The sequence below is a fragment of the Aquarana catesbeiana genome, linkage group LG02 (assembly GCF_042186555.1).
Source record: "Aquarana catesbeiana isolate 2022-GZ linkage group LG02, ASM4218655v1, whole genome shotgun sequence".
In the NCBI taxonomy this organism is placed as follows: Eukaryota; Metazoa; Chordata; class Amphibia; order Anura; family Ranidae; genus Aquarana; species Aquarana catesbeiana.
The window spans coordinates 653,997,838-654,271,827 of NC_133325.1; the positions used below are offsets into that span (position 1 = coordinate 653,997,838).

Below are 273,990 nucleotides of genomic sequence, written 5' to 3' on the forward strand. Positions count from 1 at the left end.
CACACTTTTTTTTTTTTTTTAAGGTTATTAACCGATTAATCGATTAATCGAAACAATAATCGGCCAACTAATCGATTATGAAAATAATCGTTAGTTGCAGCCCTAGCTCTGAACTCTTCCCATCTAGTCCATATATTTAATGTTTGTTTTTTTAACCCTTCTTCTATTATCATTCTTTCCTCCAGGGTACGCATCTCCGTCATCTCACACTCCCATTCCATAACAGATGGCGCAAGTGTGTTTTTCCATTTTCTTGCTATAACCGTTCGTGCTGCTGTCAAAAAGTATTTCAAAATTCCCTTTTTTATGTTTTTTATTGATCCTGGAATCATGGATAATACTGCTACTTGTATTTCTGGGTATAGTTTGGTCCCAGTCAGAGCTCTAAAGATCTCCAATATTTTTTGCCAGAATGGTTGGATTTCTGAGCAATAGTACCAAATGTGTGACATTGTGCCCTGAGTTAAATGACACCTCCAGCAGATGTCTGTGTTATCCGGGTTCATTTTATGTAAGTCCACAGGGCATCTATACCATCTGGCTAAAATTTTGTAGTTTCTTTCCTGGTGTTTAGCCGATATTGAGAGTTTATGAGTCGCTATAATTGCCTTTCCCCACGTTTCTCTAGGAAATTCTATTCCAATCTCTAGTTCCCATTTTTTAACATATGGTAACGTCTGTCTATTGTTTTCTGAAATTAAATATTTATAAATCTTGGATAAGACATGGGTGGGTCTAGGTTCTTGCAAGAAATTTTTTTCTAAATTTGTCAAAGGCCTATCTATTATGGATTCTTTTGTTAGAGATTCTATGTACCGCTGGAGCAGACCATACTGCATCCATTTATTTTTGTGTTCTACCCCCAACTTTTCCAGTGGGAGGAGTTTATTCTCTTCCATCGTTTCTATTATCCTAGTGTCCCCACTTCTTTTCCATTTAAGAAATGTTTTAGCTTCAAGTGACAATGGAAACTCTGGATTGCTAAATAGTGGGGTCATTGGGCCTCTATAGGTTATTATATTATCCCAAGCTTTTAATGTTGATTCTACTAGGGAGGGCATCTCCCTCTCCGGTGGTCTTTGCGCTTTTTTAATCCAAGGAAGGGATTTTAACTTAAGAGCTGTAATATCCTCTTCGAGCTTCACCCACTGTTTATTGTCTCTGTTGTGGAACCAGTCTACTATTCTGGTTATCATTATTGCTCTGAGATACATATCTATATCTGGGAGAGCGAGGCCCCCATCTTCTTTTGTTTTATTTAACACCGTTCTTTTAATTCTGGGTGTTTTGCCTCCCCAGACAAATGTTCCTGTTGATCTATGCAATTTATCCAGAGTATTTGTTGAAGGAAAAATGGGTATTGCTTGAAGGACATATAATATTTTGGGCAGTATATCCATCTTTACTATACTTATTCTACCCATCCAGGAGAACATCCCCTTTTCATATTGTTGTAATGTTCTCATAGTTTTTTGCACCATTGGGATGTAATTATATTCCTGTAATTTGTCAAGATCAGTAGGGATATAGGTACCCAAGTATTTAATTGCGTTCTCTTGCCATTTGAATGAGAAATCTTTTTTAAGGAGTTCCACCATAGTGCTTGGTAAATTAATATTCAGAGCTACAGATTTACTATAGTTTACTTTGAAATTACTCAATATACCAAATCGATTAAATTCAGATATCAAGTTTGGTATTGATATCAATGGGTTTGTGATATATAATAGAATATCGTCTGCGTATACAGATATTTTATACTCCTTATCTCCTGCTTTAATTCCCTGTATATCCATGTTTATTCGGATCGCTATTAATAAATGCTCCATCACCAGTATGTATATACAGTATTGGGGATAGTGGGCAACCCTGACGGGTTCCGTTTGTTATGGGGACTATCTCCGATAGATCGCTATTCGCCCGTATCCTAGCTGTTGGATTCTTATATAAAGCCATTATTTTGTCCAAAAGTATAGAACCCAATCCCCACTGTACTAAGGTCTCTCTGAGGAAACTCCATCCCACCCTGTTGAATGCTTTCTCAGCATCAATCGCCAATAGGCAGGATGGGATGGAGCCCCTTTTTGCATGTTCCACTAATGTGAGTGTTTTTAGAGTGTTATCTCTTGCTTCTCTTCCCTCTATAAAACCCACTTGATCTAAGTGTATAAATACCGGCATTAATGGGGCAAGTCTATTGGCAATTATTTTAGCATACAGTCTCAGGTCGATGTTTGTTAGAGAGATAGGTCTATAGTTTCCACATAAAGTATGATCCTTCTCTGGTTTAGGTATAAGTGAAATATAGGCCTGCATACTTTGTGGGACAAAGGGCTGTGATGTGGATATTGCATTAAATGTCTGTTTCATAATGGGGACGAGTTCTTCTTTAAATATTTTATAGAATCTTGGGGTAAAGCCGTCAGGGCCTGGACTTTTCCCTGGTACTAATGCATCAATTACATTTTGTATTTCTATCTCTGAGAAGTCCTGATCTAGTTGTATCCCATCTATCGGAGCTAATACAGGAAGTGCTGTTTCTCTCACATAATGTTCTATATTTTGTTGGATTCCCTCTGGATCACTATTCATGACATAGTTAGGGATATTATACAGTTTCGTGTAAAAGGTCTGAAACTCTTTCAGTATCTCTTTTGGGTCGTACCTCATATCTCCTTTTTCTGTTTTGATCTTAACAATAGGCCGTGTATTGCCCCGATGGTGCAAAGCTCTTGCGAGAAGTTTACTTGGTTTATTACCCTGTTGATAGTATAGGGCACGGTTACTATCCCTTATACGTAAGGTTTGCTTGTTTATCAAAGTTTTTAGTTCTATTTTCTTTTCTGTTAACTCTATTAATATTTCACGCACTGGATTTTGTTTATGTTGAGCTTCTATTTTGGGTATTTCTTTTAATAGTTGAGTTATTTTGTTGCCTTTTAATTTTTTCAATCTAGCCCCGTGTTTTATAAAAGGGCCTCGGATTACACATTTTAATGTTTTCCACTTGATCGGCAGGGAAGTAGTATCCTCCCTGTGATCATATAAGAAGTCTGCTATTGCCCTCCTTATTTCTGTCTCATCATGAAGCAGATTATCATTAAGCTTCCAGTTCCCTTTATTATTGTTACCCTTAAGCAGGTCCAAAACCAAAAATACTGGTGCACGATCTGACCATAATGAACTACCTATTTCGGAAGATAAAGTTACCGCCATCCCCTTTTGGTTTATCAAAAAAAAATCTAATCTATGATATGTCTTATGTGCTATTGAGTGGAATGTAAAATCTTTTTCTGTTGGGTGTAGTACCCTCCAAATATCGATCAACTGATATTTTGCTATCATTTCTAAAAAAAAGTTTTTCTCCCCACCCATCTGTATTATTGAAGGTGCTGTAGTATCCATTTCCCTATCAAGGACAAAATTAATTATTATTATCCCCTCAGCTTTTTCCATAAGCTGTTTCAGCATTTGTGTTCCTACTTTATAATGTCCTTGATTAGGTAAATATATATTGATAAATGTGAACTTTTTGCCATATATAGTAAGTTTGAGTAGTATTGCTCTTCCATCCTTATTATGCCATTCTTCCAGCACCTGGTGAGGTATTGTTTTATGTATTGCTATAGAGACGCCTTTTGATTTTGAATATCCAAAGGAGTCACGATACCAAGTAGTGTAAAATCTATTTTGTAGATTTGGGACGTGGTCCGTACGGAAATGCGTCTCCTGGAAAAAGATTACCCCCACTTTTTGTTTATGAAGAGAATACAGAACCTGTGACCTTTTTGTTGCTGAGTTAAGACCTCTAATATTATAAGAACATATTTTCATATCTTAGGACCAATTGAGCCAATAAGAAGAGAGAAAAAAAAAAAAAAAGACCCGCACTCACGCTCACCTCACACCTAATCTATCTTATATCTATTGACTAAAAAAAAAAAAAGTCTTTCTTACTATCTAAGCAAGTTCCCTACTATGGGGGGTTTTGAGTCTGGTGACCAAGGGTCGCCTCTTGACCGCTGACCTCCTGCTGCGTTTTACCATTTCTTTTATCTTTCTCTTATTTTGGGTCTCTTTCGCCTCTATTTTCTTTAACTCTCTCTTTGTTTTCCTATCTTCTCTTTTCTTGGAGAGGGGTGTAAAAGGGGGGGGGGGGAATCACTATAATACTTCCCAGATATTTATCCTATTAACCTTATACATTTTTTGTCCGAGGGGAAATGTGCAAGTATAGTCTATGATAAAGTTATCTCCTTTTTAAAAAAAAAAAAAAAACCCCATCCTGTGCTACTGTTTACTGTATGCCAACTACGTACATAATTACCATTTCATATCACTTAGTGCATAAACTTATAAAAATTATTATCGATCTATCTAAAAATAATTACATCATAATACATTTTACAAATATCAATACCTCCAAGCACATTTCATATATCCCATTGTAATATAAACGTACATCTGAGTATTATCTTCTCTGTGCTGGAGAAAAAAAAAAAAAAAACCCATCCTGTGCTACTGTATGCCTACTACGTACATAATTACCATTTCATATCACTTAGTGCATAAACTTATAAAAATTATTATCTACCTGTGCGTACATAACATATCTCTTGGTGTAAACAACATAAAAAATATATATTATCTCCTTTGTGTTGTGTAAGGAGAGAAATTTACTATATACCTTCTGTGTTCTGGTTATCTTTTCATATTATTTGGTGCAAAAATTTATGAAGATCATTATCTACCTGTGTGTATATTACATATCTTTTAGTGCAAGCAACTACTTATATCATAAAAATAAATATTATCTCCTCTGTGTTGTGTAAGGCGAGAAAAAAAAAAACACAACCCCTACCCCCAAACCACAAAAAAATTTTCTCAAAGTTCCAAATTATCTCATTATTGTACTCTGCTTCCCCATCTTTTCATCTCGTCCCCTCTCCCCCTCAAGGGCCCCCTTATATTTTCTTAAATGTTTGCATATATTTTATGGGCCAATCCGGCAATGCTAGCTCTGAGATTCCTAGAACTGCTAAAAATTCCGGTAAGTCCTCCAGATCTCTGAATGAGATAGTCTGACCTTCCTTTTGAATTTGAAGCTGAAATGGAAATTTCCATCTATAATGAATATTATTTTTTATTAGTTGTTCCACCAGGGGCTTTAGCGCTCTTCTGCGATCCAATGTATATTTTGATATATCTTGAAAAAGCAGGAGAGGTTCTCCTTAAAATTGGATATTTTTACTTTGACAGGCTGCAAGCATTACTTTGTCCTTAATATGGGCATAATGCACTTTGCAAATAATATCCCGAGGTTTATTAATATCTGGCTTTCTTATTCCTGCTACCCGATGTGCTCATTCAATAATTAAATCTTTTATATCAATGTCCTGGGTAATTTCCTGGAATATTATTTGTAGTGTTGTTATAAGCTCTTTTGGGCCCACTGTCTCTTTTAACCACCTCAATACAGGGCACTTACACCCCCTTCCTGCCCAAGCCATTTTTCAGTTTTCAGCGCTGTCGCACTTTGAATGACAATTGCGCGGTCATGTTACACTGCACCTTAATTACATTTTTATCATTTTTTTCCCCACAAATAGAGCTTTCTTTTGGTGGTATTTGATCACCTCTGCGGTTTTTATTTATTGCGCTATAAACAAAAGAAGAGGGACAATTTTGAAAAAACACAATATTTTTTACTTTTTGCTATAATAAATATCCAATTTTTTTTTTTTTTTTTAACAAATTTTTTCCTCAGTTTAGGCCGATACGTATTCTTCTACATATTTTTGGTAAAAAAAAATTGCGATAAGCGTATATTGATTGGTTTGCGCAAAAGTTATAGCGTCTACAAAATAGGGGATAGATTTATAGCATTTTTATTATTTATTTATTTTTTACTAGTAATGGCGGCGATCTGCAATTTTTATTAAGACTACGATATTGCGGCGGACACATCGGACACTTTTGACACATTTTTGGGACCATTCACATTTATACAGCGATCAATGCTATAAAATTGCATTGATTACTGTGTAAATGTGACTGGCAGGGAAGGGGTTAACACTAGGGGGCGCTCGAGGGGTTAATGTATGACCTAAGGAGGTGATTCTAACTGTCGGGGGAGGGGACTGACTGGGGGAGGTGACCGATCGCTGTCCCTATGTACAAGGGACACGCCATCGGTCTCCTCTCCTCTCTGACAGGACGTGGATCTGTGTTTACATGCACAGATCCACGCTCCTGCTCTGTTACCCGGCAATCGCGGGTGCCCGGCGGACATCGCGGCCGCCGGGCACGCGCACCGGGTCCCGAGTGACGCAGCGGGCACGCGCGCGCGCCCTAGTGGCTCGGGAGGGCGAGGACGTCATATGACGTCCTCCCAGAACAACAGAAGCCTCGTCCAGCCGTCATATGACGGTGGGCGGTGGCTTAGCGGTTAAACCTCTGATTCTTATGTTGGATCTTCTGCTTCTATTCTCCTGTTCGTCTAAGTTGTTTATTATTTGCTTTAATTGGATTCCTTGCTTCTGCATTTTTTCTTTTGTCCTTAGCAGTTCCTGTTCCATTTTTAACACTCTCTTATCTAATGTGTCCGTCTTTTCTTGCATATTTTTTGTAGATATTTTAAGCTCTTGAATCTCTTCCTTATATGATTTTTCCAGCCTATGTACGTATTGATCCATATCTGCCCTAGTTGGAAGCGAACGGATGTAAGCTCTTATATCCCATTTTTCTTTATCTTCCTCTTTTTGTTCACTGGAAGACCCTGTTGTGTCCATTAATGAACTATTTCTGGGATGATTTAATTGCTCTTCTCCTGATGATCTAGATATTTCTATTGGTTCCGCTATATTTGACAGATCATGCGATGTTTGTAGCATCTGAGTTACCTGAGGGGAGTGTAGCTGTAACTGTAATTGTTGAAAAAATTCCTTAATGTCAGTTGTTTGTGTTGGTTGTACCCCTGTAGTGATTTTGTTAATACTTTCTGTTTTGTCCTTTTTACCTTTTTGAGGTTGTGGAGTCTTACTGCTCTTCTTAGGGGCCATGCTTCCTTCTTTCCCCTTCCTTCCTCTTCTTCTTTATCCCCTCTTCCCCTTTTTTCTTCTTAACCCCTTTGTCTTCACTCTCTTCTCGACTTTTTTTTTTTTTTTTAATTTTACCTCTTTATCACCTCTTTATAACTTCTTTCTTTTGGTGTTCTTTACTTTTACATTAGAAAAAATGAGGGAAAAGAGGAGGCAAAGGGGTATTTAAGGAGTCCCGTAGTTTGTTACCTGCTACTTGCTTTTGTGGTCCCTTTAATTCAGTAATTTATGTTTATGTACCACTAGTATATGTGTCAATCAGTATAAATGGCTGTAGAATTTTCTTTTCCTTTTCCCTTCCTTTTTTCTTCTTCCTTCTCTCTTCTCTTCTCCTTCCCCTTTCTTTTCTTTTCTCTCTTCCTTTCTATCTTTATGTATTTGGTTTATTTTCAAGAGCTATATCCTTTATGTCCTTAGTGTGTTGCAGGGATGTGTTACAAGGATTTCAAAACTGCCAAATATTTCAGGAGACGATACAGGAGACAGAGGAAACAGGGTTTTATACCCCTCCTGTGTCCTGCCTGCAGCTCCAGTCTCCGGTCTGTGTTCTGTGATTTCAGTGGGTTAGTAGCTTAGTAGTAGCTTAGCTTAATAGTAGTAAGGCGGCTGACCTTTATATTTTGGAGATCCCGGGTCTGTCTGCTCTCTGTCGTTCTTGGTACTCTGCCGGAGAGGACGCACTCAAGCGAGGACCACTGTCGTCCGCTTCCGCAGACCTACAGAGGTTCCCACCTCCCCGCATCCACTGTCTCCCGACTCTGTTCTCGAAGGAACCCCCGGCACTCCACAGGCTTGTCTCCCTTCGTGTCCCCCGCAGGTCTCCGCTCCATTTCTGCCCCTACGGCTCTCGCTGTCACCCCTGTACTGTTGCGATTTCAGCTGGGTAGGTAAGAGAGGATTACTCAGAAGGAAGCCGGTAGCATATCGAAAGCATGCACCGACTGTATAGACGTCAGACGCCCAATGTCTGCAGCATGTCAGTCCACGGTCTGCCTGAGCGGCCATCTTGGTCAGCAGCTCCTCCCCCCCGACCCTCTGCTGCTGCTGCCGTTGTATATAGTTCTGGAAGCTGGCTTCCTAGCATTAATCAGGGTAGAGATAAATGACCCAGAAAGCCCACGTTTCTTTAGAATGTGGGTTTCAATAGCCAAGCCGTTAAATTTAGAGACCATAAGAAAGGGTGGAATATCGGTCCCTGAGAGAGCAGATCTGGCCATAGTGGGAGTAACCATGGGCCCTCCACTGCTATCTTTACAATTTCTGCGTAACATGACCTTCTGGGCCATACTGGTGCAATTATCGGCTTTCTTTCCAGCTTGATCCTGCAAAGAAGTCAAGGCAGCAACTGAATAGGGAGGAATGCATAGATCAGTGAGAACTGATCCCATTGGGTCACTAACGCATCCGTTCCGCATGCGAATGGATCCCTTGTTCTGGCCACAAAGTTGACCAACTTCATGTTGAACCTGGATGCTAGAAGATCCACGTCCGGAGTCCCCCATCTTTGGCAAACAGCCCGAAATATGTCAGGATGAAGAGACCATTCCCCTGGGAATAACTGCTGGCGACTTAAGTAGTCCGCCTGCCAATTCTCTACTCCCGGAATGAAGACTGTAGAAAGGCATGGAACATGCCTTTCTGCTCAAGTTAGAATATGGTTCACCTCTCTCTGTGTTGAGAGACTTTTGGTGCCCCCTTGGTGATTGATATAGGCCACAGCTGTGACATTGTCGGACTGAATACTGACAGGGCAATCCCGTAACCTGAAAGTCCAGGCCTTTAGAGCCAGACGTACTGCCTGAATCTCTAAGATATTGATGGGCAAGATTCTTTCGGTTCTTGACCACTGTCCTTGGACAGTTGTCTTTTCTAGTACTGCTCCCCAGCCTGGAAGGCTGACATCTGTTGTTACCACTTTCCAGGTAACTGGTCTGAAGGATTTTCCTTTGAGCAGATTCTGGGTTAATGACCACCAAGTGAAGCCTTGGGCTACTCTTGGGTACAGCCGCATTGGTAAGTCTAAAGCTTGAATTGTTTTGTTCCAAGCAGACAGGATACTGTTTTGCAACAGTCTTGAATGGAACTGGGCATAGGGAACTGCTTCGAATGAAGCTACCATGGTTTCTAGCAACCTTATGCAGAGGTGAATGGAGGGATTGCCATTTGACCTGACCCTCCGCACCAGCTCTCTTATGGAACTGATTTTTGCTCAAGGCAAGAGCACCCTTTCCTGGGCTGTGTCTATGATCAGACCCAAGTACTCCAGCCTTTTTAGCGGTATTAAGGAAGATTTCTCTAGGTTGAGAATCCAACCCAAACTTTTCAGATAGTTGGTTGTAGTGTGTACGCTTTTCTCCAAACGAGTCACCGATTGATCTATAAGAAATAGATTGTCTAGGTACGCTACGACTGTTATGCCCTGTGCCCTTAACCTGGCTAGAGGTGGGGCCAGCACTTTGGTGAACACCCAAGGTGCTGTGGGTAGCCGAAAGGGCAGGGCTACAAATTGGAAATGCTGCTGTTCTAACTCGAACCGCAGAAACTTTTGATGAGCAGGAAATATGGGGACATGCAGATATGCATCCCTGATGTTGATTGATGCCAGAAGTTCTCTTCCTAGGATAGAGACTACAGACCTGATTGTCTCCATGCGAAAGGAGGGGATCTTCAGGAACTGATCTAGCTTTCTTAGATCTAGAATGGGTCTGACGTCTCCATTTGGTTTTGGTACCATGAAAAGATTTGAATAAAACCCCAGACCTTGCTCTTTTGTGGGTTTCTGTATGATCACCCCTTGAGATATTAATCGGTCTAGTGCCTGACACAGAGATTGTTTTTTCTCTGGATCTTTGGGAATGCTTGATCTCAGGAAACGAGATGGTGGAAAGTCCCGAAATTCCAGCTTGTACCCCAGCGTTACCGTGGGGGTGACCCACCTGTCCTGAATTTCCTTTTTCCAAAGTTCTGAAAATTTCAGAAGTCTTCCCCCCACCTTGGTGAGAGGAGTTGTCTCTTCATGATGAGGCTTTAGGATTCTGTTTTGCAGATTCTTTTGAGCCTGGGTCTGACCCTGAGGTTTTCCTCTAGAGTCTGATAGCGGAGGCCGTCGCCACTGCCTAGAGGCGGAAGCCTCTGGCACAGGGGAAAGAGCCTGTTTAAATGAAGGGCGTTTTTTTTTTTATATTTTCTTTTGACTGGTAAAAAAGTACTTTTCCCAGCAGAAATTGTCTTGATATATTTATCCAAGTCTTCTCCAAACAGTCGCTCCCCACAAAAGGGGAACCCAGTTAGAAGGTTTTTACATGGTGTTTTAGCTGACCAATTTTTCAAGCACAGGATTCTGCACATATGTACAAGCATAAGCGTAAGGCGGGATGCCTGGTGAATAGAGTCTTTAATGGCATCTATGGCAAAACATAATGCCTTAGATAGTTCAGCCAAATCCAGAGCATTTTGTGTAGGAAGCTCTGTAAGGGCCTGTTTAAATTGATTCTTTAGGGATTGGCAGGCGCCTATCGCAGCGACTGCGGGCAGAGTGATGGCACCTGCTATGGAAAAAGCAGATTTTAGCAGGGATTCCAACTTCTTTTCTGTTGGATCTTTAAGCATCTGTGCATTGTCTACAGGACAAGTTAAGTTATTATTCACATTGGAAATCGCAGCATCAATTGCTGGTACTGTCCATCTTTTGGAGAATTTTTCCGTCAGAGGATAGAGAATTAAAAACCTCTTAGGAGGGAGAAAATGTTTATCTGGTTTATCCCTTTCCGCAAAAATAAGCTGTTCAAGTAATGCATGTGCAAGAAACGCATGCAAAGGATGGAAAGGTTTTAAAGAACCTAAGGAAGAAGCCAAGTTTTCATGAGACTCTGTTAGAGGCAGCACTGTTCCCCTTGCAAAGCTGAAGCGGGGGAGTGGGACCTAGTACACTTTCTATCCATTTGAATGGAGGATGTGATTAAAGCCGCTAATCTTCTTCTAGACCCTGAAGGAAGGAGGAAAGGGCATCTTTAGTCACGTATACAGGTGCTGAGATGTGTGAGGCAGCTGCACCATCAGTTTGCTCCAATGGCTCACCCTGAATTGCCATAATTGGTAATTCAGGCGAGGATGACAGCATGGAAATACAGCTGGAAATCCCAATCCCTGGGGGTGAAACCTTTACTCTTTTAGCTTTTGTGGTGTCTTTTTTGGCAGGCATAGTTCTAAGTACAAAAACAGAGGCACTATACACATTGCACTAAATCGCTGAAAATAGTCATGACTTTTAAAGCTGCCATAAAGTTCAGCTTAGTGCTGGAAAAAAAGTGTCCTGCCTGTATCAGGAATGCCAGTTTTGCAACCCATACATGTCCCACAGCTCGTATGTCCCTGTGCAGGCAGCTTGTTTCCTCATCAGCAGAGGAGAGACTAACACAGCTGTATTTATCTGCTATTAGCCTGCCGTGCGTCTTTGTGGACGTTTCACAGCACCTGCAATAGGCCCTGCCCCCTCCGAAAAAATTCCGCCCCCTTTTTTATTTAAAATGTTTCCAGCGCTTGCGCGCTTTATTTTTCGGGTCCTATACCCAACACGAGGGGTGGAAGAGCCTCCTGCAGTGAGGCACAGACATGTGTAAAAATACAGCCACAGTAGCAAACTTTAGCGGTAAAATAGCGGGACCTTCCGCATCCCCCACGGTGGGGGGGGGGGTAATGTAAGGGGGGTGCAGCGCTGCTGTCCTCCTAACCCATCAGGGGAAGACAAAAAACATTTTTTGCAGAATCTTTTTACCTTGCAAAATCTCCTGCCACACGCTGTGCAGCCAGACACGGAACTGAGCAAACAGTGAGACAACAGAGTAAGGTATGTGCATAGACTCCATCTAGTGGAGATTTTAAGGCATGACAACATTTTTGCCTTAAATGAAAGAAAATTAATAGATGTTTTTAATATCTAAGTTTTCTTCCCTTACCTTGTCCTCACCGCAGGATTTTGCTGAATTAATAGAAAATCCAACTTTCACCCATCACAACGGGCTAGGTTTAGCAAACCTTCAAGGACTGGGTCCGTAAAAACAGGGTCCAACTGCCTTGGGCCTTGTATAAGCACCCCATCAGGAAGCTTGAGGTAATGTAACAAGACCTAAGCCCTGGGTTCCTGGGGTTCAGCCCTACAAAGAGAAGCATTACAGGCAAAACCTTGTGTTTTGGATACGAGGTCCCAGGTACCATTTTAGGCCTCAGTGGCACTACTGGATGGACCTGGCTTCTTTTTATGGAGGAATTTAAATCCAGCATGGATCCCTCCTGGAGCTCCTCTGAGCACTTCTTCACTCGTGACCAACACCTTAGATACTGGCGAAAAAACTGATGTACTCGTGGAAGGAGGAGGGTTATATAGGGGAGTAAACTTCCTTTCATTGGGTTTACCAGTGTCAACACCTGAAGGTGGCCTATAACCCATTAAGTAATTACTTAAGGCTCTGTGTTCCATGATATACGATAAAGAAAAAAAGGTTTTAGAGTTGTCCCTAGAACAAAAAGGGTAACAGGAAAACTTTAAAGAGGGACACCTATACGCAACAGGTATATCAGGAGGCACCTCTAAACATAATTTCCTGGCTCTCTACACACAGCCTTTGGGTGTCATTAGGCATGTGAGAGATGCCGGTCCTTTTTTGTTGTCAGGACATCCATTTTTGTTACTGGCCCATCCATGTATTCCCAAGACAAAATTGATGGTGTCAAACCAGCAGATTACAACTGAGGTTAAATGATATAAAACAATGTTTTATAGACTGGGTTTAAATCTCTAAACAAGGGAGCGCAATAGCCCCCCCCCCCCCCCCCCCCTTACTAAAACTCTGGAATTTTGACTTTCAGGCTCCCCACATTACCTCCAAAACGTTGAATGAAATTTCACATTTTGTTAAGCAAACACTTGACTATTCTATTATCTTTAAAATACCATGAGAGGGTTTGTTACACTTGGCTTAGACACATGATATGGATATGAGATCTGTTATAAAAGCAATACTTTCCTTCTAGGTAGAATGTGATCCCTTTCTTGTAGTAATTTAATTATTTTCTGTTTATTTCCACTTTAAGGACAGGAACAATGAGGGGAAAGTAGGTATATTCGATGCCAGGCAGATTTCACTTTTCCACATCCACACACAATACAACATTTTTCACCACAAAACACTATGTATATGGAATTGCAAAGACAGCAGACAACTGGTATAACTATCTTTATTTTGAAGTGTTTCACCTTCACAGCACATGTCATGTTGTACACATAATATTTTACAGAGATGTATTCTGACAACATAATGTTTGCTTGACCCATAAATCCAAAAAGTTTGATCTATGGAGCGACCCTGTTGGAACAATCCTCTTCCCAAACACTCAGCTTCAGGGAACGAGGGTAACATACATAATGCGTTTTTCCACAGAACACACAAGTATGGAATATTTCCACATCACAATAAAATATCCTCCTGGGAAGGGAATGTGGCTTGTGTTATTGAAAAGAGGCAGCTAGGACAGAAATACCTTCACTACTTGCATCTTTACACCAGTAATGAAAAGTGATTGTTGTTGGAAGCTTTGATTGGTGTTGCCACTTGATTTAAATCGGTTTTCTCCTTAAAGCAAAACTCCAGTTTTTTTTTTTTTTTTTAAGACCTGAGATGGGTTTGATAGTAATAGGTTTTTTTTGCTGTGTGTCTTTAATTTCCTCTCACTTTTTCTTTCTGGAAAGAGGCAGGACAAGAAATCATCTCCCTTTCCCAACAGGGACCAGACAAAAATAAAAAAAATAACAGAGGTTCCAACCCATCCAACTCTTATAGAAATATTGTTTTATTGTGGTGTGTCATTTTTTATTTTTTATTTAAGACTTTCACCTTCTTGTTCTGTTTGATACCCTTCAAATAGAAGTAAGGAGAAACCTTCCTATTGAGGCAATTAAAGTTTAATTCTTTCTGGGTCTATAGAATTTTTGACTAGAGTTTAATTTTAAATGAAAACCTAAGTGCTAAACTGCATAGGAGATTTTCTGTAATTTTACCTGCTTAACGGAAGATGAACGCTGCCCAGAATAGACCACAGTAGGTTACCCTATAGAGTGCCATTAGGTTATATGCGGGTCAATTTTTGTGTTGTGGTACGAGCAGCTGAAAATTTAGTTTAGTCCTAAAAAAGGTAGTGACTTAGCTCATATGTAATGTGCAAAATATTTGGCTATGCTTACCTCTGTGCCACCAGTCTAGTGGCAGAATGTGCAAAATATTTGGCGATGCTCATTTCTGTGCCTCCATTCTACTGCCTGAAAATTCTGACACCCACTAATTTGCACCTTCAACTACCTCTACTCCTTAGTGGATCCAGGAAAGTCAAACACCCAGGGAGGTCAAGGTGTGGACCCAACAGGTCACATGGTAATTTAAACATTTTTTTAGTGGTTCAAGACATTTCACTCCTTGTACAACTGCCTACCAAAGCTTCACTGATGTATTAGTGGAGCTAGCCTTAAACTGGCCCTATTGTCTAGCCTGGACAGTGGTTGAATCCACTTTGCCAAATGAGAATGCAGTCAGTACAAATCAGACAATAGCATCAATATTCAAGAAGTAAAGGAATAATGTGCAAAGTGCTGTAACCAAGAGAAATGGTCACTTGTCTGACTTCATTAAGCTACAAAAAGCTAAAAATCGGATCGGCTGTTAGTGGTTAACCACACTCTAATACATAACTAACAAAGCCCAAACTATCCAAGTAATATCATTGGCATAAATAGACGGACTGGCAGCATTCCCTACAAAGCAGCAGTTTGTAACATTCACACATACAAAACAGTCATGAGTATAAAAAGGTCCTGTTTATACAGAACTGAAAGTTTGACAATGCAATACATTTTCTGAGTAGAGATCAAACATTTGTTGTGTGTCATGGGCCATTTTAGGCTTAGAAAAGCCTCCCATGTTCTTCAATAAGAAAGGAAAATCAGCTGAGCACAGCCTGATACTCCAACAATTTATCATTCAGTTCTGATTACCTTTAAGAAAAACATGGGTGTGGGTAAGTGAATGTTAAAAACAGCTCCTTTATATAGTAAAGTGTTGCATTTTACCATCATTGGTCCTTTGTCACAGAGCACAGCAGCTGTGTACTTCGGCTGTGATGGAAGCAGTCATTCTCTGATCTCTGCCATATACTAGTACTGTGGCAGCAACACTGTTCACTGAAGCACTGCTTTGCAACTGGTGTACAGCCACTAGAGAGACAGGGAATGGCTTCTTCCATCAAAGTGTAATCTCACGTGTCTTGTTTCAGTATCTTCAACATGGGCTCTGCCAAGAAACTGGGTGGTCAAATTATAAATCCTCTGGTCAAACATTCATGGCAGAACTAGTTTGAACACAATGTTGCCATGTGTGTACTAGTGACTGTATGACAGCGTTCTACTTTAAAGTTCTTTGACATCGTAGCTTATGTAAAAATGGGAATGCTCTACAACCATCTGAAACAAAGACAGTGATGTCAACTATAGATTTAAATGGATGAAGCCATATTAAAACCAGCATACCTCTTTCAATGGATAACACTGCCAGCATTCTCCTCTCTACTCCCAGGAAGCAGTCATGCAAATCAGGTGAGAAGATATTTTCTAACAGACAGTCTACTACACTGAACCATAATGTACCAAAATTGTAAAGCAGATGGGTAAAATAAGTGCTGCATAGACATATTTTATCCAAGTTGGTTCTGGAATAATCTCTTAATCCAGAGTCACTTTAAGAAGACGGCATATAGTGTTCATCTAGACTACTTCCTTTACAATGATTCCACAGACAGCAACCAACTGTTACATCGTTGCCTGGCTTTTTCCCAAGCAGAGAGCAGTTTCTCGCCTTGTTTAGAGACAATCTGACTGCAGTGTGGTACCGGACTTTAAGATTTGAAAGCCGGTGAGTTAATATTTACAAAAAAATGCTCAAGCAATAAATGACACATCATGGCTAATTGTGTAGCAAAGTGGCACTTTACAGATCAATAGTAAAACAAAGTCGATTAACCTAGCATCACAAAACCTTTTGGTATCAACATTTCGTCCCTTCTCTGGGTTACATTGGTTAAGTGCACAAAAATTCAAATAGCAGCATTTAATATGAAGCCCCTCGACAAACACAGGAACAGCCAAGACCTAAAAGTTCAACGGGACACTTTTGTTAACCAATCACTAATCAAGTTTTAAGGATCCAACCCAAGTATAGTCAAATAAGAGACATATGTGAGACAAAACATAAAAAAGATAAACATTATAACACAGAAATGTAGAAGAAGGGGTAGGGGTTGTATTTAAAGCCTCAGAGCTTGAGGCAAATAAGTGGAGAAAAGACTTATACACAAACCCTTTGCAATAAAAAAGGACTCACTACATTTAGCAGCAAGCTCTTCTAAGCAATAAGGGTTAATATTCACAGTTTTGTAGCTACCTGTTACCCTTTTATTTACACATAAATCTTGCATATCAAATGCAAAATCAATTTAACCAGATTTTTGATTTATCTATGAATACGAGATCAAAAGCAGCAGGAGACACAGCTTGACCAGGAGACAGATTTAGGACAAAATAAACATATGGCTAAGACCACCATAACCAGATCTCAATTTAAAAAAAAAAAAGGAAAAAGAAAACCCCTTTAACAAGGACAATGCAGCTTGAATTCTTGTCACCTTTCTTCTCTTGGCTCCTGTTAGGCCACCCGATTGTCTGACCACTTTCCTTTTTAAACCTTCAACAAAAGGAGCTTAATCCTAGCTACGGCAAGAGATATCTGAAACCAAAATCTAAAACCCGAGCTGTCCTTCACAAATCCTACACTTTTGTGTTGGGAACAATCCTGCCAATGTGTAGAAATATAATGCTAAGGTAAGCCGGTGTGTTGCTTACTACCGAAGTATGTGTTCACCGGCATGCAACCATATATTAGTAGTCACGCCATCCCCTCAAAACTTCATCTTGGCTGCAAAGAACTAAAGAAGGAGCTTGAAGCCAGGTCTGTTTTCTTGGTTGGCACTCAGCTTGATGCTGCAGCTAAGGGCTTCTTCAGTTGCTGGGACATTAGCTCCCTAGCACGTGTGACTTGGATATGGTCATAGCAGGTATTGCAAACTAAGACTGGGTCATAGAGCTGTTGGTCAGGAATTGGGAGCTTTAAGTGACAGCAGTCGGCGCAGAAAACATTTCCACAGTTCCTAGAGGAAAGATTAGAGAGGATTAGAACATAGTACACAATTTTATGATTGTTTCACCTTTAATATATACCTTCAAACAATTAAAAAAACTAAACAAAAAGCAATGTCCAAGTAGCTCCTTATGCCATCCTGCTCAAAGTCCAGAAGCTTTCATCTTGAAATCAATACGGTGTTACAGTTCAGGGCTCCCCTATAGAGACTCGTATACCATATATAAATGTTTCTCTCAGTTTTAAAGTGGCCTACAGCCTGATCTGTGTTGCAGCCAAAACTTCCAGGATTGTAAATACAGCCTTATTTCTCCCAAACTCCCAAATTCAACCCAAAAGTTGTTCAAGTTAAAGTTTTGATTTTATGAAAATTTTCACAACTGCTGCAGGAAACACTTAACGACTGCGGAGTGGAAAAACCAAGTTAACATTGTTATTGCCCAAGAAAAGCTCATATAAAAGCATAGGAACTGTACCTGAAAAGATTGATTATGGAACACCTCGCTGGCAGTGCCTGGTTTGGCCATTCCACCTAAATTCAAACAGGCTACTTTCCATTTGAGTTTGGAGGCACTAAATGCACTTAGTCTAGATATTACTTCCTCGAAGAGGTCTCATTGTAACGCAAGTCATATGTAATCGATCAGTACTCTGGCTAAACCTACTCCTGCCCCCATTCTAAGAATATTCTATCTACCCTGTGAAAGAAAAGATGTGTATACTTACCCATTCTGAAGCCGCTCCAGTCCCATCACATGATTAGGTCCCAGCACCAGCTTCAGAGGAAAGGCAGCGACAACAGCTGCAGAACCTGGGCAATGACGCCACCCATAAGCTTAGTATGGGGCAGCTGTTGGCTGTCCCTCCTCTAGACTGAAGCTGGCCTGGAATATAATCATGTGACTGGACTGGAGCGGCTTCAGAATAGGCAAGTATAGGCATCTTTTCTTTTACAGAGTATATAGAATAGTATTAGAATAGGGGGTGGGAGTAGGTTTAGCCTTCGTTAGAATATGACTGGAATTACACTATACTGTACCTGACTTGTTAGACCCATTCACATGTATGCTACATTCAGGTGACTGGATACTGGCAAACTGTTGGACAAGCCCCCAACTTGGGGATACCTCTATAACCCTACACCACTGCATTTGACCTCAGTTTCTTAGCATGTAATGCAGTATTAGCAGTATTACACAGGGACAGAGGGGATGGTGGCCTGTGTCTTGTACGTCAACATATGGAATATACAGGCAAGTCAAAATTCCATTTCTTTTTAACTTAATCATAATCATACAGTACAGGACACGGCTGTATATTTATTAGACCCTGGGACACCCCCCAAGCAGTAAATCAGAAGGATGGACAACAAGGCAAACAGAACCATGCCAGCAGGCCCAACAAAACAGCAAGGGATCAAAGACTCCGAGTGCTGCTGAAAGAACATTATGGCCAAAAGCTGAATGTGAAGAGGCCTGGAAAACATGTGCTATAACTTGGTAAGGAAGCTGAGCAACAGATGCCCGATGGTGTAATACCCAGGGGTACTGGAGGTACCATGGCTTTTACAGAATTATTATAGAGGACTCCCACCCCCCCCCCCACCCAGCAGGTCATCGCGGCCTGCACTAGCTCCTCTTTCTTTTCTTCTGAGGCGGAGCCTGCCGGCTGCTGCTAGGTTGGTTTACAATGTGATTGGCCAGGACACGGGCAGAGGGTGTGGTCAGCGTCTATTTGCATGCACCCAGCCCGATCAGGTGCATTCAGCTACATACCAGAGAGCAGCCTGGAGGGTAAGTCACAACAATTTAGTGTGCTGCTGTGCCACCTGTATATTTGGACTTTAATATCCTTCTCCTTGGATGGGACACAGGTGGGCCAAGGCTAACAAGCTGGCATGATTGAGATGCATTGTGGAAAATGGATGAGGATGACTCTGGGTGGAGAAGAGAGTTACATTGTGGGGATGTAACTCTCATCCCACCCAGAGTCATCCTCATCCATTTTCACAATGCAACTCAATCATCTTCATCTCCACCCAGCATCTACTCCATCCCTCTCTCCACAATGAATCCCCATCCACGCCCGGAACCATCCCTCCAGTCTCCACAATGCATCACCATCCACGCCCAGCACCGTCCCTCCAGTCTCCACAATGCATCCCCATCCACACCCATCACCATCCCTGCAGTCTCCACAATGCATCCCCATCCATGCCCAGCAACATCCCTCCCTCCAGTCTCCACAATGAATCCCCATCCATGCCCAGCATCACCCCTCCCTCCAGTCTCCACAATGCATCCCCACCCATGCCCAGCACCATCCCTCCCCTCCAGTCTCCACAATGCATCCCCATCCACGCCCATCACCATCCCTCCAGTCTCCACAATGCATCCCCATCCATGCCCAGCACCATCCCTCCCTCCAGTCTCCACAATGAATCCCCATCCATGCCCAGCATCAACCCTCCCCTCCAGTCTCCACAATGAATCCCCATCCACGCCCAACACCATCCCTTCCTCCAATCTCCACAATGCATCCCCATCCAGGCCCAGCACCATCCCTCCAGTCTCCACAATGCATCCCCATCCACATCCAGCACCATCCCTCCAGTCTCCACAATGCATTCCCATCCATGCCCAGCACCATCCCTCCATCCAGTCTCCACAATGCATCCACGCCCAGCATCACCCCTTCCTCCAGTCTCCACAATGCATCCCCATCCACGCCCAGCAGCATCCCTCCAGTCTCCACAATGCATCCCTATCCACGCCCAGCACCATCCCTCCCACCCGTCTCCACAATGCATCTCCATCCACGCCCAGCACCATCCCTCCAGTCTCCACAATGCATCCCCATCCACACCCAGCACCATCCCTCCAGTCTCCACAATGCATCCCCATCCACGCCCAGTACCATCCCACCAGTCTCCACAATGCATCCCCATCCACGCCCAGCACCATCCCTCCCTCCAGTCTCCACAATGCATCCCCATCCACGCCCAGCACCACCCCTCCCTCCAGTCTCCACAATGCATCCCTATCCACGCCCAGCACCATCCCTCCCTCCAGTCTCCACAATGCATCCCCATCCATGCCCAGCACGATCCCTCCCTCGTCTCCACAATGCATCCCCATCCATGCCCACCACCATCCCTCCCTTGTCTCCACAATGCATCCCCATCTATGCCCACCACCATCCCTCCCTGCAGTCTCCACAATCCATCCCCATCCATGCCCACCACCATCCCTCCAGTCTCCACAATGCATCCCCATCCACACCCAGCACCATCCCTCCCTCCAGTCTCCACAATGCATCCCCATCCATGCCCAGCACCATTCCTCCCTCCAGTCTCCACAATGCATCCCCATCCACGCCCAGCACCATTCCTCCCTCCAGTCTCCACAATGCATCCCCATCCACGCCCAGCACCATTCCTCCCTCCAGTCTCCACAATGCATCCCCATTTATCCATCCCTCCAGTCTCCACAATGCATCCCCATCCATGCCCAGCACGATCCCTCCCTCGTCTCCACAATGCATCCCCATCCATGCCCACCACCATCCCTCCCTTGTCTCCACAATGCATCCCCATCTATGCCCACCACCATCCCTCCCTGCAGTCTCCACAATCCATCCCCATCCATGCCCACCACCATCCCTCCAGTCTCCACAATGCATCCCCATCCACACCCAGCACCATCCCTCCCTCCAGTCTCCACAATGCATCCCCATCCATGCCCAGCACCATTCCTCCCTCCAGTCTCCACAATTCATCCCCATCCACGCCCAGCACCATTCCTCCCTCCAGTCTCCACAATGCATCCCCATCCACGCCCAGCACCATTCCTCCCTCCAGTCTCCACAATGCATCCCCATTTATCCATCCCTCCAGTCTCCAAAATGCATCTCCATTCACGCCCAGCACCATCCCTCCCTCCAGTCTCCACAATGCATCCCCATCCATGCCCACCACTATCCCGCCCTCCAGTCTTCACAATCCACGCCCACCACCATCCCTCCAGTCTCCACAATGCATCCCCATCCATGCCCAGCACCATCCCTCCCTCCAGTCTCCACAATGCATCCCCATCCACGCCCAGCACCATTCCTCCCTCCAGTCTCCACAGTGCATCCCCATCCATCCATCCCTACAGTCTCCACAATGCATCCCCATCCATGCCCAGCACCATCCCTCCCTCCAGTCTCCACAATGCATCCCCATCCATGCCCACCACCATCCCCCCTCCAGTCTCCACAATGCATCCCCATCCACACCCAGCACCATCCATCCCTCCAATCTATATCAAGTTGTAAGAGTGTTAAAATAAAAGTGGGTGCATCAAAGGACTCAGTGGGATGGCCAGAGGGCGAATTCAGTGGGACGGCCAATGGGTGGGCCCTGAGGAATGTTGGTGGTCAGGCCGCGGGGGGCCCAGGCCTAAAGGGGTGTAAGGGGCCCCAAAATTTCTGAAGGCTGCCCTGCTGAGTGGTTTGTAAGGTCTGACAGCAGCATTCATGATGGACTGAAGGGAGGATAGTCTATTTAAAAGGTAAGCTAATGAGGGGGGTGTTGCAGTAGTCAAGGTGAGACATAACCAGGGAGTGGATTAGGAGCTTTGTGGTGTCATTGGTTAGGAAGGGGCATATTCTGGAGATGTGGAGGTTGAGGAGGCAAGCTTTGGAAAGTGATTGGAAGAGTTCAGAGTCCAGGAAAACACCTAGAACCCTGGCATGCCACCCTACAGAGAATAGTTTTGGGTGCAAGACCACTTTGTCCTTGAAAAGAATTAGAAAGTGCTCATTACACTACAAGCAACAGTGTGGTGCTGCTCCTTCAATGTCCAATCACAGACTGGGGGAGGGATGTAATCAAGGTTCATTTAAAAAGCAGTGGGGGGAAAAAAAAGTCAAATTTGGCTATGTGGCAAGGGTGTGTAAATCTGAGGACTGGAAGGAAAGAAATAAAAATCCATTGGCAGGTCAAACAGCTCCAATTAGGTTTTCAACTGTGTATTTAGCAGTTTGTGTGGGAGTTCAACTTAACACATCTGCCTGCTAGTGGAGAAAATATGAAAAGGAATTACAATGTTAAAAAAACATCTTGTCAGCATTGGGGTGGAACTGTGACCTGTGCGTAGCTATCAAACAGCAGAAGGTGCAAGAAAAGGTAAGAATATATCTAACCCTGAAGCAAGTGTGCAGAAAAAAAAACTCCTAAAAACAAGAACAGAAAAGCTTTCAGCTTTGCATAAACATTTGGAGGGAAAGAATGTGTTACAATGTACAAACAGACAGAACTGCAGAGGTTTTGCATGTGTAAACATTCCAGGTTGTATTATTCCTAGTTTATTAGAGTTATCAAATGTACTAAAGTCGTGTATTAAAATTAGCATAAACAGGTCATGTTTAACTTTGTTCCCTGCGCAGGTTGTGTTAACACAACATGGAATTTGACCAGGGATGCTGAACTTTCACATAGGATAATGTTTACCGAGGAAAGCCATGATGGAGGATCTGTGCAAGTACCTGGCACAGCAAGCCCAGTAGTGAAATAAAGGGGCAAAAGTAAGCCAGTTCCTGCACATAAACAGCCCTGAGGAATATTGGTGGTCAGGCCACGGGGGGCCCAGGCCTAAAGGGGTGAAGTGAGGATCAACACAAAGTATAAAGCCGACCATACATGGATCGTCCGAATTTTCAATTAATTTATGGGCAGCAAGGTTGTACAGAAGTTGATCCAACTATCGACTTCCGTACAACCGCTGTCGGATTTTCCCCACTTGATCTGTGCTGCAGGCTTTAGCCTACAATCTTATCAGTGTATTCTGGCAGCAAGGGAAGTCTTCCTGTTGTCAGAAAATAGCTCGGGGGGGGGATTCCCCCATCCTCAATTTTTCCCATTCAACCTGCTGGTTAAATGGGGGGAACAAAAAAAAACAAAAGAAAAAAACAACTTATCGATGGCCAACTTTACAAAAAACACATTATGCGGTCCAATATGAGTATAGCAGCATAGTGTGGTAAACATACCTACCTGCCAGGGCTCTCTTTCTGTTTAAACAATGAAGTCCACAGCCACATGGTTCCATCCTGAGTTATTGTAGGAGAGAGTATACACTGCACTATGCGGCCCAAAAGACCAAAACAGCACTCCCTCTTGTGCCACTAGGCACTGTTTAAGATCTTTGGGACCAGCACCCCCTAGTGCCACAGGAGGGAACTGGTCCAAACAGTCATAAGACACTGCTTCCTAATACAGGCAGCTTTCCTCTAAGCCAGTGAAACATTACATATTAACTGCATTTTTGTATGAATTTAAATAGGGTCAGGGGTGAGCAGCAAAACATTTCATAATCTTTGTACTGGGTACACAAACACAAATCACTCCCAAGGATTATAGAATAAGACACTCTAGCATAAAACAAACATTTACTTGGACTCCATTGGACATGGAATTTCTATACATCAGAAAATTCAAACAATTATCTACCTGCAGTGATGTCTTCTCTTAGCCAACCAAAATTCACAGTCACAGTTGAAACAATGTGAAGCCATGTGATCAGGTACCCATCTTGTAACCTTTATGTAGAGAAATAGATTTCAGTCCACCTACCATCACTGGAAAGATTTATACAAAACTACTGCAAATATTATAATAAATGTTATATTTGTAGTTGAAGACCTAACGGCACTAACATTAAAGTGATTGTAAAGGACCGTTTTTTTTTTTAAGTAACAAACATGTCATACTTACCTCCACTGTGCAGCTCGTTTTGCACAGAGTGGTCCCGATCCTCGACTTCAGTGGTTCCCCCGGCGTCTCTCATGGCTCCTCCCCGCATCAGATAACCCCCTAGGAGAAGCGCTCTCCTGAGGGGGTTACCTTGCGGGCGCGTTCCCAAGACCAGTATTTGTGCCAACAGACACCAATGCCGGACTCGGCCCCACCCCCCACGTAAATGGATTTTATTGACAGCATCGGGAGCCAGTGGCTGCGCTGCTATCAATCTTTCCAATCAAGAGCCGGGACCCCATTTAGAGAGGGACAGCGCATTCCCGCCGAACAGATGAACGGGCTCAGGTAAGTAAAACGGGACAGAAGTGACAGAAGTTTTTTCACCTTGATGCATAATATGCATTAAGGTGAAAAAACACAAGGGTTTACAACCCCTTTAAAGCAATTTCCTTTGCACTTTTTCATATCCAGATACACTATATTACCAAAAGTATTGGGACACCTGCCTTTACACGCACATGAACATCTAATGGCATCTCAGTCTAATGCCCCGTACACACGGTCGGATTTTCCGACGGAAAATGTGTGATAGGACCTTGTTGTCGGAAATTCTGACCGTGTGTAGGCTCCATCACACATTTTCCATCGGACTTTCCGACACACAAAGTTTGAGAGCAGGCTATAAAATTTTCCGACAACAAAATCTGTTGTCAGAATTTCCGATCGTGTGTACACAAATCCGACGGACAAAGTGCCACGCATGCTCAGAATAAAGAGATGAAAGCTATTGGCTACTGCCCCGTTTAGAGTCCCGACATATGTGTTTTACGTCACAGCGTTCAGAACGATCGGATTTTCCGACAACTTTGTGTGACCGTGTGTATGCAAGACAAGTTTGAGCCAACATCCGTCGGAAAAAATCCTAGGATTTTGTTGTCGGAATGTCCGATCAATGTCCGACCGTGTGTACGGGGCATTAGTCCGTAGGGTTCAAAATTGAGTTGGACCACCCTTTGCAGCTATAACAGCTTCATCTCTTCTGGGAAGAGTGTCCACAAGGTTTAGGTGTGTGCCTATGATAATGTTGACCAGTCTTCCAGAAGCACGTTTGTGAGGTCAGGCACTGATGTTGGACGAGAAGGCCTGGGTCGTAGTCTCCGCTCTAATTCATCCCAAAGGTGTTCGATCAGGTTGAGGTCAGGACTCTGTACAGGCCAGTCAAGTTCCTCCACCCGAAACTCGCTCATCCATGTCTTTATGGACCTTGCTTTGTGCACTGGTCCAAATCATTTGGTGGAGGGGGATTATGGTGTGGGGTTGTTTTTCAGGGATTGGGCTTGGCCCCTTAGTTCCAGTGAAGGGAAATCTAAAGGCGACAGCATACCAAGACATTCTGGACAATTTCATGCTCCCAACTTTGTGGGAACAGTTTGGGGATGGCCTCTTCCTGTTCCAACATGGCTGTGCACCAGTGTGCAAAGCAAGGTTCATAAAGACATGGATGAGCGAGTTTGGGGTGGACCTCAACCTCAACCCAATAGAACACCTTTGGCATGGATTAGAGCGGAGACTGCAAGTCAGGCCTTCTCGTCCACATCAGTGCCTGACCTCACAAATGCACTTCTGGAAGAATGGTCAAACATTCTCATAGACACACTCCTAAACCTTGTGGACAGCCTTCTCAGAAGAGTTGAAGCTGTTATTGCTGCAAAGGGTGGGCCAACTCAATATTGAACCCCACTGACCAAGACTGGGATGCCATTTAAGTTCATGTGCGTGTAAAGGCAGGCGGCCCAATACTCTTGGTAATATAGTGTATATTAGTTCACACAAAGAAAAACATTAAACATTTGTTTTCCGATTCAGAGGTCTGCATTAAAAAAGGTCCCCCTAAATGACTTCTTACCTCAGTTTCTTTCTTATCCACTGGCTCCCAGCTGGCCTCTGAAAGTCTGTCCTCGCTTTTATCAGAGTACAGGTCATCCATATCGCTACCATCTGATTCTTTTACACAGGTCTGTTAACACACAAAGACAGATGAATGTGTAAAATGTGTTAACATTAAACCATCATACAAAACGTACTGCCACTAGATGGGTCATTTAAAATGTGGCTTCCAAAACAACTTTAATGCCCTACTCCAGGCTAAAACTATTTTCTTCACTAACCCTCATTTCCAACCCATGGCACCAATACTTTTTTCCTCCTTGCCTTGTGAAAGAAGTTGCCTTCACGCCACTAGTTCTGGGAGGTTGGGGCACTGATCTAGTCCTGAGTGCCCCCCCTCCCGATATTGCTGGTCCTCTGATTATATCATCCTCTTCTGAATCCTATAAGAACCCGACCACTGCACATCCATAATGCAGGTACTGATGTGGAAACTCAAAGGAGGACCCTTCCAGGAAGTAAAGAAAAGAGGAAAAGGGCTCTGGGCTGGATCATCCCATCAGGATGATCCAGCCCAGAGAGGGGAGGAAGGTTGGGGGATTGAGACCGATCGCAGAGTGGGGCTTTATTGAAAAAGCCTGATTGTAATTCCAAAAACACAGTATGCAAATTGTGCTGCTCAGTTTTTAACTACAACAAAACAACGTAAAGATGGTGGATTTATAAAAAAGGTTCATAGCTCACACCTAGGCATTCAATTCAAACAGACTAAACTACATTAGACTTTGCTTTTCAGTGTTTCCAATTTCACGATCAGCTTACAGAATCATTACTGCACTGAAAGCAATTTTAAATTAGACTGGGTCTTAAAGTAAACCTGTGGCCAGGCTATGGTTATTTATGTATTTGCACATTCTTACTAAGCAGTGAACAAACTAAATGACAAGCCCTAACTGACCTGTGTAGCTGCAGACACTTGAGAAACATATCCTCAAATTTAACAACAGATTAGGGAAGGGTTGGTTTTGGATACAGTAGGGAAGGTTGAGAACCCCGGTCAGGTTTTCTTTAGTTGTCTTAGTACCTGCTTGGGAGATTCCCCCTTTTGAATTGTCTTGGTGACCATTTAACACTAATAGGAAGTGATGGCAAATCCAGAATTCTGCTATTGTTGCTGGAACAAATTTCAATGGGGGCACCCACTGTGGTACTACTACCTAAAACAGGTTTTTTTCTTAATTTAGAGAGATCTTCTCTCACTTACTGTTGTGTTAACAGGACAGGGAATGGAGGAAAACTACCCTAGTAGGCACAAATGGAAAAAAAAAAAAAACTGACATCGGTTCTAAACATATTGAACTGACAAATATGACTTCACTCGTAGTAAGTCTTTGAGCCAGCACAAGCACACTGAGCATCCCCACCTACAAACTGCCCCATTTCACACTTACAGGCTTAGCCGTAAAGATGGGGTTCTAACTATTTGCTAAGATCTACAAAACCAAAAACGTTTTGGCTTTAGATATACTTTAAAGTAGATGTAAACCCTCTCCTATACCCAGTGAAGTGAACAGTCTCCAATGATACACAGAGGTGAAACAAATCATCCTACATACGTTTTACCTGTATATCTGCTGCCTTTCCCTTTCTACACCCTTTAGAAAGTGCACATGGTGTTACAAATCTTTCTTCCTGTTTCAGCAGTGGGTGTGGAGTCTGAGAATACACTGTGTGAAAGCTGATTGGAGGAAAGGCACACACACACACACACACACACACACACACACACACACACACACACACACACACACACACACACACACACACGTAGAGGAACAAAGAAACTTGCTGAGCTACAGTCTGAATAGACAAGCTTTCTTCTTATCGATCTCTAAGTTCCCTCCCCAACACAAAATTTCCAGCTGCTTTTTATCTCCTGTGTTGGGGAACTTTTCAGAAGTTATCATGCTGATAACAGAGGAGCTGAGCAGCAGAAAGACACAGGACTTAGAGCTTTGGAGAGAGATAAGTAAACCCTACAGATAGATGTGCCCAGGTCGGATTTCATGAATGGGGTTAACAACCACTTTAAGGGCTCAAGTAGTCAGGAATGAGTCACATAAGTGAGTCAGATGCAGTATATTTTCAGATGCTTCTAAATTGCCTTGATGTTGCACAAGCAGTTGCTTTCAGCTTTTTGTGCATGCACACAGACTTATGGAGACGAACTGCAGGTCAGTCTGCAGCATAAGCCTCAAGTGAACAGTAAGGAAGCGGCCTAGATCTAAGAATGTGGTCATAACTGATATGATCTCTCCTTTAAACAGCTACTAAACCCAGGACCCTGCATTCACTATATCTGGTCTCCCACAGTACACAGAACATGGAAATGCAATTATTTTAGTAAATATAAACTACTAAATAACAAGACTGCTGATGAGAAAACGTATTTCTATCAGTGTCTGGCTGAGCACTGGTTAAAGCTTGTTGGATGAGTTGTAATTCTAATCTGATTGTCCTATGAGGCTGCATGACCCCTGACCGTGTGTCTGGACAGTGCCGATTGGCCCTGAGCTAATCACATGCACCCTCCCAAGGAGAAAAAAAAAACCTCTAGCAATACACACCAAACTGAACATGTGCAGAGTGACTTGGTCTTATCAGGAGATGGATTGGGGACTGTCGAAGAAGGGGAGGGTCAGAGAAGCCCTTAGGTTCAACAGTGAGTATAACAAGCATGCTTTACTGCATATACAGACTGATTTTACTGTTGTGTGTTTAGTAACACTAAGTCATATTTTGATATTACCAGCAGCTGATTTACATGAGGAAATAAAACAAATGTCATTTGGGCAGCCAAGGTAAATGTCAGAGAATGATAAATCTGAGAGGATAAATAATGTAAAGATACATAGAAAGGTGTGTGGCTGGATGAATGGGTGTCATGATTGTGATGGCTAATCGTTTAGTTATCAAAAGTTGACATGTGGAAATGCCCGGTTTGCATGCATTTAAATTCATAGAAAAGAACTTACAAAGTCATCTTCATAGTCAGTTTCTGGTTCAGGTGGTGGAGCACAATACTGCCGAATTTCCAGCTGTAATTGCAGTTCCCACACCTGCCTTCGGAGCAGGTCAACTTCTTGTTTGTAGCTAGCCTCCATTTGCCGCAACCGCTGTTGTACTACATCATTCGGAATAGGCAAACCATCATCATCTTGGTACATGAGAGGTGCAGGTGAAGGACAAGCCAAAGGAAAGAATCGTCCGGTATGAAATGGCCTAGGGTGACATGTCACAGACCCTCTACAGCTTCTTACAGAGGGGCCAGAACAGTGCAAAGAGGGACGGAAATGGTAGGAAACCTTTGCAGCATCTCTGGAACTGTATGAGCCAGCAGTATGTCTCCCATGTTTGCTATGGAGACTCCTTGTGGAATAGTCATATGACAAAGGATGATGAAGTACAGTCTCACCAATGGGTACTGACTTCATCATTCCTTTTAAACTGTCCCAATTTGATGCCAACAAAGAAATGTCACTTCTTGGAATTTGGCAGATCGCTTTTTTGTCAGTCCTACATGTGTCCTTTGTTAGTTTCCCAGGCTTGTTCTCTTTACATGAAGAGTTATTGGTAGACACGTCACCCTCTGACCTCTGACAGGGAAGATGTGTCAAGTTGGGGCTTGTGTGTTGATCCTGATCGGTAACCGTATTTGTATTTTGTTCCAGTATGTCAGTTTTATTTTCTAGTGCAGGATTATCACTGTCACATTCTGAGTTGGTTGACTTGGTTTCTGTATCCGATGAAGTATCATATCCGTTCAGCTGAACATTCTCTTTACTTTCTTTAAATTCTTTGTTCTCCTCTTCGTTCTGGTTGTCTTTATGGAGCTCTTGATCTACCTCTTCTTCCTTTCTTTCACCATCCTTCTGCTGCAGAACACCCAGACTTCCCGCTTCACCCTCTTCAGCATTATTGCAATGAGAGTCTAAGCTAGATTGATGTTTATTTAGGTTTGGGTCACTTGAAGTACGTGTCAGTATTCCTCCGCTATCACATACAGTTGCAAGATTCTCCATTGAACGAGTTTTAGGTAATCTAAAAGGGAGTACATAAAAATTCAGTACTGAAGGACCATTAAACATAAAATTATAATACATTTTGTATAAAGTAAGGCTCTTAACACCAATAAATAGGATTGTAAATGTAACTTGCTTATCAAAATACTAAAGAGAGAGTCCAATACAAAAGTTCCAACACTGTGGAAACAAAAAAATAGAAACAGTCAATTCTTCCACAATTCCTCTTGGACTGTGCACCCGACCATCACCACGTACAAAATGTGCACTCACCTCAATACCATAAAAATACTGGATGAACCCTCTTGCACACTACTATACCCTTTCTAGCAAACTTTGTGATAAAAAATAAATAAATAAAATTGGGATATTTAGTTCACACATATTGCAATACGGGTTCAAGCTGGCCAACTGCCTCAAAGTAATCCTTATGGCCAGTCCTACTGTGCTACTGTGGACACAATGCAAACAGACAGAAAATGGGGAGAGCTACAAGGTTTAGCTATTGGGATCTGAGCACAGGTATGTCTTGTGTCACCTTAATGCCATGACGTCTAAGCAAAGGTCATACCCTGCTTGTTTAACAGATGGAAGATGTCATTCAGAGAGCACGTAGTCCCCAATGGCAAATGGTCATTCCCCGCAGTGTCTTACCACAGCTCCATAGTCAGCCACACATGCCAAAGAGAATGCTTCATAGTGTAGTATTTTATTGAATCTAAATTTAAAAGAATCCATTAAATCTATTGCTTAAAACCTCATAAGATGCAAATACTCACCACATGTTCAAGTACCCTGGATCGGCACTAGTATGTACAGCTTGCTTTATAGAAGCGCTCCTCCACGCCTCACTGGAGTCAGGCGTGCGTTTCATGAAACTGGAAGTTCAGGCCTGGATGTGACGTCAATAAAAGGACCGGAAGTGACGGCAATGGTCCCGCGTTTCACTGTCGTGGCCAAATTCGGTTTTATGCAATGGATTCATAAACACTATGCTATAAAAGAATTCTCGTTGGCGTGTGTGACTATGGAGAGGTGGTAAGGCACTGTGGGAAAGAATCATTTGCCATTGGGGACTACGTACTCTGAATGACATCTTCCACCTGTTAAACAAGGTGAGTTCGCATTTTTTATGTAGCCATGGTTGGGTGCACAAACCAAGAAGAATTGTGAAGGAAATTATTGTTTTTTTTTGTCTACACAATGTTGGGACTTTAGGTTGGGTATTTTTTTTAGCCAGTTACATTTACAATCCTATTTATTGGTGTTTTAGCCTTACTTTAATGTATACTTATAGGTGTTCTGATACACTAAAGGGGCAGCTTCATATATTTTGGATTTTTTTTAGTTATTAATTTAAAAAAAAAAAAATTCAATTAAGGTAGGCGCCTTTAACGTCGTTCGACATTTTGGATAAAGCTTTATGTGGGCCGCAAGTGACCAACTGGTTAGCACCTCCACCCAGAAGCACTAGGGTTGCCTGTTTGGATCCCAACCCTGACACTACCTGCCTGGAGTTTGCATGTTCTCCCTGTACCTGTTTGCGTTTCCTCCAGGTACTCTGGTTTCCTCTCACACTCCAAAGACGTGATGGTAGGTCAATTGACTCCTGTCTAAATTGGCCCTAGTATGTGTGCGATATGAATGTGGGTTAGGGAGCTTAGACTGTTAGCTCCTTGAAGGCAGGGACTGATATGAATGTATAATATATACACAGTATGTGAAGTGCTGAGTAAAATGACAGTGCTATATAAGTACCTATAATGAATAAAAATAAATATAAAATATGACATTTTATGATATTAAAGATGAATATGAAAATATTTTGAGAGATCAATAGATTTAAGGCGGAAAAATATGGCAAATTTGTTTTAAACAAATTTATCTGGCCGTTCAAGACCAAAACTACTTTGGTGTTCTGCGTTTTGGCCAAGGCCTGGTGTAATGCCCTGTACACACGATCGGACATTCTGACATCAAAATCCATCGGATTTTTTCCAACAGATGTTGGCTCAAACTTGTATACACACGGTCACACAAAGTTGGTCGGAAATTCCGAACGTCAAGAACGCGTGACGTACAACACGTACGACAAGCCAAGAAAAATGAAATTCAATAACCAGTGCTGCTCTTATGCTTGATTCCGAGCATGCATGGCACTTTGTGCGTTGGAATTGTGTACACACGATCGGAATTTCCGACAACGGATTTAGTTGTCGAAAATTTTATAGCCAGCTCTCAAATTTTGTGTGTCGGAAATTCCTATGGAAAATGTGTGATGGAGCCTATACACGGTCGGAATTTCCGACAACAAGGTCCTATCACACATTTTCCATCGGAAAATCCTATCGTTTTTTCCGGGCATATATGAGTGATTTACGTGTGTTTTACACGTGTTCCTAGCCGTGTTGCCAATGACTTCTATTAGGTTGTGCGTTTTTGCTTGAGTTTTCTTAAAGTACATCAAGATTTGGCATGCAGGACTTTTGGTGCGCTTTCAGAAAACTCGGCAGAAAAGCGCAAACTAAAACAGAAGTCAATGGGACCGTGGATAAAAGAAAAAAAAAAAAAACAAAGTGTGGAAAAACACACATTAATCACTCATACACCCATGCTGCAGTCAGAATGCAGCACACCAGTGTGAACCTGGCCTTAGGTTTGCTTCACACAGGCTTCAGCTTGGATGACAGAAGCCTATCCTGCTTCTAACACTGTTTTACTTCCTCCGTCAGCTCATGCCCCACAGCTATTACCTTTTGCATCAATTGACCCTTCCTTTTTAGATTGTAAGCTCTAATGAGCAGGGCCCTCTAATTCCTCTTGTACCAAATTGTAATGTAACTGTAATGTCTGCCTTTATTTTGTTAAGCTCTGCGCAAACTGTTGGCGCTATATAAAACCTGTATAATAATAATAACAGCAGTGTGATAAGCAAGCTTTTTTAACGCATAAGCAGAACTTTCAGCAAGCTTTATGAAGCCTTTAAAATATATATATACACACACACACACACAATGGATTAAAAAAAAGGTCTACGCACCCCTGTTACAATGTCAGGTTTCTGTGATGTAAAAAAAAAACCTATAAACTGTACAACTCAATGGAAAAACAAACTGAAATCTTTTAGGCGGGAGAGGGAGTAAAAATAAAAAACAAAAATAATGTGGTTGCATAAGTGTGCACACCCTCTTATAATTGGCGATGTAGCTGTGTTCAAAATTAAGCAATCACATTCAAACTCATGTTAAATAGGAGTCAGTATACACCCACCATCATTTAAAGTGCCTCTGATTAACTCTAAATAAAGTTCAGCTGTTCTAGTAGGTCTTTCCTGACTTTGTCTTAGTCACATCCTACAGCAAAAGCCATGGTCCGCAGAGTTTCCAAAGCATCAGAAGGATCTTATTGTTAAAATGTATCAGTCAGGAGAAGGGTACAAAAGAATTTCCAAGGCATTAGATATACCATGGAACACAGTGAAGACAGTCATCAAGTGGAGAAAATATGGCACAACAGTGAAATTACTTAGAATTGGACGTCCCTCCAAAATTGATGAGAAGACGAGAAGAAAACTGGTCAGGGAGGCTGCCAAGAGGCCCTACAGCAACATTAAAGGAGCTGCAGGAATATCTGGCAAGTATTGGCTGTGTGGTACATGTGACAACAATCTCCTGTATTCTTCATATGTCTGGGCTATGGGGTAGAATGGCAAAACAGAAGCATTTTCTTACCAAGAAAAAAATCCAAGCCCAGCTAAATTTTGCAAAAACACATCTGAAGTCTCCCAAAAGCATGTGGGAAAATGTGTTATGATCTGATGAAACCAAGGTAAACTTTATTCCAAAAGATATGTTTGGCACAAAAACACTGCACATCAGCAAAAGAACACCATACCCACAGTGAAGCATGGTGGTGGCATCATCATGCTTTGGGTTGGTTTTTCTTCAGCTGGAACAGGGGCCTTAAGGTAGAGGGAATTATTAACAGTTCCAAATACCAGTCAATATTGGCATAAAACCTTCAGACTTGTACTAGTAAGCTGAACATGAAGAGGAACTTCATCTTTCAGCATGACAAAGACCCAAAACATACATCCAAATCAAGGAATGGCTTGACCAGAAGATTAAAGTTTTGGAATGGCCCACCCAGAGCCCAGACCTGAAGCCGATTGAAAATCTGTGGGGTGATCTGAAGAGGGCTGTGCACAGGAGATGCCCTCACAATCTGACAGATTTGGAGTGTTTTTGCAAAGAAGAGTGGGCAAATATTGCCAAGTCAAGATGTGCCATGCTGATACTCATACCCAAAAAGACAGTGCTGTAATAAAATGAAAAAGGTGCTTCAACAAAGTATTAGTTTAACCACTTGCCGACAGCTGAACGTCCATGGACGTCCTGGGCTTTATGGTGGTATATCTGAATGATGCCTGAAGCTACAGGCATCATTCAGATATTGGCGTTTTCAGCCAGCGATTTCCTACACCATAAGAACGATCATAGCGGCTGGTCAACCGCTAGATCATTTTTAAGTGCGGCGAGAGGGGACGTCCCCCCACCTCCTGCTGCCCTCTGATGCTTCTATCGACTCACCTCTGCGATCGGTGAGTCGGAGAATGGATCTGCCGACCCCGGATGTCCACCATAGAGATTTCCGGCGGACCAGATGGTCGCGGGAGCCTCTATGATCGGAGGTCGGGCGCGATGTTATGACGTCACGCCCGGCATCTGCATTCAAAAAAACGGCGCTGCCTCGGCTGGGAAGCTGTGATCGTTTTTCTTTTTATTATTTTAGGCTTCCCAGCCTAGAGGTGAGATGTGGGGTCTTAATGACCCCATATCTCACTGTAAAGAGGTCCTGTCATGCCATATTCCTATTACAAGGGATTCCTTGTATCAGGAATAAAAGTGATCTTCCCCAATGCTCTAAAACATGTACTGGTCACCCCCATACTTAAAAAGCCACCCTTGGACCCTACCAATCTTAACAACCTACGCCCGATCTCCTTGCTCCCCTTTTCCTCTAAACAACCAACTGAGTGACCACCTCATTAAGAATAACCTTCTTGATCCCTTTCAATCTGGATTTTGCCCTCAACACTCCACAGAAACTGCTCTTTTAAAACTCACAAATAACCTACTAACTGCAAAAACCAACAGACACTATTCTGTACTCCTACTTCTGGACCTTTCAGCTGCTTTTGACACGGTTGACCACCCCCTCCTCCTCAAAAAACTTTACTCCCTCGGTCTCTGTGACTGTGCTCTTCAGTGGCTCTCATCCTACCTATCCCAACGCACCTTCAGTGTCACTTAAAAGTCTACTTCCTCCTTCCCTTCTCCATCGGGGTCCCCCAAGGTTCTGTTCTTGGACTTCTTTTATTTTCAGTCTACACCTCTTCCCTGGGTCAGCCTCTCAGGGCTTTCAATATCATTCCTACGCTGACGACACACAAATCTATCTCTCCACCCCTCAACTCACTCCATCAGTCTCCTCACGCATCAGTAATTTACTGACAGACATATCTGTATGGATGTCACACCACTTCCTCAAACTCAACTTGTCCAAAACCGAGCTTATATTTCCTCCCCCACGTGCCTCTTCCCCTGACTTATCTTTAAAGAGCAATGGCACAACCATCCACCCATCCCCACATGTCAGCGTGCTAGGTGTTATCCTGGACTCTGAACTCTCCTTTCGGCCCCACATCCAATCACTCTCCAAAGCTTGCCGCCTCAACCTCCGCAACATCTCTAAACTACGTCCCTTTCTAAAAAATACAAAATAAGTGCAGCGCTAAAACTAAATGAATTAATAAAACATGCTAGAAAGAATCATACAAAAGTGATTGATCCACCAAGCAGTATATTAAAAAACACAACAGGTCTCCTATAAAGGATAGAGACAAATGTCTCAACATATGTCATATGTGAAAAAATTATTATAAAGCATAAAAAAGTGATAAAGTAAGTCCCAAAATTGTTGCAGAAAAAAAGTCCATAAGTGAAGTAAGTGGATGGTCAAAATGAATATATTCAGGAGAAATGTGACACAGGTGAATCCAACATCCAAAGTGACTTGCACCCAAGTGAGGTATGAGGCTCCTTACCAGCTCAGGATGACCACCATGACAGTGGTCCCACCAGGCATTTGGGAAATTAACAGGTCACCCACAAACCTATGCCGACCTTTCCAGTATGTAGAACCATGTATTGAATAGTGGCTGCTTAACAGAGCGGTCCCTTCCTAGCGAAGCACTCCCTCACTGTGCTTCGCTAGGAAGGGACCGCTCTGTTAAGCAGCCACTATTCAATACATGGTTCTACATACTGGAAAGGTCGGCATAGGTTTGTGGGTGACCTGTTAATTTCCCAAATGCCTGGTGGGACCACTGTCATGGTGGTCATCCTGAGCTGGTAAGGAGCCTCATACCTCACTTGGGTGCAAGTCACTTTGGATGTTGGATTCACCTGTGTCACATTTCTCCTGAATATATTCATTTTGACCATCCACTTACTTCACTTATGGACTTTTTTTCTGCAACAATTTTGGGACTTACTTTATCACTTTTTTATGCTTTATAATAATTTTTTCACATATGACATATGTTGAGACATTTGTCTCTATCCTTTATAGGAGACCTGTTGTGTTTTTTAATATACTGCTTGGTGGATCAATCACTTTTGTATGATTCTTTCTAGCATGTTTTATTAATTCATTTAGTTTTAGCGCTGCACTTATTTTGTATTTTTTGGTGTATGGAGTTTAGTATTGGACTTTTTTAGTGCTGGCAGCTTTTACACTTCACATATCATTTTACACTGTTCTAGCGCAGCGTTAACCCTCTCCTTGGGTTTTTTTTGATCTTACGTCCCTTTCTAACCAATGAAACCACAAAGCTCCTGATTCACTCCCTGGTTATCTCTCGCCTTGACTACTGCAACTCCCTTCTCATTGGCTTACCTTTAACCACTTCCCACCCGGCCCATAGCAGTTGACGGCCGGGCGGTGGTTCAGTTATCCTGAATGGGCATCATATGACGTCCAGCAGGATAACATGGGGGCGCGCATCGCCACCGATCTTGGTAAAGAGCCTCCGGCAGAGGCTCTTTACCACGTGATCAGCCGTGTCCAATCACGGCTGATCACGATGTCAATAGGAAGAGCCGTTGATCGGCTTTTCCTCAATCGCGTCTGACAGACGCGAGTAGAGGAGAGCCGATCGGCGGCTCTCCTGACAGGGGGAGTCAGCGCAGCCCCCCCTCAGATCACCACACTGGACCACCAGGGATCATCACTAGGACCACAAGGGAAGGGGCAACATGTGGATGGCCAGGTATGTACCCCATGGCCATCCACATGTGCCCAATCTGTACCAATCAGTTCCCACAAATGGGCACTGATTGGCACCAACATGTTTCAGGTCTGCCCAGCAATGCCACCAGTTTATTCAGTGCCACCAATCAGTGCCACCTGTCAGTGCCCATCAGTGCCACCTGTCAGTGCCCATCTGTGCCCACCTATCAGTGCCACCTATCAGTGCCACGATAAGTACCCATCAGTGCCACCCATAAGTACCAATCAATGGCACCTACGAGTGCCCATCAGTGCCGCCTATGAGTGCCCATCGGTGCCACCTATGAGTGCCCATCAGTGCCGCATACCAGTGCCACCTATCAGTGCCCATCAGTGCCGCCTATCAGTGCCCATCATCAGTGCCCGTCAGTGCCACCCCATCAGTGCCACCTCATCGGTGCCCATCAGTGCCGCCATATCAGTGCCCGTCAGTGCAGCCATATCAGTGACCGTCATTGAAGAAGAAAACGTACTTATTTACAAAAAAATTTAACAGAAACAAAGAAAAACTTGTTTTTTTCCAAAATTTTCAGTCTTTTTTTATTTGTTGCGCAAAAAATAACCGCAGAGGTGATCAAATACCACCAAAAGAAAGCTCTATTTGTGGGAACAAAATGATAAAAAGTTTGTTTGGGTACAGTGTTGTATGACTGCGCAATTGTCATTCAAATTGCAACAGCGCTGAAAGCTGAAAATTGGCCTGGACGGGAAGGTGTCTAAGTGCCTGGTATTGAAGTGGTTAAATAGACTATCCCCCCTTCAGTCAATCATGAATGCTGCTGCCAGACTCATCCACCTTACAAACTGCTCAGTGTCTGCTACCCCTCTCTGCCAATCCCTCCATTGGCTGCCACTCGCCCAACGAATTAAATTCAAAATACTAACAATAAGTTACAAAGCCATCCACAACTCTGCCCCCAGCTACATCACTAGCCTAGTCTCAAAATACCAATCTAATCGCCCTCTTCGTTCCTCCCATGACCTCCTGCTCTCTAGCTCCCTCATCACCTCCTCCCATATCCGCCTCCAGGTCTTCTCCTGAGCCTCGCCCATCCTCTGGAATTCCCTACCCCAATCTGTCAGACTGTCCCCAAACTTATCCACTTTTAGGCGATCCCTGAAAACTTTCCTCTTCAGAGAAGTCTATCCTGCCTCCATCTAACAACTGCACTATTTTCTCCATTAGCTCATCCCCCACAGCTATTACCCTTTTGTATAACCTGACCCTCCCTCCTAGATTGTAAGCTCTAACAAGCAGGGCTCTCTGATTCCTCCTGTATTGAACTGTATTGTAATTGTACTGTCTGCCCTAATGTTGTAAAGCGCTGCGCAAACTGTCAGTGCTATATAAATCCTGTATAATAATAATAATAATCAAAACATTTTTTTTTTTTTTAAAGCATCAAATTAGAAAATTTTAAGTAAAATTAACAATAAAAAAAAAAAAAAAATTTAAAGTGCCCCTGTCCCCGTATGCTCGCACGCAGAAGCAAACGCATACGCACATATGAAAAGTGTTGATACCACACATGTGAGGTGTCGCCGCGAACATTCGAGCGAGAGCAATAATTCTAGCCCTAGACCTCCTTTGTAACTCAAAACATGTAACCAGTAAAAAAATTTTAAAGTGTCACCTATGGGGATTTTTAAGTACCAAAGTTTGGCACCATTCCACGAGCGCGTGCAATTTTGAAGCGTGACATGTTAGGTATCTATTTACTCAGCGCAACTTCATCTTTCACATTATGCAAAAGAATTGGGCTAACTTTACGGTTTTGTTTTAAAGCATGAAACAGTTTTTTTCCACCCCAAAAAAAACGCGTTTTAAAAATAGCTCCGCAAATACCGTGCGAGATAAATAGTTGCAATGACCGCCATTGTATACTCTAGGGTCTCTGCTAAAAAACATATATAATGTTTGGGGGTTCTATGTAATTTTCTAGCAAAAAAATGATGATTTTTACATGTATCAGAGAAATGTCAGAATTGGCCTGGTGGGCAAGTGGTTAAGGGTGTGCACACTTATGCAACCATTTTTTTCCCTCCACCTAAAAGATTTCAGTTTGTTGTTCAACTGAGTTGTACAGTTTATAGCTCACACTGAAGATGGTAACAGTTCCGGGATGCTTTATCTTAGCCTCATTTTCTTACATCACAGAAACCTGACATTTTAACAGGGGTGTGTAGGCTATTTATATCCACTGTGTATGTACGTACATATATATATATATATATATAGCAATGTTGTATGTGTCCTTTAACTGAAATACAAGCAGTGTTACCTGTCCAGGGACCTGGAATTAAAGTCTGGGCCTTGAGAGGCTGGGGAAAGGTAAAGCTCCATGCCATCATCAATGGGTGTACAGGGTGAAGATGCGGGTAGATACACCGCTGTCCAGAGCTGAAGAGCCCGAACGTGACAAACTGGATGTAGAACCTAAAGAACAATGCGAGTGAAAACTTCGGTACAGAAACCAACTGTCAAATTATTAAAAAGCAGAGTTTATGTATACACTGTCTGTATGGTAGATTCATGCATAAGATGGAAATTTTTTTTCCTCAGTAGTTTATTCCACCTACCAGCTCTCCACCGGGCATGTAGAGCAAGTTGTGAAAGTTCTTGTTGCCTGTTCTCAGTAGGGACCACACTGAGCAGGTCCGCTTGAAGATATTGCGCTGTTCTCGCTCACATGGGTTGTTGGCGAGGAATGTTCCATAGAGGCAGGAGTATGTGTGTTGTACTAACTTCACCTATATGCCAGAAAAAGATGCTATTATCAGCATATGCTTGTAATACTGTGGAAAAAATCTCTGGTACTAATATCAGATTCATGAATGAACAATTTCTTGGAGAGTTGTTAATAGTGAGGTACATAAAAAAAATAGGATTTTTATAACAGCTTACATGTAAAATCCTTTTCTTTTGATGTACATCACAGGACACAGAGCCTCAGTAATTACTGATGGGTTATATAGGGTATCACTAGGTGAATGGACACTGGCACACCCTAAACAGGAAGTTCAGCCCCCTATATAATCCCTCCCCTTACAGGGATACCTCAGTTTTGTAGCAAAGCAATATAAGTATATTAGAAGAGGGGCGGGACCTCTGTGTCCTGTGATGTACATCAAAAGAAAAGGATTTTACAGGTAAGCTGTTATAAAAATCTTATTTTCTTTCTCGTACATCACGGGACACAGAGCCTCAGTAATTACTGATGGGATGTCCCAGAGCAATGCTATTTGAGGGGAGGGAACCACACAACGTAGGGTGTAATCAGACCTGAGGACCTCATACTGCTGCCTGCAGCACACTACGCCCAAAGGCGATATCCTCATGCCTTCCCACATCCACCTGATAAAATTTGGTGAATGTATGGACTGAAGACCAGGTTGCGGCCCTGCAGATTTGAGCCATAGAGGCCTAGTGATGCACCGCCCAAGAAGCACTAATAGCTCTTGTGGAGCGTGCCCTAATTTGAAAAGGTGGAATTTTCTGTTTCAAACCATAAGCTTGAATAATCATTTGTCAAATCCATTTTGAAATAGTAGACTTTGACGCAGCCTGTCCTCTATTGGGACCTTCTGGCAGTATGAACAAAACATCCGTTTTGCGAATTTGAGCAGTTGCTTTCAGATAAGCCTTGACTGCTCTTACTACATCCAAATAATGTAGTGACCTTTCTTCCCTAGAACAGGGATCTGGAATATAGGAAGGCAGAACAATATCTTGGTTTAGATGAAAACCTGAAACCACCTTCGGTAGAAAGCTAGGATGAGGGCGCAATACCACTCTATCCTTGTGTATGATTAAATAAGGCTCTTTACAGGAAAGAGCTGCTAATGGCTACCAGAAAAAATTAACTTTCTTGTCAATAAGACCAAAGGAATTTGACGTATTGGTTCAAAAGGCTGTTTCTGTAAAACTGACAGAACCAAGTTCAAGTCCCAAGGGTTTAGGGGCGCCTTAACCGGAGGATTAAGACGCGTTAACCCCTGCATAAAGTTTCGGACCAAAGAATGTGAAGCAAGTGGCCGTTGAAATAATACTGATAAGGCCGAGACCTGGCCCTTGATGGTACTCAAGGCCAGCTTTATTTCTAATCCCATTTGTAGAAAGTCAAAAATTCTACCTATTACATATTTTCTGGGATGCCAACCCCTGGATTCACACCAGGATATATAAGCTTTCCAGACTCTATGATAAATCACTCTGGAAGCTGGCTTCCTTGCATTGATCAAGGTAGAGATCACTGGACCTGAAAGCCCACGACTCTTCAGAATGTGGGTTTCAATAGCCAAGCCAAATTTAGCATTTGTAAGGCAGGATGGTACACTGGACCTTGAGATAACAGGTCTGGACGTGACGGTAGGGTCCACGGGGAACCTACTGTCATCCTTACTATTTCTGCATACCAAGCTCTCCTGGGCCAAGCTGGGGCCACTAGAAGTACCGACTTCCTTTCCTGCCTGATCCTGCGAAGGAGTCATGGCAGTAGCAGAATAGGAGGGAATGCATAAATCAGTGAGAACCGATGCCACGGAATCACCAACGCATCTGTCCTGTATGCAAGAGAATCCTTTGTTCTTGCCACAAACTTGTCGATCTTTTTGTTGAATCTGGATGCAAAGAGATCTACATCTGGAACCCCCCATCTTTGGCATATGTCCCAAAAGACGTCGGGGTGAAGAGACCATTCCCCTGGGACTAACCGCTGGTGACTCAAATAGTCCGCCTGCCAGTTCTCTATCCCCGGAATGAAAACTGCCGATATGCATGATACATGCTTTTCTGCCCAGACTAAAATCTGGTTCACTTCTCTCTGAGCTGCCCGACTCTTGGTGCCTCCTTGATGATTGATATAAGCCACTGCTGTGGCATTTTTCGGACTGGATCCTGACAGGGCAACCCTGCAGCCTGAGAGTCCAGGCCCTTAGGGCTAGATATGCCGCACGGATCTCCAGAATGTTGACGGGTAAGGTCCTCTCGAATTTGGACCATTCCCCTTGGACCGCAGACTGTTCCAGAACTGCTCCCCAACCCGAAAGACTGGCATCCGTTGTTATCACCGTCCAAGTAACCGGTAAAATGGATTGCCCCTTCTGCAGGCTTTCGGGTATTAACCACCAACTGAGGCTCTGACGCACTGCACGAGACAGGTGCATCGGAAAATCTAATGCCTGAACCCTCTTGTTCCAAGCAGACAGGATACTGTGTTGCAGCAGTCTTGAATGAAACTGAGCATAGGGAACTGCTGCGAATGAAGCCACCATCTTTCCCAGCAGCCTCATACAAAGACGGACAGAAGGACCCTTTTTGGTCCTGACTACCAGAATCAGCTCTCTTAAGGCAGTGATCTTTGCCTGAGGTAAAAATACCTTCTCTTGGCTTGTATCTATGATCAGGCCTAAATACTCTAGTCTTCTTACTTGTTTTAAGAAAGACTTTTCTAGGTTGAGAATCCAACCTAGGTGTTCCAGGTAGTTGACTGTGGTCATCAAGTTCCCGCTCAAACAGGCTCCCGACCGGTCTATCAAGAGCAGGTCGTCTAGGTATGCTATGACAGTTATACCCTGAGCCCTTAATCTGGCCAGAGGAGGAGCCAAGATCTTTGTAAACACCCGGGGTGCAGTGGCTAGTCCGAAAGGTAGGGCCACAAATGGAAAATGGCGTCCTTCTATTTCAAAGCGCAAGTACCTTTGATGAGCAGGAAAAATGGGTACATGCAGATACGCATCTCTGATGTCTATTGATGCCAGAAATTCTCCTCCCTGTAGGATGGAGACTACTGATCGGATTGATTCCATGCGAAAGGACCGAATCCTTAGGAATCGTTTTAGATCCTTTAGATCCAGGATGGGTCTGACATCTCCATTTGGTTTTTGAACCATAAAAAGGTTGGAATAAAATCCCAATCCTTGATCTTTCGTGGGAACCACCATGATGACTTTTTGCGATAATAGTCACTCTAATCGTAGAAGGAGCGAATGCTTTTTCTCTGGATCCCTGGGGATATTTGATCTGAGGAAACGAGGAGAGGGGAATTCTTGGAACTCCAGTTTGTAACCTAGAGTTACCGTGGAGATTACCCATCTGTCCTGGAAATCCTCCTGCCAGAGCTTTGAGAACCGTAGCAGTCTTCCCCCCACCCGAGCGAGCGGGGGCGCACCTTCATAAAGAGGCTTTAGCGTCTTGCCTAGCAGGCTTCCTCCCCCAAAACTTCTTTTGTCCCTGGGGTCGACTCTGAAATTTATTTATGGACCCTGACGGAGGAGGCCGTCGCGACTGCCTGGAGGCGGATGCCCCTGGCATTGGGGAAAGAGCCCGTTTGAAAGAGGGACGCTTACTCCTTTTTTTAACAGGTAAGAGAGTGCTTTTCCCACTAGAGATCTTTTGGATATAATTGTCCAAATCCTCTCCAAACAGCCTTGCACCACGAAATGGAAATCCAGCCAGAAGCTTCTTACATGGTGCTTCGGCTGACCAATTTTTCAAACATAAGGTTCTACGCATATTTACCAACCCAAGTGAAAGACGAGAGGTTTGGATGATAGAATCTCTGATGGCGTCAACAGCAAAACATAAGGCCGCTGGAAGATTAGCCAATTCCTGGGCCTGCTGTTCAGGTAGAACCTTGAGGACCTGCTTAACATGGTCTCTTAAGTATTGACAGACTCCGATTGCTGCCACTGCAGTTTGAGCTACTGAACCTGCTAAGGAGAAAATATCTTTCAACAGGGATTCCATTTTTCTATCAACCGGATCCCTGAGCATCTGAGCATTGTCTATAGGACAAGTCAGACTTTTATTTACGGAGGAAATGGCGGCGTCAAGGGCCGGTATCCCCCACATCTTTATAAACTTTTCTTCCATAGGATAAAGTGTTGAAAACTTTTTAGGCGGAAAAAAAGGTTTATCTGGGTGATCCCACTCAGAATAAATGAGCTTTTCTAGCAAATTATGAACAGGAAAAGCATGTGTTTGAAGAGGCTTCAGTGACCCCAAAGAAGAAGAGAATTCTTTAACTGACTCAGATGCAGGTAATTTAAATGTAGAGCGGACCAATCCAGCAAGGATCTGTACTAAGACCTTCTCATCTTGAGAAGCTGAAGAGGGCCCTTCTCCACTTGATTCCTCAGAGGAGGAATCATCAGTCCCATCCCGATCCTCTGAATAGGATTCTCCTCCTTTTGCCCCAGAGTTCCTCTGCCTTAGGGTCCTGGGTAACAGAGGAAGACCTAGTGCGTTTTCTTCCACTGAGTGAAGATGCGATTAAGGCCATTAATCTTTCCTCTAGTCCATTAATGGTTGAGGAAAAAACCTCCTGTGTAATATATACAGGGGCTGAAGTGCAAGAAGCAGATGCAGCCCCCGACCCCAACGGCTCTCCCTGGTTGGCCATCCCAGGTCCTTCAGGGGGGGAAGGCGCTGCAGAAGGGGGGTCCTCAGAGCCTGAGGGAGATCCCCTAGAGCCTCTGGCTTTTGGGGTATTTGTACCTCTTCTACCCATAGTGCAAAGCAAACAAGGTGGAGGTATCACACAAATGAAACACTGACTGCTGAGCGATGTAGTACAGCAACTGTCGCTGCTACCAATGCCCAGTCAAATGTTTCTTAGTAAATGCTGCCTAGGAGAATGCCTGTGTCCCACCTTACATGCGACCGTCAGCTCTGTGTCCCTCCATAGGCTGTGTGCACCTGAAAAGTGTGCTTCTTATAGCCTGTGCAGCCGGCGATGTGGGCGTCTAAGCACGCCGGACGTCACGCTGACGCTCCGCCCCCCCTCCTCTGACCACCCCCCCCGCCCACTCCTCGTCTCTTTCAAAAATGCGCGCTTTCAGGCGCGAGCCGACCCCACGGGACAAGCGTGGAGGGGAGGCTGGGGTGGAGGAGGAAGGAGAGAGGCCGGCAGATGATGGGGTCCGCCAAATAGTAATGGCGGCGGTGATAGTGCGGTATACTACCGCCTCTCAGACCACCGTGGCCCCTCCTAGTCTTGGGGGAATACCTTGAGGTAGAGCCCCCATCCCATCCTACCTGGAGCTCGGCTGGAGGAGCTGTGCAGCGTGAACACTGAGACAGATAATCAAGCATGTGAAGGTATGTGCTCTTGGCAGCCCCCGGTGGCAACAATAGGCATAGCATACATTTACTAAAAAGGAGAAACCTACTAGAATTAAAAAAATTCTGTGGAATCTCCCTTACCTTATCCAGATGCAGGGTTCTGTTATACAGACCCAATCTTCACCTCTCACGGTGGGCTCCGTTTGGAAAACCTTCAGAGACTGGGGCCCCCTATGGATAGGGGGATCCGCAGTTCTGGGCCTGTAAAGCACCCCGCCAAGAATAAGGCTAGAAAAAACAAATTCTGAAATGCGGGGTCCAGCTCTCTAAAAAGAGAAGCGTTACAGGCCTTTGGACACGAGGCCCGGGTACCATCCAATTCGGCCTAGAAAGGACACTTTGAAATGGATCCGGTTCGCCTGGCTTGCCCCAGTATAGGATATTCCCTTTGGAGCTCAGCACAGCACATCTTTACACATGACCAACACCTAAGACACTAGCGAAAAAACTGAGGTATCCCTGTAAGGGGAGGGATTATATAGGGGGTTGAACTTCCTGTTTAGGGTGTGCCAGTGTCCAATCACCTAGTGATACCCTATATAACCCATCAGTAATTACTGAGGCTCTGTGTCCCGTGATGTAAGAGAAAGAAAAAAAAGATAGGTCTCTGAACAGTCACAATTTTAGAGATACTGAACTCCACCACTGGTAGAGATTGTTTTCATTCAGGTAATAGCATAGAAATCTGTGTCTTGCAGAAATTGGCCCCTATTGTTTTTACTATAGTACAAAGATTCCAAACACTAATAATGATAAATACAAAATTTAAATATAAAATAAAATTGGGGGAAAAAAAGAAGGAAGCCAACAGCAGGTGTTCCAAATGCTAGCCTAATCTTCATTTATAGTCCTGTACATGCTTTGCAAACTAGCACATATTTAATGCCTCCATGTTGGCGATTGCTGGATTCTTCACACTAATCTAAGTAATTTTCTACAATGTGGGAAAAATGATTGCAATTAGGCTCTCATGGTCATTTCAAGGAAGGATGCAAATGTGCCATCTATTCCACACAAGAAGAGCACAGAAAAGAGTAAATTTTTGTCCTAATGACCTAAATATATACAACAAAAGTAATCATTTAATAGCTACATAAAAACAAATGCTTTACCAGGAAGGCATGGTTGAATTCAAAGAGACAAGGAAACTGGTGAAGTAACTGATGCACACAGTCCAGCCATTGTAAAAAGACTGGACACTGTTCATTTTGATCCTCAGCATTCTCCTGATGACCACAGCGATCACCAAACTTATGGCCATAGTCTAACCAGTCCGTCTCCACCAACACTTGGAATCCCTAGAAGTGAAAAAAGCACAGTTAAACAAAAAGCAATCAGTAACATAACCTTCTTCATATGGTGTAGGATACATACATACATATATATATATATATACACATACTTCCAAGGTCCGGTAATATGGATCCAGTAGGATTTTCGCCAGGGATACAATCTGTGGTGTTCGGTCCCAGCCATCTGAACAGTGAACCAGCACAGGGCGTTCCTCCCGATCCACAGCACTGGCCACAACAGTGCCAGCTTTCAACATGACAGAGAGGTGCTGAAGCCACTTGGTGCTTTCCAGTGCTGACAGCCAGCTATAAAGCACAAAGAATTTTACCACCTGACACAAGATCGTTATAGTGGTGTTAGTTCATGGAAATTAAAAAAATAGACATGCCAAGGCTTATGAGATGAAGAATAAATATCATAAATTATGCCGATAGTGTACTTGTATCAGATACACACAATAGGCAGCCAGATTTGGAGGGAATCAAACAGACCAGTCACTTATATAAAACAGCACATTAAAGGAAATCTACAACCTTATAAAAAATATTTTAGATATACATGTTTAGGTAACCAGTTAATATAAAAAACCCTTAGCAGTGTGTTAAAAAAATAAGAGCCAGGGATCAGTAACCCTCTGCCCTGGCACGCGGCCGCATTAAAGATGGCACACGAGTGAATTTTGGGACAGCCTCCCACACAACAAAGCAAGGAGCATGGTTGGTTCTTCCGACCTCCTTTCCTGTCGAACTCCATTCTCACTCACCTCACTCTGTGCCTGCATTGAGCAGACATTAAAAGCTAGTGTTGACATGGCCGGATCTAGTGGGTGCTGCCAGATGTAGGAGAGATTGTGTGGGCTACTCCTGTCTCGGTCTTGGCTGTCCCGTCCTCTGGTTGTCTTACCCACCGGGGGATCAGCGGAAAAGACAGCCAGGACAGACAGGAGTAGTCTACACAATATACCATATACAAGAGAACAGGGATACATGGGAAGGTGGAGTTATTTTAGGCTACATAGTACCATTCTAATTTTGAACTGGGAGTTATGCGTGCTCTCCCCGTCTGTTCCATTGTCTCCAAAGTATAGGTTGAGCCTTAAGCCTCGTACACACAGTTTGATTGTTGGAAGGGGATTGTCTGTTGACAGACTGCTGTCCTAAATTCTTACCGTTAGTACACTCCTTTAGACAATTGTTTTCCAATTTTTGGCCAACAAATGTTGGATGACAGGCTAGTACATTTTCGGCGGACAACGGCCAGTACAATGGTCAGTACACAAATCCGTCACACAAAAGTCAAAAGTACAAACACACATGCTCGGAATCAATGCTCACAAAACATGAAATTAGCAGAAGAGGCCCAAAGGGTGGCGATCAAGAGCTGAAATTCCTCGTAGTACGTCACTACGTTTGTGTTGTCGAACGACAATTTGCATACCGTTAGTATGCAAGACAAGATCCTGGCACACGCCCTTTTAACAAAAATCAGACGCTCGGTTGGCCATGTGTACGAGGCTTTAGCCTACTGCAACTCACTCCTCATTGGATTACCTTTACATACACTATCCCCCCTTCAGTCCATAATGAATGCTGCTGCAAGACTCATCCACCTTACCATCCGTTCAGTGTCCTCCACCCATCTCTGCTAATCCCTCCACTGGCTTCCACTCACCCAACGAATAAAATTCAAAGAACTAACCATAATTTACAAAGCCATCCACAACTCTGCCACCAGCTACATCACTAACCTAGTTTCAAAATACCAAACAAGCAGCTCTCTACGGTCCTCCCAAGACCTCCTGTTCTCTATCTCCCTTGTCACCTCCTCCCATGCTCGCCTCCAGGATTTCTCCAGAGCTTCTCCCATCCTTTGGAACTCCCTACCCCAATCTGTCCGACTGTCCCCTAATCTATCCATCTTTAGACGATCCCTGAAAACCCTTCTCTTTAAAGAAGCCCATCATGCTTCTAACTAATACACTGTTTTACTTTCTTCATCAACTCATCCCCCACAGCTATTACCTTTTGTATCAATTGACCCTCCCTCCTAGATTGTAAGCTCTAATGAGCAGGGTCCTCTGATTCCTCTTGTACCAAATTGTAATGTAACTAATGTCTGCCTTCATTTTGTTAAGCGCTGCCCAAACTGTTGGCACTATATAAATCCTGTATACTAATAATAATAATAATAAATAATAATAATAGTGACACTTCTCAGCTGATTTTATCGTTGCATGGTCTCTCCCTCCCCCTGCTGTGAGCTGACTACACCTAGCCCCCCTTACCCTGGATGTTGTGAACCAGATACTTTATGGCGCCAATGTTTTGATTGACATATAATACCAATAGGATCTCCTGAGGAAGCTTTTGGGGAAACGCATAGTAATTTCTATTGGTAAGAATACTCCGATTCCTACGTCTGGTCCTGCAGATGGGGTAAATATACCCACCTATATCCATATTACCATAAATACATAGTGGGCTGAATAGATGTAGGTTTACATATCTGGTCATTAACAATGGGAGACGATCAGTATATATATATATATATATATATATGTTTTTGTCACACTTTTATGAGATTTTAACATGTTGTTCAAATAAACTTTGTACATTTTTTTTTCTTTTTTATATTGGAGTATCCTTTCTTTCATACCTGGGATTACAAGTGGCAATCGATAAAGTCCTATTTTCTGCTCTTTTCATTTTTTCCACGTTTTACATGGATGTGGTACCACAATATACAGGCTAGGTCTCTAAATTCTACTTATCTTGACCGCATATTGTATTTCCGTCTGTTGGGCAATGTCACACTTGCAATTCTGTTGCTGGCAACAATTCCCCAATGACAGGTTCCCTATATAGAACAGAGAGACATTCTCCTGTTTCCACAGCACTGCCAGGGAGGGAGATTCTACATTGCTTCTGTCAGTGAAGGCATTGGAAACAGACAAGTAGTGCCCTTTCTAGCTATCATTTCACCAGCGACAGGATAGCAACGTGACATGATCCTTGGGGGATGTGGACTTCACAGATAAGGTTATCTTCACAGAATAGGTTAGAGCATTGTTGATTTTGTTAGGTGGCCAGTTGAATAATCGTTCTGTAATTAAAGTTGTCACTGTAGTGCACTCTCATTACAATGCTAGACTGCAGAAAACCAATAAAGTGTTCTTGATAATATATTCTGCTTCTAAAATGACTGCTTATACTGTGTACAGAGAACAGGTATGCACTACAGTCTAGGGTCGATGTCATATAATACTGTAATGGATCAAATATACCCCAACTGTACTTACTGTATACACAATTAGACACAAGGAGCACACTTACTTTCCAGGATCGGGCACTTGGTTACATACAGCTCGCAGGTATTGGAAGCTGTTCCGGATAGAGTGAATATTGGCCATTCCCATAAATACTACTTCACAATTTGGATAGTACTCTGGAAAAGTAAAAGCACAACACATTCCATTATCAATACTGGAAACTTGGTTCCCTCTAAATTCTGAGGAACTACCACTGGCTGGCAGAGCATTCTGAGACTTCTTACTTGAGCCCTAACAGGGCTGAGCACCAAAGGTGGTTTTAGGTGCACTGAAAGTGGTAGTAAACTTGCTTCATTTTTACCTACAGGTAAGCTTTTTAATAAGCTTACCTGTAGGTAAAAATAAATATCTCCTAAACGTGTACCGTTAAGGAGGTATTCTAGCAAACAGCAGCTGGTGACATCACCGGCAAGGAACGGCATACCCATGCCATGCCTTCAGAGCTGTGTGCTGTGGCTGAAAGTGCCATGATTGCGGCTTGGCCATTAAAAGAGGATTCAGCCCACGAACGCAGAGGGGAGATGGGGTGAAGATGGAAGGCTCTGCAACGGTGACTGCTGGAGGGCTTCATTTCAAAAGGGAAGTCTCTCATAATGTGCTAGTATGCAATGCATACTAGCACATGATCTAGCCTTGCAAGAAGAAACTGCACACATTCCCACACCCACATGCAGCTGCACATAAAAGGCGGTGCTTTAACAAAAATGTTATCTCTTAAATGACACCCCCACGCACTAAAAACATTTGGTTGGCTTGCCGCATGTGGAAACGCATGGCGAAAAAGCACATGTAATTTCTGTGCGACTGTGTTTAAAAAAACGTGCAGGGAACTTTTGCCTGCAGGGAATGCAGGCACAGCAACCCATTCAAATGAATGAGCTGCCTTGCCTGCGCAGACGATGCATGCAGAGCCGCATAGATGTGAACTGGGCCTAAAAATGCTTTAAACAAGCCCTCTTTGGGGAAACAGAATTTTCAAAGATAACTATAGAAGTCTTAGCTTTTTTGTATGCTGAGCAGACCCTGGCAGGCTGCTAAACCTAGAATATAAACACCCAGCAGGCGTTTTTAAGTCTTTAGGCTGACCATACACTGAACGAATTTCATATAGTTCCTGATAAATCAGCTGATATTTGCTCAGTAGGTGGCCCTCTCGACACATTCCAGCCAAGATCTTTTGCCGCGTACACACGATTGGACTTTACAGCATACTTGGTCCGGCGTACCGGATTTCGTCGAACAATTCGAAAGTTTGACGGACTTAGATCTGAAACATGTTTCAAATCTGTCCGACGGACTCGAGTCCAGTCCAAAAGTCAGCTCGTCTGTATGCTAGTCCGACGGACAAAAAACGTCGCTAGGGCAGCTATTGGCTACTGGCTATGAACTTCCTTGTTTTAGTCCGGTCGTACGCCATCACGTACAAATCCGTCAGACTTTGGTTGATTGTGTGTAGGCAAGTCCGTTCATTCAGAAACTCCGTCGTAAAGTCCGTCCAAAAACACGCCGGACAAAGTCTGCCGTAAAGTCCGCTCGTGTGTACGCGGCATTTGAATTAAAACTGTTGGCTGAACAGCAGTTATGCCCAGTCAGATGTGGTCACCATCTCTGTATCCTGACAGCCGCAGGCACTGGCTATGAGAATACAATAGTCGCTATGGGAGATTCGTCCATCCACACTGTACAGCGTTGATATGTTAATCTGTTTTGTTTTTTTATGGTTAGCCAATTCAAATTCCTTAAAAGGCAAAACAATGTAAAATAACAGCAGAATGGCTGAAATAAGTAAACATCATGGTTATTTTATTTGTCATGATTTGCATCCTAGGGAGATAGGAGGTCAGGCAGCTGACAGGGCAGAAATGACCCATAACACTAAAGCTGAAATGTCAGGCTCAAAAGAAGCTAAAGGATCAAATAAACTTTTTTTTTTCCATAAGCCCAACCATGATTAGTTATGTTTAAAGTGAACTTGTCAACAGATCAACGCATACAAATAAAGAGACAGCAGATACCATTTGTGAAAATTCTTCCCCAACATGCATTGGGAGCCCCTGAACCCAGGCTACAAGCAGTAAAAAAATGTGGCTCTGCTCTAGGATGGAACTTGGACATCTCCCCCACATCCATTAATGCAATGCATTACCAGTTATAAATAAATACATAAAAATTGGAATTAAACGTGGGTCCTGGGTTTTTTATTATAAAAGGTTGTATAGTTTAGACAGGTTAAAGTGGTTGTAAAGGCAGAAGGTCTTTTACCTTTGTGCATTCTATGCATGAACATAAAAAACATCTGTGTGTAGCAGCCCCCCCCCCCCCCCAATACTTACCTGAGCCTCATCTCTATCCAGCGATGTGCACAAATGCCTCGACCGTCCGGGACACTCCCGCCCAATTGGCTGAGACACAGCAGCGGCGCCATTGGCTTCCAATGCTGTCAAAGTCAGTCAGCCAATCAGGACAGAGAGGGGGCAGGACCAAACCACGTCTCGATGTCTGAATGGACACACAGAGCTGTGGCTCAGCTCTGGAGCCCCCATAGCAGGCTGCTTGCTGTGGGGCACTCAGCAGGAGGGAGCGGCCAGGAGCACCGAAGAGGGACCCGGGAAGAGGAGGATCCAAGCTGCTCTGTGCAAAACCACTGCACAGAGCAGGTAAGTATAACACTTTTTTTTTTAAATATCAGAGACTTTAGTATCAACTGTAACTTTAAACCAACACAGAAAAAAAAAAAAAAACACAACTTTAAGAATTTTTAAGAAAAAAAATCTGCAGTTAACTTCAGCACCAAGTAAGCCTTGCAAACATATTTGAATGTTCTCTACCTTCACATTCACAGCCTCCACCTTTCGCTCTGTTTGCCACAGCAGCAGTGTAGGATCGTGCATCCAGAATGAGGAGTTTCTGCGGTGGTGTGCTACCCTCCATGCCAGGACAGGCAGTCAGCGAAGAATCTATAAACCATGCCATTAAATGCAATTAACATAACTGAGAGGTAAATCTAATAAGACTGTTTGTAAATATATTGATAATTACAATTTATAGCTGCAGTACACGTGGCTTACCAAATTCATAATTAATAACTATAAAACATGCAACGTACCAAAATCAGTATCTGCATTCTCTGTCCCCTCACCAGTGCCTTTGTTATTCAAGCTGGTAGCAGCTGTGCGTCCTCCGGGGTTAAGTGCGCAGGCTTTTGCAATGGAAGTTACTAGATGCTCATCGTCGGCATTGCGCCATCCCCACCAGCTGATCTCTGGTTGGCTACAGCGAGCGATTACAGCCCCTGTTCGCGAATGTCTGCAAAAAAGAGTTGCTTACATTTTGCAGCCATATACAGCATGTACGTTTTATAATACAGCATGCCGGCTACAGTTGTCACTCTCAGCCTGCAGCTGGGGTCAAATGTTACAGGGCACACCATCTGCATGGAGCTTGAACGTGCTCCCCATTTCGTTTGACAATCCAAAAACATATTGGTAAGTTAATCAGAAGCTTAACCAAAATGGATCCTGTATGTTTAGGAGTTTTAGATTTTGAGCTCCTTTGGGAAACAAGGGCTGATGTACACTTGTGCTATAAACTGCTGTGTAATCTGTTAGGACTATATAGAGAAGAGAAACACAAAACTGCAAGCAAAGACAATTGGTTGTGTTTCCCCAACAGTAACTATTGGCTGGGTTCACATTGATGCGATACGTCACACTGCATGCGATTCACACAAGAGTCACACTGCATTCCTGTGCAAATCACATGCAATTCTGTGCGCTGCAATGTGAGCCCATCATTTAGCTTGAATCACACCGCATGAAAAAGGTGTGGCAGGCACCTTTTTTTTTTTTTGCCGCACTTTGCCGTTCTAGCAAACACACTACGTTCTGCGACCTGCTTTTGGGGTGCCAACTTTTAATTGACACCCGCAGATCACATAAACACGATTTCTATGCAGCGCGATGAGGGAAACTGTGCATTTCCCGCATCGCATCAGTGTGAACAGAGTCTCAAGCTAAAACAACTTGTAAAGTGGGACAATTCTGTTTTTTCCTTCACTCTATTTTTCACAAATCAGCCCTGATAAAAAAATGGATGGAAGCCATGTAGCTAAATGTAGCCAATTTTGCCCAGAAAATGGTATCACATCACCATCTGCTATTACCTGTACACAACAACAGGAATTCGTTTCCAAGATCTGAATGAGGCCACATTCTCAAGCTCTTTATCAGTAATCCACACTGGAACAAGCAGTTTTTGAGGGTAACTTGGACAAAGTCTGTGGTAGAAAGGAAAAAAAATACATACAATTAATGTTAAAGATTAGGAGCACCTGTTAAGCAGGATAGCAAAAACCTCCAATCAAAACCAAACTCTAGCCAGGACCTTTTCCTTTTTATCACATTTTGGATACAGCCTGGAAAGATTGGGGCCCTCTTAACTTCTTATTGCAGACTATGTCCAATTTTGGAATAAAGGCAACTTTCCTAGTAAAGTGTTATATTTATCCCCACTGGAGAGGTTTCCATTCACTTCCTGTCCAGGTGACTGGCATCACACAGAGAAGGAATTGAAGGGAAATCTCCTGAACAAGGACACAAAAACAGTATTTAAATACCGGGAAGGGGTACTAATCATTCACTAATCTATGCACTTCTATGTGGTCACTTACTCCCTACAAAAAGCCATAAAGTGGATCTGAACCCTAATTGGATGGCAATTTTTTTGCTAAATCACTGTGCATTATAAAGACAGTTTTCACTTTTTAACTGTTATTTGCATCTTCGTGCTGTCTATCTTCTCCATTCTCTTTCAGCTTCCCAATAACGACAATGGCGGACCAAGTCTGTGCAATGTGTTAGCACGGTCACTTATAGGGTCCCACCAGAAGCACATGTGACAGAATGACAATGTGGGAGAATTGAAAGACCATGTCATCCTTCATGGAAGTATCACTGTGTATTTTAGTAAAATCTGCAGAGGAAAAATGTTTAAACGCAGATTTTACAAATAAATTAAAGCTTACATGAGATTCAGTGATTGGGTTTAGATATACTTTTAGATTCTATCTTACCAATATTATTAATCAGGGTTTATCCCAAAACTTTCAAAAGGAATACCTTAAAGCAGAACTTCACCCAAAAGAGGAAGTTCCACTTCTTTGTATTTACCCCCCTGTCCTCTTTAAATTATTGGAAGTTTTTTGGGGGAGCGAGTACCTAGTTTTGACAGCGCAGCCCAAATTCTCCTCTTCTTGGGTCCCTCTTCTGTGCTCCTGGCCCCTTTCTCCTGTTGAGTGTCCCCACAGCAAGAAGCTCTCTCCTGATTGGCTGACTGACTGCCAATGGCATCGCTGCTGTGCCTCAGCCAACCAGGAGGGAGAGTCTCGGACGGCCGAGACACTCGTGCACATCACTGGGCAGAGATGGGGCTCATGTAAGTATTAGGGGGGTTGCTGCACACAGAAGGCTTTTTATTTTATTGCATAGAATGCATGAAGACTAAAAAACTTCTGACTTTACAACTTCTTTAAGATGCCAGCGCCTGGGTCTGAAACCAATTGAAGAATCAACTTGAGTGAGGACATCCCTGAATAACTGGGAGAGGTAAATGCCCGCAGCTACAGTATTTCTAGCTTCTGACTTGAAAAAAAAAATTGGGGTGAGAGTGGCGCTCCTTTAAAGTGGTTGTAAAGACTGAAGGTTATTTTACTCGCATGTATTCAATGCATGAAGGTAAAAAACCTGCTGCTCCCCCCACAGCCCCATTTTCCTCGGCTGTCCTGGGACTCCCTCTCCTCATTGGCTGATACAGCAGCAGGAGCAATTGCCTCCCAATGCTGTCAATCGCAGGCAGCGAGCCAATGAAGAGTGGGGGGAAGGGCTGAGTCACGGCTCTATGTGTCTTATGGATGCATAGAGCAGGGCTCAGGAGCGAACACGCACCAGTGCCCCCCTAGCAAATGGCTTGCTATTAGGGACATTGGTCAAGGGGGGTCAAGAGTGCCAGAGGGGGATTTGAGAAGAGGAGGATTAGGGCTGCTCTGTGCAAAGTGATTACACAGAGCAGGGAAGTAGAACAGGTTTGTTTTTTCTTTAGTTTTTTTTTAAAAAGCCTAACCTTTAATATCACTTTAAGAATCATACAGAATAAGTTTCAGGGACATTTATAGGTGCAATTTATCCAAATTGAAGAGAACTGGCACTGAGGGAGTACGAGGGCTGTCACTGATGACCTTGCTTTCGGAAAATGCTAGTTGCCTGGCTGTTATGCTGCATCAATGTTTTAATTGCATTCTGAGTCTCTGACCCAAAACAAGCATGCAGATTGGGAGTTCTGATGTCGCCCTGACTCTCCCAATCCTCATTTCTAAATGCAGGTTTGCTTTTTTTTTAAAATCAAAAATAAAGTTTAATGAGCATAAAAGTCAATACAGGATATCACATTCAAGATACAAGGTGCAACGGGCACCAACATAAATTAGTAGGATTTCACATAATTCTTGCTAGTATGAGTGATGGGGATGCTTGCTAAGCAGTCCTACTAGTAGGGTTAGAGGAGCAATCGGCATTAGTCAGTGCAGGTAGAGGAGTCATCCACCCATCTGTCCCAGATTTTATTAAACTTGCCGGGACATCCTTGGTGGGAGTAGAGGACTTTTTTGTAGGGAAGGAGGTTCACGGCCCTTTTCCACTGCTGGACGGTAGGGAAGGCGGGTCTAAGCCACAGCTGGGCTATCTGCATTCTGGCAGTGAAGAGGGTTTCCTGTGAGAATATCGTCAGCTACTTTTCCTCCTCTGAGATAGGGAGGAGGCTGAGTAAGCATTGATGTGGGCATAGTGATAGGGGATAGCCCATGTGATCATGGAGGAACTTGACAATCTGTGACTAGTATTACTAGATGGGTAGACAGGACCATATTAAGTGGTAAAAAGTGCTGTCAGTGTCGCCACATCTTGGGCAGGTTGGGTCGGCGTCTGGTTTACACCTGGATAGGTGGGAAGGGGTGAGGTAAGATCTATGGAGGATATATAGATGGGTAAGGCGGTCTGACAATTTAGGTAATACTTTTTTTTACAGGCTTCTAGTATTTCCCCCCATTGCTCTTCCTCTATCCCCTCCCAGGTCAGTCTCCCACTTAGTTTTCAACTGGTATGCATGTGCGGTGGCTGTGGGTAGAAGAAGGTGGTTGTACAGGAAGGAGATTCATTTCTTAGGGTCTTCACCAAGGACCATGTCCGCAAAGGTCATCGATTCCAACTTAGGGATGGAGGCACTAAATTGAGATTGAAGGGCATGACGGACCTGTAGGTAGCGGAAGAGCATGTGATTGGGAAGATCAAATTCTTCCTTGAGGGCCTGGAACGACTTGACAGCGCCTCCGGTGATGAGCTGGGATAAATATATGACTCTCCTGGCTACCCATAGCTTGTGGTTGGGAATAGTCATCATTTCAGGGAGATGAGGGTTGTCCCAGAGTGGCGTGTGAACATACGGGGGGGAGCCCCGGTGATGGTTTGTGCTAGCTTCCAAATTTTGCTGTGGTGTGATAGCATATGCCGCCTATCGCCTAGGCGAGAGAGGCCCCGGTGTTTGCAGAAAAGTATCTGGAAGGGGTGGGCTACTACGTCGGTGGCCGACGTGCATACCAGTGTGGAGTAGCGGAGCTTGTCATGTCTGTTAAAGCGGGGTTCCCATTTAAAAAAAAAAAAAAAATTAAAAGTCAGCAGCTACAAATACTGCAACTGACTTTTAATCGGACACTTGCCTGTCCCAGGGTCCAGCGATGAGGGGGATCGAAGCCCTGCTCATCCCCCCCCCCTCCGCTCGGCGGCACCGGCATTTTAACTGTGGGCGCCCGGCTGTGGCTTCACAGCTGGGCACCCACTGCGCATGCGCGAGCCGCGCGCCGTCACTGGCCCCGCAATCATCTGGGACCGGTCACGTGTCCCAGATGATTGACAAGAGGGAGGGTGGAGAGGCAGACTACAAGGGACCCCCTAGCAACAGGCATTTAGAGGTGAGTAAAAAAAAATTTTTCTCCAAATGTTTTTTTTTATTTTTTTTAAACACATTACTAATTTTTTTTTTTTTTGGGGTGGAACTCCACTTTGAGGTAGTAGAAACGGGATAATTGGGAGGCTATGTAATATAGTGCTAGGGCCCCAAACAAATGTGTTGAGTATGGACTCCCTGGATCTGAACACGTGGGCTGGAATGTATAGTGGGGCATGCCAGAAAAGGTAGAGTAATTTGAGGAGGAGAATCATCTTTACCAAATTGATACGACCCATGACTCCAAGAGGTTGTCTGGACCATATTTGGGTTTTGTTTTTGAGGAGATCATACATTGGTTCCAAGTTAAGACGTGTGTAGTCCGTAAGGGATCCGTAGCACTGTACACCTAAATATTTGAGCTTATTCGTTCTTGCTAGGGGGAGAGCCGCCTGTGCGGCTGTAGGGGCAGTGATATCTATGGGGAGGATTTGGGATTTGGACCAACTGATCTGCATTCCCGACAAAGTGCCAAACCGCTGGATAAGGTGCAAAGCCGCTGTCAATGAGGGGCCCACATCCTCCAAATAGAGAAGCATGTCATCCACATAGAGGCTGAGTACTTCAGTCACCTGCCCCATGCGGAGACCCCTTATGTCAGGGTGTGCCCTTATGGCGATTGGCAACGGCTCAACGGTCAATGCGTACAGCATAGGGGATATGGGGCATCCCTGGCGAGTTCCTCGGGACAGAGAAAATGGATCAGACTCCACCGAATCAAATACCTTGGTGGCATCAAGGTTAACCACGGCCCTTGAGCCAATGCTGTCATGTGTGGCCTGGAGGTTCATAAATAGTCTCCTCAGATTAAATGCAGTGTTTTTATTGGGCATGAAGCCCGTTTGGTCGGCATCAATAAGGCTAAGTATTACTTTGTTCAGTCTTAGGGCAAGAATTTTGGCGAGTATTTTGACATCTAATTGTAAGAGAGAGATGGGGCGAAAGGGTCTTTTCCTGGCTTCAGAGTAAGGACAATAATGCCGCGTACACACGGTCGGACTTTTCGTCTACAAAAGTCCGACAGCCTGTCCGACAGACTTCCGGCGGACTTTCGGCGGACTTGCAGCAGACTTTCTAACGAACGGACTTGCCTACACACGACCACACAAAAGTCCGACGGATTCGTACGTGATGACGTACACCGGACTAAAATAAGGAAGTTCATAGCCAGTAGCCAATAGCTGCCCTAGCATGGGTTTTTGTCCGTCGGACTAGCACACAGACGAGCGGATTTCGGGGTCCGTCGTAGTTACGACGTAAAGATTTGAAGCATGTTTCAAATCTAAAGTCCGTCGGATTTGAGGCTGAAAAAGTCTGCTGAAAGTCCGGAGAAGCCCACACACGATCGGATTACCAGCCAGCTTTAGTCCGTCGGCGTCCGTTGGACTTTTGTAGACGAAAAGTCCGACCGTGTGTACGCGGCATAAGGGTTTCACCCATGGTGTGCGGGAGTGTGCCAGACTCTTAGATATGTGAGTACAGTGCTTGCAATTTGGGGAGAAGAACCTCCTGGAATTGGGAATAAAATTCTAATGGAAGGCCATCAGAACCAGGGGCTTTTGATGCTGGTAAACTCGCTAACGCTTCCGCGATGCATTCCATGCAGGTTTGCTTTTATCATGTAAACAGGGACATAGTAATGCAAAATGAGAACCTTTGCAAAATATGACATCCATTGACTTAAGCAGATTTCCAATTAAAAAAAAAAAAAAATGAAAAGTCAGCAGCTACAAATACTGCAGCTGCTGACTTTTATTAAATCGAACACTTACCTGTCCTAGGGTCCAGCAATGCCAGGGAACGAAGCCCCGCTCGTCTCCCCCTCCTCTCTGCGGCGCCGGCATTGTCACTGTGGGCGCCCGGCTGTGGATTTACAGCCGGGCACGCGCTGCGCGCTGTGACTGGCCGGGCAATCATCTGGGACCTGTGACGTGTCCCAGATGATTGCCAAGAGGGAGGGGGGAGAGGTGATCTTCTTTCCGGCGCCACGGGAGGAAGTGGGAGCTAGAACCCTCTAAAAAGAGGGTTTCCGCTCCCCCCCCCCCAAAAAAATGACATGCCAAATGTGGCATGTGAGGGGATAACCTTCCCTTAAAGCAGAAGTTCCATTTTTAGGTGGAACTCCAATTTAAGGCTACAAAATGACGCTGTCTATTGACATTGGAGACAAAAAGGAATTCTAACTGAGCACAAACTATGAACTACAAAAAATGTGCTGCAACCACTAGTAATGTGATGGTAAAATCCCTTCAAAGAAATGATAGATGAACACTAGCAGGGCGTTGTACATAAATAATTCCAAATATGATGTAAAATCTGGTTCAATCATTTCTCCCAAAAAAGGATAATCAGCTCTGAATTCTGTGAATCTGAATGCCTCACTTGTAGTTGTTGTTGATTTCAGACACTCTCCAGGCATTCTGCATATCAAAGCCCATCCGTAGCAACTCCATCTGGAAGCGATCCTTCACGTGATCACCTAAAATAAACCCATTCATAGTTACATAATATTCAAGCACTCATGGCTGTCTGGAGAGACAGCAAAATTATGTTATCTGCTGCAGTTAATGCATAATCTATGACAGGGATTATAGATAGAGATAAAGATTTTATATAGTTAAATGTAATTTTCTTATTCAAACCTAATCCATTCCTTCTAAAAGTTACCCATGCCACTTTAGGGAAAATTGCATCTCTATACCATGCCACCTGGGTAAAACTTCTTCTATAGCTTTTTCTCCGACTACTTTAAACTCCATTAATTTGAACAGTTAGCAACACCCACAAAAGTCAAAACACAAAAAAGACACCCTATCCAGACAAAAATTGCCTTAGGTTCAATCAATCAATCAAAAGCTTTAGGGCTTGTTAACATCAGCAGCTACAATAAACTGCAACCGCTGGCGTGTGCTGCAAAGGAAGTGTTGCAGGTGTGTTGTAATTTTGTTCCCCCAACTTTATTGCCATGTCAGAAAATTACATTTCATTAATCTGTGTGCATCACGGTGCATTGTTTCACAACATGCTGCACTAAAGTAAAGCGTGTCCTAATTTTTTTTCAGCCCACACAACTGCAGCAGTGCTAAAAATATTGGTCTCAAGGCAAATTACCTCGTTAATGCATTGGGACTGCAAGGCTGGCCAACACATACAGAGTGAATATGCCCTTAAAGTTAAACTAAAGCAAAAACTTATTGTTCTTATTTTGGATAGAGTAAGGGAGGATTTAGAATTCCTGTCAATTTTTTTTTGTCATCTGTGTACTATTGGGGAGATTTACCCTTCACTTCCTGTCCCAAAACCACAACAGAAAGTGAGAGGAAATCCCTTCAAAGTGAGGGAAACCCTTCCCTGTCACCAGAACTAGTGTCTCCATTGGAAGATTCCGCTCAATTCTTGTTCTTTTCACAATTCAAAGTTTGGGGTTTTAACTTTCACTCTTGCTAAATAACAGTCATCAGGACAAATAGAGAGGGCGAATCTTCTTAACATGGGCATCTGACAGGTGTTCCAATCCCTCTTCACTCTAAAACAAGAAATATAGATTTGACAGCAGTTGCACTTTTACACAAGGATAAGGACCTTTATTTTAGCCATGCGGCTGCTTTTTAAATCTCACTGCACACAGCTGAAAGGTTTTTTTTTTTTTTTTTTTTCAAAAATGTAAAAGAAGGAACGTTATGCTGGTGTGTTAGCTTTGTGAACCAAGCCTTTTGTCCATCAATGATCACTTGCATAGATTGATCACATAAATAAGAATGTTTAGATTTAAAATTGTCACCAAAAAAGGATGGTCTTTTGGGGTACCGAACATAGTAAGAGTAGTAAAACGGTGTTATTACCGAACTACTTTTTCCAGGAATCTTCCAGGACCGCTTACAGAGAGATAGACTCCTCCTACTTAGCACAGGAAACACATGATCCACATTATAAAAGTACAACACATGCAATAGCCCCTCAGTATTAACAAATAACCGAAAGCTTCAAAATAATCAATCAATAAACCCTCTCATTAGCGTAGCTTTATTTTGTGCTTTACATTGCTAATCCACCAACAATGGGAGGGAACTGATGCTGTCCTGGAAAATTCCTGGAAAAAGTAGTTAACAGGTAATAACACTGTTTTTCCAAGTCAACTTCCAGGACGGCTTACAGAGAGGACAAAACAGGACAACCTGATCAGGGCGGGACCACAGCCTGCAGCACTTTCCTACCGAAAGACTGGTCTTGGCTGGTAAGCAGATCCAGTCTGTAATGCTTTACGAAAGTCTGGAACCTGGACCAAGTTGCAGCCTTGCAAATCTGGAGGGGAGACGCTCCTGCCCTTTCAGCCCAAGAAGTGGAAACCGCTCTTGTGGAATGAGCATTTATTCCTAACGGTGGTGTCAAGGATGCTGCTTTGTATGCCTCTGCGATGGCAGACTTCATCCACCTTGCGATGATATTTTTGGATGCCCTTTTACCCTTTTTTGAACCCGCAAACAAAACAAACTAGTGGAACATTGCCATTCCTTGGTGCGCTCTATGTAAGTGATCAAGCATCTGACATCTATTTTATTAAATCCAGCCTCCTTGTTATTTTTAGGATCTCAGAAAAATGAAGGTATCACAATCTCTTCCAATCTCTGGACGTTAGACGGTACTTTGGGGAGACATGCCAGGTCCAGAGAGAGGATAATTTTGTCTTTTGTCTAGTATCTCACTAAACCATCCTAGCGGAGACTAGGGCCACTAGAATCGCTGTTTTCAAGGTTAAGAGCTTTATGGGCAGTTCCTCTAGTGGCTCAAACGGTGTTTTACAAAGACTTTGCAACACTGTGGATAAGTCCCAGGAAGGGAACCTCCTTAACTTGGGGACCCGCTTACGGCTAATGGATGCAGGAAATCTCCTGACCAAGGGCTCTTCTGCCAGCCTTTGATTTAAAAAGCTAGACAGAGCTAATACCTGCACCTTGAGGGTATTGACCGCAAAAATTAGTTCTGCTCCAGCTTGGAGGAAATCTAGGACAGCTGGGATCATGGCTCCTGAGACTCTGTTGAGCATGCGCCAGGCCCCAAATTTCTTCCAGATTTTATTGTAAAATTGCGTTAGTAGACAGCTTCCAGCTGCTAAGGATTACTTACTGATTACTTTTGCTGATAACCCTCTCCGCTCTAACATCTCCCTCTCAGTAGCCAGGTTGTCAGAGAAAGAGAGCTCACTTCTGGATGATTCACCTCTCCCTGATATATGAGGTCTGTCTTGTAAGGCAGTCTCTAAGGCTCCATGATGCCGAGTCTTAGTAGTCCTGAGAACCAAGACTTCCTTGGCCAGAATGGTGCGATCAGGATAACCTTCATGCTCGACACGCTTATCTTCCGGATGATCTTTGGAATGAGGGCAAAAGGTGGAAACGCATACACCAGGCTTGCTTCCCAGGATTGGGATAGGGCATCTAGGCCCAGACTGAGATGGTCTCTCTGAAGGGAGAAAAATTGCTCCACCTGCCTGTTCTGCCTTGTAGCAAAAATGTCTGTTGGTGGGACACCCCACTTCTGCACTGTTCGAACACTGTTCGATTCAAGCACCATTCTGTCTGAGACAGAACCTCCCTGCTTAGGACATCCGCCAAAGTGTTTAATTCCCCTTTTAAGTGAATTGAAGACAGGGATAGAAGATTTGCCTCCGCCTATTGAAGGATTTCCTCTGCTATCCTCATAAGGCCTGCCACTCTCGTACCTCCCTGCTTGATGATGTAGCTTACGGTGGTAATATTGTCCGAAAGGACTTGCACGTGTCTTCCCCTCAGAGTGGGACCAAAGGCTACTAGAGCCTTTAGAACAGCTCTCAGCTCCCTTGCATTGGAGGAGAGGGTGGCTTCCTGCCAGCTCCAGACCCCTTGGGCCATCTGTGCGCATGAGTGGGCTCCCCACCCCTGACCGCTGGCATCTGTGGTAACCGTCAGAGGGTTGTGTTGGGCCCAAAGTCGAACTGCAGAGAGATTTGCAGGGATTAACCACCACTTGATTGAGAGTTTTACTTCCTGCGGGATCTCTGCCTCTGAAGAGACTCCTTCCTTCCATCCCAGAGAGAATGCATGAACGCCTGAAGTGCCAGAAAATGAAATTGGGCCCACTGGACTCCTGGGATGGCTGCTGTCATGAAACCAAGGACCCTCATTATACCTTGAATTGAGGTCTCTGTACATGCGCCGAGGCATCTTACCTCTGCAATTATTGTTGCTACTTTTTCTTTCATCAGAAAAAGTTTGGATGTAGTTGAGTCTATTAAGCATCCTAAGAATACTATACTTTGAATAGGTACTAACTATGACTTCCCCTGATTTACCAGCCACCCCAGCTGCTAAAGGTGTCTGATAGTTCTGCTCAGGTTCTGTTTCACTTCATCTGCTGAGTCTGCAAAGATCAGCAGGTCGTCCAGGTAGAGAATTATGTGAATCCCCTCCCCTCTCAGGGTCCACAGAGCTTCTGCCAGAATCTTCGTGAAGATGCGTGGTGCTGACGCCAATCCGAAGGGCAGAGCATTGAACTGAAAATAGAGGGTCTTGAACCCATTCTTCAATGCAAACCTGAAATATTGCTTGGACTCCTTTCGAATGGGGACATAAAGATAGGCGTCTAATAAGACCATGAAGACCTCAGGGGTTAACAAATCTCTGGTGGTATATATTGACTCCATTTTGAATCGTTTGTACTTTACAAACATGTTCACTTGCTTTAGGTTCAGAATGAGTCGCAATTTTCCTTTTTTATCAGAAAAACTTGAGAAAAAAAGCCCCATTTTCTTAGAGTTGGGGGGGGGGGGGTGAAGCTCATCACCTTCTCCTCCAGCATACTCTGTAGGAGGGAAGACATAGCTGTCGATTTCTCCACGTCTTTTGGGAAAATTGTTTGATGAAATTTTTGAGGGGGGCAACCCACTAGCTCTATCCTGTACCCAGACTTGATCAGATATAGGATAAAGCTGTTGCTGGAAATGGCCTGCCACTGTGGGAGGAATAACCCCAACCTTCCCCCCACATGGCCAACTGAGTCACTGGGAAGGGTCTTTAGGCTGGGAGGGTTTGAAAAGGAAGCCACCTCTGCCTGTTCCCCTCCTGTACGGCCACCCTCTTTTCTGGTCTTGCGTAGCTGCAAAACCCTTGTTACGCTGCAGTCTGCCCCCCCGATGGTTCCTTTCTCCTGACCTCTGGAAGGGACGAAAATTCCTTTTTTGTTGTTTTTTGGGAAAAGAAAACCCCTTCTTTTTATCGTCCGACCTCTCTAGATTAGATTCTAGCTCTTTACCAAAGAGCAAATCTCCAGAAAAGGGGAGGGAACAGAGCTTGGTTTTTGACACTGTCACCTCCCTAGGACTTCAGCCAGATAGCCCTCCTGGCTTCATTAATCAATGATGTAGACCTGGCCGAAAACTTTACAGACTCCGTGGACGCATCTGCTACATAGGCTACTGTCTTACTTAAAGTTGGCAAAGCATCCAAAATCTTTCCTGGGAGTGTCTGACTCCAGAAGAGTGCGGAGCTGTTTTAGCCACAAATCAAGCGGACGAGCCATGCATGTAGTGGCTAGAGTTGGTTTAAAGTTAGCAGAGCAGGCTTCCCATGCTTTCTTTAAATACCCTTCCGCCTTTCTATCCATTGGCTCCTTTAGGATGCCTGTGTCCTCAAAGGAGAGATCTGAACCTTTTGAAACTTTAGATAGGGAAGCGTCTCATCTGGGACGCTTTTCCCACAACTTTGTATCCTGCTCCTTGAAGGGAAACCTTCTTTTCAGATTCTTAGGGAAGAAGACTCCCTTCTCTGGATTCTTCCATTCTTGAAGTATTGTCCTTTAGGGACATATGCATCGGAAAGGTTCTGGTCTGCTTAGGCTGAAGGCTTGCATATAAAAAGGTCATGTACAGACAACTCCTGGTTCTTCCAGCTCCAGGGTGTCATATATAGCTCCTCTGAAGGAAAAAGAAATCTTTGGACTTTGCTGGGTTTTTCCTCATTAAGCTCCCCTTCCTCAGAATCTGAGGCCGACTCTGAGCTCTCTTCCAGCTCTTCCAGTACTCCCTGCTGGTGGGCTGCCCATGCCTGGGCAAGGACTATCGGCCTAGCACCGGTGCTGGTACCGGAAGTACAGGAGGTTCAGCAAGAGCTTCCTGCTCTCTGGGTTTAAAGGACTGTAAAGTTTCATCTCCTTCATTGAGTCCATAAAACCCTTGAGGACAGGTCCTGTCTCTCCCTTGATGAGTTTATCTATACAGTCCTGGCATGCACTTTTCTTCCAACCAGAAGGCATTTTCATGGTGCATATTGGGCACCTTTTTCTGGGTGTCTGTTTTGCTATCTTTTGGCTCATGGGCTTTGTCCTGCAATAAATCAAATGACAAACGCCAGCGCATTACTTCCACTGAAGTAAATACCAATTATCAAAACACCCAGTGGATAACACAATTCTAATCTAAGAATCTTTAAAGTACCCACCACTGGAGCCTATGCTAGTATGTGCGACACCTGTCCAGCAGAAGCATAAACAAAATAGGCTCTGGAAAAAAGACCCCTATGCCCCCACCACAGGAGGATAAGAAAAGGAGCAGCCTCCCCCCCATTTTCTTACCTTAGGGCCTGATTCAATCGATGACACCTCCAAACCTGCTTCCATGGACCCTGGCATCTCCATGCTGCTTCTGGAAGCCTTTGGCGCCATCTTCTTATCCAGGCCCCTATTAAAAGGAGGTGTGGAGAACCCAGGGCAGCGCTGTGGATCCGGCGCCGCCTTCCCGCACAGCACGCCTGTTATCTTTTAATTACCCTTGCTAGGGCTTCATTTCCCGGCATCTGGGTGTACCAAGATGGCCGCATCACTTCCTGCCACAAGCACTGGAAGTGACATCATTCCACGCCCCCAGCGCGGTCCACATGCTGAGGAAAGAGAAGCCCTGAAACATGGGGATCTCTGTAAACGAGCAGCGGAGAAGAGCACCTTGAACCACGCGGTGGGGTCGCACCTCCACCAGGACCCTGCTGTGCCATTCCGGATGGACCCCACTGGGCCACCACCTCCACTCCTAACAGGTACCTCACTGAGGCTACAACCACAAAGCGAGAGAAGGGGTCCCTTACATTCACTCCAGACCGCTTTTTCAGGTCTATGGGTGGCCCAAGCTGACACGTACCCCAGGAGTACTGCCCCTGTTACACTGGGTATGGACGCCGGGAGGCCCCTGCCACGTAGCATGAAGGCTGGACAAAAAAATAAAATAAACATTGTTTGGAGCTCCTGTCTGGCCGGAGGAAACAAATACTGAGGGGATATCGCATGTGTTGTACTTTTATAATGTGGCTCATGCGTTTCCTGTGCTAGGTGGGAGGAGCCCATCCCTCTGCAAGCCGTCCTGGAAGATGACAGAAAAATAGATTTACTTTCAACAGCAGAATCCGTATGCATGTATAATATATACACACATATACATAAAATATACACAAATATTATATATCTCTCTCTCTATATATATATATATATATATATATATATATATATATATATATATATATATATATATATATAAATATATATAGAGATATATATCTCCCAACCCATGCTCATTGGTTCAAGAAAGTGTCTGCATGTCTGATGTACACAATTGCAACTGCATGCATTCCAATATCAATTAATTCTTATAATGATACAGCAGATTAGGCTAAGAGGGTGAGACTTGACGCAACACATTTCCCCAGACCTAAATTCTGCTTCTTCAAGAGTGTGAATGAGGCCGATTGCTTTGTGTGTAGTTTGTAGAGGAGCATTGTTAAAATAACTGCCCGACCAAGCACAGGGGCATTACCCAGGGAAAAAAAACCCCAACATTCGGAAGCCACTACAGCTCACAAAGACCGGGTATCATGTTTAAAAATAGGATTTTTATAACAGCTTACCTGTAAAATCCTTTTCTTTTGAAGTACATCACGGGCCATAGAGCCATAGTAATTACTATGTGGGCTACAGTCCACCTTCAGGTGCTGGACACTGGCACACCCTAAACAGGAAGTTGCCTCCCTATATAACCCCTCCCATACAGGGAGCATCTCAGTTTTGTAGCAAAGCAATAAACGTGTATACTAGAAAGAAGGGCGAGACCTCAGTGTCCCGTGATGTACTTTAAAAGAAAAGGATTTCACAGGTAAGCTGTTATAAAATTCCTATTTTCTTTAATCGTACATCACGGGACACAGAGCCATAGTAATTACTATGTGGGATGTCCCAGAGCAATGCCAACTGAGGGGTGGGAGACACAACAGAATTAGGGCACCATGAGATCAGAGCACTTATACTGCTGCCTGCAGTACACTGCGCCCAAAGGCGACATCCTCATGTCTTTTTACATCCACCTGATAGAATCTGGTCAATGTATGGATTGAAGACCAAGTTGCGACCTTGCAAATCTGAGCCATGGAGGCTTGGTGATGCACTGCCCACGAAGCACTAACAGCCCTAGAGGAGTGCGTTTTGATTTGAGAGGGTAGAAACTACCTCTTTAAACCATAAGCTAGAGCGATTACTTGTCTAATCCATTTAAAATAGTAGATTTCCATGTTACCTGTCCTCTGTTAGGATCTTCAGGCAATACGAACAAAACATCAGTTTTACGAATCTGAGCAGTCATCTTTAAGTAGACTGCTCTCACCACATCAAGAGAATGTAGTGACTTTTCTTCCATAGAACAGGTTTCTGGAAAATAATGAAGATAGAATAATATCCTGGTTTAGATAAAAACCTGATACTACCTTTGGTAAAAAAATACCTATGGCGTCCTGGATAAGGACGCCATACTACCTTATCCTTGTGAACAATAATAATATGGCTCTTTACAAGAAAAAGCAGCCAATTCTGATACCCTTCTTGCAGCAGATGTGGTTACCAGAAAAAATAGTTTCCATGTCAAAAAAGGACTAAGGTATTATGTCGTATCGGTCCAAAAAAAGGCTGTTTTGTAATGCCGCCAAAAACTAAATTCAAGTCCCAAGGATTCAGTCGTGACCTAACCAGGGATTAAGCCGTGTTACCCCCTGAATAAAGTAACGAACCAAAGAAAGCGAAGCAAGTGGTCGTTGTAATAATACCATTAAGGCCGAGACCAGTCCTTAGAAAGGCCAGCTTTATTTCTCACCCCATCTGCAGAAAGTCAAGGATTCTACCTTTGACCTATTTCCTAGGGTGCAAACCCTGGTTTCACACCAGGAGACATATGCTTCCCAGACTTCATAATATATAATTATGGAGGCCGGCTCCCTAGCATTAATCAAGATACAAACCACTGAACCTGACAGCCCATGTTTCTTCAGAGTGTGGGTCTCAATAGCAAAACCGTTAAATTTAGCGTTTGTAAAGTAGGATGGAATACCGGACCTTGCGAAAGAAGGTCTGGCCATGGCGGTAGGGTCTATGGGTCCCCTACTGTCATCTTTACGGTCCCTGCATACCAAGATTTCCTGGGCCCTGCTGGAGGCAAGAAGAATCACCGAATTCCCTTCCTGCTTGATCCTGCGAAGAAGTCGTGGGCGCAGGCAGAATAGAAGGGAATGCATAAATTAGTGAGAACCAATTCCACGGGAATAGCAAGGAATCTGTTCCGCATGCTAGCGGATCCTTTATTTTTGACACAAAGTTGTTGATTTCTTTGTTGAACCTGGATGTAAACAGATCTATGTCTAGGATCCCCCATCTTTGACATATTGACAGGAAGATATTAGGGTGAAGGAACCATTTTCCCAGGAACAACTGCAGGCGACTCAAGTAGTCCACCTGCCAATTTTCTATTCCTAGAATGAAGACCGCCGATAGGCAAAGTACATTGTTTTCTGCCCAAGATAGGATATGATTCACCTTTCTCTGGGCCGCACAACTTCTTGTGCCCTCTTGGTGATTAATATAGGCCATTGCTGTGGCATAGTCGGATTGAATCCTGGCAGGAAAATACCGCAAAACTGAACGTTCAGGCCCTCAGAACCAAGTGCTCTGCCTGAATTTCTAGAATGATAATGGGCAAGGTCATTTCTGATCTGGGTTACTTCCATGGTAACTGAAGGAAGGATTTTCCCCTTTGCAGATTTTTGGATATTAACCATAAACTGAGGCTCCGGCGTACCCAGCCTACAGTACCTGGTATTTCCAGGTGGTCCATCGGGGTGCTAACCAGGCCCGACCCTGCTTAGCCTCCAAGATCAGACAAGATCGGGTGCTTTTAGGGTGATGTGGCCGCAGGCCTTGGAGTCAGACACACTGGGAATCTAGAGCTTGAACCTTTTGTTCCAAGCCGATAGGATAATGTTTTGCAGCAGTCTCTAATGAAACTGAGCATAAGGAACGGCCTTGAATGAAGCCACCATCTTTCCCAACAACCTCATGCAAAGTTGAATAGAAGAATTCATCTTGCTTCGACTACCTAAATCAGTTACTTTATGGCGCTGATCTTTTGCCTGGGGCAAGAATACCCTTTTCTGGGTGTACCTACGATCAGACCCAAGTATCTAAGCCCTTTTCATGGTTTTAATGAAGATTTCTCCTAGGCTGAGAACCCGACCTAGATATCCCAGGTAGTTGAATGTGGTGACTATACTTTGGTCTAAGCAGGCTACCGACTGGATTATGAAGAACAGATCGTCCAGGTAAACCATAATCGTTATACCTTGGGCCCTTATTCTGGCTAGAAGAGGGGCCAGAACCTTTGTAAACACTCAAGGTGCAGTAGCTAGACCGGAAAGCAGAGGTACACACTGAGAATTAAGATTTTCCACCTTGAAAATATATAGATATTACTAGTGAGCGAGGAAATAGGCATATGGAGGTATGCATCTTTGACGTCGATTGACGCCAGAAGTTCTCCTCCTTGTAGGATGGAGATAACAGGTTGGATTGACTCCATGCGAAAAAAGAGTGGTTATATTCAGGAATTGAATATAGATTTTTGAGATCCAGAATGTCCATTTGGATTCAACCAAACCCCAACCTCTGCTCTTACAACCATGCTCACTTTTTGCCAAAAGATGGTCCAATGCTTGGGAGAAAGACTTTTTTCTCTCGATCCTTAGGAACACTTGATCTGAGAAAACGAGGAGACGGGAACTCTTGGAACTCCAGTTTGTACCTTGGAACTATTGAGGAAGTCCCCCATTCGTCTTGACACTCTTCCTGCCAGATCCTTGAGAAATGCAGAAGAATTCCCCCTATTGAGCGAGCGGGGGCGCCTCCTCATAAGGAGGCTTCAGTATCTTGTAGTTTTCCTCCCCCAAGACCTCTTTTGTCCCTGGGGTTAACCCTAAGGATTACCTTTTGAACGTGACGGCAGAAGCCGTCGTGACTGCCTGGAGGCTGATGCCCCTGGCACAGAAGAAAGAGCTTTAAAAACGAAAATACATTTACTCCTTTTCTTAAATGGCAAACGGGGTACTTTTTCCACTAGAATTTCTTTGGATGTATTATCCAAAACATCCCCAAATAGCTGTTTCACTGCAAAAGGAAGACTAGCCAGGAGATTCTGCATGGTGCTTAAGGAAGGGCGCAAGGCCTGAAAGATAGAATCTCTCAAAGTAACTATTGCAAACATAAAGCTGCCAGATCCTGGGCCTGCTGAGCAGGATAACTTTGAACACCTGTTTAAACTGGTCTGGCAACGATCAAGCAATTACTGTCAGCGCAGCCTGAGACACTCAATCTGCCAGAGAAAAAAAAAGTGTTAATTTTTTTTTTTTTTTAATAGGAATGCCAACTTTTTATCCGTTGGATCCCTAAGCATTTAAACATTGTCTGTTGGATAAGTCAAACTCTTATTCACAGAGGATATAACAGCGTTGATTGCTGGTATACCCTACTTAGTGAATTTCCTCCACCATAGGATAGTGTGAAAACTTTTTAGGAGGGAAAATCTCGCTTATCTGGGTGATCCTCTCAGATACAAAAAAGCTTTTCCAACAATGAATGGACAGAAAAGGGCATGCACAGCTTGAGGAGGCTTTAGCGAACCCAAACACTCAGTTAAGGGTACATAAATGTGGAGCGGACCATTCAGCAAGAAATTGCACCATCAATCTTAAGATTGAAACAGCTAATTCTCCCGCATTTGACACCTCAGAAAAAGAGTCATCAGCCACACCACGGTCCCGAGGGAATTTGTCTTCTCCCGCCTAGTTCCTCCCTAGTTCCTTCTCCCCCCTAGTTCCTCAGTTTGAGGGTCCTGGGCAATGGAAGAGAACCTGTCGCATTTTGACCCATACTGGGATGCGATTAAAGTCACTAAACTTTTTTTTTTCTTTTTTTAAAAACCTATCATGGCTGAGGAAAAAAGATCTTTTTTAGTAAAATAAACAGGGGCTGCAGTGTTGAAAACAGATGCAAACATTTCATGGCCCTGATGCTCACTTTGACTAGCCCCCCTCTCTCAGGGGAGGATGCCATTTGTAGAAATTAGTAGGCTTTCCAGGGCTTGAGGGAGACCCTTATAGCTCTTTTTTTGGGGGTGTTTCAACCCCCCCCTTCTTAGCCCGATGCACAAAGCAGAGGTACTACCAGAAGAAATTGCATCCACTGCTTGAGCAATAGTCCAGCCACTGCCGCTGCTATTAATGCTCAGCCTGATGCAAATAGTAAATGTGTCAAATAGGAAATGCCTGGTGTTTCCCACCGCAGGGTTTTCTGTGGTAAAACCAACAGACCCAATCTTCAGCCTTCACGGTGGGTTCCGTTAACAAACCTTCAGGAACCGGGGACCCTCGGGGAACCCACAATCCTGGACCTGTAATAGCACCCCACCAGTAAAACTTTATGGCCTTAATACCAAAAGTACTGGATCCCGGAGTCCAGCTCTCTAAAAAGAGAAGCGTTTACAAGCAAAAACCTAGTTTCTTCGGACTTGAGGCCCGGGTACCATTCAATTTTGCCTAAAAGACACTTTGAATGGATCCGGCTGCATAGCTAGCCCCAGCAAGGATTGCTCCAGAGGAGCTCAGCACAGCACCTTAGACAAAGGCGCAAAAACGGAGATGCTCCCAGTATGGGAGGGATTATATAGGGAGGCAACTTCCTGTTTAGGGTGTGCCAGTGTCCAGCAACTGAAGGTGGACTATAACCCACATAGTAATTACTATGGCTCTGTGTCCCGTGATGTACGATTAAAGAAAAAGGAGCTTATATCAATTGGCCTTTCCAGAGATTTCAAAACGTCTTGATCCAGGATAGCACTTTATTATTAATGGTAACCAGCTGAGGTGCTGCTATGCTACATCACAGCTTTATATACATCCACAGCACACCCGTCTCAAATCTGGGTAATCCAAACTCAGCATGTGATGGGAACATTTGAAAAATGGAGAATAACTTCAGGGAAAACAGTCAGCGGATTACAAAATATAGGCAGCAGTACTTCAATATACAGTGGATATAAAAAGGTCTAAACACCCCTTTTAAAATGTCAGGTTTCTGTGATGAGACAAAGATAAATCATTTTAGATCTTTTTCCACCCTTAATGTGACATATAAACTTTACAACTCTGTTGAACAACAAACTGAAATCTCTTCGGTGGAGGGAAGTAAAAATAAAAAAAAAATAAATATGATTGAATAAGTGTGCACACCCTTAAACTAATACTTAGTTGAAGCACCTTTTGATTTTATTACAGCATTCAGTCTTTTTGGGTATGATGTCATAAGGGGCAGGGTCACCGGATGACATCACCAGGTGACCATGCCTCATGCCAATATAAGTCGTTGCGCACCACGCACCCGGCATTACAGCGGGAGAGAGCGTTGTGTCAACATCGGAAGAAGAAGAGCAGAGGGAAGACGACGGAGAAGATGGGGCAACCGCTAGCAAAAGAATGGGCAAAAGAGCAGAAGATAGCGGAGGAGCCCGGCAGGAAGACAACGGAGAGCGCAGAGAAGAGGCCAGAGAGCGCGAAGAAGAAGGAAGAGACCCCCGATGTCGGAAGAGACCCCCGGAGCTGCCTAATAAATTACTTTAAAAACCTGTCTAGTGTGTTTTATTTTTGACACTTTTTTCCAGGTGAATGGGTAGGGGTACGATGTACCCCATACTCATTCACATAGGGTGGGGGCCGGGATCTGGGGGCCCCCTTATTAAAGAGGGCTCCCAGATTCCGATAAGACCCTCGCCTGCAGACCCCGACAACCAAAGGCCAGGGTTGTCGGGAAGAGGCCCTTGTCCTAATCAACATGGGGACAAGGTGCTTTGGGGTGGGGGGCGCAGAGCCCCTCATGCCCTGAAGCACCTACCCCCATATTGAGGGCATGCGGCCTGGTAGGGGGGCACTCGCTCGTCCCCACCCACTTTCCTGACCGGCCGGGCTGCGTGCTCGGATAAGGGTTTGGTATGGATTTTGGGGGGACCCCCCACGCCGTTTTTTTGGCGAGGGGGGGTTCCCCTTAAAATCCATACCAGACCGAAGGGCCTGGTATTGTCAGAGGGGGAACCCCACACCAATTGCTTTTTCATTTTGGCGGGGCTTCCCCTTCATCCTCAGCACACAAGTCGCACCGCAAGTCGGATCATGATGATCCGACTTCTGGTGCGACTTCTATTCACATCAATAGGCTCCCATAGGGAACCATTGATTTTGAATAGAGGCAGAGAAACACTGCTAAAAGGTAGCGCTGCTGAATGCATTAACGGCAATGCAAAACGCTGCTAAAAATCACGTTTTTCAACCAGCGTTTTCTTCCAGCAATCTGGCACCCAGAAACAGCTTTTTTGAGCTTCAGTGTGCATGGAGCCTAATACCAATAAAACTTTGCAACAAAGTCCACATTCATATTCTGTAAAGCCATATTTTGGCTTTAAGTGGACAAAGATCTCTAAGGCAGTTTGTAGGGGCATGATATGACCATTGGGAGACATCTTTCTGTGGCTTCAGTGATGAGCATATTTGTGGCTATAAAGCAGGAAGGTGGGACTGCAGACAGACCCTGTGGCACAGGTATATTGTGTAAGAAACAAGACTGTTTGGTCAATGTATTCTAACCAGACAGTTTAAAGTGTATGTATAACCAAACTTTATTATTTTTATTTTAAGTTTTAGATAGTAGTAAAGAAAACCAGTCAGTTTTTTTTTTTTATTTATTTTTTTCCACATGTGTGCTCTTGGAGAGATTTCCCTTGCTTCCTATTATGGAGACAGAGCGTGAAAAAATCCCTCCTTTTATACATAGTGGTCATCAAAGCAGGTGGCCCCATTCCAAGATTTCCCCACACCTCTTCTGATGACAATTCTGGAATTCCCCTCACTCTCTTTCAGCACCAATGGTCACTAGGCTAAAAAGAGAGTGGCAAATCTCCCCAGTGAGGACACCCAACAGCAATAACTGTCTGCTCCTCCACTGTCCAATCAGCAGGCTGCATTGCTTTTTTGATAGTGTTGAAGCACCTGGCTGTGCATTCTAGTAGAGATGTCTGGATCACAAGTACTCCCACTGTTAAAATATATGGCTATTTCTTACCTGGACGACAGAGGTGGACATGGTGCTCCTCCTCATCAGAGCAGATCCCTTGGCACCATGCATGATAGGCAAATGCAAACAGATCTTCTTGCTTTGTGGGACGTACAGTAGCTCTGCTCAGCCGCTTCAACCACTCTTGGCACTGCTTAAATGTAGAAAAGTGGCATCTGCAAGTCAAAGAGGGAAGCATTATATTTTAGACTTGCATTAGAAAGGCTAAGGAATACAAGGCATTGGTGGGCAATGCAACTTAACAGTGTCTACCAAAAGAGGGGAAAAAACAAAAATCTATTTTGGGTTGACAAAATTACTACAATAAGATGTTTCGCTTAAAAGCTAAACAACATTTTTGATAACACAGAATAAATAAAATGTGATCTGTACTTAAATCAATTGCAGAGGCAGCTGAATTAAAGGCAGAATGTAGACAAATTCCTTACCAGAGGCTAGACCATTATTATACCTGAACTCAGCTTTACGCTTCAGTAAGAACGTGCAAAGTGAGCCATCAAATTAAACTGACTACTAGACCAAGGACCGTAAATGTTCTTGTCCTCTGGTGGCCAAGTAATGCAATGGAGAATCACTACAGATTTTCAGCTTTACTTTTAGATTTAGGCACTTTAAAACACAGCTTTTTTTGGTAGGGGACACAAATGATAAAAAATTATAAAAAACAAAAACAAAAAAAAAACAAACAAAGACCACACTCAGCAACTATATACCTTACTACTTTGGAGTCTTTGCAAATAATTTGTAGCTGGAACATGTCACGGCTCTCCACAGCTTCAATCATCCTTAAAGGCACCTGCAAAGATATCATCAAAATGCTTTAAAAAAAAAAAAACCCACACACAAAAAAAACAAAGATTCAGTAAATCGAAAGCAGTATATATAGAAGGATAACCAAAGGGACATCTAGATTTCTGAATGCATTGCGAATCCCCTTTAAATTGGGATCTGTTAATATAGGACAAATCTGGGATCAATTCACAAAGCCCTTCCCCTCCAGAAAGGTATAGTCACCATTCCATGCTCCTTTGCTGCTCTGATGGAACCCTCGCTCTGATTCTCCAACTCAGTGGGGCTTAGAAAGTGGGAGAGCATGCAACCTTCCTCTATGTAAACAGGCAAATCTCCAGACCTGATCACTATCATCTAAGAGGTCAGTGATGTCATGCACCCAGTAAGCTCTGATATCAAACCTTATGCAGAGTGGACAGCTGCAATAAGGAGGTGATGAGAGGATGTATGGCAGGTATACTTTGCTAGGGTTGGATTCTATCAGAAGAAACTGTCAGTTTGCCCTAAATTTGCTGGTGAGAGTCTCTTAATGGGCAGAAACCACCATCCATGGCAGAGCAATTTTTTAAATCAGTACAGGGAACCAACGTATGTGCAATCGGGCTGTTCGGATGCTTTATATGCCCCAATATGTCTTGGATTTCTCCCATTATGTAGAAATGTATGAAAGTACAGAGGTTAAAGTGGCAGTATAAAAAGCTACACTGCTTTCTTACCGGTTTCTTGGAACAGAAAAACAAACCAAAAAATTGCCCTTTGATTCATTAGGGGCATAAACCCAAAAGCAAACCTTTATTATATTGCACCTTACCAAATCTTAGATATGATGGTTAGTTTTCTTTCCCTTATTCTCACCTGGTGATCTGGCCAGCAAGTCTGTTTTTGAAAAGAAAAAGGTCTCTAGCAGATGCATCAATTGGAAGGATGATACAAACCACTTACCGCCGATGCGGTGCTTACAATGATCAGTCTTTATGTAAAACCTTTATCCCGGAAAAAAAAAAAAAAAAACACACTCACAACATACGGTTCCTGTAACTGCCTAAAAAGTGCGAGTTGGAGTTTGGCTTTAATGTGTTAGTGTATTTAAATCCGCTAGAACTTCTAACACTCCCCTCCTCCCCACAAACAATGCTGCTGTCCAAAAGGTGCTTTGTTGCCACTTCATCCAGAGTGTAGGTACTCTAATACAGGAGGGGTGTTACTGGCCAGATCACCAGGTGAAAGAGGGAAAAAGCCTCAAAAAATATACAAAAAGAAAAAAACGAATGCGACCACTGCATCTAAGGATTGGTAAGCTGTGATATGTTAAATTTTTGTCTTTGGGTTGAATACTGCTTTAAGGAAAGTCTGAAACAAGTGAAATGGTGATGGGCAGAGTCGAGACATGCATCACAGCAAATCAAAAATGTACCTACTCTGAAATCTAATGGTCATAAATGTGTGTACCCTATGGGGAACACTTATAAATTCTGTTGACAACCAAGGCAATGCTAAAACAGGCGCAGTGTCATATTTTGTGTGATAAAAATGTTACTCTGCATTCGTATTGGTTCTTGCCCGGTTTACTGAATATAGCCATCTATGTATAACCACAATTAGTATTTTGTATGTGCTTACATTAATGACGGAGTCCTTGAACTTGATGTGTAGTCTGTAATTGGATATCGCTATGACAGCATCATTTGCACTCCCTAAATACTCCACACTCTCTCCTGGCAGCACTTGGAATGGTACCTGCAAGAAAGCAAAAAAAAATAAAAAAATAAAAATAAAATAAATCTCACCAGGGAACATAATTGCATCCAAAAGGAAATCATTTAGATTGATTAATAATGCACTACCCCTTCTGCACACTTTAATTTTTGAAGTCCTTGTCTCCCTGTGTTCTCATTTGCATTAACCATATAACTTCCCCATGCCTCCATTCGGTGACAGATGGTAATGTATTATCTCTGCACAAACAGCCCATCTATAAAACAGGGATGCATTGCTAACCCTATAAAGTATTTCTAGACATGAGCATTTAATTTTGTAGGTAAATCACTGACAAGGCTGATCTTATAAATGATCAGTGAATTTGAATAGAATAACTGGCTTAAAATCATAAGCTCTGCATTTAAAGAACTGTTAAAAAAATAATAATAAAAAATAAAATTATTTTTTATTATTGTATTATTATTATTATTATTATTAATAACAATAAAATAATAATAATAATAATAATAATAAAACTTCATGGGGAGGCCAGCATTGGCAGCATGCATTTTACCAGTACATGTTAATAGTAACCTTAAACTCATAACTGCTCTAAATGCATATCTATAGTTCGACCCATAGACAAAAAGAAATGTTGTGGTCATCATGTACGTCACTACCGTTTGTACTACGCCCCAGCTCCTAAAAGCAGATCTTCACCCCCTTTCGCCCCATTTTTTAAAAAAATTCCCAGTTAAAGTGGATGTAAACCCTCACATATACCCAGTGCAGTGAACAGCCTCAGATTATACACAGGGATGAAACAAATCTAATTTACATGTATATCTGCTGTGTTCAGCTTTATATATATTCTTTAGAAAGTGAAGATTGTGTTACAGATTTTCTGTTCCTGTTCAGCACTGCAAGTGACGTCTGGGCATATAGCCAAGACAGCTTATTGGAGGAAAGGCAACTCCCCCCCCTCCCCACATAGGCCAAGACTTGCAGAGCTGTTTTGTGAATAGTTCAGCTCTCTGCTAATTTATAGCAACCTTCCACAACACAAAATTCTGCCTGCTTTTATCTGACAGAGAACTTGTCAGAAGTTATCATGCTGATAACAGAAGAACGGAGCAGGAGAAAGCCATGAAACGTAATGCTTTGAAGAGAGATAAGAAAACACTGCAGATATATGTGCCCAGCTCCATATTCATGAATCGGGCTTACAGCCACTTTAAGGCACTCATCCTCCCAGTGGATCCAGCATTGTCCTACTATGATCTGCTTCGCTTCGGCTGCCATCTTCTTGCATGACGTCATTGGGAAGCTGCCAGCTCTTCCGGGTTCAGCCGGCTACTCCCTTGATGACGCACCACTAGGCCTGCACCCTTCTTTTCTCAATGAAGGACTATGCCACCTGTGTTATGTGATGTACATATCCCAGGAGGCACAGTGGGCAAAGTCCACTTACTTTGCCTAGGCGAGTGATGTGCAAGGGGCCAGAGGTCTCTTGAAAAAAAAAAAATATATATAAAAAATAATAACTAAAATTTTTGGGGGTGGCCCTTAGTATCAACTTGTCCAGAAGTTTAGTCCATTTATGTAGATTTGGCCTGGAACCTACAGGCTCCACAGGGACCCATAACTACCATAACTGCCATAATTACCACTACTACTTCTAGACACCACAAAATGCTTCTGCTGTGGTGATATTAGCAGATTTGTAAGATTATGTTTCATGTGAGTTATGAGTGCACTTGGGAAAATATGATAATTAACATAGTTAAACAGTCATACCCTGAAAAAACAAAGCAAAAAAAAACAACCACCCTGTGTTGGCTCTTGTAAATCACTAGTTACAGTGCATCCAGAAAGTATTCACAGCGCTTCACGTTTTCCACATTTTGTTATGTTACAGTCTTATTCCAAAATGGACTAAATTCATTATTTTCCTCAAAATTCTACAAACAATACCCCATAATGACATTGTGAAAGAAGTTTGTTTGAAATCTTTGTAAATTTATTAAAAATAAAAAAACTAAAAAAAAAAAATAAATAAAAGTTAAAAAAAAAAAAAAAAATCACACGTACATAAGTATTCACAGCTTTGCCATGACACTCAAAATTGAGCTCAGGTGCATCCTGGTTCAACTGATCAATATTGAGATGTTACTACAGCTTGATAGGGGTCCACCTGTGGTGAACTCAGCTGATTGGACATGATTTGGAAAGGCACACACCTGTCTATATAAGGTCCCACAGGTAACAGTGCATGTCAGAGCACAAACCAAGCCATGAAGTCCAAGGAATTATCTGTAGACCCCCCAGACAGGGTTGTATCGAGGCACAGATTTGGGGAAGGGTACAGAAAAAGGTCTACAGCATTGGAGGTCCCAATGAGCACAGTGGCCTCCATCATCTGTAAATGGAAGAGGTTTGGAACCACCAGGACACTTCCTAGAGCGGGCCCCTGGGCCAAACTGAGCGATCAGGGGAGAAGGGCCTTAGTCAGGGAGGTGACCAAGACCCCTATGGTCACTCCGACAGAGCTCCAGCGTTTCTCTGTGGAGAGGGGAGAACCTTCCAGAACAACAACCATCTCTGCACCACTCTACCAATTCGGCCTGTATGGTAGAGTGGTCAGACGGAAGCCACTCCTCAGTAAAAGGCACATGACAGCCCCCCTGTAGTTTGCCAAAGGGCACCTGAAGGACTCGCAGACCATGAGAAAAAATTCCCTGGTCTGATGAAGCAAAGATTGAACTCTTTGGCCTGAATGGCAAGCATCATGCCTGGAGGAAACCAGGCACCGCTCATCACCTGGCCAATGCCATCCCTACATTAAAGCATTTTGGTGGCAGCATCATACTGTGGGGATGTTTTTCAGTGGCAGGAACTAGGAGACTAGTCAGAATAGAGGGAAAGACAAATGCAGCAATGTAAAGAGACATCTTTGATGAAAACCTGCTCCAGAGCGTTCTGGATTTCAGACTGGGGCGAAGTTTTGTCTTCCAACAGGACAACGACCCTAAGCACACAGCCAAGATAAAAAGGAGTGGCTATAGGACAACTCTGAATGTCCTTGAGTGGCCCAGCCAGAGCCCAGACTTGAACCCGATTGAACATCTTTGGAGAGATCTAAAAATGGCTGTGCACCGACGCTCCCCATCCAACCTGATGGAGCTTCAGAGGTCCTGCAAAGAAGAATGGGAGAAACTGGCCAAAAATAGGTGTGCCAAGCTTGTAGCATCATACTCAAAAAGACTTGAGGCTGTAATTGGTGCAAAAAGGTGCTTCAACAAATTATTAAGCAAAGGCTGTGAATACTTCTGTACATGTGATTGAAAGAGAGCGAAAGGCAAACCTATACTTAAAAGTGCCACATCCAGTATTCAAGACAAGAGAGAGGGTTCCCCTAAATTGACTTTTTAGGCAACTAATAGTATCATTTATGAAACTATACAAAAGTAATGTAGTAACAGTAAATTTTAGTAATGATTAAACATGATTAAAAATTAAAATGAAACATTGATTGTTCTGAACGCAGCCAGTTAATATCACCATAACAAAGGGGTATATGAAAAAACCTCCTTACACCCGACGCGTTTCGGGATACAGCTTTGGTCCTTCTTCAGGGCTAAAAGAAAGGAGGGATTTATATGGTATTGAATGGTGAAAAAATGTAGACAAACAGCACAAGATAAGTGTGCCAGTGGGGCTGCAATTTCAAGTCCAGAGGGGCATCAGGAAGATCTATAGGTACAGCTTAGTATTGCTCTCCTCAACGGAGAGGGGTCTCCCTGCATGCCAAGGCGGCAGAAAGGCCAGAAGAAAATAGTGGGGCCAGATAATGGAAAACCTAGTAATGGAAGTATAATGGTGAAGCCCACAGCCAGGCGTAGGGGAGAGCCAACTACAACAGCTGAGATGAAGAGAGATTATGAAAGCCAGCCGCACACCCCGACGTTCAGCAAACAAGTGCTAGGGCACTTGTACATGTGATTTTTGCAAACATTTCAAACAAACTTCTTTCACGTTGTCATTATGGGGTATTGTTTGTAGAATTTCGGAGTAAAATAATGAATTTCATCCATTTTGGAATAAGTTTGTAACATAAAATGTGGAAAAAGTGAAGCGCTGTGAATACTTTCCAGATGTACTGTACAGTATATCAATGCCCTGTTGTATCAGTAACCTAACTAAAATCTAAAATGTAACACATAAGCTAGAACTCAGGCGCTTAATGTCACCCTGTATAAAAGAGCTGGATGTTAGAGAAAATGTTCTGGTATCTTGAGATCTGTCATTGTTCAGCTCCAACAGTCATGGGAAACGGAAAGTAATCTGTTGTTTTTTGTAACACATCAGGAGTACAGAAGCTCTTGTGCTGGATGAGGATTATGGAAAAAGAACAATTTAATTATACTTCAGTAAGGAAAATATCGTCTGTCTTCCGGACTTAAAAAAAAAAATAGTGCAATTTCAGATGTGAAAGAGAAAACAAACGTGCGCTCATAATGAACATAATCTGTGTAAAAAATACATAATCTAAATCCCTGTAAGAAAATCAGAAATGTGCATCAAAAAATATTGATAATTAATAAATGGTAAAAAGCTGTGAAAAAATATGCTTAAAAAGTGTCATAATATTTCAAGAAAAGTTTTCACAACCCAAATGGATAAGGAACAGTTTTTAGATGAAATACTCCAAGGAGCGAAAGTTCTTATGATGAACAGTAGGAGAGGGAGTCCCATACATAAACAGTTACTTCACAGAAGCAGGAGGAAGCATCCACCTTCCGACCAATCAGACACTGCACATATATATGGAGAGGGAGTGAAATGAGGATAAGAGCTCTCATATAGTCCCACAGTATTAAAAGGTGGACCCTTACCCTCAATGATGGACCTCCTCTCTGGCGAGGTCTCACACGCAGGCAGACTTTGCCCTCTGCAGGGACTGTGGATGGATGATGTCTGGATCCAGCTCATACAGTGTGCGTCTCCAGCTTGGCTTCTACCAACTCGTCCACAGAATCAAGGATAAGAAGAGGCATAACATGGATGTATGAAGCAGGTGATCCGGCATCAGGAGGTCCCAGTGTATCACAGCTTTCCAGGGATAACGATATGAAGCAGCAGAAGGCCCCAGGATAACCAGCAGGTAAACACCCCTGGCTCTGGGAACAATGGTGAAGCAATCGCGTCGTCTGAGTCAGCATGGAGCATGAATCCCGGAAAAGATGACAGAGGGAGGGGACAACAACCAGCATGGACCGCAAGCAGGAAATATGTCATCAAAATGGGTCTACTGCGGTCCATGCTGGTTGTTGTCCCCTCTCTCTGACATCTTTTCCGGGATTCATGCTCCATGCTGACTCAGACGACGCGATTGCTTCACCAGTGTTCCCAGAGCCAGGGGTGTTTACCTGCTGGTTATCCTGGGGCCTTCTGCTGCTTCATATCGTTATCCCTGGAAAGCTGTGATACACTGGGACCTCCTGATGCCGGATCACCTGCTTCATACATCCATGTTATGCCTCTTCTTATCCTTGATTCTGTGGACGAGTTGGTAGAAGCCAAGCTGGAGACGCACACTGTATGAGCTGGATCCGGACATCATCCATCCACAGTCCCTGCAGAGGGCAAAGTCTGCCTGCGTGTGAGACCTCGCCAGAGAGGAGGTCCATGATTGAGGGTAAGGGTCCACCTTTTAATACTGTGGGACTATATGAGAGCTCTTATCCTCATTTCACTCCCTCTCCATATATATGTGCAGTGTCTGACTGGTCGGAAGGTGGATGCTTCCTCCTGCTTCTGTGAAGTAACTGTTTATGTATGGGACTCCCTCTCCTACTGTTCATCATAAGAACTTTCGCTCCTTGGAGTATTTCATCTAAGGACTGTTCCTTATCCATTTGGGTTGTGAAAACTTTTCTTGAAATATTATGACACTTTTTAAGCATATTTTTTTCACAGCTTTTTACCATTTATTAATTATCAATATTTTTTGATGCACATTTCTGATTTTCTTACAGGGATTTAGATTATGTATTTTTTACACAGATTATGTTCATTATGAGCGCACGTTTGTTTTCTCTTTTATTTTTATTGTACACAGGTATTGGTGTTTTATTCGTGCAGCTTTAAGTGTTTATATTATTTTTCAGCGCGTTTTTTTTTTCTTTTATTTATGAATTTCAGATGTGACTTGAGTCACACAGAATCACATGACAAAGAAAAACACATGGTTTTCAATGGGGTCTGTTCACATCAATGCCACTCAGCCTAGCAAGACTTTGGAGAAGGTTCCTGTACTACTCTGGTGCAATTTTAGTGCGATTTAAGCCCTATAGAATCCATAGAATATACAATCCGAAACCAAGTTGCACTACATAAATCGCACTCAAAGTTGGATCAAAATTGTATGGCAACAGTGTGAACCTAGCCCAAGAAGGAAAAAAAAAAAAAAAGCATACACCAACAGTGAATATAGAGTAAAAACAGTTTGTCCATTACTAATAGATGCTGACAAGCAATTTATCTTTCCTGCCCTCCTTCAACTCACTAAGGCAGGCCATATATGCGATTTTCTATCCTTAAACCATGGGTCGAAGGAAAGAAAATTGCTTGATTACCCGATCAACAATGTCAGAGTTGATGGGGGATTCCCTCCCGCAGAGCTATTGTATTTCAACGGAAGGTTTCCCAGCCATCAGAATACAATGATCGCTGCTTGCAATGATCACCAGCAGTGATCGAACTAAAAAATAAAAAAACAAAAATAAAAAAAATAAACTGAAGTAAATAGAGATATATATTCGGCTGGTTCCTGCTGTATCGACCGAATTTCAAACGATCTATGGCCAACTTTAAAATACAAATATGTAAACCGTGTTACCTTCAGAAGGATTTGTCGTCATTTATTCACCAGGTGTTGTGGTATGGGCCCACTTGTCAGTCAGCAGACTGTTCTAGGACCAACTCAAATTATGACTGGACAATGAAGGAGCAACAAATTGATGAGATCATCACTCTTCTGTCAGAAGTGTTCATTGTTAGATGCATTGTAAATGAGCCTACTGTCATGTAGGGAAATACATGGAGCCAATAATAAGATACAAGCTATGATACGTCTAAAATAACATTTACATTTTTAATAAATCCAGAAACAAATTAAAAAGCAACTTTTTATACCTGCTCACAGTTCAACTCAAATTAAAATAAACAGCAGCAATAGTGTGGGTTGTCTATGGAACCGTGTTAGAAAATGCTCATTTTTAAAAAATGTTTTATTCTTTTGTAGAACATCTACACCCCAAATGTGGATCATCCCACATCAGGTCATTATGGATCAGCAACTGGTAGACAGACCTGAATGGCACTGGAGTAGTCAACTCATGGAACATGCATGGCAGGATGACAATTAGGGTTGCACTGATACCAGTATCCGTGCCGATACTAGGCACTTTCGCGAGTATCGGTACTCGCGAAAATGCTCTAATACCCGAGACCAATACCAGAAGTGACCTTAGGGGCAAGACAGTGGCATCGCTAGGGGAGTGCGGGCAGCGCCGGGTGACACCCACCACCCGCATGTCCCAGGCAGCTGCTGTGGCTAGGCAGTTCCTCCCTGCCCCCCACCGATTAAATTAACTGCACGGCCTTCAGGGCCGTGGGGCAAAGACTAGGTCCTCTGACCATGACGAGGAGGAGCTGGAGAGGGGACCCCATTCACCACATCTAGGGATAGGTGTCCTGGGGCATCTTTCATCTGACATCCGGCGGCACCAGCAGCTCCCACAACCCAGCTCACCTGCCGTTCTTGACCTAGAGTACATGATGTGCCTGTTTTAACTGTTAAATTTTGAGTAGCCCTCTATTGGGGTAATTAAAATATTTACATGTATTTCTGCACTTATAGGAACTGCCCTTTTTTTGTCTTTGTCCTTCATGTATTTAGAGTCTGCTACAACTCTACAACAAGCTTGTCCTAGTGTTAGATCTGCTTGAATTATGGACTCACATACTATACTTTCATGAACGTTGTCCATATCAGATTAGGTATAGTGACCAAACCATTGTACCTATAACCTCTCCCTTTTTACTTGGCTGCATTGGAGGCCAGAGGAGAGATTTGGGGTCTAATAGACCCCAGATCTCTCCATAAAGAGGACCTTTCACAGCCCATGCTATTACATGGGATGTTGTCCATCCTTTTTAATAGCAACTAAGTTGATTAAAAAAATAATAATTTTTATATATATATATATATATATATATATATATATATATATATATATATATATATATATATATATATATATATATATATATATATATATATATATATATATATATATATATATATATATATATATATATATATATATATATACACACACACACATACACACACATATATATACATACGCGCACACACACACACACACACTATATTCCTAATCTTTATAGACAGCATATTGACAGGAATGGTACCGGCTGATTAGAGAAAAGACCATGTGGTAGCAATATTCCAAAAAGGGCGGAGATATATATTGGGAAACTACAGGCCAGTCAGCCTAACATCAATAGTATGTAAACTATTTGAGGGGATGATAAGGGACTGTATAAGACTATATAAGAATTTGCTTATGAAAACAGTATCAGCAGAAATCAGCATGGGTTTACGAAGGATCGTTCCTGCCAGATCAATCTGTTAACATTTTATGAGGAAGCGAGCTGCCATCTAGATAAGGGAAGGCTGGTGGATGTAGCATATCTGGATTTTGCAAAAGCATTCAAAACATTTCCCCATAAATGCTTAAGCTACAAACTGAGTGCAGGCATAAACCATTGAGTTTTTTCATGGATAGAAAACTGGTTAATGTATTCATAAATGATAAAGAGGTCGGTATAGATAGCCCAATCTCAGTTTTTGCGGATGACACAAAAATAAGCAGGGCAATAACTTCACATCAGGATATAGAAATTTTACAGAAAGACCAGAATAATATATATTATTATTATTATTATTATTATTATTAAAAATAAGTATTGGCGAGTACTTAAAGAAAGTATCGGTGCTCGTACTCGGTCCTAAAAAAATGGTATCAGAACATCCCTAATGAAACTAAGCTGTGCAGTGGAATAACGTCCTTACAGGATGTCTCCAATTTACAAGCCGACCTCAATGCACTGTCTAATTGGGCAACTAAGTGGCAAATGAGGTTTAATGTTGATAAATGTAAAGTTATGCACTTGTGGGATAAGAATAAGGATCTGGGGGTTTTGGTAGATCACAAGTTCAATAATAGCGTGCAATGCCAAGCTGCGGTTTCCAAAGAGAGCAAAGTCCTTTCTTGTATTAACCACTTCAGCACCGGAAGGATTTACCCCCTTCCTGACCAGAGCACTTTTTACAATTTGGCACTGCGTCGCTTTAACTGCTAATTGCGCGGTCATGCAATGCTGTACCCAAACAAAATTTGCATCCTTTTCTTCCCACAAACAGAGCTTTCTTTTGACGGTATTTGATCACCTCTGACGTTTTTATTTTTTGCGCTATAAAACGGAAAAAGACTGAAAATTTTGAAAAAAAAATGATATTTTCTACTTTTGGTTATAAAAAAAAAAATCCAATAAACTCAATTTTAGTCATACATTTAGGCCAAAATGTATTCGGCCACATGTCTTTGGTAAAAAAAATGTCAATAAGCGTATATTTATTGGTTTGCGCAAAAGTTATAGCGTCTACAAACTAGGGTACATTTTCTGGAATTTACACAGCTTTTAGTTTATGACTGCCTATGTCATTTCTTGAGGTGCTAAAATGGCAGGGCAGTACAACCCCCCCCCCCAAATGATCCCATTTTGGAAAGTAGACACCCCAAGGAAATTGCTGAGAGGCATGTTGAGCCCATTGAATATTAATTTTTTTTGTCCCAAGTGATTGAATAATGACAAAAAAAAAAAAAATTTACAAAAAGTTGTCACTAAATGATATATTGCTCACACAGGCCATGGGCATATGTGGAATTGCACCCCAAAATACATTCAGCTGCTTCTCCTAAGTACGGGGATACCACATGTGTGGGATTTTTTGGGAGCCTAGCCGCGTACGGGGCCCCGAAAACCAATCACCGCCTTCAGGATTTCTAAGGGCGTAAATTTTTGATTTCACTCTTCACTGCCTATCACAGGTTCGGAGGCCATCGAATGCCCAGGTGGCACCCCCCCCCCCAAATGACCCCATTTTGGAAAGTAGACACCCCAAGCTATTTGCTGAGAGGCATGGTGAGTATTTTGCCGTTCTCATTTGTTTTTGAAAATGAAGAAAGACAAGAAAAAAAAATGTTTTTTTTTTCTTTTTTCAGTTTTCAAAACTTTGTGACAAAAAGTGAGGTCTGCAAAATACTCACTATACCTCTCAGCAAATAGCTTGGGGTGTCTACTTTCCAAAATAGGGTCATTTGTGGGGGTTTTGTGCCACCTGGGCATTCCATGGCCTCCGAAACTTTGATAGGCAGTGAAGAGTGAAATAAAAAATTTACACCCTTAGAAAGCCTGAAGGCGGTGCTTGGTTTCGGGGTCTCGTACGCGGCTAGGCTCCCAAAAAGTCTCACACATGTGGTATCCCCATAATCAGGAGAAGCAACAATGTATTTTGGGGTGTAATTTCACATATTGCCATGGCATGTTTGAGCAATATATAATTTAGTGACAACTTTGTGCAAAAAAAAAAATTGTCTTTTTCCCGCAACTTGTGTCACAATATAGAATATTCCATGGACTCAACATGCCTCTCAGCAAATAGCTTGAGGTGTCTACTTTCCAAAATGGGGTCATTTGGGGGGGGGGGGGGGTTTGAACTAACTGTCCTGGCATTTTATGCACAACATTTAGAAGCTTATGTCACACATCACCCACTCTTCTAACCACTTGAAGACAAAGCCCTTTCTGACACTTTGTTTACATGAAAAAATTAATTATTTTTGCAAGAAAATTACTTTGAACCCCCAAACATTATATATTTTTTTAAAGCAAATGCCCTACAGATTAAAATGGTGGGTGTTTCATTTTTTTTTTCACACAGTATTTCCGCAGCAATTTTTTTCAAACGCATTTTTTTGGGAAAAAACACACTTTTTAAAATTTTAATGCACTAAAACACACTATATTGCCCAAATGTTTGATGAAATAAAAAAGATGATCTTAGGCCGAGTACATGGATACCAAACATGACATGCTTTAAAATTGCGCACAAACGTGCAGTGGCGACAAACTAAATACATTTTTAAAAGCCTTTACAGGTTACCACTTTAGATTTACAGATACCTCACATGCATGGTGCAATTGCTGTTTACATTTGACGCCAGACCGACGCTTGTGTTCGCCTTTGCGCGAGAGCAGGGGGGGACAGGGGTGCTTTTTTTTTTTCTTTATTATTTTTTTGCTTTTTTTATCTTATTTTTAAACTGTTCCTTTCATTTTTTTTTTTTTTAATCATTTTTATTGTTATCTCAGGGAATGTAAATATCCCCTATGATAGCAATAGGTAGTGACAGGTACTCTTTTTTTAAAAAATTGGGGTCTATTAGATCCTAGATCTCTCCTCTGCCCTCAAAGCATCTGACCACACCAAGATCGGTGTGATAAAATGCTTTCCCAATTTCCCAATGGAGCTGTTTACATCCGGCGAAATCTAAGTCATGAAATGCTCGTAGTTTCCGGTTTCTTAGGCCATAGAGATGTTTGGAGCCACTCTGGTCTCTGATCAGCTCTATGGTCAGCTGGCTGAATCACAAGCTGCATTCTCGGGTTCCCTGTTGGGACAGGATAGCCAGAGAAAAACATGGAAGACGGTGGGGGGGGCATTCCCTCGCACTGCTTGTAAAAGCAGTCTAGAGGCTAATTAGCCGCTAGGATTGCTTTTACATGGAAGCCAACCCCTGGCTGAAAAGAATGATACCAAGATGATACCTAAACCTGCAGGCATCATTCTGGTATAACCACTCAAAGTCCAGCAACATACCAGTATGTTGCTGGTCCTTGTTGGGCATATATTGTAATCTTTTTTTTTTCATTCTAATGATGGGAATACATGCACCATTTATATATGCCGAAGCATGGGGGCATCCTCCCGCAAAAGGTAGGAGCAAATCGCTCCTCCGCTCCTGCTGCCCTGCTTTATATATCGTGGGAGCAAACGCTGTTGCTGTCAAGATAAATAAATCCGCGCTGCAGCTGAATGGCGTACCTGAAGACAAAAAAAATGGTTAACAATAAAACACAGTAAACAGTAAAGTATAAAAAATTGCATACCTGAAAAGCAAACATGATAAAACATAATAACAATAAAACATTGCAGAATAGAATACAGTAAAAAACAGCAGAACAATAGAGAGAGAATAGAGAGAGAGAGAACAATAAAACGACAACTATTTTTTTTTGTTTTTGGTTTTTTTTTTTGTTTTTTTCTTACACTTTTTTTTGTAACTGTAACTTTTGTAACTGTAACCGGTTCCAGGTTCGGGTCTCTCAAAATGCGATGGCATCTTGGGAGACCCTGTGAAAGTGTGCCTAGTCTGTGCAATGCTGTACCCTACGCTAATACTCAACTAGTGTATGGTAGCGTTCAAAACATTCACCAATGGAAAGACCAGGATTATCAGGACAGGAGGGACAATAATAGCGGGTGTCACGCCTATATCAGCGCTTGCTGCAGACATCTTTTTTGGGGGGTTCGTTGGGTAGGGGTACTCGGGAGGACATAAAGAAAATGCCTCTCATGCAGCCGACTGCATTTGGTTGGGGATGTGAATGGGGGATGTACGGGTGCTGCAGAAGTGGTGGGTTAAGATTGGCGAATGCAGCAGGAAGGGCATTATGGGCACGACGGGCCTGTGTTTGTCTTCTTGGTGGCAGCGGGACACTACTTGTGCTTGCCACCTCACCAGCTTGAACTGCACTTATGGAACTCGCCACGTCACCAAGTGTTACTGCAGTGCTGGTTTGACTATGACCGGGGTTGTACTAGGCCGCTGGTGCTTGCCAGTTTACCAAAAAGCTACCAAAAAACTGTTAGCGATCGCAGTGATCAGGCCTGAATCTGCGAATGCTGCAGTTATGCGTTTAGTGTTTTGTAAGTGACAGTGATCGATCGATACTGCACTTGGGTGGGCTGGGCTGGCGGAGGGGCAAAACGCAGGTGCTAACAGGTATCTGGGCTGATCCCGCTAACACTGCATTTTTGGGAACCCTAAACTGCTGGGGACGCTAGTATAGATCTGATCAGATCAGATATTGATCCGTTCAGATACTATACCACTAAGGGAGGTGTACGGTGCATGCGTGGGTGTTAGCGGTACTGGCGCTAACCTGATGCCGGGGGCTGGTGCTTGCCAGTTCACCAAAACGCTACCAAAAAAACTGTTAGCGATCGCAGGGATCAGGCCTGACTCTGCGAACACTGCAGTTATGCGTTTAGTGTTTTGTAAGTGACAGTGATCAATCGATACTGCACTTGGGTGGGCTGGGCTGGGCGGAGGGGCAAAACGCAGGTGCTAGCAGGTATCTGGGCTGATCCTGCTAACACTGCGTTTTTGGGAACCCTAAACTGCTGGGGACGCTAGTATAGATCTGATCGGATCAGATATTGATCCGTTCAGATACTATACCACTAAGGGAAGTGTACGGTGCGTGCATGGGTGTTAGCGGTACTGACGCTAACCTGACACTGCCTGGGGCGACGCTAGAGCTGCACAATTAATCGTCAAGAATCGTTATCGTGATTAATCGTCAAGAATCGTTATCGCGATCTTGTCTAAAGTGTTTCACAATTCTTTCTATGCAAAGAATTCTCTCTGCTCTTCTGAAGCCACAACCATCAAAAGAAAGAAAGAAAAAAACCAGGCAGTCTGCCAAGAAACAAAACGTTCTTTATCAGTTGAACTTAAGTATAAACATTGTAACAATTTGTCAATGGAATAGACTTCCTGTCTAAGTGAAAAAAGTTTAACCACTTAAACACTAAACCTTTTTCTGACATTTGTTGGTTTCAAGTTAAAATCATTTTTTTTTTTTTGCTAAAAAAAATTACTTAGAACCCCCAAGCATATATATTTTTTTAGTAGACACCCTAGAGAATAAAATGGTGGTTGTTGCAATACTTTATGTCAAACTGTATTTGCGCAGTGGTCTTTCAAATGCAATTTTTTTGGAAAAAATTACTTTAATGAATTAAAAAAAAAAAATCTAACCAGTAAAGTTAGCCCCTTTTTTTTGTATAATGTGAAAGATTTTACGTAACAAGAATCGTGAGAGAATCGTGATCTTTTTATTCTAAGCAAAAAAATCGTGGTTCTCATTTTGGCCAGAATCATGCAGCTCTAGGCGACACAGACTCTATCTGACCCTAAAACCTAAGTTATATCACCGCCGGGCGATTAGGGAGCTAAACCTTTATTAGGTAATAAACGGCGGGTACCCTGACACTATAAAAAATAAACTAACTAACCAGCGTCACCCGTAACAGTTATACAGTGATCACTGGTGAAAGGGTTAACTAGGGGGCAATCAAGGGGTTAAAACCTTTATTAGGTAGTATATGGGGGTCCCTGATGCTATAAAACGCTGACGGTGAACCTATATATTTACCTCCCTAACTAGCGTCACCAGTGACACTAATACAGCAATCAGAAAAATGATCGCTTAGTGACACTGGCGACGGGGGGTGATCAAGGGGTTAAAACTTTATTAGGGGGGGGGGTTAGGAGGGTACCCTAGACCTAAAGGGGGCTAACACTAACTGCCCTACCACACTAACTGTCACAAACTGACACCAATGCTGTAATCAGAAAAAAAAAAAGTATGTTATTGCTAAGAATTACAGGCCTACAATATAAAACGCCAAATTTCTATGCAAAATAATTGTACCGCTCTAAGATGCAAAAATCTGAAATAATCATACCTGCAGGGAGGTTAAGAATGCCAGACGAACCCAGAGTAGCTTATTGGTGACACTATGATCATCACTGCTTTAAACCCGAATTTAGTCAAATAAAAAAAATAAATTATATAGCTTTTGAATGGAGGAAGTGGGCATTCTTGATGAGTGACTATGATGGGTCCCTCAGCTCGTAATAACTCTCGCAACCTGGAAGATTATAGCTGGTGGGGGTGGGATTGGTGACTTTGGACTTAAATTGCCTCCAGCATTCCCCCTATTTCTTCTTGCTGGAGGCTGCCATTTTGCTGAAGCCCAGAGCCTCTCCGCAGCAATAAATCTTTAGGCTCTCAGCAGATTGGCCTCTACATTTTCAGCACAGTGCCAAAAAGCAACTGAGCATGTGCAGAGCAGGGTGAGACAGTGTATTACTGGATTTGAAACTGTATAGGGCACTTATTTTTAAATGTTTTACATAGCTATACCTGCAAAAAAGGGGTCAGCCTGATGTGATCTAGCAGGACTTAAATTTTCTGACCCTTTCACACTGAGGTGTTTTTCAAGTGCTTTTGTGTATAAAAAAAAAAATAAATAAAAAAGAAGCAGCTGAAAAGCTCAAGAAAAATGCTTCCCTTTAAAATCAATTAATGTTATCACACTGGGGCAGGGCGCTTTTGTTGCGGTTAAAAAAATCCTGCTTGCAGCATGTTTGGGGAGCTAAAAAAAGCACACCAAAATGCTCCTCTCCATTGAAATGAATGGAAACTGCCTCAAAAACGCCCCCATTAAGCATTTTTGGTACAGCTGAGTCACATGTCCTTTACAAACTGCCAAAAAAAGCACTCCAATAATGCATAGACATTATACATGCAGTTTTGAAGCGAACCAGTGTGAAAGTGGCCCAAAGTTCCACTTTATGATCATACACCATCTATTGGCCTGTGGAGAAGCTACTTGCATACTGAGATAGATAGATAGATAGATAGATAGATAGATAGATAGATAACACATCTGTGCATCTCTATGGACCTGACACAGGAGCCAACAGGCGGGGGGGGGGGGGGGGGGGGGAGGACAGAGGAGAGACAGCAGGGCTGTGGATGACGGAGGCACGTAAAACTGACCACGGTGTCAGGGCTCAGCAGCCATGATACACTGTGGTCAGTTTACATAGGGTAGGGCAGAAACTGGCAGGATCAACCAGGTATTACAGGGGGCAAATGACACAGCACAAGCACTGTGCTGTAAAAAAAGCTTTAAAGTAGCAGGAGCCATATTTTTATTTTATTTTTTGGGTGGTTAATAAACGCTTAAGGACAAGCTGGTAATGTAAAAAGTGCTGACACACTTCATCAGTTTTTTCATTTGAAAAAAATGTGACTGAACTGATGAAATGGTCTGCATGTGTGAAAGGTGCCTAAAATATATTTCACATGGGGACAATGAAAAAACTGAGGACCGCTATACATAAAACAAGAAAATATTTTCCAGGGTATCAGAGCACATTAGCAATATAGAAAATTCTATTTTCTCATTCAATAAGACAGATCTTTGTTGTAGAGGAATGACTTCCAGCGTTTGTGAATGGGCGCAGCCATACAAGCCTGTGCAAGTGATCTTCCTCTAATGTGGGCCAGGTGTGTTTCTTATACAACACCTATTTACACACCAACAGGATGTAACAAGGTCTTTACATTTCTCACAGGCATATCCATCCAAACATTGCACACTAACTAAAGATGACAGAACAGAACGGAGCCACATGGAGCTGCACAGGCCTGGTTTTGCCTCGTTATACTGTCAACATCAAGACAGATGACAAAAGAAAAGGTTAAATTGCAAACTGTAGGCATCTTTATAGAGTTTTATGCCCATCACCTTGAACAGTATTTTATTCATGGACTTTGCAATGCTCAAAATTGGACTGCGTAGGCATAATACTGATACACTCTTAAAAAGGGAGCCTAGCTAGTTTCTCACCCTCATGGTCCCAACTAACCAAGCAAAAATCACCTTTACCCAATGCCAGTTTTAGGCTCACTTCTGGTTCTGGTATTGTTTCTGTCACTTGGCCCCAGCAACAGGGAGTGAGTGTAGAGCTGAGGATTGGGGAATGGCATCTGCAGGGCATGGTTAAAGTGGAACTCCAGTTTCCTAATTGCATTCATCCAGTTTTTACCAATGTATGTATGCATGCATGCATATCTCATACCAGAGAGTCCGCTGTGGAAGCTGGAATCTCAGTAGTAGTTGGCAGTACTACTATTAGTGTTGCCAACCATCAGTAAATTCACAGGCAGTTTGCAAAATCCATGACTTTTACATCTGCCCATCAACATCCATTACGGACATGTCCACAGTGGACATTCACAGATAGATGTTAAAATAACGGATTTTACAAACTGACCGTGAATTTACTGGCAGTTGCCAACCCTGACGCCGCTATCTTCTGGCTCCGGAGCCAAGCTGCTACTCCACTGCAACATTTTCATTACATCTCTGCAAATAATGCATATTTCCTTGTGTTTTATCTTTTAAAGACCCAACAAGTACAGAAATTGACCTTTTAGTCTTCATTTAGATTTGCAATTGGAAGCTGGCAAAAATGCGCACTTGAGCCACCAAAAGGTAGAGGATGGGGGCATTTACATGCCATAGTTGCAATGCTTTGTGCCTGCAGTAAAGTGTACTGAACATGTAGCGAGCCCGTCAAACACGTAGGCAAGCCCGCCGAACACGGCACATTCGTGCAAATGCCCCAATGCACACGGTTGTGGCACTTTGTTGGCAAAAACGGGATTAACACGAGCAGTGAGGAGGTATGGTTTTCTCATCGCCTGTCAGCAGCCTCTAAAGTGTGTTCCAAATGTGAATCAGAGCAAAGGTAGATTTAGACATGTTTAAATCTACCCCAAAGCTATCAGAAATCTGTCTCTATGTCCTGTTGTGGGCTGACAACACACAACATTTTTTTGGAATCAGTGGTGTCAGCCCTGCCCAATGTTTTTTCACTAGACTACTTAAACCATCCCTATTCTATTCTCTACAACACAGACAATCTTTCTGCAGTTTCAAGATAAGAACTAGAACTAATTATTCTCCTGAAGAATTCTGTACAATACAAAGGACAGCTCTGAATTTCTGCCATGAGCAATAGGTATTTGTTGCACTTATGAACAGAACAGATGTGACAAAATGCTTTCAGTGGTATTTTTACCAGACCAAAAGATAGTAAATAGAGGTTTGTTGTTAGGGTTTGCATACACTAACATTTTTCAATTCTGCAGTGTCTTATCTGCCTTGCCAGCAAGCATTTAGTTGTAATCTTAAAGTGGATGTAAACCCGATTCATGAAATTTGAGCTGAGCACATGGAACATGGAGCTGGGCACATGGAGCTGAAAAACATCTGCAGTGTTTTCTTATCTCTCTTCAAAGCCCTAAGTCCTGTGACTTTCCCCTGTGCCATTCTTCTGTTATCAGCATGAGAACTTCTGACAAGTTCTGACACATGTGATATAAAGAGATTAGACAGCTGATCAATTCACAGGACAGCTCTGCAAGTCTCTGCCTATGAGGAGAGGGGGTGTGTGCCTTTCCTCCAATCAGCTGTCTCACAGTATATGGCAAGACTCCCCTCCCCCTGCTTGAACAGGAAGGGAAAATTCTAACAGGACATACATTTTCTAAACAGTATATAAAGCAGAAGACAGCAGATATACATGTAAAACTTATGTAGGGAGATTTGTTTTATCTCTGTGTACCATCTGAGGCTGTTCACTTCACTGGGTATTTGTGAGGGTTTATATCCACTCTAAAATGGGTTGTAAACCCTCGTTTTTTTGTGCTTTTTTTTTAAACAAACATGTCATACTTACCTCCACTGTGCAGTAAGGCCCCTTTCACACTGAGGCGCTAAACTGCCAGTAAAACATTTGAGTGCTTTTGAAGAGCTTTTCAGGCGCTTTTGAATTTAATTTAAATGGAGAGCAGTGTTTTTTCACCGCCCTGCCAGCCCACTGCCCCAGTGTAAAAACATTCATTGATTTTAATAGAAATAGGTTTTCGTGAGCTTTTCAGGCACTTTTTTTTAGCGTGAAAGCACCTGAAAAGCCCCTCAGTGTGAAAGGGGTCTTAGTTTTGCCCAGAGTGGCCCTGGTCCTCCTCTTCTGGGGTCCTGCAGCGGCACTGGTGGTTCCTCCCCGCATCGAGTGCCCACGTTGGAGAAGGCTCTTCCTAAGGTGGACACCCGTTCGGGAGCGCTCCCGAGTCCTGCGTCTGTGTCCATTCGCACAGAATGCAGGACTTGGCCCCGTCCCCCGCGTCATTGGATTTGATTGACAGCAGTGGGAGCCAGTGGCTGTGCTGCTATTAATCTAGCCAATCAAGACACAAGACACAAGACACCAGCTTGAGCTGGTGTGCTCATTCCCGGCCAGAGAAAGATCGGGTTCAGGTGAGTAAAACGGGGGCACTGGGGCTGAAGCAATACAGAAGGTTTTTCACCTTGCATTAAGGTGAAAAACCATGAGGGTTTACAACCCCTTTAATCTTCCTGCAGATAAAACTGGGTGAAAACATAAGCCTACATTCACACCTGAGCAGAAGTTGATATTTCTGGTGAACTTGAAGTGTCTTACAAGCTTTGTGCAGGCATTTTTGCACATGTATCACACTTCAGGCATTCATTTCTTCGTCTGAGCAAGGGGAGGATAGCAGTTCTACATGCAGAAAAAAAGACGTGCAAAAAAATGCACGAGTCGCATTTACAGGTGATCCCACTGTAGTCTATGGGGAAAAAACACCTCATTATGCAAAAAAACACAACACAGTTCATGTAGTTTTTTGAGTGTACATGCAACCAAGCACAATTCTATTCTATGGGATTCTGCGCGTTGTGTAGTCAGGCGTAGAGAAACACTACAAAAGGCTCAGGTGTCAATGGTGACCAATATACCTACTAGCAGGGAGTTTTATCAGGAAGTGAAAAGTAACCTCTTATTCAAAAATGTAAGAAGCAAGACCGTATTTTCTTCTCAGCAGGTCAGTTAGTCACATTTTCTATACAGAAAATAAAAAAAATATATGTTCTTGATTGCTAGATGTTTGCCAAGTGGAAATCTTCTTTAACATTATGTCCATCACTCATAGGTGCACATTGCTCACTATTTCCAAAGCCCTTCCATCTCATCTGACATTTACTGGGCTCAAAACCTAATAATCTTGCCGCTGGCAATGTACAAAGTTACATAAAGGCAAAGAGGAAGGCTGCTTTAGCCATTTTAATCAAATGAGAACAGGCCCAAATGGTCGGCTAGAATTCTGCAAATTGTTGCCAATCAACTTTTAGTCCCTTTATATTGACTTTTGCAAAATGTAGCTGAAGTGGTCAAGAAAAACTAGAAACAAAATCATTTTTTATATTTTCTGCACCTGCCGGCCCTTACCCATAAGAGAGGTGTATTCATACTGTTAGCATCCCTTTAAGAAACCACATTTCTTAAAGGGGTTGTAAAGGTAAAAGTTTTTTCACCTTAATGCATTCTATGCATTAAGGTGAAAAAACTTCTGACAGAACCGCCGCCCCCAGCCCCCCCGTTTTACTTACCTGACGCCTCGAAAGTCAGCTTCGCGTTCCCGACATCTGTTCCTCCGCTCACCCTGGCCGCTGATTGGCTGCAGTGGATGGATTGAAAGCAGCGCAGCCATTGGCTCGCGCTGCTGTCAATCACATCCGATGACGCGGCGCGCCGGGGGGCGGGGCCGAGTGATACAGCGAGCGGCTATAGCCGCCGGCTGTATCACGGGAGCGCGCCCGCAAGCACTCACCACCGTGCGAGAGAGCTCGCATGAAGGTGGTAAATGCTTGCGGGGAGGAGCTGAGACAGCCGCCGAGGGACCCCAGAAGACCAGGTTCGGGGCCACTCTGTGCAGAACGAGCTGCACAGTGAAGGTAAGTATGACATGTTTGTTATTTTTAAAAAAAAAAAAAAACACCTTTACAACCCCTTTAATGGAAAATAATATAGCAGTATTTAATATGAACCTCTGTCACTTACATTGAAAGGAAAGGTTCCTGCTTTGTGTCTTAGGCTGGCCATACTTTATACAATTTTGCTTTAGATTTACCAAAACCATACAAAATGAAGTCAAAACTAATTCAATTTGTATCCAATCAGGCAGACTCTTGCACTACATAGCGGAAGGTAAATCTAAAGGAAATTGAATAATAAATTATATAATGTATGGCCAACTTAAAGCGTTTGTTACCCCAACATTTCATATTCCTGATATGTGTCTGCTGTACCGTGTACTTGTATGAGAAAGTCTCCTGTTCTTTGTATTGCTTCCTTTAAAAGGTGAAATCCCTGCTAGTCCCCCTGCTTTCCTATTAAAAACTGACCATACTAAGCAGGGGAGCACGCTGGTCAGTTCTCTAGCTATGTTGGGAACTCCAATGTTCTCTCCTCCAATGATCAGAGTTCTGACACACCCTCGCTGCACAGCCAGACCGTGTGACATAAAATATTGCAACGATCGCCACTTTATTCTCTAGGGTCTTTGCTAAAAAAAATATATATAATGTTTGGGGGTTCTAAGTAATTTTCTAGCAAAAAATATGCATTTTAACTTGTAAGCAACAAAAAGGTCAGAACTAGGTTTAGCCATGAAAGGGTTAAACTGAATGGGTTGTTTTACAAGGTGATCGTTTACAATCACTTTAATACTCTCACCTAGATACAAAACCACCAATGGGTATCATCCAATCAGAATGTTTTGCAAGGCTTTATATTTCACACATTTCTCTTGGTTTAGGACAATGCAAACTAACCAGCCATAATAAAGCATAGTTGGCAATTACTTCACAAATGTACAAGCACAGCAGAATACACTGGGGTTCGATGAATAATTAATAAGAATTGGCCAAGATCAAAAATATACTCTTGGCTGGGCATGGGTTAGAAGCACTCGTGTACATTAGAAACATTAAACTTCAAAACATAAAACTCTTAAATGTGTCCTCCCATAAACAGCTGTCAAAACGGCGGATAACGCAAATATACGAGGCCTTATAAAAAACACAATGCAGCCATGGCAGCAGCAATAGTAACACATGCCATGTTCTGTACAACACAGGTCTTTAGTGCCATTTTTGCTCTGAGATTCTACCAAGTCGAACCTCACAGGTTATTGATTCTGGTTGTGGTTATCGATTCAGTTTCCGTATTCGCCTACAATAGTACATTTAAAAAGACAAGTGTACTTATGATACAGGTTTTTCCCTAAAGCCTGGCACACACTACATTTTTTTTTCGTTCAACCCAGCAGGTTAAATGAAATAAAAAAAAAAACCTGACAGATCGCTGTACTAACACAAGCAATGTTAGTACAGCGATCTCTCCACTGTGCTATTGTGTTCAGACAGGGGGACCACCCTCCCCGTCAGATCTTTCCGGTCAGCGCTCACAGCCATTGGCTACAAGCTCTGATCGGATGCCAGTTGGCTGCCAATTTTCAAGCATGCTCATTCGTCAGAAGCTAGTCGTTCGATTGGCTTCTGTCGGCTAGGCAGTTGTATACACGGGCCGAAAGCTGGCTGGTTTCTACTGTAACAGCAGAATTCGGGCGATATTCAACCCATGTGTACCTGGCATAAGGCAAGTCCTCAATGCCAACCACTTAAACCAATGCTTACCTTTGTCCACATTCTAATGATCTTCCCTGTGCGTCCCTTCAGAACCACACAGCCTTTGTTCCAAAACAGTTTTTTTAATATGGAGAGCGCTTACTCTACGGGACCACTGAAGGCCATCATTAACAGGGTCACAAAGTGAAGATCGCTGATCGAGGACAGTGTTAAGTAATGGGCCAGGTGGGCTGTATTCAGGGGTGTGACCCTTGAACCAAAAGTACAGTTATCCCTTAAACAACGTCAGGAAGCAGCTCTGGTGAAGGCAAATAAAACATCTTAATTACACTTATCTCCATAGAATCGGTCATGAGATATGGCCCATTAAACCTAGCTCTTCCTGTTCATGCGTTCTGTCCATCATGCTTCTGGCCTTTGCGCCACTTTGCAGTACTTTGATTAGTCAGCATCTCTCTATGGCTTTTAATTAAAATAAGTGCACAGGGACCTGAAGCATGAGCACAGCTAGAGTACAGTGCCTTGAAAAAGTATTCATACCCCTTGAAATTTTCCACATTTTGTCATGTTACAACCAAAAAAATTTATTTTATTGGGATTTATTTTGATAGACCAACACAAAGTGGCACATAATTGTAAAGTGGAAGGAAAATGGTTTTCAGGTTTTTTTTTCAAATAAAGGTGTGATGTGCATTTGTATTTAGCCCCCCTGTAGAACCACCTTTCGCTGAATTTGCTTTGCACATCTAAGAGAATGAGATTTTTGCCCATTCTTTGCAAAATAGTGCAAGGCAGCTCTGTCAGATTAGATGAGAGCGTCTGTGAACAGCAATTTTCAAGTCTTGCCACAGATTCTCAAATGGATTTAGGTCTGGACTTTGATTGGGCCATTCTAACACATGAACATGCTTTGATCTAAACCAGGGGTCTCCAAACTTTTGAAAAAAAGGGCCAGTTTACTGCCCTTCAAACTTTAGGGGGGCCAGACTGTAGCCAGTGGGAGCAAAAAATGCAGTGGCATTGGTGGGAGTAAACAATGCCATAGGCGTTGTGGTCAGTGGGAGTAAAACAATTACATCATTGGCATCAGTGGGAGAATTTGTTCCCCAGATTTTCTTCTAAGATTGCCCTGCATTTGGTGCCATCCATCATCCCATCAACTCTGACCAGCTTCCCTGTCCCTGCTGAAGAAAAGCATCCCCACAACATGATGCTGTCACCACCATGTTTCACGGTGGGGAAGTTGTGTTTAGGGTGATGTGCAGAGTTAGTTTTCCGCCACACATAGCGTTTTGCTTTTAGGCCAAAAAGTTCAATTTTGGTCTCATATGACCAGAACATCTTCTACCACATATTTGCTGTGTCCCCCACATGGCTTCTCGCAAACTGCAAACAGGACATCTTATGGCTTTCTTTTAGCAATGGCTTTCTTCGTGCCACTCTTCCATAAAGGCCAAATTTGTGGCTTGCACGACTAATAGTTGTCCTGTGGACAGATTCTCCCACCTAAGCTGTGGATCTCTGCAGATCCTCCAGAGTTACCATGAGCCGCTTTGGCTGCTTCTCTGATTAATGCTCTCCTTGCCCGGCCTGTTTAAGTGAACAACCATGTCTTGGTAGGTTTGCAGGTGATTTAATACGTTTGTGAATCATAAAAGCACCTTAACCATCTCATATATGGTCGGATTAGTCACAAGTTGACGTGACTTTGTTTGATTCCGCTTCTATTTTTTCACATTATGGTAGAGATTTTTATTTTTCTTTGAACCACTATTATCACTCATCCCACTTAAATAGCGCCACACCCATACCCTCATTCCTCGGGTTTGCAGTTGTGCCATACTCTTTCCCTAGGTTCTCTAACAAACCTCTGAGGGCATCAGAGAACAGCTGTATTTCTACTGACATTAAAATTACACACAGGTGGACTCTATTTACTAATTAGGTGACTTCTGAAGGCAATTGGTTCCACTAGATTCTAGTTAGGGGTATCAAAGTAAAAGAGGGCTGATTACAAATGCACGCCACACTTTTCAGATGATATTTATTTGTAAGAAGTTTGAAAAACCACGTATAATTTTCCTTCCACTTCACAATTATGTGCCACTTTGTGTTGGTCCATCACATTAAATCCCAATAAAATACATTTACATTTTTGGTTGTAACATGGACAAAATGTGGAACATTTCAAGGGGTGTGAATACTTTTTCAAGGCACTGTACAAGGGAAGATCGAGATTTATAGTGCTATATCTTGAACAGGATGCTAGAGAGGCAAGTAAAACATACAAAATTACATGGAATATTTGAGAACTCCTCCTTTGTAAAGAGATGTCGAACAGAGAATGTCAAGTATAAAATACAGAAAATTGAAGATAAAGTGTTAACGGTTATTTAGCCCGCATGCACACCGCAGCGAAAAAAAAGCTGCTTCTTCAGGTGTTTGAGCTTTTTTTTCTCTGCCTGTAAAAAAAACCCCATAGTTACTACTGGAATGAATTTGGGTACAATCAGTACATGTCTAAAAAGAGAAAAAAGTCTGTATCAGATCATAATAGAACACATCGTATAGATCTATTTCCTGGGGAGCCAGATGTCCAGTCTGTAGTTATGGAGAATATTTCATGAAAATGTAAAACAGCTAACTAGTTTATTCAGAACATATGGCCTAGAGTGTATATTACCAGCACATCATCCGCTCCTACTTAGGTTTCTTTATAAGCCATAAGGATACAGCAATGGTTCAGAGCTCTTTCAGAGCTCTACATTAGCTGCTCCAAAAGGCAATGGTGACAATTCTAACAAAATCCAGTACTCCTTAAAGCAGAATTTTAACCAAAAGGGGTAAGTTCTGCTCTCCCCCCCCTTTAACTTTAATTTTTCTTTGGGGGGGGGGGGGGGACGACTTGCTTTTGACTGGTACCCTGCTCCCAAAAGGTAATCCAGGCAGAGGTTCCCCTCCCTGCCCGCAGCCTTCTGAAACATGTCACAGATCCCAGAAAACTGAGGGACCACTCTCAGGGCACAGTGGCCAGCCGGCTGCGAAGCCCAGAGGAGTCAAAGCCGGCTGCCCCTAGTTAATGTGACAGCACCGGGGACCTGAAGGCCAGTGAAGAAACCAGTTTGGGTGAGGACTGCACTAGATCTCTGGACAGGTGAGCATTTATTAAAAGTCAGCAGCTACAAAAACTGTAGGTGCTGGCTTTATAAACACTCACCTGTACAGGGATCTAGTGCTGTCTTCATAAGACTTTAATTTTTAAAGAGAGGACTTAAGAGTCTCTTAATTCGTGCAAATACCTACAAAACCAAGCCCATATAAAATGTAGCAAACTGGCAACAAAACAAACAACTTGCCAAATAAATGCTTACATACATTGACTAAACTAAGCCTTCTTAGGCTGGGTTTACACCCCTACGACTTAGGATCCAACTTGAGAGCTAAAGTCGTAGGACATGCGAAATGCCATGTATCTCTTTGAGAGCAATTCCGATTGACACTACTGAAGTCGCTGCAACTTCAGAAAAGGTTCCTGCACTACTTTGATGCGACTGATACGGCTTCAGTGCCGAGGGTGTAAAAGTCACAAAGTCATATAAAAGTCAAGTGACTTTGGCGTCAGCTAGTGGGAACCGAGCCTAAAGTTGCAAGGTACACAAGGGCAGAGTATCAAAACCCATGGTAACAAAAGGTTTCACATCCATGCAGATCAGCAAAATCCAAACATAGGAGCTTCAGTAGAACTTCTGCGCCAATAGTTTTGACAGCTAGATGCAATTCCAGTCACATGGCAAACACACACACACACACACCCCATCATCATCATCATCATCAAATCTGAGTGTGGGCAGCCCAAGAGCATGGTTGGTCCCACCCAAAGCAGTCCAAAACATGGCACACATCCAGCCACTTACAGCCCAGAAGGGGTTACTGATCGAAAGAATATTGAGGAGGAACAAAATGCGACTAGCACAAAATAACAGAAAGCCTCAAACATTTTCCATGTAACCTGAACGCTTTAGAAGAGGTTAGGAACTTGACCAAATGAGCCCTGCAAACTATGAGAGAATACATTAACTAAACAGAGGGAAAGAAAAACTAGAAATAATGAACAAGAAACCAAATACATACAAGGGGACAAATGTAGCCCATAGCATAGAAGGAAGGGAGATGCTCCTACAAAATAGTTCAGACAGAAGACACAAACAAAGCAAATCTAAATGTGTACCAAATAAAAGAAATCTTTACCATGAAGTAAAAGAGCAGGTGGCAAGCTCATAAAAGCATTTCAGCACAAAGAATAACACCTCCTAATCTAAGTGCCGGTTCACACTGGGGCGGCTTCAAAGTCGCTCAACTCTGAAGCCGCCCCGCACAGCGCGACTTCAGCAAGGCTTGCAAACTACTCCAAAGTTGCCCCCAAGTAGTACAGGAACCTTTTTCTAAGTCGGATTGACTTGAGTCGCTCCGATTAGAACGGTTCCATTGCACTGAATGTATTGCGACTTGTCAAGTGGCTAAGTCACCTGACAGGTCGCCCCACTCTGAACATAAAATAATAATAAAAATAACTGAGCCATATTGGGCCCTGCAGGAACTATGGTGTTCAATAAATGGGTCCAAACGGCTTCTCTACACAATAACGTCACAGTTACTTGATCTTGGGCCATACTTTATCACCTGACTCCCCTCATGGCCTTGTTATTAGGGTCTCCATTTCGTTGAGCTGCACTTAAAAGCTATATATACGGTATCCCAGAGAGCTGTACTGTCTGCAGGAGCCTGACATTACACCCGCTAAGCACAGACAGTAGGTGCAATGCTTTGCAGGCTCCAGTTTAAAAAAAAAAAAAAAAGACCTGCACATTTTTTACCTGCAAGATCATGTGCATTTATTTATTTAACTAAACGTGAACTTAGCCTTTATTAAATAGAAATGGATATTGACAGAGGCTGATAGAAATTAGCAAAGTGTCCATTTAAACCTTCATTACCAAAATAAAGCTACAATATTTCACTTATGAATCTATCAAAGTCCAAAAGGACTTCTCGGCCTACAGTTACATGTGGGCCGACTCAGCTGTTTAGCCAAGGCTTCTCAAACAGAGATATCTTTCTTGGAGAATACATTGGCTGGATATCCTCACTGAGATTTGCTAAAAATGTTGCCTTCTAAGGGCCAGCATAACACTTTCCTCTGTTCTGGCCTTTGAAGTCACTTCTGTATTTTATAGCCTGGAAAATCCATGAGAGGAGAATGCCATCTCTGTTTTTCTCAGTAATGGCTGTCAGGTAGAAAGAACTAGTTATTTTGGTAGGCTACCTCTAGGGTTGTCCCACTTTTTTAGGACCGAGTACAAGTACCGATACTTTTTTTCAAGTACTCGCCGATGCCGATTACCGATACTTTTTTTTAATGTCACGTTAGAGTGGGTTTTTTTTTTGGTTTTTTTTTTAACAGTGTTTTCTTTTTTTGGGGGGGGGGGGGGGAGTGAACGGTGTATGTGTGTGTGTTTTTGTTTTTTGTTTTTTTTTACAATAATATTTTTTTTTATTCTTTATATGGTTTTTTTTTTGTTTTTTTTTTTAATCAGCCCTGTTGGGGGGCTTTGGTGAGATATCAGGGGTCTTAACAGACCTCTGATATCTCCCCCTTGAGACAGAGAAAGAGACAGAGGATAGAGATTCCCCAGTCCCTTTCCCTGCAGCCTCAGCTGCACTGAGAATGAATGGAGAGAAGACAGCGGCTCCTCTCCATTCATAAACGGACACATCGTAATCACAGGAGATTACAATGTTTCAGTTATGTGAATGGACAGAGTCAGCTGACTCTGTCCATTCACACAGCGGAGAGAGACAGCAGAACGGAGGGGACAGAGAAGGAGAGGGGAACGGAGGGGACAGCGGAGAGGCACAGGGAAGGAGAGAGGAACGGTGGGGGACAGCGGAGAGACACAGCAGAACGGAGGGGACAGCGGAGGGGGACAGAAAAGGAGAGAGGAACGGAGGGGACAGCGGAGAGACAAAGCAGAACGGAGGGGACAGCGGAGGGGGACAGAAAAGGAGAGAGGAACAGAGGGGACAGCGGAGAGACACAGGGAAGGAGAGAGGAACGGAGGGGACAGCGGAGAGATACAGCAGAACGGAGGGGACAGCGGAGAGACACAGGGAAGGAGAGAGGAACAGAGGGGGACAGCGGAGGGGGACAGAAAAGGAGAGAGGAACGGAAGGGGACAGAGGAACGGAGGGGGCATGGAGGAGGATGCAGTGACAGTCAGCGGTGAGCGATCACCGCTGTATGTCACTAAAGCCGCTGAAAGCCGCTGGGGGAGAATCCCACACGCGCTGATCACAGCTGTCTTCCAGGTATCGGGGGAAACATCGGGAGCATTTGCCCGAGTACAAGTACTTGGGCAAATGCTCGGTATCGGTGCCGATACCAATACTAGTATCGGTATCGGGACAACCCTAGCTACCTCTAACCCCTATGAATTATTAGGAAGCCAGCAGCAATTCAACTTGCCAGTAACCATGCAAAATTAAATGGTGTTGGTTGGAGTTGGGCTCATAAAAATTCTAATTTCAATCCAAAGTAGAGGACCAAATATGACATACTAGGTTCCAATTTCATTAAACTGAACTTCCATGTTTATCTGAGAACCATCATTACAAAATATTGAGCAACTCTGCAGGGGACCAGATGCACTTGGCCCAATTTAAATATGTCCCATAGTTTCCAAGCAGCATGGTCAGAAAAAACTCAAGATGGCCCAAACGCACAGTGTTTGGGACCATGCTCCTGCATCCACATGGCTCACTGCTTGCACATAACACATATGCATCACCTTGTGTGCCAAACACAGCCCTCACACAGACATACGCTCAAGTGTGCCTGTGTGAATGAGGCCTTACTCATAATAAAATAGACTAAATGCAGGCAAGACAAGAGTTACCTCTGGATCAGTGTTGAGCTAACCTGTCCACACTAGACAAAGTCTTAGACACATCTTGAAAGGAAAGTCCAAAGATTTCATCTTAAAACAAGGAGCCAATGATGGGAAAATCCATGGATTTTATCTCCAAAGAAGAAGCCAATCAGTCCATGCTCCGACAAGAAACATGCCGATAGAAAAAGAAAGGAGGGTGGCAAAGAGATGAGCTGATCACAGTGCTGCTTCTCCTTTCACTGTCCTGTCATTGGCTGGGGGCAAGTCCAGGACAACTTGGGCACAGAGAAGTGGGCAGAATGATGCTTGACGTCAAACACAGGACATCAAAAAAGAATTACTATGGGGAGAGCTTTTGATTAAAAAGTGAATATTTCAGCAAATTGCTTTTTTCTTTTAATGGGCTATTTATTTTTCTTGTTATCTTTAGAATAAGTTTAAAGCGATTGTAAACATATAAAAATACAATATAAATCCCCCCCTTTTTTTTAGAAGTAATCACATTCCCTCTGTTCTCAGCTGCATAAAAGCTGGGGGGGGGGGGGAGAAGCAGCAGCACTCTGAGCTTTCCAGTGAATGGCTGTGCAGCAGGGGCATGTCAGGAGAAGTCTGATCATTAGAGGAGTGCACACTGTGTTCCCAGCATAGCTAGAGAATTAAATACACCGAGTTTCCAGCATAGCTAGAGAACTGACCACGATGCTTTCTCCTGCTTAGTGTGGTCAGTTTTTAATAGGAAAGCAGAGGGGCTGGGAGGAACACCAAGGATTTCACATAAAGGAAGCAATACAAAGAGACAGGATACTTTTTCATACAAGTACATGGTACAGCAGGCACAGGAATATGAAGTGTTGGGGTAACAAACGCACTAAGTATTATGTTAAAAGATGAAATTTCAACAACAACAAAAATAAAACCAAATCAGTCAGCTGCTAGTACATTTCAGCACACCCAGACCACCTTACAGGCTCCTAACATGGAGTGTATTACTTCCACATTGTTTGCTTCTTTCATGAAAATGATTGATGTATGTGGGGAACATCTTGGCATGGACTTTATGAACCAAAAACCTTCTACTTACTGACAGATATCAGGAACAAATCACCAGCAATGATTAATAAACTGTGTATAACTGGCACCCCTTTTATGAGCCGTGATTTAGTGTGTTGTGGTGACCACTAGAAATTATGCGCCAACCAGTGGCTGATGGATATAATAAACTAGATACTAAATGAGCAAGATGATCCGGCTATGCCATTACATTCCAGAAATATCAGAGCTGTACCTGCAACTTATCCTCCTCCTTCACCAGTTCCCTGGGTGGGAACAGATCCTTGGCTTGTATGTATTCCAGGCTGGGAGGCTCTTCACCCTGCAGAAAAACCAAACACAAAATAAAAAAAGTTTGCTTGATGCACAAAAGTTTTGGGTTACTTCAATATATGTTGGTTTACAGTATATGTTACTTCAATGTACCCAAAAAGTATAGGACCACTGACTTGATCCCAGGCAATAAGAGGATAGCCTCGGCTATCCAGCTGATGTAAAACTACAAGTCCTAGCATGCCAGACAAGAAGAGGACACCTCCGGCTATCCAGCTGATTTATTCCAGGTTTACGGACAGACAAAAAAAAAAAAGAGAGAATGGATACATGGTGTAACCCGGGGGACAGCAGAAAAAGAAAATAAAAAAAAAATAAAAAAAAAAAAAAAGGAAGGAGGGGAGGGATGCAGTACCATAGTGGACCGTATGTATTCACTTAACTAACCATAGATCTTAAACAAGGATTACAAACCTCCCAAGATGTCCTCATATCCCCTTCATTGGTCATCGACCAATACCACCAGTCCCAATAACAGGGGCTTACTGTAAATGTGTGAACAGGGGCTTACTGTAAATAAAACCGCAAAAACACAAACTTGCTACAACTAGTGACATTTTGTTTGCTGTATTTATTCAGTTTTCATATTGCAGTGATCCCTGTTTCAAATCTTTTTTTTTTTTTTTTTTATTATACAGAGATCAGGTTCCATAATCCCCCATCACTTGGTTCCCGTACCCCCAAAAAAGTTATGGATAACACTTTGTTAAAAAGATATAAAAAAAAAAAAAAAAAAAAAAACACAACCCCACACAACCACAAGACTTCAAATAACATACGTTATACTTACCTGCTCTGTGCAATGGTTTTGCACAGATCAGCTCCGATCCTCCTCTTTTCGGGTCCCTCGCAGGCACTCCTGGATCCTCCTCTTCTCGGGTCCGGTGCTCCTGGCCCCTACCTCTTGCAGAGTGCCCTCACAGCAAGCAGCAGGCTATGGGGCTCCCAAGCTGAGCCGCTGCTCTGTTAGTCCAGACACCAAGCCGTGGCTCGACCCCGCCCCCTCTCTCATTGTCTCACTGACTTTGATTGACAGCAGTGGAAGCCAATGGCACCCGCTGGTGTCTCAGCCAATGAGGGAGAGTCCCAGACAGCTGAGACACTCTTGCAACATTGCTGGTTTGAGATGGGGCTCAGGTTAGTAATAGGGGGCTGCTGCACACAGGTTTTTTTTATCTTAATGCACAGAGAATACATTAAGATTAAAAAAAAAAACTTCTGATTTTAAAACCACTTTAAGGATCCCTACCATAGGATGGGCATTTAAAAATGCATATATGTGCCCCTGTTATATCCAAACCACAATGTTGACACATTATTGCATTTGTTTCTGCATTTTTTGTTCATTCCAATATGCAAAGTAGAGGAAAAGCATTCAGCGGGGCATATTTATCAAATTTGTCACACAGGCAATGCTAAACAGGAGCAATGGGACAGATTTACTACAAGTATTAAGCTTGATTTATAAAATTCCTCCCTCTGCTACACTAAATTAGCACTGCAATATTATAAACCTTCCCCTGACCACTACTTAAAAAGTGACATGACTAAACAATATATTTTTTTTCCCCAAAAAATATTTCATACAAATACACAACTGAAAGTATAACCAAAACAAGACATGAGAAGCAAATCCCGGTTGTCACCAGAACTAGTGTACACATTGGAAGATGTTTCCCCCTATTCATGTTTCAGTGACAACCCAAAATTTACTGACCATGTCAAATCAGAGCAGTGGGCGTTATCAAGTAGGGCAGTAGATGGTGTGAGTAGTTTATTTTTTATTATTCTTTACAAAGTTTACTTTTTTTTTTATCAGCCCTGTTAGAGGAGTTGGTGAAATATCAGGGGTCTAAACAGACCCCTGATTTCTAATTTTGAGACAGAGAAAGGAGATTGAGGACAGTCCTCAACCTCCATCTCTACAGCCACAGTTACACAGAATTAATGGACAGGAATAGCTCTGTACAGAGCTTCCTGTTCATTTTCAAGCTGAAGTAAACACTAGGCTTCAGGAGAGCATACAGGGCGGGGGGCAGCAGAGAGGACCAGGTTCCCTTCTGGGTGTGAACACCCATGCGATCCGATCCAGTGCAGAAAAAAAAGGGTCCTGCACCATTTTAGTGCGAATACGATGCAATTTCAGCCAGTTTGTATGGCTGAATTCACATCGCACAGACATTGCATGTGGTCTGCATAGCATTGTGGTGCGAATCACATTCGTTGTCTGTGTTTGCACCAGTGTGAACCCAGCTTAAAGGGGATTCTGCGACGCTCTATTAACCACCTGCTGACCGCTCACAGCAAATATTCTGTGAGCGGGTGGCAGGTACAGGCATGATCACATACATGTACGTGACCGGCCTTCTTCCAGGTTTGATTGGACACAGCATGAAGTTGGCAACCATTTACAGCCAATGATTTTGACTGAATCAGCTGATCTGCTGTGTCCAATCACACAGAGTTCGGTGTTTACAAAAAAAAAAAAAAAAAAACACAGCGACCTGGCAGTTTCATCTCCAACAACCACATAGTACAGTAAAAGCAGCACATGTTACACATGGTTAGACACACAGTTAACTCCTTCCCAGGCAGTGCCATTAGTACAGTGTTAGTGTACAGTATTTTACTGATCACTGTATTAGTGTCACTAGCGATGTCAGTGACCCTCCCAGATAGTGTCTGTTAGCGCCAGATTACCCGCCACCCTAACACAGTCCCTCGCCGATCACAGCCATTACCGGAATAGCGTCAAAGCTGCACAAACTGCAGTACACACACCAGAGTTTGTAGACATTGCTAGACTTTCACACAAACCAATTCACATACACTTATTAGAAAAGACATGTAGCAGAACACATTTTGGCCTAAATTTATGAAGAAATTTGATTATTTGATATGTTCTATAACAAATTATAAAAGATCCTTTTCCCCCCCAAAATGTTTGGTCTTTTTTCATTTATATAATAAAAACCCCAGTGTTGATCAAATACCAAGAAAGCTCGATTTGTGTGAAAAAAAGATAACATTTTTCTTCAATTGTGTACAGCGTTTCATGACTAAGCAATTGGCAGTTAAAGTAGCACAGTGCTGAATAGATAAATTCTCTGGTCATGAAGGGGGTAAAACCTTCTGGAAGTCAAGTTGATAAAATCCTATCAGAAGCTCCCTGGACTAGAAGAGCAATCATACCCCCTCTTTCCAGTGGCCCATGTCTTCTATCTTTACCATCCAGCATTGTAGCCCTTGCCAGATTCTTCAGCAAGCAACACTTATGGGAAGTGTCAGTTACCCTCGCCATGCGCGGTGTCTCCATTCTTCAACCACCTAGGTCACCACTGTATCCATTAAAGATGTAAGGGGGGTGGGGGGGGGGGGGGGGGGTGTTGTACAGAAAGTCATTGGGACAGTTTTTCTGAATCTGAAGACTATCCATATTTCCCACCACAATGCGCTACCACATATCTGTGGTAACAGATCAGGGAATTGGTAAATTCAGCTGGCCAGTGGCCCCCCATTTACTGTCCAGCCCTGATTTAGCACTCTTTAACTTCCACTTGTTCGGTCCAATGAAGGACAGTCTTCACTGACAACTTGATGACACAAACAAGGTGAAAGTGACAACAGTGCACAACTGAATTTTTACAAAGCAGATTCGAGAGTTGGGTTCAATGATGTCACAAATGCATCAATTGTGATAGAGACCATGTTGAGTAGTACCTTTGTATAGAGGAAGCGTTGCTCTACCAACATGTGAAATTTAAATCCTATGCAAGTTAGTAAAAAAAAAAAAAAAGTTATGCCCACTTTTGCATTAATTTTCAGTATAGCCCTTGTGTATATAGAATCCACACTGCCTTACCAAGGCCGCTAAACGCCACCACCTCTAAATGCCTGTACAGGCCTATGTGTGTATGGACAGACAGGCTAACAAATGGGCATTTAGGGGCAGGACAAAAAAAAAAAAACCCACAATAAACAGCTGCAGTGTGCATGGGATCATAAAAGCAAGATACACTATGCATACAATTCTTTACATCATTTAAAAAGAATATCTTTATTAATTAGATAGAACAATAGATGAGCCACTAGAAAACTGTGGGTTCAAACTGCATATAAAAATTGGGCTCAAGATTATCAGTTATGCCGTTTATTCAGCAGCATTTTCAAAAGTCCGTTATTTATTTCCGGATCTGATAACAATGGCATATTGATAAATAAGTTCCCAGAAAAATCTTAAAATAAGGACTTGTGGTCCTGCAGTACTATTTTTTGCAGCACTATTTTTAGCCCAAAAGCGCCAGAAAAACACCCCAGTGTGAAAAGGGTCCAAGAGTGGCCCTATACTTGTAAACACCCTGTATTATCTCACAGAGCCCAATTAGCCCCCCCCCCCCCAGCTCCTATCCTGACAGTACAGCCTTTAGGGTGTGTAAAAGAGATTCGGGGAAAGTCTGAGTAGTTTAGCAAAAGATTACTGGGAGGGCTGACACCACTCAATCCACAAAAATGCAGTGTGTTGTCAGCCCACAACAGGACCTAGGAGCTGAGTCTATTCCGGGTACATCAGATATTTTTCTGTACTTGCATGTACTGCATGCGGTTTTTTTTTTGCCTTGGCATGCACTTGAACTCATGCTTAAACACGTGTGGTTCTCTAGCTTCCCATTTAACCAAAGCAGCATTAGACAGATCTGTGGCAGTTTCCTCTTAAAGCGGAACAAAAAATCTGCTGCACGTAACTCCTAGAACGACCTCTCCAGCGATGCAACATCCACATTCTCCCTCGATTGCCTCGCTGACATTTTTGCCTGTCTTCTTCTGGGTTCAGCATCTTTTACAAATCTTGACTGGCCGACCCAGGATGACGCAACTCCTGCATAGGTGTACAGAAGTCAGTTCATCCCAGCACCCAAAGCATGTCGAAACGGTACACTGAGCTGCGCATGCGTGGCACAGTATGAAGAAACTTGCTAGCAGGAAGGTAAAAAGCATTTTAGTTCTTATTGCTTACCTCCTAGATAGTTTTCTTTTCAGGTCTGCAGGTCTCATCAGCCCGAGGTAGGGAAATTGGCAAAGCAGGTAAATAAGGCACATTTAAATAATGTAGAGGTATATCAACGCATTTACAATTACTGAAGATACGGATTTTTGCAGACTTGGCTGGTTCTTTTTAAAAGATTTTTTTTTAATCTTTATTTTTTTTACAACTACTGTATACACAAAAGAATCACCCAGAAGTCTGTTGGAAAAAGTGCTTTTCATGGCTCCATCCTGTCTTGGTAGGATGAGCACCCACTAGCCCTACAGGAGCACCATCCCTTCTAAGAGATGATAAAGAAGTCCACTGCACATGTGTGACCCTCTGGAAAAGGATGGCGCTTCCTCCTGTAGCACTGGTCCTACTGGCTGGTTAGTCCAAGTAAGAAGACCAGACGGAGCCATGCAAAAGCATTTGGCCTACAGGTATGTTAGCAGAAGAGAGATATAGGTTTAAAATCTTATTAGCTTGGGGTGATGCTATTGTGTATAACAGCCTCTCTTAACCTTTTTAACTTGGTAACTTGCAAATAAAGCTGGCTATAGACTGTTGGCAGGTAGCCTGCCGAATTTGACATGCGATTATTGCTAGTGGCTGTTATAGCTGCTAGCAATAATCACTTTGTTCTCCCGGCGGGGAACAATGGCTCCGTGGGAGGGATTCGCCCATCAACACTGTGTTGATAAGGGGGAAAAAAATAAATAAACTCAAGGGGGGGGGGGTTGGGCAGAAAAATCGCCCTGTCTGCAGCCAGCCAAACTTTTCAGGCTCATAGAATCCCTGCGAATAATACATTTTATCTACAGCCCCCAGTACAGTAGCATGATGGTCACTGGGAAGAATGCTCCTTACATTCGTGGTCACTGGAATAAATCCCCCCCTCCCCTAAAAAGGATCATTGGTGTCAGTGGTTACTTATCTGAGGGGCAGGAATCGCCAATTGCGTGAGGAACCCCTGGCAACCTTCTGGAGGAACCCTAGTTAAGAACGGCTAGTGTATAAATAGTGACTGCATAGTTTATTAATGGTGAAATTAACCCTTTAAACTAGGGGCCTCAAACTGGCCGCCCTCCAGCTGTTGCAGAACTACAAAGTCCCACGAGGCATTGCAAGGTTAACAGTTACAAGCATGACGCCCACAGGCAGAGGCATGATGGGACTTGTAGTTCTGTAACAGCTGGAGGGCCACTAGTTTGAGACCCCTGCTTTAAACCACCAATTGGATTTTGAGCCACTCATAGGAGTCTGCTTTAAAAAAAAAAAAAAATAGAATTCACTTTAGCCTAAAATTTGGCTCCCTGTTGCTATAGGAAAATAAGAAATGTGTACATTATGATGAAGTATAACAGAATAGACATCGAAGAGCTTATATGGTGCCCTTTGCAGCTCAGTCATTTCCATCCTGCCTACATCTAAATAACCTCTTGTGCCAAGTGATGATGTACTTGGAAAACAGAGAGCCCTCTGTCATTGGGCCTAGCCAGGTAAAGACCTCTGCACCATTAAAACGATACGTACTTTCTTCAGCTCAGTCATGCACAAGCAGAACACAATATCCCTGGGAACGGATACGTGAGAAGCAGCCGAGAGAATTACCTAAAAACCAAAAACACCCTTCGGTCCATCACCCATCTACAACCATTCCTACAGTGCTCTGAATAATGAATGTGTCCTGTGACTGACAAACCAGGATCATTAACATGTGCCAAATACTGCGAGGCTAGGAGCAGGGGATCCCAGGGAGAGCAAAGCACAGAGATCTGCACGACACACAACAATCGTTCACATCTACAGGCAGGGTATCCCCAGCAAGGGAGTGGTTAGCAAGGATTTTCCACTACTGCTCACTCTGTACAACACAAAGCAGCAGCCCGGCATGCAAGTACCCAAATATCAGTCACTTGAAAAGATAGACATGATAAAGCATTTCTGCTCCCATTTCCCACAATGACACCATAGTGATCTCACAAAAACAAGCACGCATGGACAGCCTGCCCTCTGCGCCCCAAAGTCAGATTATTGCATTGACAGGTTAGAGGTCTCCACCACCCTAGCAACCCCTCCCCCAGGCACAAAAAGCATCCCTGATCCTTTGCCAGGTTGAAGCCCACCCTCCCAGCTCCCTAAAGCTTAGGAGACTCACAAAGCAGCTGAGCACGGAGCAGTGAGAGCGCGGCGAGGGCTCAGTCATGCTGACAGGGGCCGCAGGGACCGGCCGCAGCTCTCACACAAGGGCTGGGCCGGTGTAACCATCGCGTCGCCTCTTCTGCTTCTGCACCCAGAGCCAGCTCACTGCAGCCCCTCCATCGCACAGAGAGGAAAAAAAAAAAGAAAAAAAAAAAAAGGGAGGAGGTGGAGGGAGGAGCAGGTGGTTGAGCTGTCTGTGCGGCTTGATGCCTCCTCCTCTGGCATGGAGTCAGACACATACACACCCCCTCCCATCTGCCGGTAAAGCAGGCCTGCACAAGAACACCAACATGCTCAGTTAAAATGTACCTAAAAGAAGGCAAAATAAACAGAAGTGACAGGAATGTGCTACACCTGAGTCATGTCACTGCCTTGGATGCATACCTCAACACATTCACTATTGGCAGCAACCCTCGCTGAATGTGATGCAGGATAACAGCTCATCGATTCCTATTTATTTTATGTAACTAAAGTTGGGCTAATTTGTTTCACATTCATTTTTACTTTATAGAGCCAATATATCTTCCATTATTTCAAAGTAAATGCTTAATCCTTTCAGAGCCAACAACGGTCTACATCTGTTAAAAGAATTAGGCCTAATGCACACTAAGTGTTTGCTCAGCTCCTCAAAGGGGACTTACACACAGTACTGATTCTTAAACATCAAATATTCCTGGGGAAAATTTCTTGTTGTTATTTTGCACATTTCTGCATGCGTTTTTGTGCGTACACAAGTAAAAAACTCATTTTGGCTCTCAGAATGTTAACCTCTTCAAATCATTTTACTAGATTTCAAACTTCAGTAAAATTTTAAAATCATGAGAAGGAAAAAAAAAAAAACCCACACACAGCGTATAGAAAAGTATTATGCTTTTAAAGAAAAAGTACAGCTTATTCAGTAAATAAACTAAACTTGCTTTTTAAAATTTGTAATTTTTGTTTACAAAGCATAACAAGGACTGTATATGTTAAAGTGGAGTTCCACCCAAAGATAGAACTTGTGCTTATCTGATTCCTCCCCCCCTCCGGTGCCACATTTGGCACCTTTTGGGGGGGGGGTACCTGTTTTTTACTGATACCCTGTCCCCACTTCCGGGAGACCGGGCCTCAGCGAATTACGTCAGCAGCTTGGCCCCCCCTCCTCCCACCCCTTCTGCCGGGCCAGTGGGAGAGCTGAAAGGCTACACTGCCGGGCTCCCTTACCCACAATGGCAGCGGCGGCAGTACCCGACCAGCCGCTGTGGTGCTGACATCGCTGGACTCCAGGACAGGTAAGTGTCCTAATGTTAAAAATCAGCAGCTACAGTATGTGCAACTGCTGACTTTTAATTTTTAAAAGGGGGCGGGCGGAACTCCGCTTTAAGAAAATTTCAACCATACATGGAGAACAGGTAATACACCCCCCCCCCCATAATAACGTAAAAGCTTTCTGCCAATATCCATTTTCAGTTATGGACAATGCTGATCCAGAAGCATATATTGGGTCGCTGGTTCGAATCCCAACCACGACACTACCTGCCTGGAGTTTGCATGTTCTCCCTGTGCCTGCGTGGGTTTCCTCCAAGTACTCCGGTTTCCTCCCACACTCCAAAGACATGCTGGTAGGTTAATTGGATCCTGTCTAAATTGTCCCTAGTGTTTATGAATGTGAGTTAGGGACCTTAGATTGTAAGCTCCTTGAGGGTAGGGACTGATGTGAATGTACAATGTATATGTAAAGCGCTGCGTAAATTGACGGCGCTATATAAGTACCTGAAATAAATAAAATAAAATAAATATTGCTGTTGCAAGAGCTTGATGAATGTTCTCCTGGTTTTCAGGTGTTATTTTCTCTATAAATTAAGGAATTGTGTATTTTTGGGAAGCAGTGGTTTGCACCACTTCCTTACTTGAAGATGCTGCTGGTGAAGAAACCCTTTTTGATGATCCAGAAGCAGCAGAAACAGTGTTTCTGGAATGGGAACTCTGGAGGGAAACGCTACTTGCCCTATCATTATGGTCCTCATCATTTAATTCCAGTCTTTAGGGCAACTCTGCCATGCAAGGATGAGTTTTGTCATTCTTGTAGCATTTGAAAAATAATATTTCTTCTCACAATATTTGCAAATTTCATCTTTGCTCTCAGCAGAAATTGCACTGTGGAAAGGTTTCCAAACGCTAGATGGACTTTTTACTGAGAAGAGGAAAAGAAAAAACAATTTACTGACCAGACTATAGGTAAATATCCTACGATGGCAGTGAACATTAATAGTAATAATCTAAAGGTTAAAAACAAGATAAACTCAACTGACAGGTAAGAGGGTAAATTTGTCTGACAAATAAGGCCTGAGAGGACAGAAACATCTACTGTACCCCAACATTAACCCAATTGTACAAGATTGAGCCCACAAGCAAACTAAACTAGAGCCCTTCCCCTGCATTTGCAATGATTAAGCACAATTGTACTGTGTGAAATGCATCTACCGAGAATGTGTGTTGGGGTCACCTGGTGTGACCATGGTGTGTTCAATAAACTGCATTTGGAACCCCCTGGTGTGCAGCCATTCCTTCTTATTTCAAAAATACCCACAGAGGCGGGCCAGGGCTCCCACTCGTTAGGAGGTTCCATAAGGCATTTCTACTTCACCTGGAGCAGCGAGTTCCTTCTATTTTGACCCCTGCAGTGCCCCCTAGAAGCAAAAATGCTTATTTCTCTTGTTTGAGAACAATATTGGGAAGTCCAGCTTTACTTGAACTGTATTCCAGGATTTGCTTGTCTTCAGCTGAGAGAACTTACAATGACTTAAGACTTTACATAAAGTCTCAGAAGTCTCTCATTAAGGTCTTCATGTTATATAGTTTGAATACCATGTCATAGACATGTTACATTGTAAAAACATCCCCAATTAATCCAGAAAAACTAAAATCATTTGTTCCTTTTTTTCCCCCAGGCCTTCCAATCTATGCATTTGCATGTAAAATATTGGATAAGCAACCCAGATTTCTTTTTTTAGTCATCTAAATGTAGCTCATGCTTACGCACCTGTGTGTACAGGCACATCAGGAAAAAAAATGTAAAAAAATAAAAAAAAGGCAAGCCTGCAATTGGCCAGCAAAACACATCCAATTCAACACATCCAACATCGGAGAAAGCCGCATCCATTTAGCATAAATGTGAACCCAGCCTAAGACTGTTGATAAGTGTAATTTTCACAAAGAATAACTAAACTCTGGAAGCAGCACCCACGATAAAGGCAGGCGGCAGGGGGCAAATGATTTCTCACCAGTACAGCTTCGTGCTCTCCTGGCATCTGATCCTTTCCTCATTACTGCCTTGCCTATGTCTTGTTCTGCACACATCTTGTTAGAGACTGGTTTTCTTTCCTCATCTCAGAGCTTCCAGTAAGGAGCAAAGTAGTGAGGTTACTAATTCTCACTCTAAACCTCATAAGACTAGCAGTCAGAATCACCAATGCCTTGGGTCTCACACTGTAGATCTATAGTTATGAGGCTGTAGGTACACTCACATACCAATAAAGTGCACTGCTATTTTTCAAGAAGAATTCAAGACAATAAAAAGGTAGATTAACCACCTCCCACCCGGCCATTGCACATATATGGCCGGGTGGGAGCTTCCTCCTTCTGAGTGGACATTCAGGAACGTCCCTCAGAAGGAGGGGGATCGCGCGTGCGTGCCCTCGCAGCGGCGCGATCCCAATACGCTCGTGTCACCTGGACATGACGCATCTCCGATCGGCAGGAGGGCTCTGTGATTGGCCCTCCTGATCACATGACAACTGTGTTCAATCACAGCCATCATGTGATGTAAACAGAGAGCTGGTTGCTAGGCGATCGGCTCTCCTCACACAGAAGTTGTCAGTGAGGAGAGGAGATTGCTGCAGCCAGCTGGTGATCTGTATGTATGAGCTGTTTTTTACACACTGATCACAGGCCCAGTATCCCCACACAGTAAAAACACTTGTCTCACATATGTAACAGTAAAATCATATGTCCCAATGATCATCTGCACACATATGTCCGTGATCACACAAACCAATTATTATACACTTAACAGGATTTTTTTTTTTACCAAAGACATGTAGCAGAATACATTTTGGCTTAAATTTATGACAAAATTTGATTTTATTGGATTTCTTTTAAAACAGAAAGTAGAAAATAGTTTTTTTTTTAATTTTTGCTCTTTTTTCGTTTATATTGCAAAAAATAAAAAACTGATTTGTGAATAAATACCACCAAAATAAAGCTCTATTTGTGTGAACAAAATGATAAAAATTTCATTTGGGTACAGTGTTGCATGACTGCGCAATTCTTATTGAAAATGTGAGAGCGCTGAAAGCTAAAAATTGGCCTGGGAAGGATGGGGTTGAAAGCGCCCAGTATTGAAATGGTTAAAGGAGTACCACTTGGCTACAACAAACAAGTCTAAATGTTTCATATGACATAGCACATTCACTTTTTGAGTCCAATTCCCCTTTAATAATCACTTACATCAAGCACTTAATGACAAGAATTTTCCAGGTTTAAAAAGGATCATACATTAGTATGAAATATGAAGGCTATCCTAAGGCATCTTAAATCGTCCATGGCAATGCTGGTATGCTTAACCAGGATCCCACAATCTACATGACAAAGCACACATTCCTCTGCCTGAAAAACACATCTCCCCAGAGACTTTCTATAGAGCATTTCAACTGCTGCACAAATTCACTGTAGTCCTGTGTGTTAGAAGTGATAATTAAATGCAAAGAAAACCCCACACTGTCAAGAATGACACCTTCTCTACTGTAATGCACACGTTAAAAAGCATAGAAACTGCTAATAGCCGGAAAGAGCAGGAAAGCAACATGGGAGGAACTTTGGCCTCTTGTGGTTTTAAAATTCTTAGAACAGATACACTATATGGGCAAAAAATATTTCGAAAGCAGGGAACTATGGATTCTCCCCCCCCCCCCCAAAATAAAAATGACAATAAATTCAGCAACTTGTGCATGCACAGGGTAATTGCGCAGCCATTTTCTTTGAACGCATTGATATAAAATGACACAGTGCTGTGCAAAAGTTTTAGGCATTTGGAAAAAATGTTGTGATGTAAAGATGGTAAAAATGTATTTGTTTTTATGAATTAACCTAAACAAAAAGTAAATAAACAGGATAAACTTAAATCAAGTCAATATTTGGGGTGTCCTCCCTTTGTCTCCCCCCTCGGTTTTCCCCTGGTGATCTGCCAGTATGACACCTCCTGTATTACAGTGTCCTTACTCTGGATGAAGGGGCACAGCAGACAGCAGCATTGTTAGATGGACCAGCAGATTTAAAGTGGTTGTAAACCCTTACACACAACCTTTCCCTACAGGTAACCCTTTAATAAGGCTTACCTGTAGGTAATGGAAATATCTTCTAGATCTGTAAGGTTTAGAAAATATTTACCATATATGCTTGCGACGACATAATCGGTGCATGAGCACTGAAGAAAGGGCACGATGGTGCCGTTTCTATAGTGCCCGTGCCGTGACCGTCGGCTCCCGCACGCATGCACGGAAGTGACATCACATGATTCCGACCAGTAACAGAGCCGGAGTCCACAGCCCCGGAAGGAAGGAGGGGTGAAGATGGACGCTTCCTGCAGCGGGGACAGCAGTGGATTCCTTTGCAAGTAAGTGCCACATAATGGGCTAGTATGCGATGCATACTAGCCCATTATGCTTTTACTTTGCAGGGTTTGCAGTAAACGAAAGAGGAAGTAAAACCGATCAGGGTTTACTTCCCCTTTAATTACATTGGCTTCAATTTGTTAATCTCCAGCTCACACTTTATAATCAGTTACAGCAAACAGTTTTTTCCCCTTTTGGGATAAAGGTTTTCCATAAATAAAAGCTGATCATGTATGCACCCCTGTCAAGGGTAAATGGTTGGTCTTAATATCTAATCTAATCAGATGGTCAACAGAAAGCACTTAGAAATTTAACTAACAATAATTTGGTTATAAAACCCTCCGATAAAGGGGGAGACATCGTGGTGATGGATATAGAACACTATAAAAACAACATGTGCATGAAATTGTCAAATAAGAAGTGGTATAGTCCCATAGGATTCCGGAAATAAATTACATTTTTTATCAACTGACATTGCATATTATCAAGGTATTATTTCTCAACAGATTTGGGAATATAGAAGAACCAAAAAAGGCAGAAAATCTGAAGCAAATGTGGACTTTCATGGTACGGTAAGGACTTGCATATACGATTGTATAGAAAAATAGAAATTTATTGAGAAAAAGACATAATTAAAAAAGTCCTAAAAAAAGACAAGAAATATATTGCAGATAAATAAATGATCTGACTAGGAACTGAACGGTAGGACATACAGTGGGGACGGAAAATATTCAGACCTCCGTAAAGCACCCCATATTGACAGAAAAACACAGAATTGTTGACATTTTTGAAGATTTATTAAAAAAGAAAAACTGAAATATCACATGGTCCTTAGTACTCAGACCCTTTGCTCGGTATTTAGTAGAAGCACCTTTTTGATCTAATACAGGCATGAGTCTTTTTGGAAAAGATGCAACAAGTTTTTTACACCTGGATTTGGGGATCCTCTGCCATTCCTCCTTGCAGATCCTCTCCAGTTCTGTCAGGTTGGATGGTAAACGTTGGTGGACAGCCATTTTTAGGACCCTCCAGAGAAACTCAATTGGGTTTAAGTAAGGGCTCTGGCTGGGCCATTCAAGAACAGTCACCTAGTTGTTGTGAAGCCACTTCTTCACTATTTTAGCTGTGTGCTTAGGGTCATTGTCTTGTTGGAAGGTAAACCTTCGGCCCAATCTGAGGTCCTGAGCACTCTGGAGAAGGTTTTCGTCCAAGATATCCCTGTACTTGGCCGCATTCATCTTTCCCTCAATTGCAACCAATCGTCCTGTCCCTGTAGCTGAAAAACACCCCCACAGCATGATGCTGCCACCACCATGCTTCACTGTTGGGACTGTATTGGACAGGTGATGAGCAGTGCCTGGTTTTCTCCACACGTACCGCTTAGAATTAAGGCCAAAAAGTTCTATCTTGGTCTCATCAGACCAAAGAATCTTATTTCTCACCATCTTAGAGTCCTTCAGGTGTTTTTTAGCAAACGTGATGCGGGCTTTCATGCGTCTTGCACTGAGGAGAGGCTTCCATAAAGTCCCGACTGGTGAAGGGGTGCAGTGATGGTTGACTTTCTACAACTTTCTCCCATCTCTCGACTGCATCTCTGGAGCTAAGCCACAGTGATCTTTGGGTTCTTCTTTACCTCTCTTATCAAGGCTCTTCTCCCCCGATAGCTCAGTTTGGCCGGATGGCCAGTTCTAGGAAGGGTTCTGGTCTTCCCAAACGGCTTCCATTTAAGGATTATGGAGGCCACTGTGCTCTTAGGAACCTTGAGTACAGCAGAAATTTTTTTGTAACCTTGGCCAGATCTGTGCCTTGCCACAATTCGGTCTCTGAGCTCTTCGGGCAGTTCCTTTGACCTCATGATTCTCATTTGCTCTGACATGCACTGTGAGCTGTAAGGTCTTATATAGACAGGTGTGTGGCTTTCCTAATCAAGTCCAATCAGTATAATCAAACACAGCTGGACTCAAATGAAGGTGTAGAACCATCTCAAGGATGATTAGAAGAAATGGACAGCACCTGAGTTAAATATATGAGTGTCACAGCAAAGGGTCTGAATACTTAGGACCATGCGATATTTCAGTTTTTCTTTTTTAATAAATCTGCAAAAATGTCAACAATTCTGTGTTTTTCTGTCAATATGGGGTGCTGTGTGTACATTGAGGAAAAAAAATGAACTTAAATTATTTTAGCAAATGGCTGCAATATAACAAAGAGTGAAAAATTTAAGGGGGTTTGAATACTTTCCGTCCCCACTGTATATCCAACCAACAAATGTCAGAAAAAGGTTTAGTGTTTAAGTGGTTAAACTTTCCTCACTTACACACAAGTCTATTCCATTGACAAATTGTTACAATGTTTATACTTAAGTACAACTTCTAAAGAATGTTGTCATTCGTGGCAGACTACCCAGATTTTTTCCTTCCTCTCTTTTGAGGGCTGTGACTTCAGAAGAGCAGAGAGAATTCTTTGCATAGCAAGAATCGTGAAACACTTTAGTCAAGATCGTAACGGGGGAAAAAAAAAAAATCGCGATAATGATTCTAGACGATGAATCGTGCAGCTCTGTGTGTATGTATATATGTATGTATATATATTTTTCCCTTTATTTTTGACAGTTTTTCTTACTCACTTCTTGGCTTGGAACCTTTTTCCTGGCTCCCACACTTGCCCGGGATTTTGCCCTTAGGGGCGTTAGATGTCCTTAATTTGGTCGGCTGAGCCCTGGTAAGCTTTCATGTTCAAGCTACATGGATATGCATTTGGGGGTTGGAACTATATATGTGATGTATCACATTGTTTAGGTTGTGGAGTGTGCTCACCTCTATGGCAGACTGAAGGAGTGCCCATATATGCTCCAATCTTTGCAATTAATATTGTATACACCTTTGATTGATCTGTATATGATTATATGTTTGTTCTTCGTAGACATTGATGCACATAATGACTCTGGAAATATACTCCTGAAGAAGCGGTTACACCACAAAACATGTTGAGTCTGAGCAGACCCGGACGACATTCTGATTCCTTTTTGGATGGATATACATCCTACCGTTCAGTTCCTAGTCAGAGAATTTATATGTGCAATATATTTCTTGTCATTTTTTTTAGGACTTTTTTAATTATGTCTTTTTCTCAATAAATTTCTATTTTTCTATACAATTGTGCATGCAAGTCCTTACCGTACCATGAAAGTCCACAGTTGCTTCCGATTTTCTGCCTTTTTGGTTCTTCTAAAGTTATAGGAAGACGGTATATTACTGTAGTTTTGACTATTAGTAGCACATATTAATTTAGATTTGGGAATATGTTCGTACCCTTTTGCCTACTGGAGTCATGTTTCTATGCCTTACCCAAGATGCACAAGAATGTTAAGGACCCCCCGGTTGTCCTATTGTATCCGGGAATGGATGCATAACCGAAAATGCAAGTCGCTATATAGACTCTATACTACGTCCTTTTGTACTGACTATCCCTTCCTATCTACGTGACACTTTGCATTTCTTGCAAATACTTAATGACATGCAAATCCCAGCCTTGGCATTGTTGGTCACTATCGATGTTGAGGCATTGTACTGTAGCATGCCACAAAACAAGGGATCGAGGTGGTCAATTCCCTTCTCACCCAGAAGAATTGGCGAGCAGGCCAATTCCATCATTTTGTAACAGAATTACTGCTTTTCATCCTGTCCAATAATGTCTTCTGCTTGGTGGGCTCCCACTACCTCCAGGTGCAGGGCGTCGCTATGGGCACATGTTGTGCCCCAGCGTACGCTAACCTGTATCTGAGGGGGTGGGAGAGATGCATCTTCTCAGACGATGGTCTTGTGATGTACCTGTGCCATGTTCTTTCATGGCACAGGTACATCAACGACATTTCCATCGTCTGGGACAACAACCCAGAATTGCTACTGGATTTTCTTACAAAATTAAATTCCAATGATTGGAACTTACCATTTACTATGACCTATGATTGCAAAAAAATTCCCTTCCTTGATGAAATGGTTTACAAAAATGAGAATGGCTACCTGTCCAGTGGATTATATCATAAGCCTACACCAGGCTCATGATATTTTTCATGCTACTAGTGCTCACCCTGCACCCCTAGTACGTTCAATACCCTATGGACAGTATCTCCAGTTGAAATGTAATTGCAGCACCAATTAAGCTTTTGAGATGGAGGGAGGCTTGCTGAGGGATCGACTCCAAATCCGAGGATGTAGCAAAAAATATCTAGCCAAAAGCATAAACCGAGCGAGAGATAAGACCAGAGACTCACTATTGTTTCAGAAAAAGGCGGTCAAGGCGAACAGCAATGTCCGTTTTGTCACCCGCTATAGTACAACACGAGGACTTTAAAAACCATACTACAAAAACATTGGTATTTGCTGACAGGCGATCCAGTCATCTCGAGGTTTGTCCCTCCACAACCGTCTGTAGTATACCCCAAAGAAGAAGTTGGTGCACAGTCATTTGGCTGGAACAAGTTCCAAAACCCATTCGCTCAAGGGGACTTTTTAATGTGGGGGATGTCCATATTGCAAATATATTAATAACAGGGCTAGATGGGCACGGTGAGGCGGGACTTTTGTCAAAGCGCCGCCAAACTTTTCACACTCAGCTCTGTGACACAGCGGGAGATGCCCGCTGTGTGTAATCCAGCCACAGGCACTGACTGTAGTGAGGCTGCAATGAGGGCACAGTATGTCTGCAATTATGGGCACGGTCAGGCAGCAATGAGGGCACAGTATGGCTGCAATTATGGGCAAGGTCAGGCTGCAATTTTGGGCACGGTTAGGATGCAATGAGGGCACGGTGAGGCTGAAATTATGGGCACGGTAAGGCTGCAATTATGGGCAAGGTCAGGCTGCAATGAGGGCACGGTGAGGCTGCATTGATGGGTACAGTGAGGCTGCATGGATGGGCACAGTAAGGCTGCATGGATGGGAACAGTGAGGCTAAATCTCTTGTACCATGTCTGCAGTCTCTGACCATCTCCTGTATCATGTCTACATATCTTACCCTCTTTAGTATCATGTCCTCAGTCTCTAACCATCTCCTGTACCATACCTGCAGCCTCTGACATTGTCTGTACCATGCCCACAGCCTCTGACATCTTCTGTACCATGCCCACAGCCTCTGACCATCTCTTGTACCATGTCCACAACCTCTTATATCATGTCTGCAATCTCTGAGGGAGTCTGGAGAGGAGTCAAGAGTCGCCGGGGCGGGGGTCATGGGTGAAGTCAGACATGTGTGGAATGTGGAGAGGAGACTATAGGAAAACCAGAGCCACCAAGCTGGAGCCGACTGACTGAGCCCTGCAGGGTGCACCTGAGAGGAGGTCAGTGACAGTGCCACTAGGCAAGTCTGAGAGGGGGGGGGGGGGGGGTCACTGATCTAAGGGGGGAGCGAATACAATAATGTAAGGGGGCACTGATATAAAGGTTTCCCCCTTATATCAGTACCCCCCCTTATCTTAGTGTATTCTTTCTACGGAAGGTCGTCTCTGGTCCTCGGAGCCCCCACATTCCCAGAGGTCCCCCTTGATGATTGCTCCACCTTTACCACTTCTAACTGGAATTTGCTAAATATATTATATATATCCCTAGCCCTTTGTGCTTTCATATCTGTCTTTATATAATACGTTCTTCAAATGTGCTTTCGGACCAGCCTTGTACTGCGGCAGGTTGGCTCCCCTGCGCGAAACCACGTAACTGTACATGGGCTTGCGTGGTCCAGATAGCAGGCGCGCGCCCGCCGCACAGCGGGGGGTGCCGGTACTCGTGGTCGGCGGTCATCGTGAAGAGGAGAGGAAGAACAGGGACGAGTGTGCGTAAACACACACTTCCCTGTTCTGTTCTGACAGGAGTGATAGATCGTGTGTTCCTATTAGCTAGGAACCACGATCTGTCACTTCCTGTAGTTAGTCCCTCCCCCTTCAGTTAGAATCACCTCCCAGGGAACATAGTTAACCCCTTCACTGCCAGTGACATTTTTACAGTAATCAATGCATTTTTAATCGCACTGATCACTGTATTAATGCCAACGGTTCCAAAAATGTGTCAAAGTTGTCCGACGTGTCCGCCATAATGTAGGAGTCACGATAAAAATTGCAGATCGCCGCCATTACTAGTAAAAAAAAAAAAAAAAAAAAAAAATATATATAATATAAATCTATCCCCTATTTTGTCGACGCTATAACTTTTGCGCAAACCAATCAATATACGCTTATAGCGATATTTGTTACCAAAAACATGTAGAAGAATACATATCGGCCTAAACTGAGGAAAAAAATAGTTTTTTATATAGTTTTGGGGGATATTTATTATAGCAAAAAGTAAAAAAGAATGCATTTTTTTTTCAAAATTGTCTTTTTTTTTTTTGTTTATAGCGCAAAAAATAAAAACCAGAGGCGATCAAATGCCACCAAAAGAAAGCTCTATTTGTGGGGGAAAAAATCAATTTTGTTTGGCTACAACGTCGCACGACTGCGCAATTGTCAGTTAAAGCAATGCAGTGCCGAATCGCAAAAAGTGCTCTGGTCAGGAAGGGGGTAAATTCTTCCAGGGCTGAAGTGGTTAAAATGCATGGTTTTCCCTTTTATGAACAAGAAAATAATGACATTATGCTGTTGGGCTGGTATAATAATGCTATGGGGCTGGTATGACATTTTTTCCAGGGCTGGTTTTTATTCCCAGTCCAGCCCTGATTAATACTGGTCAAAATTTGATCCTACCGAATGGGAACATATTTTTTCCCCCAAAAAATTTGCTAACTGTCAAACTAAAGGAATTGTATACCTGATGACCTGCGAATGTGGTGTGTTCTACGTAGGGAAGACATCGAAATAGGAGATCTGTATTCCCCGCTAGGGAGACACGCAGCTCAAAGACCATGCATATGGGTCTCCCAAAGTCCTATTTTTATGTCTTGAACACATTCCATAGGACCCATGTGAGGGAAACTGGGACAGGGTGATCCTCCAGAGAGAAAATGAGATGGATATTCTCACTGGGAGCTACCAAGGCTCCTGGTTTGAATGAAGCCACCTCATTCAAGTCCTTTTTCCCATCTAGGGCGTGATGATTATGTATTACTCATGTTTTTCAATAATATGTACATAGAGGTACCTGTATTATGTGTCATGTATAATGCCATCTTTTACTCTGGGTTTTTGATAGGGTTTGGAGAAAAGTGCATAGACATACATCTATATTCACACTTGAGGTTCTTTCTGTGTATACTCAGTATTTAAACATTTTTTGGGAAAAATTGGTGTGGATTTCACAGTCGTCGTACCCCCCCCCCCCCCCCGTGTTCATCTCCCAGGAGCTTCAATCCCTCCTGGTTTTTCCAAACCATTCCCTTTGCGCCTTGCACGCTTATGCCCATGGGGAGTCTTTTCTCCTCTAAATCAGCTTGGGGGGCGTGCACGGAGGGGTCTGTATACCTCAGCTCTCTGTCCGCCATTGACATTTGTAGACCGTTGGGATTGGCGTCCTCTTATTTTCCCTCTCCCCCTTAGTGATGCATCCTCCAACTGCGGGCACTGTGCCATTCTGTTGATGCCACCGCAGGAACATATCAACCCCTCAGGGCACAATGCAGTCAGTGGTGGGTGTACCCAGAGCTCGGCATGGCATAGGGGCCCTGACATCACCGCGCATGCGCCATGGGTGTTCACCACATCACGCTGCGTCACTCGGCTCATGGGCGGGGCATGAGTGCCATGGAGTCATTGCGCGTGCGCCACTACACGGCGGCATCACCCGAGTCACAGGGACGAGGCCGTGGCACTGATGCATTTGCGCAGATGGATCGCACCCTCTTTGACAACTTAGTTGTCTCAGCTGGGTGTGCATTAGGTGGCCATAGGTATCAGCTGGCCGCCATACGGGAATGAGCCATTGTGGCTCCCCCTCTCCTTATGCGTGCTGATTGGTGTATTTCCACCAAGAGGACGCTGTGCGGGCGGGGCTGACACCGACACCATTGTCTGGGCTATTTAGCCCAGAACATGGCTGGGTCACCGTGAGCCAAGTTTGCTTAACTCACAGGGTAAGTCCTTTCATATGTGAAAGTTCTAGATACCAGCTCGACCTTCCTTGAGGGGGTCCAGTTGGTCTCATTTGAGGCTTTATGGTTTTTGTTTGGCTGTTTGGTTGATTCCACCATTGTTTTGCTTACTCTTTTGGTATTCATTACTGAAATTTACACATTTTACACCGGAGAGTGCTGTCTTGTATTTCAATACGTACATTGCTAATGATAACTGGTCATATAGTTTACACATTTATACTCACACATTATTCATATTTTCATTGTCTTTTGACAGAATAATATAAAAGGCTTTTTAACTATACTACACTATCACTGTACTCTAACAGTGTAACACATACATACTCAGCACTTTTATTGGTACAATATACATATTTGTTAAGAGAGACACATTTTGGTATTGTTTATTTTTATATAAATACTCTGCATTTTTCACTTTTTACTCATCACATAAGCAGCTATATGTGAATACACGAGCACTCATCATACATTCTCAGATTGTATTGACAAGAATAATTTCATTTGATCACTGTACTGTCTGGTTAGGTTTTCATTATGGTTTATTTCCTTGGACAGGTGTGGGTACTCCCGGTGTGGGATTTACATCTTTCGCTCCGGCTCCAGGCTCCTGCAGCTTCCCACTGGTTTCCATCTTGCCGTCCTCACACTGCTTCCGGGGGCAGGAAGCTTGGTGGCATGGTTGGCAGTATATGCATTTATCCATCTATTTTTTTTTTTTGGACATTCCATTTTGAAGTCTCTTTCATAAATTCAGGGTAGTATACCCATCTATACATACTCATTTTCTGACGGTTTCAAAAAGAGTAATCAAAACCAGCTAGCAGGCCAGGAGTCCTCCATCAATCATGAGTGGAACATATTGAATTTATATGGATATGTCTGTCACATTTTCTTCCTTGTTTTACCCCCCCATTCCCTCTTTTCTCTAGCGCGCGCGCGCCCCCCCCCTTTTTTTTTTCTTACTTGTGCTCTTGATCTCCAGACATCTATCTGTGCTTCTCCCGAAGAAGCGAGACTCCTCTCACAAAACGCATTGAGACCTAGCACAGCCATCCCAGACCACTGACAGTCATCTATATGACACATCCAGGTCCTATGGAGAGGGCTATGATATGAATGCAAAATTTACTAATATGTTGATATTTAATGTTTTCTTTTTTCTGTATTACATGTTGTTTTTAAATGTGTGTTAAATGAATCATTTATACATTTTACTTGATGTGCTCTTTAAAAGTCCCATGGACAGTTTTTTTTTTTTTGTGTGCATACTATTGGGGACTGAGCATCACCTCCACCCATCTCATGCCAGCTCTACTCTCTCTGTAGAAACAGGAAAGAGCAGGAAAGTAACATGGAGGAACTTTGGCCTCTCGTGTTAGAAAAGATATACTATATGGGCAAAAACTATTTTGAAAGCAGGAAATTATGGATTCTGCCCCCCCAAATGAAAATGTCTATAAAATTCAGAAACTTGTGCATTCGCAGGGTAATTGCAGAGCCATTTTCTTTGAACACATTGATATAAATGACACAGTGCTGTGCAAAAGTTTTAGGCATTTGGAAAAAATGTTGTGATGTGAAGGTGTTAAAAATGTATTTGTTTTTATGAATTAACCTGAACAAAAAGTAAATAAACAGGATAAACTTAAGTCAATTCAATATTTGGGATGCCCCGCCCCCCTTTCCCCTGGTGATCTGCCAGTATGACACAGACAGCAGCATTGTTAGATGAACCAGCAGATTTAAAGTGGTTGTAAACCCTTACACACCACTTTTCCCTACAGGTAAGCCTATAAGGCAGGGATATGCAATTAGCGGACCTCCAGATGTTGCAGAACTACAAGTCCCATGAGGCATAGCAAGACTCAGAGCCACAAGCATGACACCCAGAGGCATGATGGGACTTGTAGTTTTGCAACAGCTGGAGGTCTGCTAATTGCATATCCCTGCTATAAGGCTTACCGTAGGTACTGGAAATATCTTCTAAATCTGTAAGGTTTAGAAGATAATTATCATATATGTTTGTGCCAATATTAGTGCATGCGCACTGAAGGGTGTGAAGGTGCCATTTCTATAGTGCCCGTGCTGTGACCGTTGGCTTCCGCGCGCATGCGCAGAAGGGACAGCACGCGATTTCAGCCAGTAACAGAGCCAGATTCCACAGCCCCAGAAGGAAGAGGGGGTGAAGATGGACGCTTCCTGCAGTGGGGACAGCACGGGCTTCCTTTGCAGGTAAGTGCCACATAATGGGCTAGTATGTGATGCATACTAGCCCAGTATGCTTTTACTTTATAGGGTTTGCAGTAAACGAAAGAGGACGTAAACCCATCAGGGTTTACTTCCCCTTTAATTACATTAACAAATTGAAGCCAAACACCAGCTCACACTTTATAATCAGTTACAGCAAACTGTTTTTGAGTTTAGTTTCTTCTGTTTCTGCACGGTGCAAGTTGTTAACTGATGAATTTGTTTTTTATTTATGCATGCTCACTTTACAGTATTTTTGTTCAGTATCAAGGCTTTTAGACAGTACTGTATTCTTCCCCAAAGACTTTGAAAAGGGAGGTTGAACACAGCAATCTATTTATCTTGGACCAGATTCTACAGCTATTAGCTGGCCATAATTGAGACAATTCTGAGCCATTTGTGGCTGTCCCAGATTGATAAGAGATCGTAAAATCTACTTCTGGCCAACAGGAATGTTGGCAAACTTTTGTGGATTCCTCCACCTGCATCATTTATGTGGAGGGAGAAATCTGTTCATTTTTGTTTTTCTTCCTTTAAATAATTCAGCTGACTAGCCCAACGACCCCCCACCCCAGGAGGAAATAAACACACACACACACACACACACACACACACACACACACACACACACACACACACACACACACACACACACACACACACACACACACACACACACACACACACACACACACACACACAGCTTAACATGCTTGGATCCAAATTATAAATAATAATTATTAGGATTTTACTGGAAATGTACCAGTGATACACTAAAAGGAGAAGCTTGTTTGAGATATTGGTATATTGTAAAATTTGCAGACAATGCCGTAGGTACGTTATGCCCTCTACCAAAGAGGAACTCAGCTCTGCCTTCAGAATTACTATACTCATATGACAGTTCTAGGCTGTGGGTATTAGGGGAACTTTGACAAACAGCCAAGCACCCCAGTGTATGACCATACAACCTTTTACTGTAATAAACATTTATAAGTTTGTCAATTACCTGATAACAATATCAAAACCTGCGTGGGTGTATTTAGAATCGAGTACAACTGGGGTTATATTGTAGTAACACATTAGCTAGGTTAATGATAAAGAAATATTTTTGTAGACCTTCTACATTCCTAATTATGGAAAACTGTTCAATTTACTGAGCCATACTTTACAGCCCAACTCCGAGCACAACAAGTGACAATAGAGGGCTCTCCCGCACTGCAAGCGCTAAATGCTTGTTAAATCTAGGTGGCAGAACAAGAGGCTGGACGACTTACCTGACTTCCCAGAGTTGGCTGAACTCCAAGTCAGCAGCTAAATACACATAAGGGAGCCATTTTAACCGTTAAGAGGATTTGTTTTTCTGTCCTTCCAGTCCAGAGACTTACACAGCTCTAACACACAGTCCACAGTAGCAGGGATGGAAGGGGGTGGGGGGGTCCCGATTTCTGCTACAGTTTTATTTTCAACCTTTAAGAGTTTTCTACCCCCACCTTTTAACTGGACAGTGAAGGAGAAACAGCAGACTGGGCTTGTTTCTTCGTCCCACTGGTGTCTCCTCCTATCAACATGCTTCTTACAGCACACCTTTTTAGCTCCTTATGACAAGTACAGATAAAATTTTAATTTTTGTATTTGCATCTGCCTTACAGCGGAGGTTCACAAAAATTCTTAACTTAATCTTATCCCCTTCAGTTGATTGCATAGATGTTCAAATGACCCAAGAAATGTTTTTTAGTGCTGTAATTATCTTGGTATTGAAGTTTATTCTGGCACTTCCTGTCTCTCACTCCCGCGGGAGTAGCAAGTTTATTGCCTTTCTACGGTGCCGCACTGTCTCCTGGGAGCTTAGTGTCAGGCTTAGATTCAGTGCGGAACGCTGCCCTGCGAAATCGCGAGAGAGCTTGGAACCGAGTGACGGCGGTCACTTGATGGGGGCGTGTCTTTTTTGTTTGTATAGGTTTGGTTGCCATCACAACGGGGCGGGAACGCCCGTTGTGATGGCAATCCGGAATTTTACGGCGCTGCTCGCCGTAAACACTGAGCATACGTGGGAACGAGCTGTGAATGCTGGGAGCTCAGCATTCACCACATCTAGGAAATCAATGCTTGGGGGCTTCACATGCCCACAAGATGGAAACGGCCATCATCACATTTTATAACTTCTTCTTACGTACGAAAACAGACAGAGGCTGAAATATTACCCCCAAACTGAGAAAAGGGGAAAAAAAAAAAAAGGGGGAAAAAAAAAAAAAGGGGGAAAAAAAAAAAAAAAAAAAGGGGGGAAAAAAAAAAAAAGGGGGGAAAAAAAAAAAAAAGGGGGAAAAAAAAAAAAAAGGGGGAAAAAAAAAAAAAGGGGGAAAAAAAAAAAAAAGGGGGAAAAAAAAAAAAGGGGAAAAAAAAAAAAAGGGGAAAAAAAAAAAAAGGGGAAAAAAAAAAAAAAAGGGAAAAGGGGGAAAAAGGGAAGGTTCTCACGCCACCTCCTTATCCTATAGATCAAGTTTTAAAACAGAATATAAATCATAGATACACTGATGTAGAGGGGAAAAAAACAAAAACAAAAAAAAAACAAAGCATCTTTAGTACCAAGCTTGCCCACTACTTATCTCCTAAAGAAGTAGGTCTATACAGGATGAAACGTGTTGAACAAGTAGTTAATTAGTTGATGTGCATGCATGAATTGCTAGAGGTTTTTATGGTTTTATACTTTTAGGTTACCTCCACAACATAGTGCCTTCTGGTTTTTGTCTCACCTTTAATTCAGGGAGTGCATAGGGGATATACAAAAAGCTTTAAGACATGAAAATGTGAGGTGTGAGCGCATTGCGAGTGGAGACAAGGATATTAACCAGCGTGCAAATCAAAGCTGGGTGAAACATCAGTAGAGGCTGGCTGTGAATCAGCCAAATGGTGAAAGTCTGGACTAAACGCAAAAGACATCTGAACCCTTTCTGAGCAGTAACTGCATACTTGGTCAACAATTTCTGGTGTGTCCACAATTTACTCCCAACCAAAAGCAAGAGTCTGGGCCAACGATGTTCTATCGAACACCTTTGGAATTACTAACAGGACACACCAGGGGTGCCCACTGTCACCTCTCCTTTTTCGCCCTGTCATTGGAACCATTTCTCTGTGCGGTCCAACGTAACCCGGATTTTGAGGGAGTTAAGATAGGCGATTCGAAACACAAAATTTCGGCCTGCACCGACTACTTATTCTTCCTTACGAACCCTCTGGTTTCACTCCCTAACTTGATGGCAGAGTTTAAGAGATACGGAGCTCTCTCAAAACCTCCAGAATAACTTCTCCAAGTCAGAAGCAATGGGGGTTAATTTTTTCACAAAAATCAATCGTACAGCTACAGAACAATTTTAAATTCACATGAACTGATAAAGCACTGACGTACTTAGGTACATTGGTCCCCTCCAACACAGCCAAAATCTTTGAGCTAAACTTCCCCCTCACTACTTCGTAGAGTTAAACAGCTTCTAAACAAGTGGAATACCAGTATTTATTCTTGGTTAGTTAGCTGCAAGATTATTAAAATGAGCATTCTCCCCCAAGTTTCTCTATCTTCTACAGGCGCTCCCAGTCCATATCTCATCTAGCTATTTCAACCAGATCCAAACGACATTCTCTGACTTCATCTGGGCACACAAACGTCCACGGTTACAGCGTAACCAGTTAATGCTACCTAAGCAATACGGGGGACTGGCAGTACCGGACATACGCAAGTACTACCAAAGCTATACACTTGAGTAGGCTGGTAGACTGAAACAGACACCCTGATTTTAAACTATGGGTTTTTCTCGAACAAGCACAATCAGATATTCCTCTTGGTTGAGCCCCCTGCTGTTATACCTTATACCTCCCTTTCAAGGGAGATGAAGAACCACCCTCTAATAGGCAACACAGCCAAACTATCTATGTTCAGTCCTACTTTCATCCACCCCCCATATCCTCAAAGACATCACCTTTGTACCCAATTCTGGGGAATCCCCTTTTCCCCCTGGGAATTGGGGATGCCAACTTCTAGGACCTGAAGGACTAGGGCCTCACACAACCCTCCCGATACAAGCCTCCCGTGTTTGGCGGGTCCACACAAAGTTAACCTCCACATTCCCATTCCCCCCCCCCCCCCCCCCCCCCAATCTACCCTCTCTCTCCCTCCACCCCTCCTCAATCCCTCTCCTCTAACTTCTTTTCTCCTCCTTAATTCTTTATTCTCTTCTCTCTCAGTTCTATAGACCCGAATTTCCGGGTTCCAAAATTTTTCTAAGATATAAAATTTTAAAAAGTGGATTAGGACCTGTCCGGGACCCACTAAAGGGCAGCATAACTGCACCTCTAGTCTTGCCGTGTTCTTTGAATAAATAAAATAATTGGAAAAAAAAAACAAAAACAAAACACAATTTCTGGTGAGTAAACCTACAAATTTTTCTTTTGTTGTGGAAACTGGAGTTATGCTTAAAGCAGCAGCAGTCACTTTTAGGGGAGAGCAACACATTCCCTCTGTTCTCAGCTGCATAAGAGCTGAGGGAGATGAAACAGCAGCACACTGATCTTCCTAGTGAAAGGCTGTGTGGGGGGTGGAGGGGTTGGGGGTGGGAGAGGGTGTGAAACAGGACAAGTCTGATTATTGGCGGAGAACACACAGATTTCCTAGCATAGCTATAGAACTGACCGCGCTGTGCCCTCATGCCTGATGGTCAGTTTTTAGAAGGAAGAAGTTGGCACCATTGCAAAATACCAACTTCTGCAAACAAAGGCTGGGTTCACTGCAGTTTAGGTGCAGTGTGACTGTATGTGCATTTTACACATAGTTTTAGGTGCACTCCCATTGATTTCTATTAGACCATGGGTTTTCAGAAAGCACTAAGATGCAGCATGCAGGACTTTGATGGCTTTCATAAAAATGCACTAATATATGGTCTAATAGAAGTCAATGGGAGCACACCCCTAAACCATGTGTAAAACGCAATAGAATCACATTGCACCCAAACCACAGTGCACTGGGTGTGAGCCCAGTCTTCAAATGGTCTATTTTTTGTTTTATTTATTTCTCCTCCAGACTCCACCCTGCCTTCATTCTGGTCTAGAGGAGAATGGCGTTTACTCCGCTTCCAATGCCTCCTGGAACGTCCATGTCAGATCTCAGGAGGCATTGGCTTCCACATTGATTGCAGGAAGGCAGGCCCAGTGGCTCATCAGGGGGCCAGCTGCAAGAACACCCCAACCCCCCCCAAAAAAAAAAAAAAAAAAAAAAACACCACACACACACACACACACCTTCCGATGGTGTCAGAGAAGATGAGAGCAGGGCAACATTGGATTATCTTGGTGTGCAAGTATGTGAATTATGCATAACCCAGCAAAAAATAAATAAATAAAAAAGTAGGGGAGGAGGTTAAAAAGCAAAATGACCCTGGAGGGGAAGGGCTGAAGTTCTTCTTTAACAGCTGAAGACCATGTTAGACTGGGGTTTAAAAATGAACCCAATATTGTGGTTTTGGATTCTATGGAGTACAAAGAAAAGGCAAATGCCCCCCCTCCCCAAACTGTATCTGAACAACTAAGAATAAATAAATAACCATTTCTATGATAGTGAGGGATGAAAGCAAAATAGAAGGTACAGGTTAATGATTGACAAGTCAAGGTTACAGCAGGATTAATATGTTACTGTATTTGTCTCCTCTCCTCTGGATTCATGCTCCACTATCTATTATGAAGGTGAAAAACACATGGTTGTGTTCTATTATGTCTCATGTCCTTGAACTGTGACATGTTTGTCTGTAATGTTACAAAAAATTATCGAAGCAAGCATTCAGCAATGCTTGATTAAGTATGTAAGAGAAAAATCTATCTTTTCCAGGTTTTCCCACATTCAATATTTGCCCAGGAGATTCATTACTATACAAACCTTAATCAACCCCATTGTAGTTTATGAAATGCAATAATACTGTTAAACATTAATCTTCCTAGGTGAAAAGATGACAGTTGGGCATTGCTACAGCAGGCTAGCAAATAATAAAAAAAAAAAAACAAACACACACACCTTCTAGCTTTCATTTCAAAAACTTAAATGTGGAACTAAACCCACCAAAGGAGTGCTGTGAATGATAAGTGTTCCAATTACTAGCGTACTTATTAGCTCTTACTGAACAGTCACATCATCAAATGGCTAGTGTCATAGCTGATCACATATGGAGCTCTACACAGAAGGTTAGAAGGCATCTTCCTTGGGGGTAAAAGAAGGATTAGTTACACTTAAAAAGTAAACCTCAGACATGAAACATGAAGTGTCATTTCTGTCTGCTGCTTTCTCTGCCATCAGCATGAATCACTTCTGATAAGTTTTATTGACACAAAGATAAAAAAAGGTGACACAGGGGGGAGCTCCAGCACACAGCCTGTGACTGATAGCCTCAGCTCTGTTCCTGTGTGAAGAGGGTGTGTCCCTTCCCTCCAATCAGCTCAATGACCTCTGCAGAGTAAGACTGGCCATACACCTATAGATTTTCCATCTAACCATAGAAAATCTGCAGATAAAGTGGAACAGATTCCTCCATCTACGCTGAACTGTGTGGATGGAAGAATTTCCCACTGGCCCAAGCTTCCATATCTTGCTAGTCGGCCCCGCTGGCTCTCAATACCTGAACATTCCGATTGGGTGCAGGCATTGTTTAGGTTGAGAGTCAGCGGGGCCGACTAGCAAGATACTGAAGCTTGGCCCAGTGGGAGATTCCTCCATCCACACAGTTTAGCATACATGGAGAAATCTGTTGCACTTTTTCCATCTAACCATAAAAACTCTGCAGAAAAGTGGCTAAAACAATAACCAAGTTCAAGAGGAACTGCAGTCTGTGCACATAATTTGTAATAAAAACATCTTTGCCATTCTGAAGCTTCCCTTCAACCACTTTGCATATTTTATATATACTGAAATTCTTGCCAAATATGCTGCAGAAATCTCCCTCCACCAAGTCTGGCTGTAATCATTTTAACTGTTCACTTTCTGGATTTACACAGACACACACGTCCAGCTCTCATTGGCCCTCTTATGACTTATCCCTCCTCCCTTTTTCCCCCAGACAAGAAACAGGAAGTGGGCTGTATAAGGTATTTACTGGCAGAAAAAAAAAGATTTACTATCCAAAGTTAAAAACAACAAGGCCAGAAGATTTAATAGATGGAAAGATAAAAAAAAAAAAAAAAAAACCCTGAAGTTCCGCTTTCAGCTGATAGCAAACAGGACTTCCTGTTAATTTTCCCCATACAGTGCTGGCTGCATTGTGGAATAAGTTGGCACAGGTAGCACCGATAAGGTTTTAAAGTCCAACTGAAGTTACAGAAATAGTCAGGTAGATTTCTGGGCGCCCAGGAAGCACAGAGGCAGCACACGAGCAGTGCAGATCATGTGCATTTGCGGACAAATGGCTATGTCCCAGTTGACAAAGACAGGATTGCCTGCACAGGGATGCATGGAACACTTGTGCATTCCAGTGCAGGCAAATATGCCTAAACATTTTTTTACCTTAATGCATTCCCTGAATTAAAGGTAAAAAATGTTTAGGTAGCAGTTATCGCCCCCTCACCCCCCCGCTTACACTTACCCGAGTCCTCACTCAATCCAGCTCTCTCCTCTCTCCCCACTCAAACTTTGCTGAGGCAGCAGCGGTCATTGGCTCTTGTTACTGTGAGGCAAACCATGTGATGAGAGAGTGGGGGTGGAGCCAGGCCCCACTATCTGTGGATGCAGGCAGCGGGCCTCAGGGTTGAGCCTGCAAGAGTGCGCCTATAGCAAGCAGCTTGCTATATAGGCACTAGAGAAAGAAAAAAAAAAAAAAAAAAAAAAAAAACCAAACACCCACACAGACAGATATGAAACTAACACTTGTTGTACCCGTTTATCTGTGGCCATCTACAAACAGATTACACAGCAGCATCTCTGAGCTCTAAAAAGCAGGGACTGGGGATCTGGAGTCTCACACTGCAGAGCTCAGTGAGGACAGCTCTGAGCCCTGATGGCTGCGTGCTAGAACTCTCTTCCATCACCAATTATCTCTTGAAGTAGAGAAAAGCTGTCAGAAGTGACTCATGTAGACAGAGGAATGAGGCAGCAGAAAAATCACACTCAATTTTTGGATAGAGACAAGCGCACAGTAAAGGAGGAAGTGCTTTGTTCATATGTCATGTCTGAGGTTTATAACCACTTTAATTGGTTTAACAGGACTTTTTTTTTTTTTTTTTTTTTTTTTTTTTTAGGGGCCACAATTCTTTACTTAAAAATATTAGTCCTACATTAAAGCATCACTGTATATAGGATATACAGGCTTCCCAACTGGTACATATACTTACTATACTGGGCAAATTTACTAAAACTGGAGTGTGCTAAATCTGGTGTAGCTGTGCATAGAAACCAATCAGCTTTCAGGTTTTAGTGCCGGTTCACACTGATGCGAGTTCATGACGAATTTGATGCGTCAAAAAGATTCTAAATTCGCATGTCATCCATAAAGTCATTGTTTTCAATGACCGTCGTTCACATACATGCGTTGCGATTCCCCTACGAATGCGATGCGATTAAAAAAAAAAAAAAAAAAAAAAAGGGTCTTGTGCGAGTTTACTGCGTTGCGAATTTAGCCTCCATAGACATCAATGTAAATCGTTCTGGAATCGCATTGTTGGTTCAGATATGTGCGAATTCCACCACACTACTCTCCACAAAAACCAGGAAATACACAGGAAGTTAACACCTTTTTTTCTTTTTCCATTATGATTCCATTGGCTAGAACATCAATCGCAGCTATGACCAACTCCTGAAATTCGCGGTAAAACGCGTTAAAGTCGCACCTCACACAGGACAAGAAAACGGAACAAATTTGCAGCGCAGCAGTGTAAACCGGCACTTAGGCCTCATGCACACTGGGTGTTTTTACAGCTGCTTTTACCAGTGTCAGAAGTTTTTAAGGAGCTGTAAGTGGTATAGGCGTTTTAAAACCTGTAAAAAAAAACAAACACGCAGAGCCAGCGCGTTCTAAAGACCAGTGTTACAGTAAAAACGTCTGACGCTGCTAAACACAGCGGGGCGGGGGGGGGGGGGGGGTCACACGCCCTCAACCATGTTGCTTGGGACAAGGGCCTCTTCCTGACAACCCTGGCCAGTGGTTGTGGGCTTATCGGAATCTGGAGCCCCCCCAGATCCTGCCCCACCCCCATTTGCAGAAGTATGGGGTACCCCTACCTATTCACTCTCCCAAAAAAAAAGGTAGTGTAAATAAAAACAAGAGATGGTTTTGACAAGTCCTTTGTTAAAAATCTCCCTCCGGTCTTCTCTACCGCCGACCCGGTTCTCCTCCTCCGCTGTCTCCCATCCGCTCTCTGCCAGTTCTTATATAGCCATGGGGTGCGGCCATCCGGTGGCACCACCATGAGACCCTGCCCCTTATGACGCCACCCGATGGCCATGCCCCATGGCTATACAAGAACTGGCACAACGACGGGACACATCGGAGGACCGGGTCGGTGGCGGAGAGGACAGCAGTGGCAGAGAAGACTGGAGGAAGAACACCAGGAGATTTTTTAAATAAAGAACTTGTCAAAACCATCTCTTGTTTTTATTTACACTGCACTGCCTTTTTTGGGTGAATGGGTAGGTGTACAATGTACCTCATGCTTATTCACATAGGGGTGGGAGTGGGAGCGGGATCTGGGGAGAGGCCCCCCCCCCGTTAAAGGTGCTTTCAGTTTCCAATAAGCCCCCTGCCCGCAGAACCCCACAACCACGGCCCAGTGTTGTCAGGTAGAGGCCCTTGTCCCCATCAACATGGGGGCAAGGTGCTTTGGGGCGGGGGGGGGTGCACAGCCCCCCCATGTTGAGGGCATGTGACAGATCCAGGAGGGGGCGCTCGTTCGCCCCCCCCCCCCCCTTCCTGCATGCTTGGATAAGGGTCTGGTATAGGATTTTGGGGGGAACCTCACGACTATTTTTTGGGCGTGGGGTTTCACCTCAAAATCCATACCAGACAGTTTGTTTTTGTTTTTTTCCCTTCATTTTGGCGTGGGGTTCCCTTTTAAAAGATCCATACCAGACCCAAAGGGCCTAGCATGGATCTTTTTTTAACTTTGGCGTGGGGGTTCCCTTCAAGATCCTCAGAGCACAAGTCACACCACAAGTCGGATCATGATGATGCGACTTCTATTCAAATCAATAGGCCCGAAAGCCGGATCAGTTAAGACAGTTCTCATAGTGAACCATTGATTATAATTAGAGGCAGAGAAACGCTGCTAAAAGCCAACACAGCTAAAAGCGTATTAAAGCCATTGTAAAAAGCTACTAAAAGTGCATTTTTACAGTCGCTTTTTCCTGGCGTTGGTAGTGGCTTTGCAGCTCATTTTTTCCAACGCCCCATGTGCATGAGGCCTTATTGTCAAAGCTTAATTGAACAAACTGAAATTAGAAGTAAATTGGCTACAATGCACAGCTGCGCTAGATTATGCACTCTCCATTTTTAGTAAATCAACCCCATATTGTCAAAGAATGGACTACCCTTTCCTGGTCAATTTTAACACACTACCCTTTCCTGGTCAATTTTAACACAGCCATTGACACAGCAAAAAAAAAAAAATATATGAGGTTACAATACTTAGAAGTGGATAGTGGTAGATTCTTGATGCGTTTTGCAGATAAACTATTATCTGCTTTTTCGACAGTCCTGTGAAGAAGATATGTACGGTGTCAACGGTGGTAGCTCAGAGGAGACTGAACGAAAGATAAAAAAGGCTGAAGGATAGTTTACTGCCTCACAGGGGTTATTAAGCCCCTGACTTAAGCCCGTTCACATTGAAACGGTTTGTCATGCGATTTGACAGGTCAAGTCGCATCCTATTGCCGGCAATGGCAGTGTTCAAATTGATGCGACGCCGGCTTTGTGGTGCCGCATTAATTTGAAAAAGTAGTACATGCGCTACTTTTGCCGATTTTGAGTGCGACTTCAATAGATATCTGCGCACAAAGCTGCACAGATGTCTTTAAAGTCGCACTGAGATGCGGCTTTGAAATCATGTGATTTTAGGTGAAATCGCAAAATTTCAGTGTGAACGGGGGCGAATAGGTATCCAACGGGTTTATGATAACGCACTCTCATAAGCGGGACAACACTCTCCTCTATAAAGGAAGGAAATCCTACATATCTTGTAACGTAGTATTCAAGATTCCCCAGAATAGAAAAAAAACTCAAATGGAAGAGAAAAAAAAAAAAAGCATTTCATCAATATGGTCCCACCTTGGGTCCAAAAAAACAAATAAAAAACACCCCTATGTGGACAGATCAATGGTCAAGCCTGTGCATAAAGCACTCCAGGAGCAGGTGCCCAGAGAAAATGCATCATATGCCATTTTGTTGGTACCATGGTAATTATATTTCAGTTCTGAACGTTCTCAATGATCCAGGTCATGGTATTGCTAGTAGTATTGAAGCTGGTCTTACACAAAGCAAATTTCAACTGGTTCCCAAACTGGCTAAAATTCGGTCCATGGGACCATCCCACCCAACATCCTTCAGATCTATTGGAGTCCGGTGTATAAGTGTTGGACGAACAGCGCCTCATTCAATCAGACAGCGGTGCCAGCTGTAAGAATACTATAACAACATCAGAAGATTTGTCCATCTGTGCTGGTTTAGCTTAGATGGAGATATGTCAATTTTTTGCTCATCCTCGGTATATGTATGGCCATCACTAGCCACCTTGGTCTTGGTTCTATAATTGTTAGACCTTTCATAGATTATCCAGGCCAATCAACATCTGCCTTGACAAATTCGATGGTGACCGGCCAAGGGGACTCTGCTTCCTGTGTAAACTGAGAAACCAGTGACCATCTACTAACAACTGCAGCATTTAGCACATTTAAAAAGCAGAACACAACTATGCACCATTTGTATGCAAATAGACTACATGATATTTTAGGGTGCACATGGGTCTAACAGTCACACAATGTAGAACACCTCAAAACAAAAAAGGCATCTGTATGTGACCACTTTCCCACAACACATGAAGGCTTGAATAAGAACAATTAACCTATAGGGGAATACCTTTCTGTACCAGTCAAGATGAATGAGGAGTGCACACAAAAGCAGGGCAGTGTTCTTAATTACAGAAATCTGAGCGCCACTGAAACTGGAAACTATAGAAAGGTTTTTATGTAGGCTGAGAATGTCAAAAGGCTGGCTTACTCACCATTATGTACGAGTTTTCAGTCTTCACACTTAGACCTAAAAAATAAATAAGAGAATATTAACAAAATGTTCTATCTGAACTTTCTGCAGAATTGTTTTCATGAACAACCTCTAGAGCTAGATGTAATCACAAAAGTAAAAAAAAGGAGAAGGTACAAGCTGCAAACATTTTTTCTTACTTAAGGACAACAATCATAAAACCTATTTAAATAAAACTTATGCAATTAAAAAAAAAAAAAAATAATATTAGAGAGATATAGATGTATATTAATTTTCTTTTTTCTTTTTTTTTTAAAATGGTCCCCCCCGCTTTATGCCATAATGTGGTAGCATGCACCACATACTAGCAAATTACGTCAGACTTACCTTTGAAGCAGAGCTCTCCAGCGTTCAGCTGTCACTGCTCCCATTTTCTCCCAGGCGGGCTGCAAACGTCACCATCGCGGAACGGTACTCTCTCCATATTCACTGAACACACTGAGTGTTTTGTGACTGCAGACAGTACTGCAAATTTGCCAGTGATGTTTTCAGCTGGTGCCGATGTTAAAATCTACTAAATGGCGCAAGTCTAAGCCGTTTCTAAGGCACCTACAGGTAGGACTATTTACAAAGCTTACCTGTAGGGCAGGGGTAGGCAACCTTCGAGAGATGGAGATCTACTTGAACAACAATAATGAAGTCAAAGATCTCCACTGTCCATCCCCCAAAAAGCTAAAATAAAATAAGTATTACAAGAGTGCAGGGATCAGGAGTGCGTTGCGCTCAGAATGCGGGGATCAGGAGTGCATTTTACACTCAGAATTCAGGCTTAAGGAGTGTATTAGGCTCAGAATGCAGAGTTCAGGGCGTGTGAAGGGTTGATGTTAAGGGTGGTAAAGGACACTGCTATAAGGGTGACCCTGCCCATAACAGTGTCCTCTGCCCCCTTCACATCACCTCCCACACAGAGGTGTGCTCTCCCCCCCCCCCCCCCTCCTTAGCAATAACCTCTGGCCCCCTTCTCTCCCATAGCAGGGACTTACCTTTTTCTACAGTGGAGACTGGGTTCAGCACAGTTCTGGACAGAGGGCAGGAGCCGACAGAGTCAATTTTCATATTAGCAAGCTGGTGATTAATTGCTTAGGACCACCTTGTGACCTAGCAACCAATCACCATCGGTTAAACTTCATTTGGTCAGCTCCTCCCCCTGCCCTCAGTCCTCAGTCCTGAGCTGTGCTTCCTCCCGGTCTCCGCTGTTCACTGATGACAGCGGCGGAGGAGGCTGAAGGGGGAGGGAGAGAGAGAGACCAGGACATAGAAAGCGCGGCGGAGGAGATGGGAGGGAGAGACCAGGATGGGGTGGCACGGCGGAGCCAGCTGGGAGGAAAGGCAAGGACCAGCACTTAGAAGGCAGGGGTTGGCAGCACAGGAACCTGTCCACATGTCACCTGCAGGCAGTCGACAGGTGGACCGAAATCGACGGGTTGCCGACCCCTGCTAGGGCAAAGCTAAAAACAGAACTTCATTACTTCTTTAAAGTGTACGGGGGGATGGATTAAGCCACTGGGAAGATTCGCTTCATGTCCCATAGATGGAACAAGAAATAAAAGAAAAGCTCCCAAAAAGATGAAGCAACTCCCTTCATGGTCACTGAAATAAGCATCCCCACTGGAGGGTTCCCTCCACCCCACACAAAAAGAAAAAAAAATTAAAAGAAAAGACTTTTCTGGTGACAGCCCTAAAATTTGAATTTCCTTCACTTTCTGTGCTAGTCAGATAACATACCGAGCTAAAAGAAAGCTGGGTTCCAAGATATTCTTTGAAGTTTCCTAAATACAATCCAAGACAGAGCCACTTGAAAAGGGATACACAACTACTGTGGTAACCCACTGAATTCTGCAGTATTTTTTTTTTGCACTGCTGAAAAAAAAAAAAAAAAAATAATAATAGCTAACAAATAGGTGTAAAGGAGGACTAGAACTCTCTGCTGGCTCCAAAGGACACCATATTGTTATGCAAAGTTTTATATTTACTGAAGAAAAAAAAAACCCACACACACACACACACACACACACACACACACACACACACAAATTTAAAGTGGAGCTCCACCCAAAAAGGAGAATCTCCACTTACTGCCTCCTCCTCCCCCTTCACTGCCACATTTGGCACCTTTCAGGGGAGCGGGTACCTGGTTTTGACAGGTACCCACTACCCACTTCTGGCTGATCTCGCCGCGGGGAAGTAACCTGGAAGTTCAATTTGCGCATGCGCAGTAGGGAGCCAGTTGTGAAGCCGCAAAAAAAAAAAAAAAAAAAAAATAAAAAAAAAAGTGACGACAGCACCCGAGAGCAGACTGAAAAAAAAAAAATCGGCTGCTGTGAAGTCACCGCTGGATTTGTGGACAGGCAAGCGTCCTAATATTAAAAGTCAGCAGCTACAGTATTTGTAGCTGCCGGCTTAATTTTTTTCATAAAAGCCTGGAGCTCTTAATATCAGTTGGTGTAAATACACTTAAAAACGTAAGTTAATAACTTTAAAACCAGGTTTCTGTGCTACAAGCACGGAGGGGGGGGGGGGGGGGGGGGATTTTCTTATTACACATACAGGTTTTACTTTGCATGTTATTGTGCAATTTGTCAACCTAATAAACAATGCAATCCCCATTTCAAGTGTAGTTAGGCAGAGTAAAGACCATATGCACCTCTGTGATTTAAGCGTCATAAGAGTGCATTTTAAATGCATCTTCGGAATATTTTACATGTTACCTACATCCCTATGGAAACAGTATTAAACAGCACCAAATATGCAGAATGTAGGTGTGAAATGGCCCTAAATTGTTAATGTACTTTCCCGCTAGAGGTTTTTCTGCAAAGATCTACATTTTATGCCGTAACAAAGATATGAAAGAAAATAAAAAAGGAGACTGCTTTAAGTACAAAAACAAAAATGTCTGCGCAAACCAGAAGATTTTTTTTCTGTAAAACCAAAACTTGTTCTTTTTTCTTACCAATCCCCAAGTTTGGTTAGCTAGGCAACACATCAAACTTTAGGATCTCAATTAATCACTAACAACTCAGCACTAGGAGAGAGAAGATGGGTTTCCGGTCTTTGATCACCTATCACAGGAATCTTCAAACTACGGCCCTCCAACTGTTGTGGAACTACACATCCAATGAGGCATTGTAAAACTCTGACATTCACAGACATGACTGGGCATAATGGGAATTGTAGTTCCTGAACAACTGGAGGGCCATAGTTGGAAGACTGAGTCCCATCATAATAGAGCATCAAATGCTGAAAGATATCTTCCAGCAATCCCCAATGCTGGCCTTCAAGCAACCACCCAACTTCAGACATAAAAAATCAGCAGGATACGTCATTCTGATTACAGGGCTGAAAACAGGAGAACAAAACCTTGCAATAAGTTGAACAGTGCAGTCAAATGAATCCAATATATTTGGAAAAAAAAAAACACGCTCTATTCCACCATCGATTTTTTGTTCTGCCGGTGAGGAGCTTTACCGCCCAGCAGAAGACAAGGATTGCTGCCAGCGGCTATAGCCAACAGGCTGGTTATACCCAAGTCAATCAATGGATGGATTTGGGTACAACCAGCCTACAACCAGCCTGCCCACATGAACTGCTGAACCAGCCGAGATTCAAACCATCCAAGTCCGGCTTCAATCACTATTAAGACGTTTTATGACCATTCCATAGCTCACTTCTCTACTCCTTATTGGACCAACTTTCATACTTTCATTACCCTGTTTTCTTTTTTCTAAAGACTGTCTTTCAGACTGCTTGGACCTTAGATGAAGGAGGTATACCCTGAAAGCTTGTACTGAAAATGTAACTAAGGCCTCATTTACTCTGGCACTGTCAAAACTGCATTTATTTTATACCTTGAAGACATTTCTAAATGCATGTAACCTTATTGGGCACTCACGTGACCTGTCAGCTCTCCTTCCCCACAGGTTACAATCACATTAAACACAGGAGTGCCAGTGAGAATAAGGCCTTAGTGCAAATAAAGTATCACAGACAGTATTCAACTATATAATTTAAAGTGCATCTATGATAAAATGCAAAAATGATATATTCATTCCCACACTGAATTTTTATTTCTAACCTACTTCTATTAATCTGAACAAACTTGAAGTTTGTAAACTTACATTGTGAAGATCCCCACACATTTACTTTGATTTCTGTGACACGTAGTCACTATGCCCTGTGGGTAGCACTGCTGTGTCACATGTCACAGAGCCTGCCTTCTGATCTACAGAGGTGCTGGGAGGAGGAGTTTCAGGAGGTGGAGTCAGTAAAGGAATCACTGCTAGCTGGCAGCAAGGTACCATGGGATATACAGTCACTAAAAAGTGGGACCTGTGTGTTTCCCAGAAGACAGCGGGGGGGGGGGGGGGTTGGAGGGTCTATACCTGGAAGTGGGAGCAAATACCTGGATTATAGGCATCTGCTCCCCCCTGAAAAGGTGCCAAATGTGACACCGGGGGGGACCCCCAAGGAATCCGATCAGCAGAAGTTCCATTTTTGGGTGGAACTCCACTTTAAGGATTGTAAGCTCTTTGAGGACAAGAACTGATGTGAATGTACAATATATAAGAAAGGCTCTGCATAAATTAACAGTGCTATACAAGTACCTGTAATAATAAAAACCAAAAGCTTCTCCTTAATTTTAACAAGTTGATGGTTAATCAAACAGTTACAGTCAACTCAAATCACAGTTAAAGTGGTAGTATGGTAGTAAAGTCAGTTAGTACAAAACTCGCTGACAGGGAGGGCTTTTATAACAGAAAAGACCCTAGAGGTCTCTTCTGTCATAAACTTCCCCCCTGCCGGTCAGCAAGTAATGTGATCTGAGCTGCACATGCGCTGCTCAGACCACATTTATGGCCCGATTTGGGTGCCACTGCAATGCAACTTCCGTGCACATGTCACCCCCGGCACAGCCAATCAAGGAGGTGAAGATGGAAGCTGCCGGGGACAAAGAAAGCGGAGCGCTGGAGGGCTGCATTTGTAGGCAAGTCTGTCATAATGTACTAGAATGCATGCATACATACATAAATACTAGTACATTATGGCTTAAAGTGGTTTTAAAAGGCACAAGGTTCTGTGTGCAGCATCCCCCCACCCTACCCTTAATACTTACCCGAGCCCCCTCTTGCACTCCTTATTGGCTTTTGGCAGCAGTAGGCTTTTGGCTCCCGCTGCTGTCAATCACAGCCAGTAAGCCAATCAGGAGAGGGAGGGGGCAGGGCCGAGCCATGGCTCCGTGTGTGAATGAACACAGAGCTGCAGGTTGGGGCATACCTGCTTTGGTGCCCTCACAGCAAGATGCTTGCTGTGGGGGCACCCGACGGGAAGGAGGAGCCAGGAGTGCCAGTAGGGGATCCGAGAAGAGGAGGATCGGGGCCTCTCTGTGCAAAATCACTGCACAGAGCAGGAAAGTATAACATGTTTGTAATAAAAAATAAATAAAAATAAAACCACAAGGCTTTACTATCACTTTTACCTGCTAGGGACCCATTTTTAAACAAAACAGTATAAACTTTACTACCGCTTTAAGAGATCGATAAATAAAGTAGAATTATAGGCAAAATGTCATCGTTTCTCTCTATCCCCCCCACCCTGCCATTTTGAATAGAGTAAGGGAGGGTCATAACCCTTTTTGCCATCTGTGTCCCATTGCAGAGATTTCCTTTCACTTTCTGTCTCATAGCTAAAAACAGGAAGTGCAAGGGAAATCAAATTAATCAAATGCAAATCAAGGGAATTCCTCAGGGACCCCCAGGTCAACAGCACTAGTGTCCCTATTGGAAGATTCCCCCTTATTTTTCTGGGGACAACTGAAAAATGTTGGATATTTTTACTTTCAATGATAATGGTAAACAGAACAAATAAAGGGTTGAAAAATTGCTTTTAGTTGCATTTTTAGGCCTCATGCACACGGACGTATTTACAGTCGCTTTTTTGAGCGTTTTTTGCAGCTTAAAAAGGCCTGTCTATGTTAGTCTATGGCTTCATGCCCACCTAGGCGTTTTTGAGCTGTAAATGGCATAGGTGTTTTTAAGCTGTAAAAAATAAAAAAATAAATCAAACGCTATTGCAAAAACGTTGAAAAAAAAGTTTAAAAAAAAAAATCACTGCAAAGATACTGGCGGTTTCATAATGTTATTTTAGCATCCTGTGTGCATGAGGCCTAACAGTTCTGCAAAAAAACTACACATTGTACTTCTATACACAGAATAAAGCACATGAGCTAACAGAAAGCAGAAGTGCTTGCATTTCATGGAAAAAAACACACAAAATTTGCTCAATTCATAGTAAATTGTAGCACTGCAGTGTAAAAATGTTCAAATTCTGGATCTGTAAGTCCAATTCCAAAATAAGTGGTGTTCCCCTCTATATACCTGCCGTAGCCATACTGTGATACAAGTAAAGTTTACAGACATTACAGAATCTGCAATTAGCAATCATACATTTGTGGTATAACCTATGAGTTATTAGGACACAACAATGCATTGTAAATTAACCACTTCAATGCTGGGCACTTTCACCCCCTTCCTGACAAGGTCAATTTTCAGCATGGCCATGCAACACTGTACCCATATGAAATTTTTATCTTTTTTTTTTTTTTTTTTAGATAGAGCTCTTTTGGTGGTGTTTAATCACCACTGTTTTTTTTATTTTTTGCTAAACTAAGGAAAAAAAAAAAAAAAAGAGACCAAAAACGTAATAAAATAAATGTTTTTAGTTCCGGTTATAAAAATTTAACAAAAAAAAGGCTGCACCGATATCAGTACCCTGATTATTAGTGTAAACAATGTACTTGCAGTGTCCTATCAGACTTGCCGGTTATTGGCTCTCCTTTTCTCACACAGGGACAGCGTGTGAGGAAAAGAAATGCCGATAACTGACAAGTCTGTTTACATGTGACCAGCTGCGATTGGCCCTTCACCACAGACATAGAGCAAGGCAAACTATGGTCTCAGAGCGTACCTGATGCACACCCCAGGGGCGCACGGGAGGTATGGTCCTGGAAAGGACGTCCTCCCAGAACTGGAGAGCCGCGCTGTAGCCATCTCTCGGCTATAACACAGGTGGAAAAGCGTTAGAAAGACCATTTTAGCCCATATGTCCATGACATATTTGGTATTATGGAAAATGTAGGCGCTTTTTTAAAGTGATTCTATGGTCAAAATGTGAAATCATATATTAATTTAATTTTATAATGGTATTTTAATTTTTTTTAGCCTATGCCTAAATATCTGAATGAACTTGAAGTTCTTAAAGTTACTTTGCAAAGATTCCCACACACTGAATTCTGTGGCTCATATTCACTATACATGAGGAGGCCGTGCTGTGTCACATATTTCACTTTCAATATATTTTTATTAAAGTGTTTCAAAGTACAAATGGCAACAAGAAGCATGCAAATATAATCACCCTCAATTATCAGAATTGTAGCCACTATATACACACATATACAACATTGAACACAAAAAGAATCTGCAAATTTACAGAAAGAGCCAATGATGCAGAAGTGGTCCACAGCTATCTTGAAAGCATTTAGGTGGCCGACTCCAAGCCAGTTTTTTTTTATTTTGGTAAGAGGTTCCCCTTCAAGCTCCTCAGCACAAAAGCCGTGCCGCAAGTCGGATCATCATGATCTGACTTCTGGTGCAACTTCTATTCAAATCAATGGGCCCCCATAGGGAACCATTGATTTTGAATAGAGGCAGAGAAGCGCTGCTAAACGAGCATTACACTAATGCAAAAAGCTACTAAAAGGACGTTTTTACAGCAGCTTTTTCCTGGCATTGGTAGTGGCTTTGCAGCTCATTTTTTTCTAACACCCCAAGTGCATGAGGCCTAAAGGGACACTAAATCAGATTCTTATTAAGCTAAATTAATCCATACCACATGCACTACTTAATAGCCCTGTAATCTATTTTTCATAAAAACATTTCTTACTGCGTTTTTCTGCCTCCATGTAACGTCCTTCATGAGCTCCCGGACCTTTTCATTTCACTTTCACTTCTGTTTCTTAGGAAGAAAAGCGCACAGTAGTTGGTCAGGTGCACTTCCCTATTCATACTACATTCCAATGTCTCCAGTGGCTACATTCTTCCATACAGTGGGATAAGGAGATCAATAGACATCAAAAATACATACTCAATTATCTCAAAAGTTCAGGTCACCAATTTAGAGGTATACATAATAGGGCATTTCCAGTTCTTGAAGGCAGTTGACTAAAGAAACCACAGTCTTACAGTAAAATGTTAAAGCGTATTCAATCTAAAAACAAATCTGCCCTTTGATGTGGTGGCTGCATTTGTTTTTTTAGGCTACCCCCCCCCCCCCCCTTTGTTTTTTTACCCATTAATCCAGCCAATAACACTTCCTGTCTTACAGTGTTTACACAGAGCTTTCCACGCCAGTTTTGGAGAAGCAACATAGCCACCCTTGAACATCAGCACTGTTAACCCCTGGAGAGGGTGGTAGCAGATGGACTTTACATACATGAATAAAGCTGAACTCCAGCTAACACTTATTTATTATTTAAGAATTTACCCCCCTTCCTGACACGAGCACTTTTTGCGATTTGGCACTGCGTCGCTTTAACTGACAATTGCGCGGTCGTGCGACGTGGCTCCCAAACAAAATTGACGTCCTTTTTTTCCCACAAATAGAGCTTTCTTTTGGTGGTATTTGATCACCTCTGTGGTTTTGATTTTTTGCGCTATAAACAAAATAGCGACAATTTTGAAAAAAAAAAAAAAAAACACATTTTTTACTTTTTGCTATAATAAATATCCCCAAAAAATATAAAAAAAACATTTTTGTTCCTTAGTTTAGGCCGATATGTATTCTTCTACATATGTTTGGTAAAAGAAAATCGCAACTGGCATTTATTGATTGGTTTGTGCAAAAGTTATAGAGTTTACAAAATAGGGGATATTTTTATGGCATTTTTATTGATAATTTTTTTTTTACTAGTAATTGCGGCGATTAGCGATTTTTATCATGACTGCGACATTATGGCGGACACATCGGACATTTTTTACACATTTTTTGGGACCATTGTCATTTAAACAGCAATCAGTGCTATACAAATGCACTGATTCCTGTGTAAATGACACTGGCAGTGAAGGGGTTAACCACTAGGGGGCAGTGTAGGGGTTAAGTATGTCCTGGGGAGTGTTTCTAACTGTGAGGGGGGCGTGGCTACGTGTGACACGTCACTGATCTCTGCTCCCGATCACAGGGAGCAGAGATCAGCGACACTGTCACTAGGCAGAACGGGGAGATGCTTGTTTACATTAGCATCTCCCCGTTCTTCCTCACCGCGAGGCAATCGCGGGTATCCCCACAGCGATTGAGTCCGCGGGACCCACGACCCGACTCATGGAGCTCCCGGCCGGCGCGCGCGGATGCAATGGCACAGCGGCAAATTTAAAGGGACAAGCATTTATTTCCTGGATGTGGTGAATGCTGTGCTCCCAGCATTCACCGCTCGTTCCCGCACATGCTCAGTGGCATCCTGGGAAGCCTGAGACTAGCTCCCAGGAGTCTGGGAGAGGCTAGAAACACGCCTACTCCCATGGGAGGAGAACCAGGAAATGCAAAGAAGAATAGAAAACTAAAAAGGTAATTACGGTGATTTAAATTTTTTTAAATGGCATGTCAGCATCTAGGCAAGGAAGAGAATACATACAGATATTGTTCAAAATTTGGGTGGAACCCCGCTTTAAAAATGACACTACACTGGTTTAAACTATTTTTTCACTGCTGTGACCCGACGTCCTGTTAGAGGGTGGCCAAATTTGCTCGCCGTGGTCCCACTATATGTAGGAACCTACTCACCCTCTCTTGCTCACTCCCGATATAGTCCATACGATTTGTAGTGTGCATGGATCATTGTACATGACCACAACTAATGTGCACTGCTCATACCAAACAAGAAGTGAGGGAAAGACGTTTGGGAGCTCATCAAGGAGGCAGAAAAAACAACACAGTAAAGAACAATTAAATGAGAAATAGGATTACAGGGCCATCAAGTAGTGTATGTTTTTTATTTAGAGAATAAGGAGTTCAATTAGGGCTGAAACAACTAATCGATTACCATTTTCATAATCGATTAATCGGCCAGTAACATAATGGGGGTTAAAAAAAACCTATAATGAGCCCTTTATAGTACAAAAAGAGCAAATAATCGCTACTGTAGATGTTACTTTCACAGTTCTACAGTAAAAAAAAAAAATGAACCCCTTACAGTAGTGATTATCTGCTTTTTTTTTTGTATTATAAAAGGGCTGATTTTAGTTTTTTTAACCCCATTATGTTACTAAACGTCTTAGACCTGGTTCACATCTATGTGTTTTTTGGTGCTTTTTTGCAGAAGCGTACGGCAGTTCATTAACATGGTTTCTCATTGGACACGTTCACATCTATGCTTTTTTCAGCCACTGCGTATTTGGAAAGGGTCAGGGACTTTTTTTTTTTTTTTTTTTTTTTTTTTAAATGCAAAAACGGTGCTTTTTTGGTTTAATATACTTCAATGGAGAAGCTGCAGAAAAGCATTTAAATGCTTTTGTGCAGCATATTGTGTTTTTTAATCTGCTCAACAACAAACTGGCCAAAAAAAAATGCAAAAACGCAAATCGCCGCAAAATCACGTGCGAAAAATCAAGCAAAGCAAAAAGCACTGCAGAAACAGATCAAAAGCAAACTGCATAGGTGTGTACTGAGCCTTATGCTGGCCACACCGATCAATTTTCAGACAAGAATATTCAGACGAAAAATCTTTGTACATTCGCTGAATGAAAGAATGTTGTTTGAAATTTTCACTTGTTTTTAACATTCTGTTTTTAAAAAGAATGTAATTTCTGAACGAAAACCACATACACTGTCTGAAAATTCCTTTGACCAAGAAGTTTTCTATTTCTAAAATTTCCTGTCACTGTGGTTGAAAATGAACGTCGATTTGACTCCACTAACGATTAGAAAATCGAACGAACGTTCTTAAAATGAAATTTTTTTTTGAAGGAAGACATTTGATCTCTGAATCTGATAATATTTATCAGATTCACCCTTTAATAGTATGTACAGTATATCTACACTTTCTAACAGTTTATACAGTATCTCTACTCTAATAGTATATACAGTATATCTCTTCTGTCTGTTATTCTCAGAGTGGATTAGATATTTTTATCCCTAACCATATAGTTGGTTATTTATATCTACCACTGCATAGAGATATTTAAGAATAAATTGCCTTTTTTTAAAACTTTACATATTAACTAAAATTATACGGCACACTTTTTTTTTTAAGGTTATTAACCGATTAATCGAAACAATAAAATCGGCCAACTAATCGATTATGAAAATAATTACTACTTTCACAGTTCTACAGTAAAAAAAAAAAAAGTTAAGCCTTTATAGTAGTGATTATTTGCACTATAAAAAGGGCCAATTTTAGTTTCTTTAACCCCTTAATGTTACTAAACGTCTTAGACCTGGTTCACATCTATGTGTTTTTTGGTGCTCTTTGCAGAAACACACTACAGTTCATTTACATGGTTTTCTATGGGACACGTTAACATCTATGCTTTTTAAGCCGGTCAGGGACTTTTTTTTCCCACACCGATGCGACAATCGTTCCAACTTTGGAGCACAGTTGTCGCATCAAAAGTCGGACCCCATTCAGTGTAATGGAACCGGTCTAATTGGTGCTACAGTACTTGAGTCCCTCTGACTTTGAAAAAGTTTCCGGCACTACTTTTGGTCTGACTTGCATTGACGTCTGTTAACTGCGGCGGCTGTTCGGCTAGCAGTTATACTGCGGCAGGTTGGCAAGGCTGCGCAAATCACCGTAGCTATACGTCGCTCCTTTAAGATGTCATAGCAGGCGCGTGACATCTGTGACAGAACAGGTATTTGTGTGCGTAAACACACAAATCCCGGTTTCCTCAGGGGAGAGGAGACCGATCGTGTGTTCCTACTTGGTAGGAACACCGATCGGTCTCCTCCCCCAGTCAGTCCCATGCCCCCTGAAGTTAGAACATACCTAGGGAACACAGTTAACCCCTTCCCTGCCAGTGACATTGTAATCAGTGGCTATTTTTAGACCTGATTGCTGTATAAAAGTCAATGGTCCCAAAATAGTGTCAAAAGTGTCCGATCTGTCCGCCACAATGTCGCAGTCCTGATAGATTTAAACACAAAAAAAAAATAATAATAAAAATAACAAATCAATCCCCTATGTTGTAGGCGCTATAACTTTTGCACAAACCAATCAATATACGCTTATTGCCATTTTTTTACTAAAAATATGTAGAAGAATATATATCGGCCTAAACTGATGAAGAAATTTGTTTTTTGTTTTTTTGGATATTTATTACAGAAAAAAGTACAAAATAGTGTTTTTTTTTTTTTTTAAATTGTCTTTTTGTTCATAGCATAAAAAATAAAAAGCACAGCGGTGATCAAATAGCCCTAAAAGAAAGCTCTATTTGTGGGGAAAAAAAAAGGACATACATTTTGTTTGGGTACAATGTTGCACGACTGCACTATTGTCAGTTAAAACGATGCAGTGCCGTATCGCAAAAAGTGGCCTGGTCAGGAAGGGAGCAAATCCTGCCGGGTCTGAAGTGGTTAAAGAAGTCGCATGCAAGTTGTGCCGAAGTCCACCTTTAAAGTCTCGGGCAGTGTACAGAGGTGTATTAATGTGTATCTTTTTTTTTGGACTAGAACTTTCAAAAGCAGAACCATGGCCTCCTATTAAAAACACTTAAGGTGTAAATATATATAAAGCTTTTACTTTTAAATGACACAGAAAAGCAGTCACTGCAGCGCTTTAGCGATAACAGGCGAGCGCCGCTCGTTTTTGCGGCTCTTTTTGGCCGCTAGCAGAGCGCTTTTAACCGCCGCTAGCGGCCAAAGGGGTTAAAAGTGTGCTGCGGTACTTTCCAACGCGCTTTTCAGGTGCATTGGAAGCGCTCCCCATGCATTTCAATGGGCAAGGCGTTTTGGGAGTGCTCCCAAACCGCCCCAAAGATGCTGCTTGCAGGACTTTTCCTAACGTCCTGCAAGCGCACCGCCCCAGTGTGAAGAGTCACACTGAATTGAACGGGAGGCGGTTTTCAGGCGTTATTTTCCAGCGCCAAAATGCCTGAAAACCACCTCATTGTGGAGCTGGCCTTACCTTCAACAAAATGCAGCACTGTCAGCAAGCCCACACTAGCATTTTCTGTTAGAAAAAGCATTTTGAAAGCCATTACTAAATAGACAAAACTCTCAATAGATCACTTACATACATAAGCCATAAGAGAAGAGTTTTGCTTTGTATCGGCCCACATCATTCCTGAGAATATCAGAACGCAGGTAGCGTCTTGCAGTCCTGCTCAAGCTTTGGGTGTGTATACAATGTAAACAAACAGTCATGCTTACTGTGTATTTGTGGTGTAAAGTTGCTGTGCACCTAATCTCTGTTCACACATACTGTACCAGCTTATGTCATAGCATGTGACCACTTGCTTTCATCTTCTGCATAAGTTTTGAAATAGCAGAACATAAAATCACATGATTATTATTTATAACGCCACAGAATTAAAAGTGCATCTCACAGATAACCCCATTCCCACTCCCCTTAAAGTGTAGATTACCCCAAGTATTTTTTTTCCCTATGAGAGTGTTCACATAAGTGTGTTTTATAAATCACAGTCTCTATCATTTTCATGTATTTCTGCTATCTGCAGTACCCAATTGATCCTGCCAGTCACCTTTCTTCCTTGTTCTAAACTGACCACATGAAGCATATAAATTGATCTGTGCTCGCATGGTCAGTTTTCATCCTTTGGCTGACCATTCAGAGGTACAGGACACACAGCAAGCCTGTATTGGGTAGTTTGTTTAGCCGCAACACCCTCTGACCAATGACAGCCTGCTGCTTGAACACGCTTCCCAGCTCAAGGGCAGCCTGCATCTTGCCTTAGGCTGAACAGACTATTAAATACGGGCACACTTCTGTCTGCACAGTGTACTGTAACCCCGCCCCCCCACACTATCAGAAAGAAGAGAAGAGATGTATGGTCACATTGCAGAATCATTTTAACCTTGCTAAGGTTAGAAAGATCTTTTCTAAAACTAAGTAAAGGCAGTTATCGTGCCTACATATTTAGAACTGTATTGATAAAGTCTAACATTGCATGTTCACAACTACTTTACAGTGGTTGTAAAGCCTAATAATGCATTCTGAGCATTGAGGTAAAAATAATGTTTATGTAGTAATATTGCCCCCTCATTACCCCCTTTACTTACCTTGGTCCAACACTGTGCCCGCCTGTAATGGCTCTCCCAGCTCACAGGCTTTGCTGAGGCTTCCAGCAAGAAGAAAAATCCTGGAGTCATTCTACAGAACACACTAATTTTGGTAGCGCAATTATTAAAGTGGAGGTAAGCTCCACTTTTGAACTTGTTCCTACAGGTAAGGCTTACCTGTAGGTACAGCGAATATCTCCTAAAATTGCACAGTTTAGGAGATATTCACAAGCGATGATGCCGGTGACGTCACGGGCACTCTGAAGGGACAACATACCCGTGCCGTACCTTCAGGCTGCATTCACACTACAGCGTTTTGAATCATGGGCAAATATGTCGCAGATCTGCCCACGATTTGACAGCGCTAAGGTGTAAATGACAAAACGCGGGACGCGCAATCTAAATGCTATTCATTTCAATGACACCTTAAATTGCAGTGCGGGTCTCCTGCGATTGTCGCGCGATAAAACATGCTGCAGTTGCGGCAACCTGCATCGCGGGACGCATGTCGCCCAAAAATAGTTCAGGAGCTACTTTGGGGGCAACATGCGTCCCGCGATGTGGGTTGCAGCACGTTTAATTGTGCGACAATCACGGCAGACCAGCACAGCGATTTGATGTGTCATTCAAATGAATGGCATCTCGAATGCGAGTCCTGCGTTTAGTCATTTACACTGCGGCGCTGTCAAATCGTGGGCAGACCTGCGGCAAATATGCCCGCGATTCAAAATGCTGTAGTGTGAATGCAGCCGCAGAGCCCTGTGCTGGAGCTGAGGGATCCCACATGCATGTGCAGAAGTGATGTGACCGGGTGAAGGCTGCAGCGCTAGGTATCCATGGCAGCACCAGGGGCCACTTAAATTCAGTTTCAGTGGCAATTTACTACTGCTTTAATGTGGAATGTATGTTCCTTGCTAAAGAGTATTATTTTTACCAAGTTGTCATGGGTAAAGTTACACTTTAACCACTTGCCTACAGGGCACTTACACCCCCTTCCTGCCCAGGCCATTTTTCAGCTGCCGCACTTTGAATGACAATTGCGCGGTCATACTACACTGTACTCAAACACATTTTTTATCATTTTCTTCACACAAATAGAGCTTTCTTTTGGTGGTATTGATTCACTGCTGAGTTTTTTTTTTTTTATATAAAAAAATAAAAGTTTAAAAATTTTGAAAAAAAAAAAAGTTTGTCAGTAAATTTTGTAACTAAGTAATTTCCCCCCTTCACTGATGTGCGCTGATAAGGCGGCACTGATAGACTGAACTGGTGGGCATTGATGAAGTGACACTTATGAGCACTGGTTAGGTGGCACTGATCGTCAGCAGTGAGGGGCATCGCTAATGGGCACTGATTGGTGGCACTTGTGGGCACTGATTGCTGGCACTGTTGGAACTATATTGTAATCAGGGCATTGATGATCAGTGCCCTGATTACATGTGTAGATGTCCCCCTGCGTGGAGATGCCGCTGATCGGCTCTCCTCGCCACACACTCTGTCAGTGTGAGGCGAGGAGCGCCGATTACCAGCATCTCCGCGTTTGCATGTGACTGGCTGTGATCGGACACAGCCGATCACATAATTAAAGAGCCGCGGACGCGCTCTTTACAGAGATCTGGGTCGCGCCGTGTCCTAGCAACACAGTGCGGCCGCGATCGCCGCGCTGCGCGCCCCCGTGGGAGCGGCTTTTCTGTGACGCTGTCATATGACATCATCCCAGAACGAGAGCCTCACCGCCCCGCCGTCATTTGAACTGGTTAAAGTGTAATTAAAGTGGAACTTTCGTCAGAAAACTAAGTCCTGCTGGATCACTTCAGGCCGGCCCCGTTTGCAGATATAGCGATGTAAAACAATAAAAATAAGTGCCTATACTTTTTAAAATCTAGTAATACATGGTCTCACCCTACTCTGCACATGCTCAGTTGCTTTCTATTTTTAAGCACTGTGTCGGGTTTGTATCTGCTGACAGCCTTAAAGCGGAATTGAACCTTTACAGCAAAGTTTCTGTTTGACATGCCACTGCCATGGTGCTGCACATGTGGTCAGTTATGACACCAGCCATTTGATGGTTTGACAGTTTGGTTGCTGACACAAGCAAATAAGACAGTTATCAATCCTGACATTCCAGGAATGTAACTTTTTTGAAACCATTAAATCAATGGGTTCAGGTCCGCTTTATGATTTACTGCTGTTCAGGGGCTCTGGGCTTTAGCAAAATGGCAGCTACCAGCAAGAAGAAAAAGGAGCAATGCTGGAGGCAATTTACATCACACACTAATTTTAGTAGCATAATTATTAATGTGGAGTGTATGTGCTTTGCTAAAGAACATTATTTTTGAATTAGGCTGTTATGGGTAAAGTTCTGCCTTAAGTAAAAAATACTTACCTCAGTTTTAACGGCTTGACATCTGCAAGATCCCTTGTCGGCATCTTTTGCCTGGCTTCTTTCAGGTGCCGGTGTTCGGCTGTCTTGAATGGCCGGCGCTGGAAGTCGTCACTTCAAAGTATGCATGTGAGTGCGGTCACCCTGAGACACAGGCACTGTGCCTGAATGTAAACAGATTGAGAAAAAGAGGAATCCCCCTTCATTGGGACTTTGTAGGAGACATACACATGTATTATGCAAAAGATTGTATTTATTAAATATGCAACCATAAAAATGATCAATTATTAAAAAATATCAAAGTTTATACAGAAATTGTACACATGTATGGTCATAATTTGTTTTTACATGCAAAACGATTCCTTAGAGGAAGATTGATGAAGCAGCTGTGCCAGTGGGGGTGTAGGTGGGCGCCAACCAAGAAGCAGTGAGGTATGGGAACAAGGTGCTCCCTATATTAATATTTGCCTGATGAACAGCAAAGGGTCAATTCTGGCAATATGACTGAACAATGTTCATTGATCTATGAAGGATGAGAGGCTACTCAGAGCTTTAAATAAAGGCTCCAGGTCAGTGAGTGACTCCAAGGCGTCCTGTGTCCTATGGGTAGGTCTCCCCGTGTAGATATGAAAAAAAAAAAAAAAAAACAAACAAAGATTGGTGCTTCTTGGTTGGCGCCCACCTGCACCCACACAGGCACAGCTGCTTCACCAATCTTCCTCTAAGGAATCATTTTGCATGTAAAAACAAATTATGGCCATACATACTCCTATCCTATACCCCTGACGAAGGTGTTTAACCAGAAACGCGTCGGGTATCAGGGATTACTATATACCGGAGAGTACAATTTTGTTGTCACATTTTTCATGCAACTTGTTGTTTTTTGTTTTTGTTGTTTTTTATGTGTGTGTACATTTTCTGTAGAAACTTTGATGTTTTTTAATAATTTAATATTTTAATACATATTTAAGTGTTCTTGAATAGCAAGACCACTTACTGTTATCTCACATATATATTATAGCCAAATTTACCACCCTAACTCCTCCCACGGTTTTTACACTACATAGACAAGTAATATACCGAAACATGCGGATTGTTCCCGATTGGTGTGCTGTTACATTGTGGAACGTTTCGCCAAATGGTTCACGAAATATCGTCATTTTTGCGGCGAAATTGGTCCCATAGGAATGAATGGGGAAATGTTCAAAACTAGAGTGGGAGGTGACAAAAGCTGAAAAAACAGGACATGATTTCTAAACTGCCGCCACTCCCACAATTGCAAGCCCACCTACACAAATCTTATAGCAAAACGCTCAGCTATCCCTGCTGCCACTAAACATGCCCACAGCTAAGCCATAGTCCTGATAGTTTTCATAATATGACCATTTGTTTGCAACTCACACCGTCCATTGACATTCATTGAAACTACACTCTAGCCCCTTCAAATTTGAAGGGCAATTTCCAAACTGCGACTGTGCCTTCATTTTTAATATTTCAGAGACATACTATGCATCAAAATCTAGGTCTGGGTCTTGTGATTCTCACAATATAAAGCTCTTCACTGTAGGATTTATAATATTTAAAATACGACCATTTGAAGTACTGCACAGTTATTACAGCTATCATGATCCTGTGTATTGAGCAGTGGTTGTGAAGCATAAACAGGGCATGAGCGTTGCTAGGAAACAGTGAATGTAAACACTGATTATCATCAAACTGATAGCACACCTTCACCTCCATTCTACGTCAAGATGCTGAGACCCCCCCAAATGCATGTGGTCATACCTTCATCTGCGAGGCTTGATAATGCTTGTAGACTACTGATGGAGGCAAGAACACTTCACACAATTTCCCCAGAAATTGTAACTTTTCTAGTTAATAAATACAATCTTTTGCATAATACATGTGTACGTTGCCTACAATGAAGTGGGGGGGGGATTTCTCTTATTCTCAATTACATATTAGGGATGTGGCAACTACACTTTATCTGATACGGCTAAACCCGTCTTTCTGTTATGAATGTAAACAGATGAGCATGTAAATGTCTCAGGCCCCTTTCTGTTTGCTGCTCTCCTGCTGATCAGAGCGTGTGGATGACACATCCGTGTCTGCTCAGTTTATGCAGAGCGGACACAGACAGAGCCCAATCTGCTCTATGGGAGGCCGGGTGTAAATGGACTCCGCTGTCTGTTTACACCCGACTCTCCTCCGATCCAATCTGCCTAGACAGAAGGGGACGGATCCCCTTCCGTTTTTTTTTAGCGGACCGCATAAGATTTGAGGTAGACGGGTGTAAACAGTTTAGATCTGCCTGTCCATCAGGGTGAATGGAAGGTCTAATAAGGTGCACCTAAAAAAAAAACAAAAAACAAAAAACAAAAAAAAAAAAAAAACAAAAAAAAAACAAAAAAAAGAAAACCTAACAAGTGGACCTGATCAGACCCCACTTCCTGAAAGTGGCCTTAATGTTCGATAGCGTGTACTAAAATAATCACACACTTGCAAAAGGTCTAAGTTAATACTGTTCTAAAAGGTAAACCCATGGTGTAAATACCATAGTGATGGGGCAGTCAGTGCACCACTATCATGTAACAAATGAATGAATTGTTGCATGACATTTATCTTTTCGGCAAATAAAACACGAATAAGTACCCATACGGAAACTGGTGCTTTTTTCTCTGTGCGCCAATCTTTGTCTTACCATCCGTCCCCATTGTGATGAACACTGCACCAAACATGAGGCCGGGATTCTTCTAAAGTAGGATTCTCAAACTGACGGCCCACCAGATGTTGTTGAACTACAAGTCCCATGAGGCACTGCAAGGCTGACAGTTCCAAGCATGGTCTCTCACAGGCAGAGGCATGATGGGGATTGTAGTTCCATAACAGCTGGAGGGGCGCCAGTTTGACACCCCTGTTCTAAAGCCTTCCACTAAAACACAGGCGATGGCTGAATAAAGTGTGCCCTTCTATGAATAAAACTGCAGAATCCCAACAGCGGCACCCCCTCTTTCCCTGTATAGAGCGGAATATGGGCACTGCCATTGCTGAAAATGCCAGTTACCTGGTCCACTCTAATTTTATCGACAAGCAAGTAAGGTCAGATCTCCAGATCTGGGATTTAGAAATCAGTGAAGCTTGCTTTGCATATATAGGGCAGCCAGGGAACTGGCATTTCCAGAAGCAGCCTGCAAATTGGCCTCAGCACAGATTCCCTGTATTGCAGTTTTCAATGCAAGCTGGAAATCAATTGAGGATGTGAGGAAAACCTCCCATAAACAGGTCCAGCTGTGCAATGCACCTCCTTCAGGAGAGGTGGAGGAAGGAGCCCAGTACTGCACAGCTGCAATGCTCTGCCGGGGCTGAGTCCTCCATCACCCCCCCCCCCCCCCCAATAACACGACACACAGGAATCTCCCGTACACACACAGCCCCTACCTTACACCCAGGAATAGAGGCGCACTGTTCCGGTGGTTGTCACTGTAATGCTCCTCAGCATACTTCTCCCTGATCACTTCTCTTCCTGATGGAGTCGCCCGGCGATGACGTCAGGCTTGTCACCAGGACCCAGCCCCATGCCCCCTACATTGCGCTCCCGCACGTACTACACACGTCTTCCATATATGGAAGCGTTCCGAGGCCCGTCAGTCACGCGGCACTTCTTTGATTGGCTGCCGCCTGACTACCCGTCTCATAAGCGCCCAATGGGTGGAAGCCAGGCTGGGGCTGCTGATGCATTGTGGGTATTGTAGTCTGCGAACAGGGAAGGCACGCACAATAAAGAGCAGGGCGGTAAAACGACGCCTGAGGAACTGTCAGCAGCATGTCTTTGTGTGTCTGCTTCAAATGTCAACCCGCTGTAAATAGAAGGGGAATACAAGTCCGTAATGTTTGTGCTGTTATCATACCAGCTAATGCTGTGTGCACATTGGACTGTAATATATTTGAACTACACGCCTGCACATCTGGATGTGTATCTGGCCAATGGGGTGTGGCAATGATTTGCATGGCCCCGCCCACTGCCCTGAAATGAAGAATCATTCTCTTTTATTTTAGGATATGATGGAATGAGACGTGAATACTGTCTGCTTTAGGGCAACTCGTTCATTTTAATGGGCTGCCCAGCCCTATGCATGTGAAATGTGCAAAAAAAAAAGAAGTACATTTTAAAATCACGCTGCACCAAAACCCATGGCACTGCGGTACCATGCGTTATGGCGGGTGTGAATGCAGATGCGTTTTCTAGGTGCGTGGAGGTGCAATTAAGAATTAAAGCGGAAGTATAGCACATCTGAACATCACAAACCAAAAACACAATATAACCGCTTGCCGAACCGCATACTGTATATATATATAAGGTGGCACTCCTGTGCAGAATCATGTACCTGTACGTGATCGCCCCTTCCGGGTGTGGGGCGCGCACTCACGCCGCCGGCGACCCGCCCCGCTCCTGCTGTGATTGGACCCAGCGAGAGCCAATCAACGGGTCCTGTGGACTCGATGTCTACCATGACCTGGCGATCGTTCCCGAGAGAAGCAGAACAGCAGTCTGTCTATGTATACAAGGCTGATCGCCATTCTGTGAGAAGGGGAGGTAGTGATCCTGTGTTTCTGCTAAGCAGGAACACGAATCTCTGCCTTCCCACACACAGTAATCACCTCCTAGGAACACATTCAACCCTTTGATCGCCCCTGATGTTAAAGCGGAATTCCACCCAGAAATGGAAATTACGCTGTCCGGATTCCTCCCCCCTCCGGTGTCACATTTGGCACCTTTCAGGGGGAAGCAGATATCTGTCTAATACAGGTATTCGCTCCCACTTCCAGTGAAAGATCGCTGCAGTATTTGTGGCGATCTACGCCATGTCCGGCCCCTCCCCCATCCCCCCTGCTGTCTTCTGGGAGACACACAGGTCCCAGAAGACAGGGACCACTCAGAATGCACAGCGAGACTTGCGCATACGCAGTAGGGAACCAGGCTGTGAAGCCGCAAGGCTTCACTTCCTGGTTCCCTTACTAGAGATGCCAGCGCCTCCATCAAGAGCCGAGGGACAGGTCGGCTTCAGGTGAGGACATCGCAGGCTCCCTGGACAGGTAAGTGTCCTTATTTTAAAAGTCAGCAGCTGCAGTATTTGTAGCTGCTGACTTTAATTTTTTTTTTTTCAGGCAGAACTTCGCTTTAAAGGATATCTAATGGTAAATGTCATACTTACCTCCTCTGCGCAGTTGGTTTTGCACAGAGTGGCCCCGATCCTCCTCTTCTGGGGTCCCTCAGCGGCGCTCCTGGCTCCTCCTCTTCTCGAGTGCCCCGTCCGAGAATTCCTCTTGCGGGCGCGCTCCCGTGTCCTGCTGCTGTGTCTATTGACACAGACAGCAGGACTCAGCCCCGCCCCCCCCCCCCGCGTCATTGGATTTAATTGACAGCAGCAGGAGCCAATGGCTGCGCTGCTATCAATCTATCCAATAAGGACATCAGACACCGGCTGGAGCAGGTGTGCTCTTTCCCGGCGTGGGAAAGACAGGGTTCAGATAAGTAAAACGGGGGTACTGGGGGGCTGCTACAGTAAAGGAGGTTTTTCACCTTAATGCATACAATGCATTAAGGTGAAAAACCTTGAGGGTTTACAATCCCTTTACCTCCCAGCATCATTAGTACAGTGACAGAGCATGTTTTTAGCACTGATCACTGTATTGGTGTCACTGGTTCCCCAGAAAAGTGTCACTTAGTGTCCGATTTGTCTGCCGCAATCCCGCTATAAGCTGCTGATTGCCATTATAACTAGTAAAATAAAAAAAATAATAAATAAAAATTCCATAAAAGTATCCCATAGTTTGTAGACACCATAACTTTTGTGCAAACCAATCAATATACGCTTATTTGGGATTTTTTTTAACAAAAATATGTAGCACAATACATATTGGCCTAAATTGATGAAGAAAGTGGATTTTTTAAATTTTTTTATTGGATATGTTTTAAAGCAGAAAGTAAAAAATATTTTTTTTTCTTTTCAAAATTGTCGCTCTTTTTTTGTTGATAGCGCAAAAAATAAAAACCGCAGAGGTGATCAAATACCACCAAACAAAAGCTCTATTTGTGGGAAAAAAGGACATCAATTTAATTTGGGCAGAGTGTCGCACGACCGTGCAGTTGTCAGTTGAAGTAACGCAGTGCCGTATCGCAAAAAATGGCCTGGTCATGAAGGGGGTCGACCTTCCAGAGCTGAAGTGAAAAATTCATTTTTAATAGTTAAAGCAAACTCCCCCATCCATTCATGTCTCTATGCTTTATTTCGCTGAGAAATCACTTTGAAAAACACCCCCCTAGAAATTCTGATCGTGACCATCTTCAGTGAGGGCAGATGATTCATTGAGAGCCCTTTCACACTGGGGCGGGGGCGGCATCGGCGGTAAAACGCTGCTATTATTATAAAACCGCCCCGCTAGCGGCCGAGAAAGGGTTAAATACCACCGCAAAGTGCCCCTGCAGAGGCGCTTTGCCGGCGGTATAGCCGCGCCGTCCCATTGATTTCAATGGGCAGGAGCAGTAAAGGAGCGGTATACACTCCGCTCCTTCATCGATCCGAAGATGCTGCTGGCAGGACTTTTTTACCGTCCTGCCAGCGCATCGCTCCAGTGTGAAAGCCCTCGGGGCTTTCACACTGGAATGAAAGTAGCGGCACTTTTGGGTCGGTTTGTAGGCGCTATTATTAGCGCAATAGCGCCTGCAAACCGCCCCAGTGTGAAAGGGCTCTTAGCATCTACTTTCTGGAATCCATCTGCCCTTAGCTCAGGCATGCATCATACCTCCCAATGTTTTGAGATGGGAACGAGGGACACCTCTTAGCAAAACTATGTAGGCATAGGACACACCCACTGCCACGCCCCTTTAAAGGAGAATGATACAAAAATAATAATAATTAGTTAAACCCACAAGTGCTTGTTTTTACCAGTATTATTCCTTTATACTGACTTCTGACATGTAAAAATGCAGCAATTTAGAAATTAGATGAAAGGTTTAGCACTGGGAAACACTTTTTGAAGGATAAATAGTGCATTTTATATACAACTATACAGATCAGACCAAAATAAGGGACAAATGAGGAGGAAAGAGGGACATTGTTTCAAATCAGCGACAGTCCCTCGAAATCAGGGACAATTGGGAGCTATGATGCATGCAGGAGAGTGTGCTTAGCTGAGAAAACCCCTTCTGCCCTCCTGAAGACTCCTCAGGTGTGGAGCCCCTGGGCTTATGCCGAGGTGGGTCAACAAAGCTTTAAAATGGACGTGTGTCCACCGGATGACTTGGGAATCCTCTTATGTGCTCCAGGTCATGAAAGGAAAAATCACAAAAACAGACATAGCGTGAATTCCATTTATTAAAAAAACATCTTAAAAACATTTAAGCACTTGCCTACCAGCCTCTGTCATTATATTGCGGCAGGTCAGCTCTCCTGCGCAAATCACCATAGCTGTTGGGCAGCACGCGCAGGCGCAATAGCGGGGGGGGGGACACACTCTACCGGTGGTGCACACTCACGCACAATGCGGGAGCGTGCCCGTGGGTCGTGCGGACTTGATTCCACTGGTGACCCGCGATCGCCTATTACAGAGGCAGAACAGGGAACTGCCTTTGTAAACAAGGCGATTTCCCATTCTGACACAGGACATGACAGAGATCTACTGTTCCCAGTGATCGGGAACACTAATCTCTGTCATGACCCCGGCAGCCCATCCCCCCTACAGTTAGAACACACCTAGGGAACACATTTAACCCCTTGATCGCCCCCTAGTGTTAACCCCTTTCCTGCCAGTGACTTTTACACAGTAATCAGTGGCTATTTATAGCACTGATCGCTGTATAAATGTCAATGGTCCCAAAAAAGTGTCCGATCTGTCAGCCGAAATGTCTCAGTCCTGCTAAAAAACACAGATTGCCGCCATTACAAGTAAAAAGATTTAAAAAAATAAAAATGCCATAAATCTATCCCCTATTTTGTAGACGCTATAACTTTTGCGCAAACCTATCAATATACGCTTATTGCGATTTTTTTTACCAAAAATATGTAGAAGAATATATATCGGCCAAAACTGATGAATAAATGTGTTTTTTTATCATTTTTTTTGGATATGTATTATAGCAAAAAGTAAAAAAAAAAGTTTTTTTTTTCAAAATTGTTGCTCTTTTTTTGTTTATAGCGCAACAAATTAAAACCACAGAGGTGATCAAATACCACTAAAAGAAAGCTCTATTTGTGGGAAAAAAAGGACATCAATTTTGTTTGGGTACAGCGTTGCACTACTGCGCAATTATCAGTTAAAGCGACGCAGTGTCGTATGACAAAAATTAGCCTGGTCATTAAGGGGGCAAATCCTTCCGGGGCCGAAGTGGTTAAATAAATGGATGTTTTTTATTATCGCTCCAGTGGCCAGTAAAGTGTAAGCTCACCAGCCCCTCTTTCATTCCTGCAAGTCACTCTCCTCCCTGCCAATGAGGATGCAGGGGGAGGGAGCAGATCGGGCTCACCCATGTATACTTACACCTCTTCTATATACTGACACCTTCCCCCTATCTACTGACACCCCAATATACTGACACCCCTTCTATATACTAACACCCCAATATTTAAAGAAATGACAGCAGTCTCACCCCCCCAGCTTGTACAGGCTTGTAAACAAGTGCAGAGTATTCCTCAGTAAAAAAAAAAACAAACAGGAAAATCTGCATACCTGGTCAGTATTTTGCACGAGTGTATGCAAATATGTGCATATGCGCACAAATATGCACATACGAGCATAAATATGAATTCATTTTCCCTGAGTAGGTATTATACGCACAAATGCGCGACCATGCATAAATATGCGCAAATTTGTACAAAACAAACACCTGAAATTATGTCCAAAATAAGCAGAAGCTCAAACATCAGTACCGTGTGCAAGAGGCCTTATAGTGTTTTAATGTTATAAAATTACTGACTGTACGAAAGTAATAAAGGATTGTCACATTTACAATGGAAGCTTTGTTATTGCTTCAGATACTCTTATATACCCTTCTAGTTGTGTAACAGAGTGTAAATCCTATATTTTCAATAATAACTTTATTGGATCCGCAGAAAAGCCAGTGGAGCAAAATGACACAAATTGGAGCAGGTAAACCAGGAGGCTGAAAGTATTCTTTACCATACCCAGAATCTATGATGCAGATTTCACCCTACAAACTACTACTGAAGGTATAATAGAGGCCTCTTTACATTTTTACAACATGCTCTGTGAAACCCAAGCCCAGTTTAACCCTGCTGAGCTACAGTTAAATTGTAAGTCAAATTTGAAACCACAACATATCTGTGGCAATATAACAGGGCTGTTTGTTGGACAATGCAAAATACTGTATTTATTGGCCTATAACACGCACTTTTTCACCCTGAATATCGGGTGCAAATAGTGTGTTCGTGTTATACACAATTTGGGCTGCCTAGGAGGGAACAGGGAGGGGGGCTGGATGAGTGCCATCAGTTTACATACAGTGAGAATCTCCTGTTTACTCAGCGTCCTCTGTAATAGGAAGTCCCGTCTCCCCACTGTTCTGTCTATCATAGAAGCCGGTCCAGGAGGCGGGACGTTGTATTAGAAAGGCCATCGAGTAAACAGGAGATTCTCGCTGTATGTAATCGCAATCTGACGGCGCTCGTCCCGCCCCCTCCCTGTACTCTCCGAGGCAGCAGTAATCTGAGGTGAAGCTGCAGATGGGCATTGATCAGGCTGCATTCATGGCAATAATGAGGCTGCATATGGGCATTGATCAGGCTGCAAATGGGCATTGATCAAGCTGCATTGATGGGCAATTGGGAGGCTGTAGATGGGCATTGATCAGGCTCCATTGATGGGCAATTGTGAGGCTGCAGATGGGAATTGATCAAGCTGCATTGATGGGCAATTGTGAGGCTGCAGGTGGCATTGATCAGGCTGCAGATGGGCACAGATAAGGCTGCATTGATGGGCACTGACCCTTATTTTGCTTCAAAGTTCTTTATTTAAAATTTGATTTTTTTTTCTTGAAACTTCCCTCCTAAAATTAAGGTGCGTGTTATACGCCTGTGTTATATGCCGCTAAATACGGTAATTGAGGATAGTTACAAATTTTTAAATGGAAATAATTTATGACATGTGACTATATAAATGCTTTTTTGAAACAAGGCAATTTGTTTGCATGAAATATTCTGGTCATATCAGTGTAACAGCCCAACTAGGAGGTGCAACGTATTACATTAAACATATCATTTTTAATTTTCATATTCTGTGTACAAAAAAAATGTAAATCTAAATTCCAGGGAAAAGGTAAAATTTCTTCAAGAGTGTTTTTCTCTCCTGTGTAGGCATCTGTACCTTGTTCTTGAAGGAAAACTGAACCTGTGGAGACATAAAGGAACAAGTTCAAGTATACAAATCTCCTTTTCTGAGTATATTAGTTTGCTATAACATATAATATGCTACAACTGTTCAAAATGGATTAATGGCTGGTTAACTACTCACTCAGTGTAATATGCAGTAATCCTTAAATCAGTGTGAAAAGATTTCATGAAATATATCTCCTAAATTGCTAATTTCACTAAAAGGGATTTCTAAGACCTCATTCACAATGGTGATCACCTGCATACATCAGATTCCAGCAGCAAGAATGCATGTGACTGTGTCCAGGCTTGGTCATTTGTCCCTAACCATAAGAACCAGCTTGGTGTGCAGTAACATGCAACCAGCGAAGGTTTTTGTCAGCCAGTCATTACTTTGTACAGACTGAGTGGCTGCCACTATTAGCATACCGCTGTCATCCCAGCCATAACAGTCCGCTGATTCCTGCCATTGGAATCTGGTGTATGCAGGTAATCGCCCTTGTAAAGGAGGACTAAAGTAAGCACTGAGCGATTGTGAAAATGCTTAGGTTGGAGAAAAACAAATTTGCGTAAAATTTCATCACTAACCTCTCAGCTGGGATTCTGAGAGTAACTGCATGTAAAGCATGCTCATAAAACTCCACCCATTCTGTGAGACTCCAGTTTTTATGCAAGCTATAAGGAGTGGCCGCAGAAGGAAGATGGGTGGGGGCGTGTGTCCGGTACAGTACTCCAAGATTAGGAACTTACAGGCAAATCAAAATTCTCATTTATCTTAATCTTACAGTACAAAACACAGGTCTTGTAATCATGGACCATGGGGTGTCCCAAAGCAGTAAACGTAGGGTGTGGGCAGCAACAGACAACAGAACTGCCAACAGGCCCACAGAAAAAATAAGGATCAAGAAACCCGAAAACACTCAGTTGACAGCTTGATGCACCTTGCAGCAGGCTTGAAAATTCACCTGGTAAAACTGGTAAATCGTATATGTTTGGAGCATTGTGTGATTATGCCAGGCTGAGCATTGCTAAAACTAGTTGTGTAGCTTACTCCACCTGTGTGCTTTTTCCACCAACATCTTCAATAACAAAAGTATTACACTTACAGGATCCTTTCCTGTTAGGTTAGGAAAATGCTGTAAAAGTTCTATCAATAAACAAAACAAAAAAAACAAAACAAAACAACTTACATTACGGAAGATATCCTCTATTGAAAAGCGGTGGGCATCTTTTTTTATTTGCTCAATCAGACGTAGGATGAACAAAGAACCTTTTGTTGGATCTCTCCAGGAAACAGTATCTAAATAAATAAATATAAGGTCAGACACAAAATGACATATTCTTATGGCTTCTAATGCTGACCTGAATATATTCTTACACACTTTGTTTTAAACAAGAAAATTGTTGTACACTTTACTAGGGAATTCAATAAACCTTTTCCTGACAGACTCCATGGCAGCCTTGTGGGTTAACACTGCCTTCTCTCCAATGCTTTAGGAGCCTACTAACATAAATTTGAGCTCACAGCCAGGGACTGCGTTCCTTTTTTGTCCTCCTCATTGGACCTATCCAGGCCTTCAGAGTAGATGCCCTGACAGATCCGTGGAGCTTCAGCAGGGTATATACCTTTCTACTGTTCCCGATCATTCTCAGATTTCTGCAGAGACTACGAGCGGAAGCAGTTGAGATGGTGGTAATAGCTCCTTACTGGCCAAACAGGCCATGGTTTCCCCTCCTGACCCAGCTCAGCTTTCAAGACCCGGTACCTCTTCCCCTCAGGCCGGACCTTTTATCTCAGGGGGCAGTCCTGCACCCTTGCCCGGTGCTATTGAGACTGATGGTTTGGTTCTTGAGAGGGAGGCTGGAAATCCTCGGCTGGGCATCAGGTGTAATTTCCATTTTCGTGAGTTTGAGAAGGGCAAGCACAAATAAGGGGCTACGGGAGAATATGGGCCAAGTTTGTGGAATTCTCATCCTCTACGGGAAGATCATACAGAGATCCGGGAGTACAAGACATCCTAGAATTCTTACAATCTGGTCTAGATCTGGCTCTGTCCATAAGCACCCTAAAGGTTCAAGTCTCAGCCCTGTCAGCCTTCTTCGGAACATCATGGACCGTTCACCCTCTAATCCGACCGGTTCTTCAGAGGGGGCCAAGATTCCCCAAGTGGGATCTCTTTCTTGTTCTCGACTCACTTGCTGGACTTAATACCACAGGAACTGATACGGTTTCTATCATAGATCCTTCCACAAGAGTCGCCTTCCTCGTGGCCATCACATCGGCCAAGAGGGTCTCTGAGATCGGGTCTTTTGACCATAAAGAACCATTCCTGACTTTCTTTCCGGACCGGGTGGTCCTCATCCCTATGCTCGGTTCAAATCCTAAAGTCACGTCAGTGTTCCATGAGGATCAAGAGATTGTCCTGTCTACATTTAGGGCTCCAGGGGCTGTGAAGGCTCATCCACTGGATGTAGGGGAAATACTGAAGGAATACCTCAAAGCTACTTCCTCCTTTAGATGCTCAGATCCACCTGTTTATCCTACACTCCGGCAGTAACAAGGGGAAATGGGCTTTGACCAGAACCATTGCGGCCTGGATCATCCAAACCCTCCAGCAGGCTTATAAGTCTAAGGGCTTGGCTCCTCCGGAGGTGTTGACAGCACATTCAACCAGGGGCATGGCGACATTCTGGGCGGCGGCCCGACACGTGGCTCCAGATGTCATCTGTAGGGTGGCCTCATGGGCCTCCATTAATACTTTCATGTCGCAATATTGCATAGAACCTGCATCCTTATCTTCTGTAAACTTTGGTCTAAGAATCCTGTCAGTTGACAGGGCAAATTAAAGTTTTCCTTGATCAGCCTACGTGTGGGAAATAACTAGCCAAACCACATGGGCGGGTATGCTCATGTGGTTTGGCTAGTTATTTCCCACACGTAGGCTGTCCTGAGATCTGTCAGGAAAACTGAAAATTTTCTACCAAATACTTACTGTAATTTTCCTTTCCTGATGGACTCCATGGCAGACGGAGTTCCCACCCATGGGTCAAGAGTTGCTAGTTACGGAACGCAGTCCCTGGCTGTGAGCTCAAATTTATGGGAGTGGGGTCCTATAGCATTGCAGAGAAGGCGGGGTTAACCCACACATAGCCTGCCATGGAGTCCATCAGGAAAGGAAAATTACGGTAAGTATTTGATAGAACATTTTCCGTTTTCTGACACGTTTCTAACAGTAAGTCCCTTTAAAATTACCTGCGCCTTATTCAGACATGACTTTGGCACAGTTTCGGAAACAGTACCAATACATGTGTCAGATTCAGTAGTTCTTACTACTGCTACTTGAAATACCTGTCACTATAGCTGCAACAGATTAAAAAATAATTGCTGTCAGTTCCCAGATTAGGAAACTAGCAGTAATTAAGACCAACTATGAGCTGACATTCAAAGAGACGCCAGTACTCAGACTGGGGCATGTCTGTGCTAGGAAACTGTCATGAATGTGACAGCTTCTTGAACAGGGTTGCATCCCTGACCCTTATTTATAGCTGTTGGCTAGGAGATTTTCCTGCCGAAAGCCTAATGTACACAAGGAATAACGGCTAATGTCATTAGCAAAATTTGGCAACATAAATATATGGGCTATAATGAGTGACACGGTAGGCAGACCTGATGTCCCAGAGATCCCGATCAGGCTCCACCTGCCTAACCCCATACCCTCCCACTCCCATGCACTGTCAATCACAGGCAGGGCAGACCTGACAGGGAACTAGCTTCTCAGTTCTCCATCAGGCTTTGTCCACTCCATAACAGAACTCCTCAGCTGTTGGTGTGATGGGTGCAGTGGCCAGGGAGGGAGCTCAATGCTGCACCCAAATCTCAGTGTTGATCCATCCTATGACAGAATCATGCACCTGTTCCCAGCAGGTACATGAGTTAAAAATGTACTTTTGAAGTGAATAGGGCTAACACCCTTTGACCAAAGCTTGGCAATACTTGTTGCCAATGCATCAAAACACATGTTATATGTTGATGTGTTTTGATGCGCTGCCATTGACTTCTATGGGTCTCCCAATACACTAAAGTGAAGAAAAAAGTTGACATTTTGTCTACTGCAGCACTGTGATAGAAACAGACACAACTTTTATTATGCATTTTAGCGTGTTAGAATGTGTGCATTAAAACATAACAGTGTAACTGAGCCCAGGGCCATCTTTATTATTGATTGAACCCTGGGCAAAAATTTTCTTGGGCCCTCTTGGTGTCAACCACCCGACGTACGTTTCGTCTCAGGGGGAAGAAACGTACATACGACAACGTCTTTCTGAGACGAAACGTACGTTGTGTGGTGTACCTTGTAGTTGAACGGGTATCTACAAGCCGGCCGGCTACTGTTTTTACTCTGATGTTTTTACCTGCATTCTGATGTAAGTGCAATTTTTACTTTTAATAAAATTTGGTTATATTGATTCACACTATGGTGAGTCTTTTTCCATCCCTCTGGGTTCTGCTTGCTGCTTGCCCCGGATGTCCGCTGGATTGAGCTATCCTGGTTTGCCTTGGTCTTAACTGCGGAGGGGAGCTGTGACTGCATTGATGACCGGATATCGAGTTGATTTACAGGCTCATGCAAGCTTGCCCTCTGGTAAGCGTATTATCTATGTGGTGGTGGATCACATCAAAGGGTGTTATCTGTGTGATTAAGGAGTCTTACTCACCTTACTGACTAATCACTGGATTAATATTCCTGGACTATTATTCATTTTTGACGATTCACATTTTTGTATTTTACAATTTTCATATTTATATTTTGTCATCTTCACTGCTGTTTTGGTATTTAAGTTTTTCTGGGTTTATCACGGACCTTCTTTCACTGGTTCATATATTTTTATATTTTTATATTTTTTTATGTTTTTTGTTTATTAAGCTCAGCTTATTCTTTTCTTTATCTATTGGTTTTTGTGCATATCTCACAATTTTGAGCTGCAGCTATACATATATGCTTTTTTCATTAGTGTTACATTAGGTAGTGCGGTATTTCTTTTGTCTTTTCCACATTCAATTTTAGTTGACTTAAATGATTATATTAGACTAAAATGTACTAGAGATTTTAGTCGACTAAAATACGATGACTAAAATGGGACTAAAACTAAAATGGCATTTTAGTCAAAGACTAAGACTAAAACTAAAACACTTTCATAAGACTAAAATGGGACTACAACTAAAATGCCATTTTAGTCCTAAGACTAAAATTAAATCAAAATTTGTTGCCAAAATTAACACTGGTGCTCAGCTGCTTGTGGATGAGGAGGGTTAACTGATACCTCCTGCTTGTTTACTATTGTATAAGTTGCTTTCATTGTTGCCATTTATTGTATATCACCTGGCATTACTGTCTTTGATGGGGGTGGGCAGGATGGCCCAGAATGTTTATCCTTATATTACTTTTGTATGGGAGGGCGGCACTCTACTGTTCACTGGTCTCTGGCCAATACATTGGCGGAGACCCTGAAGTTGGTATGTCATTGTCGAGGCAGTTATTGTAATTGTTATTATAATTGTTATTGTATTGTTATTGTTTACTGCTGTTTTGTACTTGTCAAATCTTCAAGACGTTTGCAAAAAAAAAAATAAAAATAAGAAAATCTCTTAAATGAAATACAGGGGCATCCATTACTCGATTTTAAAGGAAATCTGTACTTGGCAAAATGTAGAGGCTGCCATTTTTGACACTCCTAAAAATAGCTAGATTTTCATATTTATTTGGAACCAGTGATTCTGAACGTACTGAAGCTACAGACACTTTACTAGTTGAGTCTTGTTCCAGGTCAGCAATGCATCGTAGTCAAGTCAGAAGCTGCTTAACAACTCTGGAGCCTGACACTTTAAATGTTACTTTGCAATGACAGCTCTCATATTTCTAGTTCTACAAATCCACTTTTTTTTTTTTTAAATCAGATCCTTTTTATATGAAAACAGAAGTAACAATTTCATTTTACAACAAATGTATCTCATAACTGAGGGGACACAGATTTATCCATTTTAGCAGCCAGCCGGCTACATAATGTATGTGTTTACACTGTATAAAATGCAAAACTACATGTAAAATAAAGAAGCATTGTCTAACAAAAAAAAAAGTATATCTGATTCCGTAGTTCTTAACTCATTTTATATCGAGCGTGCCCGCATTATATCCTATCTCCCAGCTCCATTCCCAACCCTTAGCAGGGCCAACGAGTGGGGCAAGAGTGCCACTTACACCTAAACAGCGGGGAGTGGTTCACAGTATTTATATATATTAACTGTTGGGTAAAACAAAACAATATATTCAACCACTGCCAATTCAGCTACCACCATATTACGTATATATCCCTTCAGTTTAACTTCTTGATGGAGCACCACCGCACCTTTCCCTTCGGTTACACACACCATCCATATTAATAACAATTTATATGGTTGCATGGACGATGTTGTTGTCCTACCCCCTAGAATTTTATTTTGAACCAGGCATAAGGGACCCAAGCCAGGAACTTCTAGCCATGTATCCCAGATGTTTTCAAACTTCCTTGGGCTACCTCAATGTTTGTACGTCAGTTGCTCCCTTATAAGAGAGTCATTAACGTCAGTAATCCATTCTGTGTGTGTAGGAGGTGTTATCGAGAGCCATTTTATGGCAATACGTTTTCTAGCTACAAATAGTACCCTGAGAATGGCTATATAGGTGTGGGGTGTATATTGTTCCTCATCTAACCAGCCGAGTAGGCAGAGTTTAGGGTCAACTTCAAGTTTAAGTTTCCATATTCTATTAAAGTGGTTGTAAACCCACTTTTTTTACTTCTACCTATAGGTAAGCCTAGAATAAGGCTTACCTATAGGTAGTGGAAATATCTCCTAAACGTGCGCCGTTCAGGAGATATTTCACTTGTAGTCCACCAGAAATTCCAACTGCGCATGCGCGGAGAAGAAACAAAACTAAGTGCCGTTTCTTCCCTAGCCTATGCCGTTAATCGCGGCTCCCGTGCGCATGCGCGGGAGTGAAGTTACGCGGCTCCGGCGAATCACAGAGCCGGAGTCTGCGGCCCAGAAGGAAGAGGGCCAGAAGATGGACGCTGCCCACACAGGGGACATCGCTGGATTCTTTTGCAGGTAAGTGGCACATAATAGGCTAGTATGCGATGCATACTAGCCCATTATGCTTTTCATTTGCAGGCTGCAGTAGCGAGCAAAAGAGGAAGTAAAACCCATCAGGGTTTACTTCCTCTTTAATAGTACTCATCATTGTGGCCCAATATCTTTGCAATTTTGGGAATTTCCATAGCATGTGTACAAGTGTGCCATTGTCCACCAGACAAGAAGGACAAAACGGGTCGTCCCTTCTATGCCACTTGTGTAATTTCTCAGGTGTACGGTAAGTGCGGTGGATAATAAACAATTGGGTAAGTCTTTGAGATGAGAAGAGTGACACTCTAAGTAGAGGTCGACCGATATATCGGCCGGCCGATATATCGGCCGATATTTGGAGTTTTTTACTTAATCGGCATCGGCCGATTGTGCTGATAAAAAAGGCCGATTATAACTTCAGCCGTGACTTGCAAATGACTTCTGTAATAGAAGTTAATGCAAGTTTCCCTAAGTTATCTGTGGAGAGGATTCTCCCCTCCTCTGGGCAGCCTGCCAAGTCTGATAAGAAGATACATTGTATCTCTTTCAGGTTCTTTTTATCAATAGACTGAACTCCGTGGAGAAGTTTTCAGTTTAACCATTTAAAGACTAAATCTTTTCTGACACTTGTTGCTTACAAGTAAAAATCCTGTATTTTCTGCTAGAAAATCACTTAGAACCCCCAAACATTATATATATTTTTTTAGCAGAGACCCTAGGGAATAAAATGGTGATTGTTGCAATATTTTATGTCACACGGTATTTGCGCAGCGGTCTTTCAAACGCAATTTAAAAAAAAAAAATACAGTAATGAATTAAAAAAAAAAAAAATAAGCAGTAAAGTTAGCCCATTTTTTTTCGTCCAAAAGTTTTGATTACCTGTTTTTGTGTATTTATTATTTAAGATAGGGTTTTTTTTTTTTTTTTTTTTAGGTTTTTTTTCTAAATTATACATACAAGTGAACTGATTGGAGGTTTGTTTTGTTTAATGTTTAAATGAAAAAAAATTTCTGTATTACTTAAGGCTGCTTTCACACTGGAGCGGGCAGGCGTTGATGGTAAAACGCTGCTAGTTTTAGCGGCGCTTTACCGTCATTTTAGAGGCGCTATTCGGCTGCTAGCGGGGCGCTTATAACCCAGCTAGCGGCCGAGGAAGGGGTTAAATGCGCCCCTGAAGCACCGCTGCCAAAACGCTTTGCAGGCGCTTCGGTAGCGGTGCGCATTTATTTCAATGGGCAGGAGTGGTGGAGCAGCAGTATACACCGCTCCAAAGATGCCGTTTGCAGGACTTTTTTTTACATCCTGCCAGCGCATCGCCTCAGTGTGAAAGCACTCGGGATCTCACACTGAGACTGCAGGGGAGCCGTTTTACAGGCACTTTACAGGTGCTATTTTTAGCCCAAAAGCGCCTGAAAAACGCCCCAGTGTGAAAGGGGTCTAACTGTTAGATTTTATGAGATGAAGGAAAAAAAGAAAGGGAAAAAAAAAAAATCGGCCAAATATATCGGCCCAAAAAAATCGGCATCACATATCGGCCATCGGCCACCGCGATTTCTAAATATCGGCATCGGCATCGGCCAGAGAAAAACCCATATCGGTCGACCTCTAACTCTAAGTACATTATCAAGTATAGTGGTCCATTCCTCATCTGAAAGATGTCCTATATCATCGCCCCAGCCGGCTCTGCAGTTCAGGGACATAGCTTTAGATACTTGATATATGAGAGAACCATATAAGGAGGATATTTGTCCCTTTTCGGGATGATGATGTAATCAGTTGTGTGAGTATTGTGGGCCTAGTTAGTTCCCAAGTAGAGATTGTAGCTTGTGACGATAGAGCGTGCCTAAGTTGCAAGTATTGGAAGAATAAGGTATTTGGCAGATTAAATTCCACGTGCAGTGATTTGAAGTCTCACAAGAGGCCTCCATGGTACAACTGTGGAATATACACAACCCCACTCCTAGACCAGGCTGAGAAACCCTGTAATTTACGTACTTCTGGGTAGTTTCCGTTGTTCCAGATATGCGACCAGTTAGTGTAGCCTGCATAATGGAAACGTTGTTTGGCTTTATTCCATACTCTGTCTATGAGTATCAGGGTGGAGTAAGATGGTAATTCTTCAAATCTAATTCAAATCTATGAATTAATTCCATAAGGTTTATCAGCGAAGCAGATGTGTCTCCCAGAAAGAGGAGCGCATCTTCTGCGTATAGTGCCAATTTGTCTTCTAGGTCACCTCGTTTAAACCCACATATTTCAGGATTCCCTCTAATGGCTGCAGCCAGGGCCTCTATGGCCAGCGTAAAGGGGACTGGGGACAACCCTGTCTTGCACCCCTGTGCAGATCAAAGGATGGTGATAAGGTGTTATTAATTCTGATACATGCTTTCGGTTCGTTATATAATAGTTTGATCCATGAAATGATTATCTCCCCCAGGTTGAATTTTTCCAACACCCGCCATAAGTAATTCCACTCAACACTATTGAATGCCTTAACGGCATCGAGCGAGAGGATAGCTCTCTGACCCTGATTGTCAGTAGGGAGTTGCATATTCAGATATAGGCGACGAAGTTTGTTTGACGTAAATCGATTAGGTATAAATCCGGATTGATCTGGGTGTACAAGTTTAGTCACCACCTTTGAGAGTCTCATGGCAATGACTTTTGTAAGTCATTTTAAATCTGTATTCAGCAGGGAGATGGGTTGATAGGATTCAGGTTTATCAGAGTCTTTCCCTGGCTTCAAAAAGACCACCACCGCTTCATACATAGAACTCGGCAAAGAATTCAGGGAGTGAGCATCAGTGAGCGTACGGAGTAAGGCTACTTTCACACTGAAGCGTTGCGGGCGCTGGCTGTAAAGTGGCGCTATATTTAGCGCCGCTTTATCGTTGTTTTAGCGGCGCTATTCAGCCGCTAGCGGGGCAGATTTAACCCCCACTAGCGGATGAAAAAGGGTTAAAAAGGGTTTGGAGTGTTGCCCCATTGTTTTCAATAGGAAGGGGCACTTTAGGAGCGGTAAATACACAGCTCCTCCAGCGCTCCAAAGATGCGGCTTGCATGACTTTTTAGACCGCCCTGCAAGCGCACCGCTCCAGTGTGAAAGCCCTCGGGGCTTTCACATTGGAGTGCATTGAGCGGCTCTTTCAGGGCGCTTTGCAGGCGTTATTTTTAGCACTTTAGTGCCTGCAAAGCGCCTCAGTGTGAAAGGGGCCTAACTTCGGTAAGAGTATTTCTCCAATTTTTTTGTATAATTCAATTGGTAAGCCATCGATTCCTGGGGCCTTAGAATTCAGAAACGTGGCCAGTGCGAGTTGTAGCTCCTCAAGAGTGAGAGGTGCATTTAATTGTTTTTTATCTTACCCCCTGGAGCTGCGGAAGTTGAATGCTATCCAGGAAGTCAGACAACTCAGCTGCAGGGTAAGACACCTTTGAGGAGTATATATCCTGAAAGAAGGTACAAAACCCCTTCAGTATGGAAGGGGTGTCTGTAACCACTTGAGTAGGTGATATGGCTGATCTGTGTATGACCTGGAAAGGTTGTTGGGATCTGGCTATCATAGACAGCATATGGCCAGTTTTCTCATCCTCTTCAAAATATGTTTGAGAGGTAAAGAAACTCTTATTATCGGCCTGCTGTTGATGTATAGTATGGTAAAGTTTTTGTGCATCTATCCACTGCCTCTCATGGTCAGGTGTAGGGGCTTGCAGGAATGTTTCTTCAGCTCTATCTACAGCTAGATTGGCATCCCTGGCCCATTGTCTACTCTTGTTCTTAATCATAGCAATGTCTTTAATGCACATACCTCTAATGAAAGTCTTCAGGGTATCTCATACCACACCAGATGCGGCTGAAGGCTTATTATCCAGTAAAAAGTTTCTAATATGAACCTGCATGTGTTCAGTATCAGTAAATAGATGAAGCCAGAATGGGTTCAGCTTCCAATGGACAGATAATCAAACCTTATGGAAATTTAAACTGAGTTGCTGTCAGAAAGGTTACCTGGTTGGGCGCTGGGGCGCGTTGGCGCTCGTGTCCCTGTTCGTGCTGGGGCGCGTGTCCCTGGGGGCGCCGGTGTGTCTGGGCCGGCCGGCCGTGGCGTGCGGGGTGGCGTCCGGGCGTTTGTGCGTACGCGCGTTCGCGCTAGCGCGCATCCGCGTTAGCGCGCGTCCGCCTGCGGGCGTTACCTTTGACATGCCCGGTAGTGTGGGCGTGCACGCCGGTGTCGGGGGCGCGCTCGGGCGCGTGCGGGGGCGCGGCGCGCCTTGGCGAATCGGCGCGCGCACGTGCGCGGCGTTTTGGCGCCAATTAGTCTATTTGAAGCCTGCCTCTGCACTATCCCGGTGCTGCCTGATCAAACAGCTTTGTACCTTGTCCCGTGATCATCTTTGTGTTCCTGTATCCTCGTAGTGTTTACCCGTTGTGACCCGGCTTGCCCTTGGACCCTCCTTGACTGCTGCCTGAACCCGACCCCGGCTTGTTTGACCTCGTTTCTGCCTTATCCCTTGTACCGTTGCTGCCAGCCCGTTGCCGACCTCTGCCTGTGTGTGACCTGCCTGATTAGCTCCTGCTCAGCATCTGCTCTATCCAGCCTGAAGACCTACCGGTTGCTTGCCAGACCACAGTGTTCCAGGACTCTAACTTCAGGCCCTCATACCACTCCGCATTCGCGGGCCTCCTGTCTACTCTACCAGGGGCCCCGAATCGGATACGTAAGGGAGCCTACCCTCTGCCCAAGCGGACTCACCTGTCTGGTAAGTGTGGGACCTGACAGTATCAGGCAGCCATGACTGAGTCCGGGCAGGGGGCCTCCCCCATGGATGAACTATGCAGGCACTTAGCGGGCCTTACGCAAGCTGTTAAAAGTCTACAGGAAGGCTACACCAGACTGGAAGGACAGGTCCAGGCCCTCTCAGCCTCTCCTCCAGGAGCAATATCCAACCCTGCCTCAGCGTCCTCTGTAGTGATGCTCCCACCAGAACCCAGGGTTCCTACACCCGAAAAGTTTTCAGGAGAACGCAGTAAGTTCCGGGCGTTCCGTAATGCATGCGAACTCTACTTTGCCCTACAACCCCGCTACTAAAGTGGGGTTCGTCATATCCTTGCTGACAGGCGAGCCTCAAACCTGGGCCCACCATCTACTGGAGCAAAAGGCTCAATCTCTTGACTCCTTGAGTGACTTCTTCCTAGCCATGTCTCAGCTATATGAGGATCCTCAGCTAACAGCCACGGCAGAAGCCGCCTTGCACTCCCTTCAACAAGGTCGCAGAGCGGCCGAAGATTACGCCGTGGAGTTTGGAGCTCGGACACGGAGTGGAATGACGCAGCCTTGCGTCACCAATATCGGCTGGGGTTGTCGGATCCCCTAAAGGATGAATTAGCGCGAGTAGGGGTACCCCAGACACTAGAGGAGCTAATCAATCTGTCAATTCAAATTGACCGCCGCCTCAGGGAAAGACGCTCTGAGAGATCTGTGAATCACCCACGCCTCACCTGGATGTTGCCCAGGGCCCCTAGTGCCCCGAACCAAGCTCCGCCTGTTTCATCTGCCCCAGCCCAGGAGGTTTCGGAACCCATGCGGTTGGGACTGCTCCGTCCCTCTCTGACTCCTGAGGAGAAGACACGAAGACGCACACTCAACCTGTGCTTGTATTGTGGAGAGCCTGGTCACTTTGCAAGAGCATGCCCCAATAAAAGACGTAAGTGTCTGCCGTCTTCCTCATTGTGTGTGCCTGTCCTACCTAGTACCGGTAACCATTTAACATTCTCCATTGTTTTACAGTTACCTGGAAGGAGCATCCCAGTACCGGTCATCATCGATTCGGGAGCATGCAGTGGATTCATTGATCGGACTTTTGTCGAAACTCACCATATCCCCACTCAAACCAAAGCCCAAGGACTGGCAGTCTTCCTAGCGGATGGTTCCACCCTCCGCTCCGGACCCGTTACCCAAGAAACGGTTCCCTTATTGGCCACCATTGGCCCGGAACATCAGGAACTGTTACGTCTAGATGTCATCTCCTCTCCTCTCTTCCCAGTTATCCTAGGAATACCTTGGCTACAGGCTCACAACCCTAGTATCAACTGGTCTACGGGCAAAATCCAGTTTTCTTCTGAGTATTGTAGACAAAACTGCTTACGGGGGACCTCCCTAACCTCCTCCCAATGCCTGTGCATGGACTCGGAAACTAAGCTCTACCCAGATCTTCCTGAACCTTACCGGGATTTCCTGGACGTGTTTAGTAAAAAGGGAGCAGAAACCCTTCCAGTACATAGATCCTATGATTGCCCAATAGAACTTTTACCGGGTACCGAAGTTCCTTTTGGGAGGATCTTCCCTCTAACTGTGCAGGAGCTGGGCACCTTGAAAACCTATATAGATGAAAACCTGAAGAAAGGGTTCATTCGTCCTTCCACGTCTCCAGCTGGGGCAGGCATCTTTTTCGTGGAAAAGAAGGATCACTCCTTACGTCCCTGCATTGATTACCGGGAGCTTAATAAAATCACTATAAAGAACAGATACCCGCTACCCTTGGTTCCTGAATTATTTCAGAGACTAGGATCTGCTACCGTTTTCACTAAGCTAGACCTCCGTGGGGCCTATAATTTGATCCGCATAAGAGAAGGAGACGAGTGGAAGACAGCCTTTCGTACTCGATTCGGACATTACGAGTATCTCGTCATGCCTTTTGGTCTGTGCAACGCACCGGCAACTTTTCAGCACTTTGTCAACGATGTCTTTCATGACTTACTGGACTTATATGTCATCGTCTACCTGGATGATATCCTGGTCTTTTCTGCCTCCCTGATGGAGCACCGCAAACACGTACGAAATGTACTCTCCCGGCTGAGACAACATGGCCTTTACGCCAAACTTGAAAAGTGTGAATTCGAGCTCCAATCCATCCAGTTCTTAGGCCTGATCATTTCTCCTGATAGCATTAAAATGGATCCACAGAAAGTATCCGCTATTCTGGATTGGCCTGCACCGACTGACAAAAAAAGGAGTACAGCGTTTTATTGGCTTCGCCAATTTCTATAGGAAGTTTATTAAGGGATTTTCTTCAATCATAACTCCTATTACAGAACTTATCAAACAAGGATGCCGGTTCCGCTGGACCCCTAGGGCACAAGAGGCCTTTGAAAGACTCAAAACGCTGTTTACATCAGCCACTATTCTTAAGCATCCCAACCCTGCCTTGCCTTTCGTCCTGGAAGTGGATGCTTCCGAGGTTGCAGTTGGAGCCGTACTGTCACAGAGACAGGGTGCCAAAGCACTCCTGTACCCCGTGGGATTCTTCTCTCGTAAACTCTCTCCGTCCGAGAAAAATTATGACGTAGGTGATCGAGAACTTCTAGCCATTAAGGCAGCTCTGGAGGAATGGCGTTATCTCCTGGAGGGTGCAGCACACCCCATTTTGGTCTACACAGACCATAAGAACTTAGAATACCTAAGAACAGCCAAGAGATTAAAACCCCGGCAGGCCAGATGGGCACTTTTTTTTTCACGATTTGTTTTCCACATCACTTACAGACCCGGATCCAAGAATGTCAAATCTGACGCCCTTTCCCGAATGTTTCTCGAATCGGAAAGAACCCTGTCCCCAGACACCATTCTCCCCTCTGGAAATTTCCTAATTCTACAGGAGGACTTGATTTCTCAGATCAGACGAGCTTCCTTGGGAATGCCTCCACCTGCTGAAGCCTGTACCAAGGATGGGCTGTTTTGGGTCAAGAATAAGATTGTGGTTCCTGAGGAGCTAAAAGTACGAGTGCTAAGCCTGTGCCATGATCACAAGCTTGCGGGTCACTTCGGCACACGGAAAACAGCTGACCTTGTCCAACGCACCTTTTGGTGGCCTCACCTTGCCAAGGATTGCAAAGAATATGTGGAGTCCTGTAACACGTGTGCCAGAAACAAGACTAGCCGGACAAGAGCATGGGGCCTGTTGAAACCATTACCAGTCCCAGACAGACCTTGGGCCATGATTTCAATGGACTTTATCGTTGAGCTCCCACCATCAGAGGGTTTTTCATCCATTTTTGTCGTAGTAGACAGGCTGTCTAAAATGGCTAATTTTCTCCCCATGAAGGGCACCCCTTCAGCCATGGAGACCGCCTCCATCTTTATTAAAGAAATCGTCAGACTACATGGAGTCCCGACCAGTATAGTCTCAGACAGAGGTGTCCAGTTTACCTCCAGATTTTGGAGGGCCCTCTGTGGCGCCCTTGAGATCGAGTTGTCCTTTTCTTCGGCCTACCACCCTCAGTCTAACGGACAAACCGAGAGGACAAACCAGACCTTGGAGCAATACATCCGCTGTTTCTCTGCATTCTCCCAGGATGACTGGGCTTCCTTGCTTCCCATCGCAGAATTTTCATATAACAACTCACTACATTCAGCAACTAATCAGTCTCCGTTTTATGCCAATTATGGTTTCCACCCATCCTTCTTGCCTGGAGCACTTCCTGAATGCCCTGTTCCTGCAGTATCCGAAACCTTGGATTTTTTCTCCAACAACAACAAATTGCTGCAGGAAACCATGACCAAGGCTCAGGAAGACTACAAGAAGATCTTTGACAGAAAGAGACGGGGGGAACTTGTCCTTGAACCTGGCAATTCTGTCTGGCTGTCCACCGCTAATCTCAAGTTAGCATGCCCATCCAGGAAACTGGGTCCCAAATACCTGGGTCCTTTCTTGATCAAAAGGAAGATCAACAATGTGGCATATGAACTGGATCTTCCCAACTCCTTGAGGGTACACCCAGTGTTCCACGTGTCCCTCCTGAAGCCGGTCACCCCCAATTTCTTTCCTGGTCGCAGTATTGGCCCACCCAAACCTATTGTGGTTGATGGCGAAGAGGAGTTCGAAGTGGAGGCAATTCTAGATTGCAGAAGAAGGCACAACCAAGTGCAATATCTGGTAAAATGGAAGGGCTATGGGCCCGAAGATAATTCGTGGGAGCCGGAAAACAATTTACATGCTAAAGAACTTCTGCAATCCTTTAAAACCTCTCATTCCTCGAAGATGGCCCAGCTGGGCATCCGGAGTCTGCCCTTGAGGAGGGGGCACTGTCAGAAAGGTTACCTGGTTGGGCGCCGGGGCGCGCCGGGGCGCGCCGGGGCGCGTTGGCGCTCGTGTCCCTGTTCGTGCTGGGGCGCGTGTCCCTAGGGGCGCCGGTGTGTCTGGGCCGGCCGGCCGTGGCGTGCGGGGTGGCGTCTGGGCGTTCGTGCGTACGCGCGTTCGCGCTAGCGCGCGTCCGCGTTAGCGCGCGTCCGCCTGCGGGCGTTACCTTTGACATGCCCGGTAGTGTGGGCGTGCACGCCGGTGTCTGGGGCGCGCTCGGGCGCGTGCGGGAGCGCGGCGTGCCTTGGCGAATCGGCGCGCGCACGTGCGCGGCGTTTTGGCGCCAATCAGTCTATTTGAAGCCTGCCTCTGCACTATCCCGGTGCTGCCTGATCAAACAGCTTTGTACCTTGTCCCGTGATCATCTTTGTGTTCCTGTATCCTCGTAGTGTTTACCCGTTGTGACCCGGCTTGCCCTTGGACCCTCCTTGACTGCTGCCTGAACCCGACCCCGGCTTGTTTGACCTCGTTTCTGCCTTATCCCTTGTACCGTTGCTGCCAGCCCGTTGCCGACCTCTGCCTGTGTGTGACCTGCCTGATTAGCTCCTGCTCAGCATCTGCTCTATCCAGCCTGAAGACCTACCGGTTGCTTGCCAGACCACAGTGTTCCAGGACTCTAACTTCAGGCCCTCATACCACTCCGCATTCGCGGGCCTCCTGTCTACTCTACCAGGGGCCCCGAATCGGATACGTAAGGGAGCCTACCCTCTGCCCAAGCGGACTCACCTGTCTGGTAAGTGTGGGACCTGACAGTTGCACTGGGGAATGGTCAGATAGGCCCCTGGCCAGGTATGTTACCACAGGGTCATAACAGTGAGTCATGACATTCCCCAGCGCAAAATCTATACGCGATAGCGTAGAGTTGGTCAATGAATGGCAGAAGAATTGGGCCCTGAGAGGAAACTTACATCTCCAGAGATCCATCAACCCAAGTTCAGCTATAAATGTAGTTAAGGCAATAATTGTTCTGGTACCCTGCGGGCAGTATTTTTTGTGTACATCAAGTGAGGTATAGTCGCTGTTATAGTCGCCTAAAACATACACTGGGAGCTGGGGATGCCTAGCCAAAAACCTAGACAAAAATTGTAGTACTACTAACGTAAAAGGTGGGGGCACATAAACACTAGCAATTACACAAGCATGAGATTCCCACATACCCATCAGAAAAATGAATCTGCCCTCAGAGTCTATTTGGGCATGGAGTTTAGTGAGTGAGGCAGTCCTAGAGAATAATATACTAACCCCTCTAGTGTACCTGGTGTGCACAGAATGATATTGTACAGGGTATTTAGACATATCTTTTAGATTGGTAGTGTCACGAGTTTCCTGTAAGCAAAAAACAGCGGGAGCCTACTGTGAGAGAAAAGTAAATACTGCAGTCCTCTTTTTAGGATCATGCAAGCCTCTAACGTTCCAGGAGAGGATCGAGTCTACCTGTTTACCCATTTAAAAAAGATAGATGTGAAAAAGTTCCCAACCAATGTGGGTCCGGTCTATGGACGGGGGACCCGGAGGTCCGGTCAAGCAGTTTACCATGATGGCTCGTGTGCAGGAGGCACTCCATGTGGCTGGCATCAGTCATCTCACTCTGGAGCACAGAGTCATGTGGTAGAGCAGTGCTGGAAAATGATCTGCAGAGGTAGAGCCCACCCAACCAGGGCTGAAAAACAACAAAAAATAAATAAACAGTCTTCCAACCAAGAAAGTTCCCATTGGAAAGCCTTCCAACTGTGACCCGCAGGGCTATGTGAGGGGAGACAAGTGAGGGCCAGGACCTTGTGCTGTGAAGCCAAGTACACAAGTTGCTGGTAAGCGATGTATTAAACCAGCAAATCCAAAGTGTTCCTCTTTGAACTCCATTGTTAGTATGGTGAGCAAACAGATTGGAAGGTTAACGCATGATTCTAGCTTGGGCCATCATCTCGAGCAGCCGCTCGCAGGTGTCGCTCATGACGATCAAGCCAGTTGGTAGCTATAGCTGGGTTTTCAAAAACGTTTACAGAACCATCTGTTGCTATATGTAGTTTGTCCGGCTAAAGCATGGAATACATCACTGATATTGCTCCCAAGCGTTTCTTTACTTCAACGAATCTAGCCCTCTGCTTTTGGACTGCTGCTTAGAAATCCGGATACATAGATACTTTGGTGCCCTGTATTTCCAGATTAGCCTTTTGTCTAGCCACGTGAAGGATAATATCTCTATCTTTATAGTGTAAGAGTTTCAGCAGGAAAGGTCTATCATTGCCCCCTGGTGGCGGTGGGCGAGAGGGCACCCTGTGAGCTCTTTCCACAGAGAAAAATGGAGTGAGGTTATTTTTACCAAACGTGTCAGCTAGCCAAGTTTCAATGAAGTCAACAGGGATCTTCCCTTCAGATTTTTTAGGCATGCCAACTATGCGGATATTACTCCGTCTCAGCCTGTTTTCCATGTCTTCTACTCTGGCCGCTGTGTCTGTCATTTTAGCAGCAGTCGTTTGAACATCTTGCAAAAGTGGAGGCAGCTCATCCTCTATGGAGTTCGCCCCCTTTCTCTGATCTTTTGCATGTCATATCTAATTTGCAGTATACCTTTCATGCTTCTAACTTCTGTGGACAATTAAGTGAGTGAGGAGGCATAGGTATAGACTGCAGTAAGGATGTCCTGCAGAGAGGGTTCTCTATGCTCAGGGTCAGAGGGGTCTGCTATTCCAGGAGGAGGGAGGGGAGACAAGAGGGTACTCACTGTGATTCCATGTGCTGCCGACGTTGCATGCTGTTCCATGTGCTGCTGTTTCACAGTGGGGCTGTTTTTTGCCGCTTTTGCTGCATACGATGTATGTGGCTGCTGCATTGATTTCTGGCCACCCGGATCACGGGCATACTTCTCCAGCATGGACGTGGCTGACCTGCAGCGGTCCTTCGCTGTGCGCTGCTGGAGTAGGGATCCGCCATGTTGGATCTGCGGCTCAGCATGCAGGCTCTCCTCCTGCCTTCTAGTCATCCCTGCCTTAGGTAGATTTCGACCGGGAGTCGCAGTAGGGGTAGCTCCACACTGGGAGCGGAGTGTCCATTCGTTTTCTTCCCATCAAATATCATGTATCACCATGCATATATACTACATACTGCAAAAAATGTCCTCAACATATGCATTAATACTACAGCATACTAGATGTCCTTAGTGGGTGATCATTTCTGTGCAATGACGTTAGGTACTACCAAAAACTATTTAAAGTGCTAGTGTTACAAAATTTCAAAAAATGTGCAATGTGCCAATATTACTTAGTGACCATCAAAATATCACATATCAACATGCATATGTACTACATAGTGCAAAAAAAGTCCTCAGCATATGCATAAACACCACAGTACACTGGATGTCTTCAGTGAGTGATCACTTCTGTGCAATGACGTTCCTTTTTTCAGTATATTGTGCTCCTAATTCACCACTTATCGTGACTTCACCACCACCTCATGCAATGGCCATTCACCAGATGTAATAAGAATAAGCACCTTTGGTTCATTAAGGATAACCAATCCGTTTGTGATGGGTCCAATAGCAGCCTTTCCAAGCAATATATTAGTACCTCTTGCTCTGTTCAGTGCTCATAAAGACATATGGCTAGCCATCATGGTATAGTATGTAACTTAATTTTATTAAAAAAGTTAAAAACATAGTTAAACTCGCATGTTATGGTGCCCTTGAGCCGGCATCTTTTCTGGAACTTGGAAGAACGTAACAAAAATCAGGTCCTGCCGATCTATCAGGTGCAGTGCAAAGCTGTGGTGCCTTCGGGTCTGGAACAGAGAAACTTTTCTAGGTAGTAGGTGATTGCTGGGTAATGTGTTTCGGAGGGGTCTCCTCTTTTGTCAGGCATCAGGTGTCCACAAATTTTCAGACACAGAGTGTATATGTGGTGGGCCATCATCTCGAGCAGCCGCTCGCAGGTGTCGCTCATGACGATCAAGCCAGTTGGTAGCTATAGCCGGGTTTTCAAAAACGTTTACAGAACCATCTGTTGCTATACGTAGTTTGTCCGGCTAAAGCATGGAATACATCACTGATATTGCTCCCAGGCGTTTCTTTACTTCAACGAATCTAGCCCTCTGCTTTTGGACTGCTGCTTAGAAATCCGGATACATAGATACTTTGGTGCCCTGTATTTCCAGATTAGCCTTTTGTCTAGCCACGTGACGGATAATATCTCTATCTTTATAGTGTAAGAGTTTCAGCAGGAAAGATCTATCATTGCCCCCTGGTGGCGGTGGGCGAGAGGGCACCCTGTGAGCTCTTTCCACAGAGAAAAATGGAGTGAGGTTATTTTTACCAAACGTGTCAGCTAGCCAAGTTTCAATGAAGTCAACAGGGATCTTCCCTTCAGATTTTTTAGGCATGCCAACTATGCGGATATTACTCCGTCTCAGCCTGTTTTCCATGTCTTCTACTCTGGCCGCTGTGTCTGTCATTTTAGCAGCAGTCATTTGAACATCTTGCAAAAGTGGAGGCAGCTCATCCTCTATGGAGTTCGCCCCCTTTCTCTGATCTTTTGCATGTCATATCTAATTTGCAGTATACCTTTCATGCTTCTAACTTCTGTGGACAATTAAGTGAGTGAGGAGGCATAGGTATAGACTGCAGTAAGGATGTCCTGCAGAGGGGGTTCTCTATGCTCAGGGTCAGAGGGGTCTGCTATTCCAGGAGGAGGGAGGGGAGACAAGAGGGTACTCACTGTGATTCCATGTGCTGCCGACGTTGCATGCTGTTCCATGTGCTGCTGTTTCACAGTGGGGCTGTTTTTTGCCGCTTTTGCTGCATACGATGTATGTGGCTGCTGCATTGATTTCTGGCCACCCGGATCACGGGCATACTTCTCCAGCATGGACGTGCCTGAGCTGCAGCGGTCCTTCGCTGTGCGCTGCTGGAGTAGGGATCCGCCATGTTGGATCTGCGGCTCAGCATGCAGGCTCTCCTCCTGCCTTCTAGCCATCCCTGCCTTAGGTAGATTTCGACCGGGAGTCGCAGTAGGGGTAGCTCCACACTGGGAGCAGAGTGTCCATTCGTTTTCTTCAGGGATATACACTCACGACAGGATGAATTGTATCAGGATACCGGAGCCGATTTGAGGCACGTCTGCTCACATGTCTGTCCAAGCCACGCCCTCTACAAATCCACTTTAAGTAATACTCTTCTATAGCTGTTATTTTTTTTTTTTTACATGTAGCCTCCATTGGGGATTTTTACACCTTCTGATAACATATTCTACAGGAACCTAAATATCTCTGAGCATCAGAGAGAACAAGTGAGTACAGGTTGCCAGGAGAAAGTGGGGGGACCAGGGGTAAGGTAAGTAACAATGCTAAGTACCCTAGGAAAATGAACATTTAACTTGTTGGAGGTGCCCCACTGCAAGAATATTTTTTTAAATATTTCCAGAGTTCAGCTTTAAGAAGACTGGGTACCTGGCGTAGTAGAACAAAAGCAGATAAAGTCAGTTTCCTTCTGAAGCATTCGCATGGCATCATGTTCCAAGGCATCATCTTCCAAATTTTCTTCAACATCACTAGGGGGGGCACAAGTACTGTCCGATACCAATGCCAGACTACGTTCACCTGAGATGAAAAAAAAAAAAAAAGAAAATAAGCCACTTCCTAACGTACAATAACTCTATATTTCAGTTATCTGATGAATTGCACTGCTGAAGAATAAAAAAAGATAGGGTCTTAGGGTCAGTCACTTGCAGTGAATGTTTGGTAAATTCACATTCATTACGTTATTGCTTGGAGGTGGGTAGGGGGCGGAGACAAAGGTGGACTCAGAAGGGGGGAGTTCCTGCACCTACTTTCTGAGAAAAAAAGCCCTGTTCAGAGGTAACACGATATGCTCACGATACACTTTTTTATATATTTGGTCAGATCCCATTAACAATTGCATTATCCTCTGACTTTTGGTAAATTTTGAAGTTTTAGGTGAAGTCCCCAAAATTAAAATAAAGGGATACATTATATAGCCAGAAATTAGAGGACATCTGACCAACACTTAATGGCCAAAAGTATGTGGACAACCCCCCAAATTAGACAATTGTGTGCATGCCCTTTTCTTTCCCAGATCGCCTGTGTGCCTGTGCACAAAGACAGGTTCATAAAGATATGCCTTAATTAGTTTAATGTGGAGTTCTGACCTCAACCCTATTGAACATCTTTGACATGTATTAAAACACAGATTGTGACCTAGGGCTTCTAACATCACTACCTAATCTCACAAATGCTCTTTTGACTGAATAGGCTCTCTTACCGGAAGACACACTGTAAAATCTTGGAAAAGCCTTCCTAGAAGTGCCAAAAAAGGTATGTGTGTTGGGGGGGTTGAACTGCAAATGAATGCTCATGGTAAAAAGGGAGAAAAGAGGCGCACCAACCTGTATGTAATAAATGAATGAGAAAAAGGCAAGAATGACAGGTACTTACAGTAATGACTGTATAATCGTCATCTGAACAGATGTGCTACTGGCGCAAAACTAAAAATATACTAGTTTGCTGCAATCATGTAAGCCTACACAAAAATGGTAGAGTATCAATAATATAATATAAAAGTGGATTGTGCTAACTTCTGTGTATGAAACCACTGCTGAAATATAGAATATCTATCCTTGGTAACGTGCTTTTCTATATCAATTAATATTGTGTCAAAGATATGCTGTCCACATAGTGTTACTAGTGACAAAATAATATTCCAAGAAGCTACCAAAAAACTGTTTAAAGTGCTAGTGCTAAAAAATATAACAAAATATTAAAAAATGTGCAATGTGCCAATATTACTTAGTGCCCATCAAATATCATGTATCACCATGCATATATACTACATACTGCAAAAAATGTCCTCAACATATGCATTAATACTACAGCATACTAGATGTCCTCAGTGGGTGATCACTTCTGTGCAATGACGTTAGGTACTACCAAAAACTATTTAAAGTGCTAGTGTTACAAAATTTCAAAAAATGTGCAATGTGCCAATATTACTTAGTGACCATCAAAATATCACATATCAACATGCATATGTACTACATAGTGCAAAAAAAGTCCTCAACATATGCATAAACACCACAGTACACTGGATGTCTTCAGTGAGTGATCACTTCTGTGCAATGACGTTCCTTTTCAGTATATTGTGCTCCTAATTCACCACTTATCGTGACTTCACCACCACCTCATGCAATGGCCATTCACCAGATGTAATAAGAATAAGCACCTTTGGTTCATTAAGGATAACCAATCCGTTTGTGATGGGTCCAATAGCAGCCTTTCCAAGCAATATATTAGTACCTCTTGCTCTGTTCAGTGCTCATAAAGACATATGGCTAGCCATCATGGTATAGTATGTAACTTCATTTTATTAAAAAAGTTAAAAACATAGTTAAACTCGCATGTTATGGTGCCCTTGAGCCGGCATCTTTTCTGGAACTTGGAAGAACATAACAAAAATCAGGTCCTGCCGATCTATCAGGTGCAGTGCAAAGCTGTGGTGCCTTCGGGTCTGGAACAGAGAAACTTTTCTAGGTAGTAGGTGATTGCTGGGTAATGTGTTTCGGAGGGGTCTCCTCTTTTGTCAGGCATCAGGTGTCCACAAATTTTCAGACACAGAGTGTATATGTGGTGGGACGCCCTCATTGTTCATTCATAGTTGTTGGGAACAGCTTACTTATTTTCAGGCATTAGGCTGCACATTTAAAGTGCAGATGCATGAGTTATGTATGTGAAGAAACAACGCACATTGGTAAAATCACTTTGGGATTGATATCTTTAAACTGCAAACCAAAGTATTGAGGCACTGATCTACCATTTTTTAACCTACCATACCCTAATCTGTTTTTTGAGGATTACTGCTAAAGCAGCAATTTTACTTACTTCCACGACAGGCCTGAATAATGATAATTTTTGGTTTATCTCGCAGTACACGGCAGTTCTTATTGTTGAATGTAGAGAAGATCTCATCAACATGTAGCGCATTTATTGCCCCCTCTTTAGATTCTTGGCTGTCAGTCCCACAGATAACATCTCTTTGACCATGAGACATAAATACTAGGAACGTGCTATCCGAAGTCATATGTTTCTCCTCAGCAGCAAAATCTTTCATTGTTTCCCGCATCTCCTGAAAGAATATCATATAGGAATAGTTAAGAAAAGGTTAAGGAAAAAAAATACCACATCTTTGATCTCACAGGGTTTCATGTATAAAAACTGAAGGAAATGAAAGCAAAACTCAAAACTTTTGGAGAAAAAAAAAAACACACCTAAAATTACATTTGGTGTGGTAATAAATTATTATTATTATTTTTTTTTTTTACTTGTTCTTGTTTTTGTGCTATTGTGAAACAAATGTAATGTTGCCTGAACATCAGTTTTATAAAGTAATTATCACTGCACTGGAATCTGTATATTGGAAAATGAAAACAGTTCATTTTATAGGCAAAATATGTATGCTGCTCCGGGTGGGTCCGCCACACACTCCCTTTTACCTCCTGTGTATTCAGGTGCAGGCACTGCTCTACCAGCCATATGGAACAAGTGCAATAGGATCCAAAGGGTAGCACACTTGAAAACTGCATCCATTTTATTCATAATCTTCAAAAGGCCATATACAACAAACGTAGACATCAGAATTAAGGAAACACCGCCAGCATGTTTTGCACTGCTAGGGCTTATTCATGACTAATGCGTTGACTGTGTTTCCTTGCTCCCAAGATGTCTACGCTTGCTGTATATGGCGTTTTGAAGATTATGATTAAATTGGATGCAGTGTGCAGCCTATTGGATCCTATTGAACTAATTACCTATAACATTTTCTTTTAATAAAGCACCAGATTTATTTATTTAGTATTAATCCCAGAGGTGGTGTCCAGGTTGTGTCATTGTAAAATAAGAAATCAATTATTGAGAGCAGCCTTTTTCATCCAGGGTTTCTCTACCTTGGCTGCATAGTTCCCATTACCAATGTCACTTAGCAGAGCCAGTGGCATTGCACAAATGCAGCCTCTCCTTTCACTTTTCTGCCCTTTAAAGTACAGGGCATGCTTCCCCTATGACCATCAATGTGAAGGAGAACTACACTAACCATCAATGTATGGGGCAGTCTTCCCAATCACCAGCAATGTAAAGAAACACTATTTTTTTGTTTGAAAAACACATTCTGCATTTCCTACCAGTACAACCACCCACTTTTTTCTAGTACAAATTCCAAACTGTAATTGTTAGTGAAAATAATGTATACAGCAACAAAAGGTGTAAAACTGATCTGCTCTGAGTGTCAATGATCGACTACAGGCAGCCATTACCCATCTCCTGAAAGTTGTGCCAATTCCAAGGCAGACCTATCATTGTGTACAATGCTGCACAGGTGTGTTCTGCTCTGGAGCTAGCAACAATCCAGGATTTCAAGCAATGATGGTCTCAAAAACTTGATTTGTGCAATCTAACAGCTCAGTTTTGCCATGTAACAGCTGTCCTAACAGGCTGTCTGTAAAGTGTAACTTTAGCTTAAAGGAAAAGTACCCCACTGTGGGTGGTACACAGTATGCTTTAATTTTCAGAGAGCAGAAAGTTAAGATGGTATAAATATCTCCCCAGAACCTACGCCAGAAGATCCATTGACTCGCTGATGGCAGTGTGTTCAAAGTGAGCAGTGTGAATAAGACTCCATGCCCTCTTAGGGGATAACCCTTACATTTAGGCATATACAGGTAAAAGCCAGTAAATTAGAATATTTTGAAAAACTTGATTTATTTCAGTAATTGCATTCAAAAGGTGTAACTTGTACATTATATTTATTCATTGCACACAGACTGATGCATTCAAATGTTTATTTCATTTAATTTTGATGATTTGAAGTGGCAACAAATGAAAATCCAAAATTCCGTGTGTCACAAAATTAGAATATTGTGTAAGGGTTAAATTTTGAAGACACCTGGTGCCACAAACTAATCAGCTGATTAACTCAAAACACCTGCAAAGGGCTTTAAATGGTCTCTCAGTCCAGTTCTGAAGCCTACACAAACATGGGGAAGACTTCAGATTTGACAGCTGTCCAAAAGGCGACCATCGACACATTGCACAAGGAGGGAAAGACACAAAAGGTTATTGCTGAAGAGGCTGGCTGTTCTCAGAGCTCTGTGTCCAAACACATTAATAGAGAGGCAAAGGGAAGGAAAAACTGTGGTCAGAAAAAGTGTACAAGCGATAGGGATCACCGCGCCCTAGTCAAGATTGTGAAAAAAAACCCATTCAAAAATGTGGGGGAGATTCACAAGGAGTGGACAGCTGCTGGAGTCAGTGCTTCAAGATCCACCACCAAGAGACGCTTGAAAGACATGGGTTTCAACTGCCGCATACCTCGTGTCAAGCCACTGTTGACCAAGAAACAGCGCGAAAACCGTCTCACCTGGGCTAAGGAAAAAAAGAGCTGGACTGCTGCTGAGTGGTCCAAAGTCATGTTTTCTGACGAAAGCAAATTTTGCATTTCCTTTGGAAATCGAGGTCCCAGAGTCTGGAGGAAGACAGGAGAGGCACAGGATCCACGTTGCCTGAAGTCTAGTGTAAAGTTTCCACCATCAGTGATGGTTTGGGGTGCCATGTCATCTGCTGGTGTCGGTCCACTCTGTTTCCTGAGATCCAGGGTCAACGCAGCCGTCTACCAGCAAGTTTTAGAGCACTTCATGCTTCCTGCTGCTGACCTGCTCTATGGAGATGGAGATTTCAGGTTCCAACAGGACTTGGCGCCTGCACACAGCGCAAAATCTACCCGTGCCTGGTTTACGGACCATGGTATTTCTGTTCTAAATTGGCCAGCCAACTCCCCTGACCTTAGCCCCATAGAAAATCTGTGGGGTATTGTGAAAAGGAAGATGCAGAATGCCAGACCCAACAACGCAGAAGAGTTGAAGGCCACTATCAGAGCAACCTGGGCTCTCATAACACCTGAGCAGTGCCAGAAACTCATCGACTCCATGCCACGCCGCATTAATGCAGTAATTGAGGCAAAAGGAGCTCCAACCAAGTATTGAGTATTGTACATGCTCATATTTTTCATTTTCATACTTTTCAGTTGGCCAACATTTCTAAAAAATCCCTTTTTTGTATTAGCCTTAAGTAATATTCTAATTTTGTGACACACGGAATTTTGGATTTTCATTTGTTGCCACTTCAAATCATCAAAATTAAATGAAATAAACATTTGAATGCATCAGTCTGTGTGCAATGAATAAATATAATGTACAAGTTACACCTTTTGAATGCAATTACTGAAATAAATCAAGTTTTTCAAAATATTCTAATTTACTGGCTTTTACCTGTATATGAGCTAGACCAGTTCAAAAATCATAGATATCCCCATCTAAAAAGTGCACTTAGGAAATTAAATTTACTTGGCATAGAAACAATGTAAAACTGTGAATTTAGACTAAAGCACACCAAAACACTTGCCAAAGGCCTAAAATAAAAAAATGTATAGTGAATTACCTGCACGGTCAGGTTGGTTTTTTTTACAACTTTGTATCCAAGCCCTTCCAACAGTTTCTCCATCCCATCCACATCACACTCTGCTCCATTTCTTAGGGTACAGTGTTCAAACTTGACATTACAAATGATCAAAGCAAGACGTGTACGCTCCTCCCGAGGCTTAATAGAGTAAATCTAAAGAAAGCCAACATTAAAATAGAGGTTTGAAAATACCATTTGCAAAAGTTAAAACGTTTAGACTTATTATTGCCAAAATTCTTGAACATCCAATTCAGATTTTAGCCCCCCCAATGTTCAACAGCAATAATAATCTGTCTATATCTACTTGAAACTGTACCCCTTATGAATATTATTATATTAATACTGTCTCATGAAAACAGGACATGTACTGTATGACAAAAGGAAATTTGGAGAGAATGATCAGGTCCATAAAGGCTTATTTGGAATATCTTACTTGTCATTATTAGTGGTCAAGTGCATAAGAGAAATACAACTTACCACCCTAAACATTCTCATAGTCATCTTGCTTAATACAACAACACAAAGCTGTCATAAGCAGCAGATGTCAGTATAAAACACACCATATATGAAAGAAAATGGTACATCAAAACATTAGGTCGAACCCAACAAAAAGCAAGTGTGCCCTGTGCTGCCAGAGACAAACTGTGGTCAGTCAGTAGGGATTTCTTGCATGTAGCCCAACATGTTTTTTGGAATGAACAATGTGTATTCCTTCATCAGGGAAAGTTATAAAAGAATAAAAGCATGTCAATGTTTAACTTTCAATTTTGACTGGGGTGTACCTATAACTGTAGGGTATCTTTGCATTTGAATTAAAAATCAAAAAAATAAAAACAACTTTAAGGCTGCTTTCATATTGAAAGCGCCGGCTGTTAGCGGTAAAGCGTTCCAAAGAAGGGGTTAAAAACGCCCACATTGCGGCTCTTCCGAAGTGCTTTTCAGGAGCTTTGGAAGCGCTGCCCAGTCATTTCAATGGTCAGGATGTGTTGTATACAGCGCTCCCAAACCGCCCCAAAGATGTTGCTTGTAGGACTTTTCCTAACATCCCGCAAGCGCACCGTCCCAGTGTGAAAAGACACACTGAAATGAATGGGAGGTGGTTTTCAGGTGCTATTTAGGGGCTATTTCTAGTGCTAAAATGCCTAAAAAAACCCTCAGTGTGAAAGGGGTCTAAGGTAGCCAAACCAATGTTAAGGTAGACATAGAATGGCATCTAGAAGATCCAACTTCAGCATGATCATTCTGTAGAACAAGTATGTCATTAACAGGTAAAATGGCACTGGCCTGGTATACATGTTTTGTGCCCCAGGGAGACACTTCCAGTATAACACGGAGAAGACAATAGAAATCAGTGAAGAAATGCTTCCTATGGTCTGATTCACACCTATGCAGGTTGCATATTCCAGGTGCATTTTGTATTTTTTAATACACATTTTTGATTCATTACAATCCTTGGCCCTTTCCATAAAATGCAGAGATGTGAACTACATCCGTAGGAAACCATGTTAAATGGACTGTAGTGTGTTTATGCAAAACTGAAAATGCACTAAAAAATGCATAGGTGTGAACCAGGCCAAAGCAATCAATTCTAAGAATGTTTTTGCTGAACTGTGTTTGCAACCGTTGGAGGTAACCCAAAATCATAATTGTTTCCCAATCTGATCATTATCCGCCAGATCATCTGGTGCCAGTGGTTATCTTTGCTGTAAGTAACAAACATAACACAACTGTATCATGGCTGGAATATAAGGCGTCCCCTCACTAAAGTATAAATAATTAATGTGCAAATTTTCATGTCTGGAATTTTTGTTTCTCTGAAATGCTTGTTACTATCTGCTACTTAAAATGATTGAGCAACTTTACTTTGAATTTTAGGTTTTGTATACAAACTAGCATAGCTTATACAATTTATATTTGCTCTTGTGGCATCTATCAACTTAAAATATGACACCTACAGGCTAATTTAATAAATTGTGGAAGGAGCTAAGCACTATGCGCAACATGAATAACTACCAATATAAATTCACTTTACTGAAGATAGACAAGAACAAGATGGTTCTGATTAGTTGTTATGGATACTGTCCTTTTTTTTAGCCCTTATTCACATTGAATGCAGCTTTGAAATTGTGCGACTATCTGAAATCACAAGATTTCAAAGCCGCATTTCAGTGCGACTTCAGGGGCGACTTGAAAGACATCTGTGTAGCTTCATGCACAGATGTCTATTGAAGTCGCACCTGACATCTGCTAAAGTAGTGCAGGAACTACTTTTGCAAATTTGCTGCGCCGCACCGATTGGATGGGTGCCATTTCTGACAATAGGCTGCGACCTGTCATGCGATTTCACCTGTCAAATCGCATGACAAATCGCTCCAATATGAATGAGGGCTTAGTGCTTTGGCCCTTGTAGAGTTTATTTAATAAGCTTGTCAGTGTTATAATCATCTTCAATATTTATACATACGTGATCCCGTTCTTCGGTGGAAATTCTCTCATATTCCTCCTTTGAACACAGCGTGATGCCATTAATGGCTAAAAATCAAATGATTAAAAAACATTAGTAAATGCTTACAATTCATATCGCCCTACTGCCTAACAGGATTAAGATACCTTTTAGGATTTTTTATAAAGTAAATGCTGTAAACTACTTGAGTAGTAGTGAGAAATTAACATTCTGCACGCCCCAATTCATGCACCTTCACACCTCAGATCACTTTCCCCCCTGCACATCTGCCTCACCTCTGTACCCCCCTGCTCATCTGTCCCGCCACTGTAACCCCCTGTACATCTGCCCCACCACTGTACTACCCTGCTCTTCTGTCCCATCACTGTAACCCCCTTCTCATCTGCCCCACCACTGACCCGCCTGCACATCTGTCCCACCACTGCAACCCCCTGCTCATGGGTTCCACCAAAATAACTCCTTTCTCCTCTGCACCCCTCTGCACATCTGCCCCACCTCTGTACCCCCCTGATCCTCTGCCCCACTGCTGTAACCCCCTGCTCATCTGTCCCACCAATGTACCTCCTTTCTCCTTTGCCCGCCACTGTACCCCCCTGTACATCTGTACCACCTCTGTACCCCCTGCTCTTCTGCTCAACCACTGTAACCCCCTGCTCATGCGTTCCATCAATGTACCTCCTTCCACTTCTGCCCCACTGCTGTACCCCCCTGCTCTTCTGTCTCACCACTGAACCCCCTTCTCATCTGCCCCAACACTGAACCCCCACGCTCATCTGTCCCACCACTGTAACCCCCTGCTCATCTGCCCCATCACTATACCCCCCTGCTTTTCTGTCCCACCGCTGAACCCCCCCACTCATCTGTCCCACCACTGTAACCCCCTGCTCATCTGCCCCATCACTGTACCCCCTGCTCTTCTGTCCCACTGCTAAACCCCTTTCTCATCTCTTCCACCACTGTACCTCCCTGCACATCTGCCCCAATGCTGTACCCTCGTGCTCTTCTGTCCCACCTCTGAACCCCTCCTGCTCATTTTCCCTACCTCTGCACCCTCCTGCTCATCTGCTCCACTGCTGTACCCTCTTCTCATCCATGATATGCGTAATATGAAGAGTGGTGAAAGGAAGCAGAAAGGAGACACATCTACTTGTCCTGGCACACTCATCCAGCTGATCCACCTCTCGCATCCAGCCCACATGCTTGTATGTGATGTATGTGATGTCACATACAAGCATATGAAATGGTTGCGCAACGATGAGCTCAGGTCAGGGGTATTTTCTGAAAGCAGGGGGCTTGTGTGCAGGATCATAAGTTGGGCCCCCGCAGCTGAGAAAAAGTGCACCGCTGCAAAAGTTGGGTGTGATTTTCACTGAGCTGAATACTGTCTCTGGCTTAAAGGGACACATAGTGCAGGGGTTCAGTAGTAAATGACACAAAGATTCAGGAATAATTTCAAGTTAAAGTTTCCAGAAGCTCAACAGTAATTCCACAAACTGTGACCTGATTGTGGTTTTCTCAATCACAGTGAAATCCCTTCTTTCTGAGATTGGTAGTGGCAACCAAGTGAGTCATCTTCCTCCAGATGGTGGGCGGGGCTAGTAGGACTGTGATTGGCTTTAGCAGTGGCCAATGACAGTCCTCCTCCTCCTGGAAACAGAACTGCACCCAATCTCTTCCCCATCACAAGAGCTGACGATTGCAGCTACAGCAAAGTTAGAGAACCAAACAATGTTTTTTTCCATCTTTTACAATGCACAGTGCCTCCCCCTCAGTGCAGGTGCAGCATGGGGAATTCTGAAATTGGAATGCAATAGTGTCTCACTGACACTTTCCTGCACTTCTCTGCTGATGGGGCAGGAGTCGAGTGCCGGCAAAAGAGGCTTTGCGTGCAGCTTGCGGCACCCGTGCTGGGGTTGCCTAACCCTGCTATAGCAGCTACAGGTAGTCATTAAAATGTATCTAATGACACCAGAGAGCTGTAACTGGTTGAGCAGCCAAGAGGAGTGGCTTGGGGGGGACCAGTTCTGCAAAAGGAAGGAAATCAGTGGGAGTGAGAATTGAGGCAAGTATTGCACCCAATTTCTGATCCGCTTAGACCAGAGATCTCCAAACTTTCTAAAGAAAGGGCAAGTTTACTGTCATTCAGACTTTAGCGGGACCGGACTGTGCCCAGTGGGGAGTAAACAATGCCCGAGCTTTGGTATTAGGGGAAGATATAGTTGGTGTCGTTGAGAGGAATAGTGCCCCATTTTTGTTGTCAGTGGAACGAATTATGCCAGATCGTTGATGTCACTGGAAGGAACAGTGCCCCATTGTTGGTGACAGTGGCGGGAATTATGCCTTAAGGGCCAGATAAAGGCAAGCAAAGGGCTGCAGTTTGGAGACCACTGCCCTAGACTAAACAAGCATTTAATCTATGCCGTGCTAGGGGGCACTGCATGGGTACATTTTACAGCAGCTCAGAGTAGGGCTTTAACCTAAAGAAAAAGCAAAACAGAAAAGTAACAGGGGTATGGCTAGTGATGAACATGGGAGGACATGCAAGTCCAGAGCTTTGCACCCACAGAAGTACAGAGCCAGCAAAACCAGCTGCAAATTGCCTCTCCAGAAACCAAAGATGGCACAGGGGACACCATGGCTGCCAATTAGTCACAGAATCAGGTCTCCTGGACACATCCTGGACATAAGTAATGGAACCAAGTCTCCTGGACACATCCAAACAAGCGGCTCATGAGCATTATACAGATGGTTATGGGTCTCCTGAACACACACAGGGGAATGCTAACATACAGGTCTGCCTCACCACCAGACTCCCCTAGATCACTGCTGATCGTCAGTCCTGCTGCATCACCATGAGGATCTATTCTTCAAATTTTTTGGGAGTGCCTCTCAAACATTTTGAACGAAGTTAAAATAATCACACAAAAGTTTATTTATTTTCCAATTCCCTATTCCAGCTTTCTTTCTGCTCCATCATAATACCATTCCATGGAAATCATATGTTCAGTGTTAAGCTATCTGGTAAATGCCACCAGGGCATGCACCCCAACCCTTTGGTGCAGACAGGAACCCTGCACTTTACTTAGACAGAAATGATTCTATTGGATAGAATATGCTTACTGCACTGTTACCCTGAGAGATGTCCTGGAACCTATATTTTTACAAACCTGACAAACCAGAGTAGGAATCGCTTCCCCTCCATTACTGGGTTTGATAAATCATGAACATGCCACATGTTATTTCTTCAGACACCTCGAGGGAGACGAACGCTTCCACATACCTCCCCCCTTATATACCTTGCTACAGTATTGGATTTAGAGGGACTTATCCGGCATTACACATTACAGGTGTTGCTATTAGGATCACTAGATACAAAGTGGTATCATTATTATGGTGTGCTTCTGAACTATACTCTACTTTCTGGAACTATTACCCTAAAGCACCAGTCTGAAATGAAGGCCCCCTTGACAGTTATAGAAATTGGAGATCTTTACTAGTGGAAACTGTGATTCCCACTTTATTATCTACTCTGTGTGTCACCATATCCTGGCATATGAGCCTGTTGCAGGCCGTTGTAGGGGGGCTCTCACGGGTCTATGTGGTCAGTATTGCGGCTGTTTGGAATCTGCGGTGAAAATATATTCAAGTACCTGAAGAAGCGACTTTTTGGTCACGAAACATGTTGAGCAGAATTCTTTTATACTAGGAGGATGAGTGGAACCCCCAAATTTAGAGGAGTATACATGTGGATGCATCAATATGAATTGTCACTTAGTATATTGCTAATATCCTCTAGGGTTAACCACATAGGGTCCTACCTATTTTAGATGCTTTATGTGATGTCATTGTATGTATTGTGGAATATATTTCTAATGTCATTTAATAAATTGTTATACGTGCCTTTAAAGTCCATTCGTTTTTTCTCTATTTACTTCATACAGCATTGGGATAGGGCAAGTGTATACTATTATTAGGTGTCCTTTAGCCACCTGAGGGTGCTGGTATTAATTCAATAAATCATGAACATGTCACATGTTATTTCTTGATGCCAAAATGGTCAAAATGAAAAAACAGGCTGCCCCTCTTCTGCAACTGTTTCATTATTTAACACTACATAACACTTACTTGTCTGGCTGGGTGGCTTAACATTCTGTTCCTGTTTAGGCAATGGGGATTCTGAAGGTGCTAAAAATATAGGAAAAATTGGTGTAAATGGAACTGGTTCTTAAATAGTGAAGACTGAATGATGAAACTGAAACATATACAAGCGTTCATAAATAGAGGGGAAAAAAATATTCCTAATGCAATTTTTCTGAATAGATTCAGCAGAAACATTTCAGTACGTTGGAAGATTTCTGCAATGAATGCTAGTATTTGGATGTATATCACTCATCCTTTAATCAATACCTATTCATACCTATAACTACCTATTTACCGTAAAGGATAGTCATAGTTTAATTGCAAATAAAACCTTCTTCTTTCTCTCTCATTTGCTTAGTTTTGTACTGTACTGAGTGGGAAAGAACTTTTGTCAAGCTTTTTACTGCTGCCTGGGTCCCTATGCAGGAGATTTCTTTTCACTTACTTATTTAATGCCACAGCATTAAATACAAGACAGAGGCACTAACTCTATCCAAACCTACAAGAAGCTAAAGTGAGGGACAGGACAGATATGACTGGAAGGGGAAGGAAGTGAGGGGATATCTAGGACAAAGAAATAATGAAAAAAACAACATAGAATAAAAAGGATTTTTATAAAAGTTGCTTTAAATGCATGTGAAAAATATATATCAAGGGGTATTGGTCAAGGTTTGTGTCTGCTGTATCTTCTTCAGCTAATTAATAATGCAGTCATCAAAATGCTATAGTGATATATAATACTGAAATATGATAGAATAATGGGATAAATTTGTGTACACTGCTATTCTAAAAAAAAGAAAAAATCTAAAATATGCACTTCCATCTAAATTACGTTGTTTTTTTATTTGGGAGCATACAACTATGCAAATGTAACACCAGATCATCTTCCAGGGCAATTATTGAATTCTGTAAGGCACAATGCATCTACATCTTTGAGCAAAACTTACCAAGAACATGCAGATTGCATGATCAAACATTTTTCCTTTTCAGTGGCTTTTGGTTTCATCTGCAACAGATACAGCCACTATATTAACTACCAAACCTGACATATGGGTAGTCAGGATGGGTAAAAACCGTTATTCTTCAGGGGACAATTAACACCTGACAACTGCATACAGAGACCAGTAAGGACTCAGTCATCACACCTTTCATCTTGCCCAAATAATTTGTTATGCAGAATATAATTTATGGCATACAATTTCACTAATACCATCCACCGAGTTGCTAAAATAAAAAGCAAGAGACATGCATCCACTTATCTTTCGAATACTGTGAAAAAATACATGCATATTGAGACCGCATGATAAAACATTTTGAATGAGCAAGTACAGTCACTGTTAACGCACACATGCTGCAGCGCACCACAATGCACCGTGCATTGCAAAAATCATGTAGGGATAGTATCATTTATTGTGGTGCCTTGGCAGCCTATTCAAAATAAATGGGCAGTGTTAACGCAATGCTCATTCATGTGCAAAATACTGCATGTTATCATATGTATGGTAACACACCACAGGAAAAGAAAGAAAGGCTGCACATCAACGAAAATGATCCAACGTAATTTTATTAATCCAACATGAGTCACACACAACAGCCACCAAGATTAAGACCCAGGAGGTGACGTGTTTCACACTGTCTTTAGTGCTTCTTCAAGCACTTCAAAGGTTTGAAGAAGCACTAAAGACAGTGTGAAACGCATCACCTCCTGGGTCTTAATCTTGGTGGCTGTTGCGTGTGACTCATGTTGGATCAATAAAATTATGTTGGATCGTTTTCGTTGGTGTGCAGCCTTTCCTTCTTTTCCTATTGTCTTCGGTGGTGAGCCGTGGTTAGCACCCAGCGCATCTTGGTTACACTGATTTGCTCACCTAGAGCGGCACTCCTTCTTCTTGAACTTTTTTGGTAACACACCACAGTATATTGGAAAGTCTGAGTTCACGCTGGTGCGAACACAGGCATCACATGTGATTCGCACCGCATTACACCCAGATCACATGCGATGTCTGTACGATGCAAATTCAGCCATACAAACTGTATGGCTGAAATCACATTCGCACCAAAATGGTGCAGGACCTTTTTTTTCGCCTGCACTGGAATCAGATCGCATGGGTGTTCACACCCATGCGATCCGATTTCTGTACCATTTGACAGTTCGCACTGCGATCTGTGAACCAATCTGAGGGTGTCATTAACTTTCTATTGACACACGCAGTGGTTTGCAGAGGGGCAGTATAAACTGCATGAGAGTTACATGCAATGCGGGAACCCGAACTGGAATCGCAATGGTTCCCACATCGCATATGTGTGAACCCAGCCTGGGTTCCATACATGATTAAACATTTAAATATTTAAAACACATTGTAACACTTACTTTTTTGGCTAGGTGGCTCAGCCTTAGTTTCTTGTTTGGACAATGGGAGTTCTGTAGGTGCTAAAATACAAACAAAATTCTATGTGAAAACCCACATACCTTAATGGTCTGTGGACAGGGTGGATTTGATTTAAACCAAGTCGATTTAAATCATGATTTAAATCACTAGTAAAATGGCTTGATTTAAATCAACTCGATTTAAATCATAATTTTTAAAGAGCAACTGTCATCTCTGTCCTGCAGCAGCTCCTTCTCTGACCCGCTGTTGACTCACCGATGGTCCCATTCACTTAAAGGGATGGCTGGTGATGTGGCAGTGACACAAGAAGGTGAGGGATGTGGCGGCAGCAGGTGAGGGGATGCCCACTAACAGGCGCTGCCATGATGGGTCTGAAATGACAGGTGCTCCTTAAATGCAAGTTCTCATTCTTGCTGGTAGTTAGAATATTTAATATTTGCAAACAAAATGAAGGTTTCCTGATTAGAATAATAAGCTGTCAGGTTAGTAAAACAGAGATATCAGAACAGATTCATTCATGCAGTTTGTAGTGTACGGAGATTTGCAAAACAATGGGATAAAGGAATATTCCTGAACTTTGTTTTATCTCATGTTTACTGTGAAATTGTGTGAATACATCAATGCAAGGCATGTTATCTCAGCTTGCAGAGCTTGGATTCATTGAATGAATTTACCAAAAATGTAAATATTGCAGAATATACAGCCTCATGCTACATAAATAAGCTCCATTTCATGTTGAATAAACTAAATAGAAAACTATCTTTAGATAGATTTTTACTCCAAAAGCATTTTATTAAAATAATTAAAAATAAAGAAAGAAAGAAAATCAGATTTAAATAAAAAAAAAAAATCAGATATTTTGTACTTATTTTTTTAAATCATTGAATTATATCCACCCTGTCTATGGAGCAGGTGGGGTGGGCAGCCTGTGCACTCCTATTATCAGGGGGGAAGCCAATTAGACAAGGTTTGGTATTAACCCTCAGAAACCTTAGCTACTGGCATGTGTAGGTATCTTATAGACACCAGATTGTGATGGATTTCTGATTAGTAACATAGTGGGAAATTTAGGAGTACTACTTTTCAAAGAACAGGGTAGAGTACTAACTACATCATATTTATGAGTCTGCAACTTGCAAATGTGATGGGGAAGCTTGAATAGTACTGACCACTATTGGAATGGAGGGAGGATGTATGGAATGTGTAAACCCTTCAAATGTCTATAGCCATAAAGGTGTCCATAAACATCAGAACACATGCGATGTCTGTGTTCGCACCAGTGTGAACTCAGACTTTCCAATCTACTGTGGTGTGTTACCAAAAATATTGTCACCACAAATTAAAAGTTCTTGTTGCATGTAGCTCTTTGTCCAATGCTGATCCATGCTGTATATACTGACAATGCACCCCAATTTGACCACACTGCTCAGAAGGAGAAGAATGTTTAATGAGGTATCATTTACAGTGGTTGTGTGGTCAGCCAGGTGCTAGTAAAGAACAGCATCCATGGTTGCCTGGATGTGCCTAGGAGAAGTACATACATACTATTTTGCCAGAGTCAGTGCAGTTCTTTGAGGTTATTTGCCCAGCTAAAACACTGGAACAATCCTTTTCAGACACCTTGCTAACACAACAAGAGCTAAACCAGGACACACAGTATGTGTGTATTACCCCACAGTAAGTAATCTGATTTTCCATTTTAATGTTATATTTTGCAAAGTGAGAGGGAGCGATGGCTACAGTTCTGTGCTGTAGTTTCCCCTTAGGAACACCCATAAACTGGGCTTCAACGTGGGTGGAGTGGTCAGCAAGCACAAACAGACATAAAGATTTGTTTTCATTGCACAACACAGCCATGTATCACAACAGGACCAAGTGCTACATGCACTTGGTCTCCTGGGAGATTCAACAATTAATTTTAAAGTTGTGGTAATAATTCTTTAAAGTAGAAGGAATGGCCTCACAATAACTCACCAGTTAAATGTTGTTGCCCTTAGCTGTGATCTGCCCTATACAGTATAACTTTTGTAAAAAATCGCTTCCTGAATACTGTGATTTTTTTTCCATGTGGTGTTTCTCTGTACAGTGGAGGATCCAACAATAATGCTGACTATCAGGGGGTGTGATATCATCCTGCCAGCATCCATAGCTCCCTGAGTTCCAACCATTGTCAGTTGGGAGAAGAGGTCCCACCAACCAACCACAGAGAGAGGGAAGTGTGCTGGAGTGCTCGAGCTTTGGTGTGACGTGACCACATAGAAAACAAAAACAGTGTTCAGGAAGCAATTTATTACAAAATACAGGGAGTATCAGGATGAGCAACATTTGTACCTGGTGGACTATTGCCTGCTTTTCCTTTCCTCCAACTTTAAATTAAAAGTACAGCTTGTGATTTTCCATAGACCTTTAAAGGTCTAACCCCTAAGGTAAGAAGAAGTGAGGTTAAGCGGACGTTTTATGTGCAGTTCAGTTTAGCAGGAGTTTTTAGGTGCAGGCTGAACAACAGACAGAATTCATCCAAGCTCACCCATTTAAAATTTGAATGGTGTTGTTCTTTGTAGTGAAATTCCAATCCAAACTTTTTGGAATGGGAAAAGATTAGGACCTCTGTCAGTCTAAGGCCCCATTTACACTTTCATTAGATGTGGGAGACCTAGCAGGGGTTCCCAGCAAATAGCTGAGGGTAGAAGACCAATTAAAAGCAATAGGAGGCAGACATCTCTTACAGCTATTCGCAGCCGCTCACATGCAATCATTAAAACAGCGATTACCTGTGAATGATTAGACTGGAAGAAGGCTGTTTGCAGCCAGGGTTGATAATTCGCAGGTAATCACTACTTGAGCTATTACATGTGAGCGGCCACAAATAGCTGCGTAAGCAGTCAACATTGCTTTCTACTTGGCTTCTGCCTGCAACTAAGTGCTGAGGACACCTCCTGGGTCTCCTACATCTAATTACTAAGGGAATCTCTAAGATCTAATTACAGATAATTGCAGAAGATCACCTGTTATCCCCAGTTTTGCGCTAAGCATCGAGTCTCTTATTGCTACTCTCTGAATCAGGAAGTTGCTAGATGCGTCTCCCTTTTTCCTTACAGAATCAACCAGGACCCGCATTTTGTCACTTGAAACACGGTTTTCTTCATCGATATATTCCACTTCTCCATCATTTAATATCTTTCCATCAAGTAAGTCATCCAGTAGAGCCTTTACAAGTGCCTTGTTGCAGCCTTCAACTAATCCCTTTCTTAGTGCATGTAGTTGATCTGGAAAACAAATATTTATATTATACAGGGAGAAAATTGGTTTGTGAAAAATAAAAATAAAACATAGGAAAATACCGCACACATGGGGCAAATGATTTGATTACTATATAGCCTCTGTGGTAGCCATAGAAGACTGCTGTGCAGCGGAAATATGCCTGAACGCAATAGTGGGCATTGGCCATCATCGTTCCTGTGCATTTATAAGGATGTCAGATAATTACTATATTGATTCAATAGGCTCACTTTTTACACCTAATAATATGGTGATGGAGGATTTAAGAGGTATTACATTCATGTTTATTTTACAAAGCTTGCAATTTAAATTTCTGTGTTTTCTAACATAATCTAAATCCAGAGTGGTCAAACATGTATTCCGTTGATTGAACATATTATAATAATTTATTCGCCATAGATAGTATCTCCTAGTCTACATTTCTTTAGTTATGATCAATCAAGGTGGCCCTTGCAGTACCTGTTTGCACCTCTTGGCTACTTTAGATTCCTGTGCTTAAGTGAAATATCTTCATTCTTCACTCATTGGCCACACCTTGCTACACCTAGTCGTCTTTACCATGTCCAGATGCCTAAATGCATTGAGTTGCGATTGTGATTGGCCGATTAGCATTTTGTGTTACCAAGCAATTGAACAGATGTACCTAATAAAGTGGCCGGTGAGTGTATATTATATGCAGGAGTCCTATTAGTGCTAAGCCCTGCCCTCTTCCTGCTAAGATTTACCCCCTATGTTGAGCGTGTGTGTGGTACGTGCACATAACTACATCTCAGATAGAAAATCGGTATGAACGGTTATTCCTGTTCACAAGTGGAAGGACCTACCTCTTATTCCTGAGTCTTCTTAATGCTTCTTCGATGTAAGGGAACCCTAGTAGACCAGCAGGGAGGCTTGAGAACGATAGGACCAAGTATGATTTATACAGGAAAGGTCAAGATTTGCATATACCTTCAGCAGTCTATCCCTGGAATTTATAAAGATTGGCACAGACAGATTTTGCAAAAGTGTCTCTCATGTGTTCTAAAAGTGTTGCAGAATGCGCCAAATTCATGTACTTGTCTAGAACTTGTACCTGAATTTGTCGCATGCTACGCCACTTTTCGAATACACGAGACACTTTTGCTAAATCTGTCTGTGCCAGTTTTCCCCCCTGTACGCCAAAAGACAGTTGGTCTTAATTAGCTCCATTTTCAGAAGATACAAAGGGTCGTTTTTTTTTTGCAAAATCTTTTTATTAAGTTTTAAAGCAAGATACACACACTTAGTGGAAATCTGCCCACGTTGGGCAGGGGCAGGGCCAAGGCCACACAAAAAAAGGCCCGGTGTAAAAGGGTTGGTATTTTATTTTTAATTTGGTACATTAATTGTGCCACAATGTAAAAGTGGTGCATTTTAAAATTATCTGAATTTGGTGAACGAGTCGCTGTCAGAACTAAAAGGGTCACAAATGCTTCATGAATTTGGCACAATACATGAACAAGAGGCATTAATGCCAGAAAAGTTGTGCAGCCCCCTTATTGAATTCCCCATAATATCTTTGGATCAACTGATGGCTATGATATGCAGATGTCGTTGAAGATGACTGCTACATGTTCAGTTTATATTGGCATCTGTCATCTTACCATACCTCCTCTGACCCAGACATACTTGCCTTCTCTGCGCTCCCTCAGCGCTCTTTCTCTCCAGTTGCTGTAGCTTCAAAATATCATGTGCTTCTGGGTATGAGGGAGTGTATTACAACAATCAGTAGATCCGGACATATAGGGTGCTGAAGGACAGGTATATGCAAATCTCTAAGTCATGCTTATTCCCATCTCCTAAATAGTTATTAAATTAGTTTGTTCTGCACTCCTGTGACCCGTTTTCAGCTGACAGTGGGCTAAAGCTAAAGAAATTACACTTTGCTACAATGTAAAGTTGTGATTGTACAGCTTGTATAACAGTGTACATTTACTGTCCCCTCAAAATAACTCAACACACAGCCATTAATGTCTAAACCCCTGGCAACAAAAGTGAGTACATCCCTAAGTGAAAATGTCCAAATTGGGCCCAATTAGCCATTTTCCCTCCCGGTGTCATGTGACCCGTTAGTGTTACAAGGATACAGGTGTGAATGGGGAGCAGGTGTGTTACATTTGGTATTAGTGCTCTCACTCTCTCATACTGGTCACTGGGAGTTCCACATTACATCTCATAGCAAAGAACTCTCTGAGGATCTGAAAAAAAGAATTGTTGCTCTACATAAAGATGGCCTAGGCTATAAGAAGATTGCCAAGACCCTGAAACTGAGCTGCAGCACGGTGGCCAAGACCATACAGCGGTTTAACAGGACAGGTTCCACTCAGAACAGTCCTCCCCATGGTCAACCAAAGAAGTTGAGTGCACGTGCTTAGCATCATATCCAGAGGTTGTCTTTGGGAAATAGATGTATGAGTGCTGCCAGCATTGCTGCAGAGGTTGAAGGGGTGGGGGGCCAGCCTGTCTGTGCTCAGACCATATGCTGCACACTGCATCAAACTGGTCTGCATGGCTGTCGTCCCATAAGGAAGCATCTTCTAAAGATGATGCACAAGGAAGCCCACAAACAGTTTGCTGAAGATAAGCAGACTAAGGACATGGATTACTGGAACCATGTCCTGTAGTCTGATGAGATCAAGATAAACTTATTTGGTTCAGATGGTGTCAAGCGTGTGTGGTGGCAACCAGGTGAGGAGTACAAAGACAAGTGTGTCTTGCCTACAGTCAAGCATGGTGGTGGGAGTGTCATGGTCTGGGGCTGAATGAGTGCTGCCGGCACTGGAGAGCTACAGTTCATTGAGGGAACCATGAATGCCAACATGTACTGTGACATACTAAAGCAGAGCATGATCCCCTTCCTATCCGAGACTGGACCACAGGGCAGTATTTCAACATGATAACGACCCCAAACACGCCTCCAAGATGACCACTGCCTTGCTAAAGAAGCTGAGGCTAAAGGTGATGGACTGGCCAAGCATGTCTCCAGACCTAAACTCTATTTAGCATCTGTGGGGCATCCTCAAACGGAAGGTGGAAAAGCGCAAGGTCTCTAACATCCACCAGCTCCGTGATGTCGTCATGGAGGAGTGGAAGAGGACTCCGGTGGCAACCTGTGAAGCTCTGGTAACTCCATGCCCAAGAGGGTTAAGGCAGTGCTGGAAAATAATTGTGGCCACACAAAATATTGACACTTTGGGCCAAATTTGGACATTTTTACTTAGGGGTGTACTCACTTTTGTTGCCAGTGGTTTAGACATTTATGGCTGTGTGTCGAGTTATTTTGAGGGGACAGAAAATTTACACTGTTATACAAGCTGTACACTCCTTTACATTGTAGCAAAGTGTAATTTCTTCAGTGTTGTCACATGAAAAGATAAAATAAAATATTTACAAAAATGTGAGGGGTGTATTCACTTTTGTGAGATACTGTAGGTTTTTCGTGGTTTTAATTTTGTATAGCCCATACTTCTCTTTTAAAAATGAACTTTGGGCACAAAAACTTTAATTGAAATATTTTCCTCAATAGCCACAAAGGCTATAAATTAGCTTTCAATTTTCAACCTGGATTACTACACAGATCTGGAAAAAGTAAAGTTCAAGTAAAAAAACAAAACACGTGGCTCATGTATTTTTAGACATTATTTGCTTATGCTAGAGTTCGTCTTTAAATCTAAACTCCAAGTATGATCTGTAATGCATTCGACAAAATGCAAGTATTCATTACTTATACCTGATGAAACCCTACCACAGGGATAGAGCTGCACGATTAATCGTTAAGAATCAAAATCGCGATTCTACTCCCTTCCCGATCTTAAAACAGCGTTTTCTGATTCTATGTAACAAGTGCAGAAAGTTCTCTGCTCACTTCTGACAGCTGACAAAAAAAAAAAAAATCCAGGCAGCCTGCCAAGTTTACCTCAACATGAGGTAACTATAAACATTGTTACATTTAATTCTTAGATCAAAGGGGTGAACTTCAGTCTGTAAATGAGGTCACTTTAACCACTTAATGACCTTTAGGCCCCTTTCACACGGGCGGACCGTTTAGGTCCGCCTGTCAGTTTTTTAGGCGGACCTGAACGGACACTCCATGGAGGTCTATGGAGGGACGGATGTCAGCAGTGTCATGTCCGTTGACATCCAACCCGCTCCGATCCGAAAAAGTGTGACAGAGGAAAAACCTGTTTTTCCATCCGTCTGCGGATCGGATCGGGTGACGACGTACTCTACGGTCCCTCTTCATCTGATCCCCCATAGAGGAGAGCAGCATTCTGACAGGTCCGTCCCTGCACAGTGTGCACAGACAGACCTGTCATCTGCCTGCTCAGCGAGGATCGACGGAGCGATCCCCCCTGCTGAGCAGAGTGGGCTCCGTACACAGACACGTCCATGTGAAAGAGCCCTTAGTCATTTTTTTCTACCTATTAAATCTTCTGCCCTTGTTGTTTTAACTTTGGATAGTAAAACATTTTTTTCTGCCAGTGAATACCTTATACAGCCCACTTCCTGTTTCTTGTCTGGTAAAAAAGCATAGACTTTTGACACCATACACAGCTCTCTCTCTCACTCACCTGAGAGTTTGCGTGGAAGGGAGGGGGGATAAGTCATAAGAGGGCCAATGAGAGCTGCAGGGATGAAGGTGTGTGTCTGTGTAAATCCAGGAAGTGAACAGGCAGCAGCTTCAGCTGCCCACCGTTAAAATGGATGCAGCCAGACTCAGTGAAGGGAGATTTCTGCAGCATATTTGGCAAGTACAGAATCACAGTACATATAAAATAATATGCAAAGTGGTTGGAGGGAAGCATCAGAATGGCAAAGATGTTTTTATTACAAATTATGTGAGCAGACTGCAGTTCCTCTCTAAAGACTAAACCTTTTTCTGACACTTGCTGCTTACAAGTTAAAATCAGTATTTTTTGCTAGAAAATTACTTAGAACCCCAAAACAGTATATATATATATTTTTTAGCAGAGACCCTAGAGAATAAAATGGCAGTTGTTGCAATATTTTATGTCACACTGTATTTGCGCAGCGGTCTTTTGAACGCAATTTTTTTGGAAAAAATACACTCTAGTGAATAAAAAAAAAACCTAAAAAACAGTAGTTAGCCCATTTTTTTTGTATAATGTGAAGGATGATGTTACGCTGTGAGAATCGTGATCTTTATTTGAAGCTAAAAAACCTTAGTTAGACTTACTAACTGTATTTCTACGAGTCTTTCAGGACAGCACCTGGAGAGAGCGCAGCTCCACCCAAATTTCCCAGGAAACACTGCAGTCAGTTTTCTTTAAAGACCGGACACTTCCACCATGGCCTCAGTTGTTCATAGAGTACCTCCAGCCATGCTGAAATTAGATAAGCAGAACATAGCAATAACACCACATTGTATAATACAATTAGGGCGGGTCATCGGCGTTGTCCTGAAAGACTCATAGAAATACCATTACCGGTAAGTCTAACTAAGGTTTTCTCCCTTCGTCTTTCAGGACAGCACCTGGAAATGATAAGAGAGTACTTACTCTAGGGTGGGACCACCGCCTGCAGGACCTTCCTGCAGAATGATTGTTCTGATGCTGATAGCAAGTCCAACCTGTAGTGGCGGGTGAAGGTGAAGAAACTTGTCCACGTGGCTGCTTTACAGATCAGACCCGGAGAAGCCCCTGCTCTTTCCGCCCAGGACGTTGCTACTGCCCATGTTGAATGGGTCACTACCCCTTTGACAAAAAAAAAAAAAATCCAGGCAGCCTGCCAAGTTTACCTCAACATGAGGTAACTATAAACATTGTTACATTTAATTCTTAGATCAAAGGGGTGAACTTCAGTCTGTAAATGAGGTCACTTTAACCACTTAATGACCTTTAGGCCCCTTTCACACGGGCGGACCGTTTAGGTCCGCCTGTCAGTTTTTTAGGCGGACCTGAACGGACACTCCATGGAGGTCTATGGAGGGACGGATGTCAGCAGTGTCATGTCCGTTGACATCCAACCCGCTCCGATCCGAAAAAGTGTGACAGAGGAAAAACCTGTTTTTCCATCCGTCTGCGGATCGGATCGGGTGACGACGTACTCTACGGTCCCTCTTCATCTGATCCCCCATAGAGGAGAGCAGCATTCTGACAGGTCCGTCCCTGCACAGTGTGCACAGACAGACCTGTCATCTGCCTGCTCAGCGAGGATCGACGGAGCGATCCCCCCTGCTGAGCAGAGTGGGCTCCGTACACAGACACGTCCATGTGAAAGAGCCCTTAGTCATTTTTTTCTACCTATTAAATCTTCTGCCCTTGTTGTTTTAACTTTGGATAGTAAAACATTTTTTTCTGCCAGTGAATACCTTATACAGCCCACTTCCTGTTTCTTGTCTGGTAAAAAAGCATAGACTTTTGACACCATACACAGCTCTCTCTCTCACTCACCTGAGAGTTTGCGTGGAAGGGAGGGGGGATAAGTCATAAGAGGGCCAATGAGAGCTGCAGGGATGAAGGTGTGTGTCTGTGTAAATCCAGGAAGTGAACAGGCAGCAGCTTCAGCTGCCCACCGTTAAAATGGATGCAGCCAGACTCAGTGAAGGGAGATTTCTGCAGCATATTTGGCAAGTACAGAATCACAGTACATATAAAATAATATGCAAAGTGGTTGGAGGGAAGCATCAGAATGGCAAAGATGTTTTTATTACAAATTATGTGAGCAGACTGCAGTTCCTCTCTAAAGACTAAACCTTTTTCTGACACTTGCTGCTTACAAGTTAAAATCAGTATTTTTTGCTAGAAAATTACTTAGAACCCCAAAACAGTATATATATATATTTTTTAGCAGAGACCCTAGAGAATAAAATGGCAGTTGTTGCAATATTTTATGTCACACTGTATTTGCGCAGCGGTCTTTTGAACGCAATTTTTTTGGAAAAAATACACTCTAGTGAATAAAAAAAAAACCTAAAAAACAGTAGTTAGCCCATTTTTTTTGTATAATGTGAAGGATGATGTTACGCTGTGAGAATCGTGATCTTTATTTGAAGCTAAAAAACCTTAGTTAGACTTACTAACTGTATTTCTACGAGTCTTTCAGGACAGCACCTGGAGAGAGCGCAGCTCCACCCAAATTTCCCAGGAAACACTGCAGTCAGTTTTCTTTAAAGACCGGACACTTCCACCATGGCCTCAGTTGTTCATAGAGTACCTCCAGCCATGCTGAAATTAGATAAGCAGAACATAGCAATAACACCACATTGTATAATACAATTAGGGCGGGTCATCGGCGTTGTCCTGAAAGACTCATAGAAATACCATTACCGGTAAGTCTAACTAAGGTTTTCTCCCTTCGTCTTTCAGGACAGCACCTGGAAATGATAAGAGAGTACTTACTCTAGGGTGGGACCACCGCCTGCAGGACCTTCCTGCAGAATGATTGTTCTGATGCTGATAGCAAGTCCAACCTGTAGTGGCGGGTGAAGGTGAAGAAACTTGTCCACGTGGCTGCTTTACAGATCAGACCCGGAGAAGCCCCTGCTCTTTCCGCCCAGGACGTTGCTACTGCCCATGTTGAATGGGTCACTACCCCTTTGGGAGGATCTGCCCCTGAAGCTCTATAGGCTTCACTGATGGCCATTTGCAGCCATCTACCTATAGTATCTATACCCTTTACGTGGTCCTGAGAACAGAATAAATAGAGAATTAGATTTTCTGAATTCTCTTGTGATTTCTAGATAGTCTAATAAACACCTTCTCACGTCCAGGCTACGGAAAGACTTCTCCCTAGAGCTGGATGGTGTAGGACAAAAAGGTAGGGAGAATTATTTCTTGTGTTCTATGAAATGCTGTTGGAACGTTTGGCAGAAAACCCGGGTCAGTTTTTATCACTACCCGGTCTGGAAATATATAACAGAAAGGTTCTACTATAGATAGGGCTTGCAACTCGCTTACCCTTCTCGCTGATGTAACTGCCACTAAAAGAACCAATTTGAGCTACCATAATTTGATTGTCGCTTCTTCTGGAGGTTCAAAAGGTCTTTTGATCAAACCTTGTAAAAACAATGATAGGGCCCATTTTGGAAAAAACTTAAAAGGTATTGGCCTAGCTCTGGCCAATGCCTTAAAAAATCTAATAATAAGTGGCTCCTGAGATAGTTGTCTCCAAGGAAAACCGATAAAATTGCCACTTGGACCCTCAGGGTACTGGCCGCCAACCCCATCTCCATTCATCCATCTCAAGGAGGAATTCTAGGACTGAGAGCATTTCCTGTGGTGAAAACTTTTTAGTTGTGCACCAGGAATTAAAACGCTTCCATGTCTTAAAATAAATTGCTCTAGTAACCTTTTTTCGGCTACTTAAAAGGGTTGAGAGCAGTTTGTCTGAGAAGCCTTTATTTTTTAGGATCTGCTCCTCAGTAACCACCCCGTCAGTTTGAGGTGTTCGATATTTGGATGTTGAAGCGTTCCCTGGGTTAGGAGATCTCTCTATAGTGAAAGAATCCAGTGAGGTTCCACCGCCATCCTCTGCACAGTTGCAAACCAAGCCCTTTTGGGCCAAAAGGGAGCCAGTAGAATCATACTCGTGACTTCCTTTTGTAGCTTCTTTAATACCAAAGGGATCATTTGAAAGGGGGGAAAGGCGTAGCACAAGTGGAAGTTCCACGGTTGTGCCAGCACATCCAATCCTTTTGCTTGATCTTGCCTGTTTAGTGAAAAAAAGGCCTTCACCTTTGTATTGTTCTGGGATGCGAACAGATCTATTTGAGGAGTTTCCCATTTTTCTATTAACTTTTGGAATACCGCTGCGTTCAGACTCCACTCTGACTCTAGTATCCTTTCTCTGCTCAGAAAGTCTGCTACTAGATTCAGATCTCCCTTTAGGTGCACCGCTGTCAGAGACCTCAAGTTGTTTTCTGCCCAGGACAGAATCTGAAGGGCTGAGGATAGCAATACCTTGCTTCTCGTGCCACCTTGTCTTGTTACATAGGCCACTGTTGTGGCGTTGTCCGACAAAACTTGAACATGGTGACCTTGGACCAGTTTCTCGAAGGCCCATAGTCCTAGAAGAATAGCCCTTAGTTCCCTCCAATTGGAGGATCTCCTGGCTTCCTTCTTTGTCCAATTCCCTTGAGCCATCTGTCCTTCCAGGTGGGCGCCCCAACCCCAAGAACTTGCATCCGTTGTTAGCCTCCTCTCTACAGGAAAACTCCAGAGCAGGCCCCTGTCCAGGTTTGAGCAATTCCTCCACCACCAGAGCTTCCTCTGAACATGAGAGGGGATCCTGATCAATTTCCACAGGGACTCTCCATAAGACCAATTTCTTAGAATCGCCTGCTGGAGATCCCTTGCATGGAGACGTGCCCATTGTACTGCTGGTATTGATGCAGTAAGGAGTCCTAAGACTGACATAGCTGCCCTGATAGTAATTTGCAGGTTTGTCTGGGTCTTTTTTACGGCACTCTGAGCCTTCTCTATCTTTTCCTCTGGGAGAAAGACTCTCTTGTATGGAATCGATTGTATATCCCAGGAATTTTATTGTCTGAGATGGAATCATGTTTGATTTCGCCTTGTTTATTATCCAGCTGAGACCCTCCAAGTGTCTCTTTATCCTTTCCAGATCCTTCTCTAATAGATCCCTTGTTTTGGCAAATATTAGAACATCATCCAAATATGGGACAATCGATATTCCCTCTACTCTGAGGGGGGCTAAGGCCTCTGCTACGATCTTTGTAAATTTCCGGAGGACAGGAAAGGAAGGGCTCTGAACTGAAGATGTAGGATTGAGTCTCTCATCTTGACCGCAAATCTTAGGTGTTTTTTACGATGCTGGTGCTATAGGCACATGGAGATATGCATCTCTCAGATCTATGGATGCCATAAAACAGCTTGGGGTCAGAAGACCCTTTACTGAAAAGATTGTGTCCATTCTGAATTTCTTGTACCTGATCGATCTGTTTAGTAAGTTCAGGTTCAGAATTAATCTGAATTTGCCCGAAGGTTTCTTTACAAGAAATATGTGCGAATAGCACCCCTGTCCTTCTTCTTTGGGGGGAACATTTATGATCACCCTCTGTTGAATCAATTCCTGGAGGATTGATGTCATTGCCACAGATTTCTCTATGTCTCGGGGAGCTTGGGTTACCTAAAAACGAACAGGTGGGGGTTGAGAGAATTCCAGTCTGTAACCCTCCATTACTGTTTTGAGGATAAACGGACTGGCTCTTAATGTCTTACATAGTTACATAGTTACATAGTTAGTCAGGTTGAAAAAAGACACAAGTCCATCCAGTTCAACCTTAAAAACAATAAATAAATACAATAAAAAATATCGTACAATCCAATATACCCAATTTTATACCCTCAGTTGAACCAAGTTCAGTATATGGACCCCTTTTATATTTGAACGTGTTGATCATATCCCCCCTTATTCTCCTATTCTCAAGAGTGAATAAATTCAGTTCCTCTAATCTTTCTTCATAGCTGAGCTCTTCCATGCCTCTTATCAGTTTGGTTCCCCTTATCTGCACTTTCTCCAGTTCCCCGATATCCTTTTTGAGAACTGGTGCCCAAAACTGAACTGCATATTCCAGATGAGGTCTTACCAATGATTTGAACAGGGGCAAAATTATCTCTCTCTCTCTGGAGTCCATACCTCTCTTAATACAAGAAAGGACTTTGCTCGCTTTGGAAACCACAGCTTGACATTGCATGCTATTATTGAGCTTATGATCTACCAAAACCCCCAGTTCCTTCTCCACCACGGATTCCCCCAGTTGTACTCCCCCTAGTATGTATGATGCATGCATATTCTTAGCCCCCAAGTGCATAACTTTACATTTCTCAACATTAAACCTCATTTGCCACATAGTCGCCCAATTAGATGTGCATTGAGGTCGGCTTGTAAATTGGAGACATCCTGTAAGGACGTTATTCCACTGCATAGCTTGGTGTCATCTGCAAAGACAGAAATGTTACTTTGGATCCCAGACCCAATATCATTTATAAAGATATTAAAAAGTAAGGGTCCCAGCACTGAACCTTGGGGTACACCACTGATAATCTTAGACCATTCAGAGTAGGAATAATTAACCACTACTCTCTGAATTCTGTCTTTTAGCCAGTTTTCTATCCATTTACAAACTGATATTTCCAAGCCTGTAGACTTTACCTTACACATGAGCCACGTGTGTGGAACTGTGTCGAACGCTTTTGCAAAATCCAAGTATACCACGTCCACAGCCACCCCTCTGTCCAAGGTTTTACTTACCTCTTCATAAAAATAAATTAGGTTTGTCTGACAACTTCTGTCTTTCATGAATCCATGCTGTCCGTTGCTTAAAAATGTTTTTTTCCAGCAAGAACTCGTCTATGTGGTCTTTTATGAAACGCTCCAGTATCTTCCCGTCTATAGAAATTAAACTAACAGGTCTATAGTTACTTGGTAAAGACTTTGATCCCTTTTTAAATATAGGCACCACGTTCGCCCTGCGCCAATCCAGTGGTATTATTCCCGTCATGAATGAGTCCCTAAAAATTAGATACAGTGGCTTTGAAATTACAGAGCTCAATTCTTTTAGGCTCCGTGGGTGGATGCCATCAGGTCCAGGTGCTTTATCCACCTTTATTCTGTCTAAATATTTCTGGACCATATCACTTTTGAGCCATTGTGGATCATTCGGTACTGTGTCACTACCACCCCCATTATGGACATGAGCTTCCCCATGCTCTTTTGTATACACAGAGCTGAAGAAAGTATTTAATAAATTTGCCTTCTATTTGTCCCCAGTCACACACTCTAGATTATTTTGTAAAGGGCCTACATGCTAAGACCTGACCTTTTTACTATTAAAATATTTGAAGAATTTTTGGGGTTTGTCCTACTATCTTTTGCAATCTGTCGTTCGTTTTGAATTTTTGCATCCTTGATTTCCTTGTTACATATTTTGTTAAATTCTTTGTAACATTTAAACGACACTACTGTTCCTTGATTTTTATATTTTTTAAAAGCTCTTTTCTTATTGTTTATAGCTTTTTTAACTTTGGTGGTGAGCCACATAGGTTTTGTTTTTAGCCTTTTAAACTTATTGCCCATGGTAATATACTGTGCAGTGAGGTCCACTTTCCTGAGTCCACTGTGGAAAGAAGGTTTGCAACCTTGCTCCCACAGTCGGAGGACAGTCACTGGCTTTTTGTGTTTGGGGTAGGGGGGCGAAATAGTACTCCTGACTTGCCTCTCCCTTTCTGAGACCTCCAGGGTTTTTTGTAACCTGTCTCTTGCTTGTCCGGGGTTTTTCGAAAAGTACAAAAATTTTTATTGCCCTGCGGGATCACCTTTTTCTTTATTGGGAAGGCCTTTTTCTTGTCAGCCGTTCTATCAAGTATGGCTTCAAGATCCGGGCCAAAAACCAAATGTCCTTCAAAGGGTAGACCGCATAGTTTGGTTTTTGAGGCTGTATCCCCGGTCCATGTCTTAACCCATAAAGCTCTACGAGTTGAGTTTATCAAAGCTGAGGATCTGGCTGACATTTTTATTGATTCAGCCGAAGCATCTGCTATGTACCCTACTGCTTTCAGCAGTACCGGCATTGTATCTAACAGGTCTTTATGGGGAGTTCCTGCCTCGATATGTGCTTTCAACTGTTCTAGCCAGTGCTCCAAGTTCCTGGCTACCACTGTTGAGGCCATAGCTGGTTTCAAGTTTGCTAGGGTTGAATCCCATGCTTTTCTTAATAGGGAGTCTGCCCTCTTGTCCATGGTATCCTTTAGGATACCCATATCCTCAAACGCAAGGTCAGTGTTCCTTGATACCTGAGAAAAAGCTGCGTCAAGTTTTGTTTTTTTGTTCCAGACTTGAGAGCTATGCTTTTCAAAGGGAAACCTCTGTTTGAGGGATTTGGAAAAGAAAGGGGCCCTCTCTCGGTCCTTCCATTCTCTTTTAATAGTTTCCGATAGGAACTTATGCACTGGAAATACCCTGTGTTTAACCTCACCCATGCCTTGAAACATCTTATCATGTAGTGACAACTGGGCTTTATCCTCTGTGATGTTTAAAGTAGTGTGGATAGTCTTCAAATGGTCATCCACCTCCTCTAAGGAAAATTTATACCGAGAAGAAGAAGAAAACAAATTTTCTTCATCCGCTTCTTCCTCGGAGCCTGGGGAAATACTACGCTCTTCATCCTCTGAGTCACTGCCCCCTCTAGATGCAGAAACAGATGAATGAGAACGGGGTATTGTGCTGCCACTTGCAGCTGGGTGTTTGTCCAGATAGGACCGGAATGACTCAAATGTGTCCGCCAGTTCCTTCCGGAAGGAGTATAATTCTCCTTGCTGAGACGCAGGTGTAGCAGGAGTGGTTTCCTCCTTAACTAAATCTGCTATGCAGGACCTGCATAACACCTTTGTCCAGGACTCTCTTAGTACATTTTTACATGATGGACATTTCCTTTTGGTAGGAGGGGAGGAATGTTTGGTCTTTTCTTTAACTTTCTGAAATACACCAAAATTTTCCTAAATTTAGCATTGTATCTAAATCATAGACAATACATAGCATCCTGTCAAAATAGAGGAGTTAACTCTTTAACCCCTGTGTTTTGCTACCACAGCCAGCGAATCCCCCCACAGATACACTTTAAAAGGATAATCAAACATTTTTGCTCATTACAGAACACAGGAAGAGTGATTGCAGGCTTCCAAATTCCCCCATAGAATTTAGGAAGGGAAGTAATATATGCCCATAGAGTAAAAGACAGAGACCACTGTCCCTGCTTACCTGGGCCTGGCTGATTTGTGTGGCTCCTGTGCCTGCCACCGCTGTTTGTTCCTCCTTATCGCTGCGAGGTCTAGAGCGGCGTTTGCATGCATTTTATTTTGTATTTCCCGGTCCGCTCACCGCTGCGAGGGCCGGAAATGACATCAGCCACGAGAGACTGCCCCCTCCTCCTGCGTTCCAGCGGCCGGAACCGGAAGCCGCGTTGCGCCGTCAGAAGTCCTGCCCCCAGCCGGAATGGCGCTCGCCATCCGAACCCAGAAGCCATGAGGCTTTGGGGATGGAGGAGACGCCACTGCCGTTCCTCCTTAGCCTGTGCCGCCAGTCTATAGGAGCAGGGACCTCCAGCAGCCTGGCTCTCACCGAGCATGAAGAGGAGGGGACGCCGGAGCATCCACCACACGTGAGGGAAGAAGCTGGGCTGTTCTGCTGAAAAAAAGATACAAAATACCGGTATGCCCCATACTCTCCCCACCTGGAGAAAGTGTAGCACACCCCTGGTTCCCTGCAGCACTTCCACCATGGCGGAGGAAACACTACAACTGAGGCCATGGTGGAAGCGTCTGGTCTTTAAAGAAAACTGACTGCAGTGTTTCCTGGGAAAAGTGGGTGGAGCTGCGCTCTCTCCAGGTGCTGTCCTGAAAGACGAAGGGAGAAAATTGTGATTCTCATTTTAGCCAGAATCGTGCAGCTCTTCACAGGGATAACCATGATCTTCTGTTTCCTGCTTGGGTTCCTGTGCAAGTGGCTTCACCCTGAACACAGAATACAAGGGGTCACTGGCTCACAACACGCCATCATTCACAAAACGCCTTGTATTTTTTCCATTGAGTACTCTGACTGGATGAGGAGGAGATCGTGACATACTGCCTCACCTCACTATCATGTCCATTCCAAGAAAATCTTGTATACATTGAGGCTCGGTTCACACTGGAACTGGTTGCGGATCGCACAGGAACCTTATGCGTCCCCATTCTCTGCTACAGGGAGGATCAGGGACAAATCGTTGCCTTAATTCGGCCATAAAACTGAGCCAAAAACGCACAGTGCCCCGGAGATAAGTGAACCGGCTCCATAGAGAGCCCGTCACATTCTCCTGCGGGAAAACCTGCATCCAATTCGCATAGGTGTAAACCCAGCCTAAAAAAAAATACAAGGCATTCTGTGAATAATGGCAGGGCTGAGCAAGTGAGTGATCTCCTGTGGTCAGTATGCAGTGGGTAGCAGCTCTGCACAGGGCCCTGAAGATCGTGGCTTTCACTGCAGTAGTTCCGACCACTAGAGTGACTGACTGCCAGCTTCTACTGTGGTCCATCAGGTATACTCAAGCCAAGTGCACACTAGCCAATCTGCCCAAATTGCTTTTCAGAGTGTGGCTAAGCAGCCCCTGTCAGGTGTTCAGGAGGCAATCCTGCCACCTTCTGAATGCCTGTTTTTTTGTTTGTTTTTTTGCCGAGCAGCAATTTACAAAAGAGACTAATGCATATGGCTTATGCTTGCGACATGGCCCCACTGATTGGCCAAGGAAGTGCTGATAAGCTGTGTTAAATTTGCTGCAGCGCAAATGTAACTTTGTATTAATTATCTGTAGTTAAGCTTTCATTCATGAATACACATACACAGTTGAAGGTGAGATACAACATTCTCTTCTTTCTATTGGATATGTAAGAAATGATATACAGATTGCATAGAGCGTTAATGCATATAAAGGCAGAATTGTATAATGTAAACAATGCAAGTTCTACGTTCCAGAGAAAGCAGTAGGCAGACAGCAATAACAAGCATACAACATGTAGCAGATACATTACCAGCCATTATGCCTCTGTATTTCCCAGAACAGTCTGATTGTTGTAAAGCAGGAAGTAGAAAGTACAAGGTCTGGGCGGTTAGGTCTGGGCGGTGACTTAGTCCTGTATAAAACTTGAAGAACTTGTTAGCAGCTGCATTTTCCTTTCACTATTGATAGGAAGCAGCTGGGGCTGGTGTGCTGCCAGTGTTTCATATGCCTGCAAACTCAATTGTTCTAAAATAAATATTAGGAATGAACACTCAAGTCCCTTTAAGCTTTTAAAAATGGGATATAAAATCAAAAAATACCCCTAAAAAAACTATTTACTAGCTGCTGTACAACAATCCAAATAAATAAATAAAATATGCAAAACACAAGTGACAAAACCTAAATTAAATGCATACAGTATATGCGTCAATCATCAGTGCATGAGACCCTACATAAATTCATACAGAAATATCTAATACATCTGAAATACTAATGATTCTAATAGAACTCCATACATACTTATGCCCCATACACACGATTGGCATTGATCGGACATTGATTGGACATTCCAACAACAAAATCCATGGATTTTTTCCGACAGATGTTGGCTCAAACTTGTTTTTCGTACACACGCTCGCACAAAGTTGACGGAATTTCTGATCGCCAAGAACGCGGTGACGTACACTACATACGACAAAACTAGAAAAGGCCAGTTCAGAACCAAGCGCTGCACCATTTGGGCTCCTTTTGCTAATCTCGTGTTAGTAAAAGTTTGGTGAGAGACGATTCACGCTTTTTCAGACTCGTGGCTTTCAGATCGTTTTCTGCTGTTCAATTTGTGCTTGTGGGTTTGTATCTGCTCTTCAGTGCGTGCAAGCAAGCTACGCGTGACTCTGTCATTGTGTTCTCGTTCGTTCGTTACTGTTTTTCAGGTCGCTCTTCACAGGCCTTGCTGTTCTTCAGTGCGTTCTGTTACTCCGTTCTGAGCAGCCGACCGTTTTCTAGCCATGTTGCGTATACGTACTCCTTGTAGAGTTCGTGCTGTGCGGCGGCTTGGTGTTGGGGTCCTTACCTTGACACAAGTCCAGTCCATGAACAGGGTGGGGAGGAGTTCATGGACCAAGAATTGGTTGCTTCAGCGTGACCAGTTCTGTCATATGCCTTTGCTCCATGAGATCCGTGAGAAAAATCCTGATGATTTCAGGAACTTTCTCCGGATGACGGACCCCGTATTTCACCGTTTGTTGGCTTTGCTGACCCCTTATATTAGCAGGCAGGATACCTGCATGAGGCAAGCCATCACTCCGGAGCAGAGGCTAGTCGCCACCCTGCGGTACTTGGCGACGGGGAGAAGCCTGCAGGACCTCAAGTTCTCGACAGGCATCTCCCCCCAGGCTCTGGGGATCATTATTCCAGAGACCTGTTCTGCCATCATATAGGTCCTGCAGAAGGAGTATATTAAGGTAAGATTTTTATCCTTTAACATCACATTTTATTGTATATAATGTTTGATAATATATTGTATTTCTTTCCACATTCCCTAATTACCATGATTGTAATATGCTGTGAATGTCCCCTTTGTCCTCATGCATGCTGGATTTTTAGGTAATTTTTTTTTTTTGTCCTTCATACATATTTGCCTTCACTTACCTCCCCAGCATGCTCTCCTGGCCCTATATTCACCTCATGTAGTCACTTAACAATGTATTTTATCAGCTCCATAGTAGTGCTTTACCCTAAATACCCCCTAAAATGTTTATAACTGTCACTTGTGCCTTAAATTCAGGCAGAGTGCCAGAGGCTTTTTTTGGGGGGTCCCCAAATCATTTGGAACCCTCCCCCCAACTGCTAAGTCAGCTGATACCAATTCTCTATCTATCCTCAATCATCTATCTGCTGACTTTGGCAAACCCATACACACTATACCCATCTCTTTTGTGGTCATATTTATGGATGAATTCCCCAAAGCATGTAGTGCAAGGGCCTGCCTGTATACTTTCAAATGGTACTGTTTAAAGTTTGTGCATCCTATTATTATCTTGATAGGTAATAGCAGAATGTACAAATGTGCTAAAATGTGTACAATGTGTATTTATATCTTTGTATTATGACACTTCTTACCTGTCCAGTGGGCTGCCAATAGTGTACTCCACAGTTTCCTTCCACGCCACAGGAATGGCAGACTGTGGCCTCCCACTTTGCCCAGCGGTGGGACTTTCCTAACTGCGGAGGGGCAATTGATGGGAAACACGTCCACATCATCCCACCACCCAACTCGGGGTCGTACTATTATAATTATAAGGGGTTCAATAGTATTGTGATGTTGGCGGTGGTGTTGGCTACTTATGAGTTCCTGTATGTGGACGTGGGGAAGAATGGCCGGATGTCCGATGGTGGAGTCATCGCCCAGACGGAGTTCTACAGGCGTCTCCAGAATGGCAGCTTGGACTTGCCACCTCCAGAAGACAATGTGGAAGGACTCCCATTCGTCTTCGTTGCGGATGAAGCATTTGCGCTGGGGGACCATCTTATGCGGCCATTCCCGATGAGGACCCTCACCCCGGACCAGAGAGTTTTTAATTACCAGCTGGCCAGAGCCAGAAGAGTGGTGGAGAATACGTTTGGAATCATGGCCAGCCGGTTCCGCCTATTTCTTACACCCATACACATGGCGGAGTACAAACTGAATCATATTATCCTGGCGTGCTGTGTTCTACACAACTTTTTACGGCAACATTCTGCCAACTATGCTGGCTCAGTTGGGCCTGAGGCTGGAATTCAAAATGAACCAACCCTGACGGCGCTTGAAAGTGGCTGTCCTGGCTTGCCCCCCCTGAGTGCCCGTGATGTCCGGCTAAGATACTTTGAATTCTTTGCGGGTAGGGGGGCTATCAATATGCCAGACAATGTCTAAAACCTTTTTCAAATAAAAAAGAAAACTACTAAAATCTTTGGTGACATTTACTGCTTGTGTTTGTTTTAGCTGACCCTGACAGAAATGTGGTGAGTCCTGAAAATGGCATGATTGTGTAACCTTACAAAGCATTGTTGGGTGTTATTTACTAAAGGCAAAGACACTTTGCACTACAAGTGCACTACAAGTGCACTTGAAACTGCACTGAAACTGCACTTGTAGTGCAAAGTGGATTTGCCCTTAGGAAATAAAACCCATTGTCACAGAAAACACCAATTAGAGCACCACAAAAGTGTTGTAGCATTGAGACAATAATCCACACATTTTTGATTAACAATCTTTTTAATACCAGCACAATCACATGTGCATTAAGAAAAGGTTTTAAAACAAACCAACATGTTTGTTGTATAACAATTTTTGGGGTCACATTAGAAAAAGTAGAAATGTCCATTTAAGATAAAACAGGCATGTTTAAAACCAACAAGAAAGACACAAATCTTGAACTTACAAAGTTCACTTTTGGTAGAACTTGAAGGCAATATCAGACATGAGTATTTACAAACTGTGTTTCATATTGCGTTCAGATGGGGTGAAGTCACCCCAGGAAAAGCCAAATTTTGAAGATGCACACAAATTTACGAATGTCAACATGTGCTACCCGCCATCACGGGGGATCAAGGGACGTGTTTGGGGGGTGCAACCCCTTCCTCACAGCTACTTTATTATTAAAGAAGGGGTTGTACCCCCAAAACGCGTCCATTGATCTCCCGTGATGGCAGATAGCACATGTAGACACACTGTGTGCCTCTTCAAAATGTGCCTTTTCTCAAATTTGTCAAAAAATGTCAAAAATTTGTAGCACACAAAAATACAAAGGGATTTGGAGGGGTTCTAAACTCTCCCTAAAACATCAATGATGTTCTTCATTTTTTGAAGAACATCATTGATGTTTTTCTTGATGTTTTCAAAGTCCCTATTACACCCCATGATCTCCTCAATCAAGATCTGTGCACTTTCCGAGGGTAAAGGATCTGGATCCACAACATCACGATCACCTAAAAAGATAGAAACCAAAAAACACCATGTATTATAAATATGCCGGCATCCATTTCTTACCTGAGCCTGTGGTCGCAGACACTCACCTGTTGTGGTGCCAATTTCCACCACGTCTTCCTCCTCCTGCTCTGCTTGTCTTGGGTGGATTTCCCCTTCTTCCAGAGGTGGGGGGTCTGTGGTCTCCTCGGATGAGGGGTGTCCTCCAAGTCTTTTCTCCCCTATGTAAAAAAAAAATTGGTATACTTAGCACACAGATATTTGATGGCAGAACTATAAATATGAAACATTGCTTGGAAGTGGGGTACAATTGTCTATTTTGGCAGAGTTCCAAGATGTAGAATTTTTATTTTGTACAAGCTTCACAGATGGAGACACCCCTATAGTATACACTGGAGCACCCGTGTGGGCCCCCTAATAAAAAGGGTATTCTTGTGTCCCACACTAGTGCTCCAGCGTCCAGATGTGTAATCAGCTGCTGAGAGTCCTCTCCTTACACAGAATCTAGTTTGCATTTCATTTGAGTAACAAACACATCTACACAACCAAATTAGTTTCAGACAAGTAGGCCCTAAAAAATGTGGGCAAATGCATATGGCAAAAACAATGGTGTTTTCTAGGCCGAACGAACAGTGTTTTATACGAACGAATAATGTGCCCATGAACATGAAAGTTGCCTTTTGAAACTGGATAACAGTTAAGAAAAGCACATGGAGCAGCACGAACGTAATAAACATAAAGAATAGGAACACAGGACAACTACTTACTTTTTTGCAGCACTCTCCGGATCTTTCTGTACTGCTCGTGCACTCTTAATTTGAGGTCCGCCTACCGCTTCCTGAGCTGATCTTTCGATCGTCGTACCCCGAAATTCCGGTGCAGACTCTTGACCACTTTCGCCATGATCTTGGCCTTTCTGACATTGGGGTTGGGGTAAGGTCCATACTTCCCGTCATAGTCGGCCCTCTTCAGGATGTCGACCATCTCCAACATCTCCCCAAAGGACACATTCGATGCCTTAAATCTTCTCCTTCTGGATCCAGACGTTTCAGGCTCCGGGCTTTCCTCCTCCTCCTCGTTGCTGTAATTAGCACGCACCTGTTGTGTCTCCGAAATGTGCTCTTCCCCCACTGCGCCGAACGAAAAGGGGCGGGGAATAGACTAGAAAGAACGTCAGGGGCGGGCGGAGTTACACGCATGAGCAGTGTGTATAAAGCGTAACACACGTGCGTAGTATGTACGGGCTGTGAGCGGAGGAAGGAGTATCGGAGGCGCCGATCGTGATAACGAAGGTAAGAGCAAAACTTGGGCCTATACTGCTTCTAGATTGAGGCCTATATTGTAACAAGATTAGGAGAGTTTTGCCTGACATTAGGGTTTGTCTTGTGTTGTGTCTTGCAGATAAAATGGATGGCTTTAATGACCACAACTTCCTCCTCCTGTTCATAGACAAGTACAGGGAACTGCCCTGTCTGTGGCAGGTGAAACATCCACATTATAATCATAAACAAAAGAGGCAGACAGTCCTGAATAAACTGCTGGAGTTGGTGAAGCCGGTGGTCCCCCAAGCAAACATCCCCTATTTAAAAGCCAAAATTGGTGGCCTGAGGAGCACTTATCTTAGGGAGCGCAAGAAGGTCACGGATTCCCAGAGATCCGGAGCTGCAGCAGATGATATTTATGTCCCCAGGCTGTGGTACTATGAGAGACTGCGATTTCTGTCAGACCAGACTGGAGTCAGGGAATCCCTCTCCACTCTTCCTAACACTCTTCCTTCCACCCCAGCTGAGGCTTCCGATGTCCAGCCTGGGACTTCCAGACAGGAAGAAGTGGAGGAGCCCAGATGGAGTCAGGTATAGCATTCTTCTACAGATTTCTGGTCAATAAATAAATGATGTTTACTAGATGTTATTATTGATCACTAATTGCTGATTTAATACAGTTTTTTTACATATCAACAGAGAGTAGTGGGCAAAAATAATTGGGACAAGAATGAAAAATGCTGGGCTCAGAAGGATAGTCTGTTATATTTGTTAACATTCAATTTGCAACAGTCATGAGGTGAAAATTGTGTGTGATTGATGAAGAAAAAACTAAAACTATGTTCCTTTTTCATACACAGGAAGACCTCAGCCAAGAGGAGGCTCTGGAATGTGGCACACAGGAGGAGGCTGTGGAATGTGGCAGCCAGGAGGAGGCGGGGGTTAGTGGCAGCCAGGAGGAGGCGGGGCTAAGTGGCAGCCATGAGAAGCCTGGGACCAGTAGGAGCCTGACAGAATCGCAGGTCCCTCCCCTCCGCCTTCCAAACAAAAGACCCAGGAAGGGGAGTCACGTGCAGGATTCAGCACTCAGGCTCATTCAGTAGGCTTCTGCATCCCTCAGAGCCTTACCCACTCCTGAAGAGGCCTTTGCCTGCATGGCTGCCACCAAACTGAAGGGCATGCAGGAGGGTCAACTCATGTCTGAGAAACTTTTTTATAAAGTCCTAACTAAGGGGGTGAGTGGCAAAATCACACCCAATACCGACGTGATTGAGTTGGACCATCCTCCTCCTCCTCCTGCCACAACTACACCACCACAGCCACAGCGTGGAAGGAAGACCAGAGAGTGATTGCCCTGGGTTCAGTCTGGTGTGACAAAAGATGCAGTCTCTTGTATGACCACAGCCTGGGGACACAGATGTCATCTGCTGCTTTCAGGATCTCTGAGACTTCTGGACTAGACTGCACTCCCTTAGATATGGACTCCTCAGGCCACCAATTTTGCTGGAAAAGAATTGATGTGTGCCCTGGGGGCCAAAGGCTTTGCCAACTTCTGCTGTTTCTCCAGCGTTGCCTCCCTCTTTGTTTGGTTCTGAGCCCTTAATAAAGGAATTTTTGTTTCAATTATACTCGCCTATGTGTGTTTTCCTTCAAAAAGAACAGTTTGTTTGTGAGGAGGCAGGTACATTTCTAAAATACAATGTGAAATTAACAAGAGACACCAACACCAAGCAACCTCCTTGAGATTAAATAATACAAGATGGTGTGGTGGTAAATTGACACACAAAACACACACAAAAATATTATGGAGTAAAACCTCCCAAAAATACATCAGCCTGGAAAAAAATACAAACACAAAAAAAATAAATAATAATCAGCCTTGAAAAAAATACAAAACAAAAATAAAACAACAAAAAAGAAATTTGGTCAGATATGACAAATTAAAATATATTGAAGGAATCACGATAAATAAATAATAAAGAAAGAAGTTTGTGAGAAGTCTGTGTGAATATGAGCAGCAAAACTACTTCATTCTTCTCACATTATAAAGAAGAAGAGAGTGCGGTGTATTAAACAATTTAAAACATTGCAGCGTGACGAAAGTGCTGTATCCATTCCGAACGCTAATTTTACCAGACCGAGCTGTTCCGTCTTGGAATTTCTTCTGAGCATGCATGGTACTTTGTGTGTCGGAATTGTCCACAGACGGTCGGAATTGACGCGACCGTATTTTGTTGTCGGAAAATTTTATAGCCTGCTCTCAAACTTTGTGTGTCGGAAAATCTGATGGAAAATGTCCGATGGAGCCCACACACGGTCGGAATTTCCAACACACTCCGATCGCACATTTTCTGTCAGAAAATACGACCGTGTGTACGGGGCATTATAATATACAAAATAATAATAATAAAACGCCTTCAAACCAGGTCTTCTGCTCCTGGCGAAGTTTATGAATAAAATACGTTGGGCGGACCTATGAAGTGAAGCAGTACTAATTTGGTTTTAAGCTTCTAATAGGGAAACAGCTGCAGCATACACTATATTACCAAAAGTATTGGGACATTTGCCTTTACACACACATAAACTTAGCATCCCAGTCTTAGTCTGTAGGGTTCAATATTGAGTTGGCCAACCCTTTGCAGCTATAACAGCTTCAACTCTTCTGGGAAGGCTGCCCTCAATGATTAGGAGTGTGTCTATTGGAATGTTTGACCATTCCTACAGAAGCGCATTTGTGAGGTCAGGCACTGATGTGGATGAGAACGCCTGGCTCGCAGTCTCCGCTCTAATTCATCCCAAAGGTGTTCTATTGGGATGAGGTCAGGACTCTGTGCAGGCCAGTAAAGTTGATCCCACCCCAAACTCGCTCATCCATGTGTTTATGGACCTTGTTTGTGCACTGGTGGGCAGTCATGTTGGAACAGAAGGGGCCATCCCCAAACTGTTGCCACAAAGTTGGGAGCATGAAGTTGCCCAAAATGTCTTGGTATGCTGACGCCCTAAGAGTTCCCTTCACTGAAACTAAGGGGCCAAGCCCAACCCCTGAAAGACAACCCCACACTATAATCCCATAGCTCCCAACTGTCCTTGATTTCAAAGGACTGTCCCTGATTTGGAACAAAGTCCCTCTGTTCCTCTTTCCTCCTCACTTTTCCCTCATTTTGGTCTGATCTATATAATTGTATATAAAATGCACTTTTTATCTTTCAAAAAATGTTTCCCAGTGCTAAACCTTTCATATTATTTCTAAATTGCTGCATTTATAAGTTTTAAAAGCCAGTATAAAGGAATAGTGGTGCTAAAAAATACACTTGCGGGTTTAATTAATCTTTTTGTTTGCATAATTCTCTTTTGGGGGGGTGGCAGGGGGTGCGTCCCCTTCCTACATACTTTTGCTCAAAGATGTCCCTCGTTCCCATTTAAAAAAGTTGGGAGGTATGTAATCCCCCCTGCACCAAATTATTTGGACCAGTGCACAAAGCACCAGACTGAGGCAGGCTGGTGTTGGCGACAGCGAGCAGCTGAGACGACTGCTGGTAGCAGACTGTAGGTCAGCCGGAACAGCAGGGTGGCAGGCAGGTGCCTTGTGACAGCAGGCAGAGTAGCAGAGTCGGCAGGCTGTGTCATACAAAGATAGGATTGATCAGGTACAGGGCACAGACAGGAGTGTGGTCAGTAAACAAGCCGGGTTTGGAACGATTAGTGAAGCAGGAGCCAATGACAGAAGCGGAGGTCAGGGGACAAGCCGAGGTCAGTGCAGGCGGAGTTCAGAGAGTGGTCAAGACAATCCGGGTCAGCAACTGGAATCGGGATACAGAATCACAGGTCACAGGATACGCAGAAGGCTGAAGACATAGTGGCACTGATCCTGAGCACTGGCCCAGTTTAACCACTTGCCGCCTGCACTATTACAGAATGACGGCAGCAAAGTGGTTTGATATTCCTGATTGTACGTCATATGACGTGATCAGGAATATCGAGCCGCTGCGCGCCCCCGCGGGCGCGCATCGCGGCGATCGTTGTTGCGGGGTGTCAGTCTGACACCCTGCAACACCGATCTAGGTAAAGAGTCTCCGACGGAGACTCTTTACCACGTGATCAGCCGTGTCCAATCACGGCTGATCACGATGTAAATAGGAAGAGCTGGTGATCGGCTTTTCCTCACTAGAGTAGAGGAGAGCCGATCGGCTGCTCTCCTGACAGGGGGGGTCTGTGCTGATTGTTTATCAGCACAGCCCCCCTCGGATCCTACCCAGGACCACCAGGGAAGCCGCCCAGGACCACCAGGGAAGAAATCCACACTGGACCACCAGGTATGCCCCTAGACCACCAGGGAAATGCCACTGTGTGCCCAGGCAGCTGCCAATCTGTGCCCAGGCAGCTGCCAGTCAGTGCCCACTTCAATGCCTACCACTGCGAGTGCCACCAGGGATGCTCATCAGTGCCTCATATCAGTGCCGCGTATCAGTGCCCATCAGTGCCACGTATCAGTGCCCATCAGTGCCCAGCAGTGCCGCCTATCAGTGCCCAGCAGTGCCGCCTATCAGCGCCACCCTATCAGTGCCCAGCAGTGCCGCCTTTCATTGCCCATCAGTGTCGCCTATCAGTGCCCATCAGTGCCAACCAGTGCCACCCATCAGTGCCCATCAGTGCCGCCTATCAATGCCCATCAGTGCTGCATATCAGTGCCACCCATCAGTGCCACATATCAGTGCCAATCGTCAGTGCCCACTCATTGGTGCCACCTCATCGGTGCCGCTGTATCAGTGCCTGTCAGTGCCGCCTTATCAGTGCCCATCAGTGAAAGAGAAAACTTACTTATTTACAATTTTTTTAACAGAAACAAAAGCAAAACTTTTATTTTTTTTCAAAATTTTCGGTCTTTTTTTATTTGTTTAGCAAAAAATAAAAACCGCAGAGGTGATCAAATACCACCAAAAGAAAGGTCTATTTGTGGGAACAAAATGATAAAAAATTAGTTTGGGCACAGTGTAGCATGACCACGCAATTGTTATTCAAACTGCGACAGCGCTGAAAGCTGAAAATTGGTCTGGGCAGGAAGGTGTCTAAGTGCCCTGTATTGAAGTGGTTAACTAGCCCGTTTGGCGCCAACATCTGTCTTAGGTGCACGTGGGCGCTGGCACATACATATTTGCATGCACAAGTATGCGCATGTACATTAGCCAGTGCCCAATTCCTGCTCCCAATCAGGGTCAGATCTCTATGATGCTCGCCCTTTTACGTAAATTAGGCCCTCTGGCTGAGGGAAGGATGGTACTTGGTGAGGATTTAAATATTGTATTTGATTCGTTATTAGACACTATGTCTACTTCCCAGCACTTCTGCTTGCCAGAGATTAATCTTTTTAATTGTCACTTGCATGAACTTCAACTAGTGAACGTGTGGCGGGTGTTGCACCCAACTGAGCGTGACTATACTTGTCATTCCTTAACTCATAAAACTTATAGTAGGATAGACCTTTTTTTTGTTTTGCATAATGTGCTTAACTGGCAACCTAAGGTATATATCGGAACTCAACTTCCCCAGTGTGTGCCGTGACTGACAGCTCCTGCGCGCATGCACGGGAATGATGTCACGCTGCTCCAGCCAGTCACAGAGCCGGAGTCCGTGGCCCCGGAAGGAAGAGGGGCGAAGATGGACGCGGCCTGCACAGGGGACAGTGCAGGATTCGTTTGCAGGTATGCATTACATACTAGCCCATAATGCTTTTAATTTACAGGGTTTGCAGGGCGCAAAAGAGGAAGTAAAACCACAAGGAGTCTCTCTTGTGGATAATTTTACTTTCCAATGGGCCCACCATTTTTTTAATTACTTGGGGATTCAAATACCTTGGCAACGCTATATATTATATGAGTTAAACTACCTTCCACTTGTGAACGATATGCAATCATGTCTTAAGAAATGGTCACCAATGTGACACGTTGGGACAGATATCACGCTTTAAGATGGACATCCTTCCTAGATTCTTTATATTTTTCAAACAATCCCAATTAGGGCCCCACAGTCTTTCTTTAGATCGACTCAATCTATACTATTAAAAGATATCTGGTCTAGATCCTCAGCTAGAATTAGGTATGAAATTTTAGTGAAGAGGAGAGATGCTGGAGGAGCAGGCCTGCTGCACTTGGAACTCTACCATGCAGCAGCATTACTCAGTTGGGTACTAGACTGTTTTTATCACAGATCCCTTAAGCAGTGGGTTAACCTTTAGTCCGATCTAGTGCCCATACCACTGACCTCCCTCCCATGGCTTCTTCCTACCAACCGGCCACGTACAATACAGGTAATGCCCTTGATTTCTTCTTTCTTATACGTGTGGGATAAATTCATCACAAAATATAATGTATCTTCATGCCCAGGGCCACTAACTCCAATATTGGGTAACCCGGTGTTTCCACTGGTATGTCAGTTAAAAGGTTCCCCTACTGGCAACCATCATATCCCTCACTCATCTGCCACTCATCTACCAACAGGGACTTGAAAGCTCTGGGTGAGCTTAGTTCAAGCCCCTGTCAGAAGACAGGGGAGTGGCTTCAGTATTTCCAATTACATCATTTTTATAAAAGGCTAAACAGATCAAATATTTGTAGGAATTTGACCCAGCTTGAGGAGTTATGCCTCTCTGACACAAAATGCCCTCATGCTTTATCTAAAATGTATGGGATTTTATTATTACATGTTTTTCCAGATCGCCCTATTTATGTCAGAGACTGGGAGCGAGAGTTGGGTAAAAACCTGACTCATGAAAATAGGGATAAAGTTCTCTCTCTCACCTTTAAAATAACTCTGTCCTCCTATTCACAGGAGCGTAACTACATGATTTTGACAAGATGGTATTGCTCTCCAGTCCTATTAACCACTTCCCGCCTAGCCTATAGCAGAATGATGGCTGGGAAGTGGTTCTGTTATCCTGACTGGGCGTCATATGACGTCCAGCAGGATAAAATGCCTGGGGCGCGCAGTGCGGCGATCTTGAGTGCGGCGTGTCAGTCTGACACGCTGCATCTCCGATCATGGTAAGGAGCTACTGACGGAGGCTCCTTACCATGTGATCAGCTGTGACCAATCACAGTTGATCATCGCGTGAACCAGGAAGTGCCGGTAATTTTTTAAAATTTCGGTCTTTTTTAGTTTGTTTAGCAAAAAATAAAAACCCCAGAGGTGATCAAATACCACCAAAAGAAACCTCTATTTGTGGGAAGAAAATGATAAAAATTTAGTTAGGGTACAGTGTTGCATGACCGCGCAATTGTCACTCAAATTGCGACAGCACTGGAAGCTGAAAATTACCCTGGGCAGGAAGGGGGGAAAGTGCCTGGTATTGAAGTGGTTAAACAAAATCAATTCAGCCATATCTGATTTATGTTGGAGATGCTGTAGATCGAGAGGCACATTATTACACTTATGGTGGACTTGTCCGAATATAAAATCATTTTGGCTGGTTATATTTAAATTAAGTGTAGCAATATGGACTACAATTGCAATGAACAGTTATTCCCTGCCCTATCTGTATATTATATTATCCCTCTAGTGCCGGCGTTACTAAACTGACATCATATTGTGAGCCCAACCAAAGGGATTGTGGGATTAGTAGTTCCACCAGATGGCTATTCCCCTGCATGGCTATACACCCAGACCACATATCCCAGGGATCTTTGCTACCATCAGGGAGATTGCTGGGAAGGTCTATAAAAGAAACCAGAGACCCTCCCCAGTGTCTCTTCTTCCCGGGCCTCGTGTGTGATGGACCTCTCCATGCAGGGAGAGTGAGATCGCGGCCTACCATGTGGGTGTACAACATTCCTGCCCGACTGAGAAGGGGTTCAGCGCTGCCTGCTGTTCATTGGACATCTGACCAGCACCAACTTGACCATACAACAACCCATGCTTTGTGTTCCGGGTTAGGGTGATCATCACAAGCGGGTCCGCAGTCAGGACGTCTATTCGGGAGTCGCTGTCTGGAAGGTACTTGATCGGCCTGGTCGTTGGCGAGAGGGCAATTGCCCACCTTTGCAAATCTTTCCTTAGTTGTTTACTGGGACACTGTGTACAGACAGCTTTACTTCGGGAACACTTCACTGCACTTCTATTCAAACACTGTACATAGGCATCTTTAGCTGCAGTAAGCACAAGATATATTGCAAATATTCTGTTTGCTTTGTTAGCTGCTGCTAACAAAGCAAACAGAATATTGGCATGCATTAAAAAGGGGATCAACTCCAGAGATAAAATGATAATTCTCCCACTCTAGAAGACTCTGGTCCGGCTGCACCTAGAGTATGCTGTCAAGTTCTGGGCACCAGTCCTCAGGAAGGATGTACTGGAAATGAAGCAAGTACAAAGAAGGGCAACAAAGCAAATAAAGGGTCTGGAGGATATTAGATATGAGGAAAGGTTGCAAGCACTGAACTTATTCTCTCTGGAGAAGAGACGCTTGAGAGGGGATATGATTTCAATTTATAAATACTGTACTGGTGACCCTACAATAGGGATAAAACTTTTTTGCGGAAGGGAGTTTAACAAGACACGTGGCCACTCATTAAAATTAGAAGAAAAGAAGTTTGACCTTAAACTACGTAAAGGGTTCTTTACTGTAATGCCCCATACACATGATCGGACATTGATCGGACATTCCGACAACCAAATCCATGGATTTTTTCAGACAAATGTTGGCTCAAACTTGTTTTGCGTTCACACGGTTGCACAAAGTTGTCAGAATTGCCGATCGCCAAGAACGCGGTGACGTACACCACGTACGACGAGACTAGAAAAGGCCAGTTCAGAACCAAGTGCGGCACCCTTTGGGCTCCTTTTGCTAATCTCGTTTTAGTAAAAGTTTGGTGAGAGACAATTCGCGCTTTTTCAGACTTGTGGTTTTCAGATCGTTTTCTGCTGTTCAGTTTGTGCTTGTGGGTTTGTATCTGCTCTTCAGTGCATACAGTCAGTTCGTATTGTACTATTCAGTGCGATCTTGTCCGCTCGTTACTGTTTTTCAGGTCGCTCTTCACAGGCCTTGCTGTTCTTCAGTGCGTTCTGTTACTTCGTTCTGAGCAGCCGACCGTTTTCTAGCCATGTTGCGTATACTTACTCCTCGTAGAGTTCGTGCTGTGCGGGGGCTTGGTGTTGGGGTCCTTACCTTGACACAAGTCCAGTCCATGAACAGAGTGGGGAGGAGTTCATGGACCAAGAATTGGTTGCTTCAGTGTGACCAGTTCTGTCATATGCCTTTGCTCCTTGAGATCCGTGAGAATAATCCTGATGATTTCAGGAACTTTCTCTGGATGACGGACCCCGTATTTCACCGTTTGTTGGCTTTGCTGACCCCCTATATCAGCAGGCAGGATACCTGTATGAGGCAAGCCATCACTCCGGAGCAGAGGCTCGTCGCCACCCTGCGGTACTTGGCGAAGGGGAGAAGTCTGCAGGACTTGAAGTTCTCAACAGGCATCTCCCCCCAGGCTCTGCGGATCATTATCCCAGAGACCTGTTCTGCCATCATCCAGGTCCTGCAGAAGGAGTATATTAAGGTAAGATTTTTATCCTTTAATATCACATTTTATTGTATTTAATGTTTGATAATATATTGTATTTCTTTCCTCATTCCCTAATTACCATGATTGTAATATGCTGTGAATGTCCCCTTTGTCCTCCTGCATGCTGGATTTTTATGTCATTATTTTTGTTGTCCTTCATATATATTTGCCTTCACTTACCTCCCCAGCATGGTCTCCTGGCCCTATATTCACCTCATGTAGTCACTTAATGATGTATTTTATCAGCTCTATAGTAGTGCTTTACCCCAAACACCCCCTAAAATGTTTTGAAATGTGATTTGTGCTTTAAATTCAGGCAGAATTGGGGGGTCCCCAAATCATTTTTAACCCTCCCTCCCCCCAACTGCTAAGTCAGCTGATAACAATCCTCTATCTATCCTCAATCATCTATTTGCTGACTTTGCCAAACCCATACACACTATACCCACCTCTTTTGTGGTCAGATTTATGGATGAATTCCCCAAAGCATGTAGTGCAAGGGCCTGCCTGAATACTTTCAAATGGTACTGTTTCAAGTTTCTGTATACTATTATTATCTTGATAGGTAATAGCAGAATGTCCAAATGTGCTCAAATGTGTACAATGTGTATTTAAATCTTTGTATTAGGACACTTCTTACCTGTCCAGTGGGCTGCCAATAGTGTAGCTAAGGAGGGGCTGTTCAAAGTAATACACATTATTTAGGCATTCATCTCTCAATGAAGTGGAGAGGGTTACCTGTCCAAGAGTCCCCCCCCCCTATAATGTTAGAAATGGCCCATGAGAGGGGGGGGGGATCTGATAGGTGTACCTTATACTTTGGTCTTTAAAAACTCCCTCAAATAAATGTTATCTTAATGTTGGCCAAGAATGTTTGTGTCTAATCTGCTTTCACTGTTTATGTGAAAAATGACTAAATTTTTTTTGTTTGACTCCACAGTTTTCTTCCACGTCACAGGAATGGCAGACTGTGGCCTCCCACTTTGCCCAGCAGTGGGACTTTCCTAACTGCGGAGGGGCAATTGATGGGAAACACGTCCACATCGTCCCACCACCCAACTCGGGGTCATACTATTATAATTATAAGGGGTTCAATAGTATTGTGATGTTGGCGGTGGTGTTGGCTACTTATGAGTTCCTGTATGTGGACGTGGGGAAGAATGGCCGGATGTCCGATGGTGGAGTCATCGCCCAGACGAAGTTCTACAGGCGTCTCCAGAATGGCAGCTTGGACTTGCCACCTCCAGAAGACAATGTGGAAGGACTCCCATTCGTATTAGTTGCGGATGAAGCGTTTGCGCTGGGGGACCATCTTATGCGGCCATTCCTGATGAGGACCCTCACCCCGGACCAGAGGGTTTTTAATTACACGTTTGGAATCATGGCCAGCCGGTTCCGCCTATTTCTTACACCCACACATATGGCGGAGTATAAACTGAATCATATAATCCTGTCGTGCTGTGTTCTACACAACTTTTTACGGCAACATTCTGCCAACTATGCTGGCTCAGTTGGGCCTGAGGCTGGAATTCAAAATGAACCAACCCTGACGGCGCTTGAAAGTGGCCGTCCTGGCTTGCCCCCCCGAGTGCCCGTGATGTCCGGCTAAGATACCTTGAATACTTTGCGGGTAGGGGGGCTATCAATATGCCAGACAATGTCTGAAACCTTTTTATAATAAAAAAAACAAATAACTACTCAAATCTTTGGTGACATTTACTGCTTGTGTTTGTTTTAGCTGACCCTGACAGAAATGTGGTGAGTCCTGAAAATGGCGTGATTGTGTAACCTTACAAAGAACTGTTGGGTGTTATTTACTAAAGGCAAAGACACTTTGCACTACAAGTGCACTTGAAACTGCACTTGTAGTGCAAAGTGGATTTGCCCTTAGGAAATAACACCCATTGTTACAGAAAACACCAATTAGAGCACCACAAAAGTGTTGTAGCGATGATACAATAATCCACACATTCTTGATTAACAATCTTTTTAATACCAGCACAATCACATGTGCATTTATAAAAGGTTTTTAAAACAAACCAACATGTTTGTTGTATAACAATTTTTGGGGTCACATTAGAAAAAGTAGAAATGTCCATTTAAGATAAAACAGGCATGTTTAAAACCAACAAGAAAGACACAAATCTTGAACTTACAAAGTTCACTTTTGGTAGAACTTGAAGGCAATATCAGACATGAGTATTTACAAACTGTGTTTGATATTGCGTTCAGATGGGGTGAGGTCACCCCAGGAAAAGCCAAATTTTGAAGATGCACACAAATTTACGAATGTCAACATGTGCTTCCTGCCATCACGGGGGATCAAGGGACGTGTTTTGGGGGTGCAACCCCTTCCTCACAGCTTCCTTATTTTTTGAGGAAGGGGTTGCATCCCCAAAACACGTCCATTGATCTCCCGTGATGGCAGATAGCACATGTTGACACACTGTGTGCATCTTCAAAATATGGCTTCTCTCAAATTTGTAAAAAAATGTCAAAACGTTTTAGCACACAAAAAAACCAAAGGAATTTGGAGGGGTTTTAAACTCTCCCTAACACATCAATGATGTTCTTCATTTTTTGAAGAACATCATTGATGTTTTTCTTGATGTTTTCCAAGTCCCTATTACACCCCATGATCTCCCCGATCAGGATCTGTGCACTTTCCGAGGTGAAAAGATCTGGATCCACAACATCACGATCACCTAAAAAGATAGAAACCAAAAAACACCATGTATTATAAATATGCCGGAATCCATCTCTTACCTGAGCCTGTGGTCGCAGACACTCACCTGTTGTGGTGCCAATTTCCACCACGTCTTCCTCCTCCTGCTCTGCTTGTCTTGGGTGGATTTTCCCTTCTTCCAGAGGTGGGGGGTCTCTGGTCTCCTCGGATGAGGGGTGTCTCCGAGTCTTTTCTCCCCTATGTAAAAAAAAAATAGGTATACTTAGCACACAGATATTTGATGGCAGAACTATAAATATGAAACATTGCTTGGAAGTGGGGTGCAATTGTCTGTTTTGGTGACATTTACTGCTTGTGTTTGTTTTAGCTGACCCTGACAGAAATGTGGTGAGTCCTGAAAATGGCGTGATTGTGTAACCTTACAAAGAACTGTTGGGTGTTATTTACTAAAGGCAAAGACACTTTGCACTACAAGTGCACTTGAAACTGCACTTGTAGTGCAAAGTGGATTTGCCCTTAGGAAATAACACCCATTGTTACAGAAAACACCAATTAGAGCACCACAAAAGTGTTGTAGCGATGATACAATAATCCACACATTCTTGATTAACAATCTTTTTTTTGAGGTCCGACCACCGTTTCCTGGGCTGATCTTTCGATCGAAGTACCCCGAAATTCCGGTGCAGACTTTTGACCACTTTCGCCATGATCTTGGCCTTTCTGACACTGGGGTTGGGGTAAAGTCCATACTTCCCATCATAGTCGGCCTTCTTCAGGATGTCGACCATCTCCAACATCTCCCCAAAGGACATATTTGATGCCTTAAATCATCTCCATCTGGATCGGGACGTTTCTGGCTCCGGGCTTTCCTCCTCCTCGTTGGTGTAATTATCTGACACCTGTTGTGTCTATGCCATGTGCTCTTCCCCCACTGCGACGAACGAGAAGGGGTGGGGAATAGACTAGAAAGAACATCAGGGGCGGGCAGAGTTTCATGCATGCGCAGGGTCTATAAAGCGTAACACGCGTGCGTAGTACTTAAGATCTGTGAGCGGAGGAAGGAGTAACGGAGGCGCCGATCATGATTGCGAAGGTAGCATTGGGCCTATACTGCTTCTAGATTGAGGCCTGTATTTGCACAATTTTAGAAGACTTTAGGCTGACATTAGGGTTTGTCTTGTGTTGTGTCTTGCAGTGAAAATGAATATCTTGAAAGATAAGGACTTTATGCCAATCTTCATTGATATGTTCAGGGAGCTGCCCTGTCTATGGGAGATAAACCACCCTGAATATAAGAACCAAACAAAGAGGAAGGCAGCGCTGGATAATTTGTTGGAATTTGTGAAGACGGTGATCCCCACGGCAGACATCACCTATTTGAAGATCCTAATTGGTGGCCTGAGGAGTACATATCTAAGGGAGCACAAGAAGGTCCAGGATTCCCAGAGATCAGGAGCTGCAGATGACATTTATGTCCCCAGGTTGTGGTACTATGACAGACTGCATTTTCTGGCAGGTCAGACTGAACCCAGGCCAGCACTCTCCACTCTTCCTTCCACGCTTCCTTCCCCCCCAGCTGAGGCTTCTGGCGCCCAACCTGAGCCTTCCAGGCAGCAAAATGTGGAGAAACCCAGCTTGAGTCAGGTATAGCATTCCTCTAAATCTTCATGGTTGTCCAATTAATGATGTTAACTAGATGTTAGTTTGGAGTACTAATTTATGATTGTGATTGACGAAGCAAAAACTAAAACCATGTCCCTTTTTCATACACAGGGAAGTCTCAGCCAGGAGGTGGCCGGGTCAAGCAGGCTGCCTGATACCCAGGTCCCTCCCCTACACCTTCAAAGACAAAGTGGCAGGAAGAGGAGCAACCTGGAGGAGGCTGCCATAGGCCTCTTTTGGAAGGCTACAGAGGCCCTCAGAACACCCCACAGTGTGGAGGAGGACTTTGCTGGAATAACTGCCTGCAAAATGATGCAGATGGAGTAGGGCAAACAACTCCTGTGTGAGTCCTTAATTTTGGAAGCTCTCAATAAGGGGTTGAGGGGCCAAATAACATGTGCTACCCACATTTGTGACCTCACACAGTCCTCCTCCTCCAGGTCTTACTCCTCCTCCTCCTCCAGGTCCTACTCCTCCTCCAGGTCCTACTCCTCCTCCTGCCACATCTCCAACACCAGAGCCACAGCCGGGAAGGAAGCGTGGAAAGAAGACCAGAGAGTGATGGCCCTGGGCTCAGTCTGGTCTGGCAAAAGATGCAGGCTCTTGTAGTACCACAGGCTGGGGACACAGATGTCATCTGCTGCTTTCATGATCTCTGGGACTTCTGGACCAGACTGCACTCGCTTAGATATGTACTCCTCAGGCCACCAATTTTGCAGTAAAATAATTGATGTGTGCCCTGGGGGTCCAAGGCTTCGCCAATTTCTGCTGTTTCTCCAGCGTTGCCTCCCTCTTTGTTTGGTTCTGAGCCCTTAATAAAGGAATTTTTGTTTCAATAATACTCGCCTATGTGTGTTTTCCTTCGAAAAGGACAGTTTGTTTGTGAGGATTCAGGTACATTTCAAAAATACAATGTGAAATTAACAAGGGACACCAACACCAAGCAATCTCCTTGAGATTAAATAATACAAGATATCAATGGTGTTGTGGTAACTTGACACACAAAACACACACAAAAATATTATGGAGTAAAACCCCCCAAAAAAAAACAAATAAAAAAAACATCAGCCTTGAAAAAAATACAAACCCAAAAAAAAAAAAATCTGCCTTGAAAAAAACAAAAACAAAACAAAAAAGAAATTTGGTCAGAAGTGACAAATCAAAATATATTGAGGGAATCACGATAAATAATAAAGAAAGAAGTTTGTGAGAAGTCTGTGTGAATATGAGCAGCAAAACGACTTCAATCTTCTCACATTATAAAGAAGAAGAGAGTGCGCTGTATTAAACCATTTTTTACATTGCAGCGTGACGAAAGTGCTCTATCCATTTCAAACGCTAATTTTACCAGACCGAGCTGTTCCGTCTCGGAATTTCTTCTGAGCATGCGCGGAATTGTCCCCACACGGTCGGAATTGACGCAATCGGATTTTGTTGTCGGAAAATTTTATAGCCTGCTTAGTTTGTGTCGGAAAATCCGATGGAAAATGTCTGATGACGCGATTGGATTTTGTTGTCGGAAAATTTTATAGCCTGCTTAGTTTGCGTGTCGGAAAATCCGATGAAAAATGTCTGATGGAGCCCACACACGGTCGGAATTTCCGACAACGCGCTCCGATCGCACAGAAAAGAAAAAAAAAGTCAGAAAATCCGACCGTGTGTACGGGGCATAAGAGAGGCAAGGATGTGGAATTCCCTTCCATAGGCGGTGGTCTCAGCGGGGAGCATCAATAGTTTCAAAAAACTATTAGATAAGCACCTGAACGACCGCAACATACAGGGATATACAATGTAATAGTGACATATAATCACACACAGGTTGGACTTGTGTCTTTTTTCAACCTCACCTACTATGTAACTACAGTCAGGTTCATAAATATTGGGACATCTACACAATTCTAATATTTTTGGCTCTATACACCACCACAATGGATTTGAAATGAAACGAACAAGATGTGCTTTAACTGCAGACTTTCAGCTTTAATTTGAGGGTATTTACATTCAAATCAGGTGAACGGTGTAGGAATTACAACAGTTTGTATATGTGCCTCCCACTTTTTAAGGGACCAAAAGTAATGGGACAGATTAACAATCCTCCATCAAACTTTCACTTTTTAATACTTGGTTGCAAATCCTTTGCAGTCAATTACAGCCTGAAGTCTGGAACGCATAGACATCACCAGACGCTGGGTTTCATCTCTGGTGATGCTCTGCCAGGCCTCTACTGCAACTGTCTTCAGTTCCTGCTTGTTCTTGGGGCATTTTCCCTTCAGTTTTGTCTTCAGCAAGTAAAATGATTGCTCAATCGGATTCAGGTCAGGTGATTGACCTGGCCATTGCATAACATTCCACTTCTTTCCCTTAAAAAACTCTTTGGTTGCTTTTGCAGTATGCTCCAGGTGATTGTCCATCTGCACTGTGAAGCGCCATCCAATGAGTTCTGAAGCATTTTGCTGAATATGAGCAGATACTATTGCCCGAAACACTTCAGAATTCATCCTGCTGCTTTTGTCAGCAGTCACATCATCAATAAATACAAGAGAACCAGTTCCATTGGCAGACATACATGCCCACGCCATGACACTACCACCACCATACTTCACTGATGAGGTGGTATACTTTGGATAATGAACAGTTCTTTTCCTTCCCCATACTCTTCTCTTCCCATCACTCTGGTAAAAGTTGATCTTGGTCTCATCTGTCCATAGGATGTTGTTCCAGAACTGTGAAGGCTTTTTTAGATGTTGTTTGGCAAACTCTAATCTGGCCTTCCTGTTTTTGAGGCTCACCAATGGTTTACATCTTGTGGTGAACCCTCTGTATTCACTCTGGTGAAGTCTTCTCTTGATTGTTGACTTTGACCCACATACACCTACCTCCTGGAGAGTGTTCTTGATCTGGCCAACTGTTGTGAAGGGTGTTTTCTTCACCAGGGAAAGAATTCTTCGGTCATCTACCACAGTTGTTTTCCGTGGTCTTCCGGGTCTTTTGGTATTGCTGAGCTCACTGGTGCGTTCTTTCTTTTTAAGGATATTCCAAACAGTTGATTTGGCCACACTTAATGTTTTTGCTATCTCTCTGATGGGTTTGTTTTGTTTTTTCAGCCTAATGATGGCTTGCTTCACTGATAGTGACAGCTCTTTGGATCTCATATTGAGAGTTGACAGAAACAGATTCCAAATGCAAATAGCACACTTGAAATGAACTCTGGACCTTTTATCTGCTCCTTGTAAATGGGATAATGAGGGAATAGCACACACCTGGCCATGGAACAGCTGAGTAGCCAATTGTCCAATTACTTTTGGTCCCTTAAAAAGTAGGAGGCACATATACAAACTGTTGTTATTCCTACACCGTTCACCTGATTTGGATGTAAATACCCTCAAATTAAAGCTGAAAGTATGCAGTTAAAGCACATGTTGTTTGTTTCATTTCAAATCCATTGTGGTAGTATATAGAGCCAAAAAGATTAGAATTGTGTCGATGTCCCAATATTTATGGACCTGACTGTATATATATATATAAACTACCACTCTACCATTCTGTTACTACACCTTATTGAATACAGTTGATGAGCGCCGACTGCCGGTGAACACCATCAGATCTGCTATAGGGACAAGTTTGAACAGGCCGGCCTGGGTTTCTCTTTCTAGAAGTATTGTCAGAATCTATGCTTAACTGTGCTTATCCTTTCAGGTTACGTTCAAGTGATATTCCATTGTATATATAGTATCCTGTTGCTGCCAACTGTCTTAACTGTTTTACTGGGGGAATCATTCTACTGAGCTGGTGCTGTTATCCAAAGCTCAGTTGAACCATTACCCCTCTTGTACAACTATATCGTATCCGAAGCATTCCAGTAAACGTTAACAGAATATAAACATATTGAGTGCTGTCTTATTACTCAAAGGTGTTGCAAGGATGTCTGAACCCAGAGTGTCAGGTGGGTTGGAATGTTTACAGGGTCATAGCGATGCAGATGAGCAGGTAAATCCAAGCAGTCCCCAAGGGGGCCATGCTACATTTGGGGACTCATCCGGGATGCCATCTGCAGCAGGTACTAGCCAACCTAGAGAGGAGCCACAATCCACGTGGTAGGCAGCTTCGGTAGCCACGGTTGCCTGGGGCAGGGATCAAGGAGCTCAAATGAAGAGAAGCACTGTTCTAGAGGTCTCAGAAAGTGAACACACTGAGAGCGAGATTAGAAAGTGGGCGAGAGCTCTGGTCCCAGGGCACTGGGCCTACATTGTAGACATGGAAACCGAGTACAAACTAGATCAAGTTCATGTATGACTGGAGCGGCAAGAAGAGATACCAATGTGCTTCCAGAAGGAAGAGGTACAAATATCCGAAGGAGTGATTGCTAGAGTGATCCCACTCAAAGTGGGGGGAGAGCCTACTGAACAACATTCCTCAGCAAGGGCTCAGGAGAAGGGCCCAGTATCGGTGGGGGGGCGACTCTCAAGGGGCCAATGTCCCTCCTCTCTCTTTCTACACAGATATGAGCTGCCTAGTTGATAGTTTGGTGAAGAACGGCCCTGGAAATGCCAACCAGAGCAACCAGACAATTAGGTTTTTCTAAAGACACTTACTGACTCCAGTAGGGAAAGATGAGTTTGTGACCTGGATGAGTCAGGCTCTGCAGGCCATGGAAGAATGAAGTGTTTCAGAGGCTGTGAAACGACAACGGCTCAGTAAGAGTCTTCAGGGCCCGGTGGCTGATGTAATTCATAATCTGAGGATGTAGAAGAAAACTTGTGTTGCAATGGACTATATAGATGCCCTGTATGCTGTATTTGGAAGAGCTGAAACTACCGCAGACCTGAAGTACAAATTCAACCACACCCACCAGCAAAAAGGGGAGAGCCTGTCTGAGTACACATCTTGAGTAGACAGAATGCTGCACCAAATTATCCTCAAGAGGGGTTTTGATCCCAAGGATGCTAATCCAGCTCGTCTAGACCGGGTTCTGCAAGGGGCTAGGCCAAATCACTTGATTGTACTAAAGTTGTTACTAAAGAGAACCAAAGTGGTACCTACATACCCTAAATTGATAAGAGAAGTGAGAGAAGAAGAGGCTCTATTAGAGGAGAAAAATCAAAGAACAAGGGAAGTGGGTTCTACTGCTGGAAACAGTGAGAAAGTGGTGGCCTGAGCTGTTCATGCGGAAATGAGTTTCTTGGATGAAGACAGTGGAACTGAATCTGAATCAGCGGGGCTGGCCATTCCTGACACTAATAAGCCAGTAAGTGAATTGGGGCTAACCGAACTTATGGCCCAGGTAGCTCAAGCTCAAACCCAGATGTATCATGCCTTGATGCGGGTGATGGAGACCCAAGCCAAGGTTCAAGAACAAGGGACTCGCCAAGGGGAGCCAAAATCCCCCCAAGGACTAGAGAAGAGATGTTACAGATATGGGGAGGCTGGACACTTTCGGGCAGAGTGTCCCAAGGATGGCATCAGGTCCCAATTACTTGCGGACAGTCTGAAGGCCTTACAGCAGTTGCTCTTCCCAAAGCCAGCGGGAAACTTCAGGGGACCTCAGTGAAGGATCTAGTTAAGTGTCCCTAAGGAAGACGGAGCTCCAAGACAAAAAATAAATCTAAGAAAGAAAGGGGACGCAAGCCACCTGCTGCTTTCCCTCTCCTTCACCAAAGGAAAGACTTAAGGAGAAAAGGGGACACAAGCCTGTTGTTACCCCTCCCCCTTCCTTGCCAAGGAAAGCAAAAGAAACTAAACCCTCAAGGAAGGAGATCTAGAGGCAGAAAATCAATGCACACCTCACCGAGTGAGTAGTTAGATCAACTCCGCTACTTCCAAAGAGACTGATTAGGGCACAAACTATAGAGTCACCTGTGGGAAATCTGCCACAGGCAGGGGCGTTCCCTTATAGCCTCGGTGCAAGTAGAAGGCATCTATACCCAAGCTCTACTGGATACGGGAACCCAAGTGACATTGCTGTACCAAGATTTTTATCACAAATATTTGAAGCATATCCCTTTTTGTAAACTTGAAAAGTTATAGATTTGGGGCATAGGGACCCAGAAATGCGCATATGACGGATACATACCCATCAAGATAACTTTTGATACTTCCTTGGCTGTGAAACCAGAGACTTCCGACACATTGGCTGTTGTCTGCCCTCGACCTGCTGGGGCAGGCCGAAATTTTTTGCTGATAGGCACCAACACCAATCTTGTGGGAAGGCTACTCACTCCACTGGCTTTAGAGAGTGCTCCAGTAGGGAAGATTCACCCTCAGCTGCAACAGGCCTTCCAGCAAGTGTTGCAAGAGAAAAAGGCCCCCGTGGAAGGAGTGGGAAGGCTGTGGCGATTGGATGCTCACGAAAAGGTCTGTCAGTGTCAGGAACGGTCATCCGATTAGCATGAAGCATCGGATGGTGCTTGGGAAAGTGAGTGCCACCACCCCAGTGACGGGGAATGATCTAGTTAAGAAGGAAGGTAGGAGAGAGACCACTGTTTGCTGCACAAATCTACCCTCAGGTTGGGAGGAGAAGATTAAAGCACAATTAGCCCGATGGGAAAAGTGCACAACATCGAATTCGGCTAACCGAAAATAAGCCTTTCTGTGAAAGAGCCAGACGAATCCTGTTGTGTGATCTGGAGGACCTTAGAGAGCAGTTGGCAGAACTGAAGAAGTCAGGGGTCATTAGGGAATCCAGGAGTCCTTATGCTTCCCCGAGTGTGGTAGCGAGAAAGAAGAATGGGTCCCTCTGGATGTGTATGGATTACTGAACCTTGAACCAAAGGGCTGTTCCAGACCAGTACACAACCCCTCGCATAGAAGAGGCCCTGCATTGCCTATCAGGGGCCAAGTGGTTCAGTGTACTGGATCTGAAGAGTGGATAATACCAGATACCCATGCATCCGAATGACGGAGAAAAAACGGCCTTCATCAGCCCTCTGGGAATTTTTTGAATTCGACCGAATGCAACAAGGATTAGCTGGGGCCTCTGCCACCTTTTAAAGACTGATGAAGAACACCGTGGGAGATATGAACTTGGTAGAAGTACTGGTGTACCTTGATGATATCATTGTGTTTGGCAGAACATTGGAGGAGCATGAAGCTCCGTTGGAGAAAGTCTTCCAACGGCTACACACAGAGGGATTGAAGTTGTCGTTAGAGAAATGCCAGTTCTACCAGGCCTTGGTTACGTACCTTGGGCATGTAGTCTCAACCGAGGGGATAGCTACTGATCCTCAGAAGTTGGAGGCCGTTACTTCTTGGCCCCGCCCGAGCACCCTCACTGAATTGAGGTCGTTTTTGGGATTCTGTTCCTACTATAGGAGCTTTGTTGAAGAACTTCTCACAGATTGCTCGACCGTTGAACAAACTCTTACAGAAACAAACAGCACAGGATCTGCAGAAAGCTAAGAAGGGAGGCCCCAGGAATCCGTTCAGGAGCAATGGACAGTGAAGTGTGAAAAGGCTTTTGAACGTCTGAAGGGGAGCCTTGTGGAAGCACCAGTGCTTGCCTAAGCAGACGATTCTTGGTACAGCACTCCTTCAAGGCCATCTCTGCTGGCATCCATGTGCAATTCATAAGGCCTTATGAATTGCACGTGGATGCCAGCAGAGATGGCCTTGGAGGAGTGCTGTACCAAGAATCGGAGGGAAGACTCCGCCCGGTAGCTTATGTGAGCCACAGCCTCACCCCTCCTGAGAATAACTATCCGGTACACAAGTTGGAGTTCTTGGCCCTCATGTGGGCCGTGGTAGATAAGCTATGTGACTATCTGTATGGGGCCATCTTTGTGTTGAAAACGGATAATAACGGGGGTGGTAAGGAGTAGTCCTGGATTTCTTTATACTTAAGAGTTCACATAATCTTCTGATTAGCTTGCTCTCAAAGTCCTGACCCTTGTCTCAATGTAGGCATTGTGGCAGCCTGTAATGAATGAAAAACTTCTCCACTAGGGTTTTTGCTACAGTACTGGCTTGCTGGTCCCTAGTGGGGAAAGCTTGGGCATAGCGGGTGAAATGATCTGTCACAACCAGGACATTACTTTGTCCACTCAAGTCAGGTTCCAAACACAAGAAATCAATGCACACCAACTCCATTGGTCCCTGACTCTGTAGATGGCCCATTGGGGCTGCCACTGCTTGGTAAAGTCTTTCTCTGAATGCATCTGATGCAAGAGTGACAGCTCAGCTCTCATGGATGGCCAATAAAATCAATCCGTGACTAACTTGAAGGTTCTGTCCGAGCTTAAGTGACCATGATCATCATGAAGGGCGGCCAGCACTTTTAGTCGGTGTTTCACAGGGAGGAACAGTTGAGCAACGCCCCTCTGGCACTTCAGATGGGCCTCTCCGGTATATGACTCCATCCTCTAATCGCATTCGTTCCCATTCTCTGGACTACTTTTGCTCCCTCAATGGAACTATTCAACAGCATCTGAGGATCCTGAACGGATAGCAACTTTCTCATAAGATTTCCCAAGGGGTCTTCCTGTTGATCCCGCCTCATATCCTCTCTTGTCAACTGGGGCAATTCTTGACTGCGCACTTGTGTCACGTCACAGTAATATTTGGGCACACCAGAGTGACTCCCACAGCTTCCGCTCCTCTGTGCTTATGCTCGACTCCTTGACACACAGCCATCTCTCCTTCCAGGGGCAAATGGACCCAACTCTTCTGGCCAATAATAACCAAGGGGATACACAACCTGAACGTTTCAACCGTACCCTGATGAATATGTTGGGAACACTTCCCTGGGAGAAAAAACAGCATTGGGGAGACCATATAGCTTCAGTAGTACAAGCTTATAATAGCACCTAAAATGATTCTACTGGGTACTCCCCCTACAGACTAATGTTTGGAAGAGAAGCTCGTTTACCTGTGGATCTGGCTTTTGGAACATCGTTAGATCATACCTCTCAGGCCTCCTACTGGGGGTATGTCGACAGGCTTCGGAAGAATTTGAAGATGGCCTATGAGAAAGCCAAGGAAGCATCCACCACCAGAGAGCAGAGGAACAAGAAAAACTTTGATCTCAGAGTGAGGGTCCAGGACCTACAACCCAGAGATCGAGTGTTGTTGCGTAACCTAGGAGTGCCTGGGAAACATAAACTGGCCGATCGATGGCGCTCCCAACCTTACTTTATCTGTAAATGATTATCCGGGCGACCTGTGTACCAGATCCGACCTGAGGTAAGACTGGGCCTCTGAAGACCTGGCACGGAAACCATTTGCTGCCTATATACAAGGCTGTCCGAGTACCTCCAGCTTCCTGTCAAGAGACTTATCAGTCCCCTACGCTAAGGCCTAGGACCAGGGAAGCCTGCCAACCCATGCCACCTGAAGAGGAGAGTGATGAGGAGGAATTAGACCTTGATTGGATATGGATTTCCCCTTTAGAAGACAATCCCACCATTCAGGAGACACCCTTCGCGAGGGAGACACGTCTTCCACTACCAGAAGTTAAAGTGCTACATTCCCACCCACTAAGAGGAAACAAGCATGTCAAGACAGAACCCAATGAAGTACTCAGTGTGCCAGAGACCCCCAGTTCCCACACCAAAGAAGTAGAGAGAGAGACTGTTCCCGAACCAGAGCTTGAGCCAGAGCTTGAACCGGAGCTTGAATCAGAACAAGAATTAGAGTCTGAATCAGAACCGCTAGAAAATATCTACTCCAGAATGAGACAGAAATTATGCCCTCCAAAAAGACTGATGTATGATACTTTTGGGGAAAATTCTCATTCCTATCGCTCAGTGTTCTAGTCAAGCACTTGTCTCCTTTATTGAACCTTTAGTAAAGGATGACTTTGATCCACCCCCTTACACTACTGGGTGGCCACTAATTTGTTACTGGCCTGTCATATACTTGATATGACTTTACCTGATAATGTACATAATTTATTGTTAGAAGATCCCTCTGTGAATCGGTTGTTGACTGTTGCAACTTCTAGTTTGTCATATGATTATCCAGTCGCTTTCTTATGATACAGTGAAGTGAGCCTACAAGTTGTGTTCTGTCTTCAGGGACCAAAGACTTTCAAGTGGGGGGGGGGGATGTAGCAATATGGACTACATTTGCAATGAACAGTTATTCCCTGCCCTATCTGTATACTATATTATCCCTCTAGTGTCCGGTGTTACTAAACTGACATCATATTTGTGAGCCCAACCAAAGGGATTGTGGGATTAGTAGTTCGAGCAGATGGCTATTCCCCTGCATGGCTATACGCCCAGACCACATATCGCAGGGATCTTTGCTACCATCAGGGAGATTGCTGGGAAGGCCTATAAAAGAAACCAGAGACCCGCCCCAGTGTATCTTCTTCTGGGCCTCGTGTGTGATGGCTCTCTCCATGCAGGGAGTGAGATTGTGGCCTACCACGTGGGTGTACAACATTCCTGCCTGACCGAGAAGGGGTTCAGCGCTGCCTGCTGTTCATCGGACATCTGACCAGCACCGACTTGACCATACAGCAACCCACGCTTCGTGTTCCGGGTTAGGGTGATCATCACAAGCAGGTCCACAGTCAGGGCGTCTATTCGGGAGTCACTGTCTGGAAGGCGCTTGATCGGCCTGGTCATTGGTGAGAGGGCAATTGCCCACCTTTGCAAGTCTTTCCTTGGTTGTTTTAATGGGACACTGTGTACAGCCAGCTTTACTTTGGGAACACTTCACTACAATTCTATTCAAACACTGTACATAGGCATCTTTAGCTGCAGTAAGCATAAGATATACTACCACTCTGTTACTATACCTTATTGGATACAGTTGATGAGCTACGACTGTCGGTGAACACCATCAGATCTGCAATGGGGACATTCTGTCATTGCTACTTAAAGGGCCCTTATACCATTCTTGTTTAGCTTCATGTCTCATTAGGAAAAAGGTTCAAAAGGCCGGCCTGGGTTTTTCTTTCTAGAAGTATTGTCAGAATCTATGCTTAACTTTGCTTATCCTTTCAGGTTATGTTCAAGAGATATTCCATTGTACATATGTATATATAGTATCCTGTTGCTGCTAACTGCTTTACTAGGGGAATCATTCTACTGAGCTGGTGCTGTTATCCAAAGCTCAGTTGAACCATTACCCCTCTTGTACAACTATATTGTATCTGAAGCATTCCAGTAAACGTTAACAGAATATAAACATATTGAGTGCTGTCTTATTACCCAAAGGTGTTGCAAGGATGTCTGAACCCAGAGTGTCAGGTGGGCTGGAATGTTCACAGGGTCATGGCAATGCAGATAAGCAGGTAAATCCAAGCAGTCCCCAAAGGGGCCGTACTACATAAGTCATGTGATTATTGGCGAGAACTGGCAGCAGACCCCGGAACCAGTGCTTTTTTTCTCTGATTCCGGGATAATTTAAAAAGGGGTTATTCAGATGTTTTCCCGATGTCAGGAAGAGCTTTAATTCCAAGACATTGGAAATCCCCAATAACACCAACAATACGGGAATGGGTACTAGAGATGAATCTCATAATGAGGATGGAAGCACTACTAGCTATAGCAAATAATAATGACCGAAAGTTTAGGGAAGTTTGGGCCCCATGGAAAGAGTTTTCTGAATCTTCTCAGCTGTTATCTTTCTTGTGTTTGTCGGAATAATATAATTATTATTTTGGGGTGCTTTTATGTTTTTTTCATTTTTTTGTCTTTTTTTTTTGTTTGTTCTGTTTTATTTTGTCTTGTCCTGTTTATTATTATTACATACAAACTAGCATTGATAGCGAATACTCTAGTATAAATGGAGTGTATATAAATAATTACATTTTATGTGATCTTGCGCATAAACGTCAATATCAATAACTAGCTAAGAGGAAGTGCTAATAAAAATGGTGATGAAAAATATAAAAAAAAAAAAAAAATGTATAAAACAAGCCACTTGTATATGGGAAAACACAGGCTGATATAAAACTTCACACCGATGACGAACTAATATAACAAAGTGCTTCAATGTGCAGAGAATATTCAATAAAAAGCACAAGTGTTCAAAAAATGTTCAAAGAAATGCGCAGTTTGCAACAAGTGTATCAAATAAGATACCAAAGTTCAAAATAAAGTTCCAATATGCAAAAAGTTCAGGAATCTTCACCATCAGATAGACAAAAACATATTTTGTTGAATGTGATTCAAATGGTAACAACACCCCTTCAATGTGCTCTCAATGCTCTTACCTCGAATGCCTTAGTCCATTACTAGGACGAACACCTCGATAAAGGGACCCAGACTCAGTCAGGATAGGGGATGGGTACTTGATGGAAAAGGCATCGGTCACCTCCAACCCGGTATCCAGATCCACATGGAAAGATATAGCCTCCAATAGTGTATTGCCACAAAAACCCAGTTTATTAAAAAATTAAAAATGTGCTTACATCAAAAAGATGGAGGATAAGCCAAAGACCAAAAACGGTGGTTTTCTGCCACCGCATACTTCACTTCCAGTCCACGGTAACAACTTCCGGTTTGCAGTAAACTTCCGGTTCGCGGTAAACGACTTCCGGTTGCGTTACTGTGTCCTACACGTTACGTCACACCCTCGTGACTTCCTCAGGGAACTGGATTGGATAAAAGAGCCATCCATTTATATCAATTAGGCACGATGTGACAAAACCGCCATTTTGTTGAAGACCAAAGGTTTGATTAGCAACTACCTAAAACGGCCATTTCCTTTCTTTACATTAATAAAAAATAGATGCAAAACATCTATTAAGAACATCTATTAAAAACAATGGGAATTTAATAAAAATGAAATTAAAATAAAATAAAAATGGGTCACTTGGATATCAGGATATAGATATTCCAAGTAAAAAAAGAAAAAAAAAACTGTAGATCTCTTGCATCAGATAGACATTCCAGATACTGCCATCTTGTGGAAATTCGGAGGAATTAGTTCTTCAACATACAGAGAAAATTGAGTACTGTCCGTGATACTTTTTTTTATTTGCACTAACATACAATTTTTCAGGATAAGGTTTCAGGGTATGTCCCCTTCTTCAAGGTCCAAGCAGTACTGATTCACAAATTTTTAAGCAGCATGTTAACCACTTAAGGACCGCCTAACGCCGATTTACGTCGGCAAGGCGGCACGGGCAGGCAAAATCACGTACATGTACGTGATTTGCCTCTCGCGGGTGGGGGGTCCGATCGGACCCCCCCCCGGTGCCCGAAGCGGTCCCGTTCTGTTCCCCGGCGATCCGAGATGAGGGGGAGGCCATCCGTTCGTGGCCCCCCCCTCGCGATCGCCGCCGGCCAATGGGAACACTCCTTTGCTGCTGTATGCTAAACAGCAGCAAAGGAAATGATGTCATCTCCCCTCGGCTCGGTATTTTCCGTTCCAGCGCCGAGGGGAGAAGACATCAATGTGAGTGCACAACACACACACACACAGTAGAACATGCCAGGCATACAAAACACCCCGATCCCCCCCCCGATCGCCCCCCGATCCCCCCCCAATCACCCCCCCCCCCCCTGTCACAAACTGACACCAGCAGGTTTTTTTTTTTTTTTTTTTTTTTTTTTTCTGATTACTGCATAGTGTCAGTTTGTGACAGTTACAGTGTTGGGACAGTGAGTATTACCCCCCTTTAGGTCTAGGGTACCCCCCTAACCCCCCCTAATAAAGTTTTAACCCCTTGATCACCCCCTGTCACCAGTGTTGCTAAGCGATCATTTTTCTGATCGCTGTATTAGTGTCGCTGGTGACGCTAGTTAGTGAGGTAAATATTTAGGTTCGCCGTCAGCGTTTTATAGTGACAGGGACCCCCATATACTACCTAATAAATGTTTTAACCCCTTGATTGCCCCCTAGTTAACCCTTTCACCACTGATCACCGTATAACCGTTACGGGTGACGCAGGTTAGTTCGTTTATTTTTTATAGTGTCAGGGCACCCGCCGTTTATTACCTAATAAAGGTTTAGCCCCCTGATCGCCCGGCGGTGATATGCGTCGCCCCAGGCAGCGTCAGATTAGCGCCAGTACCGCTAACACCCACGCACGCAGCATGCGCCTCCCTTAGTGGTATAGTATCTGATCGGATCAATATCTGATCTGATCAGATCTATACTAGCGTCCCCAGCAGTTTAGGGTTCCCAAAAACACAGTGTTAGCGGGATCAGCCCAGATACCCGCTAGCACCTGCGTTTTGCCCCTCCGCCCAGCCCACCCAAGTGCAGTATCGATCGATCACTGTCACTTACAAAACACTAAACGCATAACTGCAGCGTTCACAGAGTCAGGCCTGATCCCTGCGATCGCTAACAGTTTTTTTGGTAGCATTTTGGTGAACTGGCAAGCAAGCACCAGGCAGCGTCAGGTTAGCGCCAGTACCGCTAACACCCACGCACGCACCGTACACCTCCCTTAGTGGTATAGTATCTGATCGGATCAATATCTGATCCGATCAGATCTATACTAGCGTCCCCAGCAGTTTAGGGTTCCCAAAAACGCAGTGTTAGCGGGATCAGCCCAGATACCTGCTAGCACCTGCGTTGTGCCCCTCCGCCCGGCCCAGCCCAGCCCACCCAAGTGCAGTATCGATCGATCACTGACACTTACAAGGCACTAAACGCATAACTGCAGCGTTCGCAGAGTCAGGCCTGATCCCTGCGATCGCTAACAGTTTTTTTGGAAGCTTTTTATTGAACTGGCAAGCACCAGCGGCCTAGTACACCCCGGTCGTAGTCAAACCAGCACTGCAGTAACACTTGGTGACGTGGCGAGTCCCATAAATGCAGTTCAAGCTGGTGAGGTGACAAGCACAAGTAGTGTCCCGCTGCCACCAAAAAGACAAACACAGGCCCGTCGTGCCCATAGTGCCCTTCCTGCTGCATTCGCCAATCCTAATTGGGAACCCACCACTTCTGCAGCGCCCGTACTTCCCCCATTCACATCCCCCAACGAAATGCAGTCGGCTGCATGAGAGGCATTTTTATGTGCTCCCGAGTACCCCTACCCAACGAACCCCCCCCAAAAAGATGTTGTGTCTGCAGCAAACGCGGATATAGGCGTGACACCCGCTATTATTGTCCCTTCTGTCCTGACAATCCTGGTCTTTGCATTGGTGAATGTTTTGAACGCTACCATACACTAGTTGAGTATTAGCGTAGGGTACAGCATTGCACAGACTAGGCACACTTTCACAGGGTCTCCCAAGATGCCATCGCATTTTGAGAGACCCGAACCTGGAACCGGTTACAGTTATAAAAGTTAGTTACAAAAAAAGTGTAAAAAAAAAAAAAAATATATATAAAATAAAAAAAAAATAGTTGTCGTTTTATTGTTCTCTCTCTCTATTCTCTCTCTCTATTGTTCTGCTCTTTTTTTACTGTATTCTATTCTGCAGTGTTTTATTGTTATTGTTATTGTTATTATGTTTTATCATGTTTGTTTTTCAGGTATGTAATTATTTATACTTTATTGTTTACTGTGCTTTATTGTTAACCATTTTTTTGTCTTCAGGTACGCCATTCACAACTTTGAGTGGTTATACCAGAATGATGCCTGCAGGTTTAGGTATCATCTTGGTATCATTCTTTTCAGCCAGCGGTCGGCTTTCATGTAAAAGCAATCCTAGCGGCTAATTAGCCTCTAGACTGCCTTTACAACCCGTGGGAGGGAATGCCCCCCCCCCCCCACCGTCTTCCGTGTTTTTCTCTGGCTCTCCTGTCTCAACAGGGAACCTGAGAATGCAGCCGGTGATTCAGCCAGCTGACCATAGAGCTGATCAGAGACAAGAGTGGCTCCAAACATCTCTATGGCCTAAGAAACCGGAAGCTACGAGCATTTTATGACTTAGATTTCGCCGGATGTAAATAGCGCCATTGGGAAATTGGGGAAGCATTTTATCACACCGATCTTGGTGTGGTCAGATGCTTTGAGGGCAGAGGAGAGATCTAGGGTCTAATAGACCCCAATTTTTTCAAAAAAGAGTACCTGTCACTACCTATTGCTATCATAGGGGATATTTACATTCCCCGAGATAACAATAAAAATGATTTAAAAAAAAAAAAATGAAAGGAACAGTTTAAAAATAAGATAAAAAAGCAAAAAAATAATAAAGAAAAAAAAAAAAAAAAAAAAAAAGCACCCCTGTCGCCCCCTGCTCTTGCGCTAAGGCGAACGCAAGCGGCGGTCTGTCGTCAAACGTAAACAGCAATTGCACCATGCATGTGAGGTATCGCCGCGAAGGTCAGATCGAGGGCAGTAATTTTTGCAGTAGACCTCCTCTGTAGATCTAAAGTGGTAACCTGTAAAGGCTTTTAAAGGCTTTTAAAAATGTATTTATTTTGTTGCCACTGCACGTTTGTGCGCAATTGTAAAGCATGTCATGTTTGGTATCCATGTACTCGGTCTAAGATCATCTTTTTTATTTCATCAAACATTTGGGCAATATAGTGTGTTTTAGTGCATTAAAATTTAAAAAAGTGTGTTTTTTCCCCAAAAAATGCGTTTGAAAAATCGCTGCGCAAATACTGTGTGAAAAAAAAAAATGAAACACCCACCATTTTAATCTGTAGGGCATTTGCTTTAAAAAAATATATAATGTTTGGGGGTTCAAAGTAATTTTCTTGCAAAAAAAAAAAAACTTTTTCATGTAAAAAATAAGTGTCAGAAAGGGCTTTGTCTTCAAGTGGTTAGAAGAGTGGGTGATGTGTGACATAAGCTTCTAAATGTTGTGCATAAAATGCCAGGACAGTTCAAAACCCCCCCAAATGACCCCATTTTGGAAAGTAGACACCCCAAGCTATTTGCTGAGAGGCATGTCGAGTCCATGGAATATTTTATATTGCGACACAAGTTGCGGGAAAGAGACAAATTTTTTTTTTTTTTTTTTTTTTTTTTGCACAAAGTTGTCACTAAATGATATATTGCTCAAACATGCCATGGGAATATGTGAAATTACACCCCAAAATACATTCTGCTGCTTCTCCTGAGTACGGGGATACCATATGTGTGAGACTTTTTGGGAGCCTAGCCGTGTACGGGACCCCGAAAACCAAGCACCGCCTTCAGGCTTTCTAAGGGGCGTGAATTTTTGATTTCACTCTTCACTGCCTATCACAGTTTCGGAGGCCATGGAATGCCCAGGTGGCACAAAACCCCCCCAAATGACCCCATTTTGGAAAGTAGACACCCCAAGCTATTTGCTGAGAGGTATAGTGAGTATTTTGCAGACCTCACTTTTTGTCACAAAGTTTTGAAATTTGAAAAAAGAAAAAAAAAAAAAGTTTTTTCTTGTCTTTCTTCATTTTCAAAAACAAATGAGAGCTGCAAAATACTCACCATGCCTCTCAGCAAATAGCTTGGGGTGTCTACTTTCCAAAATGGGGTCATTTGGGGGGGGTTTGTGCCACCTGGGCATTCCATGGCCTCCGAAACGGTGTTAGGCAGTGAAGAGTAAAATCAAAAATTCACGCCCTTAAAAACGCTGAAGGCGGTGATTGGTTTTCGGGGCCCCGTACGCGGCTAGGCTCCCAAAAAGTCCCACACATGTGGTATCCCCATACTCAGGAGAAGCAGCTAAATGTATTTTGGGGTGCAATTCCACATAGGCCCATGGCCTGTGTGAGCAATATATCATTTAGTGACAACTTTGTGCAAAAAAAAAAAAAAAAAAAAAAAAAGTGTCACTTTCCCGCAACTTGTGTCAAAATATAAAATATTCCATGGACTCAATATGCCTCTCAGCAAATAGCTTGGGGTGTCTACTTTCCAAAATGGGGTCATTTGGGGGGGGGTTGTGCCACCTGGGCATTCCATGGCCTCCGAAACTGTGATAGGCAGTGAAGAGTGAAATCAAAAAGTTACACCCTTAGAAATCCTGAAGGCGGTGATTGGTTTTCGGGGTCCCATACGCGGCTAGGCTCCCAAAAAGTCCCACACATGTGGTATCCCCGTACTCAGGAGAAGTAGCTGAATATATTTTGGGGTGCAATTCCACATAGGCCCATGGCCTGTGTGAGCAATATATCATTTAGTGACAACTTTTTGTAAATATTTTTTTTTTTTTTTTTTTGTCATTATTCAATCACTTGGGACAAAAAAAATAAATATTCAATGGGTTCAACATGCCTATCAGCAATTTCCTTGGGGTGTCTACTTTCCAAAATGGGGTCATTTGGGGGGGTTTTGTACTGCCCTGCCATTTTAGCACCTCAAGAAATGACATAGGCAGTCATAAACTAAAAGCTGTGTAAATTCCAGAAAATGTACCCTAGTTTGTAGACGCTATAACTTTTGCGCAAACCAATAAATATACGCTTATTGACATTTTTTTTACCAAAGACATGTGGCCGAATACATTTTGGCCTAAATGTATGACTAAAATTGAGTTTATTGGATTTTTTTTATAACAAAAAGTAGAAAATATCATTTTTTTTCAAAATTTTCGGTCTTTTTCCGTTTATAGCGCAAAAAATAAAAACTGCAGAAGTGATCAAATACCATCAAAAGAAAGCTCTATTTGTGGGAAGAAAAGGACGCAAATTTCGTTTGGGTACAGCATTGCATAACCGCGCAATTAGCAGTTAAAGCGACGCAGTGCCAAATTGGAAAAAGACCTCTGGTCCTTAGGCAGCATAATGGTCCGGGGCTCAAGTGGTTAAAGAAGAAGAAGAAAAAAAAAAGAGAAAACCAAACACATACAAATCAATGGTAATAAAGATAGCAGCAGAGTTAGTGAGATAAGACAGAGGGAGAGCTATAGAATGCAGGGGGGGATACTAGTCACAGAGGGGTCGTAAAACTTTAGCATAATGTGTAAGGAAACCAATATCTAAATTCAGGCCTTATTTTTCGTGTCAAAAAAGAAGTATCATTCTTAGTTCAAACGTTTTCCTTTCCTGTTTGAACTAAGAATGATACTGGAGAAAAGGAAAGAGAAAGAAGAAAAAGGGTTGAAAGGTAGAGGTATGGTCCACAAGGTTGTCCCGCTCGTCAGTTTATTATTCTTTTTAGTTCTCTTTGAAGCCTTAGAATGGGTGTCTCTGTAAGTCATTTAATCTGTTACCATGGCAACAGGACAGAGTCATTGAAGTTTGACAGGAACTGTTGTTTTATCCAAGGATGCCAAAGTTTTTCAAATTTTGGAATTTGATTTTGATCGATGGCTACCATCTTAGCATGGGACATTGTATTATTCATTCTGTGAATTGTTTCTGCTAGTACCAATGTAGGAGATTTCCATGCCTTGGCCACTGTTTGTTTTGCAGCCGTTATTAGTTGGATCATAAGTTTGAATTGAGAGAGTGTTAACCATTCCGGTTTTAGATTAAGTGAAGTTAAATATGGATTTGGTTGTATTATTTTTTTAAATATTTTAGATGCAATCACGAAGACTTCCTTCCAGAAGGTTTGGATTACTTGGCACGTCCACCATATGTGTAAATATGTGCCTATTTCTGGGCATCCTCGAAAACAAAGAGTTGAGGTATTAGGTGAATATTTTGCCACTCTAGCGGGTACAAGGTACCAGCGAGTTAGGACTTTATAATTTGTCTCCAGTGCTAAGATGTTGGGTGAAGATGACTTAGATGTGAGCCATATGTTAGACCAGTCCGTGTCTTCTAAAGTTCGTCCCAGGTCCTCCTCCCACCTCTGAACGTAAGAGGGTCTATTAAGATTTGCTACTCCATATAATTGATTATAAAGTGATGAAATTGTACCTTTAGCAAATGGATCTTTTGTACAGATTGATTCAAAAATGGATAATTGGGATAATGATGTATCCCCCTTTAGGAATGGTGTATAGAAATTTTTGATTTGGAGATATCTAAATATCTCAGAGTTTGGTAGATCATATTTTTCTCTAAGCGATGGGAATGAAAGGAATGATTTAGATGCTATGAAGTCATTTAGTGTCTGAATGCCTGATGTTGTCCAAGCTTTAAAAGAATTCAGGTAGATCCATGCCGGATAAAAGGCCGGATTTCTGATAAAAGAAAGGAGAGGATTGTGTGGAGATTGTAACTGATATTTGGTTTTTAGTTTATCCCAGAGAGATAAGAAGTGTTTAGTTATGGGATTATGAATTTTAAAGCGGTCTTTAGGATCAAGCCATAATAAATTTGATATTAATAGAGGGTCATTTTCTGAAGCCTCTATAAATACCCATAATGGGATTTCCTGTTTTGCATGGTATTTGGACAGACTGGCCAAATGTGCTGCTCTGTAGTAGTTAGTAAAATTAGGGTATCCCAGGCCTCCTTTATTTTTGGGAAGATGTAGTGTGTGTATAGGTATAGGTATATAGGTAGAAGAGCCCCATATAAACGAAGTTGCTCTTTTTTGTACTATTCTCAAAAAATAGGAAGGAATTGGAATAGGGAGGACTCTGAATAGATAAAGCAATTTGGGTAGAATAGTCATTTTGATTGCATTAATCTTCCCTATCCAGGATAAAGGAAGTTGCGACCATTGTTTTATTAGATTTGTGATCTGTCTTAATACAGGAGGATAATTGGTTGAGAATAAGTCAGAATGAGATGCTGTTAAATGAATTCCAAGATATGGGATTGATTTTTCTGCCCATGTGAATGGGAGTGCAACCCTAGCCGGGATCAATTCCATGTTTGTGAGTGAAATATTAAGCACTAGGCATTTCTTAGGATTAATCATAAGGCCGGATAGGGCTGCAAATCCATCAAGAGCTGGTATTAAGTTAGGACCAGAGACCTGTGGTGATGATAGAAAAAGTAATATATCGTCTGCAAATATACATAATTTGTGTGTAATACCTCCTACTTCAATGCCAGTTATAGTTTGGTTTGTTCTGATGTATTGGGCCATGGGTTCGAGTATAAGGGCAAATAATAAGGGAGATAATGGGCAACCCTGTCGGGTACCTCTTTCGATATTAAAGGCTTCAGATTTGTATCCAGCATATTTTATATAGGCTTTGGGTTTATTATATAATGCTTTGATCCATGTTAAAAAGTGGGGTCCAAAACCCCATTTTTGTAATGAATATTGCATATATTGCCAGGATACTGTGTCAAATGCCCTCTTAATATCGAGAGATAGAAAACATAAAGGGATTTTCCGTTTTTTAGCAATATGTGCCAATAACACTGCCCTGCGTATATTATCGCCTGCCTGTCTATTTGGCACGAAGCCTACTTGATCTCTATGTATTAATTTTCCTATAATGCTATTGAGGCGTTTTGCTATTATTTTTGCTAATAATTTAATATCGAGGTTTAACAGAGAGATAGGCCGATAATTCACACAGGAAGTATCATCAGAAAGGGGTTTTGGGATCATACAAACAATTGCCATTAGTGTTTCTTGCCGAAAAGAATGTCCATCTAGAAGTTTGTTAAAAGTTTCAGTGAGAATGGGAGAGAGTATTTCTGAGAATGTTTTATAGTATAAAGCCGAGTAGCCGTCTGGGCCTGGTCTTTTGTTAAGTTTTAGGTCTTTTATGGCGTTAGCAACTTCATCTATAGTTATAGGCTCATCCAAACTGCTTTTTTGATTCTGAGATAACTCAGGTAAGGTTATTTTTGAGAAGAAGGATTCAGCTTCTGTAGGATTAAATTCATTGTTTGTCTTGTATAAAGTTGCGAGATGTGAGTGAAATTTATGGACTATTTTAACTGGATTACAAGTGTAAACATTTTTTGATAATTTCAAATGTATTGGTTTGAAAGATTTGTTAGTTGAATTTAATGCCCGAGCCAAATATGTACCTGGTTTGTTTGTATTCATGTAGAAATTGTGTTTGGAGCGTTTGAGGGATTTATCAACTGACTCAGTGAGAAATAGATCGTATTCCAATCTAGATTTTTCCAGATGAGATTTTGTACTCTGAGATGGATTATCTTGAAATGATATGTAGGCTGCATTAAAATTGAGTTCTAGTTTTTTTGCTAGATTTTTGCGTTCCCGTTTAAATAGTGCCTTTTGTCTTTGTATTGTACCACGCAAGACAGGCTTATGAGCTTCCCACAGTGTTATTGGGGAGATGTCTGTTGTATTATTAATTGATATGTATTCCTTTAAAGCTTGTTCAATGGCCATCTGATGTAGTGGGGGTTTGAGCATTATGTCCGGTAAGTACCACGTTGGGTCATGCGCTTTTGGTATGGCTGAGGCTATAGTAGTGTATACTGCATTATGGTCAGACCACGGAATCGGAATTATATCTGATGCAATAATTTCTGGTATCATTCCTATTGTTAGAAAAATATGATCTATTCTGGTGAAGGTTTGATGAGGGTGCGAGAAATAAGTGAATTTCTTTTTCATTGGGTTACTTTCTCTCCATGAATCTACCAGATTGTATTTGGAAAGAAGTTGAGAAAAAGGTAATCTAGAGGTTATTTTGGATGGTGTAAAAGGTGATTTATCTAGAAATGGGATGAGGACCTGGTTCGAATCCCCACACATTATCACTGTTCCTATTTTGTGTGTATTAATCACTTGTAATATATGTGAGAGGAATGGTGTAGGTTGTTTGTTAGGAGCGTAGTAGGAAATCACCGCGATTGCTGTATCCATTATATAACCCATGAGTATCAGGTATCTACCTTCTGGGTCTTTAATTTCTGATGATAAGGTGAATGGTGTGGATCGGTGAAATGCAATTAGAGTTCCCCTTTGCTTGGTACAGGCAGAAGCCGTGTAAATTTGTTGATAAAAAGGAGAAATATATTTTGGAGTAGAATCTTTGGTGAAGTGTGTTTCTTGGAGGCATACTATGTGAGCCTTCTTGTTATGGAAAGTACGGAAGGCTTTGGTCCTTTTTTGAGGGACATTTATTCCCTGAACATTCAGGGAAAGTATATTCAGTGGTGCCATGGCAATAGATCAAATAGTTTTGACTTACTTTTTGTTATGCAGAGCTGACTGCGCAGATCAACCTGTGTAGACTGAAGAGATGAATAGATAGAAAAGAAACCAGTGAATTCTGGAGTAAAGAGTAAACAAAAAACATATGAGATTAGATGATACATTGTATAAATTATTTTTTGCAAGTAATCACAATTTACCCGTGAAAGAGAATAAATATCTCTCTCAGGGGAATAAGTGCCTTCGTCACACTCCCACATAATATGGTTGGGAGAATGAGGAGGGCTAATGGGGGTACACGGATCTTCCGCTTACAGGAGAGAAGTGCTATGTCAAAAGACATCAAAATGATGTTTCATTAATTGGAGTGCAGAATATAGTTTTTGTTGAAATTATTTATTCCAGGGTGGTTGTATATGGTTAGTCTTGCCCTAGGCTAAATAATTCAGTTAGAAAGGTACTGTTAATAACTTTGGTATTGATGAAGATAGTTTGAATTATTTTGGGATTTTAACCCTTTTAGAGTAAACAATTACATATTTTATTCATATGTAACTGTTTAGATATGTTAACTCATAAAATTGAGGTTGTATTGCTTCAGATTAGAATAAACAAAAACATAATTCTAGGAACTAGTTAGGTAATAATATATTTGTTTTAAGAAAAGAAAGAAAAAGCTTCCATTACTTCTGGATTATTGAACATATTTGTCCTAAAAAGTAATAAATCTATTGTTATTACCTGATAATATATAACTGAACAAGAATTTCCTTATTTCACTTATATATTCTAAGGCTATATGAATCAGAAGTAATAAGAAATATAACTGGAATGTAACATGATCCCACACAGTGTGTGACTATCAGAATGCAGTTACATTCAGTTATAAATATAGGTTTTTTTTATAGAGAACCATCTCTTAGTATAATAAATGAAGAGATATCAGGAATTAGGATGTCAGTCCATTGAATCTTCTTGGTCCATGGATGATGTGGCATAACGGCCTCTTTTGTGAGAATGATGATTCCCATTTTGTTCTTAAATTTTCTGGGTGCTGCCTGAAGGTGAAGATGACGCCATTCTTCTGCGTGTGGGAGTGTTGCTGCTTGTGGGTTCTGTCAGATTTAATTTTAAAAGGGTTTGTTGTAGTTCATCTGCTGATCTGCTTCTGTAAATTGTACCTTGGTATTTAAATCTGACTGAGAAGGGGAAGCCCCGTTGATACATAATGTTGTGGCGTTGCAGTTCCATTAGTTGGGGTTTCATGGATCGTCTTTTAGTAATAGTAAGTTGGGATAGGTCAGCAAAAATTTGATAATTATGTCCTTGAAAATTAAGTTCCTTTTTTTCTCTTGCAGCAATTAGTATTTGTTCTTTCGTTCTGTAATAATGAAATTTTGTGATTATATCACGTGGGGGTCCATCTTTCTTTTTGGCTGTGAGGGCTCTGTGTACTCTGTCCAGTTCTAAACGTTCAATAGGGATATCTGGCTTTAGTTCTTGTAATAGAGCAGTAATAGTAGATTGCAGGTCTGTCACAGTTTCAGGTATTCCCCTTATGCGCAAGTTTGAACGTCTGGCTCTATTTTCGTAATCTTCGAGCTTAGTTTGAAGTATTAAATTCTCTTTTTTTAATTGTTCCAATTCTGTTATATTTTCTTGGGTTGTAATTTCAATTTCATCCATTTTTATTTCTAAGGCTGCGGTGCGGTTTCCCAGCTCTCTTATTTCTTTGGTTAGGCTTTTTGTTATTTGGTCTGAGGTTTGTTTTAAAGCCTTATGAAGCATTTTTTCAAATTGTAATAATATTACTGGGGATACTGAGGAGGCTTGTGGAGAAGTTTGTGAGAGGATTTGTTCTGTATCTGACTCAAATGGAGAGTCTTGCTGTGACATTTTCTGTCTGTGAGAGCGCCCTGATGCTGTATCTTGTGAGGTGACTGGAGCTGCTTCAGCTGCAGTGAGTGCCTGTGAGCTCTTTGTGAGGTGATTTTTATTTCTGCCACGGTTTCCTCCCAGTACCATATTTCCTGCCCAAACTTTCACAGTTTGTTCCCTGGGGCAAAAAGGTTCAAATGGATACCTTTTGAGCCTGCAGGCTCCGCTTTGTCCTTCTCTTCTCTCCTCAGCGGTGTGGAGCTCTAACAATGCAAGTCTGCTCCGCTAGGCTCCGCCTCCTGCCCCCCCTCTCTTTTTTTTTTTTTCTTCTTCTTTAACATGCTGCTTAAAAATTTGTGAATCAGTACTGCTTGGACCTTGAAGAAGGGGACATACCCCGAAGGCTTGTCCTGAAAAATTGTATGTTAGTGCAAATAAAAAAAGTATCACGGACAGTACTCAATTTTCTCTGTCACAATTGCACTAATACGGCTACAATCAAATCAACATACAGAGAAAGAATTTACTGATTGGATTCATGCCATCTTGTGGACATTGAAAGGAATGACTTCAGAAAATATATATATACTCTAACGGATAAAATAAATTGTATTCCAGGCATGCTGTTGCCAATTGCTCACAGTAGCTGGCAGAGGAAATCTTCCCCTGCTGCTGTGACAGAAGACATTATCCAACCCTCACCAATTCACTGTGTGTGCTTAAGCAATATATCACCACAGCAGTATCCCTGAAGAAGGGGAGTAAGTCATGCTTTCCAAGTATGCTAAGCATTCTAAAAAGTACCAGATATGGCTTTTCTAGGTAAATGGAGTAACATTAGAAATAATAAGGGTAGTTTAAACAAGTTATACAGGTAGGCCCTTACACACAAAGTTATTGGCAAGTTTTGTTCATGAACAACATCACAGCTAAGCAAAACTTGACTAGTGTCTGGTCAGCTGCTTGCAATAACTGTGAGTTTATTAAAGAGCTGTCTGAATTGTTCCTAGTGGCATCTATGGTTCAAATCTGGGTCAGGAGGGGGTCTTAATTCTATGGTGGGCTTTTCTTTAAGTTATGTGATAGATACGTTCATGTCTCTTCACACTTTTGTGGGCTTACCACATTGCATGGGTAGGATACAGAGGTATTGTTAAGTTATAAGTATTCTTTGAGTTTAGATATTAAAGTCTGGACCCATGTTTGGGACCCATGTGGGGTCATGGTAACAAGATGGTAATCTGCCAAAATCAATGGCTCAATGGAAGTCCTTTCTAGTATCAGTATCAGTTCAAAATCGAAAAAGGTAGTAAAACTATAGAATAATTTTTTGTGGAGAGCCAAATAGAAAGTCTCTTTCCCTGGAATTGAGTGTATTCCGTGAGCCATAAAAAGAAGGGGAATTAAGTGATATTTTTTTACAAAATTTGCTCAAGGGGTCTATGTAGAATAATGGAAGTGCTTGTGTCTAAGTAAGGTTGAGGGGAAGGTTGAGATCTCCACCCTTTATGAAGACACAAAAAGAAAATATTTGTAGTTTTTCACACATCAAGAACATGTCTGAGGTGACTGGTTTACTGTCAATCTTACTTTTCAAGAAGGAGTAGCATTCATCTGGAGGTTAAGACATTGCTGTTTCTTACTGGATGGGGAGAGCTTAATGTTTTTAGGCAGTGAATGCACCAGATGTCCTGACCCTCGAGAAAAAAGTATAAGGTTTGGAGGGGGGGGGGGCATCAAAAAAGCAAACGTAGATTGGACTGTGTGGTGTCAGGAGGCATTGTGATGTTTGGGGGGGGGTCTAGCTTAGCTCCTGTAGCATGCCCTGACAGGCTAACAAGACAAATGCTCAATAACTTATCTAATGTCTGGAAAACCAGTTTCAGGGTACACAGATGGCCACTCTCAAAAGAAGGGTTTCAGTGTGCTCCCAAGTCATCTTTTGGAGAGGGGTCCTGGTTGGCTCCCGTTTCTACTCTCTTTGTTAATGCACCTCTGAGTGGGGAGCATTTGGAGAGTTGGTCTCAGCCGAAGTGCATAGCAGAGGTGATTGAAAGTCATAGTACCAACTGACCAGTGTGACATGTGAGATCAAGGAGTTTTTGCAGAACCAAGGTAGGTCCTCCGGTATTCTGTATGGCCCAGGTGAGTCACCAAAAGACAAAACAGGAATCGCCATCATTACTGGATGTGTTATTCTCATAGATCGTCGAGAAGTAGATGAAGAGCTTGATGGTTGCACAGTTGGTGTAATAGCTGAGAAATCTTGGAAGTTTTGCTTTTAGTTGAAAGCTTGTAAATCACCAGATTATATTTTTAGGAGTGTCTGAATCTCTTTAGGAAAGTCGCGGTGTTCTGTGGGCCTTCTTTAACTCTATGGCAGATTCCTGCAGGAGTTCCAATAATTTGGTAAAATTCAACTATAGGGCCAAATCAATCTGGAGAGGATCTACTGTTTTAGGGACTTCTCAGATCCTCAGATATTTTCCATTGGCCATGACTGTAGAGATCTTCAAGGTTTCTTTGTTCCCCAATAAGTGGCTGCTGTAAGACTCAGAGATATGGTGCAGTTGCTGGTGTTATTAAACAGTGTAAAAACCATATATATGTTTAAGGTGTCCTTTACATCTGAAGCCTGTAATTGCCTTTTATTCTGTTTTTCACCCTAAAACAGGAAACAGAGTCCCATGGAGCCACTTTTGCATGCACGCACAGCTGTGATTGCAACTGTATATGCATACACTACCTGTGTGCACCAGCCCCGAATCTAAACTCTAGCAATTCAGGTCACAACCCTGCTCTTCATCAAGTTTGTTACTATGGCTCCTGAAGATCTAGGAGGACAGGACATGGAGAATGGGATTATGTGACATTTAGTACCAAAGAGGCTGGTCAATTTAACCTGCTCAGTGTGTGCTTCATAACCAGAAGTTTGGCGGTACTGCAGAGCGATCCGGAGCCAGTG

General features: G+C 43.2%; 2 protein-coding genes and 1 pseudogene across 7 annotated transcripts; all 3 read right to left on the reverse strand.

Annotated features, from left to right (window-relative positions):
• Positions 1 to 13,318: 13,318 nt before the first annotated feature.
• Positions 13,319 to 164,873, reverse strand: MTMR4 (myotubularin related protein 4). 3 transcript variants are annotated; one of them, XM_073616544.1, is made up of 20 exons: positions 164,692 to 164,873; positions 152,523 to 152,594; positions 144,550 to 144,584; positions 109,016 to 109,102; positions 78,112 to 78,228; positions 76,413 to 76,495; positions 75,688 to 75,854; positions 60,577 to 60,673; positions 54,305 to 54,418; positions 53,249 to 53,448; positions 52,971 to 53,099; positions 50,147 to 50,258; positions 46,924 to 47,119; positions 46,634 to 46,819; positions 39,977 to 40,147; positions 39,679 to 39,833; positions 28,997 to 30,062; positions 25,981 to 26,091; positions 23,829 to 23,917; positions 13,319 to 17,345 (listed from the first exon to the last, which is right to left on the reverse strand). In XM_073616544.1, the coding sequence occupies exons 2-20, from the start codon at positions 152,539 to 152,541 to the stop codon at positions 17,168 to 17,170; spliced, it is 3,312 nt and encodes a 1,103-aa protein (XP_073472645.1). In that variant the 5' UTR covers positions 152,542 to 152,594; positions 164,692 to 164,873; the 3' UTR covers positions 13,319 to 17,167. The 3 variants fall into 3 exon arrangements, with proteins under 3 accessions (XP_073472645.1, XP_073472647.1, XP_073472646.1); XM_073616546.1 differs by lacking the exon at positions 152,523 to 152,594; XM_073616545.1 differs by lacking the exons at positions 144,550 to 144,584; positions 152,523 to 152,594; positions 164,692 to 164,873 and adding an exon at positions 116,298 to 116,498.
• LOC141130562 (5S ribosomal RNA) lies at positions 70,330 to 70,445 on the reverse strand (annotated as a pseudogene).
• Positions 164,874 to 168,611: 3,738 nt separating the features above from the next.
• On the reverse strand, positions 168,612 to 227,373 carry LOC141128907 (caspase-1-A-like). Of its 4 annotated transcripts, XM_073616550.1 has the most exons (11): positions 227,271 to 227,373; positions 215,140 to 215,304; positions 211,434 to 211,694; positions 208,410 to 208,469; positions 206,024 to 206,083; positions 201,899 to 201,966; positions 199,414 to 199,587; positions 195,808 to 196,051; positions 193,363 to 193,512; positions 172,829 to 172,938; positions 168,612 to 171,657 (listed from the first exon to the last, which is right to left on the reverse strand). In XM_073616550.1, exons 3-11 carry the CDS (start codon positions 211,543 to 211,545, stop codon positions 171,568 to 171,570), a joined length of 1,068 nt encoding a protein of 355 aa, XP_073472651.1. In that variant the 5' UTR covers positions 211,546 to 211,694; positions 215,140 to 215,304; positions 227,271 to 227,373; the 3' UTR covers positions 168,612 to 171,567. The 4 variants fall into 4 exon arrangements, with proteins under 4 accessions (XP_073472651.1, XP_073472649.1, XP_073472648.1 ...); XM_073616548.1 differs by lacking the exon at positions 215,140 to 215,304 and having other exon boundaries at positions 208,410 to 208,460; positions 227,271 to 227,368; XM_073616547.1 differs by lacking the exon at positions 215,140 to 215,304 and having other exon boundaries at positions 227,271 to 227,368.
• Positions 227,374 to 273,990: the final 46,617 nt, after the last annotated feature.

Bases quoted from the DNA above. Each gene is read 5' to 3' on its own strand.
- LOC141128907 (XM_073616547.1), bottom strand. The intron at 201,967-206,023 runs GTAAGTGTTATG...TTTGATTTTTAG, and splicing joins TAAGCCACCCAGCCAGACAA to CCATTAATGGCATCACGCTG. The intron at 199,588-201,898 runs GTATGTATAAAT...GGCTTTCTTTAG, and splicing joins CCACCGAAGAACGGGATCAC to ATTTACTCTATTAAGCCTCG.
- MTMR4 (XM_073616544.1), bottom strand. The intron at 76,496-78,111 runs GTAAGCACATAC...ATATCTTTGCAG, and splicing joins TCAAGGACTCCGTCATTAAT to GTGCCTTTAAGGATGATTGA. The intron at 30,063-39,678 runs GTAACACTGCTT...ACTCCCTTTTAG, and splicing joins AATTCCAGGTCCCTGGACAG to ATTACCTAAAACTCGTTCAA.